The 254,029-nt window shown below is 43.1% G+C and overlaps 4 protein-coding genes across 8 annotated transcripts; 3 read left to right on the top strand and 1 right to left on the bottom strand.

The window, feature by feature from the left end:
* Nucleotides 1-11,357: 11,357 nt before the first annotated feature.
* Nucleotides 11,358-35,706, top strand: LOC129819094 (kelch-like protein 8). The gene is made up of 10 exons (XM_055875654.1): nucleotides 11,358-11,453; nucleotides 18,593-18,821; nucleotides 19,370-19,918; nucleotides 20,177-20,363; nucleotides 20,625-20,768; nucleotides 27,305-27,416; nucleotides 27,547-27,715; nucleotides 30,223-30,382; nucleotides 31,479-31,680; nucleotides 31,929-35,706. The coding sequence occupies exons 2-10, from the start codon at nucleotides 18,615-18,617 to the stop codon at nucleotides 32,050-32,052; spliced, it is 1,854 nt and encodes a 617-aa protein (XP_055731629.1). The 5' UTR covers nucleotides 11,358-11,453; nucleotides 18,593-18,614; the 3' UTR covers nucleotides 32,053-35,706.
* A 36,491-nt stretch (nucleotides 35,707-72,197) lies between these two features.
* On the top strand, nucleotides 72,198-138,513 carry LOC129819095 (lysosome membrane protein 2-like). The gene is made up of 12 exons (XM_055875655.1): nucleotides 72,198-72,726; nucleotides 82,309-82,466; nucleotides 103,306-103,453; nucleotides 103,681-103,872; nucleotides 104,075-104,166; nucleotides 110,677-110,796; nucleotides 117,711-117,889; nucleotides 134,861-134,979; nucleotides 135,252-135,325; nucleotides 135,531-135,582; nucleotides 137,332-137,484; nucleotides 138,050-138,513. Exons 1-12 carry the CDS (start codon nucleotides 72,604-72,606, stop codon nucleotides 138,155-138,157), a joined length of 1,518 nt encoding a protein of 505 aa, XP_055731630.1. The 5' UTR covers nucleotides 72,198-72,603; the 3' UTR covers nucleotides 138,158-138,513.
* A 15,510-nt stretch (nucleotides 138,514-154,023) lies between these two features.
* Nucleotides 154,024-162,493, top strand: LOC129819097 (serine/threonine-protein phosphatase with EF-hands 2-like). The gene is made up of 15 exons (XM_055875662.1): nucleotides 154,024-154,149; nucleotides 154,316-154,370; nucleotides 154,621-154,796; nucleotides 155,026-155,140; nucleotides 155,255-155,301; nucleotides 155,431-155,597; nucleotides 156,777-156,813; nucleotides 157,509-157,658; nucleotides 157,979-158,335; nucleotides 158,673-158,858; nucleotides 159,073-159,215; nucleotides 159,592-159,698; nucleotides 160,147-160,310; nucleotides 160,431-160,518; nucleotides 161,426-162,493. Exons 1-15 carry the CDS (start codon nucleotides 154,024-154,026, stop codon nucleotides 161,626-161,628), a joined length of 2,121 nt encoding a protein of 706 aa, XP_055731637.1. The 3' UTR covers nucleotides 161,629-162,493.
* A 79-nt stretch (nucleotides 162,494-162,572) lies between these two features.
* Nucleotides 162,573-183,620, bottom strand: nup54 (nucleoporin 54). Of its 5 annotated transcripts, none has more exons than XM_055875658.1 (14): nucleotides 183,535-183,620; nucleotides 180,145-180,225; nucleotides 178,926-179,099; nucleotides 175,474-175,560; nucleotides 175,032-175,187; nucleotides 174,567-174,787; nucleotides 174,103-174,290; nucleotides 173,620-173,816; nucleotides 166,952-167,006; nucleotides 166,744-166,837; nucleotides 166,314-166,421; nucleotides 163,871-163,990; nucleotides 163,363-163,473; nucleotides 162,573-163,178 (listed from the first exon to the last, which is right to left on the bottom strand). In XM_055875658.1, the coding sequence occupies exons 1-14, from the start codon at nucleotides 183,572-183,574 to the stop codon at nucleotides 163,071-163,073; spliced, it is 1,740 nt and encodes a 579-aa protein (XP_055731633.1). In that variant the 5' UTR covers nucleotides 183,575-183,620; the 3' UTR covers nucleotides 162,573-163,070. The 5 variants fall into 5 exon arrangements, with proteins under 5 accessions (XP_055731633.1, XP_055731634.1, XP_055731632.1 ...); XM_055875659.1 differs by having other exon boundaries at nucleotides 179,064-179,099; nucleotides 180,145-180,228; XM_055875657.1 differs by having other exon boundaries at nucleotides 180,145-180,228.
* Nucleotides 183,621-254,029: the final 70,409 nt, after the last annotated feature.

Below are 254,029 nucleotides of genomic sequence, written 5' to 3' on the forward strand. Positions count from 1 at the left end.
TAAGGTACTTGTTTTTACTTTTAATAAATGAGCAAACATTTCTAAAAACCTGCTTTCACTTTGTCATTATGAGGTAGTGTGTAGATCAGGAAAATTGTTATTAATCCATTTTAGATTAAGGCTGTAACGAAATGTGGAAAAGGGGAATGATTCTGAATACTTTCCGAATGCACTATATGCTTATTTTAATACAGAAAAAACAAACTTAAAGATAACAAAAACTATTTAGTCCACTCAATGTGTTTAAATATCATGTGGCTGTCCATGGTACTGATTTCTGTCTGTGTGTATGTGTACGCGCGCAAGTAAAACAAGAACTGTTGACTCACCCTACTTAAGACTAGTTGAACGCCAATGCCATCCTCCCCTCTCATGTTGGCAAAACGGTCTATGGCACTGTCATACATGTAACGCTTGTCGTGGTTGGAAGAAGGTGAGGACCAAAGAGCAGTGTGGTAAGTGTCCATAATGATATATTTAATAAATCAAACAGAACACTGAACGAAATAACAAAACTACAAACAACCCGAAACAGTCCCGTATGGTGAAAACACTAACACAGGATACAACCACCCACAAAACACAAAGAAAAACAGGCTACCTAAATATGGCTCCCAATGACACCTGCCTCTGATTGCCTCTGATAAAGGCCATGATGGCGAGGTAAATACAATATAGCAAGTAAAACACTGGAATGGTAGATTTGCAGTGGAAGAATGTGCAAAGTAGAAATATAAATAATGGGGTGCAAAGGAGCAAAATAAATAAATACAGTAGGAGAAGCTGTAGTTGTTTGGGCTAAATTATAGATGGGCTATGTACAGGTGCGGTAATCTGTGAGCTGCTCTGTTTAACGGCTGTCTTCCTCCTCCTCCTCACAGGAGGGAGACTCAGGCGGCTCAGGACAGCGGGAGCACCTGGAGGAAGGAAACGGAGAGACAGCCTTGTGCGTGGGGCTGCCACTGGAGGTCTGGTACGTGGAGGAGGCACCGGATAGAACGGACCGTGGAGGCTCACTGGAGGTCTTTTGAGCACCGACCCTGCTCAACCCTACCTGGCTGAATGCTCCCCGTAGCCAGACCAGTGCGGCGAGGTGGAATAGCCAACACTGGGCTGTGCTGGCGAACTGGGGACACCATGCGTAGGGCTGGTGCCATGTACCCCGGCCCGAGGAGACGCACTGGAGACCAGATGCGCTGAGCAGGCTTCGTGGCACCTGGCTCGATGCCCACTCTAGCCCGGCCGATACGAGGCGCTGCTATATACCACACCGGGCTCTGCCTGCGCACCGGGGACACCGTGCGCCTCACGGCATAACACGGTGCCTGCCCGGTCCCGCTCTCTCCACGGTAAGCAAGGGGAGTTGGCGCAGGTCTACTACATGACTTCGCCACACTCCCCGTGTGCCCCCCACGAGAAATGTTTGGGGCTGCCTCTCGGGCTTCCAGCCGCGCTGCCTTGCTGCCTCCTCATACCGCCGCCTCTCCGCTTTCGCTGCCTCCAGCTCAGCCTTGGGGCGGCGATATTCTCCAGCCTGTGCCCAGGGTCCTTCTCCGTCCAGAATCCCCTCCCAAGTCCAGGAGTCCTGCGATCGCTGCTGCTGCCCGTTACCACGCTGCTTGGTCCTTTGTTGGTGGGTGTTTCTGTAACGGCTGTCTTCCTACTCCTCAGATGAGGAGGAGTAGTAAGGATCGGTGGACCAATGCGCAGCGTGGTACGTGTTCATGCTCTTTATTAAAACAATCGAACACTGCAACAAAACAGCAAACGACATGTGAAATAATCAACCGAAACAGTTCCGTGTGGAACACACAAACACAGAAAATAAACAAACACGAAACACAGGTGGAAAAAGGTTACCTAAGTATGATTCTCAATCAGAGACAACTAACGACACCTGCCTCTGATTGAGAATCATACTAGGCCAAACGCAAAAACCAACATAGAAAAACGAACATAAATAACCCACCCAACTCACGCCCTGACCATACTAAAACAAAGAAATAACAAAAGAACTAAGGTCAGAACGTGACACTCTGACAGCTGGTGCTTAAAGCTAGTGAGGGAGATAAGTGTTTCCAGCTTCAGAGATTTTTGCAGTTGGTTCCAGTCATTGGCAGCAGAGAACTGGAAGGAAAGACGACCAAAGGAGAAATTGGCTTTGGGGGTGACCAGTGAGATATACCTGCTGGAGAGCGTGCTACGAGTGGGTACTGCTATGGTGACCAGTGAGCAGAGATAAGGTGTGGCAGGGGCCTCCCGGGTGGCGCAGTGGTCTAGGGCACTGCATCGCAGCACTAGCTGTGCCACCAGAGACTCTGGGTTTGCGCCCAGGCTCTGTCGCAGCCGGCCGCGACCGGGAGGTCCGTGGGGCGACGCACAATTGGCCTAGCGGCGTCCGGGTTAGGGAGGGTTTGGCCAGTAGGGATATCCTTGTCTCATCACGCACCAGCGACTCCTGTGGCGGGCCGGGCACAGTGCATGCTAACCAAGGTCGCCAGGTGCACGGTGTTTCCTCTGACACCTTGGTGCGGCTGGCTTCCGGGTTGGATGTGCGCTGTGTTAAGAAGCAGTGTGGCTAGGTTGGGTTGTGTTTCGGAGGACGCATGGTTTTCGACCTTCATCTCTCCCGAGCCCGTACGGGAGTTGTAGCGATGAGACAAGATAGTAACTACTAACAATTGGATACCACGAAATTGGGGAGAAAAGGGGGTAAAATTTAAATAAATAAATAAAAGAGATAAGGCGGGGTTTTACCGAGCAGAGATTTGTAGATAACCTGTAGCCAGTGGGTTTGGCGACGAGTATGAAGCGAGGGCCAACCAACGAGAGTGTACAGGCCGCAATGGTGGGTAGTGTGTGGGGCTTTGGTGACAGAACGGATGGCACTGTGATAGACTGCATCCAGTTTGTTGAGTAGAGTGTTGGAGGCTATTTTATAGATGACATCATCGAAGTCGAGGATCCGTAGGATGGTCAGTTTTATGAGGGTATTTTTGGCAGCATGAGTGAAGGATGCTTTGTTGCGATATGGGAAGCCGATTCTAGATTTAATTTTGGATTGGAGATGCTTAATGTGAGTCTGGAAGGAGAGTTTACAGTCTAACCAGACACCTAGGTATTTGTAGTTGTCCACGTATTCTAAGTCAGAGCCGTCCAGAGTAGTGATGCTGGACGGGCGAGCAGTTGCGGGCAGTGATCGGTTGAATAGCATGCATTTTGTTGTATTTGCTTTTAAGAGCAGTTGGAGGCCACGGAAGGAGAGTTGTATGGCATTGAAGCTCGTCTAGAGGTTAGTTAAGGGCTTGTAAGCAAGCATTTCACCTGTTGTTTTCGGCACATGTGACAAACAAAATTGATTTGATTTTAGAATACAAAAATTCTGTGAATCCCATTGGGACACGATGCAAGTAAATGATAGGACAACTTTATAACTAGGAATTATTAGGAAAATTGCAATCCCACTACAGTGCTAAAACACAGATTATATCGTGAATATCATACAAAATATCACTGGGTAAGTCTCTTAAATATTGAAGTTTATCCAACACAAAATCCACCCTAGCACAAGACCAAAAAAGTAGACCAAAATCATTCCAATCCCAATTAAAATGCAACGGCTTTTTAGCGTATTGAATGGTTGGCTTTAGGACCATCACTATCTGCCTTTCTCTCACTTTAAGAAAGCAGAGACCATGCCAGTTTTTACCCCCAAGCCATAAGACTCATGAACAGGTAATGAAATGGCTACCCGGAATATTTGCATTGTGTTCCCCCCCATCCAACCTCTCTTTTACGGTGCTGCTATTCTCTGTTTATCATATATGCACAATCACTTTAACTATTGTGGTAAAACGTGGGGTGTTGGTTTGAGCGTGCAGAGATTGACACAGAGACAGGGAGGCTTTAGTAAGAAAAAACAACTTTACATAAGACAAAAAATAAATATATCGAAGAAATAACTTAGGTTAAGCTCAGTCTTCTTTCTCTCGTTTAACTGGTGTCCGCCTCTCTCCCGCGGTGTGCCATCGTGCTCCTTTTATTTAGCCTCCACGGCTGGTTGGCACTTTCCTCTAATTACCTCCACTTAGCTGTCCGTGTCGGGGTGCCCAGCTCCCGTATTCCCAGCAGAGGGAGCCAACGTCGCCTCACGTACCGCCCCTCTATTACCATCCCCCGGGGTAGACCTCCTGGGATACCACACAATACATTCATGTACATATGTACAGTATAGGATCCAACCCTATCACAGAGTGAATAAATGTAGAGCGTTTGTAGATGTAGAAAAAAATATTAAGTGACAGTTTCATCAGTATGTGCTTAAAGAAAGTCATATCACAAAGATCACAGATGACAGTGCCCACCACATCTATGACAATAGAGAATGAATTGTAAGCACCAAAGTGTGTTAAAGTGTGTTTGTCAAAATAATATCTGAAAATGTCAGTTGTTGAACATAATACTTCTATTTGCAATAGCAATTTATGATACATGCCGTTGAGGAATATTCCATGTACCAACACTACATGTAGGACGGACATAAGATATTTCCCACATACAGTATACACATACAGAGGCATTTTTCTGCTATGATTTTTCCACTCAGAATCCAGAATGGATATGATAATGGGGCCAGCACAGGACGTAATACACCCTTACAACAATCTACTTTTTGATCTTCTTGATTTCTTATGTGTAAACTGCTACTGTGTGTCAAGAAAAGAGCCCCACTTAGGGGTTAGTGTACTCCAGTAAGAAAGGGCTGGTTTAGATTAAAAACTATTGCCCCGTGTCCCCGTTCATAGGGGCATGAGAGACTAGTCAGTGGTAGAATTGAGTTGGCACGGCACTTTATTGGCCCAAACACCCACAAGGTTGAGGTTACTCATGGACAGTAATTAGAAATTATCATTTTTTGCATTGAAGCATTGTCCTCTAACTGTCCAAGAATAGGATCCAGTGTTAGGAAATATTTGTTCCCATAAATACAAAGGAGGATGTCTCTCCTCATACCTCTGGCACTAGTCAGACTGCCGGACTGTGTAAAAACTTTATGACCAGCAACGGAGTTCCCATTGACTAAGCACCACAGAGCCAATTGGGAGAGAATACCCAGGTCAAGGGTGCCAATTGAAAGTCTAGGGGTGTGTCTGTGCCTTTTGGATTACTCTCTCTTTACAGAGAACCCCTGTGGTTCAAGTCAAGAGTTACCCTTCCCCTTTCAATCTGCTCTGCTCATGTCTGAAAGTGACAGAGCCAGCAGCCAAGTTTTTCACAGTATGTCATGAAAAATGATTACACTTATGAATGTATGTAAAATCAAATATGTATTAGATCCAATACAATGGAATAACTAAGACCGGAATTTGAATGCAGCATGTACCGATTCCTCCTTCTCTTTCTGTCCAGCAGGCTCACCCAAAAACGCTTGGCCTGATGGTTCATGCAGATACTGGGGAAGCAATATAGCAGTATTGATCCCTTAAATTATTTTACTATTAAATGACCCATATCACAACCCTTCACAAAAGGTACCTAAATCAATTTTGGAAAAAGGATTTTACTCACAATGAACTTCCAGTGGTTCTGGTTCTCATTCAAAAAACTCATGACAGCATTTTAGTTACTGAAGTTCACCTGAAAATATTTCACATACCTGCCACTAAGCCAAAAATATTTTATGAATAGTTAATCTTTTAAAATTCCACTAACAGATTGTATCAGTACCTTGGGAAGACTTTGCTTGCGCACTAAACTTCTTTCTCTATTTAGAATGACTTGGGCTGAGAAGTGATTTAAGATGTAAATCTTTGTCCCGTAACTGTAGCTTTTTGTGGTTGCTTGAAAGTACCATTCGGTTGTTTGTACAAGGAGAGAAACTAAGACCACAAACGCTTTGAATGTGAAGAACATTATACAAATAAATAGGTATAAACTAAAATACATAGATATTTCAGAGGATATTGGTTAGTTAGGATTGTTTATCGAGATTTAAAACAAAAGTAATTACATTTGCCTTTGTATTTATTTGTCTAATATATTCTGGTTACATGCAATTTTAATGGGCCATTGTCACGTACAGTTGATGTCAGAAGTTTACATACACTTAGGTTGTTGTCATTAAAACTAATTTTTCAATAACTCCACAAATGTCTTGATAAAACAAACTATAGTTTTGGCAAGTCGGTTAGGACATCTACTTTGTGCTTGATGGAAGTCATTTCTCCAACAACTGTTAACAGACAGATTATTTCACTGTATCACAATTCCAGTGGGTCAGAAGTTTACATACACTAAGTTGACTGTGCCTTTAAACAGCTTGGAAAATTTCTGAAAATGATGCCATGGCTTAAGAAGCTTCTGATAGGCTAATTTAAATAATTTGAGTCAATTGGAGGTGTACCTGTGGATGTATTTCAAGGTCTACCTTCAAACTCAGTGCCTCTGCGTGACATCATGGGAAAATCAAAAGAAATCAGCCAAGACCTCAGAAAAACAATTGTAGACCTCCACAAGTCTGGTTCATCTTTGGGAGCAATTTCCAAACGCCTGAAGGTACCACGTTCATCTGTAAAAACAATAGTACGCAAGTAAAAACACCATGGGACCACGCAGCCATTATACCGTTCAGGAACGAGATGCGTTCTGTCTCCTAGAGATGAACGTACTTTGGTGCGAAGAGTGCAAATCAATCCCAGAACTACAACAAAGGACCTTGTGAAGATGCTGGAGAAAACAGGTACCAAAAGTATCTATATCCACAGTAAAACTAGTCTTATATCGACATAGCCTGAAAGGCTGCTCAGCAAGGAAGAAGCCACTGCTCCAAAACCACCATAAAAAAAGCCAGACTACAGTTTGCATCTGCACATGGGGACAAAGATTGTACTTTTTGGAGAAATGTCCCCTGGTCTGATGAAACAAAAATAGAACGTTTTGGCCATAATAGCCATCGTTATGTTTGGAGGAAAAAGGGGGACGCTTTTAAGCTGAAGAACACCATCCCAACTGTGAAGCACGAGGATGGCAGCATCATGTTGTGGGGGTGCTTTGCTGCAAGAGGGACTGGTGCACTTCAAAAAATATATGGCATAACGAGGAAGAAAAATTATGTGAATATATTGAAGCAACATCTCAATACATCAGTCAGGAAGTTAAAGCTTGGTCACAAATGGGTCTTCCAAATGGACAATGACCACAAGCATTCTTCCAAAGTTGTGGCAAAATAGTTAAGGACAACAAAGTCAAGGTAATGGAGTGGCCATTACAAAGCCCTGACGTCAATCCAATAGAAAATTTGTGGGCAGAACTGAAAAGCGTGTGCGAGCAAGGAGGCCTACAAACCTGACTCAGTTACACCAGCTCTGTGGGGAATGGGCCAAAATTCACCCAACTTATTGTGAAAAGCTTGTGGAAGGCTACCTGAAACGTTTGACCCAAGTTAAACAATTTAAAGGCAATGCTACCAAATACGAATTGAGTGTATGTAAACCTCTGACCCACTGGGAATGTGTTGAAAGAAATAAAAGCTGAAATAAATCATTCTCTCTACTATTATTCTGACTTTTCACATTCTTAAAATAAAGTGATGATTCTAACTGACCAAAGGCAGGGAATTTTACGAGGATTAATTGTCAGGAATTGTGAAAAACTGAGTTTAAATGTATTTGACTAAGGTGTATGTAAACTTCCGACTTCAACTGTATGTGTGTATATGTGTGTGTGTTACAGTCATCCATATATATACACTGCTCAAAAAAATAAAGGGAACACTTAAACAACACAATGTAACTCCAAGTCAATCACACTTCTGTGAAATCTAACTGTCCACTTAGGAAGCAACACTGATTGACAATACATTTCACATGCTGTTGTGCAAATGGAATAGACAAAAGGTGGAAATTATAGGCAATTATCAAGACACCCCCCAAAACAGGAGTGATTCTGCAGGTGGTGACCACAGACCACTTCAGTTCCTATGCTTCCTGGCTGATGTTTTGGTCACTTTTGAATGCTGGCGGTGCTCTCACTCTAGTGGTAGCATGAGACGGAGTCTACAACCCACACAAGTGGCTCAGGTAGTGCAGTTCATCCAGAGTGGCACATCAATGCGAACTGTGGCAAAAAGGTTTGCTGTGTCTGTCAGCGTAGTGTCCAGAGCATGGAGGCGCTACCAGGAGACAGGCCAGTACATCAGGAGACGTGGAGGAGGCCGTAGGAGGGCAACAACCCAGCAGCAGGACCGCTACCTCCGCCTTTGTGCAAGGAGGTGTAGGTCAGAAATTGTAAGAATCTTCAAATGCATTGGAATGGAATAAAAGTTCACCAGCAGTCTATGATTAGGGCTTGAAACGAGGGCTACGTAACATGTTGGACATTTGGAGTCATACTTCTGGTCTGATGTTATTCAATATGTATTAGAAGCCATGTAGGCCTATGTATAAACATATAATTTTTTTAGGCATCACTCTGATCACCTTGGTAGTCCCTGTAGCGTTGGATGTTTTTGTGAACTACAAGTGGCCCAAAGCAGCAAGGAAGATCTTGGGGGTATGTCTAATCTGTCTACTTTTTTGTATCTTGTTATTGTCATGCTACAAATCCTCAGACACTGGCCCTTTACTGGCATCCCTGTCTGTCTATCTCACGCTCTCTGTAGGTGGGTACTGTGGTTGGAAGTCTTCTCCTCTTGTTAGTAGGAATTGAAGGGGCTGTTCTCTACCGAGGCTCATGACATACAGAAATCTCCATTCATTTTATGAGTCATCTTCCCTCTGATAGGCTACAGTGCCTTGTTCATCATCGCTGTCATCGTAAGGGAGCCAATGCAGAGGTAAGAGGTAAGAAAATATCAGGGCCCATATTCTCAAAGTGTCGTAGTGTATGAGTGCTGATCTAGGACAGGGGTCACCAACCTTTTCTGAGTCAAGATCACTTTCTGAGTCAAAATGCAAACTGACATCTACCTCTAAGATTTTCTAATTGTAAGACTTAAAAAACGTAAGCCTATGCAACATTAACCTATTAAAAACAGTACTGTATCAATGAGGTTTGTTCAGTAGGCTATAGGCCCAATACATGATCACTGCATATTGGTTTTAATTCAATTTCCCTGCCAATGCATTATTGTTCTGGCCATTTACAAAATATACAAAATATACGCTACCGTTAAAAAGTTTGGGTCACTTAGAAATGTCCTTGATTTTGAAAGAAAAGCAAACATTTTTGTCCATTAAAATAACATCAAATTGATCAGAAATACAGAAATACAGTGTAGACATTGTTAATGTTGTAGATGGCTATTGTAGCTGGAAATGGAAGGTTTTTTATGGAATATCTACATTGGCGTATAGAGACCCATTATCCCGTGTGGCTCAGGTGGCCCTGGTCCCGTGTGGCTCAGTTGGTAGAGCATGGCGCTTGCAACGCCAGGGTTGTGGGTTCATTCCCCACGGGGGGACCAGGATGAATATGTATGAACTTTCCAATTTGTAAGTTGCTCTGGATAAGAGCATCGACTTAAATGTAAAATTATCAACTACCATCATTCCTGTGTTCCAATGGCATGTTGTGTTAGCTAATCCAAGTTTATCATTTTAAAAGGCTAATTGATCAATAGGAAACCCTTTCACAATTATGTTAGCACAGATGAAAACTGTTGTTCTGATTAAAGAAGCAATAAAACTGGCCTTTAGACTAGTTGAGTATCTGGAGCATCAGCATTTGTGGGTTCGATTACAGGCTCAAAATGGCTAGAAACAAAGAACTTTCTTCTGAAACTCATCAGTCTATTCTATTCAATGCTAGAAATTGCCAAGAAACTGAAGATCTCGTACAACGCTGTGTACTACTCTGTTCACAGAACAGCGCAAACTGACTCTAATCAGAATAGAAAGAGGAGTGCGAGGCCCCGGTGCACAACTGAGCAAGAGGACATTAGAGTGTCTAGTTTGAGAAACAGACGCCTCACAAGTCCTCAACTGGAAGATTCATTAAATAGTACCCACAAAACACCAGTCTCAGGAGGCGACTCCGGGAAGCTGGCCTTCTAGGCAGAGTTGCAAAGAAAAAGCCATATCTCAGACTGGCCAATAAAAAGAAAAGATGAAGATCTTGCCATGTTTGATAACAAGTGGCATATTATTAATAAGAAGCTCGGTTTCCTACTATAGGTAGTTGGCTGCATAGTGATAGCAACATTGCAACTCTGATGCAAGTACAATTCCCTTCTGCCTGGTAAGGGACCTCCTATATGTGCACATGTGCACCAACATTTTTTATGGGCATAATCATAGAATTACATATATGATTGGAACCTATTTCTTCCTATTCCAAAAAATAAGTGGTAAGCCTACCTGTTTGATAGACACAATTATGCTATCCATAGATGTCGGTATAGCCAAATACTACCATACCGTGTCATGCACTGAATAAATATCTATGTGTCTGGGAAGGGCTTGGTGTGTTTGGTTAAAACCAGGGATTGAATTGAGTGAAGGTATCACATACCCGTTGTTAAAAAAAGGGAAAAAATAATATATTTTGTTTGTATATTTTGAAATAAATACATGAAACGTATCCAATTTATATCAAGCGTTCTATAACAATGCTTTACTCGGTGATGCCTTATGTTAGAAACAAGTTCTAAAATGCCCGTGAAAGACGTGACTCCGATGCATATGGGGATATACTGATTCCCCTCTATGACATTCTGAAGCTGAGCTGCAGCATATAATATTAGAGGAGATTAAAAGAAATGACTTTGCTATTCTGTCCCTATTAATTGAGCTTTTCTCTTTCTGAAAAGAGAAGATGTTTGTTTAAACCCAGGCAGCTTTTAGAGAAGCACTTCTGTTGTTGTGTTATACGAGTAGCCAGCAGTTGAAGCTTACATTTTTCTGCGTCAGTAGAGCCTCTGTCTGGGTGGAAAGTTCACTTTTGAAAGTGCCATGCTTAAATTCATTAGGATGTCTAAGATGTAATTATTTGCAAAAAAGACACTCTGGTTTAATATTGAGAAATATGGTAAGAATGTCTATATCTCTGTCCATTATATCCTGAAACTTCTATTTTGTGTGGGGTAGGGGTTTGCAGATTTTTGTCTTGCCTAGGGTAGCAGAACGTCCAGGACCGGCCCTGTCTAGGACCTTCCTAGAATAAGTATTGACGCGCAAACTCCGAATATCAAACTAAAAATAAATGTAATGCAGTGTATTTGTTTAATTTATAACATGTACTTATTTGAAGTAATAGATAACGCATGTATTATTTACTGTATCTTACAATGTCAACATGTTTCATATGATGACAACTGCGCTGTGCTGGAAGTCGACCACTTCTCCCATAAAGCATTGCAATTTACAACATCTTTGCCAAAACGAATCGAATTGGTTATTTATTCACTGCAAGAAATGAAATTGGATTGAAGTGTGCATGGATTTGTACAAGCTGAGGTAACAGAAAAAATACATTTGCTTCATGTAGATTGTCTCAACGTTTCCATGTATTAAATGCGCAGCAAGGTTGACATTAATTAGTTTCCTCCACATCTTGCATGAGTGATTTGATGTCAACAAGTTCAGGATATTGTCAGCTAGCAAGCTAACGTTAGCCAAATTCCCTTGTTATTAGCTAGCAAAGATATACGGCAATAGCTAACTATTATTTTAGGTTTCCCATACTACTACGGACTTACTTGCACTGCAAAATAAGAGAGACGCAGACTTTCTGAAATCTAACGTTAGACGCTTGCAGCCTGTAAAGTTAGCTAGCCAATGAAGGTAACGTTTGCTAGCTAGTTAGCTCTAGCATCCTATTTACCTAGCTAGCATTAGCATGTTAGCTATCGTAACAATAAACACAACTAGGTGAGTTTATTTGGTTGAACACATAAATATGGAACAGGTGGATAGTTGGCTAGCTATGGTTTGGTTGGTTGTCAAAGACTAACTAGCATAGTTAGTCATCACTCTCTTTCTTGGTAAAATAGCCCTTACACAGCCTGGAGGTGTGTTGGGTCATTGTCCTGTTGAAAAACAAATTATGGTCCCACTAAGTGCAAACCAGATGGGATGGTGTATCCCTGCAGAATGCTGTGGTAGCCATGCTGGTTAAGTGTGCCTTGAATTCTAAATAAATCACTGACATTGTCACCAGCAAACCACCATCACACCACCTCCATGCTTCACGGTGGGAACCACACATGCAGAAATCATCCGTTCACCTACTCCGTGTCTCACAAAGACACAGCGGTTGGAAGCAAAAATCAGATTAGACAGATTTTCACCTGTCTAATGTCCATTGCTTGTGTTTCTTGGCCCAAGCAAATTTCTTCTTATTGGTGTCCTTTTAGTAGTGGTTTCTTTGCAGCAATTTGACCATGAAGGCCTCATTCACGCAGTCTCCTCTGAACAGTTGATGTTGAGATGTCTGTTACTTGAACTCTGAAGTGTTTATTTGGGCTGTAATCTGAGGCTGGTAACTCTAATAAACTTATCCTCTGCAGCAAAGGTAACTCTAGGTCTTCCTTTCCAGTGGTTGTCTTCATGAGAGCCAGTTTCATCATAGCGCTTGATGGTTTTTGCGACTGCACTTAAACTTAAAGTTCTTGACATTTTCCGGATTGGCTGACCTTCATGTCTTAAAGTATTGATGGCTTGTTGTTTCTCTTTGCTTATTTGACCTGTTCTTGACATAATATGGACTTGGTTTTTTACCAATTGGATCAGTCCTCTGTATATCACCCTGATTGGCTCAAATGCATTAAGAAGGAAATTCCACAAATTAACTTTGAACAGGGCACACCTGTTAATTGAAAAGCATTCCAGGTGACTACCTCATGAAGCTGGTTGAGAGAATGCCAAGCGTGTGCAAAGCTGTCATCAAGGCAAAGGGTGGCTACTCTCAAATATAAAATACACTTTCTTTGGTTACTACATGGTTCCATGAATTTGATTATAAAATGTAGAAAATAGTAAAAAAAAAAAATAACCCTTGAACGAGTAGGTGTCCAAACTTTTGACTGATACTGTATGTAATTTTCAATACACTCATTGCCTACAGTTTTATCAGTATATATCTTTTAGACAGACTTATATGGGATGGTTTCTAGATTTCATGAGTTGTCAAGGAAGTAAATATATATTTTTTTATATATATAACTAGGCAAGTCAGTTAAGAATGCATACTTATTTACAATGATGGCCTACACCGGCCAAACCCGGATGACGCTGGGCCAATTGTGCACCGCCCTATGGGACTTCCAATCATGGCCGGTTGTGATACAGCCTGAATTTGTACCAGGGTGTCTGTAGTGACACATTTAGCGCTGAGATGCAGTGCCTTAGACCACTCTGCCACTCGGGTGCCCTTTGACCACATTGTCTCTGCAGTATATGTCTTCTGCCCTTTTAGCGCTCAGTAAAATACTGAGGAGGGGGGTGTTGTCACATGGAGTCTATTCAGCGCTAGAAAGCTCACTAGGGGCCACATAATCTGTCAAGTGTGGGTGGAAATGTGTTCTCGTTTGTGATGCTCCATTTTTTTTTAGCTGTGCCATATCTGTTTGGCAGGAGAGAGAGACCTCCACACTGGGCTGGGTCCCAATGGCATCTGTCCTACATCTCTCTATTGCCAACAGTGTCATCATACATTGCGCCTCCTGTGAGAATTATCCTTACCTCTTTTTCCATTGAGTGTGCACTTGTGAGGGAAAGAACAGAACAGACTCAACTTGAGCATTTGGCTGGCTGTAGGCCAAATGTGCTGTTCTAAAGTCCTCTACCTTCTCACAAGCTTTCTGAATTGTCCTGATAGGGCAATTCGATAGTAACAGATTTGTGCTGAGACTCAGATTGTTCACTTTTAAAATGTATGCCAAACAAAAACTATTGATTTCAAAGTTCAACAAACCATACAACTCCATTCACAAGGACTACTTTTAACAATTTACATTTTACAAAAACACATTTACTGGAAGAACAATTTCTGTAAAAATCGCTGTGACCACGTTTTCCAATTAAAGATTCAACGATGTCTGCAGAATTAATGGGGTGTCAGCCAGGATGTCAGTTAGATGACAATTTAGCTGTCAACTTGCCGGCTTTCGGACTATTTAAATAAAACTGTTGCCGGCCAAAAGTACTGTGAGGAAAGAAAATACTATTTCAAAATAATGCTTTTTATTCATTAATAGGAAACCAGTTGACCTAAATACCATCATGCTTATTGCTCTAATTTTCATAATTTAGTGGAGTTAACTTCTCTAGTGTAGGGGGCAGCATAGGGAATTTTGGATGAAAGGCGTACCCAAATTTATCTGCCTGCTACTCAGCCATAAAAGCTAGAATATGCATATAATAAACCATGATGCTCTCTCCACCATACTTTTTGATGTGTGCTGTGTCTTTTTTTTCTCCACACATATAGTTTTGTGTTCCTTCCAAACAACTCAACTGTAGTTTCATCTGTCCACGGAAACTTTTGCCAGTAGCGCTGTAGAAAATCCAGGTGCACTTTTGCAAACTTCAGATGTGCAGCAATGTTTTTTTTTTGGACAGCAGTGGCTTCTTCCGTGGTGTCCTCCCATGACCACCATTCATGTTTAGTGTTTTACGTAATGTAGACTAGTCAACAGAAATGTTAGCATGTTCCAGAGATTATGTAAGTCTTTAGCTGACATGCTAGGATTCTTCTTAACCTCATTGAGCTTTCTGCGCTGTGATCTTGCAGTCATCTTTGCAGGAAGGCCACTCCTAGGGAGAGTAGCAACAGTGCTGAACTTTCTCCATTTATAGACAATTTGTCTTACCGTGGACTGATGAACATCAAGGCTTTAGAGATACTTTTGTAACCCTTTTCAACAATTCTTAAAATTAGGTCTTCTGAGATCTTTTGTTTGAGGCATGGTTCACATCAGGCAATGCTTCTTGTGAATAGCAAAATCAAATTTTGTGAGTTTGAATTTTTTTAATATGGCAAGGCAGCTCTAACCAACATCTCGAATCTCGTCTCATTGATTGGACCAGGTTAGTTGAGGCTTTTGGAGAAGTCATTAGCCTAGGGGTTCACATACTTTTTCCAACCTACACTGTGAATGTCTAAATGATGTATTCAAAATAGACGAGAAAATTATAATTTGTGTTATTAGTTTAACTTCTTATGGCTGCAAGGGGCAGTATTGAGTAGCCTGATAAAATGTGTCCATTTCAAACGGCCTCGTACTCAATTCTTGCTCGTACAATATGCATATTATTATTACTATTGGATAGAAAGCACTCTAGTTTCTAAAACCGTTTGAATTATTTCTCTGAGTGAAACAGAACTCATTCTGCATCACATCTCCTGACCAGGAAGTGGAATGTCAGAAATCGATGCTCTGTTCAACTTCATGCCTATACATGGGCAATGAACGTAAGAGTCTACGTACACTTCATACACCTTCCTCTGGGTGTCAAGAAGGCTGTGAGAGAAGAAATGAGGTGATTATCTCGATCTGGGATGGAATAAATCCTCTTGGAATGACGTGTACCCAATTTCCGGTACTCTGAAGAACGCAATTTGGACAGTGGGGTTGCCTTTTGTTTTGCTGACGTTATAGGCGACTATTATTTCCGGCTTTGATTTTATTTGATACATGTCGCCATATCATCGTAAAGTGTTTTTTCAATATAGTTTCATCAGATTATTGAAATTTTTTCGGGAGTTTTGCCGTGTTCCGTTCTCTTCCGTTTGTTTACATGGAGAGATCCGTGCAACCCGGCTAGCGCGCTTGCTAAATGGAGAGAGAAAGTTGCCATTCTGAATCCAAACAACGACTCATCTGGACGAAGGACACCTTGTTCAACATTCTGATGAAAGATCAGCAAAAGTAAGACTCAATTTATGATGTTATTTCATATATCTGTCGTAGTCGCCGGCGCCCAAGTGTTTCTGGCTATTGTGCTAAGCTAATATAACGCAATAAATGTTTGTTTTGTTCGATAATGTCCATTTGTCCAAATTCCTCCTTGTTGTTCTAGCGTTCAGTACACTTTCCAAACTCAGGACGCGCGGCCAGGTCCAGCGGAAAGTACAGACGAAAAGTTAAAGTAATATTATAGTCCGTAAAAACATGACAAACGAAGTATTGAATCAATCTTTAGGATGTTTTTAACATAATTCTACAATAATTTTCCAACCGGAGTATTCCTTTGTCTTCAGAAGTGCGATGGAACAGATCTCGTTCTCACGTGAATGCGCATGTTCAGGTCATGATAGACCTTACTCATTCCTCTCTCCTTCGGCCCCACTTCACAGTAGAGGCATCAGACAAGGTTCTAACGACTTGACTTCTAGTGGAAGTCTTAGGAAGTGCAACATTACCAATTAGAGGTCGACCGATTAATCGTGATTACAACAATACTGAATGAACACTTTATTTTAACTTAATATAATACATCAATAAAATCAATTTAGTAAGTAAATATTGAAACATGTTCAATTTGGTTTAAATAATGCAAAAACAAAGTGTTGGAGAAGAAAGTAAAAGTGCTATGTAAGAAAGCTAACGTTTCAGTTCCTTGCTCAGAACATGAGAACATATGAAAGCTGGTGGTTCCTTTTAACATGAGTCTTTAATATTCCCAGGTAATAAGTTTTAGGTTGTAGTTATTATAGGAATTATAGGATTATTTCCCTCTATAACATTTGTATTTCATTAACCTTTGATTATTGGATGTTCTTATTGGCACTTTAGTATTGCAAGTGTAACAGTATAGCTTCCGTCCCTCTCCTCACTCCTCCCTGAGCTCGAACCAGCAACACAACGACAACAGCCACCATCGAAGCAGCGTTACCCATGCAGAGCAAGGGGAACAACTACTCCAAGTCTCAGAGCGAGTGACATTTGAAACGCTATTAGCGCGCGCTAACTAGCTAGCCATTTCACTTCGGTTACACCAGCCTCGTCTCGGGAGTTGATAGGCTTGAAGTCATAAACAGCGCAATGCTTGACGCACAATGAAGAGCTGCTGGCAAAATACACGAAAGTGCTGTTTGAATGAATATTTACGCGCCTGCTTCTGCCTACCACCGCTCAGTCAGATACTTAGATGCTTGTATACTCAGTCAGATTATATGCAACGCAGGACACGCTAGATAATATCTAGTAATATCCATGTGTAGTTTGATTGTTTTTTATAAGATAAGTTTAATGCTAGCTAGCAACTTACCTTGGCTTACTGCATTCGCGTAACAGGCAGTCTCCTTGTGGAGTGCAACGAGAGAGAGGCAGGTCGTTATTGCGTTGGACTAGTTAACTGTAAGGTTGCAATATTGGATCCCCCGAGCTGACAAGGTGACAATCTGTTGTTCTGCCCCTGAACAAGGCAGTTAACCCACCGTTGCTAGGCCGTCATTGAAAATAAGAATGTGTTCTTAACTGACTTGCCTAGTTAAAGGTATAAAAATATATATATATTTTAATAATAAAAATCGTCTAATCGGCGCCCAAAAATACCGATTTCCGATTGTTATGGAAACTTGAAATCAGCCATTCCGATTAATCGGTCGACCTCTAATGTAAACATATAAAAGTGGCATTGTTTAAAGTGGCTAGTGATAAAAACAAATCATCAATTTTCACATTGTTAAAGTGGCTGGAGTTGAGTCAGTATGTTGGCAGCAGTCACTCGATGTTAGTGATGGCTGTTGAACAGTCTGATGGCCTTGGGATAGAAGCTGTTTTTCGGTCCCTGCTTTGATGCACCTGTACTGACCTCGCCTTCTGGATGATAGCGGGGTGAACAGGCATTGGCTCGGGTGGTTGTTGTCCTTGATGATCTTTATGTCCTTCCTGTGACATCGGCTGGTGTAGGTGTCCTGGAGGGCAGGTAGTTTGCCCCCGGAGATGCATTGTGCAGACCTCACTACTCTCTGGAGGGCCTTACGGTTGTGGGCGGAGCAGTTGCCATACCAGGCGATGATACAGCCCGATAGGATGCCCTCGATTGTGCATCTGTAAAAGTTTGAGTGCTTTTGGTGACAAGACGAATTTCTTCAGCCTCCTGAGGTTGAAGAGGCCCTGCTGCGCCTTCTTCACCACGCTGTCTGTGTGGGTGGACCAGTTCAGTTTGGCCGTGATGTGTACGCCAAGGAACTTAACTTACTACCCTCTCCACTACTGTCCCGTCTGTGTGGATAGGGGGGTGCTCCCTTTGCTGTTTCCTGAAGTCCACAATCATCTCCTTTGTTTTGTTGATGTTGAGTGTGAGGTTATTTTCCTGACACCACACTCCGAGGGACCTCACCTCCTCCCTGTAGGCCATCTCGTCGTTGTTGGTAATCAAGCCTACCACTAATTTATAGATTAAGTCGGGAGATAGTAACTCAGTAAACAACTTTTCCCGTGGTGCCCCAAATTACTAAATTGTTACATTATTAATTTAATCTAATAACCATTAAACAGATAAGGATTCGATAAATAGCATTCATCACATTAATGATAGTCACGACCGTGCTCATGGGTCCTTTAACATGTAAATTTACAGATTTATTGTTTGAGAGCATTTTCTTCATATTGTATCTCCCATTCGTTTTGACCTCTCTTTCCTAGGTTTGGCTCCCTGTAGACGGTGATGGCGCCAGGGGATATGGTGCCGGAACATGCCAAGCAGCATAAGCTCAAACAGGAGAAGGAGAAGCTTCAGAGCACCACCAGGCCTGATAGAGACTCTGAGCCAGATGGATCTTTTGTCTTTGAGGCCCACGATGCATGGAAGGACTTCCACAACTCTTTGCGCCAGTTCTACGAAGTGGGGGAGCTCTGTGATGTTACACTGAAGGTAGGCAGAGTATGTGGTCCCGTGTGGCTCAGTTGGTAGAGCATGGCGCTTGCAATGCCAGGGTTGTGGGTTCAATTCCCATGGGGGGACCAGGGTTCAATTCCCACGGGGGACCAGGATGAATATGTATGAACTTTCCAATTTGTAAGTCGCTCTGGATAAGAGCGTCTGCTAAATGATTTAAATGTAAATGTATGGTTTTATAGTGTTGTCACAATACTCTTCATACTCAGTTAGCTATATCATGGCAGGAAGAGTAAGTAAACATGAAACCGACGTGTCATGTGTGACGACAAAGCCTTTTCATGTCTGTTTTTGTGAAGTTTAATGGAGACCAGTTAGGCCTATTGAATCAAATTAGTTTGAATCGTTGAATAGTTGGTGAAAGCCCTTGTCTCTTTCAAAAAAAATAAAAGGCACAATATAACCACCTGAAGCTTGTGGAATGAATAGCTCAGGGAATTAATAACCTTTGAGCTGACATTAACTTGTTTCCGTCCTTTCTCCCTCCCTCTCCCTGTCTTTCTCTCTGTTCTCCCCGTGTTCAGGTGGGAAGCAGGCTGATACCATGCCACAAGCTGGTGCTGGCCTGTGTCATCCCTTACTTCAGGGCCATGTTCTTGTCTGAGATGTCAGAGGCCAAACAGGACCTGATAGAGATCAAGGACTTTGACGGAGGCGCCATCCACGACCTGGTGCGTTTTGCCTACTCCTCCCGCCTGACCCTGACAGTGGACAACGTGCAGCCTCTCCTCTATGCAGCCTGTATTCTGCAGGTGGAGCTGGTCGCCAGGGCCTGCTGTGAGTATATGAAGGCACACTTCCACCCCTCCAACTGCCTGGCTGTCCGCACCTTTGCCGAGAGCCACAACCGCGTCGACCTGATGGACATGGCGGACCGGTATGCTTGCGAGCACTTCCGGGAGGTGGTGGACTGTGAGGACTTCCTGTGCGTGTCGCCTCAGCACCTGAGAACCCTGCTGTCCTCCAGCGAACTGAACATCCACTCTGAGAGACAGGTTTACAACGCTGCTGTCAAGTGGCTGAAGGCCAACCCCCAGCACCATGAGGCCTGGCTGGAACAGATCATGACTCAGGTCAGATAGTAGTCGCACACATCTCAGCCTTTGCATTTTAATGAATTCTCAGATGTAGATATGCTTGTTGGTGCTTATGTGTTTCTGTGTGTACATTGACTTTGTTGTCTGTTTATGGAGTTTTTGCATTTCCACTACTCCTGTGTGTGGTGTTTGAATCTGTGCTGTGTCTGTATTACCCGGCTGCCCTGCAGGTGCTTCTGTGTTTTACGTCCGAGTGTATGTTAACTCTGTGGTATATATCTGTGTGTCCTGTAGGTGCGCCTCCCCCTGCTCCCAGTAGACTTCCTGACAGGCACGGTGGCCAAGGAAGAGATGATCAAAGGAAATCTGAGCTGCCGGGATCTGCTGGATGAGGCCAGGAACTATCACCTGCACCTCAGCAACAAGGTGGTGCCTGACTTTGAGTATTCAGTCCGCACCACGCCTAGGAAACATACTGCAGGTAACAGACTGGTAGCCTGTCCAACTATTAAGCAATCAGCTACATAATAGGGTTGAGCTTGTACAATGCAGAACAATGATCAAGAAAAAGCTGGAATTCCTGCAATTCTTCATGTCGCTTGTATTTATTACGAGCCTGACAAATAACAAAACCTTCGGTCTTTTGATTCCTCTTGAGTGTATATTTATATGTTGAGCTGGCATTGCAGTGTTGTTTTTCTCACTGGTCCTGCTCTGACCTTTGCCCCCCAACTCTCCTCAGGGGTATTGTTCTGTGTTGGTGGCCGGGGAGGTTCTGGTGACCCGTTCCGCAGCATCGAGTGTTACTCCATCAGCAAGAACAGTTGGTTCTTCGGGCCTGAGATGAACAGCAGGAGACGCCATGTTGGAGTAATTTCTGTAGGAGGTAAGAGAGGGTGAAAGGAGAGATGGTGAATAGATGGATATAGGACTCTAGTTGCCAAAAGCCCGTTTTAGCATGGGCAGCGCCATTGAGGACTTTCACCATTTTGAAGGAGTCAACAGTGTGGGACTTCCAATGGGTTAAGGGAGGATCAAATGACTCCAACTGGTTCATCAAGAGGGATCAGCCAATGAATTATACTTGTGAAGAAGAAAATTGGAGATGGCCTGAATGGCATTGTCCATGCTCTAACGCCTTAATTAGACGGATACAGTGATGCGATGTCTATGGCGTTGGGAGAACAGTAGGGATTTAGCAACTCACCGATACACATCGGTCCCCAGTTCAAATGTTTAAGATGCAAGTGCATCAGTATGCGTGAGCCAAAACCGATCCAAATGACAACCGATTCTTTCTTTTTTCTGCCTTATTTAAAAAATATTTATTATTGAATTGATTCAGCTTATTGAACTTTTATGCATGTAACTGCGTATGACATTGATCTACAAGTCAGATAACAACTGTTTGCACAGTGCGGGAGATGCAGCTGCTTGTGCCAATGAGAGGTAGGCCTACCCTATCCCTTTTTCAAATATTCTTAGGCTACATCTGCGTGGCACCTTTAGCATTCAGGTGTTTGTAATATTAAATCATGGGCTTTATTATTTGAGGGACAACCCATGTAATTTGCTGAGTCATTGTTACCAAAATGCTGTGTAGGCTACCGGAGTGGACACATCTCACATCTTGCTGATTGTACATCTAAATTCTGATTGGGGCTTTTTGACTTCCAGATTCTCCGTATTAAATGTTTTTGGTAGTTCTCCTTTAAACAGTATTTTTTTACATGAACAGGGTAAAGGTGTAATTTCATAACAAGGACAGCAATAATTTTTGCGAGCTGTACTGGTCATAACGGGAAAAGACAGCAGCTCTCCTCTGTAAAGTTCCAAACGGTCAAAACCATTTGCTTTTGAGACAAAAGCTGTAAAATCAAAAGCTGTTATAAAAATTGTTTATTACCAGTCAAAAGTTTGGACACCTACTCATTCATAATTTTTTTTTTTTACTGTTTTCTACATTGTAGAATAATAGTGAAGACAAACTAAGAAATAACATATATAGGAATCATGTAGTAACCAAAAAAGTGTTACACATATCAAAATATATTTGAGATTCTTCAAAGTAGCCACCCTTTGCCTTGATGACAGCTTTGCAAACAATTGGCATTCTCTCAACCAGCTTCATGAGGTAGTCACCTGGAATGCATTTCAAATAACAGGTGTGCCTTGTTAAAAGTACATTTGTGGAATTTCTTTCTTTCTTAATGAGTACACACTTTTTCATTTCCCTGCTGTATCAGACCAAAAAAAAACATATCAGTATGGCTCTAGTCATAGATAATTTCTCAAAATAAGTGATGACATATTACTAGGTCAAAAATGTTTTATCTGCTACATGACAAGTTAATCAGTGGGTGATGAGGATTTCAGATAAAAATTGGAGGGATGAAAACAACTTGCCCATCTTATAGTGGTAGATGGTCAGTCTGCCCTATTGCGTCATACATGCAGGCGCAGCATATGTTTTACTATTGTTACAGGCTTTGGTTTTTCATTTATGTTTTGACGTTGGACTTTAGCACATATGGCTCGATATCACTTAGGGCGCACCGATTGGCATCACCTCGTTAGTCATTATGTGGTGGCATCTTTGAAGCCTATTCCCGCTTTTGACAAACCTTTCAGCAGGGTTCTGGTGGATTGTGTTGGTCCTTTGCCCAAAGCCAAGACGGGTAACCAGTTTCTCTTAACCATTATGTGTGCTGCCACTTGTTTCCCTGAGGCCATTCCACTGAGGAAAATCACGACTCCCAGTATCGTTAAGGCCCTGGTGAAATTATTTTCAACGTTTGGACTTCCGCAGTCGGACCAAGGTTTGAATTTCATGTCAAAGGTCTTCCAGCAAGTGCTACAACAGTTGGATGTAACCCATTGCCCCTTTAGTGCCTACCACCCAGAGCAGCGTAGGAAGTTGTTCAGGAATCTCTTGGTTTTTGTCCGAATGAACTTGTGTTTGAACATCATGTCAGACTTTCAGCCTTGCTTATAGGCAAGGACATTCAACATTTACAGCACTTACACAAGTGACTGATGATTGACTGAGAGAAATTGATGATTTAAAAGAATGTGGGAACTGTTTTGTTAGACTTAAGTGTGCCTTTTGACATTATCGAGCAGAGTCTGCTGATTGAAAAATGTATGTGTATTGGCTTTACACCCCCTGCTTTATTGTGGATAAAGAGCTACTTGTCTAACAGAATACAGAGGGTGTTCTTTAATGGAAGCCTCTTCAACATAATCCAGGGAGAATCAGGAATTCCCCAGGCCAGCTGTCTAGGCCCCTTACTTTTTTCAATCTTTACCAATGACATGCCACTGGCTTTGAGTAAAGCCAATGTTGTGACTTTACTTTCATTAATCCAATGACTGTTATTCATCAAATCAGCAAACTATTTTAAATTAGTCATGTAATAATTAACTCATTAGGAATTTGGGGCACCACGAGAGCGGTTGTTTAGAGTTACCATCTCCTGAATTAAACTCTAAAGGTCTTTACTTATCACATTCATAAAAAAGTCAACGTATTAATCATATTCTGAACAGTCGTAACTTCCTGCATCTGCAAAATCCCCAGCCTTACTTATTATTCAGTACTACACAAATTAACTAAATGATAACACAGAATGAACATACACATTAGGAAAAGGTCCCTGGCAGACTGACGCAACATATGGCAACTTACTACACAACGACATGACGAGGGAGGGAGCTTAACAGAGCTGCACTTAGTTCCAGAATGGGTGGCAAGGAATAAGTCGTAAATATTTCAAAAACTAAAAGCATTGTATTTGGGACATATCATTCACTACCTCATAAATCTTGTACTAAATAATGTGGAAGTTGAGCAAGTTGAGGAGTAACCCTGGATTGTAAACTGTCAATGTAGACATTGTTAATGTTGTAAATGACTATTGTTGCTGGAAACAGCATACTTTTTAATGTAATATCTACATAGGCGTACAGAGGCCCGTTATCAGCAACCATCACTCATGTGTTCCAATGGCACGTTGTTAGCTAATCCAAGTGTATCATTTTAAAAGGCAAATTGATCATTAGAAAACCCTTTGCAATTATGTTAGCACAGCTGAAAACTGTTGTTCTGACTAAAGAAGCAATAAAACTGGCCTTCTTTAGACTAGTTGAGTATCTGGAGCATTATCATTTGTGGGTTCAATTAGTCTCAAAATGGCCAGAAACAAATAACTTTCTTCTGAAACTTGTCAGTCTATTCTTGTTCTGAGAAATGAAGACTATTCCATGCGAGAAATTGCCAAGAATCTGAAATTCTCGTACAATGCTGTGTACTTCTCCCTTCACAGAACAGTGCAAACTGGCTCTAACCAGAATAGAATGAGGAGTGGGAGGCCCCGGTGCACAACTGAGCAAGAGGACAAGTTCATTTAGTGTCAAGAAACAGGCTCCTCACAAATCCTCAACTGGCAGCTCCATTATAAATAGTACCCGCAAAACACCAGTCTCAACGTCAACAGTGAAGAGGTGACTCTGGGATGCTGGCCTTTCAAACCGCTTTTTTCCACATTTTGTTACGTTACAGCTTTATTCTAAAATGTATTACATTATTTTTTCCCTGAATCTACGCACAATACACCATAATGACAAAGCAAAAATTATTTGAAATATTTTTTGCAAATGTTTTAAAAATAAAAACCAAATGCCTTATGCAAATAAGTATTTAGACCCTTTGCTATGAGACTCAAAATTGAGCTCAGGTGCATCCTGTTTCCATTGATCGTCCTTGATATTTCTACTACTTGTTTGGAGTCTAGCTGTGGTAAATTCAATTGATTGCACATGATTTGGAAAGGCACACACCTGTCTATATAAGGTCCCACAGTTGACAGTGCATGTCAGAGCAAATGAGTTCGAATGAGCTCATGAGTTCGAAGAAATTGTTCGTAGAGCTCAGAGACAGGATTGGGTCGAGGCACAGATCTGCAGAAGGGCGCCAAAACATTCCTACAGCTTTGAAGGTCCCCAAGAACACAGGGGCCTCTGTCATTCTTAAATGGAAGAAGTTTGGTACCACCAAGACTCTTCCTTAGAGCTGGCCGCCCCGCAAAACTGAGCAATCAGGGAGAGGGCCTCGGTCAGAGAGGTGACCAAGAACCTCATAGTCACTCTGACAAAGCTCCAAAGTTCCTCTGTGGAGATGGGAGAACCTTCCAGAAGTACAACTATCTCTGCAGCACTCCACCAAATCAGGCTTTTATGGTAGAGTGGCCAGACTGAAGCAACTCCTCAGTAAGAGGCACATGACAGCCCACTTGAGGTTTGCCAAAAGGCACCTAAAGACTCTCAGGCCATGAGAAACAAGATTCTCTGGTCTGATTAAACCAATATAGAACTATTTTTTCATGAATACCATGCATCACGGCTGGAGGAGAACTGGCACCATATCTACGGTGAAGCATGGTGGTGAAGCATGTTGTGGGGATGTTTTTCAGCGGCAGGGGCTGAGACTAGTCATGATCGAGGGAAAGATGAACAGCGCAAAGTACACAGACTGGGGAGAACGTTCACCTTTCAACAAGACAATGACCCTAAGCACACAGCCAAGACAACGTAGGAGTGGCTTCGGGACAAGTCTCAATGTCCTTGAGTGGCCCAGCCAGAGCTGGAAACCTGAAAATGCTTGTGCAGTGACGCTCCCCATCCAACCTGACAGAGCTTGAGAGGATCTGGAGAGAAGAATGGGAGAAACTGCACAAATACAGGAGTGCTAAGCTTGTAGCGTCATACCCAAGACGACTCGAGCCTGTGATTGCTGCCTAGTTGATTCAACAAATTACTGAGTAAACCGCTTCTACACCCAAGCCTTAAAACTGCTGAACAACTAATCAAATTCCACCCGGACTATCTATATTGACCCCCCCCCCCCCCCCCCCCTTTGTTTTTACAGCTGCTACTCGCTGTTTATCAATGCATAGTCATTTTTCAAATTACCGTGACTGTCCTGAACCCCGCACATTGACTCTGTACCCCCTATATATATATATATAGCCTCGTTATTATTTACATTTCTTGTTACTTTTTGATTAAATTTTTTTAGTCTATAGTTTATTTAGTAAATATTTTATCAAATATATTTATTGAACTGCATTCTTGGTTAAGGGCCTCTAAGTAAGCATTTCACGGTAAGGTCTACTACACCTGTTGTATTTGGCGCATGTGACCATTTGTTTTTTTTGTTTTTTTTTCGCGTAGTTTGCCCAGTGCTCCAGTTGTCTTGAGAGACCTTTAGTTGTCTCCCCCTATTTGATTTCTAGACAAGCATTCCTTTGTCTGATCTTCCCTGTTTTAGTTTTGCTTCACCATTTTGGTTTGCTTCCTGTCTTAAGTTTGGTGTGGGTTTTTCAGAACCCCTCCTAATACTCCACCTGTTTTTGTTGTCAGTGCCTCTTTGTACCTCCTAGCCTTTGTCGATGTGGGGACCTGGAGAATCTTCCTTGTTTTCGTATCCTTTTGGGGATTTCCAATACCCACGAGGATAGTATACAAGCGCACACAAGCTCAGAGAAGTCAGCTCAGACAGATTCCGCTCAGTTCCTGAGCTCCATCAGTATCAGATATTAATATGGAATGTGTTTGCATCTCATCAAACCGAATCGCATCAATTTGTTCCGCTAATCAAATCGCACCGAATGGTTTCAAACTAAAAATATCGTTCCTGTATTGTATCAGAGTCCATGTACAGTATCTAGATGTGTATCGAATTGTGCTTGTATGGCGAGATGCACATCCCTAGAGAATAGCCTTCACATGATGGATACATGTTGGTTCAGTTCAGTAGTATGTTTTCTCGTAGGTCTCTTTTCTTAATTATGTTTAGAGTGCATTATAGAATCTCCAGGGATGGTCTGAGCACAGACACTGATAGTTTAGCTTGCTTCCACTCTGAAAAGCCTATTAGCTTGAAATAAACTAGCTTCAGGATATGAACAAAACAGGAGAAAAGCATCTACCGCTCTTCTTTGGTTTCATTCCACACTATAAGCTTTTCTTAAACACTTTCAGGGAAGTCGGATTTGTTGTATTCCAGATATAATCATTGACCAGTACCTGTCCTGAAATGTGATCAGTAGGCCTACCATAAATTCTACATCCTAAACCATAGAGGTTTCCATAGTTAGGATTGTTTCCCCTGCACAGTTGAGTTCAGTCTTTATATGGATGGATGGATGGATGGATAGTCGGGTTATGAGGGTCTTGTAGTCTTAACCTTGTGTTCCTTAACCTTGTTTTCATCTTGGTCCTCTGTAGCTAAGTTAGAGCATGACGCTTGGAACAACAGGATAGTGAGTTTGTTTCCCGGGACCACCTGTACGTAAAATGTATGCAAGTATGACTAAGTTGCTTTTGATCATAAAACAATTCATTATTTATTACATCTCTCAGGTAAAGTGTATGCAGTAGGGGGCCATGATGGTAGTGAACACCTGGGCAACATGGAGATGTTTGATCCTCTCACCAACAAGTGGATGATGAAAGCTTCCATGAACACTAAAAGGTATGTAATGTCTGGCAAATTTAGTCTCTAATATGAGTTAGAGATTTTGTTCTAGAAATGTAGTTTTACAGCAAAAAGATACCTAAGTATACTCACACTCATACTGAACTATTTTCATTGCTGTGTGAAGGAGAGGCATAGCTTTGGCAGCTCTGGGAGGTCCTATCTACGCCATCGGTGGTCTAGATGACAACTCCTGTTTCAACGATGTAGAGAGATACGACATCGAGAGTGACCACTGGAGTGCTGTGGCTCCCATGAACACGCCCAGAGGTGGAGTGGGCTCTGTGGCCTTAGGGGTGAGAACAAGACACTCTGAACACCTGGCTAGACTGATCATATACTAAACTCAGCAAAAAAAGAAATGTCTCTTTTTCAGGACCCTGACTTTAAAAGATAATTCATAAAAATCCAAATAACTTCACAGATCTTCATTGTAAAGGGTTTAAACATTGTTTCTCATGCTGGTTCAATGAACCATAAACAATTAATGAACATACACCTGTGGAACGGTCGTGATGACACTAACAGCTTACAGACGGTAAGCAATTAAGGTCACAGTTATGAACACTTAGGACACTAGAGAGGCCTTTCTACTGACTCTGAAAAACACCAAAAGAAAGATGCCCAGGGTCCCTGCTCATCTGCGTGAACATGCCTTAGGCATGCTGCAAGGAGGCATGAGGACTGCAGATGTGACCAGGGCAATAAATTGCAATGTCCGTACTGTGAGATGCCTAAGACAGCACTACAGGGAGACAGGACGGACAGCTGATTGTCCTCGCAGTGGCAGACCACGTGTCACAATACCTGCACAGGATCGGTACATCTGAACATCACACCTGCAGGACAGGTACAGGATGGCAACAACAGCTGCCCGAGTTACACCAGGAACGCACAATCCCTCCATCAGTGCTCAGACTGTCCCCAATAGGCTGAAAGAGGCTGGACTGAGGGCTTGTAGGGCTGTTGTATAGGCAATTCCTCACCAGACATCACCGGCAACAACGTCGCCTATGGGCACAAACCCACCGTTGCTGGACCTGACAGGACTGGCAAAAAGTGCTCTTCACTGGTGATTCGTGGTTTTGTCTCACCAGGAGTGATGGTTGGATTTGCGTTTATCGTCGAAAGAATGAGCGTTACACCGAGGCCTGTACTCTGGAGCGGAATCGATTTGGAGGTGGAGGGTCCGTCATGGTCTGGGCCGGTGTGTCACAGCATCATCGGACTGAGCTTGTTGTCATTGCAGGCAATCTCAGCGCTGCGCATTACAGGGAAGACATCCTCCTCCCTCATGTGGTACCCTTCCGGCAGGCTCATCCTGACATGACCCTCCAGCATGACAATGCCACCAGCCATACTGCTCGTTCTGTGCGTGATTTCCTGCAAGACAGAAATGTCAGTGTTCTGCCATGGCCAGCGAAGAGCCCGCATCTCAATCCCATTGTGTATGTCTGGAACCTGTTGGATCGGAGGGTGAGAGCTAGGGCCATTTCCCCCAGAAATATCCGGGAACTTGCAGGAAGAGTATGGTAACATCTCACAGCAAGAACTGGCAAATCTGGTGCAGTCCATGAGTAGGAGATGCACTGCCGTACTTAATGCTGCTGGTGGCCACACCAGATACTGTCTGCTCATTTTGATTTTGACCCCCCAACCTTTGTTCAGGGACACATTATTCCATTTCTGTTAGTCACATGTCTGTGGAACTTTGTTTCAGTTGTGTAATCTTGTTATGTTCATACAAATATTTACACATGTTAAGTTTGCTGAAAATAAACGCAGTTGACAGTGAGAGGACGTTTCTTTTTTTGCTGAGTATATTATGGATCCAGTGTTCATTAGGGCACACCATAGCAACATTTTTCAAAACATTGTGCAGCAGAAAACAAGTGTCTTTCATTCAGATAGTTCTTCCCTGTTTTGTGCCTAGTTGACACGACCCAGGTGTTACATCACATTTATACGTACACTCATCACACATGACATCCTCAGATGCTTTCATAACCATTTTATGTCATTGACATTGAGTTAAGAGATTTTATCCCCCAAGATTTTTGTGATTTGAAGTCATAAAAACAGGCCATAATAACCATTAACCCTATCAGTCCAGAGACCCCAGCAAAAATCAGCTTTTCATTTATCTGACTTTCATTTATCTGCATGCCAAATCACACCAGCCCTTATACTGTATTTAGTCTCACAATGAAGAGTTTTACCATTTTCTTTTCAGGACAACCAGGCCTCAAGTAGAACACAAAACAAGGTGACATAAACGGTTGCATTCATGAGTTTGATTGACCAATGTCAATAAACAAAAAAGGTCCCCCCTGATAGATGAAGGTACAGAAATTGTTTGCTCAGTGGGAAATTAATATACAACTAGTCAGCGACAAGTTTGTGGAGTTTGACAGCAACTATGTGATCTTGTTACAGTATTTTAGACTCTATGTCCTTGGATTTCCTATGATTTTTTTTATGTAGAAGAACCCATTAACGACTCTTGTGTAGCTTGTGAGCATCATTAGCTACATGTGCATGTTTGTGCATCTTTTCATACATAGTTTTTAATGTGTAGCTCAAACCATTCTGACTCAGCCCCAGTTAATCACACATACTAATGGATGCAGAAGAAATAGATGAATCCAATGGTACAACCCAAAAGTCTCTAGCTCAAACACACAATGTTTAAAAGGGTTTAGAAGTCCAAATCACACTGGTGTCGCGGTGGAACTCAATGGGTTAATCCTCTCCTCCCCTGTCAGAGGTAGACCTATATGTTAACACTCTCCTGTCCTGTCAGAGCCACGTGTATGCTGTGGGGGGTAACGACGGTGTGGCCTCTCTATCCAGTGTGGAGAGGTTTGACCCACATCTCAACAAGTGGACGGAGGTCAGGGAGATGGGCCAGAGACGGGCAGGGAACGGAGTCAGCGAGCTCAACGGGTGTCTCTATGTAGTGGGTAAGAACACAGCTCAGCACCACTGCATTTACATTTTGGGATGGGGGGGGGGGGCTATGGATCTGTCTCTGTATGTACGTTAGTCACGTGATATCTGGCACCAGCTGGCCCGATTTTTATTTATTTATTTTATTTTTATTTAATTTTTTTATATATAAATAAATAAAAAATAATAATAAAAGAAATTATTTTTTTATGAAACTTGAGTGAATAATGCGTCATGCCATAGAGAGCTGGCATTTACAAAATTACACTGAGTTGCCCAAGGGGGGACGCTAGAGTAATCAACTGGAATTCCATACTTTGAACAAGCATTTCTCTGGTCCTGTTGAATAATTGTCACTAATTGGCCCATCTGCCCGAGAGGGCGCTGCATAATTTGTGGGGGACGACATGTTTGTTGTTTAGCAAATGGTCTTATCCAGAGTGACTTAGAATCCATGCATTCATTCAAAGTAGGTCAAATGACCACATATCGATTCACCACATCATTGGAAACAAAACCACCTTCTCATACTTCACATCATTCCACTGGCTGCTTATTGCTATGGGTCACATGCCCTCCCCCCACTCACACACCACTACACACAATAGTTGTTGGCTTGTAAACATGAATCAGGAGGGAGAAAAGTTATTGTTTTGTCAAGTTGGTTGCTAATTAAAAGCGATCCATAAGGATGGGGTAATTTTATTGTGTTGCTGAATTTGAAGAGTCATCTAAGGCTGTTTCAGAGCTCTGGCCGGACTTTTAGCTGACCCTAGTTTGCATGAGTCAGCATTGGTGTGTTTGGAGGAGGAAAAGCTACTGATAACCTCAGTCTATGCATTGACCTCAGTGGATGGAGTAGCTCTTTATTGAAAGTCTGCAACTTCACTGACTGCATAAACTTAAACAAGATATCACACTGTGGATGATATGTGACTTAGACTCTGTTTTTCAAAGCAATTTACAGTGAGTGCATAGATTTGTAGTATGTTTGTGATCCCTGTGTGAATTCAACCCACAACCTTGGCATTTCTAGCACCACACTCTTACCAATTGAGCCAGCTTTACAAGAGTATTTGATTCTGTCTTTCGGTCTGTCTGCGCTGTCAGGTGGTTTTGATGACAACTCCCCGCTGAGTTCTGTGGAGCGTTTTGACCCCCGTCTGAGTCGCTGGGACTACGTCTCTGAGCTGACCACGCCCCGGGGCGGAGTGGGTGTGGCCACGGTTATGGGTTGCGTGTTTGCGGTTGGAGGTCACAACGGGAACATCTACCTCAACACAGTGGAAGCCTTTGACCCCCGCATGAACAGGTGAGCTGGAGAGGGGGGGATTGGAAGGGGTTCTGTTCAGGCGAGACAGATGGGTTGTATCGGGTCAGCTAAATCAAGCGAGCCCATTTTATAAAAGAGTATCTCTGGCCTACTACACCACCACCTGTACACTGGACACCTTTTACAGTATCCTGTTTTTTTTTTACAGTTGAAAGGAAATTCTACATTTTGGAGCAGCTAGTCTGATGTTGACATTTTATATCGATCTGTGTTGTGTGTCTCCTCAGATGGGAGCTGGTGGGATCGGTGTCTCACTGTCGGGCCGGCGCAGGAGTGGCTGTCTGCTCCTCTCACATCAGCCATATCAGGGACGTGGGCCAGGGCTCCAGCAACGTGGTGGACTGCATGTGATCCCTGAGCTGATCACACCGACCGACTGCACGGGAAGACCAACCCAACCCAAGCACTCAACCACACTGTCACTGAACAGGAGCACTAGTGGTTGTTCCTTTAAGCACTGACTGGAGGGTTCTGCCCAAAGAATGTAAGAGGAGCGCTGCACCACCTTGTGAACTAGCTGCGCCACTTTGAGAAATAAGAGGCTTAACTTTATTTGTTTATCATATAAGGCAACTTTTTGCTCTCGATTGCAGGAAATGGCACTTACAGGTGTTGAAAACCTTTATCAAGTGTAAATGGCTGAGAGTTGAGCTTTAGACATCATATTAAACAAGCCTTGTGAATATCAGCTTGTATTTTAAGAGCAACAAGTTAGTACTTACAGTGCATTCGGAAAGTATTCGGACCACTTGACTTTTTCCACATTTTGTTACATTACAGCCTTATTCTAAAATGGATTAAATAGTTTCCCCCCCCTCATCAAGCTACACACCATACCCCATAATGACAAAGCAAACCATTTTTGAAAATGTATTAAAAATAAAAAAACAGAAATATCACATTTACATAAGTATTCAGACCCTTTGCTCAGTACTTTATTGAAGCATCTTTGGCAGCGATTACAGCATTGAGTCTTCTTGGCACACCTGTATTTGGGGCATTTCTCCCATTCTTCTCTGCAGATACTCTCAAGCTCTATCAGGTTGGATGGGGATCGTTGCTGCACAGCTATTTTCAGGTCTCCAGAGATGGTCTGATCAGGTTCAAGTCTGGACTCTGGCTGGGTCACTCAAGGACATTCAGAGACTTGTCCCGTAACCACTCCTGCGTTGTCTTGGCTGTGTGCTTAGGGTCGTTGTCCTGTTGGAAGGTGAACCTTCGCCTCAGTCTGAGGTCCTGAGCACTCTGGATCTCTGTACTTTGCTCTGTTCATCTTTCCCTCGATCCTGACTAGTCTCCCAGTCCCTGCCGCTGATGGTGCCAGGTTTCCTCCAGACGTGACGCTTGGCATGTAGGCCAAAGAGTTCAATCTTGGTTTCATCAGACCCGAAAATCTTGCTTTTGTCTGGCCACTCAACTGTAAAGGCCTGATTTGGTGGAGTGCTGCACAGATGGGAGAACCTTCCAGAAGGACAACCATCTCCACAGAGGAACTCTGGAGCTCTGTCAGAGTAACCACCTCCCTAACCAAGGCCCTTCTCCCCACGATGGCTCAGTTTGGCCGGGTGGCCAGCTCTAGGAAGAGGCTTGGTGGTTCCAAGCTTTTTCCATTTTTAAGAATGATGGAGGGCACTGATCTTGGGGACCTTCAATGCTGCAGAATGGTTTTGGTACCCTTCCCCTAGTCCTTTCCGCGACATGGACAATTCTTTCGAACCTCATGGCTTGGTTTTTGCTCTGACTTGCACTGTCAATTGTGGGACCTTATATAGACCGGTGTGTGTCTTTCAAATCATGTCCAATCAATTTAATTTACTACAGGTGGACTGATCAATGGAAACAGGATGCACCTGAGCTCAATTTCGAGTCTCATAGCAAAGGATCTGAGTACTTATGTAAATAAGGTATTTTTGTTTTTTATAAAATTTCTAAAAACCTGTTTTCGCTTTGTCATTATGGGGTATTGTGTGTAGATTAAGGTAATCAATTAATTTCATACATTTTACAATAAGGCTGTAACGTAACAAAATGTGGAAAAGTCAAGATATCAATTTCACATTCATCACCGTCTGGTAGATAAACTGAGAGCTCTTCATAGGTTCCCAGCAGTCTCTCATATAAAACGGTGAGAGAGAGTGGATTGTGGAGCTGTTTAAAGACTCAGTAAACAGAACCGGGTTTAGGATAGAAATCAGTTGACATTCTTTTGATTCCAGTTAAACCAAGGAGACGATGCTTTTATTTTTAGTTTGTTTTTTTATTTCGGGGCTTTCTAGCAGTTCCATCTGCATAGGCTCAGTGATGCTAAAACCTCTTCAGTGTTAGCATTAGCTAGCTGTAGCCTTTTTGCGTTTGAACAATCATTCCTGACAGACTGAGTCTCATTGGGATGTATAAAACTATGAAAGTCTTTTGCAGAGTTAGATTAACTTGTGCTACAATAAAATAGGTTTTTGAAATGGCTGAGGGACTAGAGCTACCCCTCTGTACAGACAGTCTGGGGTCTTAGCAGAGTGCTACCCCTACTCTCTGTATTCTACTCGAAGATAGCTGAGCTGTCAGTAAACAAGTGTGCTTTCAGACGTGTGAAGATTAATCTTCTATCTGCCAAATGGTTAATATATATTTTAATATATGGAGTTGTGTATTATGAAACCTGTGTATCTTTGGTGTTATTCTTTACCAGATATCTTTAATGTATTGTTGTGGACTACTTTCCTGCAATAGTCAGGGGTTTGAACATACAGTATTGTGTCCTATGGCAATTTTGATGCAATTTGAAAATGTTTTGACAGTGTCTGCTCTTTTTTTGAGGCTTTGAGTTTGAAGCTTGTTCCTCACCCTTATTTTCTTGTATATCCTCCTGGTCATGTTAAAGCATTTCAGGTAGTTCTGGATTTTATTGTAAAACTGCTGTTGGTCAAAACATTAACTGAAGATTTAGATTTTTAAAACAAAAATGTTTGAAGAGATGATGTGTATATATAACATTAAGAACAACTGATCTTTCCATGGTAGACTGGCCAGGTTTATCTAGGTGAAAGCTATGAACCCTTATTGATGTCACTTGTTAAATCCACTTCAATCGGTGTAGAGATTAAGGATTTTCATGCCTTGAGACATGGATTGTGTGTGTGTGCCATTCAGAGGGTGAATGGGCAAGACAAAAGATTTGTGCCTTTGAATGGGGTATGGTAGTATGGGGACAGGCGCAACGGTTTGTGTCAAGAACAGCAACGCTGCTAAGTTTTTCATCTGTGTATCAATATTGGTCCATCACCCAAAGGATATCCAGCGAACTTGACACAACTGTGGGAAGCATTAGTCAACATGGGTCATCATCCCTGTGGAACGCTTTCGACACTTTGTAAAGTCTATGCCCCCATGAATTGAGGCTGTTATGAGGCAAAAGGGGGGGGGCTGCACACAATATTAGGGAGGTGTTCCTAATGTTTGTTATATTTGCTCTTGTACCCCCAATTTTGAATTGTTGCACCTTTGGTTTGCTGTATTCTACAATTCAACTGTAAATGCTGCCTCTTATCATACATTACACCAGGGGTGTATACTGACTTGCCAACCATAACATAGAATATGAAAGATTGTGCTTTTTTTGAACATTTGTTTATTGGTTCAGTTGTATGCTGTCTCGTCATTTCCTCCCCTTTTTTACAGCTTGAATCTTAATTTACTGTTCATTTAGTTGGTATTACTATAATAAAGCTGTCAATGTATAGATTTAAAAAAATATATTGCACATTTATTGAAAATGAAATATATCAAAGTCAATGATGAATTTGTCTCCCAGTGTTGTTGGAAAGCAGACTGAACAAGGTTTTTCTCTAGAATTTTCCTGTGCTTAGCTCAAGCATACCCATTACATCAGTGATGTGTTGTGTTGGATTTGCACCTAACATAACGCTTTGTATTCAGGACAAAGTTTTTAAAAATGGCATGTTTTTTGCAGTGTTTTACTATTAAGCGATTAAAGCCATTCAACTCTGACTGTTTTAGTCTCCATTGGCCTCATGGTGAAATACCTGAGTGGTTTCCTTCCTATCCAGCAACTGAGTTAGGAAGGACGAATGTATGTTTTTAAAAATGCATTATAAGTGACCCATACACTGAGAAGACTATCTGTTTTATAGGTTTACTGCAAGTAGGCTAAACACAGACAAGACAGAAAGATAAATGCGGTAAGAGACCCACTAAAGCAGCACCGCCCCGTTAAGATTCTGAGCCTGCCTTGCAGGGTTGGTCTAACAAATCCAAAGCCCCTGAATTGGTGAGCATAATATACAAGGAATTTCTCAGAGCTGCTATTGAGAACATTGACGACCTTGCACCTAGCGGTGGGAATTCCGATGGGGTGCCCACACCCAGGTAGTGGCAGTACTGGCAACACTAGCTGCAGTAACCCATGGGGCGGGGGTCATACAATCAGAGAGGGGGCAAATTATTGTGGCGCTGATGGCACAAAATAATCAAAGGACTGCACAGAAATGCTTGGGAAAATGGTCACAACGGGAGACCAGTGTGTGTGTGGTTTATATCAGAGCTCCATCAGCTAGGACTTGACTTAGGTTAATAAAATATCCACATTATTGCAAAATCTTGCATGACTCTCAAACTGCTACTCAAACTGCATTCGCACATCAAGTCCTTTCTTGAGTTGAGGCTCAGGAATGGAACAACTGTAACATCTGAGCTTGTGGTTGTTTATGGGGGAAGGGTGGGGAGTGTGTGTGTGTCTGTGTATTCCACATCTGTTGCTATGGAGTTATGATGTTAAGGACAAGATAGGATGAATCACAATAATTGTTTGCCAAAATAATTGCTTGTAACAATCCTTAGCATGAATTGCCTACATTATCACGCATACTATTTTTTTTATTGTGGAACTAAATTAAGATAAAAATATTTTTTCTTATAACTGTATATAATACAATCGAGGTGAGGGCGTTGGAAATGCTTTTGGTGGTTGATCTGCTACTGTTCTGTGGGTGGAATTGTGTGCTCTTTTCAAAGGATGGGTCCCAATCTTTCAAAGGCACTAGAATCCAGGCACCTCATTTATAAAAAAAATCTTAGATTTATACATAAACTTAGTTGTAAGCTCATTTCTGACGGTGTACTTACGTTTGATTCATAAAAGATACTGAGCATAAAAAAACGTTGCTTACGCAGGTTCTAAGAAGCCCATTTCTAACTTACGTACCTGTGATATATCAATCTCAAATTAACGTAAAATTGACGGCACCTGAACGTGCCTTACAATCAGCGTTTCCCCTTATAGAATGCTAACACAAATTAGGATTTAGTCAGGAATAGCCATGGACCACATGAGAAAAGCAAACTTTTTGGATCGCAGCGATGGTAGAGGACATTGAAGACAGGCAACACATATTATTCGGTGGACAAAATAGTGGATTGACAAACAAAGCCAAACAGGTAGCTTGGTAGTGTGTCGCCGCTGCAGTGAACGAGGTGGGGCAGCAAGACCGAACTGTTTCTGTAAAATAAGTTGGATTAAGGAATAAAGACAGACACCAATGTTAAGTTCAATAGCCTTGTTAAGCATTGTACAAATCCCTACGCCTGGAGTCTGGGGAACAGTCCAACTAGTCGATTACCTATCAACTAGACTCTGTAACATCATCCTTTTCAATAGAAAGTGCAAACATAACGGCATAACATTGAGTTCTTAACAGTCAAGTCATAACAATTGAAAAGCATGACATTTTCTTTTTACTTCAGCTGTCATCTTCCTTTTTTTTTTAATTAACAGACAACAAGTTAAGTCTCTTGCTTACAGAGTAAGCCTGTCCGGTGGCTTGCACAGCCGACCCACCCGTGAGTAAGTATTGGCTCTGACAGGGGTAGGATTAGGGCCACGAGCTGGAGAGTTTGGTGGGGTAGAAGCTTCACCTTCAGTTGGCTCATGTCTCAATTCTGCACCCCTTACCCTTAGGCCTGGACTGTGATCCAGCTCATCTAGGTGAGTGTATGGCATGTTCTGGTTTGTCTGCTCTGCTACGCGCAGATCCACCCGATTGCGACGATAGAGGGAGCCACCAACATCCACCAGGTAAGAACGTGGTGCAACTCTCTGTAGGCATGTGCCCAGCCTCCAAAGTCCTGTGTGGTCTCCCGGCAGCGGTTTCATCCTTATAGTTTCACCCACCTCCAGCTCTGGTAGGTCTCGAGCAGTCCGGTCGTAGAAGCACTTGGCGAGCTGCTTTCTGTGACGCAGTTTGTCCGTGACGCCAACCATGACGCAGGGCTCAAGTAGCCTGTTAGCTACGGGGATAGTAGTCTTCAGACGTCTGGACAGAAGGCGTTGTGCTGGGCTGCTGTCCATGTTTTCGGTGGGTGTGTTCCTCCACTGTAAGATCGCTTTCCATGGGTCGTTGCTGTCGCGCAAGGCCCTGCTTAACCTGTTATGGCTGCACGCTGAATATTGAAAAAACTGGAAAATGTGTGCACATTTTCAAACGGCCTCCTAAGAAACTTTTTATTTTCCAATATGCATATATTTACTACTGTTGGATAGATAACAGTCTGTAGTTTCTAAAAAGGTTTGAATTGTTTCTCTAAGTCGAACAGAAATATTTTTACAGCCATTTTCCCAGCCGAATTGAGTTTCCCAAAATGCGATGTGTCTCTTTAAGACCTTCTCTATAAAAGGCCATTTGACTTAGGACCATAGGGACACGTCAGAGGCGTACCTTAGACTGTAATGCGGAAGTGAGAATTGAAAGGGGTCGAATATCTCGTCCCTGGACTGAATAACAGAACTTCTTGTGAGACATGCGCAGTTAAAATAAAAATCCGGGCGCGAAGGATAATTTGATCTCGGCTTCTGGAACAAGGTAGGTAACTTTGAATATGATGCCTGACTACGATATTATTTGCTACATGTCACAAAATCATCCTAAAGGTTGTTTTTTCAATATACTTTAATTATATTATTGCAATTTATTCTGGACTTTAGATGTGAAACGACGGAAGAATTTTTTGAAGAAACGCTTTCTGGCGCAGCAATGCTACCGTGCTAGCTAACCAAAGAGGGGAATCCTTCGTTCTGGAACCCAACTAAAGACTCTACTGGACATTGGACCCCGTTACAACATTCTGATGGAGTACCAAGAAAGATAAGACCCAATTTGGGATGCTTTTTCATATATATGTCGAACTGTTGAATGCTAACGCTGCTAACTATGCTAGGCTAGCGCTTGACTAGAATCAATGCTGCCTTATGCTAGCTTATGATGTTAGCTAATATAACGATATATTGTGTTTTCGCTGTAAAACACTTCAAAAATCGGAAATGTTGTCTGTATTCACAAGATATCTGTCTTTCATTAGTTATCCACCATATGTTTTTCTGAAATGTTTTATGAGGTGTAATTAGTAGCCGACGTTGGTGTATGTATTTTCTCTGGCTACTCCCGGCTGGATTCAGACTCTAGCTATGTGTTAGCATTTTTGGGTAGCATCAATGTAAAACAGATTTATAGCTAAAATATGCACTTTTTATGAACAAAACATAGATTTATTGTGTAACATGTTATATGACTGTCATCTGAGGTCGTTTTTTCTGGGCTCTTTAGGTTGGTTTTAGTTTATTTCGGTTGGTTGTGCATGCTACTTCAATCATAATTCATACTTCATAATCATAATTCATACGTGTCTGTCCACTTTTGTATTTGGTGGTGAGCTAACATAAATATATGTGGTGTTTTCTCTGTAAAACATTTAAAAAATCGGACATGTTGGCTGGATTGACAAGATGTTTATCTTTCAAATGCTGTATTGGACTTGTTAATGTGTAAAAGTTAAATATTTTTAAAAAATAGATTTTGAATTTCGCGCTCTGCAGCTGTTGTCATTTTTGGTCCGAGGTCGGGCTTGCACCCCAAACAGGTTAACAGGTTTTTTGCAATCTTGACAGCTGATTCTGCCTTGCCATTTGCTTTTGGGTGTCTTGGAGAGGAGGTCACATGGTCAAACTCCCATTCTGAGGCGAAACGCTTGAACTGTGCAGTGAATTGTGGGCCATTGTCCGTGATTACCTTGTCAGGCTGACCTTGCCTTGCAAACTGCGCCTTGCAGCGCTTTATGACCGTCTCTGCAGACAAGTCAGGGAGCAGTTCAATTTCCCAAAAGTCAGAGTAATGATCAACGAGGAGAAGATAGTCCTTTTGTCTGTGGCTGAATAAGTCCATGCTGATGATTTGCCAGGCCCTTGTGGGCAGTTCGTGTGACATCATGGTTTCCTTTTGCTGTTCATGAGCGTACTCGTTGCATGTGGTATAGTTGCTGACAAAGTCTTTAATTTCTGCTTGCATGTTTGGCCAGTATAATGTTTCACGAGCCTGACGGTAGCATGCGTCACCTCCAACGTGACTGGAGTGTATGCGGGTAAGCATCTCTGGACGTAGTGATTTGGGAATAATGACCTTCTGACCTCTGAACAAGACGCCATTTTGCACACTGATCTCATCTCGAAAGGTCCAGTATTCTCTCACTGTGAAAGGTGTCTCCTCTTTCAGATATGGCCAACCTGCGAGAGCCATGGACTTCAGTGACTGTAGGTGTTCGTCCTTGTCAGTATGTTGCCTGATCTGGGCTAGGCGGTGATCTGTCACGTTTAAGTAGTCTGCCTGATTGATCTGTTGAACATCTTGTTGTTCCTGCTGTAGCGAACAGATGGCCTGCCGCTGATAGGCAGTGCCTCTACCTGTACATTGTGCTGTTGCCCTGCTCAGTGTGTCGCTGATGTACATCTCAGGTCCTGGCTTGTAAATGACCTTCAGGCTGTAGTTTTGCAGTCAGTAGCATACTTTGAAGCCTCTTGGGCGCGTTGAGGAGAGGTTTACTGAATATGGCAATGAGTGGTTTATGGTCAGTTTCAGCGGTGACCAGCTCTCGACCATATAAGTAGTGATGGAATCGCTGGCAGGAGAAGACGATGCTGAGGCACTCTTTCTCAATTTGTGCATAGTTTTGTTCGGTGGGGGTGAGCGCTCGAGGCAAACGCAACGGGCTGGCCTTCCTGCATAAGGCAGCATCCAAGTCCCCTTTGGCTAGAGTCGCTCTGGATTGTGACAGGCTTCGTGACGTCGTAGTAGCGCAACACTGGCATGGATGAAGCCAGAGATTTCATCTCCTGCACTGCGGCCTCGTGCTTGGGTAGCCAGTGCCATGGTGTGTCTTTGTCCAGCAACCGGCGCAGAGGCTCACAGACTGCTGATAGGTGTGGCATGAACTTTGCAAGATAGTTTGCAAAGCCGATGAGACGCTGTACTCCTTTTGCATCAGACGGGTTTGGCATGTCGAGGATCGCTTGGACCTTGTCTGGGTCCGGCTTCAGGCCTTTTGCCGAGAGAATGTGGCCATGGAAGTGGACGTCTTTCACCTTGAACTGCAGCTTCTTCAGGCCAAGACGAAGCTTAACTGATCGGCAGCGCTCCATCAGTGCCAGGAGCTTCACATCGTGGTCGCGTTCTGCTTCTTCGTCTGTTTCACCACAGCCTACGATCAGGATATCATCGGCGATGGGTTCAATGCCCTTGAGCCCAGCCAGTAACTCGTGCTGCTTGCGTTGGTATACCTCAGGCGCCCCTGAGACACCAAACGGGAGCTTGAGCCAGCGTTTCAGACCCCAGGGGGTCCAGAAGGTAGTCATGAAGCTGCTTTCTTCGTCCAGCTTGCATTGAAGGAATGCATCTCGGGCATCCACCAAGGTGAAAATCCTGGCCTTGGGAAGCTTATAGAGGACATCCTCTAGTGTCGGCATGTTGTAGTGGGATCGTTTCAGTGCTTGGTTCAGATGCTTTGGGTCGATGCAGACCCTCAGCTTCTCTGTTTTTTTCACTATGACCATATTGCTGATCCAGTCAGTTGGTTCAGTCACAGATGTCATGTGGCCATCGGCCTCATACTTGTCCAGCTGGGCCTTCACAGCCACTTTCATTGCAATGGGCACATTGCGAGGAGCACACTGGACTGGAGTAATGCTCTCATCCACTTCAAAGTGTACCTCCCCAGGCACTGATTCAACAGGCATGGTGAATACATCGTCATATCTGCTGAGTAGTTGTTCTTTGAACAGGGGTCCATGCTGGACATGATCCACAATGTGCAGGTCATTTGGTACAGTGAACTGCATCAGTCCCAGGCGTTCGCATGTAGAGCCTGAGGGGAGAGGATTTTGACTGGTTTTCACAATCTCGAACTCCAGCTTGTGTTTGCGTCCCCGAATAACACATTCGGTCTCAAAGGTGCCCATAGAGCTCATTAGTTCTCCTGAGTACAGCTTTAGTCTAGTATCGCTGGGAAATAGATGTGTGTCAGGTGCCAGATTGATTTTGTCTTTGTAGCTCATTACGTTGCATGTAGCACCCGAATCCAGTTGACATTGTTGTTGCTTGTTGTGTAATCGTAGTGTCACAAACCATTTCTTCCCTTTTAAGTGTACAGCCCCAATGGATTCATGCATGTAAATGTCACTTTCACTGTTCAGCTCTGAACATTGAGTAACATCATCAACACAGTGAATCTTGCCCTCACTCACCCTTCTTTTGCTTTTGAGACACACTTTTGCAAAGTGATTATTAGTTCCACAAGCTCTGCATGGTTTTCCATAGGCCGGGCAGTGCTCTTTGCCACGTGTGTGTGTATTCCCACAGTATTTACATGCTACGGGGCTCTCTGTGTTCACCGTTCGTGGTGAATTACTCTGCCTCGATTGGTTTTGTCTGAATGTCTGCCTAGCAACAGCGTGAACAGTATCAACGTCGGAGCGTGGGGTTTCCGTTTCCATTGCTCTCATTCTCATGTCAGTGACTTCAGCAGTGCGGCACATTTCGATGGCAGTTACTAATGTTAAGCCTCTCTCTCTCAGTAGACGCCGGCGCGTATTCTCATTTGCAATTCCCAGTACTATTTTGTCACGAATCAGTTCATCTTTCAATCCCCCGTATTCACAAGTGGCGGATTTCTCTCTCAAACGGGTTACAAAGTTGTGTACTGACTCACCCTCTTCCTGTTTGCAGCTTCCGAAAACGAACCGCTCGTAAATTACGTTTCGGGCGGGTTTGAAGTAATTCTCCAATGCATCCAATATAGCCTTTGCATCACACTGTTGTCGTGCCGTGAGGGTGAGATTGTGCCGGTAGATATGCCTGCATTCGCTGCCCATTAAACTCCTCAGAGTTGCCGCTTGTACCTCGTTGGGTTTCTCATGTAGACCGGTCGCCAGCGCATAGTCCTCGAATTCATCCCTGAAGTTGTCCCAATTAGTATTCCAGTCCCCTGTGAGAACCATGTGATTTGGTGGCGGAATGTTCGCTGCCATAGCAATGGAATAGGAGATTTCTTTGCCTTCAGTCATGGAGGTAGGTAGTGATGCTAGCTAGCCAGCTAACAACGAGTTGATCAGTGTTGTGAGTAGGAAACGGCTTGTGTTTGCATATGGAACGTAACTGTGCCTATACTGTACTTAGCTACAAAAATAGCTGTGTGTTTTCCGAGCCACTTCTGACACCATGTTTCTGTAAGATACGTTGGATTAAGGAATAAAGACAGACACCAATGTTAAGTTCAATAGCCTTGTTAAGCATTGTACAAATCCCTACGCCTGGAGTCTGGGGAACAGTCCAACTAGTCGATTACCTATCAACTAGACTCCGTAACACGAACTGTGGCTGATGGGATAAAAAGGATAGCCATACATAACCAGCAGGAAAATCACTTACGTGAAGTCTAGACTTTGCGTAGAGATAAGATCACTTCCACTACAAAGTAAGGTTTAATAAATAACTACTTATACGTGGTTTTCTGGGTAAGTCGTACTTAAGATCAAAATTGATCTTAAGTCCGTTTTTATAAATGAGGCCCCAGAGGGACAGGGGAAAGTTTTAGCAGGTGGAATAGTGGAGAGCAATCAGAAGTTTACTTAGCAGCAATGCAAATATCAAGGTACAGCTATATGGACACTCAATCATACTTTTGAATGGTAAGTTAACATATGTTATAATAAATAGAATTGAAACTTGTATCTCATTATGGTGAAACAGATTTGGCTCATTAATCTATATGGTCCAAGTAATGGTGATCCACACTTCTTTGAAAATATATACAATACCAATCAACAAGTTTGGACACACCTACTCATTCCAGGGTTTTTCTTTATTTTTACTATTTTCTACATTGAATAATAGTGAAAACATCAAATATTATGAAATAACAAATATGGAATCATGTCGTAACCAGAAAAGTGTTAAACAAATCAAAATATATTTGATGTTCTTCAAAGTAGCCACCCTTTGCCTTGACAGCTTTGCACACTCTTGGCATTCTCTCAACCAGCTTCATGAGGTAGTCACCTGGAATCCATTTCAATTAACAGTTGTGCCTTGTTAAAAGTTAATTTGTGGAATTTTTTTCCTTCTTAATGCGTTTGAGCCAATCAGTTGTGTTGTGACAAGGTAGGATTGGTCCACTATTACTTTAACCTGTTGAGGCTGGGGGCGCTGTTGTCACTATTTATGCTAATCGTGTAATTTTTGAAACGGCTTCCTACAAAATTCTTGATCGTACAATATGCATATTATTATTATTATTGGATAGAAAACAGTCTATAGTTTCTATAGGAGTTGAAATTTTGTCTCTAAGTGGAACAGAACCCATTCTACAGCAATTTCCCTGACATGGAGTCAGATTTCAGAAATTTTGGCCACTGTTCTGGAGTCAGTTTTAAAGCCAATGTTATTCCTATGAGTATATGGACACTGCTTACGTCTTCCCCTGGATGCCTTTACGTGATGACGATTTGAATGGGGTCGATTGCGCGTTCACAGGCACTATAAATTAAAAAACCCTGTAGCTAGTAAGTCTTTTGCAGCTGCGTCATGCGCGTGGAGGACACCGACCCGCACCTGTTCCAAGCATTAGTGTTGGGAGTAATCTTTCTCCGGTCATGTTAAGACTCGTTATAGGAGTTAAAAACATCATAAGGTAGTTAATTTAAAGTGTTTTATAGCAATTTATATCCGTTTAGTGCGATTTTGGGACATTTATTTCTGAAACGCTGTGAATCGCTGGGCACGCTTCCAGTTCATGCTGAACGCAGTTGGCATTTCCACATGGCAAGAGGACAGCTTTCCACCAAAAGACGATTAGACCCAAGAAAGGATCCTTTGCCCAAGATACTGATGGAAGAACAGTTCAAAGTAGGAAATTTTTATTATGATAAATCGTGTTTCTGTCGAAAAATGTTAGTGGCTTAGGACGCCATGTTTTTTGACGTAGCTTCGCTTGGCGCAAACTGTATTGAAAAGTAAGGATAATTTAAAAAATGTAATTCCGCGATTGTATTAAGAATTAAATTGTCTATCAATCGCTGTCCACCCTATATTTTTTAGTCACGTTTATGAGTATTTATGTATACGAGTAGATCACTGTCTAATATGGCGCACGGACATTTTCTCACCAGCTGGGCTACTTTCCCCATTGTCTAACCATGATTTTGGTGGCTAAATATGCACATTTTCGAACAAACTGTATATGCATGTTGTAATGTGATGTTACAGGGGTGTCATCTTAAGAATTCTGAGAAGGTTAGTGAAAAAAATAATATATTTTGGCGATGTTTACGTTATCGCTCACTTTGGCTAGAATTAATGCTGGGGTAATGTTTGCACATGTGCTATGCTAATATAACGATTTATTGTGTTTTCGCTGTAAGACACTTAGAAAATCTGAAATATTGTCTGTATTCACAGGATCTGTGTCTTTCGATTAGTGTATGCTGTGTATTTTTACGAAATGTTTGATGATTAGTAAGTAGGTAAACACGTTGCTCTATGTAGTTATTCTAGTCCATTTGTGACGGTGGGTGCAATTGTAACCTATGCCATCTACCTGAAATATGCACATTTTTCTAACAAAACCTATCCCATACCATAAATATGTTATCAGACTGTCATCTGATGAGTTTTTTTCTTGGTTAGGGGCTATAAATATCTTATTTTAGCCGAATTAGTGATAGCTACTGTTGTTGGTGGACAAAGAAAAATGGTGGATTATGCTAATGTGTTTTTAGCTAATAGATTTAAATCTTTACATATTGTGTCTTCCCTGTAAAACATTTTAAAAATCGGACATGTTGGCTGGATTCACAAGATCTGTGTCTTTCATTAGCTGTATTGGACTTTAATGTGTGAAAGTTAAATATTTAAAAAAATATTTTTTTTTTGAATTTCGCGGCTCTGCCTTTACAGTGGGGGTGGGGGGGGAGTGCCGCTAGCGGCACCCTCATCCTAGACAGGTTAAGACATGAAGGTCAGTCAATCCAGGAAATTTCAAGAACTTTGAAAGTTTCTTCAGGTGCAGTCACAAAAATCATCAAGTGCTATGATTGAAACTGCCTCTCATGAAGACCACAACATGAAAGGAAGACTCAGTTACCGCTGCTGCAGAGGATAAGTTCATTACAATTATCATCCTCAGAAATTGCTGCCCAAATAAATGCTTCAGAGTTCAAGTAACAGACATCTCAACATCAACTGTTCAGAGTAGACTGTGAGAAATGATCGCACTGCAACAAATTTTAATAGAAAGTTAGCAAAAATAGATAAGATCTTGCTAACATGGTAAGGAAAATACCTGTCTATTTGTGGAAAAATCACTGATTTAACTTTAGTCATATCCCAGTTGACCTATTTACTTATGGCCTTGCCTGAAATTATATGAGTAAAAATGATCAATTTTACTTGGAACGGTAAGCAAGACAAAATTAAATGGGCCTATATAATGAATATGAATTCAGAGGGCAGAAATGATTCAAAATTATTTATAAAAATATAAATATTAGACCTCTCACTAAAGGCTTCAGTCATACAAAAGTTGTACTTAAATCTGAACTGGTTCTCTAGCATATTAGTTCAAATTGTTAAAGAATTGACTTTTTCCTCTTTATTCAGATTACAACTTCTCACTTTTGGTTATTTAAAAATGAAATCAGCTCCAAAATTAGGCTGTTTTTAAAACAAGCCATAGAACCAGAGCCTCAATACCTCAAACAACCGAAGCCACCAAACATAAGGCAGGGAGGATGGTCTCAGATTCAGAGGGAGTGGCAGTGGAACTGTACAGATCGGAGAGAGCGTCCGGCTTCACGTTTTTGGACCCTGGGCGGTAGGAGATGGTGAAATTGAACCTGGTAAATAACAGGGCCCAACAAGCTTGCCTTGGGTTGAGGCGCTTGGCAGTGTGGAGGTATTCTAAATTATTATGGTCCGTCCATACCAAAAATGGATGTTCTGCCCCTTCCATCTCAACAAGTGCCTCCACTCCTTCAGTGCTATCTTAACTGCTAGTAGTTCCCGGTTCCAAACGTCATAGTTCCTTTCTGCAGGGTTGAGTCGATGAGACATGAAGGCACAGGGATGAAGCCTTTGGTCCTGGATGGATAGCTGGGAAAGGATGACCCCTACTCCTACGTCGGAAGCGTCAACCTCAACCACAAACTGATGAGTTGGGTCCGGATGGATGAGGATGGGGCAGTAGTGAATCGCTGCTTTAGATCCCAAAAAGCCTTGTCTGCTGCTGGAGACCATGCGAACGGTACCTTGGGAGAGGTGAGTGCAGAGAGGGGGGCTGCCAGGTTGCTGTAGCCCTGAATGAAACGGCGGTAGAAATGAGCAAACCCCAGAAACCGTTGTAGCTGCACCCTGGACGTGGGTTGGGGCCAATCCACCACCACTCTCACCATTTCCAGATCCATCTGAACATTCCCTTCAGCGATGATGTATCCAAGAAAGGAGTTCAGGGAACGGTGGAACTCGCACTTCTCATCTTTTACAAACAACTGATTTTCCAGGAGGCGCTGAAGGACCTTTCAAACATGGAGAATGTGTTCCTGGGCAGAATGAGAGAAAGACAAAAACAAAACGATTCAACATGTCCCAGAGCACATCGTTAACCAGGGCCTGGAAGATAGCGGGCACGTTGGTGAGTCCAAACGGCATGACCAGGTACTCATAGTGTCCACTGGCAGTGTTGAAAGCCATCTTCCACTTGTCTCCTTCGCGTATCTGCACAAGGTGGTAGGCATTCCGAAGGTCCAGTTTGGAAAAGATGGTAGCCCCCTGGAGAGGTTCGAAAGTTGAGGAGAGGTAGAGGGTACCGATTTTTGGTTGTAATGTCATTGAGGCCCCAGTAATCAATGCATGGACACAGGGTCTTGTCCTTCTTCCCCACAAAGAAGAATCCTGTGCCAGCATGAGAGGCAGAATGATGAACACTCCCAACATCCAGAGAGTCCTCCATGTACTCCTCCATGGCCTTGGTCTCAGGACCAGACAGGGAATATCGCCAGCTTCGTGGGGCAGTGTGGTGCCGGGGAGGAGGTCAATAGCAGAATCATAAGGACGATGTGGAGGACGGGAGGTAGCACGAGCCTTGCTAAAAACCTCCAGGAGGTCATGGTACTCTGCGGGAACGGCAGAGAGATCCAAGGCCATACTCAAACCTGGAGGCAAACATTTTGGGGAAGGCTGGGCCGCCTTCAGGCAGTGTGACTGGCAGAACGGGCTCCAACCCAGAATTGACCCCCGTGGTCCAGTCAATATCGGGGTTGTGCTTCTGGAGCCAAGAAAATCCCAAAACAATATGGATGTGGGGAGACTCAATGAGGAGAAGTTGTATTGACTCACCGTGGTTTCCAGATACCTGCATATTAATGAAACTGCTGTGCGTGACTCTTCCAATGGAGCGGCCATCCAGTGCCCTGGCATCCATCGGAACGGAGAGGAGTTGAGTAGGGATACTTATTTCCAATACCAGGGTAGCGTCCATGAAACTCATCTGCCCCAGAGTCAATGAGCAGCCAGAGAGACTGGTCACCCCACAGCAAGATCACAATTTTTTGGGGGGGGTAATGGGAATTAGAGGGTTCCCAGTCAGGCTCACCAGTGTACCTGTACCTACTAAGGATTCAGGTCTCTTCACTGGGCAGGTTGCTATGTAATGCCCTACAGCACCACAATACAGACAACTATTGGAGCTTAGCCTGCATGACCGTTTCTTAGGCGATAATCTAGCTCTTCCCAGTTGCATAGGTTCCGGTGTATCTGACTCACCCTTCGTCGACTCCGATTCTCGAAGGAGCTCGGGTGGCTTTGGATCCTCTTGGAAAAACAGCCTTTGGGGACTTCCGGATTCCTTCGGAGGTGAGCGAGCCGCAGCGGTTGGACGAGAGTGACCTAGGCCAGACCTAGGTCCTATGTCAGGTCCTCTCACTCCTGAGTTCCCGTAGATGTCCATCAATCCTGGTGAGAGTGATGAGGGAATCGAGGTCCACCGGTAACTCCCGAGCAGCTAGCTCATCTTTTATCACCTCTGATAATCCGTGAAGGAAGGTATTGAATAGGGACTCCGGATTTCAGGCACTCTCGGCGGCCAACGTGCAAAAGTCTACAGCGTAGTCTGCCACACTACGGGAGTCTTGACGTAATTCCAGTAGTTTTTGGGCCGCCTCTCTCCCGGAGAATCGAATACCTTCCTCACCGCTGCCATGAAGTCTTCCAGATCACAACAAATAGTGGATTGTTGCTCCCAAACTGCTGTAACCCAGGAGAGCGCCCTTCCCTACATTAGCGTATTAATATACGCTATCTTCGACCGAGTGGAAGATAACGAAGATGGCTGCAGCTCAAAGATGAGGGAGCACTGAGAAAGAGAACCCAGGCTGGTTCCAGGATCCCAAGAATATCGCTCTAAGCGGGGTTCTCGGGGGGCTGGGGTTGGCTGTACAAACCCACCACTAATAGTAAAACGGTTACTGGGTGATGGGAGGTCTAAGTGATAGCGGGCAGCCTATGAGCTAACTCACTGATTTGCACCATAATAGTCTTGAACCCTTGGTCGTGGTGTTCCGTCAGGGAACGAAGCCCTTCCAAACGGTCCAGCAGTAGCTCCTCATGCCTCCCAATAGTGGCTCCCTGCAGGGAGACAGCGTGGCGGGGCTGGTCCAAGTCTTCTGGGTCTGTGATGGCCAGTTCGTACTACACTGCTCAAAAAAATAAAGGGAACTTAAACAACACAATGTAACTCCAAGTCAATCACACTTCTGTGAAATCAAACTGTCCACTTAGGAAGCAACACTGATTGACAATAAATTTCACATGCTGTTGTGCAAATGGAATAGACAAAAGGTGGAAATTATAGGCAATTAGCAAGACACCCCCAATAAAGGAGTGGTTCTGCAGGTGGTGACCACAGACCACTTCTCAGTTCCTATGCTTCCTGGCTGATGTTTTGGTCACTTTTGAATGCTGGCGGTGCTTTCACTTTAGTGGTAGCATGAGATGGAGTCTACAACCCACACAAGTGGCTCATGTAGTGCAGCTCATCCAGGATGGCACATCAATGCGAGCTGTGGCAAGAAGGTTTGCTGTGTCTGTCAGCGTAGTGTCCAGAGCATGGAGGCGCTACCAGGAGACAGGCCAGTACATCAGGAGACGTGGAGGAGGCCGTAGGAGGGCAACAACCCAGCAGCAGGACCGCTACCTCCGCCTTTGTGCAAGGAGGAGCACTGCCAGAGCCCTGCAAAATGACCTCCAGCAGGCCACAAATGTGCATGTGTCTGCTCAAACGGTCAGAAACAGACTCCATGAGGGTGGTATGAGGGCCCGACGTCCACAGGTGGGGGTTGTGCTTACAGCCCAACATCGTGCAGGACGTTTGGCATTTGCCAGAGAACACCAAGATTGGCAAATTCACCACTGGCGCCCTGTGCTCTTCACAGATGAAAGCAGGTTCACACGCACATGTGAGAGACGTGACAGAGTCTGGAGACGCCGTGGAGAACATTCTGCTGCCTGCAACATCCTCCAGCATGACCGGTTTGGCGGTGGGTCAGTCATGGTGTGGGGTGGCATTTCTTTGGGGGGCCGCACAGCCCTCCATGTGCTCGCCAGAGGTAGCCTGACTGCCATTAGGTACCGAGATGAGATCCTCAGACCCCTTGTGAGACCACATGCTGGTGCGGTTGGCCCTGGGTTCTTTCTAATGCAAGACAATGCTAGACCTCATGTGGCTGGAGTGTGTCAGCAGTTCCTGCAAGAGGAAGGCATTGATGCTATGGACTGGCCCGCCCGTTCCCCAGATCTGAATCCAATTGAGCACATCTGGGACAACATGTCTCGCTCCATCCGCCAACGCCACGTTGCACCACAGACTGTCCAGGAGTTGGCGGATGCTTTAGCCCAGGTCTGGGAGGAGATCCCTCAGGAGACCATCCGCCACCTCATCAGGAGCATGCCCAGGCGTTGTAGGGAGGCCACACACACTACTGAGCCTAATTTTGACTTGTTTTAAGGACATTACATCAAAGTTGGATCAGCCTGTAGTGTGGTTTTCCACTTTAATTTTGAGTGTGACTCCAAATCCAGACCTCCATTGGTTGATAAATTTGATTTCCATTGATAATTTTTGTGTGATTTTGTAGTCAGCACATTCAACTATGTAAAGAAAAAAGTATTTAATAAGAATGTTTCATTCATTCAGATCTAGGATGTGTTATTTTAGTGTTCCCTTTATTTTTTTGAGCAGTGTATAAGAGCACAGGGCGAAACCCAGATGCAGACACGAGAGGCAGATGGTTAGAGTCTCTGATATTAATTTGAATCCAAGGGGCCTGCAAGAGAATGGTCGTGGACAGGCAAAAGATCATAACAAGGTCAGAGTCCAGGAGGTACAGAGTGGCAGGCAGGCTCGAGGTCAGGACAGGCAGTCTGGTCAGGCAGGCGGGTTCAGAGTCATGGCAGGCAAGGGTCAAAACTGGGAGGACTAGCAAAAGAGAGATCAGATAAAGCAGGTGCACGGAAAAACATGCTGGTTGACTTGACAAGACGAACTGGCAACAAACAGGGAACACCGGAATAAATACCCAGGGACTAACTGGGAAAACGGGTGACACCTGGAGGTGGGTGGAGACAATCACTAAGACAGGTGAAACAGATCAGGGCATTACACGTAACTGCTGAAAATTTGATTTTAAAGAACTGATTCTAGCTCTGAAAGATTCCAATTATTTCAGGCCCAGTACCATCGCTGGGCCGCAGCTGTGAAAAATTCAGCTGGCCACCAGCATTACACTCTTGGCTAAAAGACTTCTGTAGCTCTGTTGGCGTAACTTTTATAGATACGTTATAGATTAAACCTTTTGGAAACAGAAGATGCTCTACAAGAATCTCGGAGTCCATCCAAATCATCTTTGCTCTTGGACCCTATCCGCGTATTTCAAGGCTGTGTTGAGACTGATTTATCAGTGACCCAAGCACTGCTCAGATAATCCCAGCCATTTTGTCGCTGAGTTGTCGTAATACTGCTGCAAATGTACATTGTCCCAGGGCAATGGCAGTCATAATGTAAGTAAGATAATTTGTCCCTATAACTCTTTTGAATGCCTCTGTCAATCCTACAGCTATTGTATGCAGTAACCATGCATCTATGAACCTGAATTATTCAGTTAGCACTGAGGAGGTTTGCCCTATTAGAAAGTCCACTGCGTGCAGCTCACCTTGCAGCTCAAACATAAATATCACTGTCATGTCTACCTCTAATAAGCCTCCCAGTAAAGCAATAAAAACAATCAAACTGCTAAAAAAGTCCACATTAACACACACTAAGAAATAAGGTAGATATTATTACATAGATATTTTTGTGCCTGTTTCCTCCAGTTTCCTCCTCACAAGGTCCTTTGCTGTTGTTTTGGAATTGATTTGCACTTTTCACATCAAAGTACGTTCTTCTCTAGGAGACAGAACGTGTCTCCTTCCTGAGCTGTATGGCGGCTGCGTGGTCCCATGGTGTTTATACTTGCGTACTATTGTTTGTACAGATGAACGTGGTACATTCAGGCATTTGGAATTTGCTCCCAAGGATGAACCAGACTTGTGGAGATCTACAAAAAAAATTATTAGCTGACTTGGCTGATTTCTTTTGATTTTCCCATGATGTCAAGCAAAGAGTTTGAAGGTAAGCCTTGAAATACATCCACAGGTACACCTCCAATTGACTCAAATTATGTCAATTAGCCTATCAGAAGCTTCCATGACATCATTTTCTGGAATTTTCCAAGCTGTTTAAAGGCATAGTCAACTTAGTGTATGTAAACTTCTGACCCACTGGAATTGTGATACAGTGAAATGATCTGTCTGTAAACAATTGTTGGAAAAATGACTTGTGTCATGCACAAAGTAGATGTCCTAACCAACTTGCCAAAACTATAGTTTGTTAACAAGAAATTTGTGGAGTGGTTGAAAAACATCCTAAGTGAATGTAAACTTCCGACTTCAACTGTATGTGAATGTCAATTACATTTTTTCTGTGTTTAAACTTTCGTGGTTTTGGTGGAGCCTCATACTTTCCTTCTCAATTGATAAGACCATCTCGTCCTCAAAAGTTTTGTAAATGTATGTACTGTTGTATATGCTGTTTTGAGTACAGCAGTTCATTTATATTGACCTGTGTAGTCTCACCTCAATTACTGTATTGTATTCTTTTAGCCTATACTAACTAGTGTATCCATTAATTGTTTCATTTTCCAACTTATTTAGTCTAGCAAATAAAACCTTAAATTAATTGTTTGTGGTTTTGCGTTCATTTACAAGCAATTGGGCTCTTGAAGTTTCTGAGCTCAATGACCATTCAGGATGAGAATATGGTAAACTGACTGTTGATTAAGACTTTTGTTGATGTAGGATTGGTATAATGGTTAGAGGGGAATTTCACCCTGGGGGAATCTGGGTAAGTCCGTGAGATGTGTTTCACACATAATTGCCCAGGAGGAAGGCAGGTCTAGGCACTGAATGATACGCAATATGACGTCTCCCGGTGTATTTGTGATCTGAAAATAAATGTAGCCCTGCTTTGTGGCATTTTGCGAAGACTTTATGTGATACTGACCACACTATAGCTTTTTGTGCGTGTCGATATGGTTGTCCTTGTTCGATAGGAACATTACTTAAAGATGTATAATGGCTCTATCAGTGGATTCATTGCTAAATTGAAAATATTGATGTAATAAATGTATCACTAGCCACTTTAAACAATGCCACTTCATATAATGTTTACATACCCTACATTACTCATCTCATATGTATATGCTGTACTCTATACCATCTACTGCATCTTGCCATCTTGATGTAATGTATCACTAGCCACTTTAAACAATGCCACTTGTATATGTTTACATACCCTACATTACTCATCTCATATGTATATACTGTACTCAATACCATCCACTGCATCTTGACTATGCCGTTCTATACCATCACTTAGTCATATATTTTTTTATGTACATATTCTTATTAATTCCTTTACACTTGTGTGTATAAGGTAATTGTTGTGAAATTGTTATGTTAGATTACTCGTTGGATCATACTCCATTGTCGGAACTAGAAGCACAAGCATTTCGCTTCACTCGCATCTGCTAACCATGTGTATGTGACAAATAAAATTTGATTTGATAAATATACAAGCTGACACATTTTTCCCAGTTTGAAAGACTACAATGCATGTGGGGCAGTGCTTCAGGATCTGGCCCCATCCCTTCCTCAAGGCAGGATTTTTTGAAAGGGAGGTGGACACTAACAACGCAATCCTTTGGAAAAAAACTGAAATAACTGACCAGATTGCAATAGCTCGTGAATGCTCTTATCAACACAAATTCGATGATGGAATATTTTTTATAGCTACAGTACATGGTGACATTCATCCATACATGTTTCAACCAGACTATAGCGAAGAGGATTCGAAACAACGTGTTGGATTAAGCTAGAAGCTCAGCTACAGCCAATGCCAGCACCAAGAGGGCAGATGAAAAATACGGTGGCTAGCTAAGTAAGTCATTTTTCCTGCAATACATCTAGCAAGCTAACTATCTTTACTTTATCTACTGAATCACATATTGTGTATTGCTGGCTGACATAATACTGTGTTAGAGTGTGCTAAATTAGCTGTCTAGTCTAGCTAAGTTAGCTGAACAACTACAGTTAGCCATATCTATGGCTAAAAATAGAAGAAGTTTTACAATCGGATATCTATTGTATTTTGATTCTAAAATCTCTTCTCTTTTTAGTCGTAGATATGGCTACTAAATAGCAAGCTATAATGTTACAACCAGCCACCAAAAGCTAGGTTTACCAGAAAATGTTAGCACATGACTTGAGTTGGCTAACTTGTCAATATTTTTTTTTATTTAACCTTTATTTAACCAGGTAGGCTAGTTGAGAACAAGTTCTCATTTGCAACTGCGACCTGGCCAAGATAAAGCATAGCAGTGTGAACAGACAACAACACAAAGTTACACATGGAGTAAACAATAAACATGCGCCAGGCCTCGCGTTTACTGCCGACCCAGACGGAATCCCTAGCCGCGCCCTCAGATCATGCTCAGACCAGCTGGCTGGAGTGTTTACGGACATATTCAATCTCTCCCTATCCCAGTCTGTTGTCCCCAAATGATTCAAGACGTCCACCATTGTTCCTGTACCCAAGAAAGCAAAGGTAACTGAACTAAATGACTATGGCCCCGTAGCACTCACTTCTGTCATAACATGGCGCTGACAGAGATGGTTGCCTCGCTTCGCATTCTTAGGAAACTATGCTGTATTTTGTTTTATTATGTATTATTTCTTACACTGTTACCCCAGGAAATCTTAAGTCTTATTACATACAGCCGGAAAGAACTATTGGATATAAGAGCAACGTCAACTTACTAACATTACGACCAGAAATACGACTTTCCCGAAGCGGATCCTCTGTTTGGACCACCACCCAAGACAATGGATCCGATCCCAGTAGGCGACCCAAAACAATGGTGCCGCAGAAAGTGCAGGCGGAGCGGTCTTCTGGTCAAGCTCCATAGACAGGCACATCGCTCACCGCTCCCGAGTGTACTATTCACCAATATCCAGTCTTTTGACAACAAGGTAGACGAAATACGAGCAAGGGTTGCCTTCCAGAGAGACATCAGAGATTGTAACATTCTCTGTTTCACGGAAACATGACTCACTTGGGATACGTTATCAGAGTCGGTACAGCCACCCGGTTTCTTCACGCATTGCGCCGACAGAAACATACATCTCTCTGGTAAGAAGAAGGTTGGGGGTGTATGCCTTGTGATGAACGTGTCGTGGTGTGATCATAACAACATACAGGCACTCAAGTCCTTTTGTTCACCTGACCTAGAATTCCTTACAATCAAATGCCGACCGCATTTTCTACCAAGAGAATTCTCTTCGATTATAATCACAGCCGTGTATATCCCCCCCAAGCAGACACCTCGACGGCTCTGAAAGCACTTCATTGGACTCTATGTAAAGTGAAATCCACATATAATGAGAATGCATTTATTGTAGCTGGGGATTTTAACAAATCTAATCTGAAAACAAGGCTCCCTAAATTTTATCAGCATATCGATTGCTACTCTAATTTCCGCGACGCATACAAAGCCCCCCCCCCCCCCCCCCACACTCCTTTCGGCAAATCTTACCACAATTCCATTTTGTTGCTCCCAGTCTATAGACAGCAACTAAAACAGGAAACGCTCGTGCTCTCAGGTCTGTTCAACACTGGTCCGACAATTGGATTCTGCGCTTCAAGATTGCTTGGATCACGTGGACTGGGATATGCACTGGATAGCCTCAGACAACAACATTGATGTATACACTGATTCGGTGAGCGAGTTTATTAGCAAGTGCATCGGGGACATTGTACCCACGGTGACTATTAAAACCTTCCCCAACCAGAAACCATGGATTGATGTCAGCATTAGCGCAAAACGGAAAGCGCGAACCACTGCTTTTAATCATGGCAAGGCGATCGGAAACATGACCGTATACAAACAGTGTAGCTATTCCCTCCGCAAGGCAATCAAACAAGCTAAGCGTCAGTATAGAGACAAAGTAGAGTCGCAATTCAACGGCTCAGACACGAGACGTATGTGGCAGGGTCTACAGTCAATCACGGATTACAAAAAGAATTCCAGCCCCGTCGTGGACACCGTCTTGCTCCCAGACAAACTAAACAACTTCTTTGTGCGCTTTGAGGACAATACAGTGCCACTGACACGGCCCGCTACCAAACCTGTGGGCTCTCCTTCACCGCAGCCAACATGAGTAAAACATTTAAACGTGTTAACCCTTGCAAGGCTGCCGACCCAGACAGCATCCCTAGCCACGTCCTCAGAGCATGCGCAGACCAGCTGGCTGGTGTGTTTATGGACATATTCAATAAATCCCTATCCCAGTCTGCTGTTCCCACATGCTTCAAGAGGGCCACCATTGTTCCTGTTCCCAAGAAAGCTAAGGTAACTGAGCAAAATGACTATCGCCCCGTAGCACTCACTTCTGTCATCATGAAGTGCTTTGAGAGACTAATCAAGGATCATTATCACCTCCACCCTACCTGACACCCTAGGCGCACTCCAATTTGCTTACCGCCCCAATAGGTCCACAGACAATGAAATCGCAATCACACTGCACACTGCCCTAATCTATCTGGAGAAGAGGAATACCTATATAAGAATGCTGTTCATCGATGTTGTACAGCTTAGCATTTAACACCATAGTACCCTCCAAACTCGTCATTAAGCTCGAGACCCTGGGTCTCGACCCCGCCCTGTGCAACTGGTTCCTGGCGAGGGTAGGAAACAACATCTCCACACCGCTGATCCTCAACACTGGGGCCCCACAATGGTGCGTTCTCAGCCCTCTCATGTACTCCCGGTTCACCCATGACTGCTTGGCCATGCACGCCTCCAACTCAATCATCAAGTTTGCAGACGACACTACAGTGGTAGGCTTGATTACCAACAACGACGAGACGGCCTACAGGGAGGAGGTGAGGGCCCTCGGAGTGTGGTGTCAGGAAAATAACCTCTACCGCTTCTCTCTCCCGGATCCGGGATCCTCCTCATCAAAAAAGCTGACTAGCATAGCCTAGCGTAACGGGACAGGGATATCATATAATTTCATGAAATCACAAGTCCAATACAGCAAATGAAAGATAAACATCTTGTGAATCCAGCCATCATTTCCGATTTTTAAAATGTTTTACAGCGAAAACACAATATGTATTTCTATTAGCTAACCACAATAGCCAAACATACAACGGCATGTTTTCACCATGTTTCCACCGCATAGGTAGCTTTCACAAAACCCACAAATAGAGATAAAATTAATCACTAACCTTGAACAACTTCATCAGATGACAGTCTTATAACATCATGTTATACAATACATTTATGTTTTGTTCGAAAATGTGCATATTCATAGCTACAAATCCTGGTTTTACATTGCAGCCAACATCACAAATAGCCCCAAAGCAGCCAGAATAATTACAGAGAGCAACGTGAAATACATAAATACTCATCATAAAACATTTATGGAAAATACATGGTGTACAGCAAATGAAAGATAAACATCTTGTGAATCCAGCCAATATTTCCGATTTTTTTAAAGTGTTTTACAGCGAAAACACAATATAGAATTATATTAGCTTACCACAATAGCCAAACACACAAAGGCATTTATTCACCGCCAACATAGCTTTCGCAAAAACCAGCAATAGATATAAAATTAATCACTAACCTTTGGACAACTTCATCAGATGACAGTCTTATAACATCATGTTATACAATACATTTATGTTTTGTTCCAAAATGTGCATATTGAGAGCTGCAAATCGTGGTTATACATTGTGAATACGTAGCAACAATTCACCAGAATGTCCGGAGATATTTTGGACACTCACCTAATCTAACCAAAGAACTCATCATAAACTTTACATAAAAATACTTGTTGTATGGCAAATGAAAGATACACTGGTTCCTAATGCAACCGTTGTGTTAGATTTTTAAAAATAACTTTACCACAACATACACTATGCATTATTGTGAGACAGCGCTCAAATATTCTCCGCCGTGTTGGAGTCAACATATTACACAGAAATATGAAATAACATCATAAATTTTGTCTTACTTTTGCTGATCTTCCATCAGAATGTTGTGCAAGGAGTCCTGGGTCCAGAATAAATCGTTGTTTGGTTTTAGAATGTCCATTTCTTCTGTCGAATTAGCAACTTTGGCTAGCATTGTGGAGCGCACGTGTCCATCATCTCTTGACGCATGGAACGAAAAATTCCAAAATTCCCAATAAACTTCGAATAAACTGGTCAAACTCGGTTGAAAATCCTACTTTATGATGTTCTTCTCATATGTATCCAATAAAATGAGAGCCGGAGCAATTCGTAGTGTATACCGAATGCTTTTCAGAAGACAATGTGAGGTTCCCCGGCGCGCAGATGAAAACTGACAAAAGGGCAGACCTGTCACTCCAAAAGCTCTTATTCGGCCTCACATCAAGCTAGACACCCCATTCAACCTTCTACTGCCTGTTGACATCTAGTGGAAGGCGTATGAAGTGCATACAGATCGATAAATAAAAGCCAGTTGAATAGGCAGGCCCTGACACAAAGCTACATTTTCAGAATTCCCCCTATTCACAAAAAGATAACCTCACACTCAACGTCAACAAAACAAAGGAGATGATTGGGGACTTCAGGAAACAGCAGAGGGAGCACCCCCCTATCCACATTGACGGGACAGTAGTGGAGAATGTGGAAAGTTTTAAGTTCCTCGGCGTACACATCACGGACAAACTGAAATGGTCCACCCACACAGACAGCGTGGTGAAGCGCAACAGCGCCTCTTCAACCTCAGGAGGCTGAAAAAATTTGGCTTGTCACCGAAAACCCTCACAAACCTTTACAGAGGCATAATCAAGATCATCCTGTCGGTCTGTATCACCGCCTGGTACAGCAACTGCTCCGTCTAGAAGAAAAAGAAACGCACACCTATTTAGGCGAGGTGCTGGCTAGCGGTGTAGAAAACTTAAAAATAAAGGAGAGCCGCACACTCTAGGAGCTCAGATGCAAAAATATTTAATTTACCAACGTTTCGACAGGCAAGCTGTCTTCATCAGGGCACAATCACAGACACTGCGGGATGACTCGTTTATATAGTGTCAAGACACACAGGTGTCTGTAATCATGGCCAAGAGTGGCCTAATATCATTGGTTCATTTCTCAAATATTAAAATGGTATAGAAAGAGCAGCATACAATAAATACAAATGGATAGCATATGATCATAGACTCACTTAAGACCACACAAGCCTACAAACAACCACAATGGCAAAGTCACAACAATCACAACAATCACAATAATGGCTTCAGATCAAAGTCCACGTTGAGACCGAAGGGAGCAAGGGTCTTTAAGTTAAAGATCCAAGCAGCCTCTCATTTTAACAATAAATTATCAAGGTCACCCCCTCTCCTAGGGAGGGTGACATGTTCGATGCCAATATAACGCAAAGACAAAATCGAGTGGCCTGCCTCCAAAAAGGATCAAACGCGCCAAATGAATTCTCCTGACATTTTCTGGGCAGCTTTGCTACTTTTCTCATTGTATAACCACGATTTGTGCCGCTAAATATGCACATTTTCGAACAAACTCTATATGCATTGTGTAATATGATGTTATAGGACTGTCATCTGAAGAATTCTGAGAAGGTTAGTGAAAACATTAATATATTTTGGTGGTTTATACGTTATCGCTATTTTTGCCTTGAATCAATGCTGTTGTGATGTTTGCTATTGTGGTAAGCTAATATAACGCTATATTGTGTTTTTCGCTGTAAAAATATTGGCTGGATTCACAAGATCTGTGTCTTTCATCTGCTGTACGCTGTGTATTTTTAAGAAATGTTTTATGATGAGTAATTAGCTAATACACGATGGTCTCTGTAGTTATTCTAGTCGCTTTGGTGAGAGTTGTGATGGTGGCTGCAATGGTAAACTATGATTTATACCTGAAATATGCACATTTTTCTAACAAAACATATGCTATGCAATAAATATGTTATCAGACTGTCATCTGATGAAGTTGTTTCTTGGTTAGTGGCTATTTATATCTTTATTTGGTCGAATTTGTGATAGCTACTGATGGAGTAAAAAACTGGTGGAGTAAAAAAAGTGGTGTCTTTTGCTAACGTGGTTAGCTAATAGATTTACATATTGTGTCTTCCCTGTAAAACACTTTAAAAATCAGAAATGATGGCTGGATTCACAAGATGTGTATCTTTCATTTGGTGTCTTGGACTTGTGATTTCATGAACATTTTATTATATGATATCCCTGTGGCTTTAGGCTAGGCTATGCTAGTCAGCTTTTTTGATGGGGGGGATCCCGGATCCGGGTTTGGGAGGTGTTAGAGGTTAATGAAGACGAAAACGAAACAAACACTATACAAACTAATCAAAACAACAAACAGCCGAACATGAAGCTATACAAACAATAAGTGCAGACACTGGCAACTTACACATAGACAATCACCCACACCCTACCTAATCACTATGGCTGCCTAAATACTGCTCCCAATCAGAGACAACGATGGACAGCTGTCTCTAATTGAGAACCAATCTAGGCAACCATAGACTTACATAAACACCTACAATGAACACAACCCCATGAACTCTACAAACACCCCCTAGACAATACAAACACCCTAGACGAGACAAAAACACACAAACATCCCCCATGTCACACCCTGATCTAACTAAAATAATAAAGAAAACAAAGATAACTAAGGCCAGGGCGTGACAGTACCCCCCCCCCCCCCCCCCCCCCAAAGGTGCGGACTCCGGCCGCAAAACCTGACACAGAAGGGGAGGGTCCGGGTGGGCCTTCCTACGGCGGTGGCTCGGGTGCGGGACGTGGACCCCACTCCACCATAGTCAATACCCGCTTAGGTGGCCTCCCAGGAACGAGGACCCTTGCAGCGAGTCCCGGACTGAAGACCATCGTAGAGGGCGCCACTGGACGGAGGGGCAGCTCCGGACTGAGGGGCAACTCTGGACTGAGGGGCAACTCTGGACTGAGGGGCAACTCTGGACTGAGGGGCAACTCTGGACTGAGGGGCAGCTCCGGACTGGAGGGCAGCTCCGGACTGGAGGGCAGCTCCGGACTGGAGGGCAGCTCCGGACTGGAGGGCAGCTCATGACTGGAGGGCAGCTCATGACTGGAGGGCAGCTCATGACTGGAGGGCAGCTCATGACTGGAGGGCAGCTCATGACTGGCGGGCGGCTCTGGCGGCTCCTGACTGGCGGGCGGCTCTGGCGGCTCCTGACTGGCGGGCGGCTCTGGCGGCTCCTGACTGGCCGGCGGCTCTGGCGGCTCCTGACTGGCCGGCGGCTCTGGCGGCTCCTGACTGGCCGGCGGCTCTGGCGGCTCCTGACTGGCCGGCGGCTCTGGCGGCTCCTGACTGGCGGGCGGCTCTGGCGGCTCCTGACTGGCGGGCGGCTCTGGCGGCTCCTGACTGGCGGGCGGCTCTGGCGGCTCCTGACTGGCGCGCGGCTCTGGCGGCTCCCGACTGACGGGCGGCTCTGGCGGCTCCCGACTGGCGGGCGGCTCTGGCGGCTCCCGACTGGCGGGCGGCTCTGGCGGCTCCCGACTGGCGGGTGGCTCTTGCGGCTCCCGACTGGCGGGCGGCTCTGGCGGCTCCTCTGGCGGCTCCTGACTGGTGGGCGGCTCTGGCGGCTCCTGCCTGGCGGGCGGCTCTGGCGGCTCCTGACTGGCGGTCGGCTCTTGCGGCTCCTGACTGATGGGCGGCTCTGGCGGCTCCTGACTGACGGGCGGCTCTAGCGGCTCCTGACTGACGGGCGGCTCTAGCGGCTCCTGACTGACGGGCGGCTCTAGCGGCTCCTGACTGACGGGCGGCTCTAGCGGCTCCTGACTGGCGGGCGGCTCTAGCGGCTCCTGACTGACGGGCGGCTCTAGCGGCTCCTGACTGACGGCTCTAGCGGCTCCTGACTGACGGGCGGCTCTGACTGCTCGGGACAGACGGACGGTTCAGATGGCGCTGGGCAGGCGGGCAGCTCAAACGGCGCTGGGCAGGCGGGCAGCTCAAACGGCGCTGGGCAGATGGACAGTGCAGACGGCGCTGGGCAGACGGCAGACTCTGGTCGGCTGAGGCGCATAGTAGGCCTGGTGCGTGGTGCCGGAACTGGTGGTACCAGGCTAAGGACATGCACCTCAAGGCTAGTGCGGGGATCAGCAACAGGGCGCACAGGGCTCTGGAGACGCACAGGAGGCTTAGTGCGTGGTGCCGGAACTGGTGGTACCGGGCTGGAGACACGCACCACAGGGCGAATGCGTGGAGGAGGAACAGGGCTCTGGAGACGCACTGGAAGCCTGGTGCGTGGTGTAGGCACTGGTGGTATTGGGCTGGGGCGAGGAGGTGGCGCCGGATTTACCGGACCGTGAAGGCGTACAGGAGCTCTTAAGCACCGAGCCTGCCCAACCTTACCTGGTTTAATGCTCCCCGTAGCCAGGCCAATGCGGCGAGGTGGAATAGCCCGCACTGGGCTGTGCTGGCGAACCGGGGACACAATGCGTAAGGCTGGTGCCATGTACACCGGCCCGAGGAGACATACTGGAGGCCAGATACGTTGAGCCGGCTTCATGGCACCTGGCTCGATGCCCACTCTAGCCCGGCCGATACGTGGAGCTGGAATGTACCGCACCGGGCTAAGCACACGTACAGGAGACACCGTGCGCTCTTCCGCATAACACAGTATCTGCCCGTACTCTCGCTCTCCACGGTAAGCACGGGGAGTTGGCGCAGGTCTCCTACCTGACTTCGCCACACTCCCTTTTAGCCCCCCCAGCCTCGTTTCCGTGCTGCCTCCTCATACCACCGCCTCTCGGTTTTAGCTGCCTCCAGCTCTTCACGAAGGCGGCAATATTCTCCCGGTTGTGCCCAGGGTCCTCCGCTGTCCAGACTTTCCTCCCAATTTCATAAGTCCTGCGATCGCTGCTCCTGCTGCTGCTGCCGCTTACCACGCTGCTTGGTCCGAGTGTGGTGGGTGATTCTGTCACGTTCGTCGTAACATTTAAGTGAGGAGGACCAAGGCGCAGCGTGATAACAATACATTCTTCATTAATTAATGAAGACGAAAACAAAACCTAACTAAAATAATAAAGAAAACAACGATAACTAAGGCCAGGGCGTGACAATTTGTGATGTTTATGGGACATATTGGAGTGCCAACAACAGAAGCTCGTCAAAGGTAAGGTATTAATTATATTTTTATTTCTAAGTTTTGTGTTGCGCCTGCAGGGTTGAAATATGCTTATCTCTCTTTGTTTACAATGGTGCTATCCTCAGATAATAGCATTGTATGCTTTCGCCGAAAAGCCTATTTGAATTCTGACATATTGGCTGGATTCACAACCAGTGTAGCTTTAATTTGGTATCTTTCATGTGTGATTTAATGAGTTTGATTTTATAGTAATTTTCATAGAATTTGGCGCTCTGCATTTTCTCAGGCTTTTTGCCAAGTGAGACAGTAGCGTCCCGCCTAAACTCAGATTTTTGTATATAAATATGAACTTTACCGAACAAAACATACATGTATTGTGTAACATGAAGTCCTATGCGTGTCATCTGATGAAGATCATCAAAGGTTAGTGATTAATTTTATCTCTATTTCTGCTTTTTGTTACTGCTCTCTTTGGCTGGAAAAGTGGCTGTCTTTTTCTGTGACTTGGCTCATACCTAACATAATCGTTTGGTGTGCTTTCGTCGTAAAACCTATTTGAAATCGGACACTTTGGCTGGATTTACCACAACTGTATCTTTAAAATGGTGTAAAATACTTGTATGTTTGAGGAATTTAAATTATGGGATTTCTGTTGTTTTGAATTTGGCGCCCTGCAGTTTCACTGGCTGTTGACGAGGTGGGACGCTCGTAGCGTCCCACATACCCTAGAGAAGTTAAGAAAACATTTCCAAAGAAAGACAAGACAATGAAGCACTCCTTTTCCCAGAAAAACCACTTTGTCAGACTACCCGGATTTAGAAATCCAAACGTTGACTACAAACAAAACCTAATAATAATGATAATTCCATTGTACTCCCTCCAATCATTAGTTTTAAATTTCCTCAATGGTTCATTATACTTAATGAATGTGCGCTCCAAGCTTGTTTTGCAAAATAAAATTAGCCCAAACTGCAATCCCCTTTACCGACCTAACATGGTTCCATGTAATGGAAACAGATTATAATCATAGTATACCTTAACTTCCTGTTCAATTTCACTGGTGTTACCTAAACCATCAAACCAAGAATCATTAACCGGAAACTATCACAAAACTTTTACGATTCAACAATTCAGACCTGAATCGCTTACAGCCAAATACAGCCCAGTGAGCCACAACCAACCAGTGATGCCCACCTAGCAATCTTGTTGCTAGATTTAGCATCTTTTCAGACTACCCTGACAAATTGTATTTGGAACTTTTAGCAACTTTTGAAAAGTGACTCAAAGCTATATTGCACGCATTTTCCCTCTAAATGACACAAACAATTTTCTGTCCCACCCTCAGTCACAACATCATTGCCTGGCTGCAAAAGTGCATTGTGAGTGTCATCAGCAGCAGGCGCTCAGCCTGTACCCAGGCAGCAGCAATTTCAGCGAATTGCAAATCATTGTTGTCTGACTGCAGCAGCAGTAGTACGTGTTCGACAAGCCAAACCCAAGGAATATAGTTGGTCACGAATGTTTGATCTTGAACAGAACTTACAACATCAATCAACATCTCTCAATCAAAATTGTACTGCCAGAAGTACAGAAAAGAGTGGGAGTCTGCATCCGAACAACTGTCAAATCAATTTGAGTAACGTTATTGTGTCTTCTACGTAATGACACAGTTTTACGTTATTACGCAAACATACCCCCTACTCAAACCGAGCTCCGCTTTAAGTCTATCGCAAGAGCAAAACCCAACTTTCCAGCTTTCGCCACTCCAAAATGTAAAAGTACTATGTACTTCGCTAAATTTATAACGTATGTCAGTCAATCCATAAGAATAAAAACATTTCGATGGGCACAACTCTATCGTAATTCTCTGTTATTATTTAGAATTCATTAGATTTAGGTAACTGTCTCTTCCATGATTCAGCATTTTAAATACGACTCCATTCTTAATACGTTATTCCAGCGCACCATTATGGCAAGACAACGTATTCCATCGAAATCGACTCGCTATTATTTAGAATTAATTAGTCGTTCAATTTAACCTAACAAGCTATTAAAACGTTCAGTTTATATCTTAAACAAACACTAACAACCGTATCTTTCCGGGCAAAACCTATCAATAGTTGAATTACAATCATAATGAATTTTAGTCTATCGGTGCATAGGCTGAGATATTACATTTACATTTTTAGTCATTTAGCAGACGCTCTTATCCAGAGCGACTTACAAGTACATACATTCATACTTTTTTCTTTTTTTTTGTACTGGCCCCCCATGGGAATCGAACCCACAACCCTGGCGTTGCAAGCACCATTCTCTACCAACTGAGCGACACGGGAGATATGAACCTGAGTCTCCTGCGTTGTTGGCAACAGTTTTACCTCGACCAACAATTCCCAGAAAATAGCCCTAATTTAAAGGTCCAAGCGTTTCCCCAGCGAGAATTCTCATTAATCTCGCTCTCGTTGTCCCTGCCTCTCTCCTTCTCTCCCGATTGACGCGCCTGACCTTCTCCTTAGTTGAATTACAATTTCAGTGGTTGGGTCCTACTCGGTCACAATGTTTGTTTGCAGGGAGCCTTACAGTACAGGTGCATCAAAGCTGGGACTGAGAGACTGAAAAACAGCTTCTATCTCAAGGCCATCAGACTGTTCAACAGCCATCACTAACATTGAGTGGCTGCTGCCAACATACTGACTAAAATCTCTAGCCACTTTAATAATAAAAAATTGGATGTAATAAATGTTTCACTAGTCACTTTAAACAATGCCACTTTATATAATGTTTACGTACCCTACATTACTCATCTCATATGTATATACTGTACTCTATACCATCTACTGCATCTTGCCTATGCCACACAGCCATCGCTCATCCATATATTTATATGTACGTATTCTTAGTCATTCCTTTACACTTGTGTGTATAAGGTAGTTGTTGTGAAATTGTTAGGTTACTTGTTAGATATTACTGCACGATAGGAACTAGAAGCACTAGCATTTCACTTCTCTCGCATTAACATCTACTAACCATGTGCATGTGACCAATAAAAGTTGATTTGATTTGAAGTGCTTTGAGAGACTAGTCAAGGATCACATCACCTCTACCTTACCTGACACCCTAGACCCACTTCAATTTGCTTACCGCCAATAGATCCACAGACGATACAATCACCATCCATACTGCACACTGCCCTATCCCATCTGGATAAGAGAAATACCTATGTAAGAATGCTGTTCATTGCCTATAGCTCAGCATTCAAAACCATAGTACCCTGCAAGCTCATCATTAAGCTTGAGGCCCTGGGTCTCAACCCCGCACTGTGCAACTGGGTCCTGAACTTCCTGACGGCAGCCCCCGGGTGGTGAAGTTAGGAAACAAAATCTCCACTTCGCTGATCCTCAACACTGGGGCCCCACAAAGGTGCATGCTCAGCCCCCTCCTGTACTCCCTGTTCACCCATGACTGCGTGGCCATGCATGCCTCCAACTCAATCATCAAGTTTGCAGATGACACAACAGTAGTAGGCTTGATTACCAACAATGACGAAACAGCCTACAGGGAGGAGATGACGTGGTGTCAGGCAAATAACCTCTCACTCAACATCAACAAAACAAAGGAGATGATTGTGTACTTTAGGAAACAGCAATGGGATCACATCGACGGAACAGAAGTGGAGAAGGTGGAAAGTTTTAAGTTCCTCGGCGTACTCATCACTGACAAACTGAAATGGTCCACCCACACAGACAGTGTGTTGAAGAAGGTGCAACAGGGCCTCTTCAACCTCAGGAGGCTGAAGAAATTTGGCTTGTCAACTAAAACCCTCATAAACTTTTACAGATTCACAATTGAGAGCATCCTGTTGGGCTGTATCACCGCCTGGTACAGCAGCTGCACCGCCCACAAACGCAGGGCTCTCCAGAGGCTGGTGCGGTCTGAACAATGCATCACCAGGGGCAAACTACCTACACTCCAGGACACCTACACCACCCGATGTCACAGGAAGGCCAAAAATATCATCAACGACAACAACCACCCGAGCCACTACCCGTTCACCCTGCTACTATCCAGAAGGTGAGGTCAGTACAGGTGCATCAAAGCTAGGACAGAGAGACTGAAAAACAGCTTCTATCTCAAGGCCATCAGACTGTTCAACAGCCATCACTAGCACAGAGAGGCTGCTGCCTACATACAGACTTGAAATAATTGGCCACTTTAATAAATGGAACACCAGTCACTTTAATAACGCCACTTTAATAATGTTGACATATATTGCGTTACTCATCTCCTGTGTATATACTGTATTCTACACTATCTATTACATCTTAGCCTGTGCGCTCTGAAATTCTTCGTCCATTCCCAGCAGCACACCACTCTGCATCCCACTGCTGGCTTGCTTCTGAAGCTAAGCAGGTTTGTTCCTGGATGGGAGACCAGATACCGCTGGAAGTGCTGTTGGAGGGCCAGTAGGAAGCATACTTCCCTCTGGTCTAAAAAAAAATATTCCATTTCCCTGTGTAGGGTGTTGCCTTTTGGATGGGTTGTTCAACGGGTGTTCTGCCTCTCACTGTGGTCACTAACGATCCCATGGCACTTATCGTAAGAGTAGGGATGTTAACATTGGTGTCCTGGCTAAATTCCCAAACTGTCCCTCATACCAACATGGTCACCTAATCATCCCTAGTTTACAATTGGCTCATCCATCTCCCCTGTAACTATTCCCCAGGTTATTGCTGTAAATGAGAATGTCAACTGATAAAATAAAAATCTATATATTCCTTTACTTAGATTTGTGTGTATTAGGTATTTGTTGTGGAATCCTTAGATATTACTTGTTGGATATTGCTGCACTGTCGGAACTAGAAGCACAAGCATTTCGCTACACTCGCAATAACATCTGCTAACAATGTGTATGTGACCAATACATTTTATTTTATTTGATGTTGATTTTGATTCTACCTGGATTATGTTGGAGAGACTTCCATTAAAGAACACCCTCTGTGTTCTGTTAGACAGGTAACTCTTTATCCACAATATAGCAGGAGGTGTAAAGCCATAACACATACGTTTTCCAGCAGTAGACTATGATCGATAATGACAAAAGCCACACTGAAGTCTGAACAAAACAGCCCCCACAAGTCTTGCTGGCCAGACTACTGTTGCTTGGACAAGTCAGAGGCTCCTGCGAGCATTATTAATCTTAGAAATAGGGGGCGCTGTTTTCACTTTGGGAAAAAATCGTGCCCAAATTAAACGGCCTCATACTCTGTTCTAGATCATACGATATGCATATTATTATTACTATTGGATAGAAAACACTCTGAAGTTTCTAAAACTGTTTGAATCATATCTGTGAGTAAAACAGAACTCATTTGGCAACAAACTTAAAAATTCTGAAAACGGGGCTCTGTGTAAGGCCTTGCCTATTCAATTGCCTTTTATTTATGGGTCTGTATGCACTTCATACGCCTTCCAGTAGATGTCAACAGGCAGTAGAATGTTGAATGGGGTGTCTAGCTTGATGTGAGACCGAATGAGAGCTTTTGGAGTGACAGGTCCGCCTTATTGGCAGTATTCAGCTGCGCACCAGGGAACACTACATTGTTTTCTGCAATGCGTTAGGTATACATGACGAAATGCTCCGTCTTCGACGTTATTGGATACATATGAGAAAAACATCATAAAGATGGATTTTCAACTGAGTTTGACCAGTTTATTCAACGTTTATTGTGACTTTTGGAATTTTTTGTTCCATGCACCAAGAGTTGATGGACATGAGCGCTCCACAATGCTAACCAAAGTTGCTAATTCGAGAGAAGAAATGGACATTCTAAAACAAAACAATGATTTATTGTGGAACTAGGACTCCTTGCACTACATTCTGATGGAAGATCATCAAATGTAAGAGAATATTTATGATGTTATTTCATATTTTTGTGGAATATGTTGGCTCCAACATGGCGGAGAATGGCTGGGCGCTGTCTCAGAATATTGCATGCTGTACTTTGTACTAAAGTTATTTTTTTAAATCTAACACAGCGGTTGCATTAAGAACCAGTGTATCTTTCATTTGCTGTACAACATGTATTTTTTAGCAAAGTTTATGATGAGTTTTTTGGTTAGATTACGTGACTGTCCAAAATTTCTCCGGACAATTTGGTGCATTTTGGCTACGTATTCACAATGTAAAACCAGGATTTGTAGCTATAAATATGCACAATTTCGAACAAAACATAAATGTATTGTATAACATGATGTTATAAGACTGTCACCTGATCAAGTTGTTCAAAGGTTAGTGATTCATTTTATCTCTATTTGTGGGTTTTGTGAAAGCTATGTTAGCGGTGAATAAATGACGTTGTGTGTTTGGCTATTGCGGTGAGCTAACATTAATATATATTGTGTTTTCACTGTAAAACACTTAAAATATCGGAAATATTGGCTGGATTCACAAGATGTTTATCTTTCATTTGCTGTACAACATGTATTTTTCAAAAATGTTTTATGATGAGTATTTATGTATTTCACGTTGCTCTCTAATTATTCTGGCTGTTTTGGTGCTATTTGTGACGGTGGCTGCAATGTAAAACTACGATTTATACCTATAAATATGCACATTTTCGAACAAAATATAAATGTATTGTATAACATGATGTTATAAGACTGTCATCTGATGAAGTTGTTTCTTAGTGACTGATTTGATCTCTATTTGTGGGTTATGTGAAAGCTATGTTTGCGGAGAAAACATGGCGTTGTGTGTTTGGCTATTGTGGTGAGCTAACATAAATATATATTGTGTTTTTGCTGTAAAACATTAAAAAAATCGGACATGTTGGCTGGATTCACAAGATGTTTATCTTTCATTTGCTGTATTGGACTTGTTAATGTATGGAAGTGAAATATTTCAAAAAAATATTTTTGAATTTTGCGCGCTGCGAAGGGATTTTGCGCGCTGCGAAGGGATGTTCGCAGCGGAATGTTGTGGGTGTTCCGCTAGAGGAGCCCCTGGGCGAAAAAGGTTAAGGGATGGGTTACACTGTTACCTGAATGTGCTGATAGTCTCACTTACAAAGCTTGGGGTGGTCCTGATTTGTTATGGAGGTGCCCTACCCCTCATAGCCCCACTGTAATTTGATCCCTGCAGATAACTCATACTTAGGAAATAACTGTCTATTTCATGGCCCTGAGGCCCTCTATTTACAGTATGTGTAATAAATGGGTGCTGCACTTATTCAAGCCTCCTCTAAAAGTCTTTATTTTGATGAGAAGGCCCCCTAACCATCACTCTTTGCCCAAAGTTGGAAAAAGGTCTTGAGCGAAGACTCGGAAGGTCGGGTGTGGCTAAGGCATGATAATAACAGTATCTGTATGCTTATATTTAGTTCTTCACTCTCTAAAAGTTCTGATTCAAAAAACATTTGGGTCATTTCGAGAATACACTCTCTGTATCATGAGGTGCGTCATACTGTATGCAAAGAGAAAAAAAAGGCTTTGACATTGTATATTTTTATTTTATATTAGACATTCAGCGAAAAATGAGGGGCAAACTAACCTGAAAATTTGTTTGTGAGAGAAAAGGAAATAGCACTCTAAGCTTTAATAACATGCAATGTTTTACAAACTATGTCTTATTCGTGTAGAGTCAACATGTTTTCCGTCTGCAACTGACAAATTGTCTTTTAAACATCCTATAACTAAACGAAAACCTTTATTTGAATAGGTTACTATATGAAATGTCTAGATGTTCTTATATTACTTATTACACTTGTTGACAGGATTGGAATTATCATTTGACATTTGACATTAGAGTTACAACTTCCATCCCTGAATTTGCCCTTTTAGTTTGATGTCAAATCATTTCAATCCATGCAAATAGTGTGAAACAATTAATTACATTACAAAAATAGAAAATTATATGAAATTATATCCACATGGATAATTGTTTATGACTTCAAATTATTTTATCAAGCTCTTTTATGCACCATTATGAAGCAAGGATCTGGGTGAATTTTAGGCTGTCTGCCCATAACCTGTGTGAGTAGCAAGACAGCCAACCCTCACTTGGGAAGCAAACAGGCTGAAGCGGGACCGGCTAACCTGAACTTGTCCAATAACAAACGCTCGTTTTAATTGCAAAGCGTTTTCTACAGTGTGCACTAATGAATACAACACGGTTACTTTTCCTCTCAATCAGGCAGAAACAATAACTGTATTGTCACACGTGTTGAAGGGAGAACAGCAGACATTGCGTTGTGACCAATCAACATTCGCTTAGCGCAGAAGCGCGACCTTCTCACCACCCTACAAATATCCACTGGCATTATTCTAGCCGTTTATTACACCTTCACCACCCCGGGTTGCAGACGACATCCTTTTATTGTGAAAGATCTCAGTACTTAGCATACATCCCTTTTCTTGCAATGACTTAAAACTAAGAAGAGTAAAGAAGTGATTACCATTATAGTCGACTAGAATAAACAGATACAATCGGTAACTAATACAGAATCCAAGTGCTACCACTTTACAAGTTACAGAAAAACGGAAAAACTGACCACAAGCCACAAAGGAGGACAACAAAGTCAACTTTGACGATGTTTTGTTCTTAATGTATGCACGTGAACTGAAGGAACTTGAAGATAAAAGCGCACCCGGCTCTTTTGCCACATTTCAACGGTATTGTCCTCTTCTTGCTGTGTTACAACTTTTACGCGCTGTTGTCCTGCATCATGACTCAAAGATCTTGTGCTGTATATGGAGTTGGGATTGTCAGCGCTCATCTGCTGTTCATCGGGATTGGCTTGTTTGTGGCTCAAGTATTTCAAACTGTAATACATAACCGGTTAAAAAAGGTAAGTCAACCAGAATGCAAAAGTTTTTATAACTTTTCATGTTATATTTGCACGTCAAATATTCCACAGGTGCCAGTGACCTCACTATCTGAGGGTGTTTCAGGGGAGTAGGATATGCCCAAAAAAACTAATTTCTAATTCACACACATGTACATGTGTAAAATAGGTCAAATGTAAGCACCCGCCTAATGAGACAATCATAAATACAGGTTAGCAACTGCAAATCATCGTGCACCAATCTGTCCGAATAATTTTGCTTGGGGTACCGAGAACAAAGTAGCTTAGTACACCCTTGTGTGAAGTTCTCCAACAAACTGCAGCTGACGTTTTCTCAGAATCAATGCATAGATCACTGAGTTTTAGGGGATCTATCCAAACCAGGCTGGTCTCATAGACTAGATGTCACATAGTTAATGAAAATCCGGTTCTGTCAATTTAGTATGATATGTTACACTTGGTATGGCTACATAAGACAGTCTATCTGTCTGTCTCTGTCTGTTTGTCTGTCTGTGTCTGTTTGTCTGTCTGTGTCTACATGTCAGACAGACAGAAGAGGGAGAGAGAGGAGGGAGAGGGAGAAACCGTGATTAGAGGAGGGGGAGAGAGGAAAGAAGGAGGGGGAGATAATGGATGGGGGAGGAGAGAGAGAAAAGGCAGGGAGAGAGGGAGAAGGAGGGAGGGGAGAGAGACTCAAGAGACAGGCAGAGAAGGGAGACAGATGAAAGGAGGGGGAGGGAAAGAAGGGAGAGTGAGGGAGGTGGAGAGAGCGAGAGAGGGTGAGAGGTGGCAGGTGTGAAAGAAGGGGGAGGAAGAGAGAAGATAATGAGGGAGGGAGGGATAAAGAGGAGCTAGAGAATAAGACAGACAAGAAAAATGTTAACCCTGCGACAGTCATCTTTTTGCATTGACTGCAACGTACTGAGAAAAATATCAGCTACCGTGACATTACCTTTTTGCAAAACCATGTCAGGATGACGTTTTCCTATTATATCATGTTGGAGTGTAAAGCGATACAGCACAAATGAAAGGATGGTGGAAGGGTAGACATATAACACGAACGTGTAGCAACCCAAAGGTTGTGTGTTCAAATATCATCACGGACAACTTTAGCTTTTAGCAACTTTGCAACTTCTTAGCAGGTTAGCTTCCCGTGACCTGAACCTTAACCCTTTAACCTAACTCCTAACCTTAACCCTAACACTTGACCCCTAACCCATAGCCTAGCCAACATTAGCCACCCTAGCTAATGTTAGCCACAACAAATTGGAATTTGCAACATATACGTATTTCAAATTCGTAACATATTGTATGAATTGCAATTCGTAACATATCATACAAATTGGAATTTGTAACATAACATACGAAATGGTTGGTGAACATCCACAAATTAATACATCCATATGTAACATATACTAATTTGAGTGTCCCTGATTTTCGTTCACTATGTTACATCTACCTCTGAGTCCAGGTTGTCCATACCAAAGTATGAGAATTGGGAAATTATTTTATTAAGCATAGCAGGCCTACCTACCTATTCAGAATAATTGCTCTCTAAGATAACAGATCTGAGACCAGCCTTTCCTTACTGAAATTTAAATTGTTCACTGAAATGATCAGTGCTCATTGATCATCAACCAGTCCATTCTACCATTTAGTGCCTAGCCTATTCATTCCAATGAGTGTATTATCCTTTCAATGCAGCTCTGTTTGAAAATCAAACCCATAATAAGAACGTTGGTAGATATGTCATTACAATGATGGAATTGTATGTTGTTCACACAACTGCTACACTAAAATATGGTATTTCAGCCTAGCAGGGAAGAGGGAAAGTAGGCTGTGTCAACATTTATCTCTAGGGAATGAGCATAATATGTGTACATATTTTGTACTACTTTTATGTTTAAACAAATAGGCTACTGAAATTGTATTTTGCCAAATACTTAGATTTTGGATATCCTGGGTGTGGCAGGGGCACATTGACGTTGACAATGAGGGAAGGTAGCATGTGAATATGTATTAGAGAACCCCTTCATCATCATTACACAATCTTAGTTTGTGTTTCCAGTCAATCTTCTTGTCTAAAGGGTCCACGTTGACACACTAAACTATCTAGGAAGCCTAACAAGCAAAATAGTGGGTCGTCTAATTTCAAAATACAGCTTTGAGTCCATTGTTGACAATAGCATTCAGTCCTCGATATGATAAACCTTTGTTGTGACATGACATGTCATTGTTGTGATAAGTACTGTTCAAAATCACTGAGTGTCTTCTATGTGTGGCTTTAGCGGGGCTGTGTTATGGTCATGGGTGCTTGCATGTGTTCCTCTTAATCTTTTCCATGTTCTCGTTTAAGCAGCTCAGTCAGAAGCATTTTCCTGAGCTGGATAAATTAAGAAGGAGATACAGTGCCTTCAGAAAGTATTCATTCCACTTGACATATTACATATTTTGTTGTGTTACAGCCTGAATTCAAAATGGATGAAATAGTTTTTTTTTCTCATCCATCTACACACAATAATGTGTGGTGAAAATGGCAAAGTGAAAACATTTAAAAATATGTTGCAACATTTATTTAAAATTTGAGCTTTCCACACTTGGATTGTGCAACATTTGCCGATTATTTATAAAAAAATTCTTCATGCTCTGTCAAAATGGTTTTTGATCAATACTAGATAAACATTTTTCAGGTCTTGCCATAGATGTTCAAGTAGATTTGTCAAAACTGTAATTCGGCCACTTGGGAACGTTCACTGTCTTCTTGGTAAGCAACTCCAGTGTAGATTTTGCCCTGTGTTTTCTGAGTGGCCGAATTGTCCTGAAAGGTGATTTAATATCCTAGTGTCTGGTGGAAAGCAGGCTGAACCAGGTTTTCCTCTAGGATTTTGCGAGCTGGCTAATGTTTTTGCATCTGGACACAGTAGCAGCTTTTTTTGTTTCACCTTGCTGCCATTTCCTGATCTTCTGAGAACATTATTTGAGGAGTCGCCTGAAGCGTGAGAGGAATGGGAGATACAGGAATACAGCAGTGCTGATTCAGAGGGCTCGTAGTGAGGACGACTGGCTACTGTTCTGAACTTTGTGGGGTGAGCTTTCTTGCACCCAGAGCTGCTGAGGCATCACCCAAGTGGGTGCTACACAGAGTGGAAGAGGAGAAGTGCAGTGGCTATAAGACACAGACTGGTTCCCAGACTTGCCCTCTGCAATCTTGCAGAGGGCAAGGGCATCAGCAGACTCCATCACCATCATCTACCCTCCTCTGACCAGCTCTCTTCGCTCAAGCCATGAACTGACCCTCTCCATCTTCGGGGGATGCAACTTTCAAAGATTTGGCTTCTATTGGTTGACTTGCCATGATATATTGCTTGTTAATTTTTGCTCTTGAAGCGCTTTGAGATTCAATTGGGTGACAGACCAGGGTCATAGGTCTTAGGAGTCAGCCAATTGCAGAGGTTGCAGAGTATGCAGAGGTTATGCCAGCCAGGCAAGCAATGGTCCTTTACTCACTATCCTGATGTGAGATACACACAACACACACACAACACACACACTGTCCTGATGTGACGGACCTGACCAAGAATAGACCACACAAATCTGGACTTTATCTCTTGAGAGAATGTTACAAAATGTGGATGTTGAAACAACAAATGTTTGTTTAGTCTCTAGAGTTTGTTTAATTAGGTTACTCATTAAAGGGGTGTGTCCCAAATGGCACCCTATTCCCTATAAATTGCACTACTACCCTTTGGGCCCTGGTCAAAAGTAGTACAATATAAAGTGTGCCATTTGGGATGCAAACATTGTGCACTGAGTGACTGTGTGATGCTGAGGGATGGCCAGGAAAACATACTGGAAATGCAACAGGTGCACAGACACAAAAGCACATACGCACGCACGCACGCGCACACAAACTTGTTATTGTCTTGGACCTCTCGGCATAGTGGAGAGACCACTCCTCATATCAACTCATGGCTTGAAAGAGGGTTATGGGAATATGGAATAAGGTGCCATTTGGGACAGAACCGAGCTCATAACTCAAACCACAGAAACCCTTCTGAACTCAGTAGTCTGCCCTCTTTGTGTGGTAAGCCTCTTTCACACAGTATGGTAGGCTGGCTTATTGGGTAACAGCGAGAGCTGTGGCACCCAATTCCCTATATAGTGATCTGCTTTTGACCAGATCTGGTCAAAAGTAGTGCACTGTATAGGGAATGGGACGCACCCTGAAGTGTTTGGCAGCTCCACAGTCCCTATCTGGGTCACTGTAGTAAAGGATCACGATCGGCCAACTAGAGAGGTGACCTTAGCCTAGACTAGAACAATGCCCACCAACATGTTTGAGATGGCTGTGTAGAGAAGGAAATGTATGAATGCATTTGGTTTTAACCCCCAAAGCTTGTCAACATGAAGAAAGACCTCAACATCAAAGCCTACATGTTACATCTGCACCAGAAAATGTTATATATTTTTCATAGAATGTTGCGTGAAAAGAACAACCCTGACTGAGGTTGATCATCTTCTATGCTGTGTTTATTTACTTTTATTTGACCTTTATTTAACTAGGCAAGTCACTCCTATCTAAGATGACAGGCACATTATCCTGAGCAACTCAGCTGGTCGTTTTGTCGTTGGAGAGGTTGAGAGGGCATATCTTCACCCCTCACCCACTGGTGGCTTGGGTCTTTGTCCCTGTGCTGGGGTAATTGTGCCATCCATAATTGTGCTGGGGTAATTGTGACATCCACTGGGTCTCTCTCTCTCTCTCTCAGTTTGTGTGTTCAGACCAGAGGTCAGTGCCATGGAGCTCACCAATCACATGATCAACACAGACAAATTATAGTGTCTCTCTCAGTCAGTTTGGCTGGTGAAAGGATTTCCATTGGTTACCGTAGACAAAGCGAGGGCCTTTCCCCTCCATCCCTCTACCACTCCTCCCCTCCATCGCCACACCCCAGGGAGGCATGTTTTTGTTTTCTTGCAGCCATGAAGTTCAAAGTTAGGAAGGAACTTTCAATTTCAAAACTTTGGATGTGCTGCTCTAGTAGTTAAAGAGTTATGATTGAGGTAAATAAGTATCCTTCCATGGGAAGCCACCTAATAGCCACCTTGACTTTTTCCATATTTTGTTACATTAATGCCTTCCTCTAAAATAGATTAAATCGTTTTTTCCCCCATCATCAATCTACACACAATACCCCATAATGACAAAGCAAAAACAGCCTTAAATATCACATTTACATACGTTTTACTCAGTACTTTGTTGAAGCACCTTTGGCAACGATTACTGCCTCGAGTCTTATTGGGTATGACGCTACAAGCTTGTCACACCTGTATTTGGGGAGATTATCCCATTCTTCTCTGCAGGTTGGATGCGGAGCGTCACTGCACAGCTATTTTCAGGTCTCTCCAGAAATGTTCGATCGGGTTCAAGTTTGGGCTCTGGCTGGGCCACAGGGATGGTGCCAGGTTTCCTCGAGACATGACGCTTGGCATCCAGGCCAAAGAGTTCAATCTTGGTTTCATCAGACCAGAGAATCTTATTTCTCATGGTCTGAGAGTCCTTTAGGTGCCTTTTGGCAAACTCCAAGTGGGCTGTCATGTGCCTTTTACCCGAGGAGTGGCTTTCGTCTGGCCACTCTACCATAAAGGTGTGATTGGTGGAGTACTGCAGAGATGGGTATCCTTCTGGATGGAGGCCACTGTGTTCTTCAGGACCTTCAATGCTGCAGACATTTTTTGGTGCCCTACCCCAGATCTGTGCAACGACATAATCCTGTCTCGGAGCTCTATGGACAATTCCTTCGACCTCATGGCTTGGTTTTTGATCTGAAATGCACTGTCAACTGTGGAACCTTATATAGACAGGTGTGTGCCTTTCCAAATAGTATAAATAAATGTATGTCCAATCAATTGAATTTACCACATTGGTGGACTCCAATCAAGTTGTAGAAACATCTCAAGGATAATCAATGGAAACAGGATGCACCTGAGCTCAAATTTGAGTCTCCTAGCAAAGTCTGAATACTAATGTAAGGTATTTCTGTTTTTTTATCTTGAATAAATGTGCAAAAAAATCTAAAACCTGTTTTCGCTTTGTCATTATGGGGTATTGTGTGTCGATTTATGAGATTTAAAAAAAATGTAATCTATTTTAGAATAAAGCTGTAACATAACACAAGGTGTAAAAAGGGAAGGGGTCTGAATACTTCCCGAATGCACTGTATACCAGCGTAAATCAAATATTGACATGGTTGAGCATAATAGATGTTCACATCAGTGGAGCTGATGTTAAGAAGTTACTTCAGGATTCAGTCTTGAATCCTCATACTTTGTATCAAAGTTTACACTTGTTGAGTGCAAAAGTAGTTTTGAAATCCGAACTGAATCACATTACATTTCACTGTTTCACTGTATAGTGAAATGAGAACAGTGAGCTATTGGAACTGCAACCTGATCAAACAGTAACAGTAATATTTGTGTATGGCCATTACAGGAAATCCAAATAAAAATCAATTTAAGTTACAGGTTGTAATGCAACAAAATAGGAAAAACGCCAAGGGGGATGAATACTTTTGCAAGGCACTGTAACGCTGCAGATAGCCATACTGGGTGATTTGAAAAGTCATAGTCAATCGAGCAATATTATTATAATTATTTTTTATTAATTTTTTTATCTTTAATTTACAATCTGTAGAAGCTATGAGAATAGAAAGGTTCAGTACTTTTGTGAAGCATCACGGCACAGTTGAAAAATATATGGCAAATAGAAATCCAAAATTGATGGTGTTAAGAGATAGATGGGAGGGGTTGAATGGAGCTGAAGGGTGGGACTAATAAAAACAAGATAACCGATGTAAAATATACGGGATTTGTAAAATGTACAGTTGAAGTCGGACGTTTACATACACCTTAGCCAAATACATTTAAACTCAGTTTTTCACAATTCCTGACATTTAATCCGAGTAAAAAGTCCCTGTCTTAGGTCAGTTAGGATCATGACTTTATTTTAAGAATGTGAAATGTCAGAATAATAGTAGAGAGAATTATTTATTTCAGCTTTCATTTCTTTCATCACATTCCCAGTGGGTCAGAAGTTTACATACACTCAATTAGTAATTGGTTGCATTGCCTTTAAATTATTTAACTTATTTAACTAGCCTTCCATAAGATTCCCACAATTAGTTGGGTGAATTTTGGCACATTCCTCCTGACAGGGCTGATGTAACCAGTGGCCAGTGGCCTGCTGGAGGTCATTTTGCAGGGCTCTGGCAGTGCACCTCCTTGCACTAAGGCGGAGGTACCGGTGTGTTCCCTTTATTTTTTTGAGCAGTGTATATTGATTGCAATTGTTCCCGAATGAGTGAGCGTTCATGTGCAAAGGATTAGCATTTCAATTGTTATAATTATGAATTTTGTAGTGTCTCATCTCAGTTGACCCCCACTTCCCTTTGGTCTAACAAGCCGCCATGCCCACTAGGGCCGATTCTCCTATCATTTCTTGTAACCACATTTAATTTGTTTGTTTGTTTGTTTGTGCAGTTCTGTGACTTACTTAGTTAGTAATAAATAAATGATTTAAGACAATTGATGTATGGATGACTCATAGTGAAGAATGGGTTCGTGCAGATAACCAACAATTTACGACGTTTGGAATGAGACTAACGTGAGGTAAAGTAAATAATTAATTAATTCGTAGAATAATTGATCAGATAAAATATCTGGAAAGTTATTTTAGGAAATGATAACTTTGTAATCTGAATATTTTTCCTTGGTGCCCCAACATCCTAGTTAATTAGTTACGTTATTAATCAGTTGATTGCGTAATAACTAATTACAGAGAATCTTTGATAAAAACTATCAGTCTTCAGTTAATGATAGTAAAGACACGACAATGTCCTAACCGACTTGCCAAAACTATAGTTTGTTAATAATAAATCTCTAACGAGTCACCCTCCCGGATCCGGAATCCTCCTCATCAAAAAAGCTGACTAGCATAGCCTAGCCTAACGCGACAGGGATATCATATAATATAATTTCATGAAATCACAAGTCCAATAAAGCAAATGAAAGATAAACATCTTGTGAATCCAGCCATCATTTCCGATTTTTAAAATGTTTTACAGCGAAAACACAATATATATTTATATTAGCTCACCACAATAGCCAAACACACAATGCCATTTATTCACCGTAAAGATAGCTTTCACAAAACCCACAAATAGAGATAAAATTAATCACTAACCTTTGAACAACTTCATCAGATGACAGTCTTATAATATCATGTTATACAATACATTTATGTTTTGTTCGAAAATGTGCATATTTAGAGCTACAAATCCTGGTTTTACATTGTGAATACGTTGCTATGATCCACCAAATGGTCCGGAGATATTATGGACAGTCACGTATTCTAACCAAAACACTCATCATAAACTTTACTAAAAATACATGTTGTGCAGCAAATGAAAGATACACTGGTTCTTAATGCAACCACTGTGGTAGATTTCAAAAAAATTACTTTAGTACAACATACAGCATGCAATATTGTGAGACAGCGCTCACCAATTCTCCGCCTTGTTGGAGACAACACAAACCACAAAAATATGAAATAACATCATAAATATTCTCTTACTTTTGATGATCTTCCATCAGAATGTTGTGCAAGGAGTCCTAGTTCCAGAATAAATCGTTGTTTTGTTTTAGAATGTCCATTTCTTCTGTCGAATTAGCAACTTTGGCTAGCCATGTGGAGGGCACATGTCCAAGAAATCTTTGCCCCTGGAACGAAAAATTCCCAAATTCCCAATAAACGTCGAATAAACTGGTCAAACTCGGTTGAAAATCCTACTTTATGATGTTTTTCTCATATGTATCCAATAAAATCAGAGCCGGAGCATTTCGTCGTATATACCTAACACTTTTCAGAAGACAATGTGAGGTTCCCTGGTGCGCAGTTGAATACTGACAAAAGAGCGGACCTGTCACTCCAAAAGCTCTCATTCGGTCTCACATCAAGCTAGACACCCCATTCAACATTCTACTGGCTGTTGACATCTAGTGGAAGGCGTATGAAGTGCATACAGATCCATAAATATAAGCCAGTTGAATAGGCAGGCCCTGACACAGAGCCCCATTTTCAAAATTTTCACTTCCTGTTTGGAAGTTTGCTGCCAAATGAGTTCTGTTTTACTCACAGATATAATTCAAACAGTTTTAGAAACGTCAGAGTGTTTTCTATCCAATACTCATAATAATATGCATATTGTATGATCAAGAACAGAGTACAAGGCCGTTTAATTTGGGCACGATTTTTTCCCAAAGTGAAAACAGCGCCCCCTATTAAGAAATTTGTGGAGCGGTTGAAAAACGAGTTTTAATGACTCCAACCTAAGTGTATGTAAACTTCCGACTTCAACTGCACCATGTTCTCACCGGCCTAAACACCAAAGAGCAGGCAACACAGAAGTTGATGTGCACAAAACAGACCCCATAATTCAGCATTCTTCATATTCAAATTGACAACTGATGTAAAATGGGCTTTATAAAATACATTTGATTGATTGGTTCTATGTTTGTATCTTTCAGGAGATAACTCTGACAGAGGGCAGCCGTGTGTTTGAGACATGGAAGAACCCTCCTCCTCCCATCTTCATGCAGTACTTCTTTTTTAACGTCACCAACCCAGACGAGTTCCTGGCTGGAGCCAAGCCTTTCGTCTCTCAGGTTGGCCCTTACACATACAGGTAGGGTTTGTGATGAATTGATGTGGTGTTCATAAAGCCTTTATGAAGCCATTATGAAGCCTTTATAAGTTTCAAGTTTGCCCAAACTAGAGACGTTTTTTTAAGGGGAACGTATCTGCCCACCAAAAAGGCTATGTCCTGCTCCTTCCCTGACTTTTCCTAAATGTTTGTGTTTAACACTGCTCATATCCGTGCTGTCCATGCATTCAGCACATGACCATTCGCACGGCAACATTTATTTGGCTGCTATTAGCAAAAACTAGTAACATAATAAACAAAAAACTGAAATATGCTCTTCTGTAGTCAATGGATGATAGGGCGCCAGAAACCAGATAGAAACTGATAATGGTGCACGTGACTTCAGTTAAGTTTTGGTCCGCCGATGTCGAAACCAAGTACTTGCTCAGTTGCTTTGCATTTCTGGGGGAAAAATCAACCAGGCCAGCGGTGAGTCTGAGTCTGAGTGTGAGACTGTGGTTTTGAGACTCGTGAAAGCAGAAATGTGACCATTGGCAACTTGTTCATACACTGGTGCATTTGTTTAGGAATACAGCAAACAATTTCACCTGCACCTGGCTGATTATATTATTATTATCATCTTTTCGTTTCTACTTTTCAAAAGAAGCTGTAACTGGACTTTATTAATAATTACTATAAGTCTAAAACTAATCGAATCTACAAATAAAGTTGATAAAATTAATTACAGTCATGTTTTTATTGTAAGGGAAACGAAAATAGGCTATAGGCCTACGTTTTTACTAGGACTTTGTAGAATTATACAAAACATATCCTTGACTCTATCTAAGCAATCTTAATTCTCAGCCTTTTTGTTTTTCAATGTGTGTTTTAAAAGAGAGCTTATTGCCAAGTACTTATATTGGGGAACTTGCTTAATTTGTGTGCAAATATGTAGGTTCACAGGGTCAATATTACAAGACCGAGAGAACAACATAAACATGCTTTAATAAGCATTTAGCACTAGTTTAATAAGATCAGTAAGCAATTTTTGAATTGAGTTAAAACCATGCTGAAGGTCATAAATGGCCTGCTGTACTGAGGGGGCACAGGAGTAAATACTGTAACTGAATCATCCGTGTGGAGATGAATGTTAGAAGTTTTAACAGATAGACCAATATTATTTATATACATACTGAAGAGAACAGGGCCCAAAATCGACCCATGCAGCACACCTTTCGTAATATTGAGGAACTAGATTGGATACCGTCAGTAAGCTAGATACTGTAGTTTTTGAACCAATATAGGCCTATATCAGACAACCTTTGAACAGGGAATGTGATGAAAGAAATAAAAGCTGAAATAAATCATTCTCTCTACTATTATTCTGACATTTCACATTCTTATGTTATATTATATTTTAACCACTATATTTTAGGAATGTGAAATGTCAGAATAATAGTAGAGAGAATGATTTTGTAACGGCAGTCCTCCTCCTCTTCATCTGAAGAGGAGGAGTATTGAGGGAACCAAGGCGCAGCGTAGTGAAATGACATATTTTATTAACGAAAACACTAACTTGACTAAACTAACAAAACAACAAAACGGTGTAGACAGACCTAGACGACGAACTTACATAAAACAAGAAGAACGCAAGAATAGGAAACATAGACTACACAAACCGAACAAACCGTAAACAGTCCCGCGTGGTGTACAGACACAGACACGGAAGACAATCACCCACAACGAACACTGTGACAACGCCTACCTAAATATGACTCTTAATTAGAGGAACGCCAAACACCTGCCTCTAATTAAGAGCCATACCAGGCAACCCAAAAACCAACATAGAAACAGAAAACATAGAATGCCCACCCAAACTCACGTCCTGACCAACTAACACATATAACAAACTAACAGAAATAGGTCAGGAACGTGACATAACCCCCCCCATAAGGTGCGAACTCCGGGCGCACCAGCACAAAGTCTAGGGGAGGGTCTGGGTGGGCATCTGACCACGGTGGTGGCTCAGGCTCCGGGCGAGGTCCCCACCCCACCATAATCCATCCTAGCCTCCATCTCCCCCTAAAAATGTCCACCCTCATTCAACCCCCACAAAATCCTCTTGGTAACATCACTGACAGGGACAACACCGGGACAGAGAGATAGATCAAGACAGAGGGATAGCACAAGACAGAGGGATAGATAAGAATATAGAGGTAGCTCAGGATAGAGAGGGAGATCAGGATAGAGGGGCAACTCCGGACTGAAGGGCAGCTCCGGACAGAGAGACAGCTCTGGACTGAAGGGCAGTTCTGGGTATATAGCCGTTTCTGGCTGAAGGGCAGCTCATGGCTGACTGACGAATCTGGACGCTCATAGCAGGCTGACGGCTCTCGACTCTCATGGCTGGCTGACGGCTCTCGACGCTCATGGCTGGCTGAAGGCTCTGGACGCTCATGGCTCGCTGACGGCTCTCGACGCTCATGGCTCGCTGACGGCTCTCGACGCTCATGGCTCGCTGACGGCTCTCGACGCTCATGGCAGGCTGACGGCTCTCGACGCTCATGGCAGGCTGACGGCTCTCGACGCTCATGGCAGGCTGACGGCTCTCGACGCTCATGGCAGGCTGACGGCTCTCGACGCTCATGGCAGGCTGACGGCTCTCGACGCTCATGGCAGGCTGACGGCTCTGGACGCTCATGGCTCTCTGGCGGCTCTGGCAGATCCTGTCTGGTTGGCGGCTCTGGCAGATCCTGTCTGGTTGGCGGCTCTGGCAGATCCTGTCTGGTTGGCGGCTCTGGCAGATCCTGTCTGGTTGGCGGCTCTGGCAGATCCTGTCTGGTTGGCGGCTCTGGCAGATCCTGTCTGGTTGGCGGCTCTGGCAGATCCTGTCTGACGGACGGCTCTAGCGGCTCCTGTCTGGCGGGCGGCTCTAGCGGCTCCTGTCTGGCGGACGGCTCTAGCGGCTCCTGTCTGGCGGACGGCTCTAGCGGCTCCTGTCTGGCGGACGGCTCTGTAGGCTCATGGCAGACGGGCGGCTTTGCAGGCTCATGGCAGACGGGCGGCTTTGCAGGCTCATTGCAGACGGATGGCTCAGATGGCGCTGGGGAGACGGATGGCTCAGATGGCGCTGGGGAGACGGATGGCTCAGATGGCGCTGGGGAGACGGATGGCTCAGATGGCGCTAGGGAGACGGATGGCTCTGGCCGGATAAGGCGCACTGTAGACCTGGTGCGTGGTGCCGGAACTGGAGGCACCGGGCTAAGGACACGCACCTTCATGCTAGTGCGGGGAGCAGGGACAGGGCACACTGGACTCTCAAAGCCCACTCTATACCTGGTGCGTGGTACCGGCACTGGTGGCACCGGGCTGAGGGCAAGCACATCAGGATTAGTAGGGGGAGAAGAAACAGTGTGTACAGGGCTCAGGAGACGCACTGGTAGCCTAGTGCGTAGTGTAGGCACTGTAGGTACTAGGCTGGGGCGGGGAGGTGGCGCCGAAATACCGGACCGTGCAGGCGTACTGGCTCTCTTGAGCATTGAGCCTGCCCAACCTTACCTGGTTGAATGCTCCCGGTCCTCCAACCAGTGCGGGGAGGTGGAATAACCCGCACCGGCCTATGTAGGCGAACCGGGGAAACCATGCGTAAGGCAGGTGCCATGTATGCCGGCCCGAGGAGACGCACTGAAGACCAGATGCGTTGAGCCGGCCTCATGACACCTGGCTCAATGCCCAATCTAGCCCTACCAGTGCGGGGAGGTGGAATAACCCGCACTGGGCTATGCACTCGTACAGGAGACACCGTGCGCTCTACTGCGTAACACGGCGCCTGCCCGTACCCCCGCTCTCCACGGTAAGCCTGGGAAGTGGGCGCAGGTCTCCTACCTGCCCTTGGCCCACTACCTCTTAGCCCCCCCCCCCCCCCCCCAAGAAATTTTTGGGTGTTACTCACAGGCTTTTTGGGCTTCCGTGCAAGACGCGTCCCCTCATAACTCCGGTTCCTCTCTCTCTTTTCCTCCACTCTCCGAGCTGCCTCCAGCCGTTCCCATGGAAGGTGATTCACTTTAGCCCATGGTCCTTCTCCGTTAAATATTTGCTCCCAACTCCACAAGTCCTGTATACTTGCCCGTTGCTCAAAATTACGCTGCTTGGTTCTGGATTTTTGGTGGGTGATTCTGTAACGGCAGTCCTCCTCCTCTTCATCTGAAGAGGAGGAGTATTGAGGGAACCAAGGCGCAGCGTAGTGAAATGACATATTTTATTAACGAAAACACTAACTTGACTAAACTAACAAAACAACAAAACGGTGTAGACAGACCTAGACGACGAACTTACATAAAACAAGAAGAACGCACGAATAGGAAACATAGACTACACAAACCGAACAAACCGTAAACAGTCCCGCGTGGTGTACAGACACAGACACGGAAGACAATCACCCACAACGAACACTGTGACAACGCCTACCTAAATATGACTCTTAATTAGAGGAACGCCAAACACCTGCCTCTAATTAAGAGCCATACCAGGCAACCCAAAAACCAACATAGAAACAGAAAACATAGAATGCCCAGCCAAACTCACGTCCTGACCAACTAACACATATAACAAACTAACAGAAATAGGTCAGGAACGTGACAGATTTATTTCAGCTTGCATTTCTTTCATCACATTCCCAGTGGGTCAGAAGTTTACTTATACTCAATTAGTATTTGGTAGCATTGCCTTTAAATTGTTTAACTTGGGCCAAATGTTTTGGGTAGCCTTCCGCTGTAACGGTTTTCCTCCTCCTCTTCATCAGAAGAGGAGGAGCAGGGATCGAACCAAAATGCAGCGGAGTTTGTAGACATGATTTATTAACGAAAAAACACGAACTCGACTAATACACTAACAAAACAAATAAACGGTGTAGACAGATCTGAACGACGGACTCACATAACACACGAGAATGCACGGACAGGGAAAAAAGCCTACACATAAATGACACTGAACAAACAAACCGAAACCAGTCCCGTGTGGCGTAACGACATACACAAACACAGGAGACAATCACCCACAACGAACACTGTGAAAACACCTACCTAAATATGACTCTTAATTAGAGGAACGCCAAACACCTGCCTCTAATTAAGAGCCATACCAGGCAACCCATAAACCAACATAGAAACAGAAAACATAGAATGCCCACCCAACCTCACGTCCTGACCAACTAACACATATAACAAACTAACAGAAATAGGTCAGGAACGTGACATAACCCCCCCCATAAGGTGCGAACTCCGGGCGCACCAGCACAAAGTCTAGGGGAGGGTCTGGGTGGGCATCTGACCACGGTGGTGGCTCAGGCTCCGGGCGAGGTCCCCACCCCACCATAATCCATCCTAGCCTCCATCTCCCCCTAAAAATGTCCACCCTCATTCAACCCCCACAAAATCCTCTTGGTAACATCACTGACAGGGACAACACCGGGACAGAGAGATAGATCAAGACAGAGGGATAGCACAAGACAGAGGGATAGATAAGAATATAGAGGTAGCTCAGGATAGAGAGGGAGATCAGGATAGAGGGGCAACTCCGGACTGAAGGGCAGCTCCGGACAGAGAGACAGCTCTGGACTGAAGGGCAGTTCTGGGTATATAGCCGTTTCTGGCTGAAGGGCAGCTCATGGCTGACTGACGAATCTGGACGCTCATAGCAGGCTGACGGCTCTCGACGCTCATGGCTGGCTGACGGCTCTCGACGCTCATGGCTGGCTGAAGGCTCTGGACGCTCATGGCTCGCTGACGGCTCTCGACGCTCATGGCTCGCTGACGGCTCTCGACGCTCATGGCTCGCTGACGGCTCTCGACGCTCATGGCAGGCTGACGGCTCTCGACGCTCATGGCAGGCTGACGGCTCTCGACGCTCATGGCAGGCTGACGGCTCTCGACGCTCATGGCAGGCTGACGGCTCTCGACGCTCATGGCAGGCTGACGGCTCTCGACGCTCATGGCAGGCTGACGGCTCTCGACGCTCATGGCAGGCTGACGGCTCTGGACGCTCATGGCTCTCTGGCGGCTCTGGCAGATCCTGTCTGGTTGGCGGCTCTGGCAGATCCTGTCTGGTTGGCGGCTCTGGCAGATCCTGTCTGGTTGGCGGCTCTGGCAGATCCTGTCTGGTTGGCGGCTCTGGCAGATCCTGTCTGGTTGGCGGCTCTGGCAGATCCTGTCTGGTTGGCGGCTCTGGCAGATCCTGTCTGGTTGGCGGCTCTGGCAGATCCTGTCTGACGGACGGCTCTAGCGGCTCCTGTCTGGCGGGCGGCTCTAGCGGCTCCTGTCTGGCGGACGGCTCTAGCGGCTCCTGTCTGGCGGACGGCTCTAGCGGCTCCTGTCTGGCGGACGGCTCTGTAGGCTCATGGCAGACGGGCGGCTTTGCAGGCTCATGGCAGACGGGCGGCTTTGCAGGCTCATTGCAGACGGATGGCTCAGATGGCGCTGGGGAGACGGATGGCTCAGATGGCGCTGGGGAGACGGATGGCTCAGATGGCGCTGGGGAGACGGATGGCTCAGATGGCGCTAGGGAGACGGATGGCTCTGGCCGGATAAGGCGCACTGTAGACCTGGTGCGTGGTGCCGGAACTGGAGGCACCGGGCTAAGGACACGCACCTTCATGCTAGTGCGGGGAGCAGGGACAGGGCACACTGGACTCTCAAAGCCCACTCTATACCTGGTGCGTGGTACCGGCACTGGTGGCACCGGGCTGAGGGCAAGCACATCAGGATTAGTAGGGGGAGAAGAAACAGTGTGTACAGGGCTCTGGAGACGCACAGGAGGCTTAGTGCGTGGTGCCGGAACTGGAGGCACCGAACTGGATACACGCACTACAGGGAGAGTGCGTGGAGGAGGAACAGGGCTCAGGAGACGCACTGGTAGCCTAGTGCGTAGTGTAGGCACTGTAGGTACTAGGCTGGGGCGGGGAGGTGGCGCCGGAAATACCGGACCGTGCAGGCGTACTGGCTCTCTTGAGCATTGAGCCTGCCCAACCTTACCTGGTTGAATGCTCCCGGTCGCCCAACCAGTGCGGGGAGGTGGAATAACCCGCACCGGCCTATGTAGGCGAACCGGGGAAACCATGCGTAAGGCAGGTGCCATGTATGCCGGCCCGAGGAGACGCACTGAAGACCAGATGCGTTGAGCCGGCCTCATGACACCTGGCTCAATGCCCAATCTAGCCCTACCAGTGCGGGGAGGTGGAATAACCCGCACTGGGCTATGCACTCGTACAGGAGACACCGTGCGCTCTACTGCGTAACACGGCGCCTGCCCGTACTCCCGCTCTCCACGGTAAGCCTGGGAAGTGGGCGCAGGTCTCCTACCTGCCCTTGGCCCACTACCTCTTAGCCCCCCCCCCCCCAAGAAATTTTTGGGTGTTACTCACAGGCTTTTTGGGCTTCCGTGCAAGACGCGTCCCCTCATAACTCCGGTTCCTCTCTCTCTTTTCCTCCACTCTCCGAGCTGCCTCCAGCCGTTCCCATGGAAGGTGATTCACTTTAGCCCATGGTCCTTCTCCGTTAAATATTTGCTCCCAACTCCACAAGTCCTGTATACTTGCCCGTTGCTCAAAATTACGCTGCTTGGTTCTGGATTTTTGGTGGGTGATTCTGTAACGGCAGTCCTCCTCCTCTTCATCTGAAGAGGAGGAGTATTGAGGGAACCAAGGCGCAGCGTAGTGAAATGACATATTTTATTAACGAAAACACTAACTTGACTAAACTAACAAAACAACAAAACGGTGTAGACAGACCTAGACGACGAACTTACATAAAACAAGAAGAACGCACGAATAGGAAACATAGACTACACAAACCGAACAAACCGTAAACAGTCCCGCGTGGTGTACAGACACAGACACGGAAGACAATCACCCACAACGAACACTGTGACAACGCCTACCTAAATATGACTCTTAATTAGAGGAACGCCAAACACCTGCCTCTAATTAAGAGCCATACCAGGCAACCCAAAAACCAACATAGAAACAGAAAACATAGAATGCCCAGCCAAACTCACGTCCTGACCAACTAACACATATAACAAACTAACAGAAATAGGTCAGGAACGTGACAGATTTATTTCAGCTTGCATTTCTTTCATCACATTCCCAGTGGGTCAGAAGTTTACTTATACTCAATTAGTATTTGGTAGCATTGCCTTTAAATTGTTTAACTTGGGCCAAATGTTTTGGGTAGCCTTCCGCTGTAACGGTTTTCCTCCTCCTCTTCATCAGAAGAGGAGGAGCAGGGATCGAACCAAAATGCAGCGGAGTTTGTAGACATGATTTATTAACGAAAAAACACGAACTCGACTAATACACTAACAAAACAAATAAACGGTGTAGACAGATCTGAACGACGGACTCACATAACACACGAGAATGCACGGACAGGGAAAAAAGCCTACACATAAATGACACTGAACAAACAAACCGAAACCAGTCCCGTGTGGCGTAACGACATACACAAACACAGGAGACAATCACCCACAACGAACACTGTGAAAACACCTACCTAAATATGACTCTTAATTAGAGGAACGCCAAACACCTGCCTCTAATTAAGAGCCATACCAGGCAACCCATAAACCAACATAGAAACAGAAAACATAGAATGCCCACCCAACCTCACGTCCTGACCAACTAACACATATAACAAACTAACAGAAATAGGTCAGGAACGTGACATAACCCCCCCCATAAGGTGCGAACTCCGGGCGCACCAGCACAAAGTCTAGGGGAGGGTCTGGGTGGGCATCTGACCACGGTGGTGGCTCAGGCTCCGGGCGAGGTCCCCACCCCACCATAATCCATCCTAGCCTCCATCTCCCCCTAAAAATGTCCACCCTCATTCAACCCCCACAAAATCCTCTTGGTAACATCACTGACAGGGACAACACCGGGACAGAGAGATAGATCAAGACAGAGGGATAGCACAAGACAGAGGGATAGATAAGAATATAGAGGTAGCTCAGGATAGAGAGGGAGATCAGGATAGAGGGGCAACTCCGGACTGAAGGGCAGCTCCGGACAGAGAGACAGCTCTGGACTGAAGGGCAGTTCTGGGTATATAGCCGTTTCTGGCTGAAGGGCAGCTCATGGCTGACTGACGAATCTGGACGCTCATAGCAGGCTGACGGCTCTCGACGCTCATGGCTGGCTGACGGCTCTCGACGCTCATGGCTGGCTGAAGGCTCTGGACGCTCATGGCTCGCTGACGGCTCTCGACGCTCATGGCTCGCTGACGGCTCTCGACGCTCATGGCTCGCTGACGGCTCTCGACGCTCATGGCAGGCTGACGGCTCTCGACGCTCATGGCAGGCTGACGGCTCTCGACGCTCATGGCAGGCTGACGGCTCTCGACGCTCATGGCAGGCTGACGGCTCTCGACGCTCATGGCAGGCTGACGGCTCTCGACGCTCATGGCAGGCTGACGGCTCTCGACGCTCATGGCAGGCTGACGGCTCTGGACGCTCATGGCTCTCTGGCGGCTCTGGCAGATCCTGTCTGGTTGGCGGCTCTGGCAGATCCTGTCTGGTTGGCGGCTCTGGCAGATCCTGTCTGGTTGGCGGCTCTGGCAGATCCTGTCTGGTTGGCGGCTCTGGCAGATCCTGTCTGGTTGGCGGCTCTGGCAGATCCTGTCTGGTTGGCGGCTCTGGCAGATCCTGTCTGGTTGGCGGCTCTGGCAGATCCTGTCTGACGGACGGCTCTAGCGGCTCCTGTCTGGCGGGCGGCTCTAGCGGCTCCTGTCTGGCGGACGGCTCTAGCGGCTCCTGTCTGGCGGACGGCTCTAGCGGCTCCTGTCTGGCGGACGGCTCTGTAGGCTCATGGCAGACGGGCGGCTTTGCAGGCTCATGGCAGACGGGCGGCTTTGCAGGCTCATTGCAGACGGATGGCTCAGATGGCGCTGGGGAGACGGATGGCTCAGATGGCGCTGGGGAGACGGATGGCTCAGATGGCGCTGGGGAGACGGATGGCTCAGATGGCGCTAGGGAGACGGATGGCTCTGGCCGGATAAGGCGCACTGTAGACCTGGTGCGTGGTGCCGGAACTGGAGGCACCGGGCTAAGGACACGCACCTTCATGCTAGTGCGGGGAGCAGGGACAGGGCACACTGGACTCTCAAAGCCCACTCTATACCTGGTGCGTGGTACCGGCACTGGTGGCACCGGGCTGAGGGCAAGCACATCAGGATTAGTAGGGGGAGAAGAAACAGTGTGTACAGGGCTCTGGAGACGCACAGGAGGCTTAGTGCGTGGTGCCGGAACTGGAGGCACCGAACTGGATACACGCACTACAGGGAGAGTGCGTGGAGGAGGAACAGGGCTCAGGAGACGCACTGGTAGCCTAGTGCGTAGTGTAGGCACTGTAGGTACTAGGCTGGGGCGGGGAGGTGGCGCCGGAAATACCGGACCGTGCAGGCGTACTGGCTCTCTTGAGCATTGAGCCTGCCCAACCTTACCTGGTTGAATGCTCCCGGTCGCCCAACCAGTGCGGGGAGGTGGAATAACCCGCACCGGCCTATGTAGGCGAACCGGGGAAACCATGCGTAAGGCAGGTGCCATGTATGCCGGCCCGAGGAGACGCACTGAAGACCAGATGCGTTGAGCCGGCCTCATGACACCTGGCTCAATGCCCAATCTAGCCCTACCAGTGCGGGGAGGTGGAATAACCCGCACTGGGCTATGCACTCGTACAGGAGACACCGTGCGCTCTACTGCGTAACACGGCGCCTGCCCGTACTCCCGCTCTCCACGGTAAGCCTGGGAAGTGGGCGCAGGTCTCCTACCTGCCCTTGGCCCACTACCTCTTAGCCCCCCCCCCCCCAAGAAATTTTTGGGTGTTACTCACAGGCTTTTTGGGCTTCCGTGCAAGACGCGTCCCCTCATAACTCCGGTTCCTCTCTCTCTTTTCCTCCACTCTCCGAGCTGCCTCCAGCCGTTCCCATGGAAGGTGATTCACTTTAGCCCATGGTCCTTCTCCGTTAAATATTTGCTCCCAACTCCACAAGTCCTGTATACTTGCCCGTTGCTCAAAATTACGCTGCTTGGTTCTGGATTTTTGGTGGGTGATTCTGTAACGGCAGTCCTCCTCCTCTTCATCTGAAGAGGAGGAGTATTGAGGGAACCAAGGCGCAGCGTAGTGAAATGACATATTTTATTAACGAAAACACTAACTTGACTAAACTAACAAAACAACAAAACGGTGTAGACAGACCTAGACGACGAACTTACATAAAACAAGAAGAACGCACGAATAGGAAACATAGACTACACAAACCGAACAAACCGTAAACAGTCCCGCGTGGTGTACAGACACAGACACGGAAGACAATCACCCACAACGAACACTGTGACAACGCCTACCTAAATATGACTCTTAATTAGAGGAACGCCAAACACCTGCCTCTAATTAAGAGCCATACCAGGCAACCCAAAAACCAACATAGAAACAGAAAACATAGAATGCCCAGCCAAACTCACGTCCTGACCAACTAACACATATAACAAACTAACAGAAATAGGTCAGGAACGTGACAGATTTATTTCAGCTTGCATTTCTTTCATCACATTCCCAGTGGGTCAGAAGTTTACTTATACTCAATTAGTATTTGGTAGCATTGCCTTTAAATTGTTTAACTTGGGCCAAATGTTTTGGGTAGCCTTCCGCTGTAACGGTTTTCCTCCTCCTCTTCATCAGAAGAGGAGGAGCAGGGATCGAACCAAAATGCAGCGGAGTTTGTAGACATGATTTATTAACGAAAAAACACGAACTCGACTAATACACTAACAAAACAAATAAACGGTGTAGACAGATCTGAACGACGGACTCACATAACACACGAGAATGCACGGACAGGGAAAAAAGCCTACACATAAATGACACTGAACAAACAAACCGAAACCAGTCCCGTGTGGCGTAACGACATACACAAACACAGGAGACAATCACCCACAACGAACACTGTGAAAACACCTACCTAAATATGACTCTTAATTAGAGGAACGCCAAACACCTGCCTCTAATTAAGAGCCATACCAGGCAACCCATAAACCAACATAGAAACAGAAAACATAGAATGCCCACCCAACCTCACGTCCTGACCAACTAACACATATAACAAACTAACAGAAATAGGTCAGGAACGTGACATCCGCAAGCTTCCCACAATAAGTTGGGCAAATTGTGGCCCATTCCTCCTGACAGAGCTGGTGTAACTGAGTCAGGTTTGTAGGCCCCCTTGCTCGCACGCGCTTTTTCAGTTCTGCCCACAAATGTTCTATAGGATTGAGGTCAGGGCTTTGTGATGGCCACTCCTGTCACGCCCTGGCCATAGAGAGTCTTTTATTCTCTATTTTGGTTAGGCCAGGGTGTGACTAGGGTGGGCATTCTAGTTTCTTTATTTCTATGTTTCCTATTTCTTTGTGTTTGGCCGGGTGTGGTTCTCAATCAGAGGCAGCTGTCTGTCATTGTCTCTGATTGAGAATCATACTTAGGTAGCCTTTTTCCAACCTAGCTTTGTGGGTAGTTGTTTTCTGTTTAGTTTAGTTACCTTACAGAACTGTTTGTTTGTCTCTTTGTTATATTTGTTCATGTGTTCTGATTTATTAAAATATTATGAACATGTACCACGCTGCACTTTGGTCCACTCCTTCTTCATCAGACGAGCGTTACAACTCCAATACCTTGACTTTGTTGTCCTTAAGCCATTTTGCCACAACTTTGGAAGTATGCTTGGGATCATTGTCCATTTGGAAGACCCATTTGCAACAAAGCTTTAACTTCCTGACTGATGTCTTGAGATGTTGCTGCAATATAGATGCCCTAACCAACTTGCCAAAACTATAGTTTATTAACAAGAAATGTGTGGAGTAGTTGAAAAATGACTTTTAATGACTCAGACCTAAGTGTATGTAAACTTCTGACTTCAACTGTAGCACATCATCTAAGACAAGTATAGCCACTGAAACAGTGTTATGTTCGTGTCTCAAACCAGAACGAGAAGTAAAAAAAATTCTTAGCAGAGAGTTGGCCAGGGTCTCTAAAAGTTTGGCAAGGCAAGATAGCTTGAAAATTGGACGTTAATTGTCCAAGTCAGAAGGCTCTTGCCTTTATGTAGGGGGAGGACTTGTGCAATTGTCCAGATCTTAAGGATAGCCCTAGAAAAAAATAGTCAAGTAAAAAATATAGGTTAATGAGTCTGCAATAAGTGGGTCAAACCGCAGCAGCAAAAAGGGATCAAGTGAGTCAGCCCCAGTGAATTGTTATTACATTGATCTTCAATAAGGCACTTAGTACATCATAGACATCAAATGGTTGAAAAGAAAATGAGGAATGTGGATCTGGGAATGTATCGTTCTTTGCAAACTGGCTCGATGTGAGCAAAGGACTCCCTCTACTCGAATCAGAGTTTTCAGAAGCTATTTCACAAAATAGGTGGCCCGCTGACGAAAAGTGGTTATTAAAAGCACCACAAATGCCCATCTTATCTGTTATGGAACCAGAGGCTGTCATAACCTGCTGCGGTAATAAGGGGGTGGAGTTTTGTTTAAGATATTTGACTACCTTCCAGAAGGCAGCTGGATTCACACTATTCTCAGATCCGAAAGTTCAAGAAGTATGTTGATTTTGCTTTTCTAACCAGGGATAGACATCTATTTCTCAAGTGTCTGAAGGACTGCCCGTCAGACATATAATCAGTCAGCCTTAGTCCAAGCTCCTGTAATTTCTCTGATAGTTCATATGTAAACCAAGGATTAGCTTTATCCTTTACCCTTAGTTTATTAACCAGTCTATGCTTATCTGAAATTGAGTTGAGCAAATAAGTAAACCAATTTAGGGCCTGATCCAAGTCAGAGATATCTAACACAAAATTCCCATTCACATAATCCCAGAACACAATTTAAATTCCTATAATTTCTCTTTGTAATAATGCGAAGCTGAGCTATAGGGAGCTTTTCATCTCTCATGCAGGCAACGGGACAATGGTCACTGAACACATTAGCAAAAATGTAGTTATTTTTTTGTATTTTGTGATGTATATAAAGTGTAATATTTGGATGAAAACTCCAAATTAAATAAATGTCAACACTATATCTGACATGGTACAGGTGTTTCATTTTTTAAGCCCATAACCATGCGTGTGAGCAGGGGCCCCGCCAGGGATTTTGGGCACTATGAAAAGATATCACATTGGGCCCCACCACAGGCCACACCAACCCTGAGCAATTGCTGTATCCACACACCTCCAAAACCCAATCGAATCATTCAAAGCTTTAAATAACTCTACCTTTGCAGGCTTGCACATCTCTTGTTGTCCAATATTTACTGTACGATGTTTACTGACAGTGAGCTGTGAAAATATAACATTGTGCAGACATCCATGCAACATTCTGCATACAGTGGAATTCACTATTTGATGCAAGACTGATACCCTCAATTAGAAATGTGCTAAAGGCCATTTTTTACAGTCTAAATGTTTTTGTAATGGTAAAGTTCTCTTAACATTAATGAATAACTTATAACTTAAATATACATTAACCTCTTCAATTAAAATACATTATCATTATCATCTATAGAATGATATAACAAACAAAGATTTTTGAACTAAGTATACATACCAAATAGATAATAAGCAGCTGTAAAAGTGGAAATGGAAAATGCAAACAAAATGGAAATCGAAATGAAAAGGCCTGATAGTGGCGCTAGAGGAAAGGTCAAGTGGTCACCAAATCAAGGTTCCTTCCACCTGGGGTCTTGATTGTGCAAAACACATTTTATGGCAATCCAGCCATTACCGTGAGACATATCTTGTTCTCAGTCTTGTTCTCAGCCTGTGGGCATTATGTGTATAGTGATCCAATATCCATAGCCATACCATTTAACAGTTATCACTGGCCCTTGCTCAGCCTTACTCACCAAGAGCCCAGCACCAAGCCTTCTTGCTAGCAAAGTCACTGATCAGCTTGTTTTTCAACATCATCACTTTGTCTGCCTCTTTCTGTGCACAGTCTCTCATTTTCTCCATCCACATCATCTGCATTGGTACTGCCGGCACTGTCTTTCACCTCTTCATCCACTTCCACACTCCTCCCTGACAAAACTATATCACTTGAAGAGGGTCCTGGCTCTGTAGAGTGTAGATGACGCATATGATAATATATCCTATGTTATAATACCATTTGTAATAATATCATAACCAAAATTTCAGTTACAACCATTTTGTTGACTTAAATTAACTGCATGCACCACAGAACAAATTAAACAGCACTGAATCCTGCAGAATATTGACCCAAATTACCTGCAGTTGCATATCACCACCACTAGATGTCAGTAAACAACCATATTTCAGTCTGCATCAAAGCCATGGAGCCATACCTTGGCCATATGACTTGAAGGTATTATTTTAACTTTGGCTGTCACTAAATGCTTCAAACTGTCCAGCAATAGACTATTGGTTGTTTTTGTTTCATATAATGATCATCATGTGGACAAATAATTACAGTGTTTGAATTCTTATCATTGAAGAGGATTTAATAATTTAACTTTTTTTCATAATAATAAAAAAATGTATTCCCACGGACCCCCTGCAATTATGCCAAATGACATGTCATTTAACACAATGCTGCTCACCTCCTTCAGTTGGGAGTAGGGCTGGTTCAGGGGTATGGGGATGGGGAGACAGGGCTGCTGAGCCTGAAGCTGCACCTGTTGGGCATGGCACAAGGCAGGGGCAGGGACAACTGATTTAGTATGAATAGCTTGCTAAAAGTTTGCCTGCGTTGATTAAATGTCGGCAAAAAGAAGAGCGAAATATAAACACCCAGATCTGTGAAGATATTAACCTGTTAGGCGGGCTGTCCCGACGTCGGTACACTTATGACAACATCCAGCTCAATTGCAGGGCGCGAAATTCAAAATCTATTTTTTTTAAATATTTAACTTTCACACATTAACAAGTCCAACACAGCATTTGAAAGATAAACATCTTGTTAATCCAGCCAACGTGTCCGATTTTTAAAATGTTTTACAGCAAAAACACCACGTATATTTATGTTAGTTCACCACCAAATACAAAAGAGGACAGACATTTTTCACAGCACAGGTAGCATGCACAAAGCCAACCTAACTAACCAAGATCCAACCAAACAAACCTAGAAACAACTTCCTCAGATGACAGTCCTATAACATGTTACACAATAAATCTATATTTTGTTCGAAAAATTTGCATATTTGAGCTATAAATCAGTTTTACATTTGATGCTACCATCATAGCTACAGTCAGAAATAGCATGGGAGTAGCCAGAGTAAATACAGACACCAACGTCAACTACCTAATTACTCATCATAAAACATTTCAGAAAAATATATGGTGTATAGCAAAATGAAAGACAAAGATCTTGTGAATACAGACAATATTTCCGATTTTCTAAGTGTTTTACAGCGAAAACACAATATATCGTTATATTAGCTTACTGCAATGGCTAACACACAACAGCATTGATTCCAAGTAATCGGTAGCGATAGCACAGCTCGACAGATATATGAAATAGCATCCCAAATTGGGTCCTTATCTTTGTTGATCTTCCATCAGAATGTTGTAAAGGGGTCCATTGTCCAGAACGGTCTTTGTTTGGATCCAGAACGAACTATTTCCCTCTTGAATTAGCAAGCACACTGGCCGTGCAGCGCTAACCTCTCCTTCTTGAAAAAATTCTTCCAACGCATCACGTCTAAAGTCCCGAATAAATTTCAATAATATAATTAAACTATATTAAAAAAACATACTTTAGGATGATATTGTGACATGTATCAAGTAAAATCAAAGCCGGAGATTATATTCACCTATAACAACGGTTTTCCAGGAGGCAATTCAAGGTCCAACTTCGCGCCTTAGAAAAAAAAATTATGGCGGACCTCTCACTCCAAGAGGCTGTATTCAATCCCAGAACGAGATATTCAAGTCCTTTCTGCTCTCACTTCCGCATGACACCCAGGGGAAGGCGTATGATGTGTTTCTATGGTCCCAAGTGACATGCCCTTTTATAGACAAGCTCTTGAAAAGAGACCTCGCATTTGGAAATCCCACTTCCGGATAGGAAATGGGCTGCAGAAAGAGTTCTGGTTCACTTAGAGAAATAATTCAAACGGTTTAAGAAACTAGAGAGTGTTTTCTATCCAATAGAAATGATAATATGCATATTGTACGAGCAAGAATTGAGTAGGAGGCCGTTTGAAATGGCCACCTCTTTCCAGGTTACTCAGTGCTGCCCCTTGCAGCCATAAGAAGTTTAAGTAACTAATGTTAGGGGAGCAAAAGTAGCCTATTTCACTATGGACTAAGCTAACAGGTTAATTTCAGACTATCGGCTAAGAGCACATGTTGAGGCAGAGGGAGGACGATAAATTCCCACTCGTATAAATTCGGCATTGTTAATTATCAAGAGAGAGATACAGACACAATTAAGTTGTTGTTTGTAAATATGGAGACAGCTCCACCTCTGTCAACTCCATTGGATTTAAAAACATTATAAACAGTCAAAGACACATCAGTACCCGGCACAGTCTTAATTAGCCAAGTTTCTGATATTACCAGAATGTCCACATGTTATTATATTGTCTAGAACTGTACAAATGGGCTGATGCCTAGAGCTGGTACGTGGGCTAAAACAAACTGGTTACATGCAGTATGATGATAATGCTGATTATTTATGGTTGGGCACTGGGCCTGAAATAATTAGATGCTTGTTGGTCTTTCAGAGTTCCAAACAGTTATTTAAAATCCTGTTTCAGCTGTTCTGAGCTAGCCAACCCAATGTCATTAGATCCCACATGGACTACGACAGCGACAGCCCCCATGTTCTGGCGTAAAACGATAGGAAGCAGCCTGTGTCCGAGCCTCAGGATAACACAATGTTTTTGCATTGGGAACAAAGATGTTTCTCACATTAGAGCTGCCGATGATAACAGATGGTGAGATTTGTATTTGTATTTATTATGGATCCCCATTAGCTGAGCTACTCTTCCTGAGGTACAGCAAAATTAAGGCAGTAGTACAATTTTAAAAACATTACAATACATTCACAACAGATTTCACAACACATTAAGTGTTTGCCCTCAGGCCACTACTCTACTACCACATATCTACAACACAAAATTCATGTGTACGTGTGTGTGTAGTGCGTATGCAATCGTGTGTGTCTGTGCATGTGTTTGTGTCTCTTCACAGTCCCCGCTGTTCCATAAGGTTTATTTGTATCTGTTTTTTAATTCAAATTTTACTGCTTGCATGAGTTACTTGATGTGGAATAGGGTTCCATGTAGTCATGGCTCTATGTAGTATTGTGCGCCTCCCACAGTCTGATCTGCTGTCATGTCTTCTGGTGGCATGTCTTGTGGGGTATGCATGGGTGTCTGAGGTGTATGGCAGTAGTTCAAATAGACAGCTCAGTGCATTTAACATGTCAATACCTCTCATAAAAATACAAGTAGTGATGAAGTCAATCTCTCCTCCACTTTGAGCCATGTGTCACACCCTGACCCTAGAGAGCCGTTTTATTTCTCTATTTGGTTAGGTCAGGGTGTGATTTGGGGTGGGCATTCTATGTTTTCTATTTCTTTGTTTTTGGCCAAGTGTGGTTCCCAATCAGAGGCAGCTGTCTATCGTTGTCTCTGATTGGGAATCATACTTAGGCAGCCTTTTCCCCACCTGTATTTTGTGGGTAGTTATTTTCTGTTTAGTATCTGTTTACCTGACGGAACTGTTCGCTTTCGTTTTGTTACTTTGTTCGAGTGTTTCTTTGATAAATAAAATCATGAACACTTTCCACGCTGCGCTTTGGTCCACTCATTCCGACGAGAGCCGTTACACCAGGAGAGATTGACATTCATAATAGTTATGTTAGCTCTCTGTGTACATCCAATGGTTAGCCGTGCTGCCCTGTTCTGAGCAAATCGCAATTTTCCCTCTTTGTGGCACCTGACCACACCACAGTAGTCCAGGTGTGACATATTTAGAGCCTGTAAGACCTGCCTTGTTGATAGTAAGAAGGCAGAGCAGCACTTTATTATGGACAGACTTCTCCCCGTCTTAGCTACTGTTGTATCAATATGTTTTGACCATGACAGTTTACAATCCAGGGTTACTCCAAGCAGCTTAGTCACCTCAACTTGCTCAATGTCCACATTATTCATTACAAGATTTAGTTGAGGTTTAGGGTTTAGTGAATGATTTGTTCCATTTCAGTTTCTGTAATAGCTGACGTGTAAAGTGTTGAGTCATCCGCATACATAAACATGCCAGCTTTACATGTCAGTGGCATGTCGTTAGTGAAGATTGAAAAAAGTAAAGTCTGTCAGTTTTTGTAAAAGATTGAAAAAAGTAAGGTCTGTCAGTTTTTGTAAAAGAAAAAGAGAGACCCACACTCTAGGAGCTCAATTTAATAACATATATCCAACGTTTCGACAGACAAGCTGTCTTCATCAGGGTATAATGCCAAACACTGCGGGTGACTAGTTTATATAGTCTCAAAGGTGTCTAATAATGGCAGGGTGTGGCCTGATATCATTGGTTAATTCTTAGATATAAAAATAAATGCAAAAAACATGAATGATAGCCTACAATCATAGATACAATTTGGCTACATAGGCCTACAAACATTTACAATGAATAGCAAAATCACAATAAAAACAGGAATGGTGTACTGTACGTTGAGACCAAAGGGAGCAAGGGTCTTTAAATTAAAGATCCAGGCAGCCTCTTGTTTTAACAATAAATATTTGAGGTCACCCCCTCTCCTAGGGAGACCTATTTGTGTGTCCTTTGACATTATATAAACTAATGACCCGCAGTGTTTGTCATTGACACACCATACCCCACCTTGTTTGATGTTTTTATTGTTACTGGTATTAGTTTGGAGGTTGCTTTGTCAAGTTGCTTTGACATTTGATCGCAATCAGGAGTTTGGAAACTGCCAGATGGTGAAGCATGATTCCTCACTCCAGTGAATGCGTTTCCACTGCTCCAGAGTCCAATGGCGGTGAGCTTTACACCACTCCAGCCGATGCTTGGCAGTTTGACAGACAAATCTGGGTTTGGTGGATGCCAGGACAACACTACCTGTCCCAATGCATAGTGCCAACTGTAAAGTTTGGTGGATGAGGAATAATGGTCTGGGCTGTTTTTTTATGATTCAGGCTCATTAGTTCAAGTGAAGGGACATTTTAACGATGCAGCATACAATAACATTCTAGATGATTCTGTGCATCCAACTTTTTCATGTTTCAGCAGTAACAATGCCCCTGTGCACTAAGCAAGTTCCATACAGAAATTGTTTTATATAAGCCTACAGTTTCTTTATCTGAATCTCTGATATTCAATGATATTCAATCAATCAAATGTTTTTATTAAGCCCTGTTACATTCAGCAGAGGTCACAAAGTGCTATACAGAAACCCAGACTAAAAACCCAAACAGCAAACAATGTATATGTAGAAACACAGTGGCTGGGAAAAACTCCCTAGAAAGGCAGGAACCTAGGAAGAAACCTAGAGAGGTACTAGGCTTTGAGGGGTGGCCAGTCCTCTTCTGGCTGTGGAGATAGTACATGGCTATAAAGGCCAGATTTTTCTTCAAGATGTTCAAACGTTCAAACGAACAGCAGGGTCATTTAGAGGTCGAGTGTTCCATAGCGGCAGGCAGAACAGTTGAAACTGGAGTAGAATCATGACCAGGTGGACTGGGGACAGCAAGGAGTCATCAGGCCAGGTAGTCCTGAGGCATGGTCCTAGGGCTCAGATCCTCCAGGAGGGGAGGGAGATATTGACTTTCCCCATGTCTCCTTTGTCCCAGGGAGTACAGGCCCAAGGAGAACGTGACCTTTTTAGAGAATGGGACCAGGGTCGCTGCCTACCAATCCAAGACCTTTGTGTTTCTGCCAGAGAGGTCAGTGGGTGATCCTGACATAGACATGATCACAACCATCAACATCCCAGCTGTGGTGAGTAAAAGTGTGTGTGTGTGTGTTTACACTGTTATGAGCTCTTATTTTTCTCTTCTAAAGCCAACCATCATGTTTAGTGTTGTGTATGTAGAGGTTTAACAGCTCCTAAGTTTAAGCATACCATCCATTTCTTTTTTTTTTTGGTCATTGTGTTTGACAATAAGTAATCTCTCCCACCCTCTCCATTACCCCCCCCCCCCCTCTCTCTCTCTCTCTCTGCTCAGGCTGTGATGAACAAGGTAAAGGATAGCTTCTGGAAGAGTTCTATGGTGTCTATCTGGATGAACTCCCTGCATGTGGGCATGTTCATGACGCACTCCGTCAACGAGCTTTTGTGGGGCTTCAAGGACCCTCTGCTGTCCCGCATACACCCCATGTACCCTGAGATCGACGAGTACTTTGGCCTCATGTATAAGGTAGGTCAGGGAGTGAATACAAAATACAACATCTGACACACTCAACCCTTTTTAAGTTCTGTAAAGAACAATATAAACTGTCTATGGTCCTTGATACCTGTTGTCTGCTGGTGGTTGCCACTTTCACCTGAATATAAAATATTACTATAATAAATATTAATGGCCTTTTAGAATTATTTTCCTTCTCTTTTCCACTCTGTAGAAAAATGGAAGCAATGATGGTGAATTTGTTTACCATACCGGGGAGGCAGACTTCATGGACTATGGCAGGATAGCCAGATTTAAAGGAGAAAGGTACTGAAACATTTTGGCCATATTTGGGGAATTTATCCCATTCTTCTCTGCAGATACTCTCAAGCTCTGTCAGGTTGGATCGAGAGCGTCGCTGCACAGCTATTTTCAGGTCTTTCCAGAGTTGTTAGACAGGGTTCAAGTCCAGGCTCTGTCTGGCCACTCTACTATAAAGGCCTGATTGGTGGAGTGCTTTAGAGATGGTTGTCCTTCTGGAAAGTTCTCCCATCTCCACAGAGGAACTTTGGAGCTCTGTCAGAGTGACCATCGGGTTCTTGGTCACCTCCCTGACCAAGGCTGTTCTCCCCCGATGGCTCAGTTTGGCTGGGCAGCCAGCTCTAGGAAGTGTCTTGCTGGTTCCAAACTTCTTCCTTTTAAGAATGATGGAGGCCACTGTGTTCTTGGGGACCTTTAATGATGCAAACATTTTTTGGTACCCTTCCCCAGATCTGTGCCTCGACACAATCCTGTCTCTGAGCTCTACCCAACAGTTGCTTCAATCTCAGGGCTTGGTTTTTGCTCTGACGTGCACTGTGGGAACCTATATAGACAGGTGTGTGCTGTTCCAAATCATGTTCAATTAATTTAATTTACTCCAATCAAGTTGTAGAAACATCTCAAGGATGATCAACAGAAACAGGATGCACCTGAACTCAATTTCAAATCTCATAGCAAATAGTCTGAATACTTATGTAAATAAGGTATTTATATTTTAATACATTTATCATTATGGGGTATTGTGTGTAGATTAATGAGGAGTTTTATATATTTAATACATTTTAGAATAAGGCTGTAACGTAACAAAATGTGGAAAAAGTCAAACGATTTGATTACTTTCTGAATGCACTGTCTTAAGACTTTTCTTAAAAGTGTCAACAGTTTCTGAAGCTCTCAGATCCTCTGTAAGACTGTTCCAAAGGCCAGGAACATAGTGACTTAAGGCAGCCTCACCAAAAGTTTTCTCTGATCTTTGGAGCGACTAAACGACCAGTGACAGAAGATCATGACATGTTTTCGGGTGCCCTGCCAAACAGTGCATTAAAAAGAATCAATAAAGCAATTTGTAAATCAACAGACCATCCTTCAAAAATCATTCTCAAAAGGTTGACTGCTGGATCCTCATTAGTCAATTCTTTAGATAAATAAATGTACAGCACTCCAAAAGATGCTGTGTTGTAACTGCCTCCCACGATACATACTGTACATGCACATCATCTTCCCTGAACACACACTGGACATTCTGTCCAAGATTTATATCTTTATTTGATGATATGAAACCCATCATTGGGTAACTGTAAAGGACTGGAACAGAACAGTCCATCTGTTTCCTAAGAAGTTCTTCATACTGCCAGACAGTAACAGAGGACAGGGTTATGACCAAAATGGCACAATGTTCCCTATGTAGTGCACTACTTTTGACCAGAGCCCCTATGGCCATTTGGAATGCAGACTGCAGCACCAGAGAGAGAGACTCCCCAGAGGTCCCTAGCCTAGCCAGATCCCAGAACACAGAGCACAGAGCTGCTGTGTGCTTGACACATCCTAGTACTTAGCCCAGTTGGAAAGGTCTCAATGAAGGCTTCCTGTCAGCTTTCTTCTAATGTAATAACAGACCTGCCAGTATGTATCATGCAGCACCTTTTCCTTCCCCCTTTGATTAGATAAAGCACACATTTTGATTAGCTTTCTTTAATATGTTGATTTTTTTATTTATTTTTTTATTTAACCTTTATTTAACCAGGTAGGCAAATTGAGAACACGTTCTCATTTACAATTGCGACCTGGCCAAGATAAAGCAAAGCAGTTCGACACATACAACAACACATAGTTACACATGGAGTAAAAACAAACATATAGTCAATAATACAGTGAAAAAAAATAAGTCTATATACAATGTGAGCAAGTGAGGTGAGATAAGGGAGGTGAAGGCAAACAGATATATGTATAAATAAATAAAATATAAAAAGGCCATGGAGGCGAAGTGAGTACAACACAGCAAGTAAAATAAAAACTAAAAAACACTGGAATGGTTGGTTTGCATTGGAAGAAAGTGCAAAGTAGAGACAGAAATAATGGGGTGCAAAGGAGCAAAATAAATTAATAAATAAATACAGTAGGTAAAGAGGTAGTTGTTTGGGCTAAATTGTAGATGGGTTATGTACAGGTGCAGTAATCTATGAGCTGCTCTGACAGCTGGTGCTTAAAGCTAGTGAGGGAGATAGGTGTTTCCAGTTTCAGAGATTTTTGTAGTTCGTTCCAGTCATTGGCAGCAGAGAACTGGAAGGAGAGGCGTCCAAAGGAAGAATTGGTTTTGGGGGTGACTAGAGAGATATACCTGCTGGAGCGCGTGCTACAGGTAGGTGCTGCTATGGTGACCAGCGAGCTGAGATAAGGGGGGACTTTACCTAGCAGGGTCTTGTAGATGACCTGGAACCAGTGGGTTTGGCGACGAGTATGAAGCGAGGGCCAGCCAACAAAAGTGTACAGGTCGCAGTGGTGGGTAGTATATGGGGCTTTGGTGACAAAACGGATGGCACTGTGATAGACTGCATCCAATTTATTGAGTAGGGTTTTGGAGGCTATTTTGTAAATGACATCACCGAAGTCGAGGATTGGTAGGATGGTCAGTTTTACAAGGGTATGTTTGGCAGCATGAGTAAAGGATGCTTTGTTGCGGAATAGGAAGCCAATTCTAGATTTGACTTTGGATTGGAGATGTTTGATGTGGGTCTGGAAGGAGAGTTTACAGTCTAACCAGACACCTAGGTATTTGTAGTTGTCCACATATTCTAAGTCAGAGCCGTCCAAAGTAGTGATGTTGGACAGGCGGGCAGGAGCAGGCAGCGATCGGTTGAAGAGCATGCATTTGGTTTTACTTGTATTTAAGAGCAGTTGGAGGCCACGGAAGGAGAGTTGTATGGCATTGAAGCTCGCCTGGAGGGTTGTTAACACAGTGTCAAAAGAAGGGCCAGAAGTATACAGAATAGTGTCGTCTGCGTAGAGGTGGATCAGAGAATCACCAGCAGCAAGAGCGACATCATTGATGTAAACAGAGAAGAGAGTCGGTCCAAGAATTGAACCCTGTGGCACCCCCATAGAGACTGCCAGAGGCCCGGACAACAGACCCTCCGATTTGACACACTGAACTCTATCAGAGAAGTAGTTGGTGAACCAGGCGAGGCAATCATTAGAGAAACCAAGGCTGTCGAGTCTGCCAATGAGGATGTGGTGATTGACAGAGTCAAAAGCCTTGGCCAGGTCAATGAATACGGCTGCACAGTATTGTTTCCTATCGATGGCGGTTACGATATCGTTTATGACCTTGAGCGTGGCTGAGGTGCACCCATGACCAGCTCTGAAACCAGATTGCATAGCGGAGAAGGTGTGGTGTGATTCGAAATGGTCGGTAATCTGTTTGTTGACTTGGCTTTCGAAGACCTTAGAAAGGCAGGGTAGGATAGATATAGGTCTGTAGCAGTTAGGGTCAAGGGTGTCCCCCCCTTTGAAGAGGGGGATAACCGCAGCTGCTTTCCAATCTTTGGGGATCTCAGACGACACGAAAGAGAGGTTGAAGAGGCTAGTAATAGGGGTGGCAACAATTTCAGCAGATAGTTTTAGAAAGAAAGGGTCCAGATTATCTAGCCCGGCTGATTTGTAAGGGTCCAGATTTTGCAGCTCATTAAGAACATCAGCTGACTGTATTTGGGAGAAAGAGAAATGGGGAAGGCTTGGGCGAGTAGCAGAGGGGAGGGCAGTGCTGTTGTCCGGGGTAGGGGTAGCCAGGTGGAAAGCATGGCCAGCCGTAGAAAAATGCTTATTGAAATTCTCAATTATAGTGGATTTGTCGGTGGTGACAGTGTTTCCTATCTTCAGAGCGGTTGGAAGCTGGGAGGAGGTGTTCTTATTCTCCATGGACTTTACGGTGTCCCAGAACTTTTTTGAATTTGTGTTGCAGGAAGCAAATTTCTGCTTGAAAAAGCTAGCCTTGGCTGTTCTAACTGCCTGTGTATATTGGTTTCTGGCTTCCCTGAAAAGTTGCATATCACGGGGGCTGTTCGATGCTAATGCAGAACGCCATAGGATGTTTTTCTGATGGTTAAGGGCAGTCAGGTCAGGAGAGAACCAAGGGCTATATCTGTTCCTGGTTCTAAATTTCTTGAATGGGGCATGCTTATTCAAGATGGTGAGGAAGGCATTTTAAAAAAATGACCAGGCATCCTCTACTGACGGGATGAGATCAATATCCTTCCAGGATATCCCGGCCAGGTCGATTAGGAAGGCCTGCTCGCTGAAGTGTTTCAGGGAGCGTTTGACAGTGATGAGTGGAGGTCGTTTGACCGCTGACCCATTACGGATGCAGGCAATGAGGCAGTGATCGCTGAGATCTTGGTTGAAAACAGCAGAGGTGTATTTGGAGGGCAAGTTTGTTAGGATGATATCTATGAGGGTACCCGTGTTTACGGAATTGGGGTGGTACCTGGTAGGTTCATTGATAATTTGTGTGAGATTGAGGGCATCAAGCTTAGATTGTAGGGTGGCTGGGGTGTTGAGCATGTTCAAATTTAGGTCGCCTAGCAGCACGAGCTCTGAAGATAGATGGGGGGCAATCAGTTCACATATAGTGTCCAGAGCACAGCTGGGGGCAGAGGGTGGTCTATAGCAGGCGGCAACGGTGAGAGACTTGTTTTTAGAGAGGTGGATTTTTAAAAGTAGAAGTTCAAATTGTTTGGGAACAGACCTGGATAGTATAACAGAACTCTGCAGGCAGTCTTTGCAGTAGATTGCAACACCGCCCCCTTTGGCCGTTCTATCTTGTCTGAAAATATTGTAATTGGGGATAAAAATGTCAGAATTTTTGGTGGTCTTTCTAAGCCAGGATTCAGACACGGCTAAAACATCCGGGTTGGTAGAGTGTGCTAAAGCAGTGAACAAAACAAACTTAGGGAGGAGGCTTCTAATGTTAACATGCATGAAGCCAAGGCTATTACGGTTACAGAAGTCATCAAAAGAGAGCGCCTGGGGAATAGGAGTGGAGCCAGGTACTGCAGGGCCTGGATTCACCTCTACATCACCAGAGGAACAGAGGAGAAGTAGGATAATGGTACGGCTAAAAGCTATGAGAATTGGTCGCCTAGAGCTACTAGAGCAGAGAGTAAAAGGAAGTTTCTGGGGGCGATAAAATAGTTTAAAGGAATAATGTACAGACAAAGGTATGGTAGGATGTGAATACAGTGGAGGTAAACCTAGGTATTGAGTGATGATGAGAGAGATCTTGTCTCTAGAAACATCATTGAAACCAGGTGATGTCATCGCATATGTGGGTGGTGGAACTGATAGGTTGGATATGGTATAGAGAGCAGGGCTAGAATCTCTACAGTGAAATAAGCCAATAAACACTAACCAGAACAGCAATGGACAAGGCATATTTACATTAAGGAGAGGCATGCTTAATCGAGTGATCAGTAAGGGTCCAGTGAGTAGAGGTTGGTTGGGGTCGTGGCGATCCAGACAGCTGGCCAGGTATATGGCTATCGGTAGCAGCATAGGATGGAGGTCTGTTTGTAGATACCTCGTGCGTTTCCGTCGGTAGGTTCCGTGTAGTGGGGTTGTTCAGATAGCAGCCGATAGGACAGCTAACGATTAGCGGGCCTCAGGTGAGCGTTCAGGTAACGTCGGGACGGATTTGCCGGTTGGATAAATCCCTCGGGCAGATAACGTCGGCAGTCAGTCGTGAAGGCCCGGTGGGGTTCCGTATCTGCAGCAGCAACAAAAGAAACGGGTCCGGATGGTGATGGAACTCCTCAGCTGGCTAGCTCCAGCATGATTTGAGTTTGCTCCGGGGTCGACGTAAGCCAATAGTCACACGGTATGCAGCTAGCTAGCTGCGAAATCAAGGTGCAAGTGTCCAGAGCCTGCGGTTGGAATCCGGGGAAACTGAGAGAAAAAAAGTCCCGGAATGCTCCGGTCCGAGTCGCGTTGCACAAAAGTGCCGGTAGATTATCGAGCTAAAGGAATAGCTGATGACCGCAAAACGTGGTCAGCTGAAACACCAACGCTAGCTAGCAAACCGGCTAATTTCGGGGCAGCTACAGATTAGCTTCTGGCTAGCTATCGGAGTAGCTTCTGGTTAGCTATCAGGCTAGCTTCTGAATTAGCCCCTGGCTATCTTCCACGATGGATTTTCAGATTGAGGTAAATAATACTTAATGTAATTGGTGAAGCGGGTTGCAGGAAAGCTTTTGCAGGAAAGCTTTTGTAGTTGAGTTCTTGGATAATAAAATAAATAAAAGATATGTGAAGAAAAGGTGTAAATATATATATATACAGGACACGACAAGACAATACGGAAAAGACGTCTGAACTGCTAAGCCACCTTGGAGCAAGTTACACAAGCCTAAACAATCAAGCATTGGGCTAGATAGTGATTTGTATTTAATAGGTATTATAAAGATGTACATGTATATTTTTTCTTTATTAATCAAGTTACATTTAGAAATACATTTTGTGTTTCAGCAAACTGAGTCTGTGGACGTCTGAGCAGAGTAACATGATCAACGGTACAGATGGCAGTGCCTTCCATCCCCTGCTGTCCAAGAAGGAGAGACTGTACATCTTCAGTCCTGACCTGTGCAGGTAGGCTACAATACAGAATCTTACAGATCAGAACAGAACAGATGTCTCACTAAACTGTATGTCAAAGGTCACTAAAACACACACATTTTGACAGAGTGGGGTCAATTCCATTTCAAGTCAAGTCAGGAAGTATTGCTTTTAAATGAGGAAATTGAAATGACCCCAACTCTTCTAAACAGTATGTCAAAGGTCAATGTTGAATATATACAGTTTTACTTTGGTAAATGGATCCCACAAGAAAATTGTAAGTTTAGAAGCGATGTTGCTCATTTGAGCGATGGCCTGTGGCCTCATATGTGACTTTTGTGGTAGTTAATTTCTTTACTATCAAATGAGGAGAGAAAAACTTATCACACAATTCAGAGTTATACTTAAACTAAATCTGTATTCTCTTATTAAAAAGGGTCAATACATCACACACATATAAAGTGAATCGATTGAGTGAGCTACGATAATGATAGCTGGTCGACGAATAACCCTCAGATGATTCGTTGAGAGCCCCGAGACAAAGGTACAAAGGTATTTTATAGCCAAAATACACCTCCATCAGTCTACATGACAAACAACAGATGTATGGAATGGGTCACAAGGTTAAGATTTGTATGAAAGATACTTAAAATTCCCAGCAGACTGTATCTGCTGTAAAAAAAAGAGACCAGGGTCTGGCCCTGGTGTGTAGAGACCAGGGTCTGGCCCCGAGCCATCTCTCCCTGGTACCTTCCAGTCAGGCACACAGACACTATTCATGCTATGGAATGTCATCTTGTTAGGTTTATCACCAATCCATTGTAAATCTTCTGTCAGTTTTAAATCTTCCAGAGGCCCATCCTCAGTAAAACACACACAGATGAGTGTTCTAACAACCCCTTATTCTGTTGCATAAAACAACCATTTGATGCAATAACAGTATTATAACATAATCTTGTAATTTATCTCACATTCCCCAATGTTGAGAGTCCTCTCAACTTAAAAGAAAATTACAAGATTTAAGAACATGAATTCACTTGTAGAAAATGCATACATTCTTCATAAAACAAGAAGCATGAAAGCAATAATTCATTGCATGGATTCCTGCATGTGACAGGCTGCTATAGCACCGGCTCAGCCTCCTCCTAAGAAACTTAGCACTGTCTCCCATTTCAACCTCCAACACAATATGTCTGGGGAGGTCCTGATACACAGACACCTGCATGCAGTTTATATGATTCAAGGCTATATCTTAATAGACAGTGAAAGGTTTAATGCATAATGCAGTGCATGCAACAATGGAGTTTATTAAAATAAGCTTTCGTTTTCTATCACACTCTAATGGATCAGCAAGGTGGAAATAACTATTTCCATCCCAGAAACTAAAATCTTGTTGGACAAATCCAGGTAGTGGCTTCTGGTTTAAGTCAAATGTATTACGTTGGTGCCTAATGAACATGACCCAAGACAAGCTTCATGATTCCACTATTTATAAGGCAATGCCTATTGATAAAAAATATTAGGATCAGTTTCACCCTCCGGATCAGAGTTCACCCTCTCCATTCACCAGGGTATGCTGGGAATAGTGTCAACATATTTAGCTCACAACAGCAATCATGTCACGTTCCTGACCTGTTTTCTCTTGTTTTGTATGTGTTTATTGGTCAGGGCGTGAGCTGGGTGGGCATTTCTATGTGTTGTGTTTCTATGTTGGGTTAAAGGGTTAATTGACCTTGTATGGCTCTCAATCAGAGACAGGTGTTTTCGTTTTCCTCTGATTGCGAGACATACATAGGGAGGTTGTTTCTCACTGTTTGTTGTGGGTGATTGTCGTCCGTGTCTGTACCATACGGGACTGTTTGGCTGTTCATTCGTTTGATGTAGTCTGTTCCTGTCCGTGAGTTCTACGTGTAGTTATGTAAGTTCATGTTCAGGTTTCGTCTACGTCGTTTTCTTATTTTGTAATTTTCCAAGTGTTTTCGTATTCGTCTTTGTCTTTCAATAAATTACATTATGTCATCGTACCTTGCTGCGTATTGGTCCACCGATCCTTCTCTCCTCTCCTCGTCCGAGGAAGAGGAGGACGACAGCCGTTACAAATCAAAACAATCAATCCCTAATACACTAATTTCTTCACTCATATAGTTATTAGCATACTAAACTCAAATCAATCCTTCAGTTTTAAAAATCCTTCAGTTTCCAAATCAAATCATAATTAGAACCCAATTCATTATCCAACCAAAATGTAGAATGACATTGCTCAGTGATAGGACCAATCACTTAAAACCCTCAATTTAACACACATCGACATTGGCAGAATGTACATTTATATTAAAATACAGTATAATTATCCTATAATTCTTGTATTAACTTTCTTATCATGATTATAATTACATATCAGTGTTCTAATATATTCTAAATCTAAATGACTATAATTTTAGCAGTGTGTAGAGTGGATGTCCCAATTTCAATGTCTCACCTGAGCCACCACCACCTTTACCACCCATTATGTCTTGTCCATTTGTCAACCAGTATACCAGCGACATAACAGAAGATTGGAACAGATTTCTCCCCATGCTCACTCCACATGGACTCCTGTCACACTCCTGAGAGAAAAAACAGCTTAGATTGGATGCTGTACACCGGTTGCTGGCTCTCTCAGGTCTCTCAGTAAACAATAGAAGTGGCGCGGACGGGGCTGTATTGAACACATTTGTCACTCTTCTTCAGCCCGTTAGAGGGGGTTTTGAGGTACACACACGTTTGGTCCAATTATCTCTTCCATGCATTAAGACACCGACTGACGTCACCTTTCATGATAACCTCAAGAGAGGACAGATCAGAACAACAGTTTAGTTCATCGGGAGAAATCCCCTCAATCCATCAGACATAATCTGGTGAGATTTATATCAAAACGAACAGAACAAAGAACACAAGCAACACAGCAATACACTTCTTCACATATGACTCAATACAAACGTACATACAGTTGAAGTCGGAAGTTTACATACACTTAGGTTGGAGTCATTAAAACTCGTTTTTCAACCGCTCCACAAATTTCTTATTAACAAACTATAGTTTTGGCAAGTCGGTTAGAACATCTACTTTGTGCATGACACAAGTAATTTTCCCAACAATTGTTTACAGACAGATTATTTCACTTATAATTCACTATCACAATTCCAGTGGGTCAGAAGTTTACATACACTAAGTTGACTATGCCTTTCAACAGCTTGGAAAATTCCAGAAAATGATGTCATGGCTGTAGAAGATTCTGATAGGCTAATTGACATCATTTTAGTCAATTGGAGGTGTACCTGTGGATGTATTTCAAGGCTTACCTTCAAAATCAGTGGGAAAATCAAAAGAAATCAGCAAAGACCTCAGAAAAAAAATGTGGACCTCCACAAGTCTGGTTCATCCTTGGGAGCAATTTCCAAATGCCTGAAGGTACCATGTTCATCTGTACAAACAATAGTATGCAAGTATAAACACCATGTGACCACGTAGCCGTCATACCGCTCAGGAAGAAGACGTGTTCTGTCTCCTAGAGATGAACATACTTTGATGCTAAAAGTACAACTCAATCCCAGAACAACAGCAAAGGACCTTGTGAAGATGCTGGAGGAAACAGGTACAAAAGTATCTATATCCACAGTAAAACGAGTCCTGTATCGACATAACCTGAAAGGCCGCTCAGCAAGGAAGAAGCAACTGCTCCAAAACCTCCATAAAAAAGCCAGACTACGGTTTGTAACTGCACATGGGGACAAAGATCGTACTTTTTGGAGAAATGTCCTCTAGTCTGATGAAACAAAAAAAAAAACATGCTCAACACAGCAATACACTTCTTCACATATGACTCAATACAAACGTACATACAGTTGAAGTCGGAAGTTTACATACACTTAGGTTGGAGTCATTAAAACTCGTTTTTCAACCGCTCCACAAACTGTTGGTTTGGAGGAAAAAGGGGGAGGAGGAAAAAGGGGGAGGCTTGCAAGCCGAAGAACACCATCCCAACCGTGAAGCACAGGGGTGGTAGCATCATGTTGTGGGGGTGCTTTGCTGCAGGAGGGACTGGTGCACTTCTCAAAATAGATGGCATCATGAGGAAAGACAATTATGTGGATATATTGAAGCAACATCTCAAGACATTAGTCAGGAAGTTAAAGCTTGGTATAAATGGGTCTTCCAAATGGACAATGACCCCAAGCATACTTCCAAAGTTGTGGCAAAATGGCTTAAGACAACAAAGTCAAGGTATTGGAATGGCCATCACAAAGCCCTGACCTCAAACCTATAGAACATTTGTGGGCAGAACTGAAAAGCATGTTCGAGCAAGGAGGCCTACAAACCTGACACAGTTACACCAGCTCTGTCAGGAGGAATGGGCCAAAATTCACCCAACTTATTGTGGGAAGCTTGTGGAAGGCTACCCGAAACGTTTTACCCAAGTTAAACAATTTAATGGCAATTCTACCAAATACTAATTGAGTGTAGATTAGACTCTGACCCACTGGGAATGTGATGAAAGAAATAAAATCATTCTCTCTACTATTATTCTGACATTTCACATTTTTTAAATAAAGTGGTGATCCTAACTGACCTAAAACAGGGAATTTCTACTAGGATTAAATGTCAGGAATTGTGAAAAACTGAGTTTAAATGTATTTGGCTAAGGTGTATGTAAACTTCCGACTTCAACTGCATCACTCAAGGTGTGTAAACTTCAATCTAAAACCTCAGAGGACTAGTACCTCCCCCATCATTTTGACACATGACTCCCAATGTGAGTAATGTGTAAAAAAAAAAAAAAAAAATACTGGTTAAAAAATAAAACAAATATTTTCAAATATCAAAATCGAATTAGCATAACTACCCTTAATATCTCCATGAAGAAAAATAATTGTACCCATACGGTCATAGTAAAATAGACTTGAGACAGCCTACCCTTAGTCAAAGTCAATACCCTCTCCTTCTTCACAGTGGTCCTAAATCACAAATATGGCTAAGAACTATAAACTTCATCATAATTATCAATATTACAAATGACCTTCAAATCAGTATTACAAATGACCTTAAATTAATTATCCAAATGGCTTTCCAGTGAGGGTGATTAAACCACACAGGAAAGTCAGGACAGAGGTCAGAGGTCATACAAACCCTTCAAATAAGTGTTTCTTACTATATTAGACTAATTAATAAAAAACAGTCAAATATTTCATACATTTCATATCCCAGGGTTCCAGTAAGTTTCCAGTATATGTCCTATCAAAAGAATTCATATGTTCAATTATTAAAACTCACAAAATAATAACTTCAGAAAAATCCATGTGTGTGTGTCCATTTAAGATACCTTAGCACAAAGACAAACGGAAAACTCACTAAACCCAAATGAAAAAGAACACTCACAATAAATCAAACATAGTATTTTAAAAACACCAACAAATAGTCATAACAAATGTGTTGTGTGTGTGTGGTATTTCCAAACCTTAAGGTAAAAACAAACAAAAATGGCCTTATTTCATTTGGTAGTTTACGGTCTCAATTTCACGCACCGCTCTCCCCAAGACCATAGCCCTTTGAAACATTTCAATGAGAGAAAATGAAAATCCCCATTATCCTGGAATATTTTTTCAATTTCATTAGCATTCACTATACTAATATCATACTCAGTAACCCAAAGGTTTATGATAATGATAAGTCCTTTTTACACACATTGTTTTAAGAATTAGGGAAGAGAGCTGATGCACTTTGTCCCACATCAGCAAAATGTCCTTTGTCAATGACCAACGGATCAGGTCAACTGGATGTACCAGTTTTGAGGTCAATTCCATTTGGAATTTCTGTTTAATTCCACATTGGAGGAATGTTAATCTCTGGTGAAAAATAAATATATAAATGTAAAGTTAAATAAAGTTAAAGATCTAGTTGTGGATTTCAAGATTAGAGGAATGTAAACGACTTAAAGATCATCTGGAGTTACCATTAGGGTTTTGGTCAATTACGTTTAGAATGTCAGTTTATGCCCTGAGTTAACTTAATTGAAATTGATTCGAAAGCTGGGTACCAGTACCCCAGGAATCTCCAGAGGTAATTTCCCCTGTGGGTGACTTGTTGTGAGTGACATGACCTGTGACCCCTGACCTCTAACCTATGCGTGTAAATTGGATTTAGGGTCTGTGGGTAGAAGCAAGTGCAGTTCAACACATGTTCACCACTACACAGCTTTCTGAAAGATGAGCTCATGTCTCAGACAATAAAGAGCATTGTTGCAGGTGGCCTACCTGAAGGCCTGACAGTCAGACCTGGGTTCAAGTACTATTTGTAATCATTTCAGATACTTTAGCTGGGCTTGATTCAGCTTGCCTGGCATAATGGAACCAATAGAATAGTCACAATCGCCTCCAAGCAGGTTAGAGCAAACTTTCAAAGGATTTGAAAGATTTCGAATACTATTTGATCCGAGGTCTGCTTCCAGTATCCTTCCAGCCTTGGCTCGGACTGTGTGTTGTCATTCATCTTTTCTAAACACCACAGAATCCCTGGCCATGTTTACAGTATGGTGCCTACAACAGTATCTTATTGTCTAGTGCACTGCAGTTCACTAGCAAAATGTAACACTTTTCACTAGGGGGAATGCAACACTTATTATAATTAAAAGACCACCCTTATGGTTGGTGTGGCTGCATTCATTCATATCATTCCAAATGTGAGCGAGATAGTTCCGCAGATATTATGAGATGTATTAATTTAAAACATTAGTGGGGAATGCTCTAAGGGAATATTGTGTTTGTTTTTTATGATCATGTTTTGTCATTTAGTATTTTATTGTGTTTTATATTGATATGTGCGTTTTGTATTGTACGGGTCTCATTTGAAAAAGAGACATGGTGTCAATATGACACCCTGTTAGACAGTACATTTTCTGTTGTGATCCTCAGGTCCATCTTCATGGAGTTTGAGAAGGATGTGGAGGTGAAGGGACTCTCAGCGTATCGTTTCACCCCTCCTCGTGACGTGCTGGCCAGCAAGGAGGAGAACCCAGCCAACGAAGGCTTCTGTGTCTCCCCCAAAGAGTGCCTGGGTAGCGGAGTGCTCAAAGTCAGCGTGTGTAAAAAAGGTAGTTAGCTCCAGCTCTCTACCTCCACCTCCTCTCCACCTTTCCTCTCTCTCTGTATTTCAGATCGGTGTAGTAGGCCCTATTCCATTTAAATCAGGTGTGTTCAGGGAACAAATTGAGACACACACACACACACACACACACACACACACACACACACACACACACACACACACACACACACACACACACGCACACAATTTTATACAGCTGCACCATCGAGAGCATCCTGATCAGTTGCATCACCGCCTGGTATGGCAACTGCTTGGCATCTGACTGTAACGCGCTACAGAGGGTAGTGCGTATGGCCCAGTACATCACTGGGGCCAAGATTCCTGCAATACAGGACCTATATAATAGATGGAGCGCCAAGTCTAGGAACAAAAGGCTCCTTAACAGCTTCTACCCCCAAGCCATAAGACTGCTGAACAATTAATCAAGTGGCCACCGGACTATTACATTGACCCCGACCCCACCCTCCATTTGTTTTGTACACTGCTGCTACTCGCTGTTCATTATCTATGCATAGTCACTTCACCCCTACCTACATGTACAAAATACTTCTAACCTGTACCCCCGCACACTGACTCGGTAACGGTACCCCCTGTATACAGCCTCATTATTGTTATGTTACTGTGTTACTTTTTATTATTAGGTAAATAGTGTGTTACTTTAGTTTATTAGGTAAATATTTTCTTGACTCTTCTTGAACTGCTCTATTGGTTAAAACTTCTTAAGGATCTGCCCCTTTTTTTTAAAGGAAACACTTTAAAGTTTGTGGAAATGTGAAAGGAATGTAACAAAATATAACACATTAGATCTGGTAAAAGATAATCTAAAGAAAAAAACAATCGTTTTTTTATTTATTTTTTGTACCATCATCTTTGAAAGGCTATAATGTATTACTCAAGCCCAGGCGCAATTTAGATTTTGACCACTAGATAGCAGCAGTGTATGTGCAACATTTTAGACTGATCCAATAAATCATTGCATTTATGTAAAAAAAAAAAATGCCATGACTGCCCAAATGTGCCTAATTGGTTTATTAATAACTTTTGAAGTTCAAAATTGTGCACTCTCCTCAAACAATAGCATGGTATTAGTTCACTGTAATATCTACCGTAAATTGCACAGTGCAGCTAGATTAACAAGAACTTAAGTTTTCTGCCAATATCAGATATGTCTATGTCCTGGGAAATGTTCTTGTTACTTACCACCTCATGCTAATGGCATTAGCCTACGTTAGCTCAACCGTCCCATGGGGGACCCACTGATCCTGAAGAAGTTTTAAGGGCTTGTAGGTAAGCATTTCATGGTAAGGTCTACACTTGTTGTATTCGTTGCATGTGACAAATACAGTTAGATTTGATTTGTTTCAGCTCCACTGTTTCTAACCCCCCAGAACCACAGGTCAGGCCGGGAAGGACTGAAAGTGGCCTTTTGGGGAAAGAGCAGTCAGTGCTCTTAATAGGAAATAGGGTGCCATTTGAGACACAACCTTCGTCTCCATTGTTGTGCTTGCCCCGCAAGTGTCTCTCTGTGATTTATCACCAGTCGTTTACTGTAACGCATTAGTGGGTTGCCAAGCCAAAGTTGCCAAGGTTGCCATACCAAATGAAACTAACACACTCACTCACTCGTCCATGTTTAGAAGAGCAAACACATTGATTGATTTGTGAGTGGATCCAGGTCGTTTACCATCAGGCCTGGGTTCAAATGCTATTTGTCAAATCATTTTAAATACTTTATCTAGGCTTGATTGAGCTTCCCTGACCCAATGGGACCAATAGAATATTTGCAAAAGTCCAAACCCCGCCCATCTGGCACTCTAACCCTAACCCCTCCTTATATTTAGTTAATATCCTGATCACCAGGCCAAGACATGGGAAGTGAGGGAGGCGTAGCTACAGTTGAAGTCGGAAGTTTACATACACTTAGATTGGAGTCATTAACTCATTTTTTCAACCGCTCCACAAATTTCTTGTTAACAAACTATAGTTTTGGCAAGTGGTTAGGACATCTACTTTGTGCATGACACAAGTAATTTTTCCAACAATTGTTTACAGACAGATGATTTCACTTATAATTCACTGTATCACAATTCCAGTGGGTCAGAAGTTTACACACACTAAGTTGACTGTGTCTTTAACCTGTACTGCTCTGGCGTTCCGCCAGCGGAACTCCTCCCACATTCCACTGAAAAGGCAGAGCGCGAAATTCAAAATATATTTTTTAGAAATATTTAACTTTCACACATTAACAAGTCCAATACAGCAAATGAAAGGTACACATCTTGTGAATCCAGCCAACATGTCCGATTTTTAAAATGTTTTACAGCGAAAACAGCACGTATATTTATGTTAGCTCACCACCAAATACAAAAAAGGACAGACATTTTTCACAGCACAGGTAGCATGCACAAAGCCAACCTAACTAACCAAGAACCAACCAAACTAACCAACAAACAACTTCATCAGATGACAGTCTTATAACATGTTATTCAATAAATCTATGTTTTGTTCAAAAAATGTGCATATTTCAGATATAAATCATAGTTTACATTGCAGCTACAATCAGAAATTGCACCGAAAGCAGACAGAATAATTACAGACACCAACGTCAAGAACAATCGTTGTTTGGATTTAGAACGGCCTCTTTCCTTCTCGATTTAGCAAGCACACTAGCCAAGTGGCACGAATCTCTCCATGTCAACAAACGGAAGAGAACGGAACACGGCAAAACTCCCGAAAAAATTTCAATAATCTGATTAAACTATATTGAAAAAACATACTTTACGATGATATGGTCACATGTATCAAATAAAATCAAAGCCGGAGATATTAGTCGTACATAACGGCAGCTTATCAGAAGGCAAATCCAGGTTCCTTCTCGCGCCTTCCTGAAAACAGGAAATGGGTGACACGTCATTCCAAGAGCTGTTATTCCACTTCAGACCAAGATAAACACCCCATTTCTTCTCTCACCGCCTCTTGACATCCAGGGGAAGGTGTATGACGTGCATGTATACTAATACGTATCATGCCCATTTATAGGCAGGACCTAAAAGAGAGCATAGTTTTCAGACTTTCCACTTCCTGGTCAGGAAGTTTGTGCCAAATGAGTTCTGTTTTACTCACAGATATAATTCAAACGGTTTTAGAAACTAGAGAGTGTTTTCTATCCAATAGTAATAATAATATGCATATTGTACGAGCAAGAATTGAGTATGAGGCCGTTTAAATTGGGCACGTTTTTCCCCCAAAGTGACAACAGCGCCCTCTGTCCTCAACAGGTTTTAAACCGCTTGAAAAATTCCAGAAAATTACGTTATGGCTTTGGAAGCTGCTGATAGGCTAATTGACAGTCAATTGGAGGTGTACCTGTGGATGCATTTCAAGGCCTACCTTCAAACTCAATGCCTCTTTGCTTGACATCATGGCAAAATCAAAAGAAATCAGCCAAGACCTCAGAAAAGAAATTGGAAACCTCCACAAGTCTGGTTCATCCTTGGGAGCAATTTCCAAATGCCTGAAGGTACCACGTTCATCTGTACAAACATTAGTACGCAAGTATAAACACCATTGAACCACGCAGCTGTCATATCGCTCAGGAAGGAGATGCGTTCTGTCTCCTAGAGATTAACCTCTTGGAACTATAGGGGGTGCTGTTCCGCATTAGCATATTTGTGTCTCCAAATTAAACTGCCTCGTGCTAAATTCTTGATCGTACAATATGCATATTATTGTTATTATTGGATAGAAAACACCTTCTAGTTTCTATAGAAGTTGAAATTTTGTCTCTGAGTTGTACAGAACAATTTCTACAGCACTTTTCATGACAGGGTTCAGATTTCAAATTTTTTTACCTCTGATCTGGGGTCTGTTTTTAAGGCGACAGTGAATGCTATGAAGAAACCGACACTGCCTACGTCTTCCTCTGGGTGTCTGTACGTCATCACGCTTTCAATGGAATCGATGGGATTTTCACAGCCATTATAAAAGACCAAAATGTATAGAGACCGCCCTTTCTCGTCGTGCGCCTGAAGCGTGAAGGACATCGGACCTGCCTCGTTCCAAATCGTTTTCTAACCAGCAATATTTCTCCGGTCATGTTTTTACTCGTTCTAGGTGTTAAAAACATCATAATGTAGTTAATTTGAACCGTTTTATAGCAATTTATATCCGTTTAGTGCGATTTTGAGGAATTTATTTGTTGTGCACTCTGAAACTTTGGACACGTTTTGGGGTGTCGGTCGTTGGTGGTGGACATTTCGAAGGACAGAGGACATCTATCGACCAAAAGACGTTTATAACATAGAAAGGATACATTGCCCAAGAATCTGATGGAAGAACAGCTCAAAGTAAGCAATATTTAATATGATAAATCGTGTTTCTGTCGAAATATTTTAAACGCATATTTCGCCATTTTGTTTGGTATAGCTTCACTTGGCGAACCCTGTATTGAAAAGTAAGGATAATTTTAAAAATGTAAATCAGCGGTTGCATTAAGAACTAATTTGTCTTTCGATTCCTGTAAACCCTGTATTTTTTAGTCAAGTATATGATTAGCTATTAATTAAACTAGATCACTCTGAAAGATGGCGACCGACATTTTCAGGCTTGTTTTGCTACTATTTTCATTGTGTAACCACGGTTTTGTATGGCTAAATATGCACCTTTTCGAACAAACTGTATATGTATATTGTAAAATGATGTTACAGGAGTGTCATCGGAAGAATTCTGAGAAGGTTAGTGAAAAAATTAATATCTTTTGGCGATGTTGACTTTTATCGCTCACTTTGGCTAGAATCAATGCTGGGCTGCTATGTGCTATGTGCTATGCTAATATAACGATTTATTGTGTTTTCGCTGTAAGACACTTAGAAAATCTGAAATATTGTCTGTATTCACAGGATCTGTGTCTTTCGATTAGTGTATGCTGTGTATTTTTACGAAATGTTTGATGATTAGTAGTTAGGTAAACACGTTGCTCTAAGTAGTTTTTCTAGTCCATTTGTGACGGTGGGTGCAATTGTAAACTATGCCATCTACCTGAAATATGCACTTTTTTCTAACAAAACCTATCCCATACCATAAATATGTTATCAGACTGTCATCTAATGAGTTTTTTTGTTGGTTAGGGGCTATAAATATCTTAGTTTAGCCGAATTGGTGATGGCTACTGGTGTTGGTGGACAAATAAAAGATGGTGGATTATGCTAATGTGTTTTTAGGTAATAGATGTACATCTTTACATATTGTGTCTTCCCTGTAAAACATTTTAAAAATCGGAAATGGTGGCTTTATTCACAAGATCTGTATCTTTCATCTGGTGTCTTGGACTTGTGATTTAATGATATTTAGATGCTACTATCTACTTGTGAAGCTATGCTAGCTATGCTAAACAGTGTGTGGGGGGTGGGGGGTGCTCCCGGATCCGGGTTTCTGAGGCAGTAGAAGTTAACGTACTTTGGTGCTAAAAGTGCAAATCAATCCCAGAACAACAACAAAGGACCTTGTGAAGATGCTGGAGGAAACAGGTACAAAAGTATCTTTATCCACAGTAAAACGAGTCCTATATCGACATAACCTGAAAGGCCGCTCAGCAAAGAAGAAGCAACTGCTCCAAAACCGCCATAAACCGCCACATTTTGCAACTGCACATGGGGACAAAGATCATACTTTTTGAAGAAATGAACTGAAAAATGAAAAAATGAACTGTTTGGCCATAATGACCATCGTTATGTTTGGAGGAATTAGGGTGCGGCTTGCAAGCCGAAGAACACCATACAAACAGTGAAGCACGGGGGTGGCAGTTTTCATGTTGTGGGGGTTCTTTGCTGCAGGAGGGACTGGTGCACTTCACAAAATAGATGGCATCATGAGGTTGGAAAATTATGTGGATATTTTGAAGCAACATCTCAAGATATGAGTCAGGAAGTTAAATCTTGGTCGCAATTGGTTCTTCCAAATGGACAATGACCCCAAGCATACTTCCAAAGTTTTGGCAAAGTGGCTTAAGGACCACAAGGTGAAGGTATTTGAGAGGCCATCACAAAGCCCTGACCTCAATCCTATAGAACATTTGTGGGCAGAACTGAAAAGGGTGTGCAAGCAAGGAGGCCTACAAATCTAACTCAGTTACACCAGCTCTGTCAGGAGGAATTGGCCAAAAACTTATTGTGGGAAGCTTGTGGAAGGCTACCCGAAATGTTTGACTCAAGTTAAACTATTTAAAGGCAATGCTACCAAATACTAATTGAGTGTATGTACATTTCTGATCCACTGGGAATGTGATGAAAGAAATAAAAGCTGAAAACAATCATTCTCTCTACTATTATTCTGACATTTCACATTCTTAAAATAAAGTGGTGATCCTAACTGACCTAAGACAGGGACTTTTTACTAGGATTAAATGTCAGGAATTGTGAAAAACTGAGTTTAAATGTATTTGGCTATGTTGTATGTAAACTCCCGACTTCAATTGTATATGCTCCAAAATTACACCCTGGGCTGTGGTCAGGGTGTCAAAAGGGTGCCATTTGGGACAAAGCTCTTGTGTTATAAAGTATTTTGCGTTGCCATGCTAATGCCCACTCTCTCAGGTGACAGTGGCTAGCATTTTAGTCACACCACCACTCACTCAAACTCAAATAAAATAAAATGTTTAAAGTGCATTTAGAATTGCAACACACTTTGCATTAAAGCAATAATAGAAGAACATAGAAAAGAGGTGTGTTTTTAAAAGTGATTTAAAAACCTCAATGGTGTTTGCCCCTCTTACCTGACAGGGCAAGCTGTTCCACAACTGATGTGTTTTAATAGAGAATGCTCCGCCCCCCCGCCTTGGTTCTGCATCTAGGAACCGGGAGCAGAGCACCCTCACTGGATTGTAAGGAGCAAGCATGTCTGTCAGATAAGAAGGGGCATGCAGTGCCTTAAAAGTTAGGATTAAGATCTTAAAATCGAAAATCAGACTGATGCTTTACAGACAGTCAGTGTAGTGCAGATAAAACTGGAGTGATGTGCTAGTGTTGGTTATAATCTGAGCTGCAGTGTTCCGTACAAGTTGTAAGCTTCTAATATTAGAATTTGAGCAGCTGGAGAGGAGGGCATTATATTAGCCTAGAATAGATTAAACAAATGCATGGACTTTTTGGCATCTGGCTGGAAGATGAATTCTAGAAATGTTCCTGAGATTGAAGTATATTGTTTTGGACATGCTTTTTATGTGGTTGTCAAAAGTTAGGCCGGGGTCAAAGGTAACACCAAGGTTTTTAACAACCATGTTTGGTGTAATGAAGCAACCATCAATGTTGAGAGTGAGATCTGACACTTCGTAAGTTTCTTGTGGCCAAGAAGCATCATTTCCGTATATCAAAGTTTAAAAGCAAGAAGTTGGTTGTCATCCAGTGTTTACATCTGGTGATACAAGTCTCAAGGTAGGCTGACTTTAAAGTATTGTCTGGTTTAAAAGATCAATACAATTGGGTATAATCAGCGTAGAAATGTTGTTGTGCTTATGAATGACATTACCAAGGGGAAGCAAGTTCAAGGAAAATGAAAGAGGTCCAAGCACAGAACCTTGGGGAACGCCACATTCAACCTTCAGATTAATGATTGTGCATCTGAACAAATTGATACCGCTCAGAAAGGTATGATTTGAACCAATTGGGAACCTGTTCCTAGACCAACCAAGTCTTCTAGCCTCTTAGTGAGAATAGCATGATCAATCGTATCGAAGGCAGCACTTAAATCTAAAAGAACAAGAATAGAGACGTGACCAAGGTCAACGACAGAAGTATGTAATTTACTACCTTGACAAGTGCAGACCCAGTCCTGTAAAATGGTCTACAACCGGAATGGTATGTTTCAAAGATACTGTGTGAATGAAAAAAATATGTCAGCAGCTGGGCTCCGGCTTTCTCTAGTATCTAAGAAAGGAAATGGAGATTTGAGATTGCCCTATTGTTTTTTAGTTTTTAGGCCTATAATATTGTTTTTTAAGAGGTCTAATTACAGCCTATTTAAGAGATTTAGGGACTATTCCTGTTTGGAAAGATGTGTTTACAATTATTAGTGGGAGAAGTTCTTTGACTAGCTTCGTGGGAATAGGGTCAAGTTGGCAGGTGGAAGGCTTGGAACGCATAGTAAGTTCAACCAAGTCAGGGGTGTTTAACAATCCAGAATAGCTGTGATCTCCTCATACTCCTGTGGGGTTTGTGGCATATCAGATGACTTCATTGAGATTTTAGCTCTAATTGTAGTAATTTTCTCATTTAAAAAAATCATAAAATCTCTTACAGGTGAGGCTAGAAAATGCTCAGGCAGGCTGCTTCTATGTGAGACTGGCTACAGTGCTGAAGAGAAATCTAATAATTTTGTTATCATCTATTAATTTAGGAGTAGGACGCATGCGCAGATCCTAGGGCTTGCTTGTAATCAGTGATGCTGTCTGTCTTGCCATGCCAGCCAGCATACTTCAAGCTTGGAGGAATGCTATTGTGGTATTAAATCTATAATTTCTGGGAGGAATTTATAAGGCGGCTAAAATAAAATCCAGGTTCAGATCTAGGGCGGACTATCAATTGAATTTCAAAAGTTCTAAGTACATGGTCTGAGAGTACAGGATTTTGAGGAGAGACTGATATATTTAAAATATCAATACCATAGGATAGGGCTAGATCTAGCATATGGCTATGGCAGCGGGTGGGCACAATACATTCTGAGCAAAGACAAAATACTCTATAAGAGGGAAAAACGCTATTCCCAGGGCATCACTGTTATTGTTCACATGTACATTAAAATTACCTATAATTACTATTTTGTCATATAGGATTACAAGGCTTGATAAGAATTGGGCAAATTCTGGCAAAAACATAGTATAAGGACCAGGTGGTCTGTAAAATTCAAGTAGTATTTTGCCTTAAGCATGGCATAGTTCAGAGTACCACAAAGGAGAAAAAGTCAGTAGCAGCAATAGGTTTTAAACAGAGTCTGGGCTCTTGTATGATGGCTAGCCCACCACCTCTTCCTGATTCACTAGATTTGCCATTGGAGATGCCTCATTTAGAGCCACATACTCATCAGGTCTCAGTTAAACTCATAATATCCATCTTTTTTAAATAACCTTTATTTAACTAGGCAAGTCAGTTAAGAACAAACTCTTTTTTACAAAGACGTCCTACACCAGCCAAACCCGGACGACGCTGGGCCAACAGGTTGGATGGAATGAATCAAATCGTATTTGTCACATGCGCCGAATACAACAGGTGTAGTAGACCTTACCATGAAATGCTTACTTACAACAATGCAGTTTAAAAAAATAAGAGTTAAGATATTATTTACAAAATCGACTAAAGTAAAACAATTTTTATAGTAACAATAAAATAACAATAATGAGGCTATATACAGAGGGCACCGGTACCGAGTCAATGTGCGGGGGTACAAGTTAGTCGAGGTAACTGAGGTAATAAGTACATGTACTGTAGGTAGGGGTAAAGTGACTCAGCATTGATAATAAGCAGCGAGTTGCAGCAGTTTAAAAAAAAGGGGTGGTTATGCAAATAGTCCAGTTTGTCACGCCCTGACCATAGAGAGGTTTTTATTCTCTATTTTGGTTAGGCCAGGGTGTGACTAGGGTGGGCATTCTAGTTTCTTATTTCTATGTTTTCTGTTTCTATGTTTTGGCCGGTGTCACGCCCTGGCCTTAGTATTCTTTGTTTTCTTTATTATTTTAGTTAGGTCAGGGTGTGACATGGGGAATGTATGTGTTTTTGTATTGTCTAGGGGTTTTGTAGGGTAAATGGGTCAGTGTCTTGTCTAGGTGTTTGTATGTCTATGGCTGCCTAGATTGGTTCTCAATTAGAGGCAGCTGTGGTTCATTGTCTCTAGTTGAGAGACATATTTAAGGCAGTCATAGGCATTGGGGTTTTGTGGGTAATTGTCTATGTTGTACGTTTGTAGCTTGTGTGTGCACTTACGTTTATAGCTTCACGATCGTTTGTTGTTTTGTTTCGTTTTTGTTATAGTGTTCGTTGCGTGTTTTTCCCTTCTCTAAATAAAAGAGAATGTATTTTGCACACGCTGCGCCATGGTCCTCTCTCTCACCCATAGACGATCGTGACAGCCGGGTATGGTTCTCAATCAGGGACAGCTGTCTATCGTTGTCTCTGATTGGGAATCATACTTAGGCAGCCTGTTTTTCCACCTTAGTTGTGGGTAGTTTGACTTTGTTAGTGGCCTGTATAGCCCTAGTAAGCTTCACGTTCATTTTTGTTGTTTCTTGTTTTTGTTGGCAACATATATAAAATAAAAATAAATGTACGCTCACCACGCTGCACCTTGGTCCGGTCATTTCCCTGACGACGTTCGTGACAGAACTACCCACCACAAACGGACCAAGCAGCATGGTAAGGAGGACTGGACATGGGAGGACATCCTGAATGGGAAAGGATCCTGGACGTGGGGAGAGATCCTGGCGGGAAAGGATCGCCTGCCGTGGGAGCAGGTGGAAGCAGCGAGGAAGGCGGAGGCAGCGAGTAAAAGGGCCCAGGATTACACAGGGTCACGCCTGGCACAAAAGACCGGGAGGCCACTCCAAAAAATGTTTGGGGTGGACACTGGGAGATTGGCTGAGTCAGGTTGGAGACCTGAGCCAACTCCTCGTGCTTACCGTAGGGGAGCGTGGTACTGGTCAGGCACCGTGTTATGCGGTGGAGCAGCCCGGTGCGCTACATTCCAACTCCCCGCATTGGCCGGGCTAGAGTGGGCATCCAGCCAGGACGGGTGGTGCCGGCTCTACGCTCGAGATCTCCAGTGCGCCTCCACGGCCCAGTGTATCCGGTGCCTGCTCCAAGAACCAGGCCTCCAGTATGTCTCCCCGGCCTGGTGAGTCCTGTGCCTACTCCCAGAACCAGAACTCCTGTATGTCTCCCCAGCCTGGTGAGTCCTGTGCCTGCTCCCAGAACCAGGTCTCCTGTATGTCTCCCCAGCCTAGTAAGCCCTGTGGCAGCTCCACGCACCAGGCTGCCCATACGTCTCCTCACCCCAGTGATGATCCATGGCACGAAGCCTCCAGTGATGATCCATGGCACGAAGCCTCCAGTGATGATCCATGGCAAGAAGCCTCCAGTGATGATCCATGGCACGAAGCCTCCAGTGATGATCCATGACGCGAAGCCTCCAGTGAGGATCCATGGCACGAAGCCTCCAGTGATGATCCATGGCACGAAGCCTCCAGTGATGATCCATGGCACGAAGCCTCCAGTGGTGATCCAGGGCACGAAGCCTCCAGTGATGATCCATGGCGCGAAGCCTCCAGTGAGGATCCATGGCACGAAGCCTCCGGTGATGATTCATGGCACAAAGCCTCCAGTGATGGTCCATGGCCCGGAGCCTGCAATGAGGATCCATGGCACAAAGCCTCCAGTATTGATCCGCGGTCCGGAGCCGGCAGCGACGGTCTCCAGTCCGGAGCCTCCAGCGACGGTCTCCAGTCCGGAGCCTCCGGCGACGGTGCGCAGTCCGGACCCTCCGGCGACGGTCCCCAGTCCGGAGCCGCCGGCGAGGGTCCCCAGTCCGGAGCCGCCGGCGAGGGTCCCCAGTCCGGAGCCGCCGGCGAGGGTCCCCAGTCCGGAGCCGCCGGCGAGGGTCCCCAGTCTGGGGCCTGCAGCGAGGGTCCCCAGTCCGGGACCTGTAGCGAGGGTCCCCAGTCCAGGACCTGTAGCGAGGGTCCCCAGTCCGGGGCGTGCAGCGAGGGTCCCCAGTCCAGAGGCGCCACCAAAGTGGGGGAAGCCAGAGGTGGAGCGGGGTCTGCGTCCCGCACCGGAGCCGCCACCGAAGTAGATGCCCACCCGGACCCTCCCCTATAGAGTCGGGTTTTGCGGCCGGAGTCCGCACCTTTTGGGGGGGTACTGTCACGCCTTGGCCATGGAGAGGTTTTTATTCTCTATTTTGGTTAGGCCAGGGTGTGACTAGGGTGGGCATTCTAGTTTCTTTATTTCTATGTTTTCTGTTTCTATGTTTTGGCTGGGTATGGTTCTCAAATAGGGACAGCTGTCTATCGTTGTCTCTGATTGGGAATCATACTTAGGCATACTTAGGCAACTTTTTCTCAATAGGGGGTGCTGTTGGCACTTTGTAATAATTTCGTTCCCAAATTAAACTGCCTCGTACTCAATTCTTGCTCGTACAATATGCATATTATTATTACTATTGGATAGAAAACACTCTCTAGTTTCTAAAACCGTTTGAATTATATCTGTGAGTAAAACAGAACTGGAGTTAGAGCAATTTTCCTATGAGGATGTGAGAATGCTGAATTCTGCTGGCTGTTCTGAGGTCGGTTTATTAATTTGCCTGTCTTCTATTGGTTGAGATGCACTGCATACGCCTTCCCCTGGATGTCAGCGAATAGTGAGAATTGAAATGGAGTTGCTGGGCAGATCCGAGAGCTTATAAATGGGCTGGCAACGTGGGGTTCCCCCTTTCCTCTCCTCGCCCTGACGCAAAAAGGACCTCTTGGTGTCGTTCTAGAAAGCTCCCGTTATAGCCCTTAGATATATCAGGCTCTGTTTTTATTCGATATAGGTGTTAAAGACATCATAATGTTGTTATTTTAAACCGAGTTATATCAGTTTATATCAGCATATTGCGATTTTCGGATATTTATTAGTGCTGCGTTTTAGTGAGTTGGACACGTCTTTGCCACATGGCTAATGTTTACTGCTAATTCCAACGTTGAAGACGACAATCTACAACCGAGCAACGATTCTTTTGGAAAAAGGACAACTTGCCCAAGATTCTGATGGGAGCTCATCAAATAGTAAGAACTATATATGATGTTAATTCGTTGTTCTGTTGAAAAATGTTAAACTCATATTCCGCCATAAATCTCGGTGCGGTCTCGTTTTAACGCACGCTGTATGTCGTAGTAACGTTAATTTTAAAAATCTAACACAGCGATTGCATTAAGAACTAATGTATCTTTCATTTGCTGTCCAACCTGTATTTTTTAGTCAAGTTTAGGATTAGTTACTGATTAGATTAGGTGCCTCTCCCAAGATTTCTCCCGACATATTGTTGGCAGTTTGGCTACTTTTCTCATTGTATAACCACGATTTGTGCCGCTAAATATGCACATTTTCGAACAAACTCTATATGTATTGTGTAATATGATGTTATAGGACTGTCATCTGAAGAAGTTTGAGAAGGTTAGTGAAAAAATTCATATCTTTTGCTGGTTTATTCGTTATCGCTATTGTTGGCCTGAATCAATGCTGTTGTGTGGTTGGCTATTGTAGTAAGCTAATATAATGCTATATTGTGTTTTCGCTGTAAAACACTTAAAAAATCTGAAATATTGGCTGGATTCACAAGATCTTTGTCTTTCATTTGCTGTACGCTGTGTATTTTTCAGAAATGTTTTATGATGAGTATTTAGGTAATACACGATGGTCTCTGTAGTTATTCTAGTTGCTTTGGTGAGAGTTGTGATGGTGGCTGCAATGGTAAACTATGATTTATACCTGAAATATGCAAATTTTTCTAACAAAACATATGCTATACAATAAATATGTTATCAGACTGTCATCTGATTAAGTTGTTTCTTGGTTAGTGGCTATTTATATCTTTATTTGGTCGAAATTGTGATAGCTACCTATGCAGGAAGAAAATGGTGGGGAAAAAAGTTGTGTCTTTTGCTATCGTGGTTAGCTAATAGATTTACATATTGTGTCTTCCCTGTAAAACATTTTAAAAATCAGAAATGATGGCTGGATTCACAAGATGTGTATCTTTCATCTGGTGTCTTGGACTTGTGATTTAATGATATTTAGATGCTAGTATTTACTTGTGACGCTATGCTAGGCTATGCTAGTCAGCTTTTTTACTGATGGGGGTGCTCCCGGATCCGGGATTGTGATGAAGTAGAAGTTAAAATAAAAATAAATGTACGCTCACAACGCTGCACCTTGGTCCGGTCATTTCCCTGACGTTCGTGACACATTTAGCAATTTGATTAATTGTTCAGCATTCTTTATGGCTTGGGGGTAGAAGCTGTTAAGGAGCCTTTTGGACCTAGAGTTAGTCCTTGACAATTTTTGTCTTTGACAATTTTTGGGGCCTTCCTCTGACCCTGCCTCGTATATAGCTCCTGGATGGCAGGAAGCTTGGTCCCAGTGATGTACTGGGCCATATACACTACCCTCTGCAGCGGGTAGTGTATACGGCCCTGGTCATGAGAAGATCCGGAAGCTCATAGCTAGATGGTCAGTGGAGGCGGTGGTCGGAGGTGGTGGTCAGGTCAGCACGTGCAAGGGCAAGCAGGTAGGCAGGCAGCTCGATGTCATCAGGGTGTATCCGACGTCTGCGGATTCTTTATTGGGACTCTATGATGAAGTTTGAGCTCTCCACAGAATACAGCCCACTCCTTACTTCAGAAGTATCCTCCTGAACAATGAAAAAGCTGTCCCAATGCCAACTCTGCATGCATATCCTCGTCTGGGATCACCGTTGGTGAAAAACAACCCAACGTCAGTAGGTGTAATTCTAATGAAATCACACACTGGCTAACAAGCATTAGCTAGCTTGTTGACAACACTGATTTTCATACATTTATGGACAGGAATCGAATTCATGATATCAAGACTAGATCTGCACTCCTTTAGCTAATGAGAAATAAAAAGTTTACATGAAAATGATTAAAAATGCACAGAATTTACATGAGTTCTCTGCCTAGGCTGCCACTAGGCGCCATGGCAACTATAGAACCTATAGAATGACTAGCCATGCTCTGAAGGGAAAGGGACAGATCCTATCACAACAGTATTTCAAGGACAAAGCCTCCTTCATTGAAATTATGTTTATTCAATCATTATGTGCCCAGTGGGAGGTCTCTTCTCAGTAAGCTGGGAAGTTAGAGGCCAACTACTGTTTTGTCTTAACCCTTTTGTTGTTTTGTTGTTGCTCTGGTGAATGATAACTGTGCTGCATATTTAGGACCCTACCCCCTGAGAACTACACTGTTCAGGATATGGTTTTATTGGTATTGTGACTCATGAGCCATCTGTGTGTTGATCTAGTATTAGCTGCATCTCAAGGGTTTGTTTCTTTTGCTGCCCATTCACATTTGACATATTCCGCTAATATATAGCAAACAAGAGGATCCAATCGCATTTGATTACTTCCTCACTGAGCTTGAACAGCCTCTCCTTTTTCTCGTCATCAGAGTTTCAGAGGAGGAAAGGGAGGACCATCCTCCTCAGTGAATTTCATACTTTTTAAAATTTTAAAACATTTAAAAAGTTATCTTTTTTAGATAAACTATACCAAATATAGTCACGTCACCAAATAATTTATTAAAACACACTATTTTGCAAAGAAGGTCTACAGTAGCCTCAATAGCACTCTGTAGGGTAGCACCATGGTGTAGCCAGAGGACAGCTAGCTTCTGTCCTCCTTTGAGTACATTGACTTCAATACAAAACCTAGGAGGCTCATGGTTCTCACCTCCTTCCATAGACTTACACAGTAATTATGACAACTTCCGGAGGACGTCCTCCAACCTATCAAAGCTCTCGCAGCGTGAACTGACATGGATCAGAAAAGAATTAATGTAGTGCTGAAAGCATAAGATACAGCTAGCTAGCACTGCAGTGCATAAAATGTGGTGAGTAGTAGAAAATAGTTGAACAGTTTTGAACAAATTAATTGTTTCCTAAATGAAGGAGAAACAGGAGAGAAATATATAGAGAGAGAGATTGTCATTTTTTCCCACTTTCAGTTCCACTTACTTAGCTAGCAAATGCAGCTAGCTAGTTAAGCCTACTGAAACACCCTGCTCAAACAGAGGGTTGCTATGTTAGCTAGCTGGCTATGACTATCCAACACAACACTGGAACTCTTCTAAGTTAAGGTAAGCTTTTGGTTTTACAAATGTATTGCCACTGGGGCACGCCGGTGTAACTGCTTATTGACTGTACACTGTAATGTTACTGCATGCTTGAAGCAGGTTTACTAACACGTTAGTTCTATTAGCTATGACATTACTTTAGCTAATATGGTGTGGCTGTGTGTAGCGGTTTGGCTTGGAAAAGTTTATTCGCCTGGTCACATATGTATTCATTCTGCCAATTCTGTTGAAAATGTTTCTTAAACAGAAGCAAACGGAACAAAACGGGGATAAACGTACCTGAATTTGTCCAATAGAATCTATTGTTTGCAACTGCTGGACTAATGATTACACCCTGTCACGTCCTGACCATAGTTCTTATGTGTTTTGCTTGTTTTAGTGTTGGTCAGGACGTGAGCTGGGTGGGAATTCTATGTTGTGTGTCTAGTTTGTCTGTTTCTGTGTTCGGCCTAATATGGTTCTCAATCAGAGGCAGCTGTCAATCGTTGTCCCTGATTGAGAATCATATATAGGTGGCTTGTTTTGTGTTGGGGATTTGTGGGTGGTTGTTTCCTGTGTCAGTGTTTGTGCCACACGGGACTGTGACGGTTAGTACGTTTGTTATTTTGTATAGTGTCTTGTATTCGTGTATATTAAATCATGGAAACTTACCACGCTGCACATTGGTCCTCCGATCCTTCTCGCCTCTCCTCGTCCGAGGAGGAGGAAGAGCTAGACTGCCGTTACACACCCACTATCAGCTAGATACAGGCAATAGTGTGTAAGGCAGTATTGAATGTCACTGTCTGTCCATGTGTCACTGTCTGACACATCAAATTTGTATATTGACCTGTGTGCACCTACGTTGTAAACTTTCATTCATAGGCTAGGTTGTAGCAACCCCATGATGGGTATAGCGAAAATTTGAGTATCATGTGGTAGCCTAAACCTATTCCTGTTTCTTTTAACTGGGTGAATGGAATATGAATGACAGTCATCCAATATGCTGTAATAGAAATAAGGCCATGCCCATGAAAATAATTTGGCACTGAAACTGCACTGACCACCACTGCTCTCCAGGTGCTCCAGTGGTTGTGTCCTTCCCTCATTTCTACTTGGGCGAAGAGAAGTACACTAACGCCATTGAAGGACTGAGTCCTGTGAGAGAGCACCACCAGACCTACCTGGACCTGAACCCGGTACATTACCCTCTAGTGTTCACTTCTCTGGGGGTCTGCCCTAGAGTAGAATATATAATCTACTTTAAAAAGCATTGTTGCACCACCTAGTGTTACATTTGTGGAATAGAGAATCGCACCAACTGTAAAATATTAAACACTGTTCCCAACCTACCAGCCTATATTTATTCATGTTTAACCTAGACATAAATCATGCATCTAGTACATTGAGCGTTACACTTGCAGTTCACATTGCTCATCAAAAGTGTGTATGTGTTATTCTACACTTCCAGACCACTGGTCTTCCTGTCCGTGCCAGTAAGAAGGCTCAGATCAATATCCTCATCAACAGAATCTCTGGCTTCCCGTGAGATATCACAAATCCACAACCACAACCCAAGTTCAAATAGCTAAAGGCTTTTATAATCTTTGTTTCTATATGATTTCCTTCCATTGTTTAATGATTTCTATTTCACAACCACCAAGTTCTACTAGTGATATACTCTTTATTATTTATATATTATTTCCTTTCTTTGTTGAATGATTTTCTTACAATCTCTTCTCCTTCACAGGAAAACCAAATACCTGAATGAGACTATCTTCCCTGTCATGTTTATCAATGAGGTAACATCACATCGACTACACAAAAACATACAACTTTGGGAGAATATAACATTTAATTTCAGAAAATAATGTTTTATCTGAGCATTGATCGCAAATTTGCAATGACAACTTTGTCCTGTTCGATTTTACTGTATCCCTTTACAGGGTGCTGTGCTGTGAGTGACACCCCCAGATAGTACGGTCGTGGTGAAAAATTTTGAGAATGACACAAATAGTAATTTTCACAAAGTCTGCTGCCTCAGTGTCTTTAGATATTTTGTTGTTACTATGGAATATTGGAGTATAATTATAAGCATTTCATAAGTGTCAAAGGCTTTTATTAACAATTACATGAAGTTGATGCAGAGAGTCAATATTTGCAGTGTTGACCCTTCTTTTTCAAGACCTCTGCAATCCGCCCTGGCATGCTATCAATTAACTTCTGGGCCACATCCTGACTGATGGCAGCCCATTCTTGCATAATCAATGCTTGGACTTTGTCAGAATTTGTGGGGTTTTGTTTGTCTCTTGAGGATTGACCACAAGTTCTCAATGGGATTAAGGTCTGGGGACTTTCCTGACCATGGACCAAAAATATCGATGTTTTGTTCCCCGAAGCACTCAGTTATCACTTTTGCCTTATGGCAAGGTGCTCCATCATGCTGGAAAAGGCAGTATTTGTCACCAAACTGTTCCTGGATGGTTGGGAGAAGTTGCTCTCGGAGAATGTGTTGGTACCATTCTTTATTCATGGATGTGTTCTTAGGCAAAATTGTGAGTGAGCCCACTCCCTTGGCAGAGAAATAACCCCACACATGAATGGTCTCAGGATGCTTTACATTTGGCATGACACAGGACTGATGGTAGCGCTCACCTTGTCTTTTCCGCTTTTTCCAGATGCTCCAAACAATCGGAAAGGGGATTCATCAAAGAAAATGACTTTCCCCAGTCCTCAGCAGTCCAATCCCTGTACCTTTTGCAGAATATCAGTCTGTCCCAATGTTTTTCCTGGAGAGAAGTGACTTCTTTGCTGCCCTTCTTGACACCAGGCCATCCTCCAAAAGTATTTGCCTCACTGTGCATGCAGATGCACTCACACCTGCCTGCTGCCATTCCTGAGCAAGCTCTGTACTGGTGGTGCCCCGATTCCACAGCTGAATCAACTTTAGGAGATGGTCCTGGTGCTTTCTGGACTTTCTTGGGCGCCCTGAAGCCTTCTTCACAACAATTGAACCGCTCTCCTTGAATTTCTTGATGATCCGATAAATGGTTGATTTAGGTGCAATCTTACTGGCAGCAATATCCTTGCCTGTGAAGCCCTTTTTGTGCAAAGCAATGATGACGGCACGTGTTTCCTTGCAGGTAACGATGGTTGACAGAGGAAGAACATTGATTCCAAGCACCACCCTCTTTTTGAAGCTTCCAGTCTGTTATTCAAACTCAATCAGCATGAGAGTGATCTCCAGCCTTGTCCCCGTCAACACTCACACCTGTGTTAACGAGATAATCACTGACATGTCAGCTGGTCCTTTTGTGGCAGGGCTGTGGAAATATATATAATAAGCAGTGGAAATATTTTTGGGAGATTCAGTTCATTTGCATGGCAAAGAGGGACTTTGCAATTAATTGCAAATCATCTGATCACTCTTCATGACATTCTGGAGTATATGCAAATTGCCATCATACAAACTGAGGCAGCAGACTTTGTGAAAACAGTGTCTACTCTGTCTGTACTGATATATTATGCACCTTCTTTACCCCCTTCTTCAGACGGTTGTGATAGACGACACTTCTGTTGCGAAGCTCCAAAAGCTGTTGCTGATGGTGACGTTGGTGTCCAACTTCCCTCTCATCATTGTTGGTCTGGGGGTCTTGCTGCTGCTGGTGTTCATCTGCCTCATCGTCTGTGAACGCAAACTGAAGGTACCACTGACCTGTGTGTCTGTGGGAGTGTTGAGGGCCTAGCCGAGGGAGATGTACAGTAAGGTAGAAGCAGAACAACATGTCCTCTAATCAATATACTATAGTTAGGGCCCAGAGTTTTTCCTGATCAAGTCACATGGTCAAGAATAAGTCCTGGGCTCGGTTGGGTAAAACATATGAAGTGTTTCCCTTAAGTAATAATTTCCCCTTACTTAAGGGAATTGTTTAAAGATAAAATATTTGTCCAGTACGAGGCGAGTAATCGCTGTCCTGATATCCAGAAACTATTTTGGGTCATAAGAGACGATGACAGAAACATTATGTACAAAAGTTACAAATAACGCGAAATAACATACACAATTTGTTAGGATGCAGCCATCTTCTCCGGACAACAAATACTGTATCTGAAAGATTAAGAAGATGATCCTGAAAAGCTCTTTTGTCCAATGTCTTGCCACTAATATTGTACTGTGTAACCTCTCTCTCCCTCCTTCCAATCTCCCTCCCTCCCTCCCTCCTCTCCTTCCACTCTCTCTCTCCCTCCTTAAACTCTCTCCATCTATAGATGACAACAAAGGAGGACACATCTTATTCTCCTGTGAGCAACAAGGAGGGTGACGAAAAAAATGTCAGCACCTACATTGGCATGACTCCTACTATTGAAAAGTCTTGAGGAGGGAATGGGACGTTTTTTGTTGTTGAGATTCAAAGATCTACTGTGTGTGAGTTGCTGTTCAGAGTTGAATTGTTGCCTCTCTGTGCCTCAAAGTTATAGTCTTGATCAATGTGACACTAGTAACACTATTATTGTGATATCTCCCCATTTGTTTGTTTGTTTGGATCTCGTTTAACCCACAATGGAGGCTGTTCTTCCAAGAGTCCCTGTAATATTGGTTGATAATACACGTGACCCTTTGACCTGCTGTTTCAGACATTCTCTAAAAGTTAAACTGTTTGATACCTGTTATTCACTTCTAATCTCATTGTAATATAATGTAAATAAAAATACAGTCTCCTGTAACAAAAATATGCATCCTTCCTTCTGCCCCTGATTGAATGGATGAAAACAGTATGGTGGAGGGCTAAGTAAAGCCAACGCTATATTGCATGATTAGAGATGGCAAGGGAAGGGAACATGTTTTTTGAATCCAGCTGATAACTATGGTCCAGTTTCCCAGACACAGATCAAGCCTAGTCCTTCTCAATGGATAATCTCCATCGAAATAGCTTTTTAGTCCAGGACCAAGCTTAATCTTTGTCTGGGAAACCGGCCCTACTCCATGTGTGTGTCCTAAAGGTGTATGTATACTCATTCAGGTACTATGCTAGGAACTATGCCCCTTGTGCATCATGGGATGGATTAAAATGTAGTATAATTCTCTACCCATAAGTGTCAAAGAAGGTCAGGCAGGTTCAGGGTCAGGGCAGAATGGTCAAAACCGGGAAAACTAGAAAACAGGAACTAGGAACAGACAGGAGCAAGGGGGAAAACCGCTGGTAGGCTTGATGAACAAAACGAACTGGCAACAGACTAACGAGAACACAGGTATAAATACACTGGGGATAATGGGGAAGATGGGCGACACCTGGAGTGGGGTGGAGACAAGCACAAAGACAGGTGAAACAGACCAGGGTGTGACAGAACTAGGTAGAGGTTCAGATCTCCTGGAGAGTTACCCTCCTGTAGCTTATCAACCAGCTCGGAGCACTAGATTACGGTTGGAGAAAACCTACAAGATGGTAACTCTCCAGGAGAGACCTTTATCAGATCATTCTGGATCTTGTGTTGAGTCTGCTGATTCCATCTCGATCTGGTCATCCTCATCGTGGTACTCCAGCCCTCTGGGGCCTGATTGATGTCACACTTTTTCCCCAGCCCCAGGTAACACATCTGATTAAACAAATTGCATTCCGAGGCCAATCTCTATGATAAGACTGTCACCATGATCACCTGAATAACATAAATAGTGTCACAATAATTTTGTTTGCAAACTGCCGTAACACTGAAACTTCTTAAAAACTAAGTAATGCTCTCATATCTAACCTAAATGCTTGTGGTTGGCTAAGAAAGAAAACATGTAGACGTAGCATACACTCATTGAAGTAAAGTCAATGTGTTCACAAAGTTGGATCATGTCTACATACGGTAGCCAGCGAGAGGTGAGGTGGGGAATGTGATTAGTCTAAATAGAACAGCATTTCTAAATTCTGGTCCTTAGGGACCCAAAGGGGTGCACATTCCCTCCCCCCTAACACTACATAGCTGATTCAAATGATAAACGTATCATCAAATGTTGATGATTTGCATCAGGTGCATAGTGCTAATGCAAAAACATCCCCACTATCCCTGTCCCACACTGGGCTCAAACCATTGATTCTCTGCTCACAAACACATGTGACTGTCCTCCTTGACAACGTACCAACGGTTTGAGCCACCCAAAAGTTCCCAATTGGTTGGATTCATCCACTACATTTCAAACTAGCTGTGGAGTGAGCTTACAGCATGTTCTTAACTCTGTTACACATTTGTATGTTATCATGTATTAGTCCATGTCTGTGATTCCTCTTATGACCCACCTGCCCTCGGCACTACTCATTCATGTCTCCTCGCTCTCAAAGACCACGCTACTGTACTTGCTGTACTCCTCAGTCTTGCCTTCATTGTTCTTCAGTGAGACGAGGTGGTGGTATTGGGGGAGTTGCCCTCGGTCTCATTCATCCGAGGCAGGCCTCTCCAGAGGAACACTGAGGGGGGACAGAGGGATACATGTGAAGGAGAGACAATTGACATGGTCTTATCAGTAAGGTATACCAGTATAAATACAGGTATTCTGTTTAGAAATGGGGTGCTTTCGAGGCAAATAATGCATTACTGAACCTTCTAAAAAGAGATTTAGGAGCCATTGAGACATGAGAGGAGGATACTTACGTGAGAGGGAGAAAAGGGTGAAAGAGAAAGAAAGGGGATGGAGAGAGAGGGGGGGAATGAGAGATCAGGACATGACAGAAATGATCAGTGAAAGAAAGACCACCCACATCCACACACACCCTACTAGTAACAGCCTACCTCATTATCGGTGATGTCCTCTTCTTGTCCTTCTCCTGTGATTGGTCAAAGCTAGACTCCCTCTCTTCCATGTAGCAAGGGGTGAAGTGGGTCACCTCCTCCAGAATCTTATCAAAGTGGGGATCGCACCTGGGTTTTTTGCATTGGCCAGAGATTGTCTATGTACGTGGGTGTGTGTAATAAAGTCAGGTTTCCAGTAGAACATCATGTTATTACAATAAGTCACAAAAAAAGTATTCTATACTTACTTTGTACTGTATTTTCAAATGTGTTGGTGGATTAAAGGGGGATATCCTTGATCTAGAAAATTAGAGGTTTTGTATTTTTTTACATAATGTAATGAAACAGCGGGGAGCAGGTCTCGAACCCTCGACCTCGACCTTCGAGCCCGAGGTATTTTTTTTGAAGTAAACAGTTTTTTTAGTCAAATAAATGCATTTTCTGAACACTCCACAACATTAAGTACATATTAAGCCTTCAAGAAAACATATTTTCCCACCTCAGACTCCTCAAAAGTCCTCAATTGGCAGCTTCATTAAATGTTACCCACAAAACACCAGTCTCAACGTCAACAGTGAAGAGGCAAATCCAGGATGCTGGCCTTCTAGGCAGAGTTCCTCTGTCCGGTGTCTGTGTTCTTCTGCCCATCTTAATCTTTTTATTGGCCAGTCTGAGATATGTATTTTTCTTTGCAACTCTGCCTAGAAGGACAGCATCTCGGAGTCGCCTCTTCACTGTTGACGTTGAGACTGGTGTTTTGCGGGTACTATTTAATGAAGCTGCCAGTTGAGGACTTGTGAGGCATCTGTTTCTCAAACTAGACACTCTAATGTACTTGTCCTCTTGCTCAGTTGTGCACCGGGGCCTCCCACTCCTATTTCTATTCTGGTTAAAGCAAGTTTGCGCTGTTCTGTGAAGGGAGTAGTACACAGCATTGTACAAGATCTTCAGTTTCTTGGCAATTTCTCGCATGGAATAGCCTTCATTTCTCAGAACAAGAATAGAATGACGAATTTCAGAAGGAAGTTCTTTGTTTCTGGCCATTTTGAGCCTGTAATCGAGCCCACAAATGCTGATGCTCCATATACTCAACTAGTCTAAAGAAGGCCAGTTTTATTGCTTCTTTAATCAGGACAACAGTTTTCAGCTGTGCTAACATAATTGCAAAAGGGTTTTCTAATGATCAATTAGCCACTTTAAAATGATAAACTTGGATTAGCTAATACAATGTGCCATTGGAACATAGGAGTGATGGTTGCTGATAATGGGCCTCTGTACGTCTATGTAGATATTCCATTAAAAATCAGCCGTTTACATCTACAATAGGCATTTACAACATTAACAATGTCTACACGTATATCTGATCAATTTCATATTATTTTAATGGACAAAAAATGTGCTTTTCTTTCAAAAACAAGGACATTTCGAAGTGACCGCAAACTTTGAACGGTAGTGTATATATTCTTATTACGTTTTGTGCATTAGGTAGTTGTGGAATTGTTAGATTACATGTTAGATATTGCTGCACTGTTGGAACTAGAAGCACAAGCATTTCACTACACTTGCAATAACATCTGCTAACCATGTGTATGTGACCAATATAATTGATTTGATCATATTCCACTACACACCACTGCCCAAGAAGCACTGGATTTCATCCACAGGTTGTGGATTTTTTCATTCATTCACCTTCTTCCTGAAACTGAAACTGTGTGTTAACCTGTCTAGGATCAGCGTGCCGCTAGCGGCACTCCCCCCCCCCCCCCACTGAAAAACCAGTGCCGCGAAATTCAAAAAAAATATTTTTTTAAAATATTTAACTTTCACACATTAAAGTCCAATACAGCTAATGAAAGACACAGATCTTATGAATCCAGTCAACATTTCCGATTTTTAAAATGTTTTACAGGGAAGACACAATATGTAAAGATGTACATCTATTACCTAAAAACACATTAGCATATTCCACCATCTTTTATTTGTCCACCAACACCAGTAGCCATCACCAATTCGGCTAAACTAAGATATTTATAGCCTCTAACCAACAAAAAAACTCATTAGATGACAGTCTGATAACATATTTATGGTATGGGATAGGTTTTGTTAGAAAAAAGTGCATATTTCAGGTAGATGGCATAGTTTACAATTGCACCCACCATCACAAATGGACTAGAATAATTACAATGAGCAACGTGTTTACCTAACTACTAATCATCAAACATTTCGTAAAAATACACAGCATACACGAATCGAAAGACACAGATCCTGTGAATACAGACAATATTTCAGATTTTCTAAGTGTCTTACAGCGAAAACACAATAAATCGTTATATTAGCTTAGCACATAGCAATTAGCAGCCCAGCATTGATTCTAGCCAAAGTGAGCGATAAAAGTCAACATCGCCAAAAGATATTAATTTTTTCACTAACCTTCTCAGAATTCTTCCGATGACACTCCTGTAACATCACATTACAACATGCATATACAGTTTGATCGAAAATGTTTATATTTAGCCACCAAAATCATGGTTAGACAATGTGAAATGTAGACAAGCTGGTAAAGAAAACGTCCTTGCGCCACTTAGACAGTGATCTACTCTTATACATAAATACTCATAAACGTGACTAAAAAATATAGGGTGGACAGGGATTGATAGACAATTTAATTCTTAATACAATTGCGTTATTACATTTTTTAATTTATCCTTACTTTTCAATACAGTTTGCGCCAAGCGAAGCTACGTCAAAAAACATGGCGTCCTAAGCCACTAAAATGTTTCGACAGAAACACGATTTATCATAATAAAAATGTCCTACCTTGAGCTGTTCTTCCATCAGTATCTTGGGCAAAGGATCCTTTCTTGGGAGAAATCGTCTTTTGGTGGAAAGCTGTCCTCTTGCCATGTGGAAATGTCAACTACGTTCGGGATGAACTGAAAAGCGTGACCAACTTTTCACATCGTTGCAAAAATAAATGTCCCAAAATCGCACTAAACGGATATAAATTGCTATAAAACGCTTTAAATTAACTACTTTGTGATGTTTGTAACTCCTATAACGAGTGAAAAGATGACCGGAGAAATATAACAGGCTAAACTAACGCTTGGAACAGGAGAGGGTCGGTGTCTTCCACGCGCGTTACGCAGCAAGAAAAGACTTGCTAGCTAAAGGTTTTTTTCATTTGTAGGGCCTGTGAACGAGCAATCGAGCCCGTTGGAATCGTCATCACGTAAAGGCATCCAGGGGAAGACGTAAGAAGTGTCCGTATAGTCATAGCAACGACAGTGCCCGTTTAAATGACTTCAGAAAAGTGGCCAACGTTTCTCAAATCTGACTCCATGTCAGGGAAATTGCTGTAGAATGGGCTCTGTTCCACTTAGAGACAAAATTTCAACTCCTATAGAAACTATAGACTGTTTTCTATCCAATAATAATAATAATATGCATATTGTACGATCAAGGATTTTGTGGGAAGCCGTTTAAAAAATTAGCCACATTAGCATAAATAGTCTAAACAGCGCCCCCATCCCCAACAGGTTAAAGCATGTACAGTTTATGTCCTTCTTTGTTGAACAAAGGCATCACGAGACATCAGCTCACCAGGAGCAAGGGTGATGACCTGGTGTATTCTTATGGTGGAGGGCATCGCTTTTATTGGGCTTGCCATCATCTCCATTGTACCTTCAACATCGGCACTCTTCACAAAGAACAGCTTCACTGCCGTGTTAGTCTCATGGAGGGCTTTGTAAAGCTCCAGTGCATCACTGATATCACTGCCCTTAGCCACCAACCTGTCTGCCGTTGTCTTCAAAGTTCCTCCCACACCATCAGGAAATGTTGAGGCAGGGAAAAATAAAAAGATCATCGATTTAAGCGAGAGAAACCAGCGTCAGAAGCGTAAACAGTGGAGAACAACATACTAAAGCAGCAAGGAGAGGAAAGCTGCATTGAGGAACTGGAACTTTTTTCAAGCCATGGAAAAGTAGCTCAAGATGGCCATTCACGTCACTCAAATGTAATATTAATTTCTTTAAAAGAAGGAGACTAGACTGATAATTCCATCAAATTCCTACAGAGAATGATTGTTAAATGAATCCCATCCATATCTCACAAGGTTGAGATAGAAAGAGCCCTGGGACCTGGAACTAGTAATGCTTCAGACAGACCGAGGACACTGATCTTCAAGTTCCTCTCGTACAACGAGTGCTGAGCCATTCTATCATTGGCAAAATTAGCGTTATGACAATATCTTTAATTAAATCATTCAAAAACCTTTATTAATGCAATTGCAGACAGAAGTTGACAATCAGGAACATAGCACGAATGTTTCCGAGTAAGTTCTGCATCAAACAAAAGGGCTCAAGTGGTTTTCTTAAACCCTAAGTCTAGCCCTGGTGATGTCACTACCTACGTCATGACCTTTTTACTCCTGAGACCAAAACCATGCCTACCAAGTGTCACTGCCGTTGAAAGAACTTGAATCAAAGCGCAGCGTGGGGAGCGTACATATTCCCTTCCATTAGGTGATGACGCCGACAAAACAATAAACAATACCAAACAACCGTGACGCTTAAGGCTAAGTGCCACAAACAAAGTTAACTTCCCACAAAGGCTGGTGGGAAAAAGGGCTACCTAAGTATGGTTCTCAATCAGAGAAGACGATAGACAGCTGTCCCTGATTGAGAACCCTACCCGGCCAAAACATAGAAATACAAATAATAGAACGGAAGAACATAGAATACCCACCCCAAATCACACCCTGATCAAACCAAATAGAGACATAAAAAGGATCTCTAAGGTCAGGGCGTGACACTAAGCTATATAAACAATGACTTTTAGTTTTATCTAAAAACTTAGCAGTAAACATCCACTCACCAAAGTTGATTTATTGTGGAATGTTTGACTAGTCTTATCTCCTTCACTCCCTTGCAAAGTTCTGTCTCAGTCACATATTTCTAAGAGGGGTCTTTTTATAATAGGCAGAGAGAGAGAGAACTAGAAAACAACTGTGGAACAATTCTAAATCTGTAGTTTAGGACCCTATAAATGTAAGGAGGGAGGGGTCTTATAACCCCTCCCCTTCTATCAATACAACATAACTATAATCAATTATTCTAATACATCAAACATTTTGGTACAACCCTTATCATGACCCCTAGGTGAACCCGACATTTCCCCCTTTGAGACTAATTAGTCTCACAGCTTCAATCATAATATTCTCCTCTGAAATCAAATAGATTAGGCAAATCCCCCGGATCCATTTGATCCCAGGGATGGCCTTCTAAAGGGAGAACCAACTCCTGAGATTCCTGGAATGCTGGTGGGAGTGGGTGAGTCTGGCTATGCTCCAATTCCTCTTGTGTCTTGGGTAAAATTACACAAATTTAATAAATAATGGGATTAAGAGAAATCAGAAATGCTCCAGTATCCCCTTCAGTACGATTTGTATCAGATTCCACCAACACCATCATTCCAGCATGTTCATGAGCAGTTACAGTAATTTTCTTACAAGTATAAACAGTAACCAAAATCACCAAACCTCCGACGAGTATAGGAATAAACCATGAAAACAGAGTCAACATAACACTTCCCATCACATTTCCAAATTTAGCATTAAACCAGTCACCAATTTTGTCAAAAACAGATTTTTCAGATTTTGAGAGAGTTTTACTAAGATCAGCAATTGTATCAAATCATTTCAGTCATATTCTCAGAGGAGTCAGGGAGGAGCATAACACAATTTTCAGGATCAATAATACCTAGTACGTTACAGTGTCCTCCTTCCTACGCCAAAAGATCCTCTAAAGTCAACTCATGGCAGCTGACGACTGCTTTCAGATTTTGGACATCTAATGAGAGTTGACTAAATCCTCGGATTGTTAAATTCATATGGGCCTGTAAAGAGTAGGTTCAATTGTTTACCCACTTTCCTAGGACAGTCACACCCCAATAGGGTATGATTGACGTACCAAAAATCTCACCCGGGTGTAGGACATGACAATAGACTTCCTGATTGTCTGGGATGAGTCGATTGGCGCGCTTCAGTACCCCAGAGTTGGTTTTACCTGCCTCATTGAAAAGATCGGTGACCAGAATTCTTAACATGTACAGTGGGGCAAAAACGTAGCTAGTCAGCCACCAATTGTGCAAGTTCTCCCACTTAAAAAGATGAGAGAGGCCTGTAATTTTCATCACAGGTACACTTCAACTATGACAGACAAAATGAGAAAAAAAATCCAGAAAATCACATTGTAGGATTTTTAATGAATTTATTTGCAAATTATGGTGTATTTGGTCACCTACAAACAAGCAAGATTTCTGGCTCTCACAGACCTGTAACTTCTTCTTTAACTTCTTATGGCTGCAAGCCCGAAGCCGGGCACAATATGACAACAGCCACTTCAAGTGCAGTGCGCGAAATTCAAAATATTTTTTTTTGAAATATTTAACTTTCACACATTAACAAGTCCAATACAGCATTTGAAAGATAAACATCTTGTGAATCCAGCCAACATGTCCGATTTTTAAAATGTTTACAGCGAAAACACCACATATATTTATGTTAGCTCACCACCAAATACAAAAAAGGACAGACATTTTTCACAGCACAGGTAGCATGCACAAAACCAACCTAACTAACCAAGAACCAACCTAACTAACCAAGAAACAACTACATCAGATGACAGTCTTATAAAATGTTATTCAATAAATCTATATTTTGTTTGAAAAATGTGCATATTTGAGCTATAAATCAGTTTTACATTGCAGCTACCATCACAGCTACCGTCAGAAATGGCACCGAAGTAGCCAGAGTAATTACAGACACCAACGTCAAATACCTAAATACTCATCATAAAACATTTCTGAAAAATACATGGTGTACAGCAAATGAAAGACTTGTGATTCCAGCCAATATTTCCGATTTCTTAAGTGTTTTACAGCGAAAACACAATATAGCATTATATTAGCTTACCACAATAGCCAGAAACACAAGCCATTCCCCAGCAGCAAAAGATAGCGATCGTAACAAACCAGCAAAAGATATAACATTTTTGACTAACCTTGATAAGCTTCATCAGATGACAGTCCTATAACATCAGGTTATACATACACTTATGTTTTGTTCGAAAATGTGCATATTTAGAGCTGAAATCAGTGGTTATACATTGTGCTAAAGTAGCATCTTTTTCCCACAACGTCCGGATATTTTTCTGGCACTCACATATTCTGACCAAATAACTATCCATAAACATAACTAAAAAATACATGTTGTATAGGAAATGATAGATACACTAGTTCTTAACCTGTTTGGGCTACAGGGGCAGTATTGAGTAGCCGGATAAAAGGTGCTCATTTCAAACGGCCTCGTACTCAATTCTTGCTCGTACAATATGCATATAATTATTACTATTGGATAGAAAACACTCTCTAGTTTCTAAAACCGTTTGAAATATATCTGTGAGTAAAACAGAACTCCTTTTGCAGCAAACTTCCTGACAGGAAGTGGAAAATCTGTAATCGATGCTCTCTTCTAGGGGCTGCCTATTAAAGTCCTGGGTGTCAAGAGGCTGTGAGAGAAGAAATTAGGTGATTATCTTGGTCTGAGATGGAACACATCATCTTGGAATGACGTGTCCCCCATTTTCGGTACTCTGAAGAGCGCGAGCTGGACAGTGGGATTGCCTTTTGTTTAGCTGCCGTTATAGGCGACTACAATCTCCAGCTTTGATTTTATTTGATACATGTCACCATATCATCGTAAAGTATGTTTTTTCAATATAGTTTCATCAGATTATTGACATTTTTTCGGGAGTTTTGCCGTGTTCCGTTGTCTTCCGTTTGTTGGCATGGAGAGTGTCGTGCCACCCGGCTAGCGCGCTTGCTAAATGAAGAGGGAAAGTTGCCGTTCTGAATCCAAACAACGACTGTTCTGGACAAAGGACACCTTGTCCAACATTCTGATGAAAGATCAGCAAAAGTAAGACCCATTTTATGATGTTATTTCATATATCTGTCGTAGTCGCCGGCGCCGGCGCCCAAGTGTTTCTGGCTATTGTGCTAAACTAATATAACGCTACATTTTTTTTCCGCTGTAAAACACTTAATAAATCGGAAATATTGTCTGGAATCACAAGATGCCTGTCTTTCAATTGCTGTACACTATGTATTTTTCAGAAATGTTTTATGATGAGTAATTAGGTATTTGACGTTGGTGCCTGTAAATATTATGGCTGCTTTCGGTGCAATTTCTGACTGTAGCTGCAATGTAAACTATGATTTATACCTGAAATATGCACATTTTTCGAAAAAAAAACACATGCTATACAATAAATGTGTTATCAGACTGTCATCTGATGAGGTTTTTTCTTGGTTAGTGGCTATTTATATCTTTATTTGGCCGAATTTGTGATAGCTACTGATGGAGTCAAAAACTGATGGAGTAATAAAAGTGGAGTCTTTTGCTAACGTGGTTAGCTAATAGATTTACATATTTTGTCTTCCCTGTAAAACATTTTAAAAATCGGACATGTTGGCTGGATTCAGGAGATGTGTACCTTTCATATGCTGTATTGGACTTCTTAATGTGTGAAACTTAAATATTAAAAAAAAATATCTTTTGAATTTCACGCCCTGCACTTGAAGTGGCTGTTGTCATAAATGTACCGACGTCGGGCTTGCACGCCAAACAGGTTAAACATGTTGGGTTATGTTTGTTTCATTGGTTAGTGCATCATAAGAAAGAGGATAGATGTTGGGGTAATTGTACTCTAAACAACATTTTGAAGTCATTGATGTGAAAGCATATAAAGTGGTGAGTTACCTCAAGAGGATGTAGCGTTAATTAGAGATACGCACTTGCCTATCAGGTGACATGTCTATCAGGTGGCAATGGAGGAGATGAACCTCTGAACCTGGGGCCAGAAAGGGGAAGACTGGGTGAAAGCATGAGGAGGCTTTTTAGGGCTTTCATTTTTGTGGAATCCCAGATTCCCAGTCAAAAACGTTTGACATGTTTCTACGAACATTACGGATACTTTTTGGAATTTTTGTCTGCCTTTTAGGACCGGAACGAGGCTGTAGTTTTCTGAACATAACGCGCAACCCAAATGGCGTTTTTTTGTTATAAAAGTAATATTTATCGAACAAAAATAACATTTATTGTGTAACTGGGAGTCTCGTGAGTGCAAACATCCGAAGATTATCAAAGGTAAGCGATTAATTTTATTGCTTTTCTGACTTTCGTGACTATGCTAATTTGTGGCTAGCTGTTCTTACTGTTTTGTCTAGTGATTGATAAACTCACAAACGCTTGGATTGCTTTCGCTGTAAAGCATATTTTCAAATTCTGACACGATAGGTGGATTAACAACAAGCTAAGCTGTGTTTTGGTATATTTCACTTGTGATTTCATGATTATAAATATTTTTAGTAATATTTTTGAATTTGGCGCTCTGCAGTTTAGCGGTTGTTGTTGAAAAATGATCCCGGTACCGGGATCTGTGCGTCAAGTTAAAGTCATCGCCTATTTAATTCCCTGTAATATATGGATCTGTTTGCACTTCCTACGCCTTCCACTAGATGTCAACAGTCAGTAGAACGTGGAATGAAGCTTATGCTGTGTTGTGGGACCAGATGGGAGGTGTTTGAGTCAGTGGTCTGGCAGAGTGCCAATTAACATTAAAAGCACATGATATACCATACAGACAAGTTCAGATAAACATATGTAATAATACCAGCACACATTTCAATCAAGATGCTTTAAGCTTGGTCACTCACTTTCCTCATGATATCGTCATGCTTTCCATTACTTATAGAGACTGAAAAGAATGTTCCGGTTGGAACGTTATTGGATATATATGATAACAACATCCTGAAGATTGATTCTCTACTAAGTTTGACCAGTTTATTCGACTTGTAATATAACTTTTTGAAGTTTTCGTCCGACGCCTGCCTGCATCTGCACGAGCGTTTGGACATGTGTACTACACATGCTAGCAAAATTAGCTAATTGGACATAAGTAATGGACATTATCGAACAAAACAACGATTTATTGTGGAACAGAATCCAGAGTTTTACAGAATCCAGAGTTTAAAGTCTTTACGTTAAGACTTGACTGATTTACACAGGGTTGAATGCAATATTTCTCACAAACTGCAGGTTGGGTATGGCAAAACACTTTTAGGGTGATTTTAACCACTTCCGGTTGCTCCAGGAAGCTTAGAATCGACACAAGTAGACCTCATAGTGGCCTGATGGATTGTTATCAAAGACAGGTTCATAAGGTATTATTAACCCACATAGGCTTCAGGTTGAATTTAGGTTAGCAGGCAATGTATTCCTATGGGGTGAGATGTCATTGTAATCTGTGAGATGAAAAACCCCTGTTTTCACTGTTAAGAGTTAATGCCACACGGTCAAGGTTAGACTTGAACAGATCGGGAGGACCTTAGGAACATTCCTGTGGTTGAATTGTCCTTCTATACCTAACGGTTTCGCCACTGTCCCCCAAAAGCACCTGACATTTTTAAAGCTTTTTTTCACGGTTGCCGAGCGAGCTACGTTGAACTCGGCACTGCTTAGAGATTATGGTAATGCCATTGCAGGCTCTGTTTGTCTTTAAGCTCCATACTGTGTCACTCCATCCCTGCTGTGTGTGTGTGTGTGTGTGTGTGTGTGTGTGTGTGTGTGTGTGTGTGTGTGTGTGTGTGTGTGTGTGTGTGTGTGTGTGTGTGTGTGTGTGTGTGTGTGTGTGTGTGTGTGTGTGTGTGTGTGGGGGGGGGGGCGTGTGTGCGTGTGTGCGTGTGTGTGTGTGTGTGTGTGTGTGTGTGTGTGTGTGTGTGTGTGTGTGTGTGTGTGTGTCTGTGTGTGTGTGTGTGAGATTGTGAGACTTTTTCTTTGACATCTGTTGGGAGAAATGACTGATTTACAGTTCATGAGGTTTGCCACACATATGAAGTTTTGGAAAGATGTGACCTCTTTAACCCTTCGAAACAGCCTTTATGACCCCAATTTAAGGCACTTCCGGTTGACACAGGAAGCTGAAAGTGAACACATATCCTCCTTGGGGTAGGCTCTTACAGAATTATGAGTTTTAAGTCTTTACAATTAAGAACGGACTTATTCACAGAGGGTTGAATGATTGAGTGTTATTTCAGAAAATCACTGAAAATCATAGAAATCACATAGAGTTGCGAAACCCACCAGTTTGTCTGAACTGGATCTGTATTTTATTGAATTTAAAAAAATATATTTCTTTGAACATCACCAATTGTACATTGTACGAATTCTCTTAAATTATGATAGATATATGGCTGGTAATTTTTTCCTTACGCCGTAAGTTCATGTACTATGATGTGAAGCGGTCAAATTAGCGCTCTATTTTCATTTTTGACCTTTAATCCCAGAAAAATGGCCTTAACTCAAAAAGCGTTGAGGCCTCGACACCATCTTGTTTCGGGGCTAACAGCCCATTAGTCCAAATCTATGGACTATAGGTTCAGGAGAAATGGCCATGTCGTGATTGGTGATGTTTTGTACATTTGCAATAAGATTCCATTTGCCATCTGGTGGAATTTACTGGGACAGCGGAAAAATGACCAAAATATGAACATTTTATAAAACGGAAACCGAATGTCCGAGAGACTTCGTTCGATGACTTCCCGGAAGATCTGGCCCCTTTGCACGGCCCACTGCCATCTGCAAATTTTACAAACATTCGCGGACGTCTAGTAAGGGACCGTACATTTGCAACATTGAGTTTCTCATCGATCATAGAGCAAAGGCCGAAAAGTGCCCTTCATGTATGTAAATTAGATATTTATGTATTTCATTTTCAATAAATGTGCAAACATTTCTAAAAACATGTTTTTACTTTGTCGTTATGGGGTATTGTGTGTGGATGGTGTAAGGCAACAAAATGTGGAATAAGTCAAGGGGTATCAATACTTTCTGACTGCAATGTATATTTCTTTCTGCCATGTCTTGCCCTTTATGAGATCCTTCATCCATATATTCAGTATAGAGGCCAGCCATAGTGACTGTGAGGCTTAATCCTAATCCATTTGTGGCTTGTTGTTTTGATTAAGTGGTCACGGGGCTTGGCTGAGAAGACACTTGGCGATATTAACTACCAGCCTATAGCCATGGACTGGACTAGAGAGAGCTATACTACACCTGGAGCATGACTGAGGCCATGTGTGTACCAACCTAGAGGTACCACCCATCATCCCAAAAACAACTGGAACAAGTTGTCTTCTGTTTGAATAAATATGTCTGAAAAATCCTCCAAACATCCCTTTATCTTCCCTCAACGTGTTCTGGAGGCCGACAGGACAGTAAAGAGTTAGAAAAATAAGGTCTTTGCTGCTGATGTGCTAAAATACTGAGGGAGAGACCTCATCGTGGAGAGGCAACCTGGCCAGGTAAGATGGGTCTTGCAATTGTGGTGCAGTTTTCTAGTGTGATGAGGGGATTTGACTGCTTGAAATAGAGAAGATTGTTGTATATTTTGATCATTATAGGCTTTGTTGGTTGACTATAATGTCAAGCTAATCTTGCCAGGCCCATTATATATTTTCAAATATTAATCAATCACAGAACAGTTAATTAAATGCACATTTGAATCATGGAAATAGTGCTTGTAAATTTCTTCAATGAAAAAATGCATATCTTTTTATATATTTTTTTAATATAAATACAATTGTACCTCACACAAGGTCATGGGATGTGGCTTTGCAAAATCAGACCAGCTGAAGAAACGCGACAGAGAAAGTAAATGCTTTTTCTCATGTATTATCACCTCTTTAAACAATTAAACCATTATAAACCAGTTTGGATTAGCCTAGAGAGAAATTCACTCATCTTCTCTGTCTTGTTTTTCTGATAATTATAGCCAGCCTCTTAGTCCCAGGTAAAGTCTTACAATTCAATATTTGGTTAATTCAACTTTGTTTTCAAAATGAACATCAATGTTATTATCATCATCACATACTGTGCAAGATAACACTTGATTAACTAAGATTAACACTTGTACTTCTTTGCTTTATGTGTCTTTGTTTCCTACAACGTGATGTGAAGCTGCCACAGGTGAGTCAGTCAGTCTTCAGCTCGAGGACTAAATCACCACAGATCATTATGGGGTATTGGAGGATCTGAATTTGTAATCTATGACTGAGTTTTCCAGTAGTTACCGTTAACATTATCATCAGACAAGCTAAGAATAGCTGTAGAACTTTTCAGACAGGTATCAGACACTCAGACAAGCTACAAATAGCTGTAATACTGCTTTAAAAAAACTGAAGTGAAACAACTAAAGATACAGTGGGTCCCATGGTAAACCTGTGTGTTCTTTTGGTAATGGGATTGCGATAGCAATGAGAGGGTTATGACTTCAAGTCCCACAGGGATCACATACTGTAAGTGCCTATGTGTTGTAATATGCTCTCTCCCGACACTACTCATTCCCCTAGCAATGAGGGCAGCTCTCCTGATCCAACGTTGGTACCGTCAGTACGTGGCACGGCTGGAGATGAGACGCAGGTGCACCTGGAACATCTTCCAGTCCATCGAGTACGCAGGAGAGCAGGATCAGATCAAGGTGGGACAACAGAAACACATACCTAGCATTGCGGGAAAACTACACATTCATATGACACCATGTGATTCTTTTATTTATTTTTTTCAAATAGAATTGAATCAATTATGTATTTTCTTCTTCTTGTTCTTCTTGTTCTTCTACTTGTTCTTTGACTTCTTTATCTCAGCTCTACAACTTCTTTGGCTACCTCATGGATCACTTCACTCCAGCCAGCAGTGAGCGTAAGCTATCCTCTCACCTCATCCCCAGGCTATAGGCAAAGAAGTCAGGTGTACGAGATTAGGGATGTCCAAAATGGCCCCCTATTCTCCATATTGTGCACTACCTATGGGCCCTGGTCAAAAGTAGTTCCCAACATAGTGAATACTAGATTGCCATTGGCGATGCAACCCAGCTTTCCTCCCATTAGCTCATTTGACTAATTACCTACAGTACGTCCTCTGAAAAACCTGTGTCCTATCTCCGTCTTAGGGAACCTGATCTCACACATCTTCCGTGAGAACAACATCTGCCATAATGTAGATTGGGAGAGGTACTTCTGCTACAAGAGCATTGAGGTACCAGAGCTGTACTCTGGTCCCCACCTCTCTTTCCCCATAACATGTTCCAATGCAGCTGAGCTGGTGGAGGCCTTCAAGAACAAACAAGTAGGTATTCCTACTCACAAGTGATCCAGCAAGCAAGGGTAGGCAGGGCCATCAGTGGCCTCCATGTGCCAAACATCCATTCTACCACCAACTGTTGGGCAGAGACTTGCCATTATGCTAGTTTTCTCTGCTGACTGCCCTCTGTTGTTGACTTTCTACTAACGACTTTCCTCTCATTTCTCGTTTTCCCTCAAGCATTCTGTTCTTCTCTGTCTGTTTTTCCCAGTAGCAGCTCCATTCTCGCTATGTCCTTCAGCTCCTTGGGGAGACCTGGAGGCTGCTGAGGATCCTCCCCAACATCAGTCAGATCTCCACCTGCCACAACAAGGAGATCACCATCTGTGGTAGAAACATAACCACACATCAGGCTTTTAAACAATTCACTGGTTGTATAGCTTTATTGCTTCTTATGTTTTACCAACTTGTCACTCACTGGTAAACCCTCTCCCCCCCAACAGGAGACTTACATGGGCATCTTGAGGATCTTTTGTTGGTCTTCTACAAGGTGGATGCCACTTTTTTGCCAACGCACCACATCACAATTCACATGACATGGTTCTCATTCATAATGAATGCAAACTAATTTAAGCTTTCTTTAAGAAGTATTTGACATGTGCTTACCTATCTTGATCAGAATGGTTTGCCATCGTCTGAGAAGCCGTATGTCTTCAATGGAGACTTTGTGGATCGAGGAAAAGATTCCCTGGAGATCCTCCTCATCCTGTTTTCCTTTCTCCTGGTCTATCCTAATGATGTCCATCTGAACAGAGGCAACCACGAGGACCATATCGTTAACCTAAGGTACTATCAGACATACTGTATGTACAGTATAATCCCTGCACTAACATACATAACATGAACATGTCTACTTCTGCCAAGCTTCCCAGGAAAGCAATGAAAACAGTCAAGCAGTGCTAAAAATAGCCCAAATTAACATATGTAGATGACATTCCTATTCTGACAATTCTGATACCTACTTAGATAATACCTTTGATGATACATGGTTGTAACATTGACAGAAAATACAGAAATGCCAAAGGTGGATGTGTTGCCGTTTACATTCAGAACAAGTGATCACACTACAGTAGCCATATCTAGGAAAATCAACATTCCAAAGGCTGGGCCTAATATAGTGTACAAGAGGTCATACAATATGTTTTGTAGTGATTCCTATGTTGTTGATGTAAATAATATTTGTTGGTCTGTTGTGTGTAATGAGGAGCAACCAGATGCTGCAATTGACACATTTATGAAGTTGCTTATCTCAGTTACTAATAAGCATGCACCCATTAAGAAAATGACTGTTAAAGCTGTTAAATCCCTGTGGATTGTTGAGGAATTGAAAAATTGCATGCTTATTAGTACCTGAGGAAAAAGGAACGGCAAATAAGTCTGGCTACATAACCGATTGGCAAACAGGGCAGAATAGCTCTACTTATTTTTGTTAGAAGTGTTAACATGCTGAATGCACCGAGGTGTCTGTTAAAACTACTAGCACACAGCTCGGACACCCATGCATACCCCACAAGACACGCCACCAAAGGTCTCTTCACAATCCCAGAGTCAAGAACAGAATATGAGAGGTGCACATAGAGCCATGGCTACATTGAACTCTATTCCACATCAGAAAACTGATGCAAGCAGTAGAATTGGATTTCAAAAACAGATAAAATACACCTTATGGAACAGCGGGGACTGTAAAGAGATACACATAGACACAGACACACATACACATGATAAGACATGCACTCTACACTCGTGCACCTGGATGTTGTATTGTAAATATGTGGTGATGGAGTGGTGGCCTGAATGTGCTGGGTAAGGTGTTATGAAAAGTAATGTCATGTAGTATTTTAAACTGTTATGTTGCTGGACCCCAGCAGCTAATGGGATCCATAATAAATACAAATACAAATAATCTCTTCTTCTCTGGTATTCCCCAGTAGAAACATAATTCAACACACTTTTCTTTTCCCCCAGATATGGCTTCACCAAAGAGGTGCTTGGAAAATACAGGGTAGGTCTCACCTTGTGTCATTCTATAACATTGGATAATTGTTCAAATTGCTTTGCCTCTGCCCCAAACCAAGTGTTTCAAAAAATAACTATGATTTTCCCAGAGCAGTCCTATTTATTTGATATGGATGAACCACATCATAGATAATTTATTCTGCTAATCAGAATCATCTAATCTTCCTGAGTATTATGTTAACCAGTGATCAGAGTCCACTTATATCAAGCCTATCTATTTCAGTGTGTAATGTGGGTCACTCTCCCTCTTGACTAAGGAGATTACAGGATCTTTCTCTCCGTCAACTGTGTGACTCTTCGTGACTCTCTTTCTCTTCCTCTTCCTCTCTATCTTTGTGTGTTTGTGTACGTGTGTCAGTCAGTCAGTCTTAAATAGCCAGCACACTGACCCAGTTAGTCAGGAATACCTGTTTGTTTTAGGTTACATGGTTACAGTAGCCAATGGATAAACTGTTGGTAGATAACACCATCCACATCCACTTAGTTCTTGATTAAAGACCTACTGTATGTGATGTGTTAATAGTGTGTATCCCAAAAGGCAAAAATAGCACTACACAGGTTACTGCACAGGCCTTATAGTTTTCAATATAATCAATGACGCTGACATGTTGAATCTTATACTAACTTATGCATAATAAGAAATATTCTGATCAACATTGTTGTCGCTTGACTTGTGCTTAGCTTCATGGCAAGAAGATTCTAAAGCTTCTCCAGAAGATCTTTAGCTGGTTGCCCCTGGCGACAGTAATTGACCACAAGGTGTTGGTTCTGCACGGCGGTATCTCAGACACCACGGACCTTCACCTCATATCCAGGGTGGACAGACACAAAGTAAAACCTCACTAACACCTCACTTAACGGAATAGCTCCCCTGTAATAAAGTATAACCTCACAGAACCCTTCTCTTTAGTTCACCCACATTACTTAAATGTAGCTGAGCATCAATTAGACACTAATTGATGATTCATCTTAGTCTATTCTAGCCTTAGTATAGACAGGTGTAATGTCCCTAAATATCCCTAAACCTAAATATATAGTGGGGCTGAGAAGCTTAAGTTGATTGCTTGCCCAGATCACTTTTCTCATTGTTAAATAATGTCTGTGCTAAGTGCTCACTGTAGAATGGATCATGACAATACTTGTATCTGTAGTATGTTTCAGCTCTCCGGCCTCCCAAGAGGACGAGGCAAAACAGGTCAGGTATGACCAACTCCGATCTAGAAGACGATGACCCAACCGCCAAGTCTGTGGACAGCAGCAGGCGCCGGGTCCACTCCCTGACCCACAGCAGCAGCACAGGGACCAGGCATGAGGTCCAGCGTCGCTCCCTGCAGGGCCTGAACAACAGGGTGACCTGCTCTGTAGAAGAGGAGCTGAAGGAGAGACGCAGGCAGGCCGGACTTAGCCAGTCCTACGGAGACCTCCGTAACTCCCTGACTAACTCTGACTCTGACCCAGACCCAGACTCTGGAGAGCTGCTGGAGTCGTACGGGGACGAGTGGAAACAGGTAACTGAGATCATACACCATTTACATCACATATAATTGTTAGAGTATGTTTAAAGACAAAATAACAGTTGGTGATGTTTTAGGAGGATTATTCATATTTGGGTGAAAGGATTAGGATAGCAGGAGCTGATGGAGTTAAAGGCTGACATTTGTTTATATTATGGGGTGGAATTGATTTGAGTTCTACCTGTATTTGAAGAATAGCAAAGATGATTGAAAGCAAGAGATAGACTGATTTGGGTGGACATTGTTAGTCTACAGAACAAGTGAAAGGCCACCCCCCTAGTGGTGGTGTTAACTAGTAACTACACCCTGGTGTTGTCTGTCTGGGCTGCAGATTGTAGACATGCTATGGAGTGACCCCATGCCCCAGGATGGCTGTGTTCCCAATGAGGTGCGAGGTGGAGGATGTTACTGGGGTCCTGATGTGACAGAAGAGGTCCTGCGACGTCACAACCTCACGCTGCTCATACGCTCACATGAGTGCAAGCAAGAGGGCTATGAGTTCTGCCACAACCGCAGGGTGAGGAAGACCACAGACATAGCACAATCAAACGAGAATGAAATATGCAATAAACTGTAGCAAAATGTTTTTATTGCAGCCATCTATTTGAAATAAAAAAGGAATACAAACGCTGTGAGTGTTTGATAAAATCCTCTAAGAGTAGGCAAAATAGCTTTGAGATCTAAAGCAAAATAGAACCTTTCAATTATGCTTGTTCTTTCTCTTTCTCTAGGTCCTAACCATATTTTCTGCATCTAACTACTATGAGGTGGGAAGCAACAGAGGAGCGTACATCAGGATGGGTCCTGACCTGGTGCCTCACTTCATCCAGTACCAGGCCAACAGGGCTACTAGGGCGCTCACACTGAGACAAAGGTAGCATAGGTCACACGAGCCATAGATAGATGCTTAAATGACTCTGGGACACAGGCAGCCCAATTCTGATATTTTTCCCCACTAATTAGTATTTTGACCAATCAGATCAGCTCTTTTGCCAATAATTGGGGAAAAAGATCAGAGTTGGACTGCCTGTGTAAACACAACCATTGTGTCATCTGTGTGGAGAGGGTCATGAAATGGCACTCTGAACAATTGAATATCAGACTGAAAGAAGATTACCTCAGATGTGTATGATATGTCTGACATCTCACACATACTGCAATTCTTCACTAAAAACCCTGCAGTGAATTCCTTGTATACATCAGACACATTTTCCACTGTGTGTGATGTGGTTGATGCCTTCTGTTTTCAGTGTTGGGCGGACTGAGCGTTCAGCTCTCAGGGCTTTGAGGGAAAAGCTGTTTGCACATAAGTCAGACCTTATCAGTTCCTTTCAAGAATACGACCCGGAAAATACAGGTACTGAACCACGCACTCACCGTTTCACTCATATCACAACTACCAGGAACCTCTGTTCCCCTTAGTACTTTAGTGAATACATTATATAATGTTGACTACTATTCATCACCACCTAGTGGCAACAGTATATTTAGCAGTCTTAAAATCCTATCATAAAGGTTCCAAATGTACACTGAATGGTGTCAACATCAAATCATGTTTTATAGCGTCTCTCTCTGTGATGATTAAGTGTCTTTATGGCCCAGTATAGGATATAGATAAAAGTTCTCTATGCAGTAAAAAGTATTGTCAGTGTTTTATGTTTATCTGTGTGATCACTGCATGGTCTGGTCTCTCTCTGTGGCTGTGTTGAGACTGGGTTAACCTTGAAGTGTTAGCGTAGCAGTTTGAGGCTGACTGTGTGACTGCTGCATGGTCTCTGTAATGGCTGTGTGGTGTGGTCTCTCAGGGCTGATCTCTCTGGGCCACTGGGCCTGTGCCATGGAGGCTGTGTTGAGGCTGGGTCTACCCTGGAGGGTGCTGCGGTCTCAGCTAGTGGGAGACACTCTGGATGGCATGCTGGACTATCATCTCTGGTTCAGAGAACTGGCCATCACCGAGCCCAACACAGAGGTGAGGTTTACTAACACACAAACGTAAACATGCATACGCACGCATGCGCACACACACACACACACACAACAGCAAACAAGGACCTAACAATATTCCTGGTCGCTGCCTTTTATCTACCAGCTCTCGAATGCCAGTCTGCTTGAGACCATGTATAAGCACCACTCCAACCTAGAGACCATCTTCAGGATCATAGACACAGACAACTCAGGTGAGTAAATAATCAGCTTGGCCCAGATACCTGCCCTGTTGTGTTTTACAAACATGAACTTTGTCAAGCCTCTCAGGCCCCTCTCTGTCATAACACAGAGAGCTTATTAGTAACAAGCTGCATATGATGTTCCATTGAAAACAAAGAGATTAATTGCACTGCATTGATTCCCAGAGGGAATATTGGATGTGTCACCAGCATAGGACCTACAGGAACAACAGACACACGTGTAAGAGACATTGTGCTTGTTTAACAGTATTTAACTAGGCAAGTCAGTTAAGAAATTCTTAATTACAATGACAAACTATAGCCTACTGTAGGCTATCCTAAAAGCCCACACTGGTGGTATTCGATCCTCTGCCTTGTGCAAACACGTGATTGCATCCCTTGACCAATTACACTATAGAAAAGCTAGTGAATCGAGACATTTCAAGCTGGTGAGTGAGGTTACGAATCCATCTCTGTTACACAGGCACACATCAGAACATAGGCCTGATGTACTTTATTTTTCCTTGTCTGATCTGTCTGATATCTTACATGTGAAATAAACCCATTCGATTGAGTATAAATCAGTACCATATGAAACCAGGTTTTAAAATTGCAGATTGTCACAGTCTTTCACTCAAAGACCCCTAAAATTCTTCTGGTGCACTACAGATTAAATAATGTGTGGTCAAGGGGGGGAAACACATTTCTATTCAAATATGTAAAGCTGAAGCAACCAGATCCCACAATAGAAATGTAAAGGTCATTCCCGATTGAGTCGACATATTGCATTCACGGTTAACACTGCATAACATTGCATTTAAAATGTCAATCACGCTTTAATGCTGAACTTCCATGATGCAGATTGAATAGAGCCCATGATCTAAAATACAAAGCACTATTCTATTTCATTGTCTCCCAGGTCTGATATCGTTTGAAGAGTTCCGTCAGACGTGGAAGCTGCTTAGCTCCCATCTGCAGACAGAGATCAGTGACGAGGCCATCAGTGACCTGGCCGTCTCCATCGACTTCAACAAAGACGGCAGCATAGACATCAATGAGTTCATGGAGGCCTTCCGGCTAGTGGGAGGAGACCTACTGCAGAATGAAGGTGACCCCCACTGACACACATCTTCAACAGGAAATATATTGCTACAAACTGGAATCTATTCATTGCAATCAATGGTCAACAGTACCATAGGAGGGCTTCCAGACGACCTACTGCAACAAGGGAGATGATGACCCACTGATAAAGCACTTCAAGAGGAAATACAGTATATTACTACCAACTGGAATCTACCCATTCAAATCAATGGTCTAGCCCTGGAGGGGTCAACAGTATGATCAGACGAGGGCTTTCAGCAACCTGCTGCCACATGAACAGTAGTCTTGCTTGCCAGCCTCATGGTGCTCCATCATGCTGTGAGGGTGGGGACTACATGAATGCTAGTGAAAAGGGAGGGAGATGATTTTATTTTATTTTTCTCTGATACCTACTTCTAGAGAAAATATACTAGAAACTGGGAATCTATTTATTCCAATCAATGGACCCATTTCCAGCATCTCCAAAAGGACAGATATTGAGAGCCAATGAGAAAAGATGCAACATCATCAGAAAAAAGGACAATATTGAAAAGATTTTGGGGCATACTTGATTATTCATACAGGCCTCTCTCAATAGGTGACCATAATAATATTATGACCTAAGGAAATATTGATTCTATAGATGAAAACTATACAGCCATTGGCTAGTCATTGTGTAAGTGAGAGACCCAGACAGAACACAGGATATGGATTTGCAAAGCATTCGTTTTAGAAATGGTGCCTATGCTTGTGTAACAGATTAAGAATGTACCGGATAAACTCACCCACAGACTAAAATGTTGCCAATGAATCAGATCCTTTTCAGTGTAACAACTGGTTTGTATGTTGTCAAGCGGGCATTCATGGGAGACAGAGGACCCTGGTTCAAGCCCAGTCAGAGGCAGATTGAGGGAGGAAACAAAGCTGCTAAGCTAGCACTGACGCCGGTTACACTTGGGTAAGAAAGAGATCCAAACACAGGAGAGTCATGTTGAAAAAGGCTTCTCAATGACATTTTATTAAACCATGTTGGGCTCGTGTATAATTCTTATTCCATCATATAAAATATTACTAAAGCAATAATAAAAGGCGTATTTATTTACAATGTGTAGAATATCGCACTTGAATATCACACCAAATCATCGAACAGTCACATTTTACTGGCTGTCAACCAGACAGTGTCCACCAGACGGCAGTTTTTCTAAGGCGGCCTTGTTCCAGTTTAGATGTTTGGGGGTTTTAGGGGCAGTTTCCAAAACAAAAATAATGCCTAGTCCTGGACTAAAAAGCATTTTTGATTGAGATTCACCATTGAGCCATTAGTCCAGGACCAGGATTAATCTGTGTGAGAAAGCACCTCTGAGTAGGAGACAGACCAATGAAAAGACAGATATATGCCTTGCTAAGAAGAGGAATGTCCCTTTAACGTTTGTCAGCAGTGAGAGAGATTCAGGGCCATGTGAGGCCTGGGAAGACCTTTGAGGTCAGCCGAGTCGGTCCAGTAGGCCATGTTCTATCAGTTTGATGTCTTCCACGTCATCTTTTATCACACTGATCAGCTGACTCAGACCCTCCTGCTGCTGCTTTAGGTGCTGTGGAGAGGAGAACGGAGAGACACTCGGTCAGCAATACTGACCAACCACACGCTTAGAACCACTGACGGACTAACGGCAGACCACACATCTGTAAGCAGACAGACAAAACACTTCCCTAATTTGCATAAACATATACATGCAGTATGTCTTGCCCATAAAAATAGAATTTTAACAGTCTCACCTGTCTGATCTCTCTGAGAAGGTCCCCATCCACACTATATCGTTCCTCTGAGCGCACCGCCCCAAAGTGGTTCTGCATGCGGATCTGAGACATCAGCTCGTTCAGACGCCCCTAATAGAGCAATAACCATTTCAAGTAAATTTTAGACATGGTCCTCAAATTACATGAGAAATACTGTACATCCAATAAGAAAAGAGCAGGGTCATCAAATCTGAATCAGTGAGAGGCGACAGGTTGCATAGCAGTTAAGAGCATTGGGCCAGTAACAGAAATGTCGCTGAGTTCCCGAGCAGACTAGGTGAAAAATCTGCTGATGTGCCCTTGAGCAAGGCATTTAACCCTAATTGCACCTTTAAGTCGCTTTGGATAAGAGCGTCATCTAAACTACCAAAATGTAAATAGGTAGGGTGTCCAGAGTTGCAGTTAAAAGTCAGCTTTTAGTAGTCACGTAGGGCATAGCGGAGTGCCAGCGTTTGTATGGAATAACCAGATGTTGCAGTGAACTTACCTTGAACTGCGTGGGGGCGTTAAGTTCACACTGGATGGTGTCCAGCTGCACTCTTAGGTGCTCCTCATCCACCTGGATGGCATAGCCACTCTTCCTCTGAATCTCCTGCTTGATCAGCACCTACATTCACACACACAGTTTATACACCAAGGCTGTCCCCGACTAAAAAAAGAAATCTTAGTTTTGCTGGTACTATTTAATTTAATGAAGCTGCCAGTTGAGGACTTGTGAGGCGTCTGTTTCTCAAACTAGACACTCTAATGTGGTTGTCCTCCTGCTCAGTTGTGCACCGCGGCCTCCCACTCCTTTCGATTCTGGTTAGAGACAGTTTGCGCAATTCTGTGATTTTGAGCCTATAATCAAACCCACAAATGCTGATGCTCCAGATACTCAAATAGTCTATAGAAGGCCAGATGTATTGCTTCTTTAAATCAAGACAACAGTTTTCAGCTGTGCTAACATAATTGCAAACAGGTTTTCTAATGATCAATTAGCCTTTTAAAATTATAAACTTGGATTAGCTAACAACGTGCCATTGGAACACAGGAGTGATGGTTGCTGATAATGGGCCTCTGTACGCCTATGTAGATATTCCATAAAATAAATCTGCCCATTCCAGCTACAATAGTCATTAACAATATCTACGCTGTATTTCTGATCAATTTGATGTAATTTTTTATTTGCTTTTCTTTCAAAAACAAGGACATTTCTAAGTGACCCCAAACTTTTGAATGGTAGTATGTATGCATGTGTATATATTACATACACGCACGAATGCACACACAAAAGTTTGGATATATCTACTCATTCCAGTTTTTATTTTTTTTTTTTTTACATTGTAGAATAGTGAAGACATCAAAACTAAGAAAACACATAATGAATCATGTAGTAACCAAAAACAAGTTTAAAAACAAATCAAAATATATTTTAGATTCTTCAAAGTAGCCACCCTTTGCATTGATGACAACTTTGCACACTCTTGGCATTCTCTCAACCAACTTCATGGAATGCATTTCAATGAACTGTTGTGGCTTGTTAAAAGTTCATTTGTGTCATTTCTTTCCTTCTTAATGCATTTCAGCCAATCAGGTATGTTGTGATAAGGTAGGGGTGGTATACAGAAGATAACCCCATTTGGTAAAAGACCAAGCCCATATTATGGCAAGACCCGCTCAAATAAGCAACGAGAAATGACAAAGACATGAAGGTCAGTCAATCCGGAAAATTTCAAGAACTTTGACAGTGCGGCACAAAAAACATCAGGCAATATGATGAAACTGGCTCTCATGAGGACCGCCACAGGAAAGGAAGACCCAGAGTTACCTCTGCTGCAGAGGATACGTTCATTCGAGTTACCAGCCTCAGAAATTGCAGCTTAAATAAATGCTTTCGAGTTCAAGTAACAGAAACATCTCAACATCAACTGTTCAGAGACTGCGTGAATCAGGCTGTCATGGTTGAATTGCTGCAAAAAAACACTACTAAATAATTAGAGACTTGCTTGGGCCAAGGAAAACAAGAAATGACATTATACCGGTGGAAATCTGTCCTTTGTTCTGATGATTCCAAATTGAGATGTTTGATTCCAACCGCCGTGTCTTTGTGAGTCGTAGAGTAGGTGAACAGATGACCTCTGCATGTGTGGTTCCCACCATGAAGCATAGAGGTGGTGTGATGGTGCTTTGCTGGTGACACTGTCAGCGATTTATTTAGAATTCAAGGCACACTTAACCACCATGGCTACCACAGCATTCTGCAGCGATACACCATCGTATCATTTGTTTTTCAACAGGACAATGACCCAACACACCTTCAGGCTGTGTAAAGGCTATTTGACCAAGAAGCAGAGTGATGGAGTGCTGCATGACCTGGACTCCACAATCACCCAACCTCAACCCAATTGAGATGGTTTGGTTTGGCAGAGGGAAGGAAAAGCAGCCAACAAGTGCTCAGCATATGTGGGAACTCCAATAATGTAGGAAAAGCATTCCAGGTGAAGCTGGTTGAGAGAATACCAAGAGAGTGCAAAGCTGTCAAGGCAAAGGGTGGATATTTTGATTTGTTTAACACTTTGGTTACTACATGATTCCATATGTGTTATTTCATAGTTTTGATGTCCTCACTATTATTCTACTGTGTAGAAAATGGTAAAATAAAGAAAAACCCTTGAATGAGTAGTGGTGTCCAAACACACCTACTGGTCACATTGTGACTGGTACTGTATATTACTGCTCGACTAAAATAATCTTGGTCGACCAACAGCCTAACGACCAAACAATCAACTAATTGGGGTTAGCCCTATTATACACACAGTTAAATAATTAATTTAATCAAGACAGCTAACTTCATGATAATCTGTTGGCATTCAAAATATTTTTACACACCGCAGTACCAGCTGACAATAGCCAGGTGACTTGACTTTATTATTATGTATGGCATATACCTGTAGTACTCTGTGAGAGAGATCCATCAGCTTCCTCTTGTATTGAGCGATCTTAGCCACTGTTGTTGCCTGGTTCTTCTGCAGTTCACTGATGTCATTAGAGATGATCTGGTGAAAGATCACAGGAAACGTGTACATAACTACATAGGAGGAACCCACCTACAGCATATAAAGGAGGGTACTGAGAAGCATGTGAGGCAGTACAGGAAAGCTGTAACAAAGGCCAGCATAACACAGCTCCCCTCCTGTATTGGTCTTAGTAGCCAGATGTGTCTCTCAGTCTCCTTTGCACAGTCCTTTAAGCTGGATAAGAACCAACAACCTAAGGTTCTTTATTAATTTTATGGTCCTGCAAATTCCCTATCCCTCTACACTCTTTTATAACACTTCTAGAAGCAGTGCAATTGTAGAGGAAAGCAGCAGGACTCACGTCTACTCTGGACTGGTGCTGTTTGGTCATCTGGTCCTGAATCTTCAGTCTGCGGAGTAGTTCTTTGAAACCAACCATGGGGACGGGGATCAACCTGTACGATTACGAATATCATCAGTTCCATATACAGTTTCAAAATGATCATCTAGCTCAGAAGAAGTAATGATAACAACCTTTTAATAACCTTGATTCACATTAAACAACTTACTTGTCCGCATCAGGGTTATCCACCTTTGCCTGTTCCCAAATGATGGGATCCACACCTGAAAACAAGCAACAAAACTCTTGAGTCATATACAACAGTCACATTCTTAGTGCTACATGTGGACCAAATAGTCCATACGCTGTTGTTTCAATAAACCATTAAATGAAACCAAACTGAAATCCATGAAGCCACAGCTGTTGTACAATAGACATCTGGTTATCTAAAAGACATGGCCTTGTTGCCATGCTCAGACGTTGCATGCATCAAACCAATGGTTGCGTGTCAGATCATTGACTGTGTCGTCGGGCACCAGGTTGCTATAACATGATGTGCTTAAGTTGATATGGAAAATACCTATTTCACGCCTAAAATCTGGCATGCATCAGCAACGTCTGAGCCGGGGAACAAGACCATGCTCTCAACGAAATGACTCAGTTAACTTCTTATGGCTGCAGTGGCAGTATTGAGTAGCTTGGATGAAAGGTGCACAGAGGTGCCCAGAGTAAAAGGCCTGCTCCTCAGTCATAGTTGCTAATATATGCATATTATTATTAGTATTGGATAGAAAACACTCTGAAGTTTCTAAAACGGTTTGAATTATGTCTGTGAGTATAACAGAACTCATAGGCAAGGCAAAAACCTGAGAAACAATCCAAACAGGAAGTGGAAATTCTGAGGCTGGTGGATTTTCAACCAAGCTCCGATTGAAATCCCAGCGAGATATGGATGAGTTTTCACTTCCTATGGCTTCCACTAGATGTCAACAGTCTGTAGAACTTTGTCTGATGCCTCTACTGTGAAGGGGGGCCGAATGAGAGAGGAATTAGTCAAGTCTGCCATGATCTGACCATGCTTTCACCATGCACGTTCACATAAGAGGGAGCTCTGTTCCATCGCTCATCTGAAGTCAATGTAATTCTCCGGTTGGAACGTTATTCAAGATTTATGTTAACAACATTCTAAAGATTGATTCAATACATCGTTTGACATGTTTCTACTGACTGTTACGGAACTTTTGGACATTGTCACGTTTTAGTGAACGCGCTGTGACTTTGGAATTGTTTACCAAACGCGCTAACCAAAGTAGCTAATTGGAAATAAATAACGGACATTATCGAACAAATCAAGCATTTATTGTGGACCTGGGATTCCTGGGACTGCATTCTGATGAAGATCATCAAAGATCTTATTCCAAGATGGCTTAGCAGTTCAGACGTCATTTTTGTCCTCGTACTGTCTTGTCCTGTATATATATATTTACACCTTCTTCGCATATCTTTTAATTATCCAAGAACCCAACTACAAAAGCTTTCCTGCAACCCGCCTCACCAATTACAACAAAAAAAGTATTATTTACCTCAAATCTGAAAATCCACAGTGAAGCTAACCAGGGGCTAATCAGAAGTTAGCCAGAAAGCTAACCAGAAGTTAGCCGAAAGCTAGCCGAAAGCTAATTTGAAGCTGCCCAGAAGTTAGCCGGCTTGCTGGCTAGCGTTGGTGTTTCAGCTGCCCACGTTTTGTGGTCATCAGCTATTCCTTTAGCTCGATAATCTACCGGCACTTTTGTGCAACGCGACTCGGACCGGAGCATACCGGGCCTTTTTTTTCTCTCAGTTTCCCCGGATTTCAGCCGCAGGCTCTGGACATTTGCACCTTGATTTCGCAGCTAGCTAGCTGCAAACCGTGTGACTACTGGCTTACGTCGATCCCGGAGCAAACTTAAATTATTCCGGAGCTAGCCAGCTGAGGAGTTCCATCAGCCATTCCTGGGCTACAGTCACCTATCCGGACCCGGGTTTTTTTTTTTTTTTTTTTGCAGATACGGAGCCCCACCGGGCTTTCACGATTGACTGCCGACGTTATCTGCCCGAGGGAGTTATCCAACTGGCACCTCCGTCGCGACGTTACCTGAACGCTCACCTGGGGCCCGCTAATCGTTAGCTGTCTTATCGGCTGCTATCTTAATAAGTATTTCGGACAATTATTATTATTTTTTTTTTCTTGGGTCACTATATCTATTTTGCCAATTGGATTGATCCCCTCTACAAGACACGGAACCCCACTAATCTACCGACGGAAACGCACGAGGTGTCTAAAAATAGACCTCCATCCTATGCTATCTTGCTACCGATAGCCATCTACCCGGCCAGCTGTCTGGATCGCCGTGACCCCAACCAACCTCTACTCACTGGACCCTTATTGATCACTCGATTAAGCATGCCTCTCCTTAATGTAAATATGCCTTGTCCACTGCTGTTCTGGTTAGTGTTTATTGGCTTATTTCACTGTAGGGCCTCTAGCCCTGCTCACTATACCATATCCAACCTTTCATTTCCACCACCCACATATGCGATGACATCACCTGGTTTCAATGATGTTTCTAGAGACAATATCTCTCTCATCATCACTCAATACCTAGGTTTACCTCCACTGTATTCACATCCTACCATACCTTTTTCTGTACATTATTCCTTGAAGCTATTTTATCGCCCCCAGAAACATCCTTTTACTCTCTGTTCTAGATGCTCTAGACGACCAATTCTCATAGCTTTTAGCCGTACCCTTATCCTACTCCTCCTCTGTTCCTCTGGTGATGTAGAGGTGAATCCAGGCCCTGCAGTACCTAGCTCCACTTCTATTCCCCAGGCGCTCTCTTTTGATGACTTCTGTAACCGTAATAGCCTCGGTTTCATGCATGTTAACATTAGAAGCCTCCTCCCTAAGTTTGTTTTGTTCACTGCTTTAGCTCACTCTGCCAACCCGGATGTTTTAGCCGTGTCTGAATCCTGGCTTAGAAAGACCACCAAAAATTCTGACATTTTCATCCCCAACTACAAGATTTTCAGACAAGATAGAACGGCCAAAGGGGGCGGTGTTGCAATCTACTGCAAAGATTGCCTGCAGAGTTCTGTTTTACTATCCAGGTCTGTTCCCAAACAATTTGAACTTCTACTTTTAAAAATCCACCTCTCTAAAAACAAGTCTCTCACAGTTGCCGCCTGCTATAGACCACCCTCTGCCCCCAGCTGTGCTCTGGACACCATATGTGAACTGATTGCCCCCCATCTATCTTCAGAGCTCGTGCTGCTAGGCGACCTAAATTGGAACATGCTTAACACCCCAGCCATCCTACAATCTAAGCTTGATGCCCTCAATCTCACACAAATTATCAATGAACCTACCAGGTACCACCCCAATTCCGTAAACACGGGCACCCTCATAGATATCATCCTAACCAACTTGCCCTCCAAATACACCTCTGCTGTTTTCAACCAAGATCTCAGCGATCACTGCCTCATTGCCTGCATCCGTAATGGGTCAGAGGTCAAACGACCTCCACTCATCACTATCAAACGCTCCCTGAAACACTTCAGCGAGCAGGCCTTTCTGATCGACCTGGCCGATGTATCCTGGAAGGATATTGATCTCATCCCGTCAGTAGAGGATGCCTGGATATTTTTAAAAAATGCCTTCCTCACCATCTTAAATAAGCATGCCCCATTCAAGAAATTTAGAACCAGGAACAGATATAGCCCTTGGTTCTCTCCTGACCTGACTGCCCTTAACCAACAGAAAAACATCCTATGGCGTTCTGCATTAGCATCGAACAGCCCCCGTGATATGCAACTTTTCAGGGAAGCTAGAAACCAATATACACAGGCAGTTAGAAAAGCCAAGGCTAGCTTTTTCAAGCAGAAATTTGCTTCCTGCAACACAAATTCAAAAAAGTTCTGGGACACTGTAAAGTCCATGGAGAATAAGAACACCTCTTCCCAGCTTCCAACTGCACTGAAGATAGGAAACACTGTCACCACCGACAAATCCACTATAATTGAGAATTTTAATAAGCATTTTTCTACGGCTGGCCATGCTTTCCACCTGGCTGCCCCTACCCCGGTCAACAGCACTGCCCTCCCCTCTGCTACTCGCCCAAGCCTTCCCCATTTCTCTTTCTCCAAAATACAGTCAGCTGATGTTCTGAAAGAGCTGCAAAATCTGGACCCTTACAAATCAGCCGGGCTAGATAATCTGGACCCTTTCTTTCTAAAACTATCTGCTGAAATTGTTGCCACCCCTATTACTAGCCTTTTCAACCTCTCTTTCGTGTCGTCTGAGATTCCCAAAGATTGGAAAGCAGCTGCGGTTATCCCCCTCTTCAAAGGGGGGGACACTCTTGACCCTAACAGCTACAGACCTATATCTATCCTACCCTGCCTTTCTAAGGTCTTCGAAAGCCAAGTCAACAAACAGATTACCGACCATTTCGAATCCCACCATACCTTCTCCACTATGCAATCTGGTTTCAGAGCTGGCCATGGGTGCACCTCAGCCACGCTCAAGGTCATAAACGATATCTTAACCGCCATCGATAGGAAACAATACTGTGCAGCCGTATTCATTGACCTGGCCAAGGCTTTTGACTCTGTCAATCACCACATCCTCATCGGCAGACTCGACAGCCTTGGTTTCTCTAATGATTGCCTCGCCTGGTTCACCAACTACTTCTCTGATCGAGTTCAGTGTGTCAAATCGGAGGGTCTGTTGTCCGGGCCTCTGGCAGTCTCTATGGGGGTGCCACAGGGTTCAATTCTTGGACCGACTCTCTTCTCTGTATACATCAATGATGTCGCTCTTGCTGCTGATGATTCTCTGATCCATCTCTACGCAGACGACACTATTCTGTATACTTCTGGCCCTTCTTTTGACACTGTGTTAACAACCCTCCAGGCGAGCTTCAATGCCATACAACTCTCCTTCCGTGGCCTCCAACTGCTCTTAAATACAAGTAAAACTAAATGCATGCTCTTCAACCGATCGCTGCCTGCACCTGCCCGCCTGTCCAACATCACTACTCTGGACGGCTCTGACTTAGAATATGTGGACAACTACAAATACCTAGGTGTCTGGTTAGACTGTAAACTCTCCTTCCAGACTCACATCAAACATCTCCAATCCAAAGTTAAATCTAGAATTGGCTTCCTATTCCGCAACAAAGCATCCTTCACTCATGCTGCCAAACATACCCTTGTAAAACTGACCATCCTACCAATCCTCGACTTCGGTGATGTCATTTACAAATTAGCCTCCAAAACCCTACTCAATAAATTGGATGCAGTCTATCACAGTGCCATCCGTTTTGTCACCAAAGCCCCATATACTACCCACCACTGCGACCTGTACACTCTCGTTGGCTGGCCCTCGCTTCATACTCGTCGTCAAACCCACTGGCTCCAGGTCATCTACAAGACCCTGCTAGGTAAAGTCCCCCCTTATCTCAGCTCGCTGGTCACCATAGCAGCACCTACCTGTAGCACGCGCTCCAGCAGGTATATCTCTCTGGTCACCCCCAAAACCAATTCTTCCTTTGGCCGCCTCTCCTTCCAGTTCTCTGCTGCCAATGACTGGAACGAACTACAAAAATCTCTGAAACTGGAAACACTTATCTCGCTCACTAGCTTTAAGCACCAGCTGTCAGAGCAGCTCATAGATTACTGCACCTGTCCATAGCCCATCTATAATTTAGCCCAAACAACTACCTCTTTACCTACTGTATTTATTTATTTTGCTCCTTTGCACCCCATTATTTCTATCTCTACTATCTCTACTTTTTTAACTTTTTTTTTACTTGCTATATTGTATTTACTTCGCCACCATGGCCTTTTTATATTTTTATTTATTTATATATATATATTTTGTTTGCCTTCACCTCCCTTATCTCACCTCACTTGCTCATATTGTATATAGACTTATTTTTCACTGTATTATTGACTGTATGTTTGTTTTACTCCATGTATAACTATGTGTTGTTGTATGTGTCGAACTGCTTTGCTTTATCTTGGCCAGGTCGCAATTGTAAATGAGAACGTGTTCTCAATTTGCCTACCTGGTTAAATAAAGGTGAAATAAAAAAATTAAAAAAAAGGGAAGGGAATATTTATCATGTAATTTCTGGTTTCTGTTGACTCCAACATGGCGGCTAATTTGACTATAGTTCTGAGCGACGTCTAATATTATTGCATGGTTGGCTTTTTCCGTAAAGTTTTTTTTAAATCTGACACAGCGTTGCATTAAGGAGAGATATCTATAATTCCATGTGTATAACTTGTATTACCATCTACATTCATGATGAGTATTTCTGTTGAAACGATGTGGCTATGCACTATCACTGAATGTTTTTGGAACTAGTGAACGTAACACGCCAATGTAAACTCAAACAAAACATACATTTATCAAACAAAACATACATGTATTGTGTAACATGAAGTCCTATGAGTGTCATCTGAGGAAGATCATCAAAGGTTAGTGATTCATTTTATCTGTATTTGTGCTTTTTGTGACTGCTATCTTTGGCTGGAAAAATGGCTGTGCTTATTCTGTGGCTTGGTGGTGACCTAACATAATCGTTTGTGGTGCTTTCGCTGAAAAGCATATTTTTAATCAGACACTTTGGTGGGATTAACAACAAGATTACCTTTAAAATGGTATAAGACACATGTCTGAGGAATTTTATTTATGAGATTTCTGTTGTTTTGAATTTGGCGCCCTGCACTTTCACTGGCTGTTGTCATATCATCCCGTTACCAGGATTGCAGCCATAAGAAGTTAACTTAGTTGAGATGGAGGTGAGAGAAGAGAGAGTATGGGGAAGACACACACACAACCCAACTTACCTGCTGGTGCATTCGCCAGCAGCTGTTTGAGCTGTGCTGGTGAGAGCTCAGTGCGTGTAACAGACATGAAAACTGCTAGCTGTGTGAGCTGGGCCTTGGTGTTAGCCTGCTCTACATAGCTGTACAGTGTTGTAGCTGGGATCCTCTTAGATGTGCCGTTAGGAGAACGCTCCACCACATAGATCACCACCTCCGTCCTAAAAAGAGAGAAAGACAGGCATTCAGTGTTACATGGTCTACTTACAGGGCTTCTAAATGTTCACTAATTTGAAAAACAAGAAAATGGCAGCCCTGCCACTTGGTTTGCTATCAAAGTGAGTATTTGGGCTGGAGAAATGTATTCCTGTTAATAGGTTCACAGATTGAACAATGGATGCAAAGACTGACACATCACGAGGTCAACGTGATAGACAACCATACTACAAAGTATATTCTCTGTTGTGTACCTATAGACTGTGTCTGGTAGTGTCTACTACTACTCACTGGTCATCAGGCAGGGCTTTGACTCCCTCTACGTTGACGGTGAGAGTCTGGTTCCCTCCCAGCACCTTGTGTAGAGACTCAACCAGCTGCTGCTGTTGGCTACGGACATCAGCCTCCTTCTTATTGAAGGCCAGGACAACCAGACCATCCTCATCCTTACTGCCTGGGATACAGCTGTAGCCTACCGCCTTGCAGACAGAAACAGATATGATAAATTAGCAGTTTGTGACCTTTGTATTCTCTAGATAGAACTTTGGTGGTCTCTCTTATGCCGACATATTTGTGACAGTTAATTGAACTCCAAAGCACTGGTCTACACCACTGCAGTTACCTGAAGACTGTAAAAAGGAATAGTACAACAAACCTCATCAACATGTGAAAACTAGTTTAAGATTAAAACAGCAATTTGCTTTATTAAAATAGAAAAACACTTAATGTCAAAATATGCTGATACAAGGCATTACCTTGAACCTGCAGAAAGGGTTCTCCTGTGTGAAATCTACAGGGGGGAGTTGGTTGTTGAAGTAGCCCTTGCCTGTTCCCCAGAAGGCCTGGAGCTGATTCCACTTGGCCAAGATGGCATCTCTCTCATCCCCAAGCAGGGTGGGGGCAGACAGGGCGTTAGCTGTGTGGACGAGCTGATTAGACTGGGCTGGGGCCTGGGCCTGCTGCCCAAAAAAGCTTCCTATATAGCGCAACACAAAAGAAAACTTAGGTATCCTAGCAAATCATAACTTGTTTGGTTTGCATACACCAGGGGACAATCGCAATAGTCTTTCCTTAATTCCTCCTTGCGTTCTCTCCTCGTCTCCGTCTCAAATCGTTGGATCTTCTGTTCCCTCTAAGGTTAAGGAAGCGAGGAGAGGACCCTAGGAATTGAGGAAGGACTTTTGAGATTCACCCCTGCTCTTAGCCAGAGGAACACTTACCTTGCTGTTGCTGCTGTGGCTGGATATTGAAGCCACCAAATCCACCTCCTAGAGTTGTCCCCAGACCTGTTCCAAACCCAGCTGCAGCAGTAGTGCCAGTGCCCAGCCCAGAGGAGAACCCAAATCCCTTATTCTGGGTATTACCAAACAGTCCTCCTGGAAGGAGAAATAATTATATCAATAAAACCATTAAAATGGAAAATATAAGGATTTGTTGAGTATTTTGGCATAGAATCTTAGGTTAGGGTTATAGTGTGTTGGTAATCTAAGAAGAGAGAGGCTCGGGAGAGGCTATGGCAAGGAGATAACATGTTATGGTAGTGCACCATCTAGTAGTTGCCATGCAGAATAGCAGGAGCAAGCAGAGTGGGACAAGGCCGTTCCTGCCCTGGCTCTCTCAGTCTGTACCCAGCCCTGCCCCAGCGAGTTCCATAGTCCTGACCTGTTGTGCTTGCAGGAGTGGCGAAGCTGAAAGTTGACCCAGGCGCAGCAGCGGATGTAGTGGTCGTCCCAAAACCCCCAAAAGCACCTGAGCAAGACAAACCAGACCGTCAGAGAGAGATAAGAGAGCATGGATGAATGGATGGATAATGGAAAGAAAGATGAGGGAGGGCGTAGAGATTAGGGTTGCAAAGAGTCGGGAACTTTCCGGAAATTTCCATGGGAAGTTAAGCCCGGAAATGTTGCTTAAATTCATCAAAAAAGTTTGCTTATAACAGTGAACCTTTTTTTGTGGAATACACACAAGGCAATTCGAGGTATTGTGGCATATTTTGGTTAAACTATGCCCAATTCAATGGAATTGCAACCCTCTGCATGCACAGTGCGTTCTTCCATCACATGTACAGCTGATTCTCAAGATCTTGCACACTAATGAGATACTATTGAACCAACACTACTATACTGTCTGAGCCAAGGACTACATACTTTCTGGTAAGTTTTGATCACAATACTGGGTGGGGTGAATGTATTTTATATGACATACATTATTTTATATGACATACATTATTTTTTGTTAACTAGTAAATAGTAACCTACAGCAACGTGTGTTTAAATTATTTCTAACTTGTTAACAATTTCTGCTAGTTAGGATTTGCTACCATGTGGGTTTTTAGCTTGCTTGAACCTGCTAACTGAGTGTTAATTCACCTGTTTCCATACATGTTTCATCTTATAACATTCATCTTACAAAGGAGTTGTTTAATCTAACTGCTTAACTATTTATCTGTACATGGAATTGTATATATATATTTTTTTTAATCTAATCTTTACAGGAGAATGCCACGGGCACTATCTGATGTGTGGAGATATTTCACTGCAACTAATGCAGAAGGAAAAGCTGTGTACATTTGCAAACACTGTGCCAAATCATATGTGAAGAATGCTACAAAGATGCAGAATCATTTGGCCAAGTGAAAAAAGTTCCCTCATGGCTACAACTACTACCTCTACTTCTATTTGAGGTGAAAATGATGAATCAGACACCTTATCGATAGCAACAGCTCATGGTCCTCCTGGAATCATAAGTTTTTTTTGACTCAATGGAGGAATGTAGTCAGAGAAATGCTGATGAATGTCTTGCTCGAGCACTGTATGCAACTGGTTCACCTCAGATGCTCACAGGCAATGTGTATTGGAAGATATTTCTGAATGTTCTTCGCCCAGCATACAACCCTCCAACCAGACATGCTTTATCTACTAATTTGCTGGATGCAGAGCTAAACAGAGTTCAAGTGAAGGTCAAGCAAATCATAGAAAAAGCAGACTGTATTGCAATCCTCTCTGATGGGTGGTCGAATGTTCGTGAGCAAGGAATAATTAACTACGTCATCTCCACCCCTCAACCAGTATTCTACAAGAGCACAGACACAAGGGACAACAGACACACCGGTCTCTACATTGCAGATGAGCTGAAGGCAGTCATCAATGACCTTGGTCCACAGAAGGTATATGCTGCGAACATGACGGCTGCTTGGTCTAAAGTGGACGAGTCCTACCCTCACATCACACCTATTGGCTCATGCATTGAATCAGCTCCTCAAGGACGTCATGGCACTGAAAACAATGGATAAACTCTACAAGAGAGCCAAGAAAATTGTTAGGTATGTGAAGGATCATCAAGTTATAGCAGCAATCTGAGAAGAGTACCACATTCAAGCTGCCCAGCAACACCCGTTGGGGTGGTGTTGTCATCATGTTTGACAGTCTCCTGGAGGGGAAGGAGTCTCCAAGAAATGGCCATATCACAATCTGCCGATATGGACAGCCCCATCAAGAGGATCCTCCTAGATTATGTATTTTGGGAGAGAGTGGCAAGTAGCCTGAAACCTATAGCAGTAGCCATTGCACAGATTGAGGGAGACAATGCCATCCTGTCTGATGTTCAGACTCTGCTTGCAAATGTAAGAGAAGAAATCCGTACTGCCCTGCCCACTTCAGTGTTGCTCCAAGCAGAGGAAACTGCTGTTTTGAAATACATCAAAGTGTGAAGACTTCTGCCTGAAGCCCATACATGCCGCAGCGTACATGTTGGACCTCAAATATGCTGGCAAGAACATACTGTCTGGAGCAGAGATCAACAAGGCCTATGGTGTCACCACTACCTTGTCTCGCCAACATGGCCTGGATGAGGGCAAGGTTCTTGGTAGTCTGGCGAAGTACACATCCAAGCAAGGACTTTGGGATGGAGATGCAAATTGGCGGTCGTGCCAACATATCTCCTCAGCCACCTGGTGGAAGGGACTTTGTGGATCTGAGGCTCTTTCCCCTGTTTCCTCCATCATCCTCCAAATCCCACCAACATCAGCCACCTCAGAGCGCAACTGGTCCTTGTTTGGGAACACACAGATCAAAGCACGCAACAAACTGACCAATACAACGGTTGAAAAATTGGTGGCAAATTGAGGCTTTTTGAGCTTGACAATGAGCCATCCCCAACAAGGTTGGAAAGTTGACAATGAAGATGAGGCCTCAGAATCTGATGTTCAAGAGGTGGACATTGAGGAGGTCCAGGGAGAAGACATGGAAGCCTGCGAGGAAGACAACCAAAGCTTTAGTTTCTAGACTATCATTTTACAGATGTATGTTAAAAACGTGTTTGGGAGATGCGATGGATCATTGGTGATCATTCAAAATTCTCTTTTGTTGTTCAGTGAAATCGTCCCATGTTTAGAGTCAACTCATTTAATTAAAGTTCAATTCATACCTAAATATTTTTTTTCATTTCTATTGGAAGGATTTAATCATTTGCAATTATGTCTACTTATGATAAGGTAAAAGGTTTGTATGATATGGTAAATATATCCAATGCAAAAAACATCTACATTTAAATGGTATTAATATTAATTTGAATATATTCCCATTAATTCCCATATATCCCACGTAAATTTTCCACCTCTAAATATTCCCCAAAATGTGCAACCCTAGAAGAGATCAATTGATTTCTCTAAGGGAGGGGTCCCTAATGCTTTTTTAGAGTGGAGAAGATAAATACTCTTGAGAAATAACACAGAACATGTCATGTGCCTGCCAGGCAATCAGTGGCCTAACAGATTCAGGAAAATGCGATAAGAAACACATAACATATTCCACAAAAATAATCTAGCACGCCTTTCCCAACTCCGTAATCAGAGCCCACCAGTTTGACACAGGGAATGTGCTAACAAAGGCTGGTGTAGCGGATAGCGGATATATCCAAAACAGGCAACATGCAAAACATCTTTAGATGAGCATTTAACATATGCATAGGGTGAGATGGAGATATACAAAAACACCATACCAAAATAATACACAGTTGTGTAGGGATAAATGGAAAGTACAAATGTGTGCTGTAGACATACTAGACGGATTGACTGATTGATAGATTAATATAAAAAAATATAAAAAGGCATCTACCTGCGCTAGCCAGGCTATTACCAAAATTGAACACAGTGGCTGCTGTGGTAGCTGCACCAAAGCCCCCAACATTAAAGCTGATTGCAGCCGCATTGGGAGCTGCTGCATTTAATCCAAACCCCCCAGAACTAAACCCACCAGACGTGGTGCTCCCGGCTCCCAGCCCCCCAAATCCTTTAGCCAGCAGGCAGGCAGGCAGCGAGAGAGAGAGAGAGAGAGAGAGAGAGAGAGAGAGAGGGGTGGAGAGGAGGGTTAGTGTAGAGAAGAGCACCGCGACAGTCCCACAGTGGGATAAAAGCTTCAAACACATTGTATGTACAAGAGCACACCTGGTAGCGTCATAACAGTGATGTTTTCAGTTGAAGGAATTACTAACAGCCACAAATTAACAGCCACAAACCTCAACTCCCTGCTCTGTTAGTCAGTTAATTAATAAGATACTACTAGTATTATGCTGAATACACTGGTGTAGTTGGATGGTTATTTAGTAGTAACCATATTTCACACTTATGTGGTAGGCTGGTAGCCTGGGTGCCAGTCTGTTTCTACTCTCTTGCCAACTTCTTATAGTTTCGTAAATCCCAGACCTAGGGCAGCAACAGCACTAGGTCTGGGAAACGTGACAGATTCTCTTGGCAACTTCAAAAAAGAAAAGATCCTGGGGAGTTCTCTTCAAACAGACAACTCTCCCAACAAATCACGAGTTTGGGTAGGCAAGGCTCAAAATGTAGGCAGGGATTGTGCTCATGAAAAACGTACCATAGACAGACATGCCAGAACGTCGAAATTCTATACCTAAGTTTGCAGGCAAAACCTTTGCAGTGGTTTCAGTGTAGGTAGTTGAGGCAAACTAGTAAAAAGCACTCATTTAAAAAACCTCTATGATCTTCATCTTGCTAGCTACTATTGTGTGTCCAGGAGACGTTTACGCTAGGGCAACAAGCAGATAAAGCAGTTATATAAGCCGAATGTCCCAACTCTGCCCTTTCCTCTATTCCAAACTGACTTTGTATATGTACAGACATGTTAAGCTGGAAGGCAACCAGTCTGTCTAAAAAGACTAAACTATTTATGTAATTGTCATGCTATGTTTGGTTTGCCAATGAAGTAAGCAAGAGAACAAGCAGATCTGGTACAAGGCTAGTTGGCTGGTTAGTTAGCAAAGTCAGCGTAGCTGTGTCAAACTGATGTAGTGGACAGTGGAGTGTCCCAGTCTTACCTGTGGTGGTGGTGCCAAAGCCGCCGAAGCCAGCGGGGGCCGCAGCAGTGGTGGTGGTCCCGAAACCAGGGGCTGCAAGACCTGCTATAGCCAGGAAGAAAATGATTTAATTCTTTACAATGGGGAAGAACCACAACAAACTCATCAGGGAGAGGAGAGAAAGAGCAGGATGAGACAGTGCAGTTCAAAATGCCCCTTCACTGCCATGAATCAGTGAAAGTCTGTGGGGCCAGGGCCATTGCATTGTACTTACTGCTGCTGAGTCCGAATATTTCAGTCATCCTTTGCCAGAATTCTGTTCCCTTTCACCACCCATGTATTCACAGAGCCCCAATCAAAGATGCAAGACAGTCCCCAGGGCCTAAACAGTGGTATTAGAATACTGCCAGTGAACCTTGTCTCATCATTCTTGCCAACTAGACGAGGGAAATTATTTCTCATGCTCCACCACATTTCTCAAGGTCCTGTTCATGTTTAATCATCAAGTCTTTTGTGGGGTGCTGGAAGAGTGATCTGCTTTATTTGCAATCATAAAGGTCCTTAATCGATAGACTACAAAAAGTAGATCTTTGTTGGATAAAGCAACCTCATTTATTCAGCATTGGAAATTGCAGCATAAGCATGCTATTGCTCCTACGGACTGTGCTGAACTTGGTTGAGCTACTGTTTACTCAGCCTGGGATTATTTGAGAAACCTCTACACCGGTCTACATTCTCAAGCAAGTAGCCTAGCTAGTTAGCAGATTACTCTTATTCTTCTGAGTGATGAGAATGCATTTTGGGGAATGGGGAAGCTGCTGTGCCTTGAAAATGAGCATATTTACTACCAAATCCCGATGAGGCACTGGCGGTGTGCTGTTGTTTTGGCAGCAAATGAACCAAATTAAAATACGTTAGTGTCTTGACCAACAACAAAATATGTAGTCAGACAGTGGAATGTTATGAGGATGGATGAAGAAGTGGATAAAGTTGATTCCGCCATGGGCAACTGCATCCCTGATAGAGGTCGACCGATTAATAAGGCCGATTTCACGTTTTCATAACAAACGAAAATCTGTATTTTTTTTTTTTACACCTTTATTTAGTCAGTTAAGAACACATTCTTATTTTCAATGACGGTCTAGGAACGGTGGGTTAACTGCCTTGTTCAGGGGCAGAACTACATATTTTTACCATGTCAGCTCAGGGATTCAATCTTGCAACCTTACGGTTAACTAGTCCAACGCTCTAACCACCTGCCTCACAAGGAGCTTGCCTGTTACATGAATGCAGTAAGAAGCCAAGGTAAGTTGCTAGCTAGCATTAAACTTATCTTATAAAAAACAATCAATCAAGCAATCATAATCACTAGTTATAACTACATATAGTTGATGATATTACTAGTTTATCTAGCGTGTCCTGTGTTGCATATAATCGATGCGGTGTGCATTCGCGAAAAAGGACTGCCGTTGCTCCAACGTGTACCTAACCATAAACATCAATGCCTTTCTTAAAATCAATACACAGAAGTATATATTTTTAAACCTGCATATTTAGCTAAAAGAAATCCAGGATAGCAGGCAATATTAACCAGGTGAAATTGTGTCACTTCTCTTGCGTTCATTGCACGCAGAGTCAGGGTATATGCAACAGTTTGGGCTGCCTGGCTCATTGCGAACTAATTTGCCAGAATTCTACGTAATTATGACATAACATTGAAGGTTGTGCAATGTAACAGGAATGCTGTTTTCGGTCGACCTCTAATTTGTACCTTGTCAGCTCGGGGATTCGAACTTGCAACCTGTCGGTTACTAGTCCAACGCTCTAACCACTAGGCTACCCTGCCACCCCAATACTAAGTTACCTATTAGAACATCCAATAGTCAAAGGTATATGAAATACAAATGGTAGAGAGAGAAAAACTCCTATAATAACTACAACCTAATACTTCTTACCTGGGAATATTGAAGACTCATGTTAAAAGGAACCACCAGCTTTCATATGTTCTGAGCAAGGAACTTAAACGTTAGCTTTTTTACATGGCACATACTGCACTTTTACTTTCCTTTCCAACACTGTTTTTGCTTTATTTAAACCAAATTGAACATGTTTCATTATTTATTTGAGACTAAATAGATTTTATTGAAGTATTATATTAAGTTAAAATAAAAGTGTTCAATCAGTATTGTTGTAATTGTCATTATTACAAATATATATATAAAAATCAGCCGATTAATCAGTATCGGCTTTTTTTGGTCCCCCAATTTGCTAAATGACTTAAATGTAATGTAAATGTAATAATTGGTATCGGTGTTGAAATATCATAATCAGTAGACCTCTAGTGAATACTCATCATAGGAATGGAACACCCTGGATATAAAACGTGTTTTTAACGCATATTTAATAGCGAGGGACACAATCAACCCGAGAGATGATGGAAATGCCTCTGATGTTAAAAATATATATACAAAATATAAAAAAGCGTGAATCGAAATATTTTACAGGTAGGGATCTTTCGGCAACTAGCCATCTAAAATTAAAAGTCAGTCAACATGTTAATTTAAATGGTCATTTAAATGGCTAGTTGGGAGACCAATATAAATTATCCGTGCCATTTGAGAAAATCCTGCAAAATTAGTACAAAACCAAAGATATTGATACGTTTTATGCAATTGATCTTGTGTCACTGTGTTGACTATACACTTTTAAACTAACATCACCAATCTGAGGGAAAATTTATGTGTAATTCCCGCCAATTTGATGTGGTCAATACGCCAATTTGTGTAATGTAGGAACACAATCATAACATCATGGAAAGAAGCATATGGTAAAATAATTCAATATCCTAATTTAGGATAATAGTAAATTAAGCAAACTCAGATGTTATCACATTGCTATATTCCTCTCTAGTTTAACCAATTAGAGATTTAAAAAAAAGTATCCAAGCACAATTTAACCAGGCGATCTAAACTAGAACGTCTATGCGGGAGGATGAATGTTTGATGTCCTTACACTTGCTCGTCCGCAACATAAGGGGTTCAACAGAATGTTGCTGACGACTAGGTAGCTAGTGTAGTTAGTTAGCTTCGCTAGTTAGAAAGCTTACAACTGGCCGTTTAAATAGCAAGCGGACTTAAATCGATGATCCTCCATTTATGTGAGAATAGTTCATACAAGCTGACTAGATAGCGAGTGTATGAACATTCTAGTAAACTAGCTAACTACTTCGTTAGCTAACCTTAACTGGCTTGACCTGCAGTCAAGGCCGCTTTTCTTACTTTTGTGGTTTCGTTAGCTGTGGCGTACGTAAATGAAATCATAGCCATCCGTCCATCACAATATCTGCTGTTGATAGTAATGTAAAGTGCTTTCTAATAAATTCGATATCAATAGATGGAAATATCTCCTTACTTGCGGGGTTGGTGGCAGCGCCGCCAAAGTTGAACGCCATGATTACTCCTGTTCACAGCAAATTGAGTCCGTGCAGGAAGTGTCGTTTGATTGTATAGTTCCGCGAAATAATTTATTCTTCTTCCTTTATTAGGTTTAATGGTGGTTGGCATCCAATAAATGTTGCATTACCGCCACCTACTAGACTGGAGTATAACTCCTTTATAATTTTGCTTAACAAAAAAATGTAACAGATAAACAAATACCCCACTATCTAACACTACACTCACAAAAAAAAAACAGCATACTCCAATGTTTAAATATATTTAGTCCTACTTCAGGCCAACAGCCTGAAAGGATGGGACACCACTCTTCTGACGTTCAGTCTTGCACACCCAAATACCTCTCTGCATCTGCCACCACAACCTTAATTTTCTGTGACTTACATTCCATCCCTGCAGTACAGTTCATAACCATTGCTATAAATGCTAACTGAAACATATATCACTTGTTGGTTTATCCCTCTGTATTGGTACAGATCTACTACTCACACCTACTACTACTTTCTTCACTGCATCAGCATATGACAACCTCTGCACTACTATAACCTTGGAAACCTCAACCTGCCTCTCTCACATGGGACATTTCTGATCCCCAGCCCCATGAGCACCCGTACAATTAACATCCACCACTACTTTCCCCAATGCTATACATTCCTTTGTCTCATGCCCTTCTGCACACATCTCACACCTAGGAACCTTCCTCCTACACACTGCTGCCACATGCCCAAAAGCTTGACACCTGTAAAAACGTAATATATAGCATCACAAACACCGGGAATCTTCCCCTACAGTTGGTCAGCTTTCACATTTACCACTACCCCAGTAATCACTCCTTTGAATTGAATTTATTTTGGGTAACAGACATATACAACAAAGTGTACAATGTGGACCCAAAGGATATTACTTAAAAGTATGAATTAAAATGCTTGTTTCCAAAGTGGTTCTCGATGGTAAATATGGCGCCCTTTTCTTGTGAGCAAAACAATTCACATCTCTTGCCCCCATTCGTTTAACGCAGACTCTCTCTAACTCTCTTGAACCAGCAGAAACACAAACAATTATCACAAAACCACTTCTGGTTACTCTCACCGATTCCACAGCGCCCAACTCTGTTTTCACTCACCCTGAAACCACAAATGGATCAGCCAAAAGGCAACGGTCCACTTTTTCCAAAAACTAAACTCCTACTCTCACAGACTCATCTTTATCCTAACCCTCGGTGCAAGCCTCGGGCTCCGAGAACTTCACCACACCTACCACCTCAGATAGTTCACACTCATTCACTTCCATTTCTCCTCCTGTCTTGAGCTCACTCTGCTTACACTTTCTACAAGTCTTCTTTATTAACAAACCATCTCCCTTTTCCCCACCACTCAAGCTCACCCTCCCTCTCTATCTTAGACCTCCTCTACCTCTCTTTTTCCCTCCATTCCTCCTTATAATAATACTGCACTTCTCCTGACAGACATGTTGTTCTTGCCTTCTCAAGGGACGCCATTTAACCGGCTGTCACAATCTCCCCCGCAAATTAAATGTTCAGTTTAGATAGTTTTAACATATAAGTTGAAATAGTGCTTCTATTATAAAAACTTTTTTTTTCAGACAGCAATTCAATGCTATAGTTTCTACATTTGAAATTGAGCATCTAGTTTGCATCATCATAAAACATAGGCTACACTATGTAGTGGTCAATTGAAAAGCCACATCTTCTACACCTCACCTAGGGTGTATTCATTAGTGGTCATGTCTAGAAGGGATACAGCTTTTGTTTTGCATTTTAAATAACCCTACCTCGAACCTTAACTTAATTATCCTAACCAGCTACGTTAATTATCCTAACCTGCTGCGTACGTTCTCCTAATTTGTTACGAAAAGTAAATTTTTGACAAAACCTTAATTAGTCATTTTATGTTGCAAAACGTTGGTCTGTTGCAAAATGTTTTTTCCCAGTGACTGGGATAATAGTCTTCCTCACAACTTAATAACAGTTGACACTCACTCACACTCACAATTGGCCTAGCGTTGTCCGGGTTTGCCCGGTGTAGGCAGTCATTGTAAATAAGAATTTGCTCTTAACTGACTTCCCTAGTTAAATAAAGCAGGAGCCACAAGAACATTAGTGAGGTCGGAAAGTGATGTTGGGCGATTAGGCCTGACTCGCAGTCGGCGTTACAATTCATCCCAAAGGTGTTCAATGGAGTTGAGGTCAGGTCTCTGAGCAGGCCAGTTAAGTTCTTTCACACTGATCTTGACAAACCACTTCTGTATGGACCTCGCTTTGTGTACTGAGGCATTGTCATCCTTCAACAGGAAAGGGCCTTACCCAAACTTTTGCCACCAAGTTGGAAGCACAGAATAGTCTAGAAAATCATTCTATGCTGTAGCGTTAAGATCTCCCTTCACTGGAACTAAGTGGCCTAGCCTGAACCATGAAAAACAGCCCCAGACCATTATTCCTCGTCCACCAAACTTTACAGTTGGCACTATGCATTGGGGCAGGTAGCGTTCTCCTGGCATCTGCCAAACCAAGATTAGTCCGTTGGACTACCAGATGGTGAAGCGTGATTCATCACTACAGAGAACGCATTTCCATTGCTTCACAGTCCAATGGTGGCGAGCTTTACATCACTTCAGTCGACGCTTGGCATTGCGCATGGTGATCTTAGGCTTGTGTGCGGCTGCTTGGCCATGGAAACCCATTTCATTAAGCTCCCAACTAACAGTTCTTGTGCTGACGTTGCTTCCAGAGGCAGTTTGGAACTCGGTAGTGAGTGTTGCAACCGAGGATAGATGATTTTTACGCGCTGCGCACTTCACCGGTCTCGTTCTGAGAGCTTGTGTGGCCTACCACTTCGCAGCTGTCACGTTCCTGACCTGTTTTCTGTTGTTTTGTATGTGTTTAGTTGGTCAGGACGTGAGCTGGGTGGGAATTCTATGTTGTGTGTCTAGTTTGTCTGTTTCTATGTCAGCCTAGTGTGGGTTCTCAATCAGAGACAGATGGTAGTCGTTGTCTCTGATTGAGACTCATATATAGGAGGCTTGTTTTGTGTTGGGATTTTGTGGGTGTTTGTTACCTGTCTCTGTGTTTGTGTTCTGCACCAGATAGGTCTGTATCGGTTTTGCACATTTGTTATTTTGTATGTTGTTTGTAGTGTTTCACTTGTTCTTTTATTAAACATGTTGAACACTAGCCGCGCTGCACTTTGGTCCTCTCCTTCACCTATGGAAGAAAGCCGTTACAGAAACACCCACCAACAAGGGACCAAGCAGCGTGGCTACGGGCAGCGACAGCAGGAGCAGAGAAAGGAGGAATGGACATGGGAAGACGTTTTGGACGGCAAGGGTTGCTACACATGGGAGGAGATCCTGGCTGGAAGGGATCGCCTCCCATGGGAGCAGCTGGAGGCAGTTAGGAGAGCAGAGGCATCCGGAGAGAGGAACCGGAGTTATGAACGCGGCTAGCACGGAAACCCGAGAGGCTCACCCAAAAATTTCTTGGGGGGGGGGGTGGCTAAAGGGGAGTGTGGCGAAGCCGGGTTGGATACCTGAGCCAACTCCCCGGGCTTACCGTGGAGTGAGAGGGCGTCATACTGGTCAGACATTGTGTTATGCGGTAAAGCGCACGGTGTCCCCAGTACGCGTGCTTAGCCCAGTGCGGGCTATTCCACCTTGCCGCACTGGGAGGGCTAGGTTGGGCATCGAGCTGGATGTCATGAAGCCGGCCCAACGTATCTGGCCTCCAGTACGTCTCCTCGGGCCGGCGTACATGGCACCAGCCTTACAGGTGGTGTCCCCGGTTCGCCTGCATAGCCCAGTGCGGGCTATTCCACCTCGCCGCACTGGCAGGGCTACGGGGACCATTCAACCTGGTAAGGTTGGAGAGGCTCGGTGCTCAAGAGCGCGTGTCCTCCTTCACGGTCCGGTATATCCGGCGCCACCTTCCCGCCCCAGCCCAGTACCACCAGTGCCTACACCACGCACCAGGCTTCCAGTGCATCTCCAGAGCCCTGTTCCTCCTCCCCGCACTCGCCCTGAGGTGCGTGCCCTCAGCCCGGTACCTCCAGTTCCGGCACCACGCATCAGGCCTATAGTGCGTCTCAGCCGGCCAGAGTCTGCCGTCTGCCCAGCGGCAACTGAGCCATCCGTCTGCCCAGCGCCGTCTGAGCCATCCGTCGGCCCAGCGACGTCTGAGCCATCCGTCTGCCCAGCGCCGTCTGAGCCATCCGTCTGCCCAGCGACGTCTGAGCCATCCGTCTGCCCAGCGACGTCTGAGCCATCCGTCTGCCCAGCGCCGTCTGAGCCATCCGTCTGCCCAGCGCCGTCTGAGCCATCCGTCTGCCCAGCGCCGTCTGAGCCATCCGTCTGCCCAGCGCCGTCTGAGCCATCCGTCTGCCCAGCGCCGTCTGAGCCATCCGTCTGCCCAGCGCCGTCTGAGCCATCCGTCTGCCCAGCGCCATCTGAGCCGTCCGTCAGTCAGGAGCCGCTAGAGCCGTCCGTCAGTCAGGAGCCGCCAGAGCCGCCAGCCAGTCAGGAGCTGCTAGAGCCGCCCTCCAGTCATGAGCCGCCCTCCAGTCATGAGCCGCCCTCCAGTCATGAGCTGCCCTCCAGTCATGAGCTGCCCTCCAGTCATGAGCTGCCCTCCAGTCATGAGCTGCCACTCAGTCCGGAGCTGCCACTCAGTCCGGAGCTGCCACTCAGTCCGGAGCTGCCTCTCAGTCCGGAGCTGCCACTAGTCCGGAGTTGTCCCTCTGTCTTGGGCTACCTCTCTGTCCTGGGCTACCTCTCTGTCCTGAGCTACCTCTTTGTCCTGAACTACCACTCTGTCCTGAGTTGTCTCCTCTATTGTAGAGGGGAGTTGGTGAAGGTTCCTGGACCATGGTCGGGGGCGAGGGTCGCCACTCAAGGGACACTAAGGAGGTGGACAAAGACAATGGTGGAGTGGTGCCCTCGTCCACCGCCGGAGCCGCCACCGCGGACAGATGCCCACCCAGACCCTCCCCTTGAGTTTTAGGGGTGCGCCCGGAGTTCGCACCTTGAGGGGGGGGGGGGGGGGGGGGGGGGGTTCTGTCACGTTCCTGACCTGTTTTCTGTTGTTTTGTATGTGTTTAGTTGGTCAGGACGTGAGCTGGGTGGGAATTCTATGTTGTGTGTCTAGTTTGTCTGTTTCTATGTCAGCCTAGTGTGGGTTCTCAATCAGAGACAGATGGTAGTCGTTGTCTCTGATTGAGACTCATATATAGGAGGCTTGTTTTGTGTTGGGATTTTGTGGGTGTTTGTTACCTGTCTCTGTGTTTGTGTTCTGCACCAGATAGGTCTGTATCGGTTTTGCACATTTGTTATTTTGTATGTTGTTTCTAGTGTTTCACTTGTTCTTTTATTAAACATGTTGAACACTAGCCGCGCTGCACTTTGGTCCTCTCCTTCACCTATGGAAGAAAGCCGTTACAGCAGCTGAGTCGTTGTATTTGCAGCAGCTACTCTTCCTGGGGTCCAGCAACATTAAGGCAGTTACTGTATATACAATTTCAAATATTACAGGACATTACATTTCATAACTCTTTTCTCAACACATTAAGTGTGTTCCCTCAAGCCACTACTCTACCATCAGATACAGTACCAGTCAAAAGTTTGGACACCTACTCATTCCAGGGTTTTTCTTTATTTTTACTATTTCTACATGGTAGAATAATAGTGAAGACATTTAAAACTATGAAATAACAAGTATGGAATAAGATTGCTTTATATAAATGTACTATGTATGTACAGTACCAGTCATTCAAGTGTTAAACAAATCAAAATATATTTGAAATTCTTCAAACCCTTTTCCTTGATGACAGCTTTGCACACTCTTGGCATTCTCTCAACCAGCTTCACCTGGAATGATTTTCCAACAGTCTTGAAGGAGTTCCCACATATGCTGGACTCTGCAGTCCAACTCATCCCAAACCATCTTAAATAGAGTTGAGGTCGGGGATATGAAACATATTTTGATTTGTTTAACACTTTGGTTACTACATGATTCCATATGTGTTATTTCATACTTTTGATGTCTTCACTATTCTACATTGTAGAAAATAGTAAAACCCTTGAATGACTGATACTGTACATACATTTTGCATACACATTTTACATACATGGTACTTTTATATAAAGCAATCTCATAACAATAATACATTAACAAAACATAGTGAGGCAAAAAAGTATTTAGTCAGCCACTAATTGTGCAAGTTCTCCCACTTAAAAAGATGAGAGAGGCCTGTAATTGTCATCATAGGTACACTTATGACAGACATGACAGACTATGACAACTATGACAGACAACAGACAACTATGACAGACAAAATGAGAAAAAAAAATCCAGAAAATCACATTGTAGGTTTTTAATGAATTTATTTGCAAATTATGGTGGAAAATAAGTATTTGGTCAATAGCAAAAGTTTCTCAATACTTTGTTATATACCCTTTGTTGGCAATGACAGAGGTCAAATGTTTTCTGTAAGTCTTCACAAGGTTTTCACACACTGTTGCTGGTCTTTTTGTCCATTCCTCCATGCAGATCTCCTCTAGAGCAGTGATGTTTATATCTTTTTCTATTTTTTACCAATTCCTTTAAGCCAATTTGTATCTGAAATATATTGCAGGGAAAGAAGTTCCCTACCTTCTCCCATTTCCACTTGCATCCTCCATTTTGTGGTAATGCTGCAATCAGTTGCTTTGGATTGAGCAGACATTCCTATATATTTTCGATAGCTGCACTGTTTATATTCATAAAATAATTGATAAATATAATTTAAAAAATGTACATTTTCTTCCGTAAAAAATTATGCTTTATTAATCAGTATATTTGAGTTTAACCATAACATTTGTGGTAATAATTGTTCTCTTTTCTGGAGGATAAAACTGAAATTGTAACCAGCTTTGTATGATTTGCTTAAAAACTTAAAAACTTGTCAATAGGGGGGCGCCATTTCGACTTTGTAAAAATTTGTTCCTAAATTAAACTGCCTCGTGCTCAATTCTTGCTCGTACAATATGCATATTATTATTACTATTGGATAGAAAACACTCTCTAGTTTCTAAAACCGTTTGAATTATATCTGTGAGTAAAACAGAACTCAAGTTGCAGCTAACTTCCTGTCAGGAAGTGAGAAATCTGAAATCGGGCACTCTGTTCCAGGGTCAGTTTATTAAATTGCATGTAATCTATGAGTCGACATGCACTGCATACGATTTCCCCTAGATGTCAGTAAGCAGTGAGAATTGGAATGGTGTTGCTAGGCAGATCGGAGGCCATATAAAGGCTCTTGGAACCGGGGGTGCACTCTTTTCAACGTTTGTCATGGCGCAAGACAGACCTCAGGATGGCATTCTGAAAAGCTCTCGTTATAGGCCTTAGATATGTCCGGCTCTGATTTTATTCGATATAGGTGTTAAAGACATCATAATGTAGTTATTTTAATCCGAGTTATATCAGTTTATATCAGTATATTACGATTTTCGGATATTTCTTTGTGCTGCGTTATGAAGAGTTGGACACGTCTGGGCCACATAGCTAATGTTTGTTGCTAATTCCTAAGTTGAAGACGACAATCTACAACCGAGCAACGATGATTCTGGACAAAGGACCACTTGCACAAGATTCTGATGGAAGTTCATCAAAAAGTAAGAAATATTTATGATGTTAATTCGTTCTTCTGTTGAAAAATGTAAAACTATTATTCCGCCATTAATTTCGGTGCGGTCTCGCTTTAACACACGCTGTATGTCGTAGTAACGTTCATTTTAAAAATCTAACACAGCGGTTGCATTAAGAACTAATGTATCTTTCATTTGCTGTACAACCTGTATTTTTTAGTCAAGTTTATGATTAGTTATTGATTAGATTAGGTGCCTCTCCCAAGATTTCTCCCGACATTTTGTTGGCAGCTTGGCTACTATTCTCATTGTATAACCACGATTTGTGCCGCTAAATATGCACATTTCCGAACAAACAATATATGTATTGTGTAATATGATGTTATAGGACTGTCATCTGATGAAGTTTTGAGAAGGTTAGTGAAAAATGTAATATCTTTTGCTGGTTTATTCGCTATTGCTAACGTGCATGAATCAATGCTGCTGTGTGGTTGGCTATTGTAGTAAGCTAATATAATGCTAAATTGTGTTTTTGCTGTAAAACACTTAAAGAATCTGAAATATTGGCTGGATTCACAAGATCTTTGTCTTTCATTTGCTGTACGCTGTGTATTTTTCATAAATGTTTTATGATGAGTATTTAGGTAATTCACGTTGCTCTCTGTAGTTATTCTAGTTGCTTTGGTGAGAGTTGTGATGGTGGCTGCAATGTAAAACTATGATTTATACCTGAAATATGTGTAACGATTGTCGTAATATTCTTCCTCCTCCTCGGACGAGGAGAGGAGAGAGGGATCGGAAGACCAATGTGCAGCGAGGTATGTAGACATAATGAATTTATTAGACACGACGAACACTGACACGACCTATACTTGAAATTTACAAAATAACAAACAAACAACGTAGACTGACCTGAACATGCAAACTACATATAACGAAGCACGCATGAACAGGAAAGAACAAACGAGACGAGACAGTACCGTGTGGTGCAATAAACACAGACACAGCGACAATCACCCACAAACAAACAGTGAGAGCAACATACCTTAATATGACTCTAAATCAGAGGAAACGCCAAACACCTGCCTCTAATTGAGAGCCATACCAGGCAACCCATTAACCCAACATAGAAACACAATACATAGAAATGCCCACCCAGCTCACGTCCTGACCAACAAAACAAAAGATTAACACAATAACTAGGGTCAGAACGTGACAATATGCATATTTTTCGAACAAAACATATGCTATACAATAAATATGTTATCAGACTGTCATCTGATGAAGTTGTTTCTTGGTTAGTGACTATTTATATCTTTGTTTTGTCGAATTTGTGATAGCTACCTATGCAGGAAAAAAATGGTGGAGAAAAAAAAGTTGTGTCTTTTGCTATGGTGGTTAGCTAATTGAAATACATATTGTGTCTTCCCTGTAAAACATTTTAAAAATCAGAAATGATGGCTGGATTCAAAATATGTGTATCTTTCATTTGGTGTCTTGGACTTGTGATTTCATGAACATTTTATTATATGATATCCCTGTGGCTTTAGGCTAGGCTATGCTAGTCCGCTTTTTTGATGGGGGGGATCCCGGATCCGGGTTTGTGACTCGTCAGAGGTTTAACTTCTACCGACTCAGAAACCCGGATCCGGGAGCACCCCCACCTCCCCCACCAGTAAAAAAGCTGAATAGCATAGCTAGCATAGCGTCACAAGTAAATAGTTGCATCTAAATATTTCAATCACAAGTCCAAGATACCAGATGAAAGATCCACTTCTTGTGAATCCAGCAATCATTTCTGATTTGTAAAATGTTTTACAGGGAAGACACAATATGTAAATCTATTAGCTAACCACGTTAGCAAAAGACACCATTTTTCTTTGTCCACCATTTTTTCTCACCACCAGTAGCTATCACCAATTCGGCCAAATAAAGATATTGATAGCCACTAACCAAGAAAAAACCTCATCAGATGACAGTCTGATAACATATTTATTGTATGGGATAGGTTTTGTTAGAAAAATGTGCATATTTCAGGTAGAAATCATAGTTTACAATTGCACCCACCATCACAACTCGACTAGAATAAATACAGAGAGCAACGTGTATTACCTAATTACTAATCATAAAACATTTCTTAAAAATACACAGCGTACACTAATTGAAAGACACAGATCCTGTGAATCCAGACAATATTTCAGATTTTCTAAGTGTTACAGCGAAAACACAATAAATCGTTATATTAGCATACCACATGTGCAAACATTACCCCAGAATTGATTCACGGCAAAAAGAGCGATAGCATTATCACCTCCAAAATGTATGAATTTTTTCACTAACCTTCTCAGAGTTCTTCAGATGACACTCCTGTAACATCATACACTGCTCAAAAAAATAAAGGGAACACTTAAACAACACAATGTAACTCCAAGTCAATCACACTTCTGTGAAATCAAACTGTCCACTCAAACTGCTGTTGTGCAAATGGAATAGACCAGGGGTGTCAAACTCATTCCACGGAGGGCCTAGTGTCTGCAGGTTTTTGGTTTTTCCTTTCAATAAAGCCCTAGACAACCAGGTGTGGGGAGTTCCTAACTAATTAGTGATGTTAATTCATCAATCAAGTACAAGGGAGGAGCGAAAACCCGCAGACACTCGGCCCTCCGTGGAATGAGTTTGACACCTGTGGAATAGACAAAAGGTGGAAATTATAGGCAATTAGCAAGACACCCCCAAAAAAGGAGTGATTCTGCAGGTGGTGACCACAGACCACTTCTCAGTTCCTATTCTTCCTGGCTGTTGTTTTGGTCACTTTTGAATGCTGGCGGTGCTCTCACTCTAGTGGTAGCATGAGATGGAGTCTACAACCCACACAAGTGGCTCAGGTAGTGCAGTTCATCCAGGATGGCACATCAATGCGAGCTGTGGCAAAAAGGTTTGCTGTGTCTGTCAGCGTAGTGTCCAGAGCATGGAGGCGCTACCAGGAGACAGGCCAGTACATCAGGAGACGTGGAGGAGGCCGTAGGAGGGCAACAACCCAGCAGCAGGACCGCTACCTCCGTCTTTGTGCAAGGAGGTGCACTGCCAGCGCCCTGCAAAATGACCTCCAGCAGGCCACACTACTGTTCAATACAGAGTGCGCCAAAGCGAAGCTACCCCAAAGAAAATGGCGGGATATGCGTTTAACATTTTTCGACAGAACAACGATTTATCATCATAAATAGTTCTTACTATTAGCTGAACTGCCATCAGAATCTTGGGCAATGAATCCTTTCTCCGGTCTAATCGTCTTTTGGTCGAAAGATGTCCTCTTGTCCCGTCGAAATGGCCACTAACATTCAGCATGTACTAGAAAAGTGCCCAGCTCTTCGAAGTGCGTCACACAGAAATGCCATAAAATCGCCCTAAACGGATATAAATTGCTATAAAACGGTTTAAATTAACTACCTTATGATGTTTTTAACACCTATAATGAGTAAAAACATGACCGGAGATATATTACTGGCTAAACAACAGCTTGGAAGGAGGCCAGTCCGACGTCCATCGTGCGTCAGGCGCAGAGACGAAAAGAAATGTACTTCCGGTCATTGGTCTTTTATACAGGCCCTGATTGCGCAATCGACTCCATTCAAATTGTCACCACTTACTGACATCTAGAGGAAGACGTAGGCAGTGTTTGTATCCCCATAGCATTCACAGGGACATTACAACTGACCTGGGAACAGGGGCCAAGATTTCTGAAATCTCACTCCCTGTCATGAAAAGTGCTGTAGAAGGAGTTCTGTTTCACTCAGAGACATAATTCCAACGGCTATAGAAACTAGAGGGTGTTTTCTATCCAATAATAATAATAATATGCATATTGTACGAGCAAGAATTGAGTACTAGGCAGTTTAATCTGGAGACCAATTTATGCTAAGTCGAAACAGCACCCCCTATATTCGCATGTTAATAAAGGGCGATACTTTAAACAAAATTTCATTTTCAATTAGTCTGAAATCAGTTGAAATCTGTATAAAGGCAAAAAGGCAATTTTTTTTGCAAATGCTGGGCCTTTCTTAATAATCTACTGAAGAACCATTTTGGGTGTATAACTTGATCTGTTTCACCTGTCTTTATGATTGTCTCCACCCCCCTCCAGGGTTCGCCCATCTTCCCCATTATCCCCTTTGTATTTATACCTGTGTTCTCTGTTTGTCTGTTGCCAGTACGTCTTGTTTGTTAGAGGCAACCAGCGTTTTTTTGTCTCAGCTCCTGCTTTATCCAGTCTCTCTTTTCTCGCCTTCCTGTTTTGACCCTTGCTTGTCCTGAATCCGAGCTTGTCTGCCTGTCGACCTGTACCTTTGCCCCCCTCTGGATTACCGACCTCTGCCTTACCCTGACCGTGAGCCTGCATGCTGTCCGGTACCGTTTCCCCACCTTTGGTTTGCTGACCCCTGCCTGCCTTGACCTGTCTATCGCCTGCCCCTTGAATTATTAAACTATTGTTTATTCGACGTGGCTTGCATCTGTGCTTTACCTACATACCTGATAGTACAAACTGGCCATGACTGACCCAGCAGGTCCGAACCAGCTGCACAAGGCCATCTCCTCCCAAGGAGCCTCCATTGGTAGACACAGGGAATTGCTTCGTGGGCTGATGGAGGGGGTCCAAACGTTGGCTGAGTGCCATGACCAGGCGTTGGACATGTTGCTGGAGCAATTCTGCAGGTCGTCTGGGGGGCAGCCTGCCTCGGTGGTAAATCCAGCGCCCCTCAGCAACTCGGCAGTTAGCAGTGCCACCGCACCGGCCAGTCCAACTTCCCGGGAGCCCTGGTTCTGGAAACCTTTAATGGAGAGCCGAGCACCTGTCGGGCATTTTTTGCTCAATGTGCCCTCATTTTCGAGCTTCAGCTCTCCTCCTTCCCCTCGGATCGCTCCAAAATAGCCTACCTCGTCACACTAATGTCTGGAAGGGCGCTCACCTGGGCTACCGCCGTATGGGAACAGCAGCCGGTCATATGCGTGAGCCTGGAGGGGTTCGTGGGAGAGGTGAGGAAGATTTTTGATGCCACGTTCTCCGGGAAAGAAGCTGCACGGGAAGTTAATCCAGCTCCGGCATCTCTGGCAAACTTTGCGCTGGATTTCCATACGTTGGCAGCAGAGAGTGCGTGGAACCCGAAAGCACTGTTCAACATGTTCCTGCACGACGTCTCGGAGGATGTTACCCATAGATTTTGACTCCCTCATCGCTTTGACCATCCGCATTGATGGGCGATTGTGGGAATGACGGATGGAGAGGAAATTTGATTTCACTCGCACGTCCAGGGATTCCACCTCGCCTCCGAGTCATCCTGGAAGTCCACGACAGTCCCGTGGCCGAGAGCACCCAAGATTTTGCGACCTTCCTCGAGAGTCACCGAGGACGGCCGAGGCACTGTTTCCCGAACCCATGCAACTAGACAGGGCTAGGCTGTCGCCAGCGGAACAGCAACACCGGATCAGCACAAGGAGCTGTCTATGTTGCGGGACTTTTGTTCATTTTGTGTCGTCGTGTCCGGTAAAAGACCAGGCTCACCAGTAGGAGCGAGTACTCTAGTGGGTCATATGGGGAAACTTTTGCTTGCCTTACTTGCAGCCTTTTTCATGTAATTCTGCTGTGGGTGAACCAGTCCAAATCTCTCCGGGTCCTCATTGAGTCTGGGGCCGATGAGAACTTTTTGGACGCCACACTGGCTTCCGAGCGGAACATCCCCACTCAGCCCCTCTCCATTCCCATGGATGTTAGAGCGTTGGACAGGCGCTCTATAGGTTGGGTCACCCATAACACCACTCCCATCAACCTATGTGTGTCAGGGATTCACAGCGAGACCATTCAGTACTGCTCATCAAGGCCCCCCAGATTCCTGTGGTTTTGGGATTCTCCTGGCTCCAGCGACACAACCCAACCATCAACTGGTCTACGGGTGCCATCATGGGCTGGAGTCCGTTCTGCAACGGCTATTGTCTGAAGTCAGCGCAACATGCCCCCAGGACGCCTTCCTCGGTCCTCGGAGGTGGTTCCCGGCGCTCTCCGCCATTCCTACGGAGTACCAGGATCTCCAGGAGGTGTTCATCAAGTTCCGGGCCACTTCCGTTCCGCCGCACCACCCCTCTGACTGTGGGATTGACCTTCTTCCTAGCACCACTCTGCCCCGGGGGCGTCTTTACTCGCTGTCGGGACCTGAAACCAAGGCTATGGAGGACTCCATTGGGGACTCCCTAGCTACTGGATTTTTCCGTCCCTCTTCCTCTCCCACTGGCACAGGGTTCTTCTACAAGGAGAAGAAGAACAAGCCCATGCGCCTGTGCATTGACTTCCGGGGACCTACTGACATCACTGTAAAGAATCGTTATCCGCTACCTCTAATTTCCTCGGCCATCGAGCCGCTCCATGGGGCCACTGTGTTCTCCAAGCTAGATCTATGAAATGCCTACCACCTGGTGCGGATACGAGAGGGAGACGAGTGGAAGACTGCCTTCAACACGGCCAGTGAACACTACGCATATCTGGTGATGCCCTTTGGCCTCACCAACAGCCCTGCCGTGTTCCAGCCTCTGGTGAATGACGTTCTCCTTAACATGCTGAACCTGTTCGCCTTCATCTACATTGATGACATCCTTGTCCTCCCCCGCTCCCCACAAGAACCCGTGCTCCATTTCCGGCAGGTTCTCCAGCGCCTTCTGGAGAACCAGTTTTTCGTTAAGGTGGAAAAATTAGTTCCATCGCTCCACCATTCCCTTTCTGGGCTACATCATCTCTGCTGGGAGCGTCAAGACGGATCCAGAGAAGGTGAAAGCGGTGGTGGATTGGCCTCAGCCTGCTTCCTGGGGTTCGCCAACTTTTATCGCCGCTTTATCCGGGTTTATAGCACCCTGGCCTCCCCCCTGTCTGCCCTCACCTCTACCAAGGTTCCGTTCACATGGTCCACTCCCTCTGACCGGGCGTTCCGGGGACCTTAATTAACCTCTCTGGGATATGTGGGACGCTAGCGAAAATGCAGAGCGCCAAATTCAAATAAATTACTAGAAAAATGTAACTTTCATGAAATCACACATGCAATACTCCAAATTAAAGCTACACTTGTTGTGAATCCAGCCAACGTGTCAGATTTCAAAAAGGCTTTACAACAAAAGGACACCAAACGATTATGTTAGGTCAGTACATAGCCACAGAAAAACACAGCCATTTTTCCAGCCAAAGAGAGGAGTCACAAAAAGCATAAATAGAGATAAAATTAACTTTTTAGGGACATGGGCAGCATTTTTACATTGGATGAATAGCGTGCCCATAGTGAACTGCCTCCTACTCTGTCCCAGATGCTAATATATGCATATTATTATTTCTATTGCGTAAAAAACACTCTGAAGTTTCTAAAACTGCTTGAATGATGTCTGTGAGTATAACAGAACTCATATGGCAGGCAAACTTCAAAACAGGAACTGGAAAATCTGAGGCTGGTTGATTTTCAACTCATCGCCTATTCACATCCCAGTAAGATATGGATCTGTTCGCACTTCCTACGCCTTCCACTAGATGTCAACAGTCTGTAGAACGTTGAATGAAGCCTCTGCTGTAATGTGGGGCCGGATGGCAGCTGTTTGAGTCAGTTGCCTGGCAGATATCGCCTTGCGTTACATTACTTCTGTAGACACGAAAGAATGCTCCGGTTGGAACTTTATTCTATATATATGATAACAACATCCTGAAGATTGATTCTCTACTTAGTTTGACAAGTTTATTCGACCTGTAATATAACTTTTTGAAGTTTTCGTCCGAGTTCTCCTGGACCGGCGCCAGCGTTTGGACATGTGAACTAAATGTAGCTACTTGGACATAAATATTTGACATTATCGAACAAAACAACAATTTATTGTGGAACTAGGATTCCTGGGAGTGCATTCTGATGAAGATCATTAAAGGTAAGGCAATATTTATGATGTAATTTCGTATTTCTGTTGACTCCAACATGGCGGAGAAATGTTGTGTATATCTGAGCGCCGTCTCAGATTATTGCATGGTGTGCTTTTTACGTAAAGTTTTTTTGAAATCTGACACAGCGGTTATATTAACCTCTAACGCCGCACAAACCCGGATCCGGGATCCCCCCCATCACAAAAGCTGACTAGCATAGCCTAGCCTAAAGTTACAGGGATATCATAAATTAAAATGTTCATGAAATCACAAGTCCATGACACCAAATGAAAGATACAGATCTTGTGATTCAAGCCATCATCTCTGATTTTTAAAATGTTTTACAGGGAAGACAAAATATGTAAATCTATTAGCTAACCACGTTAGCAAAAGACACCACTCCCATACTCAACCATTTTTTACTCCATCACCAGCTATCACAAATTCGACCAAATCAAGATATAAATAGCCACTAACCAAGAAACAACCTCATCAGATGACAGTCTGATAACATATTTATTGTATAGCATAGGTTTTGTTAGAAAAATGTGTATATTTCAGGTATAAATCATAGTTTACAATTGCAGCCCCCATCACAACTCTCCCCAAAGCGAATAGAATAACTACAGAGACCATCGTGTATTAGCTAATTACTCATCATAAAACATTTCTTAAAAATACACAGCGTACAGCAGATGAAAGACACAGATTGTGAATATAGCCAATATTTCAGATTTTCTAAGTGTTTTACAGCGAAAACACAATATAGCGTTATCTTAGCTTACTACAATAGTCAGTCACACAGCAGCATTGATTCAAGGCAAAAATAGCAATAACGTTATAAACCACCAAACGCTATTAATTTTTTCACTAACCTTCTCAGAATTCTTCAGATGACAGTCCTGTAACATCATATTACACAATTCATATAGAGTTGGTTCGAAAATGTGCATATTTAGCCGTACAATTCGTGGTTGCACAACGTGATTAGTGGTCAAACAATCAAGCAATCTGTCCTGCGCCATCTTGGAAAGGCACCTATTCTTATCGAAAGCTATTCATAAACTTGACTAAAAAAATACAGGTTGGACAGCAATTGAAAGACAAATTAGTTCTTAATACAATCGCTGAGTTAGATTTTTAAAATTAACGTTATTAGACATACAGTGTGGGTTACAGCCAGACTAGTGCCGCAATAATGGCGGACAAATACGTTTACATTTTTCCACATAAATACGGAATAACATCATAAATAGCTCTTACTTTTGGACGAGCTTCCATCAGAATCTTGGTGAAGTGGTCCTTTGTCCAAAAGAATTGTTGCTTGGTTGTAAAACGTCGTGTTCAAATTCGGAAGTAGCAGCTAACAAGTAGCTATGAGGCCACAGCATGCCCAAAACTTTATACTCAATACTAAGGAAATTCTGAAAATAGCAATATACTCGCATAAACTGATATAACTCGGTTTAAAATAACTTCGTTATGATGTTTCTAACACCTATAACGAATTAAATTACAGACGGATATATCTAAGGTCGATAACTGAGCGTTCCAAAATGCCATCCTGAGGTCTTGCTTTGCGTAATGGCGAGCGTTGAAAAGATAGGTCCTCTCGCTCCTTGGCCTTTTATAAACTCTGGGAACTACGCAGAAAGTCCATTCCACTTCTCATTGGTTACTGACATCCAGGGGAAGGCGGGTGCAGTTCATGTCGACCCATAGGATACATACAGAGCTTTAAATTGATCTGAGAGCAGAGCCTAGTTTTCAGACCTTCGCAGATCCTGTCATGGATTTCGCTGCAGAGAGAGTTCTGTTTCACCCACAGACATAATTCAAACGGTTTTAGAAACTAGAGAGTGTTTTCTATCCAATAGTAAGAATATAATGCATATTGTAGGAGCAAGAATTGAGTACGAGGCCGTTTAAATTGGGTACGCTTTTGTGCTATGTCAAAATGGCACCCCCCTAGTGGCAAGAAGTTTTAAGAACAAGTGTATCTTTAATTCTAAGTAAAACATGTATCTTCATCACAGTTTATGATGAGTATTTCCCGTTATTTGATGTGGCTCTCTGCAATTTCTCCTGATATTTTGGAGGCATTTCTGAACATGGCGCCAATGTAAACTGAGATTTTGGGATATAAATATGCACATTATCAACAAAACATACATGTATTGTGTAACATGATGAACTATGTGTGTCATCTGATGAAGATCATCAAAGGTTAGTGATACATTTTATCTCTATTTCTGCTTTTTGTGACTCCTCTCTTTGGCTGGGAAAAATGGCTGTGTTTTTTGGACTTGGCGGTGATCTAACATAAATATATGTTGTGTTTTCGCTGTAAAACATTTTTTTTTAAATCGGACACGATGGGTAGATTAAGAACTAATGTATCTTTCATTTGCTGTCCAACCTGTATTTTTTAGTCAAGTTTATGATTAGTTATCGATTAGAATAGGTGCCTCTCCCAAGATTTCTCCCGACATTTTGTTTGCATTTTGGCTACTATTCATATTGTATAACTACGATATGTGCCGCTAAATATGCACATTTTCGAACAAACTCTATATGTGTAACAGTATAACTTTACGTCGTCCCCTCGCCCCGACACAGGCGCGAACCAGGGAACCTCTGCACACATCAACAACGGTCGCCCACGAAGCATCGTTACCCATCGCTCCACAAAGGCCGCGGCAAGGGGCAACCCTACTTAAAGTCTCAGAGCAAGTGACGTAACTGATTGAAATGCTACTAGCGCGTACCCGCTAACTAGCTAGCCATTTCACATCCGTTACACTCACCCCCCTTTCAACCTCCTCCTTTTCCGCAGCAACCAGTGATCCGGGTCACGGCACCAATGTAACAGTATAACTTTACGTCGTCCCCTCGCCCCGACACAGGCGCGAACCAGGGAACCTCTGCACACATCAACAACGGTCGCCATATTGTGTAATATGATGTTATAGGACTGTCATCTGAAGACGTTTGAGAAGGTTAGTGAAAAAATTAATATCTTTTGCTGGTTTATTCGTTATCGCTACTGTTGGCTTGAATCAATGCTGTTGTGTTTTTGGCTATTGTGGTAAGCTAATATAATGCTATATTGTGTTTTCACTGTAAAACACTTAAAACATCTGAAATATTGGCTGGATTCACAAGATCTTTGTCTTTCATTTGCTGTACGCTGTGTATTTTTCAGAAATGTTTTATGATGAGTATTTAGGTAATTCACGTTGCTCTCTGTAGTTATTCTAGTCGCTTTGGTGAGAGTTGTGATGGTGGCTGCAATGGTAAATTATGATTTATACCTGATATATGCACATTTTTCTAACAAAATATATGCTATACAATAAATATGTTATCAGACTGTCATCTGATGAAGTTGTTTCTTGGTTAGTGGCTATTTATATCTTTATTTGGTCGAATTTGTGATAGCTACCTATGCAGGAAAAAAGTGGTGGAGTAAAAAAAGTTGTGTTTTTTGCTAACGTGGTTAGCTAATAGATTTACATATTGTGTCTTCCCTGTAAAAACATTTTAAAAATCAGAAATGATGGCTGGATTCATAAGATGTGTATATTTAATCTGGTGTCTTGGACTTGTGATTTAATGATATTTAGATGCTAGTATTTACTTGTAACGCTATGCTAGGCTATGCTAGTCAGCTTTTTTACTGATAGGGGTGCTCCCGGATCCGGGATTGTGTGGAAGTAGAGGTTAACGCACTGTACTGCTGAAACAAATTTCAAAATACATTTCATCTTGATGTTCAGGTGCCGTTCAGGTGTTGTGACAAGATAGGTGTGGTATACAGAAGATAGCCCTATTCGGTAAAAGACCAAGTCCATATTATGGCAAGACCAGCAAAGAGAAACAACAAATAAGCAAAGAGAAACAACAGTCCATCAATACTTTAAGACATGAAGGTCAGGCAATTGGGAAAATTTCAAGTACTTTGAAAGTTTCTCCAAGTGCAGTCGCAAAAAAGGATCAAGCGCAATGATGAAACTGGCTCACATGAGGACCGCCACAAGAAAGGAAGACCCAGAGTTCATTAGCGTTACCAGACTCAGAAATTGCAGCCCAAATAAATGCTTCACAGAGTTCAAGTAACAGACACATCTCAACATCAACTGTTCAGAGGTGACTGTGTGAATCAGGCCTTCATGGTTGAATAGCTGTAAAGAAACCACTACTAAAAGATACCAATAAGAAGAACAGACTTGCTTGGGACAAGAAACACGAGCAATGGACATTAGACGTGGAAATCTGTCCTTTGGTTTGATGAGTCCAAATTTGAGATTTTTGGTTTCAACCGCTGTGTCATTATGAGATGCAAAGTAGGTGAACGGATTATCTCCTCATCTGTGGTTCCCACAGTGAAGCATTAAGGAGGAGGTGTGACCAGCTTTGCTGGTGACACTGTCGGTGATTTATTTACAATTCAAGGCACCCATCATGGTTACCACAGCATTCTGCAGTGATACGCCATCCCATCACGTTTCCACTTTGTGGTACTATCAATTGTTTTTCAACAGAACAATGATCCAACACACCTCCTGGCTGTGTAAGGGCTATTTGACCAAGAAGGAGAGTGATGGAGTGCTGCATCAGATGACCTGGCCTCCACAATCACCCAACCTCAACACAATTGAGATGGTTTGGGATGATTTGGACCGCAGAGTGAAGGAAAAGCAGCGAACAAGTACTCAGCAAATGTGGGAACTCCTTCAAGACTGTTGGAAAAGCATTTCAGGTGAAGCCGGTTGAGAGAATACCAAGCGTGTGCAAACCTGTCATCAAGGCAAAGGGTGACTACTTTGAAGAATCTCAAATCTCAAATATATTTAGATTTTTTTAACACAATTTTGGTTATTACATGATTCCATAAGGGTTATTTCATAGTTTTTTGGTCTTCACTATTATTTAACAATGTAGAAAATAGTCCAAATAAATAAAAACCCTTGAATGACTAGGTGTGTCCAAACTTTTGACAGATACTGTAAGTATTCAGACCCTTTACTCAGTACTTTATTGAAGCACCTTTCGCAGCGATTACAACTTTGAGTCCTCTTGGGTATGACGATAAAAGCTTGGCACACCTGTATTTGCGGGGTTTCTCCCATTCTTCTCAGCAGATCCTCTCAAGCTCTGTCGGATTGGTTAGGAAGTGTTGTAGCACAGCTACTGTATTTTCAGGTCTCTCCAAAGATGTTTGATTGGGTTCAAGTCCGGGCTCTGGTTGGGCCATTCAAGGACATTCAGAGACTTGTCCCGAAGCCACTCCTATGTTGTTTTGGTTGTGTGCTTAGGGTCGTTGTCCTGTTAGAAGGTGAACCTTTGCCCCAGGATAAAGTCTTGAGTGCTCTGGAGCAAGTTTTCAACAAGGATCTCTAGGGTACTTTTCTCTGCTCATCTTTTCCTTGATCCTGACTAGTTTCCCAGTCCCTGCAACTGAAAAACAATCCCACAGCATGATGCTGCAACCACCATGATGCTGCCACCACCATGCTTCATCATAGGGATGGTGCCAGGTTTCCTCCAGATGTGACCTTTGGCATTCAGGCCAAATAGTTCAATCTGGTTTTATCAGACCAGATAATCTTGTTTTTCATGGTCTGGGAACCTTTAGATGCCTTTTGGCAAATTCCAAGCGTGCTGTCATGTGCCTTTTACTGAGGAGTGGCTTCCGTCTGGCCAATCTACAGTCGTGGCCAAAAGTTTTGAGACTGACACAAATATTAATTTCCACAAAGTTTGCTGCTTCAGTGTCTTTAGATATTTTTGTCAGATGTTACTATGGAATACTGAAGTATAATTACAAGCATTTCATAAGTGTCAAAGGCTTTTATTGACAATTACATGAAGTTGATGCATCGAGTCAATATTTGCAGTGTTGACCCTTCTTTTTCAAGACCTCTGCAATCCGCCCTGGCATGCTATCAATTAACTTCTGGGCCACATCCTGACTGATGGCAGCCCATTCTTGCATAATCAATGCTTGGACTTTGTCAGAATTTGTGGGGTTTTGTTTGCCCACCTGCCTCTTGAGAATTGACCACAAGTTCTCAATGGGATTAAGGTCTGGGGAGTTTCCTGGCCATGGACGCAAAATATCGATGTTTTGTTCCCCGAGCCACTTAGTTATCACTTTTGCCTTATGGCAAGGTGCTCCATCATGCTGAAAAAGGCATTGTTCGTCACCAAACGGTTCCTGGATGGTTGGGAGAAGTTGCTCTTGGAGGATGTGTTGGTACCATTCTTTATTCATGGCTGTGTTCTTAGGCAAAAATGTGAGTGAGCCCACTCCCTTGGCTGAAAAGCAACCCCACACATGAATGGTCTCAGGATGCTTTACTGTTGGCATGACACAAGACTGATGGTGGCGCTCACCTTGTCTTCTCCTGACAAGCTTTTTTCTGGATGCCCCAAACAATCGGAAAGAGTATTCATCAGAGAAAATGACTTTATCCCTGTCCTCAGCAGTCCGATCCCTGAACCATTTGCAGAATATCAGTCTGTGCCTGATGTTTTTCCTGGAGATAAGTAGCTTCTTTGCTTCCCTTCTTGACACCAGGACATCCTCCAAAAGTCTTCGCTTCACTGTGCGTGCAGATAGACTCACACCTGCCTGCTGTCATTCCTGAGCAAGCTCTGTACTGGTGGTGCCCCGATCCCGCAGCTGAATCAACTTTAGTAGACGGTCCTGGCGCTTGCTTGCTGGACTTTCTTGGTCGCCCTGAAGCCTTCTTCACAACAATTGAACCGCTCTCCTTGAAGTTCATGATGATCCGATAAATGGTTGATTCAGGTGCAATCTTACTGACAGCAATATCCTTGCCTGTGAAGCCCTTTTTGTGCAAAGCAATGATGGCGGCATGTGTTTCCTTGCAGGTAACCATGATTGACAGAAGAAGAACAATGATTCCAAGCACCACCCTCCTTTTGAAGCTTCCAGTCTGTTATTCTAAGCTCAATAAGCATGACAAAGTGATCTCCAGCCTTGTCCTTGTCAACGCTCACACCTGTGTTAACGAGAGAATCACTGACATGATGTCAGCTGGTCCTTTTGTGGCAGAGCTGAAATGTAGTGGAAATGTTTTTTGGGGATTCAGTTCATTTCATGGCAAAGAGGAACTTTGCAATTATTTGCAATTCATCTGATCACTCTTCATAACATTCTGGAGTATATGCAAATTGCAATCATACAAACTGAGGCAGCAGACTGTGAAAATTAATATTTGTGTCATTCTCAAAACTTTTGGCCACGACTGTACCATAAAGGCCTGATTGGTGGAGTGCTGCAGCGATGGTTGTTCTTCTGGAAGGTTCTTCCATCACCACAGAGGAACTCTAGAACTCTGTCAGAGTGACCATCGGGTTCTCGGTCACCTCCCTGACTAAGGCCCTTCTCCCCCGATTGCTCAATTTGGCCGGCTGTCAGCTCTAGGAAGAGTCTTGGTTGTTCCAAACTTCTTCCATTTAAGAATGATGGATGCCACTGTGTTCTTGGGGTGCAGACACAATCCTGTCTCTGAGCTCTATGGACAATTCCTTTGACCTCATGGCTTGGTTTTTGCTCTGACATGCACTGTCAGCTGTGGGACCTTACATAGACAGGTGTGTCTTTCCAAATCATGTTCAATCAATTGAATTTACCACAGGTGGACTCCAATCAAGTTGTAGAAACATCTCAGTGATGATCAATTGAAACAGGATGCACCTGAGCTCATTTTCAAGTCTCATAGCAAAGGGTCTGAATACTTATAAGGTATTTCTGTTTTTTATTTTTTATACATTTGTGTACTTTTATATTCTATTATACAGAGCACATTTGGAAAAGAGACCTAGGTCACAGTATGTCTGCCCTGTCAAATGAATGTTTAACATGAAAATTGTGGAGTGGTTGAAAAACAAGTTTTAATGACTCCAACATAAGTGTATGTACACTTCCGACTTCAACTGTATATACAAACATCCATGACATGTATAAAGTCATCAGATCCTGTCTCTCAGATCATTATCCCCACCTACAAGTAACACCTCAAGAGGGAGCCACCAACCCAGAGAATAGTGTGGCGTTGGACAGAGGAGGCAGACTCAATGCGGCGGTTTTGAGAATACTTATTGGAATATGTTGAAAGATTCATCCATCCAGCACTCATCCATCAACATTGAGGAATATACACTGCTCCAAAAAATAAAGGGAACACTAAAATAACACATCCTAGATCTGAATGAATGAAATATTCTTATTAAATACTTTTTTCTTTACATAGTTGAATGTGCTGACAACAAAATAACACAAAAATGATCAATGGAAATCAAATTTATCAACCCATGGAGGTCTGGATTTGGAGTCACTCAAAATTAAAGTGGAAAACCACACTACAGGCTGATCCAAATTTGATGTAATGTCCTTAAAACAAGTCAAAATGAGGCTCAGTAGTGTTTGTGGCCTCCACGTGCCTGTATGACCTCCCTACAACACCTGGGCATGCTCCTGATGAGGTGGCGGATGGTCTCTTGAGGGATCTCTTCCCAGACCTGGACTAAAGTATCCGCCAACTCCTGGACAGTCTGTGGTGCAACGTGGTGCTGGTGGATGGAGCGAGACCTGATGTCCAAGATGTGCTCAATTGGATTCAGGTCTGGGGAACGGGCGGGCCAGTCCATAGCATCAATTCCTTCCTCTTGCAGGAACTGCTGACACACTCCAGCCACATGAGGTCTAGCATTGTCTTGCATTAGGAGGAACCCAGGGCCAACCGCAACAGCATATTGTCTCACAAGGAGTCTGAGGATCTCATCTCGGTACCTAATGGCAGTCAGGCTACCTCTGGCGAGCACATGGAGGGCTGTGCGGCCCCCAAAGAAATGCCACCCCACACCATGACTGACCCACCGCCATACCGGTCATGCTGGAGGATGTTGCAGGCAGCAGAACATTCTCCACGGCGTCTCCAGACTCTGTCACGTCTGTCACATGTGCTCAGTGTGAACCTGCTTTCATCTGTGGAGAGCACAGGCGAATTTGTCAATCTTGGTGTTCTCTGGCAAATGCCAAACGTCCTGCACGGTGTTGGGCTGTAAGCACAACCCCCACCTGTGGACGTCGGGCCCTCATACCACCCTCATGGAGTCTGTTTCTGACCGTTTGAGCAGACACATGCACATTTGTGACCTGCTGAAAGTCATTTTGCAGGGCTCTGGCAGTGCTCCTCCTGCTCCTCCTTGCACAAAGGCGGAGGTAGCGGTCCTGCTGCTGGGTTGTTGCCCTCCTACGGCCTCCTCCACGTCTCCTGATGTAATGGCCTGTCTCCTGGTAGCGCCTCCATGCTCTGGACACTACGCTGACAGACACAGCAAACCTTCTTGCCACAGCTCGCATTGATGTGCCATCCTGGATGAGCTGCACTACCTGAGCCACTTGTGTGGGTTGTAGACTCCGTCTCATGCTACCACTAGAGTGAAAGCACCGCCAGCATTCAAAAGTGACCAAAACATCAGCCAGGAAGCATAGGAACTGAGAAGTGGTCTGTGGTCACCACCTGCAGAACCACTCATTTATTGGGGGTGTCTTGCTAATTGCCTATAATTTCCACCTGTTGTCTATTCCATTTGCACAACAGCATGTGAAATTTATTGTCAATCAGTGTTGCTTCCTAAGTGGACAGTTTGATTTCACAGAAGTGTGATTAACTTGGAGTTACATTGTGTTTTTTAAGTGTTCCCTTTATTTTTTTGAGCAGTGTATATTACTATAAAATCAAACTTTCATGAAATCACACTTGAAAGACACCAAATTAAAGCTACACTGGTTGTGAATCCAGCCAACATGTCTGATTTCAAAAAGGATTTACGGCGAAAGCACACCAAACGATTATGTTAGGTCAGTACATAGCCACAGAAAAACACAGCCATTTTTCCAGCCAAAGAGAGGAGTAACAAAAAGCAGAAATAGAGATCAAATTTAACACTAACCTTTGATGATCTTCATCAGATGACACTCATTGGACTTCATGTTACACAATACATGTATGTTTTGTTCGGTAAAGTTCATATATATATCCAAAAATCTGAGTTTAGGCGGGACGCTACTGTCTCACTGTAACGGTAGTCCTCCTCCTCTTCATCCGAAGAGGAGGAGCATGGATTGAACCAAGGCGCAGCGTTGTGAAATGACATGATTTATTTAAGACACGACAAAACAACGAAGACAGAAAACGAACTATACTTGAATAAACTAACAAAATAACAAAACGAATGTAGACAGACCTGGACGATGAACTTACATACATTAAGGGAACTCTGAGACGGGAGCCGTATGGTTAGTGAAGAAAGTCCCATTGCAAATGTACGGTCCCTTACCTGACGTCTTATTGCGTCGCAGAAAATCGCGGACGGCGTCGGGCCGTGGGCGGCGGAGAGCTCTTTCAGGAAGTCACTCAAAAAAACGTTTCGGAATTTCGGTTTCTGTTTTATAAAAATGACAAATTTTTGACTTTTTTCTGCATTCTCGAAAATTCCCACAAGAGGGAAAATAAATCATATTGCAGGCGCACGAGCACTAGGCAAACGAGCGCGGCCTTTTCTCCTAAACTGAAAATATTTCGAAGACGAAACTCGGCGAGCGTAGGTTTGGAGTAATGGGCAGTTGGCCCCGAACAAGATGGCGTCGAGACCTCGGCGCTTTTTGAGTTATGGCTATTTTTCTGAGATTAAAGGGTTAAAACGCAAGTGGGGTGCTAATTTGACCGCTTCATGTCAAAGAACCAGCCATTTATCTATTGTAATTTAAGAGAAATCGTACATTGACCGTTTGGTGATGTTCACAAAGAGGATTTTTTTTTTCAAAAAAATCACAGATCCAGTTGCACTGTGTTCAGACGTACATTTTTAAAGTGGGTCTCGAAGCTCTGCGAGAATCCTGTGATTTTATATGATTTTATGAAATAACACACACTCCTTTAACCCTCTTTAAATAAGTCCGCTCTTAACATAAAGACTTAAAACTCAATATTATATAAGAGCCTACCCCAAGGAGGTTATGTGTTCACGTTCAGCTTCCTATGTCAACTGGAAGTACCTTAAATGGTGCCATAGGGTCAGGTTTGAAGGGTAATAAAGGTCAGATCTTTTCAAAACTTCACTTGTGTGATTAGACAACCCTCATGAACTGTAATCAGTCATTTTTCCAAACAGATGTCAAAGAAAAGCTCTCTCACTCAAAAACACACACACAAAAAGGAAGGATGGAGTGAAAAAGTACGGTGCTTAAAGACACACAAAGCCCAAAATGGCATTACTATTATCTCTAGGCCGTGCCGAGTTCAACGAGATGCCCCGCTTGACCGTAGCTTGCTCGGTCTGAGCGCAGCGACCGTTACAAGAGAACGGACACGAATGACCTTTTGACCTCAATGTCAATTTCATTTGCTTTTGGGACACAGAGAGAGAACCGTTAAGGTTAGAAACACAATTTCACCTCAGGAGTGTTCTTAAGGTCCTCCCGATCTGTGCAAGCCTAACCCTGACCTTGTGGCATTAACCCTTCACAGTTAAAAGAAGGTGTTTACATCAATGAAATGTCTCCCCATTGGAATACATTGACTGCACCTCTAAATTCAACCTAAAGCCTATGTGGGTTATGATTGTCTTATGGACCTGTCTTTGATGTCAGTCCATCAGGCCACCATGAGGTCTACCTGTGTCGATTCTAAGCTTCCTGGAGCAACCGGAAGTGGTTAAATCACCCTAAAAGTGTTTGCCATACCCAACATGCAGTATGAGAGAAATAGTGCATTCAACCCTATGTAAATCAGTCAATTTTTAACATACAGACTTAAAACTCAGGATTCTGTAACAACATACTCCAGTGATGATATGTGGGTTTTTTCAGCTTCCTGTGCCAACCGGAAGTGCCATAATTGGTGTCAAATGGGCTGTTTCAAAGGGTTAAAAATGTCAAATCTTTCCAAAACTTCATATATGTGAATAGACAACCTTCCTGAACTGTAAATCAGTCATTCATCCCATCAGATCTCAAAAAAAAAAAAATTCACACCCACACAGAAATGATGGAGGGACACTCTGAGGGGCTAAGAGGCAGACAGTGCCTGCAGTAGTTACTTTTGTTCCAACTTTTAAAGAACCGTCAGACCTAGAGTTCTAAAAATTTACAAACCTGTTCTAGACCTCAGGTCGATTGTGCACAGGGAATTATATGACTCTAGAAGGTTCTCGGAACGATAAAAAGCCTCGTGTATTTGCCATGTTTTCAATTCATTTGACCTCAACGAAACGGACGACCTTTAGAAAAGTCCCAGAGTCTCAAGACTAGGTGCGTTGAAACCGGCTCGGCCCATAGAGACAGACCCCAACGAGCCTGTTTGATTGCTCATTCAAGGACCCCGTAGCAAGGCAATGAAAACAGTGGATTTTCAGCACCAATTAGCGTTTTGCTCGGACACCGAATGACCTATCGAGCCGAAACTTGGGATTCGAGGTCGCCTCACATAGGGCTAAACATAATGTGAACATTGGACCCGCAGCTAGAACATAACTATGTATTATTTGTTTTATTATGGTTTAAAGAGAAAGCGCTGTGAATTTTGGGCCTGCTCTGAAATATGTTATAGTTGGCATCGAAAGTAGTTGGAAAAAGTGAGTTTGGAGTCAGATGGTATCAGTTTGGTGTCTGAAAATATCTATTTGACTGATGGACACTGACTTGCTCGTTGACTTTTGTACAATTGCAATATGTTTCAACGGGGAGGTACCATGAGGAAAAAGCGACATGATGAAATTTCACAAAACGAGCGATGGAGAGGAACCACTATCACTGCCCGGCCATCCTGAGGTCATCAGAACGTTGACTTTTGCATTTCTAAAGTATTTAAGAGAATGCACGTTACATTTGCAATATGATGTGATGTTTTTCATATTGCAAATGCCTGTTACATTTGCAATATGATGTGATGTTGAATCATATTGCAAATGTAACGTGCATTCTTTAAATACCTTGGACATACAAAAGTCAACGTCCTGATGACCTCAGGATGGCCGGGCAGTGACAGTGGTTCCTCTCCATCGCTCGTTAGGTTAAATTTCATCATGTCGATTTTGGTGATGGTACCCCCGCGTTGAAACATATTGAAATTGTACAAAAGTCGCCTAGCAAGTCAACTAGCATGTCGTTGTCATCCCATAGCAACACATTGACTGCACCTCTAAATTCAACCTGAAGCCTAAGTGGGTTATGAATGTCTTATGAACCTGTCTTTGATGTCAGTCCATCAGGCCACTATGAGGTCTACCTGTGTTGATTCTAAGCTTCCTGGAGCAACCGGAAGTGGTTAAATCAGCCTAAAAGATATCCTGATATACATGACTTGCAATTTTGAAAAATCACTGCATTCAACCCTATGTAGATCAGTCAATTCTTAACGTATAGACTTAAAACTCAGGATTCTTTAACAGCATACCCCAGTCAAGACATGTGTTTAACTATAGCTTCCTGTGCCAACCGGAAGTGCCTTAAAATGGAGTCATGGTTCTGTTTCGAAGGGTTAAAAAGGTCAGAACTTTTCAAAAATTCATTTGTGTGTATAGACAACCCACATGAACTGTAAATCAGTAATTTCTCTAAGCAGATGTCAAAGGAAAGCTCTCTCACACACAAAAACACACACAAAGCAGTGATGGAGTGAAAAAGTACGGTGCTTAACGACACACAAAGCCTGCAATGGCATTACTATTATCTCCAGGCCGTGCCGAGTTCAACGAGACGCCCCGCTTGACCGTAGCTCGCTCGGTCTGAGCGCAGCGACCGTTACAAGAGAACGGACACAAATGACCTTTTGACCTTAATGTCAATTTCATTTGCTTTTGGGACACAGAGAGAGAACCGTTAAGGTTAGAAGCACAATTTCACCTCAGGAACAACCCTAAGGTCCTCCCAATCTGTGCAAGCCTAACCTTTACCTTGTGGCATTAACCCTTCACAGTTAAAAGAAGGCGTTTACATCAAACAGTTTACAATGACATTTCGCCCCATAGGAATACATTGAGTGCACCTCTAAATTCAACCTGAAGCCTATGTGGGTTATGAATGTCTTATGAACCTGTCTTTGAAAACAATCCATCAGGCCACTATGAGGTCTACCTGTGTCAATTCTAAGCATCCTGGAGCAACCGGAAGTGGTTAAATCAGCCTAAAAGATGTCCTGATATACATGAATTGCAATTTTGAAAAATCACTGCATTCAACCCTATGTAGATCCTTCAATTCTTAACGTATAGATTTAAAACTCAGGATTCTGTAACAGCATATCCAAGTCAAGATATGTGTTTAACTATAGCTTCCTGTGCCAACCGGAAGTGCCTTAAAATGGAGTCATGGTTCTGTTTCGAAGGGTTAAAAAGGTCAGAACTTTTCAAAACTTCATTTGTGTAATTAGACAACCCTCATGAACAGTAAATCAGTCATTTCTCTAAGCAGATGTCAAAGGAAAGCTCTCTCTCACACACAAACACACACACAAGCAATGATGGAGTGAAAAAGTACGGTGCTTAACGACACACAAAGCCTGCAATGGCATTACTATTATCTCCAGGCCGTGCCGAGTTCAACGAGACGCCCCGCTTGACCGTAGCTCGCTCGGTCTGAGCGCAGCGACCGTTACAAGAGAACGGACACAAATGACCTTTTGACCTCAATGTCAATTTCATTTGCTTTTGGGAGACAGAGAGAGAACCGTTAATGTTAGATGCACAATTTCACCTCAGGAACAATCCTAAGGTCCTCCCGATCTGTGCAAGCCTAACCTTGACCTTGTGGCATTAACCCTTCACAGTTAAAAGAAGGTGTTTACATGAAATAGTTTACAATGAAATGTCTCCCCATTGGAATACATTGACTGCACCTCTGAATTCAACCTAAAGCCTATGTGGGTTATGAATATCTTATGGACCTGTCTTTGATGTCAGTCCATCAGGCCACCATGAGGTCTACCTGTGTCGATTCTAAGCTTCCTGGAGCAACCGGAAGTGGTTAAAACACCCTAAAAGTGTTTGCAATAGCCAACCTGCAGTTTGAGAGAAATAGTGCATTCAGCCCTATGTAAATCAGTCAATTCTTAACGTATAGACTTAAAATTCAGGATTCTCAAACAGCATACTCCAGTGAGTATATGTGTTTATTTTCACCTTCCTGTGCCAACCGGAAGTGCCATAATTGGTGTCAAATGGGCTGTTTTGAAGGGTTAAAAAGGTCAAATCTTTCCAAAACTTCATATATGTGAATAGACAACCCTCCTGAACTGTAAATCAGTCATTTATCCCATCAGATTTAAAAAAAAAAAAAAAATACACAATCAACAGAAATGATGGAGGGACACACTGAGGGGCTAAGAGGCAGACAGTGCATGTAGTAGTTACTTTTGTTTGAACTTTTAAAGAACCGTCAGACCTAGAGTTCTGAAAATTTACAAACCTGTTCTAGACCTCAGGTCGATTGTGCACGGTGATTTATGTGGCTCTAGAAGGTTCTCGGACCGATAAACAGCCTCGTGTATTTGCTATGTTTTCAATTCATTTCAGCTCAACGAAATGGACGACATTTAGAAAAGTCTCAGAGTCTCAAGACTAGGTGCGTTGAAACCGGCTCGGCCCATAAAGACAGACCCCAACGAGCCTGTTTGATTGCTCATTCAAGGACCCCGTAGCAAGGCAATGAAAACAGTGGATTTTCAGCACCAATTAGGGTTTTGCTCGGGCACCGATTGACCTATCGAGCCGAAACTTGGGATTCGAGGTCGCCTCACATAGGGCTAAACATAATGTGAAAATTGGACCCGCAGCTAGAACATAACTACGTATTATTTGGTTTATTATGGTTTAAATGGAAGGCGCTGTGAATTTTGGGCCTGCTCTGAAATATGTTATAGTTGGCTTCTAAAGGAGTTGGAAAAAGTGAGTTTGGTGTCAGATGGTATCAGTTTGGTGTCTGAAAACATCCAATTGACTGATGGACACCGACTTGCTAGTTGACTTTTGTACAATTGCAATATGTTTCAACGCGGGGGTACCATCAGCAAAATCGACATGATGAAATTTCCACGCAACGAGCGATGGAGAGGAACCACTAACACTGGCCGGCCATCCTGAGGTCATCAAGATGTTCAATTTTGTATTTCTAAAGTATTTAAAGAATGCGCGTTACATTTGCAATATGAATCAACACATCATATTGCAAATGTAACACTGTGTGTTATGTTTGCAATATGATTCACCACATCATATTGCAAATGTAACACTCTGTTATGTTTGCAATATGATTCAATACATCATATTGCAAATATAACACTGTGTTATGTTTGCAATATGATGTGATGTTTTTCACTGTTGAATCATATGCAAATGTAACGTGCATTATTTAAATAAACCCTATGTGGGTTATGAATGTCTTATGAACCTGTCTTTGATGTCAGTCCATCAGGCCACTATGAGGTCTACCTGTGTTGATTCTAAGCTTCCTGGAGCAACCGGAAGTGATAAATTCACCCTAAAAGTGTTTTGCCATAGCCAACCAGCAGTTTGTGATATATAGTGCATTCAACCCTATGTAAATCAGTCAGTTCTTAACGTATAGACTTAAAACTCAGGATTCTATAAAAGCATACCCCGATCAGGATAGGTGTTTACTTAAAGCTTCCTGTGCCAACCGGAAGAGCCTTAAAATAGGGTCATAGGTGCTGTTTCAAAGGGTTAAAAAAGTCAGATCTTTCCAAAACTTTAAGTGTGTGATTAGGCAACCCTCATGAAGTGTAAATCAGTCATTTCTCTAACCAGATGTCAAAGAAAAGCTCGCTCACACACACACACACACACAGAGCCTTAAATGCTTTTAGGGGCATCCAGACTTCCATACCCGCTCTGGGAGCACTATACTACAGGCAAAAATCAATGTGTGCTGGCCTGAGTGATTTATGGAGGTTTTCAAAAAAAGTCAGAAAATATTCTATGTTTTTTCTTCTGGAAATTTTTGTTTTGTTTTTTCTTCTCGTGTCAATGGGGGTCCGGCCTGAGTGATTTAAGGAGGTTTCCAAAAAAAGTCAAAAAATATTCTGTTTCATTTTTTGGGTTACCAGGTGCCATGGTTGAAATTGCTTTTAGGGGGCATCCAGAATTCCATACCCGCTCTGGGAGCACTATTCTACGGGCAAAAATCAATGGGTGCTGGCCTGAGTGATTTAAGGAGGTTTCCAAAAAAAGTCAAAAAATATTCTATGTTTCATGTTTTGGGTACCAGGTGTCATTTTTCAAAACCGTTTTAAATGCTTAATTTTGGCCTTTTAAAAACAAAATGTTATTTTTGACTATGAAATCCAAAAAAGCACTTTTTTAAAGGGTTTGATAAGTTTTTTCTAATTTATTCACATTTTTGACTTTTGACTTTTGACTTCCTATGAAATCATATTCCAAACGCACAAAACATATTCCTTAAGTACAATTAAACATTTCAAAAAAAATTATGATATTATAATGTGACTAAAGTATCTTCATACAGTTCTTATACATGTGTAATTGACCTAAAAATCTAAAGAATTTCAAAAAACGGTCCAGAAAGCACTTTTTTAAAGGAGGTTATACGTTTTTTCCAAATTTTTGACATTTTTGACTTTTGACTTTTGACTTCCTATGAAATCATATTCCAAATGCACAAAACATATTCCTTATGTTCAAATAAACATTTACAAAAAAATTATGATAATAAAATGTGACTAATGTATTTTCATACAGTTCTTATACATGTGTAATTGACCTAAAAATCGAAAGAATTTCGAAAAACGGTCCAGAAAGCACTTTTTTAAAGGGGGTGATACGTTTTTTCCAAATTTTTGACATTTTTGACTTTTGACTTTTGACTTCCTATGAAATCATATTCCAAATGCACAAAACATATTGCTTAAGTTCAAATAAACATTTACAAAAAATTATGATAATAAAATGTGACTAATGTATTTTCATACAGTTCTTACACATGTGTAATTGCCATAAAACTCGAAAGAATTTCGAAAAACGGTCCAGAAAGCACTTTTTTAAAGGGGGTGATACGTTTTTTCCAAATTTTTGACATTTTTGACTTTTGACTTTTGACTTCCTATGAAATCACATTCCAAATGTACAAAACATATACCTTAAGTTCAAAAAAATAAATAAAAAAAAACTATGTTAATAAAATTTGAAAAAAGTATTTTCATATAGTTCTTACACATGTGTAATTGACATAAAACTCGAAAGAATTTCAAAAAACGGTCCAGAAAGCACTTTTTTAAGGGGGTGATAAGTTTTTCCCAAAACTTTCAAAATCTCAAAATTTGACTCTTGGGTTTTGACTTGCGTTACATAAAGCCTATGAAAAATTTAGATGGAACACACTCGCCCACTATAGGAATTTTGGAGTGTTACACAGCTCATTTGCAGCATGGCATTTGCCATCAGCTTTGGATGAAAGCGGGCCAGAACTAGTGTACTTGTCCATCGTGTATATGCTGCGCTCGGTGCCAATAAGTTGCCATGTTATTTTGTACAATTGGGGGGGGACTTCCCTTACATGAAACACAAAGAACGCAATAACAGGAAAACTGACTACACAAAAACCGAACGAACAAACATACCGAGAACAGTCCCGTGTGGCGTAACATACAGACACCGACACAGGAGACAACCACCCACAAACAAACAGTGTGAAAACACCTACCTTAATATGACTCTCAATCAGAGGAAATGAAAAACACCTGCCTCTAATTGAGAGCCATATTAGGTCACCCTTTAAACCAACATAGAAACAGAAAACATAGACTGCCCACCCAAACTCACGTCCTGACCAACTAACACATAAAAAACTAACAGAAAACAGGTCAGGAACGTGACATAACCCCTCCCCTTAAGGTGCGAACTCCGGGCGAATCAGCACAAAGTCTAGGGGAGGGTCTGGGTGGGCATCTGACCACGGTGGTGGCTCAGGCTCAGGGCGAGGTCCCCACCCCACCATAGTCAATCACAGCTTACATCTCCCCCTTAGAATGACCACCCTCTTTCTCCACCCACCTAATATAAGGGGCAACACCAAGTCCAGGTAGCTCAGGACAGCGAGGTAGGTCGAGATAGAGAGGTAGCTCAGAATAGAGAGGTAGCTTAGGATAAAGAGATAGCTCAGGATAGAGGGGCAACTCCGGACTGAAAGGCAGCTCCGGACAGAGAGACAGCTCTGGACTGAGGGGCAGTTCTGGATTACTGGCAGCTCCGGGCTGGCTGACGGCTCTGGACGCTCATGGCTGGCTGACGACTCTGGACGCTCATGGCTGGCTGACGGCTCTGGCAGATCCTGTCTGGTTGGCGGCTCTGGCAGATCCTGTCTGGTTGGCGGCTCTGGCAGATCCTGTCTGGTTGGCGGCTCTGGCAGATCCTGTCTGGTTGGCGGCTCTGGCAGATCCTGTCTGGTTGGCGGCTCTGGCAGATCCTGTCTGGTTGGCGGCTCTGGCAGATCCTGTCTGGTTGGCGGCTCTGGCAGATCCTGTCTGGTTGGCGGCTCTGGCAGATCCTGACTGACGAATGGCTCTAGCGGCTCCTGACTGACTAACGGCTTTGACGGCTCGGGACAGACGGGCGGCTCTAATGACTCGGGACAGACGGATGGCTCAGACGGCGCTGGGGAGACGGATGGTTCAGATGGCGCTGAGGAGACGGATGGCTCAGATGGTGCTGCGGAGACGGATGGCTCAGATGGCGCTGCGGAGACAGATGGCTCAGATGGCGCTGTGGAGACGGATGGCTCAGATGGCGCTGCGGAGACGGATGGCTCAGACCGATCCTGTCTGGCGGAAGGCTCTAGCGGCTCCTGTCTGGCGGAAGGCTCTGTAGGCTCATGGCAGACGGGCGGCTTTGCAGGCTCATGGCAGACGGGCGACTTTGAAGGCTCAATACAGACGGGCAGTTCATGCAGCGCTTGGCAGACGGACAGTTCAGGCGCCGTTGGGCAGACGGCAGACTCTGGCCGGCTGAGACGCACTGTTGGCCTGGTGCGTGGTGCCGGAACTGGAGGCACCGGACTGGAGACACGCACTTCAAGCCTAGTGCGGGGAGCAGGGACAGGGCACACTGACCTCTCAAAGTGCACTATAGGCCTGGTGCGTGGTGCCGGCACTGGTGGCACCGGGCTGAGTGCACGCACATCAGGACGAGTACGGGGAGAAGGAACAGTGCGTACAGGGCTCTGGAGACGCACAGGAGGCTTAGTGCGTGGTGCCGGAACTGGAGGCACTGTGCTGGAGACACGCACCATAGGGAGAGTGCGTGGAGGAGGAACAGGGCTCTGGAGACGCACACCATAGGGAGAGTGCGTGGAGGAGGAACAGGGCTCTGGAGACGCACTGGAAGCCTGGTGCGTGGTGTAGGCACTGGTGGTACTGAGCTGGGGCGGGAAGGTGGCGCCGGATAAACCGGACCGTGTAGGCGTACTGGCTCCCTTGAGCACTGAGCCTGCCCAACCTTACCTGGTTGAATACTCCCCGTCGCCCGACCAGTGCGGGTTATTCCACCTCCCCGCACTGGCTATGTAGGCGAACCGGGGACACCATGCGTAAGGCTGGTGCCATGTATGCCGGCCCGAGGAGACGCACTGGAGACCAGACGCGTTGAGCCGGCATCATGGCACCTGGCTCAATGCCCAATCTAGCCCTACCAGTGCGGGGAGGTGGAATAACCCGCACCGGGCTATGAACACGTACAGGAGACACCGTGCGCTCTACTGCGTAACACGGTGTCTGCCCGTACTCCCGCTCTCCACGGTTAGCCTGGGAAGTGGGCGCAGGTCTCCTACCTGCCCTTGGCCCACTACCTCTTGGCCCCCCCCCAAGAAATTTTTGGGGTTTCTTCACGGGCTTCCGTGCTAGCCGCATACCTTCATAAATCGGGTTTTTAGCTTCATTCTCCGGTTTCCAGCCACGTCTCTTTGCTGCCTCCTCATACCACCGCTCCTGGGCTCGCGCTGCTTCCATCTCCTCACGAGCATGGCGATATTCCCCAATATGAGCCCAGTGTCCTTTTCCCTCCAATATTTCATCCCATGTCCAGGATTCCTGTGTAGCAGGCCACTGCTCGAATTCACGCCGCTTGGTTCTGGATCGGTGGGTGGTTCTGTAATGGTAGTCCTCCTCCTCTTCATCTGAAGAGGAGGAGCATGGATTGAACCAAGGCGCAGCGTTGTGAAATGACATGATTTATTTAAGACACGACAAAACAACGAAGACAGAAAACGAACTATACTTGAATAAACTAACAAAATAACAAAACGAATGTAGACAGACCTGGACGACGAACTTACATGAAACACGAAGAACGCAATAACAGGAAAACTGACTACACAAAAACCGAACGAACAAACATACCGAGAACAGTCCCGTGTGGCGTAACATACAGACACTGACACAGGAGACAACCACCCACAAACAAACAGTGTGAAAACACCTACCTTAATATGACTCTCAATCAGAGGAAATGAAAAACACCTGCCTCTAATTGAGAGCCATATTAGGTCACCCTTTAAACCAACATAGAAACAGAAAACATAGACTGCCCACCCAAACTCACGTCCTGACCAACTAACGCATAAAAAACTAACAGAAAACAGGTCAGGAACGTGACACTCACTTGGCAAAAAGCCAGAGAAAATGCAGAGCGCCATATTCAAAAAATAGTAATTACTATAAAAATTACTATAAAAATCTAACTTTCATTAAATCACACATGAAAGACACCAAATTAAAGCTACACTGGTTGTGAATCCAGCCAACATGTCTGATTTCAAAAAGGATTTACGGCGAAAGCACACCAAACGATTATGTTAGGTCAGTACATAGCCACAGAAAAACACAGCCATTTTTCCAGCCAAAGAGAGGAGTAACAAAAAGCAGAAATAGAGATCAAATTTAACACTAACCTTTGATGATCTTCATCAGATGACACTCATTGGACTTCATGTTACACAATACATGTATGTTTTGTTCGGTAAAGTTCATATATATATCCAAAAATCTGAGTTTAGGCGGGACGCTACTGTCTCACTTGGCAAAAAGCCAGAGAAAATGCAGAGCGCCAAATTCAAATTATAAAAGTATAATATATATATAAATATATATAAAAATCTATCTTTCATTAAATCACACATGAAAGATACCAAATTAAAGTTACACTGGTTGTGAATCCAGCCAACATGTCAGAATTCAAATAGGCTTTTCGGCGAAAGCAAACGATGCTATTATCTGAGTTAGCACCATTGTAAACAAAGAGAGATAAGCATATTTCAACCCTGCAGGCGCGACACAAAACACAAAAATAAAAATATAATTCATGCCTTACCTTTGACAAGCTTCTGTTGTTGGCACTCCAATATGTCCCATAAACATCACAAACGGTCCTTTTGTTCAAATAATTCCGTCGATATATATCCAAAATGTCCATTTATTTGGCGTGTTTGATCCAGAAAAACACCGGTCCCAACTTGCTCAAACGTGACTACAAAATATCTCAAAGGTTACCTGTAAACTTTGCCAAAAAATGTCAAACTACTTTTGTAATACAACTTTAGGTATTTTTTTACGTAAATAATCAATACAATTGAAGACGGGATGATCTGTGTTCAATACAGGATTAAAACCAACTATAGCTAGCTTTCTGGTCACTCGCTTCTATCTAACAGGACACTTCAAGAGACTCTCGTTCAAGATGGCCGTACTTCTTCATTACACAAAGGAATAACCTCAACCAATTTCTCAAGACTGTTGACATCCAGTGGAAGCGGTAGGAACTGCAAGCAGGTCCCTTAGAAATCTGGTTTCCCAATGAAACCTCATTGAAAAGAGAGTGACCTCAACAACAAAAAAATCTGAATGGTTCGTCCTCGGGGTTTCGACTGCTAAATAAGTTATGTTATACTCACAGACATGATTCAAATAGTTTTAGAAACTTCAGAGTGTTTCCCATCCAAATCTACTAACAATATGCATATCTTATCTTCTGGGGATGAGTGGCTGGCAGTTGAATTTGGGTATGCTTTTCATCCAAATGTGAAAATGCTGCCCCCTATCCTAGAGAAGTTTTAATGGGTGCATGGTTATTAGTATCTGGGATAAGCAATTTCATAAATTGGCAAAGATCTCGGATGAGGTCGGCCTCAAACTGACAGTGTGCAAGATCACTTCGGACATTTTCAATCTCTCCATAGCTCAGGATGATATACCCACCTGCTTGAAAATATCCACTATCCCCACTTTTATTTTATTTTATTTAACCTTACTTTAAACAGGAAGTCACATTGAGATTAAAAATCTATTTCACAAGAGAGCCTTGTACACATTACAATAAAAACAGACTATTAAAACAACATACAGTGGGGCAAAAAAGTATTTAGTCAGCCACCAATTGTGCAAGTTCTCCCACTTAAAAAGATGAGAGGCCTGTAATTTTCATCATAGGTACACTTCAACTATGACAGACAAAATGGTTGGAAAAAATCCAGAAAATCACATTGTAGGATTTTTAATGAATTTATTTGCAAATTATGGTGGAAAATAAGCATTTGGTCACCTACAAACAAGCAAGATTTCTGGCTCTCACAGACCTGTAACTTCTTCTTTAAGAGGCTCCTCTGTCCTCCACTCGTTACCTGTATTAATGGCACCCGTTTGAACTTGTTGTCAGTATAAAAGACACCTGTCCACAACCTCAAACAGTCACACTCCAAACTCCACTATGGCCAAGACCAACGAGCTGTCAAAGGACACCAGAAACAAAATTGTAGACCTGCACCAGGCTGGGAAGACTGAATCTGCAATAGGTAAGCAGCTTGGTTTGAAGAAATCAACTGTGGGAGCAATTATTAGGAAATGGAAGACATACAAGACCACTGATAATCTCCCTCGATCTGGGGCTCCACGCAAGATCTCACCCCGTGGGGTCAAAATTATCACAAGAACGGTGAGCAAAAATCCCAGAACCACACGGGGGGACCTAGTGAATGACCTGCAGAGAACTGGGACCAAAGTAACAAAGCCTACCATCAGTAACACACTACGCCGCCAGGTACTCAAATCCTGCAGTGCCAGACGTGTCCCCCTGCTTAAGCCAGTACATGTCCAGGCCCGTCTGAAGTTTGCTAGAGAGCATTTGGATGATCCAGAAGAAGATTGGGAGAATGTCATATGGTCAGATGAAACCAAAATAGAACTTTTTGGTAAAAACTCAACTCGTCGTGTTTGGAGGACAAAGAATGCTGAGTTGCATCCAAAGAACACCATACCTACTGTGAAGCATGGGGGTGGAAACATCATGCTTTGGGGCTGTTTTCTGCAAAGGGACCAGGACGACTGATCCGTGTAAAGGAAAGAATGAATGGGGCGATGTATCGTGAGATTTTGAGTGAAAACCTCCTTCCATCAGCAAGGGCATTGAAGATGAAACGTGGCTGGGTCTTTCAGCATGACAATGATCCCAAACACACCGCCCGGGCAACGAAGGAGTGGCTTCGTAAGAAGCATGTCAAGGTCCTGGAGTGGCCTAGCCAGTCTCCAGATCTCAACCCCATAGAAAATCTTTGGAGGGAGTTGAAAGTCAGTGTTGCCCAGCATCAGCCCCAAAACATCACTGCTCTAGAGATGATCTGCATGGAGGAATGGGCCAAAATACCAGCAACAGTGTGTGAAAACCTTGTGAAGACTTACAGAAAACGTTTGACCTCTGTCATTGCCAACAAAGGGTATATAACAAAGTATTGAGATAAACTTTTGTTATTGACCAAATACTTATTTTCCACCATAATCTGCAAATAAATAAATAAAAAATGTGATTTTCTGGATTTTTTTTCTTATTTTGTCTGTCATAGTTGAAGTGTACCTATGATGACAATTACAGGCCTCTTGTAACGCTCGTCTTCCTCCTCGTCTGAGGAGGAGCAAGGATCGGACCAATATGCAGCGTGGTTTGAATACATACTTATTTATTATTATAAACGAAGACGGAAAAACACTTAAACAAACTACAAAACAATAAACGACGTGAACAGACCTGAACTTGAGAACATATAAAAAATGAACGCATGAACAGGAAGGAACAAACGAAACGAAACGAAACAGTACCGTGTTGCGAACAAACACAGACACAGCAACAATCACCCACAAACAAACAGTGAAAACAGTCTACCTTAATATGGTTCTCAATCAGAGGAAACGTAAAACACCTGCCCCTGATTAAGAACCATATCAGGCTAGTTGACAACCCAACATAGAAACACATAACATAGAATGCCCACCCAGCTCACGTCCTGACCAACTAAACAAGACTAAACAAAGGAAATAAGGTCAGGAACGTGACACCTCTCTCATCTTTTTAACTAGGAGAACCTTCACAATTGGTGGCTGACTAAATACTTTTTTGCCCCACTGTACATGTGCATAAAACAATATAAATCAGCACAATTAAACAAACATTTAATAAAAGCAATCACATTCAACTACATAGAGGCCCTCAATCAATAATTTAAACTGCCTGAGTGGCACCAGCACATCTAACTGCAATGAATTCTGCAGATTGTTAGATGAATTTGGGGCAAAAAAAAATGTATGCAGATTTTCCCAAATCTGTGGAGACTGGAGTGTTATCCATTCTTGTGAACGGGTTTGGTAACTTATGATTCTCATCTTAATTAATGATGTTACCTATAGAGGGAGTTTCTGTAAGATTGCTTTGTAAATAAATAAAAGAGAATGCAGCTCTCTTCTTACAGACAGAGAGGTCCATGCCACATTTTTGTACAGACTACAATCATGAGTCCTAGAATTTTCCCCTGTGCTAAAACAAATTGCTGAATGGTAGACTGCGTCCAAGAGTTTTAAAACAAAGGTTGCCGCATGCATGTAAACAATATCACCAAAATCCAATACAGGGATAAGCATTGGTTGAACAATCTTTCTCCTATTTTTAATACTAAGGCATGATTTTTTCAAAATCAATTCAACTTTTACCGCCTCTCAACCCCGGATCCGGGATCACCCCCCACCCCCACCCCCCCACACTATGCTAGCATCGCTAGCATAGCGTCCCAATTAAATAGTAGCATCTAAATATCATTAAATCACAAGTCCAAGACACCAAATGAAAGATACAGATCTTGTGAATAAAGCCACCATTTCAGATTTTTAAAATGTTTTACAGGGAAGACAAAATATGTAAATCTATTAGCTAACCACGTTAGCAAAAGACACCACTTTTCTAACTCCATCAGTTTCTTACTCCATCAGGTGCTATCACCAATTCGGCCAAATAAAGATATTGATAGCCACTAACCAAGAAAAAACCTCATCAGATGACAGTCTGATAACATATTTATTGTATAGGATAGGTTTTGTTAGAAAAATTTGCATATTTCAGGTATAAATCATAGTTTACAATTGCACCCACCATCACAACTCGACTAGAATAAATACAGAGAGCAACGTGTATTACCTAATTACTAATCATAAAACATTTCTTAAAAATACACAGCTCAAAGCAATGGAAAGACACAGATCTTGTGAATTCAGACAATATTTCAGATGTTCTAAGTGTTTTACAGCGAAAACACAATAAATCGTTATATTAGCATACCACATGTGCAAACGTTACCCGAGCATTGATTCAAGCCAAAGAGAGCGATAACGTAATCATCGCCAAAATATATACATTTTTTCACTAACCTTCTCAGAATTCTTCCGATGACACTCCTGTAACATCATATTACAACATACATATAGAGTTTGTTCGAAAATGTGCATATTTAGCCACAAAAAAACGTGGTTATACAATGACAATACTAGCAAAACTAGCCTGAAAATGTCGGGCGCCATATTTGACAGTGATCTTGTCTCATGAATAACTATTCATAAACTTGACTAAAAAAATATAAGTTGGACAGCTATCGAAAGACAAATTAGTTCTTAACCTGTTGGGGATGGGGGCGCTGTTTAGACTATTTATGCTAATGTGGCTAATTTTTTAAACGGCTTCCCACAAAATCCTTGATCGTACAATATGCATATTATTATTATTATTGGATAGAAAACAGTCTATAGTTTCTATAGGAGTTGAAATTTTGTCTCTAAGTGGAACAGAGCCCATTCTACAGCAATTTCCCTGACATGGAGTCAGATTTGAGAAACGTTGGCCACTTTTCTGAAGTCATTTAAACGGGCACTGTCGTTGCTATGACTATACGGACACTTCTTACGTCTTCCCCTGGATGCCTTTACGTGATGACGATTCCAACGGGCTCGATTGCTCGTTCACAGGCCCTACAAATGAAAAAAACCTTTAGCTAGCAAGTCTTTTCTTGCTGCGTAACGCGCGTGGAAGACACCGACCCTCTCCTGTTCCAAGCGTTAGTTTAGCCTGTTATATTTCTCCGGTCATCTTTTCACTCGTTATAGGAGTTACAAACATCACAAAGTAGTTAATTTAAAGCGTTTTATAGCAATTTATATCCGTTTAGTGCGATTTTGGGACATTTATTTTTGCAACGATGTGAAAAGTTGGTCACGCTTTTCAGTTCATCCCGAACGTAGTTGACATTTCCACATGGCAAGAGGACAGCTTTCCACCAAAAGACGATTTCTCCCAAGAAAGGATCCTTTGCCCAAGATACTGATGGAAGAACAGCTCAAGGTAGGACATTTTTATTATGATAAATCGTGTTTCTGTCGAAACATTTTAGTGGCTTAGGACGCCATGTTTTTTGACGTAGCTTCGCTTGGCGCAAACTGTATTGAAAAGTAAGGATAAATTAAAAAATGTAATAACGCAATTGTATTAAGAATTAAATTGTCTATCAATCCCTGTCCACCCTATATTTTTTAGTCACGTTTATGAGTATTTATGTATAAGAGTAGATCACTGTCTAAGTGGCGCAAGGACGTTTTCTTTACCAGCTTGTCTACATTTCACATTGTCTAACCATGATTTTGGTGGCTAAATATAAACATTTTCGATCAAACTGTATATGCATGTTGTAATGTGATGTTACAGGAGTGTCATCGGAAGAATTCTGAGAAGGTTAGTGAAAAAATTAATATCTTTTGGCGATGTTGACTTTTATCGCTCACTTTGGCTAGAATCAATGCTGGGCTGCTAATTGCTATGTGCTAAGCTAATATAACGATTTATTGTGTTTTCGCTGTAAGACACTTAGAAAATCTGAAATATTGTCTGTATTCACAGGATCTGTGTCTTTCGATTCGTGTATGCTGTGTATTTTTACGAAATGTTTGATGATTAGTAGTTAGGTAAACACGTTGCTCATTGTAATTATTCTAGTCCATTTGTGATGGTGGGTGCAATTGTAAACTATGCCATATACCTGAAATATGCACTTTTTTCTAACAAAACCTATCCCATACCATAAATATGTTATCAGACTGTCATCTAATGAGTTTTTTTGTTGGTTAGGGGCTATAAATATCTTAGTTTAGCCGAATTGGTGATGGCTACTGGTGTTGGTGGACAAATAAAAGATGGTGGAATATGCTAATGTGTTTTTTAGGTAATAGATGTACATCTTTACATATTGTGTCTTCCCTGTAAAACATTTTAAAAATCGGAAATGTTGACTGGATTCATAAGATCTGTGTCTTTCATTAGCTGTATTGGACTTTAATGTGTGAAAGTTAAATATTTTAAAAAAATATTTTTTTTGAATTTCGCGGCACTGGTTTTTCAGTGGGGGGGGGGGGGGAGTGCCGCTAGCGCCACGCTGATCCTAGACAGGTTAATGCAATCGCTGAATTACATTTCTAAAATTATCCTTACTGTGCAATACAGGGTTCGCCAAGCGAAGCTATACCAAAAAAAATGGCGGAATATGCGTTTAACATTTTTCGACAGAACAACGATTTATCATCTTAAATATTTCTTACTATGAGGTGATCTTCCATCAGAATGTTGGGCAATGTATCCTTTCTTGGGTCTAATCTTCTTTTGGTAGAAAGATGTCCTCTTGTCCGTCGAAATGCCCACTAACGTTCGACCGGGACCCCGAAACGTGCCCGGCGCTTCAAAGTGCATCACAAAGCAATGCCTCAAAATCGCACTAAACGGATATAAATTGCTATAAAACGGTTTAAATTAACTACCTTATGATGTTTTTAACACCTATAACGAGTAAAAACATGACCGGCGATATATTACTGGCTAAACAACAGCTTGGAAAGAGAGCAGGTCCGACGTCCATCGTGCGTCAGGCGCAGGGAGCAAAAGAACGGTACTTCCGGTCTTTGGCCTTTTATACAGGCCCTGATTGCGCAATCGACTCCATTCAAATTGTCACCACTTACTGACATCTAGAGGAAGGCGTGGACAGTGTTTGTATCCTCATAGCATTTACAGGGACATTAAAACTGACCAGGGATCAGAGGCCAAGATTTCTGAAATCTCACTCCATATCAGGAAAAGTGCTGTAGAATGAGTTCTGTTCCACTCAGAGACATAATTCAAACGGCTATAGAAACTAGAGAGTGTTTTCTATCCAATAATAACAATAATATGCATATTGTACGAGCAAGAATTGAGTACTAGGCAGTTTAATCTGTAGAGCAAATTATGCTAATGCGAAACAGCACCCCCTATAGTGGCAAGAAGTTAAAAAAACATCTTGGATCTTATCTTCTTAGTCAGATTTTTTATATTTATATTGAGAAACATGCTCAATTTGGGCTCAAATTATAGAGCAAATATGCAGGTACTCAGGATCAACATTTCATGACCTATGGAACAGCATGAGCTTGGTTTTACTTGTATTTAACACAAATTTGAATGGCCTGCTGCACTGAGGTGGCACAGGAATACAAACGTGTGTCATCTGCATAGAAATTAATGTTGCATGTATTAACAGTTTTCCTATATCATTAATATACAAAGTGAACAATAATGGACCCAAAATCGAATCCTGAAGAACACCTTTTTCAATCTCAAGAAGTTCAGATTTAACCCCATCTATTAGGATGGCCTGAGTTCTGTCGCTAAAATAATTCTGAAACCATAAACAGCTTGTATATCCCATAAACCGATTGTATAGCCTACTCTTGATAATATCTTCAGCAAAACAGAATTATCAACACTATCAAATGCCTTTGACAGGTCAATGAACAAGGCAGCACAGCTCTTTTTAGCATCCAAGGCATTGGCAAGATCATTAACAACTAGCATGGTTGCTGTGGTAGTACTATGCCCAGGCCTAAAACCTGATTGGTTTATATTAAAAATACAATTTTCAGACAAAAATGAACGAAGTTGTACAATAAAGGGAAGTTGCTCAATCAATCAATCAAGTTTATTTTATATAGCCCTTCGTACATCAGCTAATATCTCGAAGTGCTGTACAGAAACCCAGCCTAAAACCCCAAATAGCAAGCAATGCAGGTGTAGAAGCACGGTGGATAGGAAAAACTCCCTAGAAAGGCCAAAACCTAGGAAGAAACCTAGAGAGGAACCAGGCTATAAGGGGTGGCCAGTCCTCTTCTGGCTGTGCCGGGTGGAGATTATAACAGAACATGGCCAAGATGTTCAAAATGTTCATAAATGACAAGCATGGTCAAATAATAATCGGGAATAAATGTCAGTTGGCTTTTCATAGCCGATCATTAAGAGTTGAAAACAGCAGGTCTGGGACAGGTAGGGGTTCCATAACCGCAGGCAGAACAGTTGAAACTGGAACAGCAGCAAGGCCAGGTGGACTGGGGACAGCAAGGAGTTATCATGCCGGTAGTCCTGACGTATGGTCCTTAGTGCTCAGGTTCTCCGAGAGAGAAAGAAAGAGAGAAGGAGAGAATTAGAGAGAGCATACTTAAATTCACACAGGACACTGGATAAGACAGGAGAAGTACTCCAGATATAACCAACTGACCCTAGCCCCCGGAACCAAACTACTGCAGCATAAATACTGGAGGCTGAGACAGGAGGGGTCAGGAGACACTGTGGCCCCATCCGATGATACCCCCGGACAGGGCCAAACAGGAAGGATATAACCGCATCCACTTTGCCAAAGCACAGCCCCCGCACCACTAGAGGGATATCTTCAACCACTAACTTACAATCCTGACACAAGGCTGATTATAGCCCACAAAGATCTCCACCACAGCACAAACCAAGGGGGGGCGCCAACCCAGACAGGAAGATCTCGTCAGTAACTCAACCCACTCAAGTGACGCACCCCTCCTAGGGACGGCGTGAAAGAGCACCAGTAAGCCAGTGACTCAGCCCCTGTAATAGGGTTAGAGGTAGAGAATCCCAGTGGAGAGAGTGGAACCGGCCAGGCAGAGACAGCAAGGGCGGTTCGTTGCTCCAGAGCCTTTCCGTTCACCTTCACACTCCTGGGCCAGACTACACTCAATCATATGTCTTCAGTAAAGACTTAAAGGTTGAGACCGAGTCTGCGTCTCTCACATGGTTAGGCAGACCATTCCATAAAAATGTAGATCTATAGGAGAAAGCCCTGCCTCCAGCTGTTTGCTTTGAAATTCTAGGGACAATTAGGAGGCCTGCGTCTTGTGACCGTAGCGTACGTGTAGGTATGTACGGCAGGACCAACTCGGAAAGATAGGTAGGAGCAAGCCCATGTAACGCTTTATAGGTTAACAGTAAAACCTTGAAATCAGCCCTTGCCTTAACAGGAAGCCAGTGTAGGGAAGCTAGCACTGGAGTAATATGATCAAATTTCTTGGTTCTAGTCAGGATTCTAGCAGCCGTATTTAGCACTAACTGAAGTTTATTTAGTGCTTTATCCGGGTAGCCGGAAAGTAGAGCATTGCAGTAGTCTAACCTAGAAGTAACAAATGCATGTATTAATTTTTCTGCATCATTTTTGGACAGAAAATGTCTGATTTTTGCAATGTTACGTAGATGGAAAAAAGCTGTCCTTGAAACAGTCTTGATATGTTCGTCAAAAGAGAGATCAGGGTCAAGAGTAACGCTGAGGTCCTTCACAGTTTTATTTGAGACGACTTTACAACCATCAAGATTAATTGTCAGATTTAACAGAAGATCTCTTTGTTTCTTGGGACGTAGAACAAGCATCTCTGTTTTGTCTGAGTTTAAAAGTAGAACGTTTTCAGCCATCCACTTCCTTATGTCTGAAACACAGGCTTCTAGCGAGGGGAATTTTGGGGCTTCATCATGTTTCATTGAAATGTACAGCTGTGTGTCATCCGCATAGCAGTGAAAGTTAACATTATGTTTTCGAATAACATCCCCAAGAGGTAAAATATATAGTGAAAACAATAGTGGTCCTAAAACAGAACCTTGAGGAACACCGAAATGTACAGTTGATTTGTCAGAGGACAAACCATTCACAGAGACAAAATGATATCTTTCCGACAGATAAGATCTAAACCAGGCCAGAACTTGTCCGTGTAGACCAATTTGGGTTTCCAGTCTCTCCAAAAGAATGTGGTGATCGATGGTGTCAAAGGCAGCACTAAGGTCTAGTAGCACGGGGACAGATGCAGAGCCTCGGTCTGACGCCATTAAAAGGTCATTTACCACCTTCACAAGTGCAGTCTCAGTGCTATGATGGGGTCTAAAACCAGACTGAAGCATTTCGTATACATTGTTTGTCTTCAGGAAGGCAGTGAGTTGCTGTGCAACAGCTTTTTCTAAAATTTTTGAGAGGAATGGAAGATTCGATATAGGCAGATAGTTTTTTATATTTTCCGGGTCAAGGTTTGGTTTTTTCAAGAGAGGCTTTATTACTGCCACTTTTAGTGAGTTTGGTACACATCCGGTGGATAGAGAGCCATTTATTATATTCAACATAGGAGGGCCAAGCACATGAAGCAGCTCTTTCAGTAGTTTAGTTGGAATAGGATCCAGTATGCAGCTCGAAGGTTTAGAGGCCATGATTATTTTCATCATTGTGTCAAGAGATATAGTACTAAAACACTTAAGTGTCTCTCCCGATCCCAGGCCCTGGCAGAGCTGTACAGATCCAGGACAGCTAAGCCCTGGAGGAATACGCAGATTTAAAGAGGAGTCCGTAATTTGCTTTCTAATGATCATGATCTTTTCCTCAAAGAAGTTAATGAATTTATTACTGCTGAAGTGAAAGCCATCCTCTCTTGGGGAATGCTGCTTTTTAGTTAGCTTTGCAACAGTATCAAAAATAAATTTTGGATTGTTCTTATTTTCCTCAATTAAGTTGGAAAAGTAGGATGATCGAGCAGCAGTGAGGGCTTTCGATACTGCACGGTACTGTCTTTCCAAGCTAGTCGGAAGACTTCCAGTTTGGTGTGGCGCCATTTCCGTTCCAATTTTCTGGAAGCTTGCTTCAGAGCTCGGGTATTTTCTGTATACCAGGGAGCTAGTTTCTTATGACAAATGTTTTTAGTTTTTAGGGGTGCAACTGCATCTAAGGTATTGCGCAAGGTTAAATTGAGTTCCTCAGTTAGGTGGTTAACTTCTTCTGGCTGCAAGCCCGAGGCCGCCCACAATATGACAACAGCCAGCTCAAGTGCAGGGTGCGAAATTCAAAATACATTTTTTAGAAATATTTAACTTTCACACATTAACAAGTCCAATACAGCAAATGAAAGGTACACATCTTGTGAATCCAGCCAACATGTCCGATTTTTAAAATGTTTTACAGCGAAAACAGCACGTATATTTATGTTAGCTCACCACCAAATACAAAAAAAGGACAGACATTTTTCACAGCACAGGTAGCATGCACAAAGCCAACCTAACTAACCAAGAACCAACCAAACAAACCAACAAACAACTTCATCAGATGACAGTCGTATAACATGTTATACAATAAATCTATGTTTTGTTCGAAAAATGTGCATATTTCAGGTATAAATCATAGTTTACATTGCAGCTACAATCAGAAATTGCACCGAAAGCAGCCATAATAATTACAGACACCAACGTCAAATACCTAATTACTCATCATAAAACATTTCTGAAAAATACATAGTGTACAGCAAATGAAAGACAGGCATCTTGTGATTCCAGCCAATATTTCCGATTTATTAAGTGTTTTACAGCGAAAACACAATATAGCGTTATATTAGCTTACCACAATAGCCATTTCCCAGTAGCAAAGGTTAGCGATCGTAATAAACCAGTAAAAGATATATAATTTTTGACTAACCTTGATATTCTTCATCAGATGACATTCCTATAACATCAGGTTTTACATACACTTATGTTTTGTTCGAAAATGTGCATATTTAGAGCTGAAATCAGTGATTATACATTGTGCTAACGTAGCTACTATTTCCCACAACGTTTGGATATTTTTCTGACACTTTTTCTGACACACATATTCTGGCCAAATAGCTATTCATAAACATAACTAAAAAACACATGTTGTATAAGAAATGATAGATCCATTAGTTCTTAATAAAATCGCCGTGTTAGAATTAAAAAAAAAAACTTCATTACGACATCCAGCTTTGGTATAGCTAGAGAACCCAAAAGTTGGGCGCCGACGACTAGTTTACATGTACGACAGATATATGAAATAGCATCATAAAATGTTTCTTACTTTTGCTGATCTTTCATCAGAATATTGGACAAGGGGTCCTTTGTCGGGAACAATCGTTGTTTGGATTTAGAACGGCCTCTTTCCCTCTTGAATTAGCAAGCACACTAGCCAAGTGGCGCAAATCTCTCCATCGTCACCAAACTCAGAGAACGGAACACGGCAAAACTCCCGAAAAAATTTCAATAATCTGATTCAACTATATTGAAAAAACATACTTTACGATGATATGGTCACATGTATCAAATAAAATCAAAGCCGGAGATAGTAGTCGCCTATAACGGCAGCTAAACAGAAGGCAAATCCAGGTACCTCCTCGCGCTCTCCAGAAAACAGGAAATGGGGGGCACGTCATACAAAGAGCTTATATTCCACTTCAGACCAAGATAAACACTCAATTTCTTCTCTCACCGCCTCTTGACATCCAGGGGAAGGTCTATGAAGTGCATGTATACTAATACGTATCATGCCCATTTATAGGCAGGAAGTAGAACAGAGCCTCGATTTCAGACTTTCCACTTCCTGGTCAGGAAGTTTGTGCCAAATGAGTTCTGTTTGACTCACAGATATAATTCAAACGGTTTTAGAAACTAGTGAGTGTTTTCTATCCAATAGTAATAACAATATGCATATTGTACGAGCAAGAATAGAGTTTGAGGCCGTTTGAAATGGGCACATTTTATCTGGCTACTCAATACTGCCCCTGCAGCCCAAACACTTTTTTTTTCTTTCAAAAAACTGATTTTTGTCCTCTGACGTCCTTGGGTAGGCAGAAGGAGTCTGGAAGGGCATCAAGGAATTTTTGTGTTGTCTGAGAATTTATAGCACAACTTTTGATGCTCCTTGTTTGGGGTCTGAGCAGATTATTTGTTGCGATTGCAAACGTAATAAAATGGTGGTCCGATAGTCCAGGATTATGAGGAAAAGCATTAAGATCTACAACATTTATTCCATGGGACAAAACTAGGTCCAGAGACATGTTGGACAAAACCCACTGAGTCGATGATGGCTCAAGAAAGGGAAAGGAACTTAACTGAATGACTACCGACCAGCAGCACTCAATTCCTTCATCATGAAGTGCATCAAAAGACCATATCACCTCCTCCCTCCCCGATACCCTCGGCCCTCTCCAATTTGCCTACCACCCTGACAGATCCAAGGACGACGCAATCGCCATTGCACTTCCCTTACCCACCTGGACAAAAGGAATGCATATGTGAGGATGCTCCCTTCAATACCGTAGTGCCCTATAAACTCATTACAAAGCTCACGGCCCTGGGTCTGAACTCCTCCCTATGCAACTGGGTCCTGGACTTCCTGACGGGCCGTCTCCATGTGGTGAAGGTAGGCAACATTACCTCCTCGACACGTACCACAAGGGTGCATCCTCAGACCCCTCCTATATTCCCTGTATACCCACGACTGTGTGGCCTCATACAGTTCCAAATCCATCATCAAGTTCGCTGACGACACAATAGTAGTAGGCCTGATTACCAACAACAAAGAAAAAGTGATGAATGTCGTTGGGTTGGGGGCAGAGTAGACGGGAAATGTCCATAGGATGAGCAGCATGTATGGTAAGTGACCATTGAGGGGGTTTGGGGGGAAAAGTCCAAGGGGGGGTCATGCTCAATGGTCATGCTGCTCCTACTATGGTCATTCCCCCACACCCCCTAAACAGTCTTTACTCTGCCTCCATCCCAATGGACATTTATTTATTCATCATGCTACAGTTATGATGTATATAGTGCTATTTCTATTTATTAAAAAAAAATAAAAAATCATTATTTCACTGATGTTGGAGCTTGGAGCTTAAGATTTCCACTGTACCCTGCAATCACACCTGCAACCCCTGTACATATGACTATTAAACACTCTGAATCTCTGAATCTGAAGAGACACTTGGCTACAGCTGTAGAGCATTGGTCTTTCAAGTTATCCTACACCACAAGCACATATCTGTTGCCTCGGCTGGTGATCGGCAGTTCCAGAATGTTGGCCACCACTTTCTCAAATGGCTTGGTTGCTACCACTGTCTTTATAGGTGCTTTCAGTTGTGGTGAAGGAGCGCTCCTCCTTCAAATAGGATGCACTGCTTACACCATTCCCGTATGTCATGCGACGTGAAAGTCCAGAAGCAGAGTTGGTGAGGACGTTGCAAGACCTTGTCAGTTAACAGATGGCCTGCCAAAGGGTTAACATGAATCTAGGGATTGGCATGGTTTATCAATTAATCTAATATACGAATTTACCAGAGTATTCATTTTTATTTTATTTTATTATAGGTCTATTTGAACAATGAAAAGGCTTTGTCTGAATTAAATAAAAGTATCCATGTGACATTGCTAAATACAAGTACAGTATACAGTACACCATGAAATTTGGCATTAATTGAATAAAACAACAAACTTCTGAATGTAGTTTGTATGATGTGCACCCCATTAAAAAGCCATACGGGAAGCCACGTTTCACATGTGTAGCTTGTTGTTATTGTTAGGCAATCAAAGCAGCATTACAGCCAGAGGCTCCTTATGTAACCTAGCAGGTGAAGGGGAATATTTCTAATCAATGCAAAATGTGGGGAAAAAATACAAACACAAACAAACACATATTTCAACTACCTGGATATTGGAAAAAAATGTAATGATGTTATGAAGATATTTCAAATGCCCATCGCTAGTTTCTGACCTTTGGTTCTCCAACTGATAACTTCAGCCAGGATGGCATCCTGCTGCTGTTGTTCCTGTAGGTCCTGTCACTTATTGGAAAGTAGGTGGACCAAGGTAGAGGAAGCTTCAGGCTGATGTGTGTACCTTGTTGAGGTGAGGTGTTTGTGGCTCAGGAAGAGTTCTGGAAATCTGCTGAAGGTCAGTGGTCACTGTAGTAGTGTGGTTGACTGATGAGGCTGACTTTGTCAACCACAGGAGCAGTTGACTTGATAAAAGGGGAACCAGTAGATTTTGACTGCTGCTGGTGTGGCCACCTCTGGGCGCCATGACAAAGCGTCCGCGTTTCCAGGATCAAAGCATCCACTCAAAAGGTTCAAGCTCAACGTGCGCGTCGACCAGTCCTGTCACCATGAATGGGGATCCTTCTCAGGCCCAAGAGGGGTTTGTGTTCTTTGACAATGACAAATTGTTGTTTTTAGAGGTATTGGCGTCAATGCGTAACAGACCAAACGAGTTCTCTATTATAGGTTGACCACTTTCTCTCTGCTTTGGTGGGGGCATGGCTGGATTAAGCAACAACCTTCTTATGAATTTCCTGTTTTTGGGCAACCACAGCACCAAACGCAGAGCAGGGAAGCTTCTGTGTAGAGGTAGAACGGCTGCATGAAGTACAGGAAGACAACTTTTATGTCTCTATTTGGTTTGGTCAGGGTGTGATTTGGGGTGGGCATTCTATGTTTTGTTTTCTATATTTCTTTATTTCTATGTTTTGGCCGGGTATGGTTCTCAATCAGGGACAGCTGCCTATCGTTGTCTCTGATTGGGAACCATACTTAGGTAGCTCTTTTCCCTCCTTTCAGGGTGGGTAGTTAACTTTGTTTGTGGCACTAATGCCCTGTAAGCTTCACGGTTGTTGCTTTCATTTGTTGTTTTGTTGGCGACATTTCTAAAATAAAAGGGAAAATGTACGCTCGCGACGCTGCACCTTGGTCTTCCTTTAACGACGGCCGTGACAACAGAAGGCGTGTTTCAGGTAGAAGATTGTGTCTCGGAATTGAACATTCTTTTCATTCAGCATATGTAGCGGTACAGAATGGTGCACATAGCTCTGGAGGAGCTTCCAACCTGATGTCATTGATGAGACATGACGCATATGTGTACATTTATGTACTTTTGGGAGTAGAGGGATCTTCATGTTCTACAAGGGCCACCATCCATTGCTGATATCCAGTACTGCATGGTGCTGCTGCAGGAAATCCCAGCCCAGTATCACTGGATGATGGGCCCCTCTGACATCTTTAAACTTGTGCTGGAGTAGTTCTTTCCCTAGGTGAATGCCTACTGACAAAGTCCCAAGAATGTCCAAACATTGTCCATTGACAGAGCGAGCGAGCACGAAATATGTCTTCATGAGGCGTTTTTTCAGAGCTGGATGGGAAGTTCTGAAATCGTCCCTGATGATCGAAATGGTCAATCCTGTGTCAAGAAGTGTAATAGCTGTCGCTTTCCTCATCCTCAGATGAGGTGAGGAGAGAAGGATCTTCGGACCAAAATGCGGAGTTAGGGAAATATGCCATCTTTATTTATTAACACGATGGTCACGAAACAAAACACTTTAACAAACTACAAAATAACAAAACGACGTACACGCAACCTGAACATAAACTTACATGGAACAAACGTAAACTCACGAACAGGAACGGACATCGAAACGAACGAACAGTCAAACAGCTCCAAAAGTGAATACATCTAACATAACGAAGACATCACAGGAGACAATCACCCACAAACACACAGTGATAATGCCCTACCTAAATATGACTCTTGATTAGAGGAAAATGCAAACCACCTGCCTCTAATCAAGAGCCATACCAGGCAAACCGAAACCAACATAGAAACAGGTAACATAGACTGCCCACCCAAAACACATGCCCTGACCAAAAACACATAAAAACTAACATAAATAGGTCAGGACTGTTACAGTACCCCCCCCCCAAGGTGCGAACGCCGGGCGCACCAGCACAAAGTCCAGGGGAGGGTCCGGGTGGGCAGTTGACCACGGTGGTGGTTCCGGTTCCGGACGCTGTCCCCATACCACCATAGTCACTCCCCTCTTCTGTCTACCCCTACCACTGACCACCCAAACATTACCTTCCCCTAAATAATCAGCTAGCACCGGAACAAGGGGCAGCACCGGGACAAGGGGTAGCACCGGGACAAGGGGCAGCACAAAAACAAGGGGCAGCACCAGGATAAGGACCATCACTGGAATAAGGGGCAGCACCGGGACAAGGGGCAGCACCGGGACAAGGGGCAGCACCGGGACAAGGGGCAGCACCGGGACAAGGGGCAGCACCGGGACAAGGGGCAGCACCGGGACAAGGGGCAGCACCGGGACAAGGGGCAGATCCCGGCTGAAGGACTCTGGCAGGTCCTGTTTGGACGGCTCTGGCAGGTCCATGCTGGCTGACGGCTCTCGACGCTCATGGCAGACTGACGGCTCTCTACGCTCATGGCAGGCTGACGGCTCTCGACGCTCATGGCAGGCTGACGGCTCTCGACGCTCATGGCAGGCTGACGGCTCTCGACGCTCATGGCAGGCTGACGGCTCTCGACGCTCATGGCAGGCTGACGGCTCTCGACGCTCATGGCAGGCTGACGGCTCTCGACGCTCATGGCAGGCTGACGGCTCTCGACGCTCATGGCAGGCTGACGGCTCTCGACGCTCATGGCAGGCTGACGGCTCTCGACGCTCATGGCAGGCTGACGGCTCTCGACGCTCATGGCAGGCTGACGGCTCACGACGCTCATGGCGCTCTGACGGCTCTGGCTGCTCATGGCTCTCTGACGGCTCTGGCTGCTCATGGCTCACTGACGGCTCTGGCTGCTCATGGCTCTTTGACGGCTCTGGCTGCTCATGGCTCACTGACGGCTCTGGCTGCTCATGGCTCACTGACGGCTCTGGCTGCTCATGGCTCACTGACGGCTCTGGCTGCTCATGGCTCGCTGGCGGCTCTGGCAGATCCTGTCTGGTTGGCGGCTCTGGCAGATCCTGTCTGGTTGGCGGCTCTGGCAGATCCTGTCTGGTTGGCGGCTCTGGCAGATCCTGTCTGGTTGGCGGCTCTGGCAGATCCTGTCTGGCTGACGGCTCTAGCGGCTCCTGTCTGGCTGATGGCTCTAGCGGCTCCTGTCTGGCTGACGGCTCTGTAGGCTCATGGCAGACGGGCGGCTTTGCAGGCTCATGGCAGACGGGCGGCTTTGCAGGCTCCTGGCAGACGGATGGCTCAGATGGCGCTGGGGAGACGGATGGCTCAGATGGCGCTGGGGAGACGGATGGCTCAGATGGCGCTGGGGAGACGGATGGCTCAGATGGCGCTGGTGAGACGGATGGCTCTGGCCGGATATGGCGCACTGTAGACCTGGTGCGTGGTGCCGGAACTGGAGGCACCGTGCTAATGATAAGCACCTTCCTACTAGTGCGGGGAGCAGGGACAGGGCACACTGTATCCTCAAAGCCTACTCTACCCCTGATGCGTGGTACCGGCACTGGTGACGCCGGGCTGAGGACAAGCACATCAGGATTAGTAGGGGGAGAATATATAGTGTGTACAGGGCTCTGGAGACGCACTGGTAGCTTAGTGCGTGGGGCCGGAACTGGAGGCACCGGGCTAGATGCACGCACTACAGGGAGAGTGCGTGGAGGAGGAACAGGGCTCTGGAAATGCACTGGTAGCCTAGTGCGTAATGTAGGCACTGTAGGTACTAGGCTGGGGCGGGGAGGTGGCGCCGGAAATACCGGACCGTGCAGGCGTACTGGCTCTCTTGAGCATTGAGCCTGCCCAACCTTACCTGGTTGAATGCTCCCGGTCGCCCTGCCAGTGCGGCGAGGTGGAATAGCCCGCACTGGGCTATGCAGGCGAACCGGGGAAACCATGCGTAAGGCAGGTGCCATGTATGCCGGCCCGAGGAGACGCACTGGAGACCAGACGCGTTGAGCCGGCCTCATGACACCTGGCTCAATGCCCAATCTAGCCCTACCAGTGCGGGGAGGTGGAATAACCCGCACTGGGCTATGCACACGTACAGGAGACACCGTGCGCTCTACTGCGTAACACGGTGTCTGCCCGTACTCCCGCTCTCCACGGTTAGCCTGGGAAGTGGGCGCAGGTCTCCTACCTGCCCTTGGCCCACAACCCCTTAGCCCCCCCCCAAGAAATTTTTGGGAGTTACTCACGGGCTTTTCGGGCTTCCGTGCAAGACGTGTCCCCTCATAATTCCGGTTACGAGCTTGAATCTCCGGCTTCCATCCACGTCTCCTAGCTGCCTCCTCATACCAGCGCTCCTGGGCTGTGGCTGCCTCACTCTTCTCACGAGAGCAGCGATTTCCTCCAGTTTGCGCCCAGGGTCCTCTACCAGACAGGATCTCCTCCCAAGTCCAAAAGTCCTTGTTGCTCCGTCGAGCATTTTTCCCATACCGCTTGGTCTCTGTATTTTGGTGGGTGATTCTGTAATGATAATCCTCCTCCTCTTCATCAGAAGAGGAGGAGCAAGGATTGAACCAAGGCGCAGCGGATTGTGAAGACATAATGATTTATTAAAGACAAGACGAAAACACGAACTATACTTGAAAATGATACAAAATAACAAAACGAAAGTAGACAGTCCTGAACGACGAACTTACATACAACGTAAAGAACGAAATGAACAGGAACAGACTACATGAAATGAACAAACCGTATACAGTCCCGTATGGTGCAAACATTGACACGGACACAGGAGACAACCACCCACAAACACACAGTGATAATGCCCTACCTAAATATGACTCTTGATTAGAGGAAAATGCAAACCACCTGCCTCTAATCAAGAGCCATACCAGGCAAACCGAAACCAACATAGAAACAGGTAACATAGACTGCCCACCCAAAACACATGCCCTGACCAAAAACACATAAAAACTAACATAAATAGGTCAGGACTGTTACAAGAAGAGCAGACACTTCTATTTCCTAGAGGATGGCAATAATATTAGCTGAAACACCCACTGTGGAAGCCATCTTGTCACTTTCGATTTTTAATTCTGGGTTGACAACTGGGAGCTCTGGTGCACTAGCTGAAATTTGCTCACCCAAGAGTCAATGTTCGCACAGATATCTAATTGTTAAATAAAAAGATCCCCATCAAAATCTGTCTGTTTAATATCGGCCTTCCACATCTGCAGAGGAAGGTGGCAGAGCTACAGCGGTGTTCGTCAGACCAGTAGACATCCCGAAAATCGGTCTTCTCACCGATTTTTGGGATGGAAGTAGTTTTGCACCAAAAAAAGGGGATAAATATGGGTAGAAATATATACACTGAACAAAAATACAAAACGCAACATGTAAAGTGTTGGCCCCATGTTTCATGAACTTAAATAAAAGATCCCAGAAATGTTCCATACACACAAAAAGCTTATTTCTCTCACATTTTTTGCACATCCCTGTTAGTGAGCATTTCTCATTTGCCAACATAATCCATCCACCTGACAAGTGTGGCATGATCATTACACAGGTACAACTTGTAATGGGGACAATAAAAGGCCACTAAAAATGTGCAGTTGTGTCACACAACACAATGCCACAGATGTCTAAAGTCTTGAGGGAGCTTGTAATTGGCATGCTGCCTGCAGGAATGCCCACTCAAGCGGTTTCCAGAGAACTTAATGTTAATTTCCATAAGATGCCTCCAATGTCATTTTAGACAATTTGTCAATACATCCAAACCAGCCTCACAACTGCAGACCACGTGTAATCACGCCAGCCCAGGACCTCCACATCCAGCTTCTTCATCTGCAACCGGAAAGCTGATGAACTGTGGGTTTGCACAACCAAATAATTTTTCACAACCTGTCATTAACCGTCTCAGGAAGCTCATCTGCATGCTCGTCGTCCTCACCAGAGTCTTGACCTGACTGCAGTTCGGCGGCGTAACTGACTGGGGGCAAATGCTCACCTTGGCCACTGGCATGTTGGAGAAGTGAGCTCGTCACGGATAAATCCCAGTTTCAACTGTGCCGGGCAGATGGCAGAAAGGTGGTATGACGTGTGGGTGAGCGGTTTTCTGATGTCAACGTTGTGAACAGAGTGCCCCATGGTGGCTATGGTGTTATGGTATGGGCAGGCATAAGCTAAGGAGAACGAACACAATTGCATTTTATCAATGGTAATTTGAATGCACAGAGGTACCGTGAGGAGATCCTGGGGCCCATTGTCGTGCCATTCATCCATTGCCATCAACTCAGCCACATGTCGCATGGATCTGTGCACAATTCCTGGAAGCTGAAAATGTCCCAGTTCTTCCATGGCCAGTATGTTCACCAGACATGTCACACAAAGAGCATGTTTGGGATGCTCTGGATCGACGGTTACGACAGCGTGTTTCAGTTCCAGCCAATAACCAGCAACTTCGCACAGCCATTGAAGAGGAGTGGGACAACATTTCTCAGGCCACAATCAACAGCCTGATCAATTCTATGCGAAGGAGATGTGTCGCGCTACATGACAGAAATGGTGTTCACACCAGATACTGACTGGTTTTCTGATCCATGCCCCTAGCTTATTTTTACAGGTATCTGTGACCAACAGATGCATATCTGTATTCCCAGTCATATGAAATCCATAGATTAAGGTCAAATTAATTTATTTTAATTGACTGATTTCCTTATATGAACTGTAACTCAGGAAAATCTTTGAAATTGAAGCATGTTGCGTTTATACACTGTGCCTGTAACGGGGCTTACCTCTCCATCTCCTTAAAGGCGGTCTTGTCTGTTCCTTGAATCAGACTGGTACCTGCAATCTAGAGATCTTGGTGGGTAATTTGGAGAGTAGCGATGGCGTCCCAATCACGTTGGCAGTCTGGAGAGGCAGGATGGTACTGGCAGTGTGGCTCTGGACCACGGCCAAGTCGTTCAGGTGAGTAGTAGGCCAATGGTGGATGTTGAGCTTGATGGTCTGGTAAGAAGCCACGTGCTCCTCTTGCAGCAACCTGGTGTGGGTTCTGTGCCACTGGCGGGTACGCAGCATTGTTGGAGAGCTGCACACTTTCATAGCGACCTGCTACGAGCAGGGCAATCACCAATGTACTCCAATCCATTTTCAGGAATCTTTGCCTGCAAGGCATGGTTCAATCTGCCGCGAAGTGGCAAAACTTCTTCCCCTCCTGTGCTTTGTGGTCATAGTCAGACATGTTGTTCCAAAAAATAGCAAAAAGGCTTTCAAATGTGGCATAAGTGACAAAACCTTCAGTAATCCTCAACCTCTCAGAAAAAGCAAATAGCTAGCTCTTACCAAATGTCAATATGAGCCATTTATCCTAGTGCTAGCTGGTGAAAGGTATCTACAATGTCAATGGAAAAATAAACAGTAAAAACACAAAACCACAAAATTGCACCGCTGCTGTCACCAATGTAGTTTTAGGGTTATTTCAGTGGTGGATGGATAACTCTCTACGGTATGTGGGAACAAACTGGATGGAGACTGATTAGCTACTCTTTTGTAAATTTGATTTATTCATCAACCGACCACTGTTACAGCCATGCATGAACTGACTTACTTCCTGTTCTCTCTTTTACAATTAACCAACTCTAACCAATCAGAACAGATTACAGTAGTTGCTAGGTAGATAATCCATAACCATTACCATTGGAAAAAACTGATTCACCACTCTGTAGAAATAAACAACAGTGACACAGAAAATAATAAGAACTCTCATAAAATAGCTAGTTTATAAGAGATTCATTAGTGAGTTCTTAATAACCCATTGATTGGGGATGACTGTTTATTTGTAGCCCCCTATCCTAACTTCCATTACGCTAGCTAGAAACATTACTCATTAGTCACGACCAATCATTTACATATACACTAGCACACTTCCAGCGGGCTCTGTTTTGAAGCCACCGTGCCTCAATCTTGGCACTCCCCCAGCATTGTAAAAATTATTTTGGAAGCTATAGAAATGCATTTCTAAATGTCTACATTTTGTTTTTGCCGCATTTATTCTATTACAGACACCTTAACCTCTTGGAACTATAGGGGGTGCTGTTCCGCATTAGCATATTTGTGTCTCCAAATTAAACTGCCTCGTGCTAAATTCTTGATCGTACAATATGCATATTATTGTTATTATTGGATAGAAAACACCTTCTAGTTTCTATAGAAGTTGAAATTTTGTCTCTGAGTTGTACAGAACAATTTCTACAGCACTTTTCATGACAGGGTTCAGATTTCAATTTTTTTTACCTCTGATCTGGGGTCTGTTTTTAAGGCGACAGTGAATGCTATGAAGAAACCGACACTGCCTACGTCTTCCTCTGGGTGTCTGTACGTCATCACGCTTTCAATGGAATCGATGGGATATTCACAGCCAGTATAAAAGACCAAAATGTATAGAGACCGCCCTTTCTCGTCGTGCGCCTGAAGCGTGAAGGGCATCGGACCTGCCTCGTTCCAAATCGTTTTCTAACCAGCAATATTTCTCCGGTCATGTTTTCACTCGTTTTAGGTGTTAAAAACATCAAAATGTAGTTAATTTGAACCGTTTTATAGCAATTTATATCCGTTTAGTGCGATTTTAGAGGAATTTATTTGTTGTGCACTCTGAAACTTTGGACACGTTTTGGGGTGTCGGTCGTTGGTGGTGGACATTTCGAAGGACAGAGGACATCTATCGACCAAAAGACGTTTATAACATAGAAAGGATACATTGCCCAAGAATCTGATGGAAGAACACCTCAAAGTAAGCAATATTTAATATGATAAATCGTGTTTCTGTCGAAATATTTTAAACGCACATTTCGCCATTTTGTTTGGTATAGCTTCACTTGGCGAACCCTGTATTGAAAAGTAAGGATAATTTTAAAAATGTAAATCAGCGGTTGCATTAAGAACTAATTTGTCTTTCGATTCCTGTAAACCCTGTATTTTTTAGTCAAGTATATGATTAGCTATTAATTAAACCAGATCACTCTGAAAGATGGCGACCGACATTTTCAGGCTTGTTTTGCTACTATTTTCATTGTGTAACCACGGTTTTGTATGGCTAAATATGCACCTTTTCGAACAAACTGTATATGTATATTGTAAAATGATGTTACAGGAGTGTCATCGGAAGAATTCTGAGAAGGTTAGTGAAAAAATTAATATCTTTTGGCGATGTTGACTTTTATCGCTCACTTTGGCTAGAATCAATGCTGGGCTGCTATGTGCTATGTGCTACGCTAATATAACGATTTATTGTGTTTTCGCTGTAAGACACTTAGAAAATCTGAAATATTGTCTGTATTCACAGGATCTGTGTCTTTCGATTCGTGTATGCTGTGTATTTTTACGAAATGTTTGATGATTAGTAGTTAGGTAAACACGTTGCTCATTGTAATTATTCTAGTCCATTTGTGACGGTGGGTGCAATTGTAACCTATGGCAGCTACCTGAAATATGCACTTTTTTCTAACAAAACCTATCCCATACCATAAATATGTTATCAGACTGTCATCTAATGAGTTTTTTTGTTGGTTAGGGGCTATAAATATCTTAGTTTAGCCGAATTGGTGATGGCTACTGGTGTTGGTGGACAAATAAAAGATGGTGGATTATGCTAATGTGTTTTTAGGTAATAGATGTACATCTTTACATATTGTGTCTTCCCTGTAAAACATTTTAAAAATCGGAAATGGTGGCTTTATTCACAAGATCTGTATCTTTCATCTGGTGTCTTGGACTTGTGATTTAATGATATTTAGATGCTACTATCTACTTGTGAAGCTATGCTAGCTATGCTAAACAGTGTGTGGGGGGTGGGGGGTGCTCCCGGATCCGGGTTTCTGAGGCAGTAGAAGTTAATGCACCGGTTTCCAAACTAGGGGTCACAACCCCATGTGGGATTGCCTGATATGAAAATAGGGTAGATGAAATATATAAATACACAAATATATCTATATTATAATATCATCTTTATATCCCAAAATCATTGTAATGTGGTTAACCTTAACAATCGAAATTAAAATTATTCAAATCTAAAAGATAAAATTAAATGAGAGAGCACCCTTAGATCATGGGAAAAGGCCCCACTTGACCGTTGCACTTGAATCATTCCCATGGTGAATGGCTAGGCCTGCTACGCAAAGTTTCTGCAATAATGTGTGGTTACACACTATTACAGAAACTTTGCCGCAATTGATATGGTGAAAACAATGTGTGGGGAGGCAGAGGCACAGAATCTCACATCAGTACCTTTGTCAGATAACACTGTTAAACAAAGAATTTATGCTCTGACTGAACGACTGAAAAATGCCCCAGCTTATGCTTTCCAAATGGACGTTAGCTGTCAGGTTCGAGATGCCCATGCATTGACTTTTGTTCGTTATACATGTCGGGGGATGCTATTCACGAGGACATATTGTTCTCTCTCACGATTCCCGAGCATGAAATGTGCTGCGTGGCTATATTGACAAAAAACTGATTCCATACTGTATGGGATCGAATAGTGGGCTTTTGCACAGATGGGCCTCCATCTATGGTGGGACAGCAGGCAGGCCTCTGCACTCTAGTTATGAATATGTCTCCCTCTGCTATATGGACACATTTTATGATAGACTGAGAGCAACTGGCTGCAAAAGAAAGATGGCGCCGGCAGACTTTTTACGTGTTCCTATCCAATTGTGTTTTTTTGTTCGTTTCTTTGCGTTGTTTGTAACTTCTTTTTTAACTTCTTTTGTGCATAATATTTCTGCTACCGTCTCTTATGACCAAAAATAACTTCTCGACTTTAGAACTGTGATTACTCACCACGATCAAGCAGAATCCTATTTTCCCTTTAACAAGTCTGACGAGTCCGACGTGAATGACATAATGCTTTCCGGGAACAGGCCCAGATCCCGTCATTTGCATGAAGAGAAGGCGGCGAAAAAGGGACCGGAGGGCAGGCTAACTTCTGAGAATTCGTGGGCGATCGAATAAACCCCCACCGTCTTCCATTCTGCTAGCAAACGTGCAATCTTTGGAAATGTCACGATCGTGTGGAGGATTGACGGACCAAAACGCAGCTTTAGGAAAATAAGCCATCTTCTTTTATTTTTTAAAGATGACGAAAAATAAACACGAAACACTTAATACAAACTAACAAAACAACAAACGATCGTGAAGCTAATAAACGTCGTGCACATACAACAGGCTACAAACGTTCTGACATAGACAACTACTCACAACCAATGAGAGCCTATGGCTACCCTAAATAAGGCTCCCAATCAGAGACAACCGAAATCAGCTGTCTCTAATTGGGAACTCATTCAGGTAACCATAGACTCTCCTAGACAACTAAACATACATAGACAACGCTAGACACATGTACTCAACACAAACCCATATACTACACCCAACAACCCCTATACCATAGAAACACCCAAAACCAACAAAACACAAACATTCCCCATGTCACACCCTGACCTAACTAAAATAATAAAGAAAACAAAGAATACTAAGGCCAGGGCGTGACAGGAAAATATAATTGATGCTCGCCTGAGGTAGAGTATCTCATGATAAGCTATAGACCACACTGTCTACCTAGAGAGTTTTCATCTGTATTTTTCGTAGCTGTCTACATACCACCACAGACTGAAGCTGGCACTAAGACCGCACTCAATGAGCTGTATTCCGCCATAAGCAAACAGGAAAATACACACCCAGAGGCGGTACTACTAGTGTCTGGGGACTTCAATGCAGGGAAACTTAAATCCGTTTTACCAAATTTCTATCAGCATGTTAACTGTGCAACTAGAGGGAAAAAAATATATAAAATCCACTGCCTGTTTGTAAAACTATGTGAAGATATGGGATCAGAGTATGATAGTGTTCTATTTCACACCGAGACTTGGTGGTTATCGAGAGGGTGTGTTGGAAAGATTTTTCGCATTGATCGATGAACTATTGTCATTCACAATTGATGTAAAAATGACCTCGGAATGCTTGGAAGAGCACTTTGGGACCTACTTGCCAATCTGTTTGACTGTGATCCTGGCTCAGTTGACATGCCAGTAAGTGAAATTGAACAGCTGATCAAGCTGTCATGTGACTGAATGCTGCAGAGAACGTATTCACGGGTGACTACGGAGGAGTTTTGGTTCCTAACTCAATGGAATACCCTGCCTTCTCCCTCTGAGCATTAATGCCATGTTCAAAACAACTGGGAACTCGGAACTGAGAACCCGGAAATCTCAGACTTCAGTCAGTAATTTTGAATGGTCATCCAACTCGGAATTCCAACTTGGGAACTCTGACTTCTTTCTAGAGCTCTGACTTTCCGACCTAAAGATCACTGACATCCTGATTTGACCTTATATTTTTCTGAATTCATAGTTGTCTTGAAGCAACATAAAACTCATGGTAGGCTATCTGTGTGAAGCTGGATTCAGTGCTCTCGTCTGCATTATAACCAAATATCGATCAAGGTTGGATGTGACAGCAGAGATGAGGTGCACACTGTGGATTTTGTGCACCTCATCTGTGCACACCTGATTTTTAGAATCTCCGACGCAACATGCATCAAGCACACCCATTTCCTTATCGGTGGTGAGATAATTATGTCAGACTAATTTGCAATTTACTGTCATAGCCACATTAAAAGTATGTGATGGTGATTTAAGAAGACAATCAGACATACTGTTAGAATGTTTTTCAAAGGACTGCCATACCCCCAAATAAAAAGTAATCATTGGCTGTTAATTACATATTATTCTTCACATGATTGGGGCCGTGAGAATTTTCAGATATCAAAATGGCGTCATGGGCCAAAACAGTTTGGGAACCACCGCCTTAATGCATACTTTTAATTTATATTATGTGAGTTATACATACATCTGTAACTTTTCTTGAAAGTACTAATGTTACTATCCCAACTACAACAAAAATACTTAAATACATGTAATGTTGTCCTTGAAACATTTAAATTAAATACTGTAGAATTCCATTCCTATGGAGGATTGCTTTTCTGAGGAGTGCCAATAGCGCCGACCGGTGGTTTCAAAGCCTATCATTGGCCAATACACAACATCAGCAATCCAGGGTTTAAATAATTGGTCACAACCCAATGCTGGTGTCAAGTAGTTCAACTTTTTCACTCCGGACGTTTTATCTGGACATGGTTCGTCAGCACCTTCAACAGCCGAAGCTAAGTAGTAACATTAACATGATGTCTTCTAATTGCAGTCACTGTACTCATAATATACAGGAGAACGATCGCCTTATGGCGAGGATAGCTGTGCTGCAAGTCCAGCTTCAGACGCAATCGTTAGGCAAGGGTAATTTCAGTGTAGGAAAGGAAGAAACAGCGTCTGTGCCACCAGTAAGTACAGATAGTAACGTTAGTATAAACCCCCTGCACAGTCCCCGCAGCCGGACAACTTTCTCATGGCTTCTGGAGGGAAATGCTGTTGGAATGCTCAACTGGTGTCGCTCATTCAGCCGACAGAAACTTTCAACCGGTTTTCCCCATTATGTAGCGAGTCGGAGTCTGAGTCTGAGTCTTCTCTTGTCTCTACTCCTCCCGTTACGGGGTCTGAGACGCCGAAGGCTCCAACCATTAGCTCTGACAAATTGAAAACCCTAGTCATTGGCGACTCCATTACCCGCAGTATTAGACTTAAAACGAATCACCCAGCGATCATACACTGTTTACCAGAGGGCAGGGCTACCGACGTTAAGGCTAATCTAAAGATGGTGCTGGCTAAAGCTAAATCTGGCGAGTGTAGAGAGTATAGAGATATTGTTATCCACGTCGGCACCAACGATGTTAGGATGAAACAGTCAGAGGTCACCAAGTGCAACACAGCTTCAGCGTGTAAATCAGCTAGAAAGATGTGTCGGCATCGAGTAATTGTCTCTGGCCCCCTCCCAGTTAGGGGGAGTGACGAGCTCTACAGCAAAGTCTCACAACTCAATCGCTGGTTGAAAACTGTTTTCTGCCCCTCCCAAAAGATAGAATTTGTAGATAATTGTCCCTCTTTCTGGGACTCACCCACAAACAGGACCAAGCCTGACCTGCTGAGGAGTGACGGACTCCATCCTAGCTGGAGGGGTGCTCTCATCTTATCTACTAACATAGATAGGGCTCTAACTCCCCTAGCTCCACAATGAAATAGGGTGCAGGCCAGGGAGCAGGCTGTTAGCCAACCTGCCAGCTTAGTGGAGTCTGCCAATAGCACAGTCAGTGTAGTCAGCTCAGCCATCCCCATTGAGACTGTGTCTGTGCCTCGACCTAGGTTGGGCAAAACTAAACATGGCGGTGTTCGCCTTAGCAATCTTACTAGGATAAAGACCTCCTCCATTCCTGTCATTATTGAAAGAGATCGTGATACCTCACATCTCAAAATAGGGTTACTTAATGTTAGATCCCTCACTTCAAAGGCAGTCATAGTCAATGAATGTCACGATCGTGTACTGGAGAGAATGAGGACCAAGGCGCAGCTGGATATGAATACATCTTCTCTTTTTTTATTTTAAAAGACGAAGATGAACACGACACGAAACACTTTAACAAAACTATACAAAACAACAAAACGACCGTGAAGCTACAAACGTTGTGCACATACAAACAGGCTACAAACGTTCTTACATAGACAATTACCCACAACAAATGAGAGCCTATGGCTACCCTAAATAAGGCTCCCAATCAGAGACAACCGAAATCAGCTGTCTCTAATTGGGAACTCATTCAGGTAACCATAGACTCTCCTAGATAACTAACCACCATAGACAATGCTAAACATCTACACTCAACACAAAACCATATACTACACCCATTAACCCCTATACCAAATAAACACCCAAAACAACAAAACATAAACATTCCCCATGTCACACCCTGACCTAACTAAAATAATAAAGAAAACAAAGAATGATAAGGCCAGGGCGTGACATAACCCCCCCCTTGAGGCGCGAACTCCGGGCGCACCATACACAGTCTAGGGGAGGGTCTGGGTGGGCTCCCCTCCACGGTGGCGGCTCCGGCTCTGGTCGTAGTCCCCTCGTCACAACAGTACCTAACCACCTCCTAGGCTTTCTCCAAACGACCCCCCTCCACATTAACCCCATTGCATTAAGGGGCAGTTCCGGACTAAAGGACAGTACCAGGGTAAGGGACAGTACCAGGATAAGGGGCAGTACCAGGATAAGGGGCAGCACCAGGGTAAGGGGCAGCACCAGGGTAAGGGGCAGCACCAGGGTAAGGGGCAGCACCAGGGTAAGGGGCAGCACCAGGGTAAGGGGCAGCTCCAGGGTAAGGGGCAGCTCCGGACTGAGGAATGGCAGCTCCGGACTGAGGGACTGCAGCTCCGGACTGAGGGACTGCAGCTCCGGACTGAGGGACGGCCCATGGCTGGCTGACAGATCTGGCTGCTCATGGCTGGCTAACGGATCTGGCTGCTTATGGCTGGCTAACTGATCTGGCTGCTCATGGCTGGCTGACGGATCTGGCTGCTCATGGCTGGCTGACGGATCTGGCTGCTCATGGCTGGCTGACGGATCTGGCTGCTCATGGCTAGCTGACGGATCTGGCTGCTCATGGCTAGCTGACGGATCTGGCTGCTCATGGCTAGCTGACGGATCTGGCTGCTCATGGCTAGCTGACGGATCTGGCTGCTCATGGCTAGCTGACGGATGTGGCTGCTCATGGCTAGCTGACGGATCTGGCTGCTCATGGCTAACTGACGGATCTGGCTGCTCATGGCTAGCTGACGGATCTGGCTGCTCATGGCTAGCTGACGGATCTGGCTGCTCATGGCTAACTGACGGATCTGGCTGCTCATGGCTAGCTGACGGATCTGGCTGCTCATGGCTAGCTGACGGATCTGGCTGCTCATGGCTAGCTGACGGATCTGGCTGCTCATGGCTGGCTGACGGATCTGGCTGCTCATGGCTGGCTGACTGATCTGGCTGCTCCTGTCTGGTTGGCGGCTCTGGCAGATCCTGTCTGGTTGGCGGCTCTGGCAGATCCTGTCTGGTTGGCGGCTCTGGCAGATCCTGTCTGACGGACGGCTCTAGCGGCTCCTGTCTGGCTGGCGGCTCTAGCGGCTCCTGTCTGGCTGGCGGCTCTAGCGGCTCCTGTCTGGCGGACGGCTCAGTGGGCTCATGGCAGACGGGCGGCTTTGCAGGCTCATGGCAGACGGGCGGCTTTGCAGGCTCATTGCAGACGGATGGCTCAGATGGCGCTGGGGAGACGGATGGCTCAGATGGCGCTGGGGAGACGGATGGCTCAGATGGCGCTTGGCAGACGGGCAGTTCAGTCATTGCAGTGCAGACGGCAGACTCCTGCCGGCTGAGGCGCACTGTAGGCCTGGTGCGTGGTGCCGGGACTGGTGGCACCGGGCTGGGGACACGCATCTCAGGGCTAGTGCGGGGAGCAGCAACAGGACGCACAGGACTCTGGGGACACACAGGAGGCTTGGTGCGTGGTTTAGACACTGGTGGTAAAGGGCTGGAGACACGCACCATATAGCTAGTGCGTGGAGGAGGCACTGGTGGTACTGGGTTGGGGCGGGGAGGTGGCGCCGGAAATACCGGACCGTGCAGGCGTACTGGCTCCCTTGAACGCCGAGCCTGCCCAACCTTACCTGGTTCTATGCTCCCCGTCGCCTGACCAGTGCGGGGAGGTGGAATAACCCGCACCGGCCTATGTAGGCGAACCGGGGACACCATGCGTAAGGCTGGTGCCATGTACACCGGCCCGAGGAGACGCACTGGTAACCAGATGCGTTGGGCCGGCTTCATGACATATGGCTCAACACTCAGTCTAGCCCGGCCGATACGTGGAGCTGAAATGTACCGAACCGGGCTATGCACGCGTACAGGAGACACCGTGCGCTCTACTGCGTAACACGGTGTCTGCCCGTACTCCCGCTCTCCACGGTAAGTACAGGGAGTAGGCGCAGGTTTCCTACCTGACTTCGCCACACTCCCTTTAAGGCCCCCCCCAAGAAATTTTTGGGGTGTACTCACGGGTTTCCAGCCTTGTCTCCGTGCTGCCTCCTCATATCGCCTCCTCTCGGCTTTCGCTGCCTCCAGCTCTTCACGAGGGAGGCGATATTCTCCAGGTTGATCCCAAGGTCCATCTCTTTCCAATTCTTCCTCCCAACTCCAGAGATCCTGTGTAGGTATGTCCTGTTGCCGCCTTCCATGCCGCTTGGTCCTATGGTGGGTAATTCTGTCACGATCGTGTACTGGAGAGAATGAGGACCAAGGCGCAGCTGGATATGAATACATCTTCTCTTTTTTTATTTTAAAAGACGAAGATGAACACGACACGAAACACTTTAACAAAACTATACAAAACAACAAAACGACCGTGAAGCTACAAACGTTGTGCACATACAAACAGGCTACAAACGTTCTTACATAGACAATTACCCACAACAAATGAGAGCCTATGGCTACCCTAAATAAGGCTCCCAATCAGAGACAACCGAAATCAGCTGTCTCTAATTGGGAACTCATTCAGGTAACCATAGACTCTCCTAGATAACTAACCACCATAGACAATGCTAAACATCTACACTCAA

The sequence above is a fragment of the Salvelinus fontinalis genome, chromosome 21 (assembly GCF_029448725.1).
Source record: "Salvelinus fontinalis isolate EN_2023a chromosome 21, ASM2944872v1, whole genome shotgun sequence".
NCBI classification, from domain to species: domain Eukaryota; kingdom Metazoa; phylum Chordata; class Actinopteri; order Salmoniformes; family Salmonidae; genus Salvelinus; species Salvelinus fontinalis.

Bases quoted from the DNA above. Each gene is read 5' to 3' on its own strand.
- LOC129819094 (XM_055875654.1), top strand. From the start codon at position 18,615: ATGGCGCCAGGGGATATGGTGCCGGAACATGCCAAGCAGCATAAGCTC. The intron at 20,769-27,304 runs GTAAGAGAGGGT...TACATCTCTCAG, and splicing joins TGGAGTAATTTCTGTAGGAG to GTAAAGTGTATGCAGTAGGG. The intron at 31,681-31,928 runs GTGAGCTGGAGA...GTGTCTCCTCAG, and splicing joins TTTGACCCCCGCATGAACAG to ATGGGAGCTGGTGGGATCGG.
- LOC129819095 (XM_055875655.1), top strand. From the start codon at position 72,604: ATGACTCAAAGATCTTGTGCTGTATATGGAGTTGGGATTGTCAGCGCT. The intron at 82,467-103,305 runs GTAGGGTTTGTG...CCTTTGTCCCAG, and splicing joins GTTGGCCCTTACACATACAG to GGAGTACAGGCCCAAGGAGA. The intron at 135,583-137,331 runs GTAACATCACAT...CCCCTTCTTCAG, and splicing joins CTGTCATGTTTATCAATGAG to ACGGTTGTGATAGACGACAC.
- LOC129819097 (XM_055875662.1), top strand. From the start codon at position 154,024: ATGAGGGCAGCTCTCCTGATCCAACGTTGGTACCGTCAGTACGTGGCA. The intron at 156,814-157,508 runs GTAGGTCTCACC...ACTTGTGCTTAG, and splicing joins AGGTGCTTGGAAAATACAGG to CTTCATGGCAAGAAGATTCT. The intron at 159,216-159,591 runs GTAGCATAGGTC...TTCTGTTTTCAG, and splicing joins GCGCTCACACTGAGACAAAG to TGTTGGGCGGACTGAGCGTT.
- nup54 (XM_055875657.1), bottom strand. From the start codon at position 183,574: ATGGCGTTCAACTTTGGCGGCGCTGCCACCAACCCCGCAA. The intron at 173,817-174,102 runs GTGAGTAGTAGT...CTCTCTTTTTAG, and splicing joins AAAGCCCTGCCTGATGACCA to GACGGAGGTGGTGATCTATG. The intron at 166,422-166,743 runs GTGAGTCCTGCT...ATCTTTCACCAG, and splicing joins AGCACCAGTCCAGAGTAGAC to ATCATCTCTAATGACATCAG.